Source organism: Schistocerca serialis, chromosome 1 (genome assembly GCF_023864345.2).
Source record: "Schistocerca serialis cubense isolate TAMUIC-IGC-003099 chromosome 1, iqSchSeri2.2, whole genome shotgun sequence".
Classification (NCBI taxonomy): Eukaryota; Metazoa; Arthropoda; class Insecta; order Orthoptera; family Acrididae; genus Schistocerca; species Schistocerca serialis.
In genome coordinates, this window is record NC_064638.1 from 905,957,017 (window position 1) to 906,245,374 (window position 288,358).

Here is a 288,358-nt window from a genome sequence, read left to right on the forward strand (position 1 = left end):
AATGATTTTATGATTAACGGTGTTTCTGCAAGCATGCACAGACATGATGAAGGCTTTTAGTGGTGAAAACATGAGCAAACGTTTAACATGTTTGAGATGTATGTTGAAAGCAGGACATTATGATTTCCAGGATGGGTAACACATGATGGACGGGATGCTCATTAGGACCACTGAAATGAATGCATTTGGTATTATTCTCGGAGATTTTTGTAAACAGGTCCTGTTTGGACAAGAATTTCCATGCAGACAAGCTGAGACATCACGAAAACTCCCACAAAAAAAGCGACCATTAACTATTTGTGTGGCATTTTATGATTTCCAGGAAGGGTTAATACGTAATAGATGGGCTGTCGCATTAGGATCGCTAGGAAGAATGCATCCTGTGTTATTCTGCGATATTTTCGTGAACAGTTTCTGAAAGCAATGCATAAGATTTATGTAGCACGTCCAGGGAGATACTTGGCTGTTATTTATATAGGCATGCGACATCAGTATAACACTGACAACCTTTTAGCTGGACCTGCGAGCGTGCAAGCATCTCGCTCGGAAATTAGGACGGCACTGGACCCGCAGGTATGAAGGCGATGCGTCGGCACGCCATCCATGGTGGGTAGGTAAACATATGCACGGCCAGAGGGGTCTCACGTGTGGGACGGGCTGGACCGACGTGCGCGCCCAACACATCTGATCATCGTTCTGCCATGGACCTCTGCGGGGAACAGATTGCTGGTACTTCGCGGTTGAATTTCTTAACGATAGTTCGAAAGCGTTTTTACATGCAATGAGTGTTTGCTCACTGTTTTATTTCGGCTGTTTAAGCGTTGTGAGTATGTTTGCAGAGCCTAATACATGCGTCATTTTCATAATTTTACGTGTAGTGAACGTTTTTGTACATCGTTGTACTGGATTAATTTGTGAACTTGTCTGTATGCTGTGCAATGCATTATTTCGACAGTTTACAAGTAGTGAGTCTGTTTGCAGAGCGTTCTACATGCATTCCTTTGACAATATACGAGTTGTTCGCATGTTTGTACATCAGTGCACTGCATTATTTCGCTAATTTATGAGTAGTTTGCAGGTCTGTAGGCTATTTATCGTGGCCCCAAGCATGTCAGGGAGAGTGTTTTGTATCAGCATAATAAATAAACTACATGAAATCTGTCCCTATATAAATTGTTCCAATTTCCCACTGAAAATAAATAAAATACACTCCTTCCTCTCCAGCAGGTGGACACAGACTGAGCCCTCTTATCGCCATCTTTCCCCAGACCGCCATCTTGAATTATGTCATGAGAGAGGAGAGGGGGAGAGACGACAGCGCCCTTTGGTGGCGGTACTGTGTACTCGGTCAGTTGGACTCTAGACCTCATAGTCAACACACTGGATATAGCTACTGCCTATTACAACACAAATTGTTTGAATATACAATGCATGCATAATAAAAAGTCCATCGTATTCAGCAGCTCACCACAGAATGAATCCTTTTCCTGCCAATTCCGAGGAAGAGGTGATGGTTGGATTACTTAGATTAGTGGAGGTAGCCCAGTTGACTTATTTTCTAGCAAAAATTTGAACTTCTCGCAATGATGACATTGCGATGTTGCCATATCTATAGTCGCCAACTTGGATCCGCCATATTGAATAAATCTGGCAACAATGCAACAGGGTGTGACACAAACTTTGTCCTATTACTTTCATTCCAAGAAAAATATTCAGATGAATGATTCTTCATAAAACGAGGGAGGCTTCACTTGTGAAGCAGAACGTGTAATTTGAGTCAGGATATTATTGTCTACGGAGGAAGAGCAGATATTAAGGAAAATGTGGCTGACATAAAGCTTCAATCAAACGTGCACTCTGGAACCACTTAAAGAAATGGACTGTTACTTTGTATCAAATTCGTCAAACAGGGTCAAATTGTAGCAATAGCAAAATTAGCAATGTGCTGTCATACCGTTAAACATTATCATATCTTTGAAATCAGTGAAATATACTTTCACGCTAAGCTCCAAAAATTTTAATGTTTCCGAAGCCTCAAAAATATGTGACGTTGGGCATAACAAAATCAACAGCAATTTTGAAATATTTGTTAGCGAACAACACTGTCAAACTGTCGTTCACGCTCTTTGTGGGAAAACGGAAATTTTTTATCTGGAGAGGTGTGAAGCACTCGGGTGCTGGACTTTTGTCTGGTGAGAAGTCTGATGGTCGAAGCTCTGGCATGTGTGGTTAGGGCTTGGGACCCGTTCTAAGACTAACTTCAGTTGTAAGTAGTTAGACTGGAGAGCTGTGGTGAAGTTCTTACTGTACCGACAGTGTGACTTCAAACATCTCAGGCTACTCATTTGCCGAGGGCACATTTATTCGTTTTTGGTTTACCAGTCTCGACGTTTGGTATCCTTGTGTGCTCTGTTGTATAAGTGAGCCAGATTCGTCCTTAGTAAGACCAGTGAACAGGTGTTTCCCACACTGAAATCTACTGTGATTTCAGGGCTCTGGTAGAGAGTAAATTACGAACCGTCCACCTGATCGCTAGACCATGAGATTTTTGCATTTCTTTCGCGGCCACGATCGATTCAAAGGTGACGCCTTACGTCTCGCCTCCGCCGTCCACATCTCGCCAGCTGCAAGTTACATTGCTGCGCGAAGCAAACAGGATAACGTACTGCTGCTCTGGCCTTGTCAGGGCGTACAGATCTCAATCACCACTTGCTCTCAGCTGCACCTATATAAACTTCTGTAGATTATCGTTAAAAGTCTGCTCAGCGTCAGTACAGTTCAGATTGCATTACCCACATTTTTAGAGCCAGAGTAGTTGACTCACACCTGCCACCCAGGAACCTTGTCCATTGTGGTCTTAAACCACACGTTAGTTGTTTACAATATTCAATCAATTCAATCATAACTTGTTTAGCATAATTTATGCCTGTCTTTGTTTTGGGAAATTAAATGTTGTCAGTAAACTAAATTTTGCATACATTTTCAATCTTTTTATGTAGTCAGCCCCACGGGTTAACTTTCATTGTGGCATCCCATGCCAGGATTACTTTCAATTAAAAGCAGCATTTGCTCCAATCTTTCACTTTTTAGAGCTTAAGAGGAGTAGTCCACTTTACCCCAATTTCTCGTTCCCAAATTACGTCAATTTTTAGTCAGAAAACACTGTAGCTCAAATCACTACATGTGTGGAAAGCTGGCTTCAGCCGGATATCACTTCACCGAAATTTTTACAAAGGACTTAACCGTGTTCAGAAAGAATAGATTAAATACAGTTGGTAGTGGAGTGTTTATAGCTGTCGTAAGTTGTTTACCTTCTCGTGAAAATGAGGTAGATAGTTCGTTTGAGTTATTATGGGTGGGGGTACACGTGACAACCGAAATAAATTAATAATTGGTTCCTTTATCAAGCCCCCAACTGAGGTGATACAGTTGCTGAGCAATTCAAAGAAAACTTCATTCCCATTTCAGAGTTTTACCACACTTATACAACTATAGTTGGCGGGGGTTAAATCTACCCATGATATGTTGGCGAAAATAAAACGTTTAAAGTCGCTGGTAGACATAAAACGTGTCCAAAATCTTTCTGAATGCGTTCTCAGAAAATTATTTTGAACAATTTGTTCAAATAAATGATTGCGAAAACATACTCTGTCTCTTTGCAGCAAATAATCCTGAGCAAACAGGAAGCATCACGGTGGATACATGGACTGGTGACGACAAGGTTGTTATAGCGAGACTGAATAGTGTATCATCCAATCCCACCAAAAATAAACGCAAAATACATATATTTAAAAAAGTAGATTAAAATTTTCTTGATGCCTTTCTAAGAGACAGTCTCCACTCTTTCCAGTCTGATTATTTAACCAGATTTGGTTTAAATTCCAATAAATAATATCGATGGCAGATGAGAGAAGTATACCAAATAAATTAATAAGAGATGGTACTGATACCCCACGGTACACAAACCAGGTCAGAACACTGTTGTATTTAGGTTTTTCGTCATTTCTCTAAACCGCTTCAGGCAAATGCCAGGATGATTTCTTTTACAGGGCATGGCCGAGTTCCTTCCCCATCCTTCTCTAATTCGATGGAACCGATGACCTCGCTGTTTGGTTCCGTCCCCCTAAATCAATCAACCAACCATCCGACACTGCTGCAGAAGCTACGAAAAAAGCATAACAAATTTAAAAGAGGGCAAAACTCCCAAAGTTAGCAAAGTTTTACGGAAGCTCGAAATTTAGCGCGAACTTCAATGCGAGAAGCTTATAGTAGGTTCCACAACGAAACTCTGTCTTGAAAACTGGCAGAAAATCCAAAGAGACGCTGGTCATATATAAAGCGCACCAGTGGAAAGACACAATCAATACATTTACTGTGCGATAACAACAGTGATGCTAGTGATGACAGTGCCACTAAAACAGAGTTACTAAACACGCTTTTCTGAAACTCCTTCACCAAAGAAGACGAAGTAAATATTCCACAATTCGAATCTAGGACAACTGCCAGCACGAGCAACTTAGAGAGAGACATCCTCGGTGTAGTCATCATCATTGGGTTGTCTGTGTTGCGGCAGGTTTTGACTGTATACCCCTCCACGCTTCTCTGTCTTCTGCATTCCCCTTCGTTCTTTGGTACCCTCCTCGTGGCCTGCTGACATCATCCAGCATCTGGGATCTTCTTCTGCCCTTCCCTCTCTTTCCCAGAACGAAACCTTCAATTGCCTCTACTGGAAGGCAATCTCTTCTTAGATTGTGGCCTATCCAGGTTTGTTTGCTGTTCTTCACCATCAGCAGCATCCTCTGTTCTTCTCCAGCTCTCATCAGTACTTCTTCATTCCTGACTTTATCAGTTGAGCTGATCTTCTCCATTCTAGGCCATATCCACATTTGACAAGCTTCAATTCACTTCTCATCCTGCTTTCTCGAAGTCCACGTTTCTGCTCCATACAAGGCCACGCTCTATATTAAGCACTTAACCAGTTGCGTCCTTAATTCCTTGTTTAAACAACTAGTTAGGAGTCTTCTCTGCTTTTGAAATGCCTCTTTCGCTAGAGCCAGTCTCACTTTGATATTTTGTTGGAGATCCATGTCTTCTTTAATCCAACTTCCCAAATACTTGAATGCTCTTACCTGTTCTATGATTTCTGATCCCAACTTGATTTTCACTTTTGTTTTCTTTAGGCCTATGACCAAGCTTTTGGCTTTCTTTTACTAATTTTCATACCATACGCTGCACAGGCTTCATTCAGGTCATTTAGCATTTGAGTCAGCGTATCTTTATTTTCTGTGAGGATCGCCATGTCATCTGCAAATTTTATGCATTGAATTTTTCGCCCACCTATCCTGACGCCTATTGTCCCATCCACCAGTGATTCAGTTCTGCTGTAGCACTCTTCAATCTCATAGTCACTGTGTTGGCTGGATGGCAAGTAGACCTGTATCAGAACTATATCTTTCTTGTGGCCTTTCAACCTCAGCATTAATAATGTGATATTTATTTATTCCACCTTCATTATCACAATTTTTACCTTCTTCTTTACCGTGATAGCTACTCCATGCATTCCATTCTTTTCCTTGCTTGAATAAAATGGTTTGTAGTCATCACTCTGTAACGCACCATTGCCTGCCCATCTCACCTCGCACATTCCAAGAATATCTATATTGTTGTACTTCATCTCTTTTACGCTTTTTCCAGTTTGCCGTATTGTAAGAGAGTGCGAACGTTCCATGTACCAATCCTTAGATTTTCCTCTTTTCTTTTTCTTTATTTTCACATTTTCAATTACCCTTAATCTACTCCCCTCCCACAGATCCGATTGAGGGGATGTTTTACCTCTAGAATCATTATTTTACACATAGAAGAGGCGTCAAGCGCGCCTTGGGAATAGTAATGTGGAAGCTTCACATTGCTTTCCACATATGATACCAGCCGCCCACTTTTGGGTCAGTTGCTATTTGCAGTCGCTCGCTCTGAGTCAGACACTGCATCTGCCTGTTGGTTCGCAGGACGTATCTGATTTCCCTCCTACCACCCATATCTGGGAGGCGTTCCCCGATCCACCACCTGGGGACGCGCCCTCTAGGGGTTTCAGGCTATCCCAGGGGGTAGTGCAGCAGCTTAAATGCCTTAATAAATTCGAGGCCTCCGATACAGATTGTATACCAGTCTGATTCCTTTCAGAGTTCGCTGATACAATCGCTTCATACTTAGTGATACACAACCGTTTGCTCTTCGAAAGATCGGTATTTAAAGAGTGGAAAGTTGCACAAGTCGCACCAATACCCAAATAATAAACAAGAGTAATCCGCTGAATCGGAGATCTGTATCACTAACGTCGATTCGCAGTAGGATTTTGGAACATATATTGTGTTCGAACATTATGAAGGGAACGATTTACTGAAAACCAGTACGAATTCAGAAAATATCGTTCTTGAAAAACACATCCAGCTCTTTATTCTCACGAAGTAATGAGTACTATTGACAAGGGATGTCAAATTAATTTCATATTTTTAGATTCCCAGAACACTTTCCACACCATGCCTCACAAACGACATGCAGTCAAACTGATTGCCTGTGGAGTATCGTCTCAGTTGTATGACTGGGTCCATAATCTCCTATTAGAAAGGTCACAGATCGTAATAAATGACAGAAAGTAGCCGAGTAAAACAGAAGTAATACCTGGCGCTTCCCAAGGAAGGCCCTTTGCTGTACGATTTAGGAGACAATCTGAGCTGCCCTCTTAGATTATTTGCAGGAGATGCTGTCAAATACAGCCTTATAAGGTAAGCAGATTATCAAAACAAATTGCAAAACGATTTAGACAAAATATCTGGATGGCGAGAAAAGTAGTTGGGCTCTTGATAACGAAAAGTGTGAAGTCTTCCCACAGAAGTAGTGAAAGCAATCCGCTAAATTGCGGTTACATGGTAAATCACACAAATCTAAAAGCTCTAAACACAACCAAAAACTTGGAGGAAACTGACTTCAGTAAGAACAGCCAGAAAGCCTGGAAACTTCTCAGACGCCTTAATAATGATCCTGATTGCCCATCAACTATTATTAAATGGGAAATCGTATAACCGAAACATCAATCCTAAGTCTAATAAAATGGGTGCTTCTGTTACCGACTTGTCTAGATCTTTCTGCTCAGAAGAGCTGCAGGGGGCGATTAGTAAGTGTAAAACAGGAAAGGCTGCTGGGTTGGATAAAATTAGGAATGAGCAAATAAAACGTTTTGGTCCTGCAACACTAAAAAGGATTCTAGATCTTTTTAACAACTGCTTATGCTCTGGTAGGATCCCCAAAGTCTGGCGGAAAGCTCATGTCATCGTTATCCTTAAACCTGGCAAAGAGAACAGTGAGCCTAAGAACTACTGTGCCATATCACTTCTTTACCATTTGTATAAAATCTTGGAGAGAATGATTCGGAACCGCTTGACAGAAGCAATCGACTCCGCACTCATACCTCAACAGGCTGGTTTTAGACCGGGTAAAATCTGCACATCACAGATCCTCAGTCTCACTCAGTACATTGAAGACGGTTTTGAATCATGCATGTTAACTGGTGTGGCTTTTGTTGACCTGCCTGCTGCGTACGACACTGTGAACCATAAACTACTCCTTAAAAAGTTTTATGACATCATTAATGACTCTACTTTAACCATATTAATAGCCAACTTCCTTAGCAACAGGAGATTTTTCGTGGAATTTCAAGGACAGTGCAGTAGATGGAGACTACAGAGGAATAGGCTACCCCAGGGCAGTGTTCTGGCCCCTATACTCTTTAATATGCGTACAAATGATGAACCAATCCCGCTGTACACCAGGAGTTTTCTGTATGCAGATGATCTCGCATTGGCCACCCAGGGAAAGGATTTCCATGACGTGGAAAATAAGCTGTCAGATGCACTGGAAGAACAAGGACGGTACTACAAAAATAATAAATTAAGGCCTAACACTACGAAAACGAAAGTCTGTCTGTGCTTTCCACCTAAAAAATCAGTCAGGCCAACGAACAACTAAATATTTCATGGAATGGCACTCAACTTGAACATTCATTTTCCCCAAACTATTTTGGGGGACCTCAGATCGGACCCTAACGTTCAAAACACATTGTCAAAACACCAAAATGAAAGTGTCTGCAAGAAATAATATCATACAAAAACTAAGGGGATCTAACTGGGGTGCACAGCCAGTCACTATTCAGACTTCGACTGAATGGCATAACTCCCGCCATGTTAGGCACGTGGACACCGCTCTGAATGAAACGTGCCGCATAATCACTGGTTGCCTGAGACCCACTAAAGTGGAGCAGCTCTATCATATAGCAGGTATAGCTCTGCCCGACATCAGGTGTGAAGCAGCTGGTCAAGCAGAAGGATGTAGACCCTTGACATCTGACACTCGCCCATTATTTGGCCATTCGCCAGCACCGTCTCGCTTGAAGTTCAGAAACAGTTTTGTGAGGGCCTATGTAAACAGCAACAACAACACAGACCAAAGGCTAGACATGTGGAGAAAAAGAGTAGAGACTGCTCCTCTAGGCTGGAGACAACCTAAAGAAGAACTACCTTCCGGTGTTAATGAGAGCTGGTGTACCTGGAAGTCCCTCAGCAGATTAAGAACTGGTGCTGGGCTGTGTAAAGAAACTCATGAAAAATGGGGATACACCAGAGGACCCTAAACTTGTGTGTGGAGAGCAGCAGACGATGTCTCACCTGCACAACGGCTGTCTGTGCCCATCATCATGCACTGAAGAAAAGTTGATGATGGCCAGTTCTAACGCATTGGACATTGCCCGTTACTGGGCAAAGACAATTTAATTCAATGTCTGTTAGTCTATAGTTAACTGTATTTATGAATGTTCATTTATGTACCATTACTTCTAACTGTATGGTAATTTCAATGCTTTGAATGTAGCTCACTTTTGGGCAAAAGCAAGTTAATTATGGATTTCTTTGTCCTTTTTCATGTTTACATGTTAATGTCCATTGTCTACTTACATGTTTTATAACTGATAATTTCTGTTAATTCCCTTGTAATTGATGCCTTTGACACGAATAAAAAAACTTCAATTCCAAGTTCATTTTTTATGTAGAGTTTATAAGTTTGTTGCCCATTTTTGTTGTATGGTTTTACGTGAACTGTCATCAGACGTGAGTATATTCATAACAAAAAAATTGTTTACAGAACTACATCAATGAGCAAATATGTACATTGCTTTCTCTCACAAGTACTTTGTCATTTATTGTGTTATTTTCGGATCGACACATCATTTGAGATGGTTCGCACTATTCAGTACTTTGAAAATTTAACTTCTGCTCCCCCATCCAGTCAAAGGTCACTGGGAAACAAAGAAATACCAGAACAGAGCCTTTGACTACCCCTTTTTCAATTTCACTTTAAAATGTTTGTGATAACAGCAAGTTAAACATCATTTATGAGATGCAATGTTAGTTTTGCATAAAGTAGTGTCCATAGTGAAATTCGAGCTACTGCTTATGTTTCACTTCGTATTACAGTTCGTAATACACTCGCCAAAGGTTCATATTATACATTTAGCTTTATATCAGTTTTTCATACAATGTTTCAAAATAACGAAAGGTCATAATAGAGGTAAACTTATAGCATTCTGTATTATACATATGTGGCCTCATTAAGTTCATTTATGTGAAAAAGATAAACATATTTTGATGTAAGTCGTTTCTTGTGACCGCTGTGGAAGATGTCGCACGCTACCGCCCTGCTTCGTGTCAGGAACACGCCGTTATCGGGTAGGTAGCGCCCGGCTGGAACATGAGTCGGGCGTCGTTCTCTTAGGTCCCAGCGCTGAGCCTGCGTGTCTGTAAGATCCTCTGCCCATCTCTGTCGGCACCTCCTCATCTTCGGTTGTTTGGCTTGGCTGGACAGCTCCTCAGCAGTTACATGAAATTAATCCACAGCAGCATTACATTTTCATTCATTAGCAGAGAGTTTGGCAGCGGGGAGTAGTCGCTAAATGGTTAGTTTTTATTGTCAAGTGCAGAGTCATTTCTGTAGAGATTTATCATTTCATTTTGTAGGATCACTCTTGTTACACTTAATGTGACACTGCCTAGACAGTTCGTAATAGAGTTTGCATCCACCTGTCGATTATGAACAACTATGGCTATGTCACTAATAAGTACATGGTGAGTGTCTATTAATCGGTGGCTGATCGTTGATACATGCCATTCTAATAACATTCCTTATGGCGTCTGTTGCGCATCCTTTGTATAGAGCCAATACACATACGAAATTCAAATTGCTAATTGCACACACTTAGTACTCACACTAAAAATATTGACTGTGGTATGTTGCCTTTTATGTCACTGTTCACGTAGGTTGTATCTGTTTCAAAGTTAGTTCACAATTTTTAGTGTCCACACTATGCAAATGTTACTGCACATTCTCATAACATTTTCACTATAAACCTTTAAGCTCATACTGAAGTTATTGCTCAAAGTGATTTGTTACCTACAAAACGTTCAATAAGCACACATGCGCTTCATTATTGTTCATAAACAGTCACAATTTTGTTCCTTCATTGTTTAACAGCTTGTTTACGAGTCCATAATAAAAGGTATTTACATTTTCAGTTGTACTTGTGTACAGATTGTCTTTATTTGCATCGACATTTTCGTACATAGCTATATCCTGAGTATGAACACATTATATACATATTTATGATGGCTATACAGCCTTCTACGTCAAATTTTTCTCTCAAAGGGATCCTTATGACCTTCTGTGCAGATTCTGGTCTGTCATTAGAATAGTATTTACATTTTATATAATAAAAGAGATATCCTCTCGTAAATTTATTTCTCATCTACTTAGGACAGCAGTAAATGTGCTCTTCAAACAAAAAACAACACGCAAATATCGGTTCCAAAAATTTGGAAGAAACAGATCCAACAAATGCTTCAAATAAGAAGCAGGAACGCTACGAAACAATGAGTTAGACTCTTATTATATTAGTGGCTTATACAACCTCTAAGAGCATACACCATAGCTTCTGGTGCCTCAAAACTCTGTTCTTATTATTTATGGAACTGTTTTTCTATTGTGGATGGATGAATCTATTACATTATGGAAAAACCGGTTATAATTAAAACATTAAAACATCATAAGATTCTATTCCCTGTATATAATATACTGACAGGTTTCTCTTTTAAACAAAATTATTCACTGACATCGTTTAGCGAAATAAATATTCAAGAATTTACATACATACTAGACATAAATACCACACACATGTTATTGTTGTTGTTATGGTCTTCAGTCCAGAGACTGGTTTGACGCAGCTCTCCATGTTACTCTATCCTGTGCAAGCTTCTTCATCTCCCAGTACCTACTGGAACCTACATCCTTCTGAATCTCTTTAGTGTATTCATCTCTTGGTCACCCTCTACGATTTTTACCTTTCACACTGCCCTCCAATACTAAATTGGTGATCCCTTGATGCCTCAGAATATTTCCTACCAGCCGATCCCTTCTTCTAGTCAAGTTGTGACACAAATTTCACTTCTCCCCAATTCTATTCAATACCTCCTCATCAGTTATGTGATCCACCCATCTAATCTTCAGCATTCTTCTGTAGCACCACATTTCGAAAGCTTCTATTCTCTTTTTGTCTAAACTATTTATCGTCCACGTTTCACTTCCATACACGGCTACACTCCATAAAAATCTATACTCGATGTTAACAAATTTCTCTTCTTCAGAAACGCTTTCCTTGCCATTGCCAGTCTACATTTTATATCCTCTCTACTTCGACCATCATCAGTTACTTTGCTCCCCAAATAACAAAACTCATTTACTACTTTAACTGTCTCATTTCCTAATCTAATACCCTCAGCATCACCTGACTTAATTCGACTGCATTCCATTATCCTCGTTTTGCTTTTGTTGATGCTCAACTTATATCCTCCTTTCAAGGCACTGTCTATTCCGTTCAGCTGCTCCTCCAGGTCCTTTGCTGTCTCTGAGAGAATTACAATGTCATCAGCGAACCTCAAAGTTTTTATTTCTTCTCCATGGATTCTAATTCCTACTCCGAATTTTTCTTCTGTTTCCTTTACTGCTTGCTCAATATATAGATTGAATAACATCGGGGAGAGGCTACAACCCTGTCTCACTCCCTTCCCAACCACTGCTTCCCTTTCATGCCTCTCGACTCTTATATAACTGCCATCTGGTTTCTGTACAAATTGTAAATAGCCTTTTGCTCTCTATATTTTAAACCTGTCACCTTCAGAATTTGAAAGAGAGTATTCCAGTAAACATTGTAAAAACCTTTTTCTAAGTCTACAAATGCTAGAAATGTAGGTTTGCCTTTTCTTAATCTATTTCCTAAGATGAGTCGTAGGGTCAGTATTGCCTCACGTGTTCCAACATTTCTATGGAATCCAAACTGATCTTCCCCGAGGTCGGCTTCTTCCAGATTTTCCATTCGTCTGTAAAGAATTCGCGTTAGTGTTTTGCAGCTGTGGCTTATTAAACTGATAGTTCGGTAATTTTCACATCTGTCAACACCTGCTTCTGCTTTCTTTGGGATTGGATTTATTATATTCTTCTTGAAGTCTGAGGGTATTTCGCCTGTCTCATACATCTTGCTCACCAGATGACAGAGTTTTGTCAGGACTGGCTCTCCCAAGGCTGTCAGTAGTTCTAATTGAATGTTGTCTACTCCTGGGGCCTTGTTTCGACTTAGGTCTTTCAGTGCTCTGTCAAACTCTTCATGTAGTACCATATCTCCCATTTCATCTTCATCTACGTCCTCTTCCATTTCCATAATATTGTCCTCAAGAACATCCCCTCGTGTAGACCCTCTATATACTCCTTCCACCTTTCTGCTTTCCCTTCTTTGTTTAGAACTGGGTTTCCATCTGTGCTCTTGATATTCATGCAAGTGGTTCTCTTTTCTCCAAAGGTCTCTTTAATTTCCCTGTAGGCAGTATCTACCTTACCCCTAGTGATATATGCCTCTACATCCTTACGTTTGTCCTCTAGCCATCCCTGCTTAGCCATTTTGCACTTCCTGTCGATCTCATTTTTGGGACGTTTGTATTTCTTTCTGCCTGCTTCATTAACTGAATTTTTGTATTTTCTCCTTTCATCAATGAAATTCAGTATCTCTTCTGTTACCCAAGGATTTCGGTTAGCCCTCGTCTTTTTACCTACTTGATCCTCTGCTGCCTTCACTGTTTCATCTCTCAGAGCTACCCATTCTTCTTCTACTGTATTTCTTTCCCTCTTCTTTGTCAATCGTTCCCTAATGCTCTCCGTGAAACTCCCTACAACCTCTGGTTTAGTCAGTTTATCCAGGTCCCATCTCCTTAAATTCCCACCTTTTTGCAGTTCCTTTAGTTTTAATCTACAGTTCATAACCAACAGGTTGTGGTCAGAGTCCACATCTGCCCCTGGAAATGTCTTACAATTTAAAACCTAGTTCCTAAATCTCTGTCTTACCATTGTATAATATATCTGAAACCTTTCAGTATCCCCAGGCTTCTTTCATGTATACAACCTTCTTTTATGATTCTTGAACCAAGTGTTAGCTATGATTAAGCTGTGCTCTGTGCAAAATTCTACCAGACGGCTTCCTCTTTCATTTCTTACCCACATTCGATATTCACCTACTACGTTTCCTTCTCTCCTCTTTCTACTATCGAATTCCACTTACCCATGACTATTAAATTTTCGTCTTCCTTCACTATCTGAATAATTTTTTTTATCTCATCATACATTTCATCAATATCTTCGTCATCTGCGGAGCTAGTTGGCATATAAATTTGTACTACTGTGGTAGGCATGGGCTTCATATCTATCTTGGTCACAATAATGCGTTCACTATTCTGTTTGTAGTAGCTTACCCGCACTCCTATTTTTTTATTTATTATTAAACCTACTGCTGCATTACCTCTATTTGATTTTGTATTTATAACCCTGTATTCACCTGACCAAAAGCCTTGTTCCTCCTGCCACCAAACTTCACTAATTCCCAACGTATCTCACTTTAACCTATCAATTTCCCTTTTTAAATTTTCTAATCTACCCGCCTGATTAAGGAATGTGACATTCAACATTGCGACCTGTAGAACGCCAGTTTTCTTTCTCCTGATTACAACGTCCTCCTGAGTAGTCCCTGCTCCAAGATCCGAATGGGGGACTATTTTACCTCTGGAATATTTTACCCAAGAGGCGTTCGCAGTACCAGAACAGCAAGGCCAGTTTGATTAGTGTTACAAGGCCAGATCAGTCAATCATCCAGACTGTTGCCCCTGCAACTACTGAAAAGGCTGCTGCCCCTCTTCAAGAACCACACATTTGTCTGGCCTCTCAACAGAGACCCCTCTGTTGTGGTCACACCTACAGTATGGCTATCTGTATCATTGAAGCATGATAGCCTTCCCACCAAGGGCAAGGTCCATGGTTCATGGGGCGGGGGGGGGGGGGGGGACCACATACATAAGAAATGAAAAGCACTTGTGACTACTATATACAAATACTAACCTACTATTTACAAATAGTTCTCATTGGGCACATTTTTTCTAGATCCTTGTAAGGGTGGAGACCTTTTATTTTGCCAGTTTCCACATCAGCCAGTAGGCATCTGCTTCCATCTGGAGTACGATATCTTATATGGTCTGGCATAAATTAATTGCCACTGTTTGTTTCTCTTGTCTAACATTGAAGACTTGGTGTGTGTTTTCAGTAAAACAAATTATCCTTGTAGTAATTGTGTGTTATGCTTACTTACTTCCTTATTGTATTTCATTTTTCTAGTTTGGATACATTGTGTCAAGTTATCAAATACATCCTTTACTATCTCCTCTTTAGTTTTTACTAATTGAGGTATTTTAGGTAGTTGTACTGACCATTTGTAAAATCTCCTATACATGAAGTTGGTATACAGACAAACACACCATCTACCTGAATCCTTTACTATCTCCTGTTTAGTTTTTACTAATTGAGGTAGTTTAGGTAAATGCACTGACCATTCATAAAATCTCCTGTACGTGTATTTGGCACACACACACACACACAAACACACACACACACACACACACACACACACACACACACCATCTACCTGAAATTATCTTTCATGTCAAATAAAATGTTATTTTCCACCTTGAATTGTTTATATTGTTCACAAGTGGGTTCTGATTTAAAGTTAATTTTATGTTACCCATGTCTGGGTCTGGCTCCTGCAAGGTTTGGATGTTTCTGCACATTTTTAGGAATTTCTGCTTACACGTTTGTTCCTTAATTAACAGAACTTCACGCTCCAGCGATTGACCCTTCAATTCTGTTAATTCTGGTAAGCCTCTGGGTAATCTAGATAATGTGTCTGCGACTATTTTATCCTTTCCCTTAACATATATTATTTGAAACTGGCATTCTTTCACTGCTGAAGCGCATGTGGCTAATGTGGCATGCAACAATTTACATGTTAATAAAAAGCTCAATACCTGATGGTTGCAAAAGACTAATTTGTCTTACATTGGTGTTGTGATGGAATTTCCTCACAACACACTACTAGAAAGGACCCTGCTTGCAAAACCGATTACTCGCATCTCCTTTGTATCACTCATTTCTTCTATTTGAAACAACATCCCCCTAACCCACAAATGGTTCAAATGACTCTAAGGACTATGGGACTTAACACCTAATCCACAAGAGGATGCGTCTGTGGCAAGGCAAAAATCATTGTCCATGTTGAGGTGATACAAGGTTTCTGTATTTAACAACACTTGCCTCATTATCTCAAATTCTTGTCGGCACTCTGTTGACCAAACCCACGGTGTGTATTTCAATATCAGGTTTCATAGTGCATCGCTATTCATTTCTTGATCTGGCATAAATCGCCAGAGTAATAGAGATGGGGGATCCGCTCTTGAACTAATTCATAGAGTTGAATCTTTCAAAGGAGTGAACAATCAGTGATTCAGAAAAAAAGAACGGTAGCTCCAAACGTTTCCCACGGCAGAGAGAGAGAGAGAGAGAGAGAGAGAGAGAGAGAGAGAGAGAGAGAGACGGAGCATATCAGCAGCGCCACTGCTGGTTAGAGCACAGTGCACGCCACACAACACAGCCAGCGCCGGCCTCTGCCCTGCTTCTACCTTGGCTGCCTGCATTGTGCAGTGCCCCATTGGATTTTGTGTTTCACATATGCCGTGCCGTCTCTGTGCGTCGTCTGCCGCGTGCAGCCAGTGTCTGGCGCAGCTTAACTTCGCATCGCACTCTGTCGCACGTCCTGCCCTCTGGGCAGTTGATGCGAGCAACGGGACAGAGAGCCACCTAGCGGATAACATAGGAACTACTTGCAACAACCTGCTCGCAAGAGAACGGACGATTTGTCTCGGAGCGGGTGAGTTCACCGCTCCCTCCACCCTCGGAACTCGCCCGCTCAACGCTCACCCCACCGTTCTCGACTCTAGCCAGAGCTTTGAGCAAAGCGACTCAGGTGTCACTCTGGTCTCTGCGGTCTCAGCTCACGCAGTAATACAGCTCGCTGCTCGACCTGCTCGACTCAGCGCCTCTGCATCGGAGTTCGTCCCTACTGGATATTGTTCTTCGTAGTAATACCGCTATGTATATTACATTATTATGTTATGTATACATCAATTGTTTTTATTTTATTTTTATTTGTTTAAACTGATTAGATTAGGTTCCTGATGACTCCTCTTACTATAGGATTTTTATTATGGACACTCGAATTTACGCTTTAATTACGAGCGAACCGATAAACGCATCGCAAAATTTGATACACCAATATTTTCCTTGTTTTATTCTGCGTAAGGCTATATGCAGCACTTTCGTTTTACAGTCAAATTTATATTTTTTTTTCTTATTCTGGTACGGATTTTGCGATTTTAGGCGTCTTCGGAAGGAAACGTTCACATTAAAAATATATGACTTGCGATGTATTTGTATGAAGTTAATGAAATTTTAATACATTATAGCCAAATATATTGTTAATGTAAATCTCAAGTTACAACATTTTCCGATCACCCAAAAAACCACCATAGTGCAAAATAAATCAATAATCATAAACTTTGTCATATCGTGGAAATTTCAATAAACAATACAAAATTCTTACTCATTATGTGTGTTACTTCAAAATAGGATCAAATAATATCAAAATACAGGTATAGTTCTGGAATAAACCAAGTTTAAAGGGCAATGTGCCTTGCATTTATTTTCTATTGTAAATGAGTGGTGAGTCATGAAAAAGAGCTAATTCATTTCAGGGAGTGAACAGTTCTGATCCAATCTCTGAAAAGAACAGTTTTGCCCATCTCTACAGAGTAATAAAACTAAGCGAATGAGGGCTTTTTAGTTTGAGGTTGAAGAAATTCCTCTCCTGCAATCACTTTCTTTGGGTCAGGTACTATCCCAGTTGATGAAATAACGTGACATAAGAACTTGGATTTTTTCTAAGTTGGCAGTGATGCCAGCGTCAGTAATTTGTTTTTCTCAACACTTTTGTTAATGTGTCCATGCGTTCTTCCTTGAGTAGGTCTGAGTAGGAGTATCATCCACATACAGTGTCAGTTCATATAAAAGCTCTGTACCCAGTACTGAGTCTAATGCAGTTATACATACTCCTGGGCTAATGTTCAACCCAAATGGCAACACTCAGATTTTACAGCTCCTACCATTAAAAATGACAGCAGCATATTTCTTTGAACATTCTGATAACGGAATCTGCCAATACGATGCTGAAGGTCCAGTGAGATTTAATATTTCACACTCATCCAGGTTTTCTGATCTAGTATGCACTGGACCTATGATTTTATCAATATCAAGAGAGTCTAAAATAAGCCTAATTTTGCCCCCTGGCTTAGATACAGCGACTAGAGGATTCCTATATGATGATAATGATGGTTCAATTTGCTCTGTGGTTAAATATTCAGGTTCCTTGAATTTGGAGATAATCATTTGCAGCTTGGCAGTTAATTCCTGTTCTGTGTCTGAGTAACAACATTATCATTCATGCAGTTCATGTGTGATACGCAATACCATCAGCCATTCGTATTTTACTTGAATCCTCTGGCAATATTTACCGTGGATTTCTTTTGTCTGAACCATTTCCAGAGCTACTCTCCTATCCCTATTCTCAGTCCCCAGTTGGGGGATCAATTTTTGCTTTCCTCTGCCACAAGACCTTTTACCACAAGAAAAGAGCATATAATTGCTTCTTCTCTTATTTTAATCTCCACCTGTACTTGGTGGTTTATAAGTTGTGACTGGATGCCAATAGCACTGGTCACTTTACAGTTGCTAACTGGAAATGTCGGTATTTTGTTACCTTGGGTTATCTTTTTGAAGAATCGCATATCCATAACATTCACTTAGGCTCCAGTATCAATAATTAATTATTGCATTTATGGTGTTCTGTTCCGACACCTTCCTTGTAGTGCAACATACTGTGTAACTTCTGGCGCTCTCACTCCATCTCACAGCCAACAATGGAGAGCAAATTATGGCTGTCTCTAGTTTGTTCGAAGCGAGGGTCACTAAAGCTTCATCCTTCTCAATTAGTTTAAGTTGCCTATTGTAGAGATGCCAGGGGTTACCAAATTTGTTATGAAAGTCAGTAAATTACTCAACAGACACTATTTTTCAGTACAGATATTTCGTTCATTCCAAGCAAGTGTCGATTCGTGATGTCGCTGTCCAGACACGAGTTGACTGTAATCTGAATCTGTTATAGAAAACACATGATTTCTCTCAAGCGATAAACATTTAATGGGTTATGAAATACAAGTTCTTGAAGTTTATTCAGAATCGGAAATGTTTAATTAGTAATTATATGCCACAACTTATTTGTTTAATGTAAAGGTGTTTTGAGCTTTGCATGCATAAAAAAGTGTGAATTTATGTGCAGCTTTTACTCTGCTAAAAGAGCGCGTGTATAGGTCGCTGACCTATGTGGTGAATTTTATTTTGTGATTTTGACCCAAATGGAGAGTAAATCCAGTTTCATTTAAACTTTACATGAAATAGACACATCATGTTATTACAAAAGAGTCGTTTAGCCCACTAGGGAAAACTGTAAACTGTACACTCGATTTGAAATACGCTATACACCAGTGCGTGATCGAACCGTCCAGTAAATTGCGTATAATAGTTGAAAATGCGTTTGGACTTAATTCACGAAATTGTAAATTGATTTTGAGACAGGTGCTGGTTTTGACAAAAAATGAACCGAAAGTTTATTCAAAATATCGAAGTCCTCTTTTAATTGAGACACCTATCACCTTGTTGATTATGTTGCCTAGCAACACTGTAAAGCAGCTTAATTAATTCATTAGAACGATTTGTCGCAATAAGATTGAAGACGTTACACTATTATGCTCTTACAACTTAAGTGCAAGTTCTTTATCGCGTTCTTTACCACGCTCTTCTAGTTTGAGTGCAACTTGCCTATTGTGTTCTTCTTGTTTAAGTGCGAGTTGTCTGTCTTTCTGCTTGTTTGCTTGCAAGCTGTCTATTTTTCTCTTCTTGTTTAAGTGTAAGCACCCAGCCACGTTGCTCTAATTTGCTTAAGAACTCTGCAAATTGTTCTGGGATTGGTGAACATGATGATAGTCTATCAACTCTCTCAGTACCTAGTAGGTGTTGTTTGCTCTAAACTTCCTAATGCTTGGTTACTGCGTCCCATTTCATGTGCTGTTGGACTTGAGCCCCCTACATCGGGCTGTATATTTGCCATAACAGTTGCTATTGCATTACTTTCGTCAGTATCTACATCATGAACATTTTCTCTTTGAAATACAGTTGAACTATCTATGCTTCCATTATCCCTTCTATCTTTACCAAAATTGACTATGTCAGCGTGTATACAAACTCACTAATAACCCACTGTTACACACAAGATTACAGCAACACTCAAAATGCACAATAAAACTGCTAAAATTATTTTCAGGCTTCGTTCTCGCGTAATTTCAATCGTTCATCAAGTCAGTATGCACCACAAGTCATCAAGTGTGCTTTCTTCACTGTATGAAACGTGAAAGCAAGAGTCATGCACTGTGGACCTGACCTGATTCACTTTAACCAGTATTTCGTTTCCTGATTGAGCATAGAATTTTCCTCATGGTCAGATTTTGCATTAATTTCTTCCATCATGGTAAATATTTGTTGTCTAATTCTCACACATATACATGTAAGAGAAATTGTGGTTGTAATTTATACATGGAATAGATTTATACATACACATGTATACAATAATTGGGTCTGCAAATAGACAGAATTTTTTTGTTTCCAACTTGTTATATAGTTGAGCCTCATGCTATAGGGAGCCAGTTTATGCCGCCTCTCCATTTATATACTATTGTTTCTATAAAGTGAGATTTGAAAACTGTTAATTGTTGTCACAGATTATCTTTAAAAATAGTAATGAAATAACTTCTATCTATTTTGTTTGACCACAATAATGCAGTTAATAATGGATATTATTGCTTGCCAGCTAAGCTCAGTTATATTACATTTAGAATATTACATACTACAATTTTTACGTAAGGTGGAGATAGGTGTAAAGATTCACATTTTCTTGCATAGAACTTTTTTAGCATCTGTAGTAATATTGGCAGGTAGTGAAATATTTTACTCTCATATTAGCTAATGCTTTCATTGACTTCCTATAACACAATTCTTTACCATCGACAAAAATGTTGTGTGTGTCTGTGTTAGTCCATGTCAAGTCTCAAGTTGGGCTTTAAGTCAAAATTCAGTAAGAAAATGTTTAGAAATTGTACTGCTCAGCTTTTTTGTTGCAGGGTGTGCGCCTTTTGCACGGTTAGCTCAAATTCATATTTGCCACATAATGGCTGTGGCTAGAGCTCGTTTGTGATGATGCTCGAAAAGCTAAAAACGCTAAATGATGAAAAATCTTGATGAATTCGACATGGATTGGTTATTTACAGTACTTAAATAATTCCAACAAATGCTCTATAATAATATATTGAACTATTTAAGAATTTACACGTGCCTGATTACTCAGACAGATAGTTTGACCATGAACATCGAAAGCAAATGGAAGAGAGAGCGAAACCTGTAATAGAGCTCATTTAATTGTGGAAAATTAGATGATCTCAGATATTATTATTATGTCACTCTAATATACATATTTTTAACATATAGTTACTCTTTGATAATTACATTAATTACAAAAGTAATGATTAATAAATAAAATACATATTATATTTTCAACACACAATGATTCTTAGCATTTCGTGAATGTTTGTTAGAATAAAGTTTATGTTATTATTTATTAGTCATCGTTTGTATGGGCATGTTGTAGTTTCAAGGCTTGTTCAACTTTTACAGGGATGACAGAAAGAAGGCATCAGTCCCTAAATGTAGCTCTCATGTGCCACAGTGGGAAATGGACAGAGGTACTTTAGGTCAGACATTAGAGCATCATTACCATGCTGTATGGGGAGCCATTGCACATCCAGCAGACTTCCTCACACCTGCACCACTGCCATCTGCATAGTTAGTACAGCAGGTCTCAGAGTGCATCGCCAAGTTCCATTGCCCACTTCCTTTGCACCACAGTGAACACTCCATTTTCTTCCATAATGATTTGGACGACTGTACTCATATCATGCTCTAGGCACATCTCATCAGATCGCCACTCAAACCATCATACACGGATCCCTTTTCCAGTGTTGCAGCGAGTAGACTAAACCATCGAGATTTTATAAAACAACAGAACCGCATAGATCCCTATGGAGTGGTTCAAGCCAGTATGGGTACTACCTTCATCACTGCAAGACAGCACACCGACACTACAAGCCTCACCACGCCCAGAGACACCTGTGCAGGCATCACCTATGGTTACCACACGTCTCCATTAACCAACAGCCATCAGCAAAAACGACACTACAGACAGCAGGCGGCACAAGAGCTGGCTGGCAAATAAAAGTTAATTTTCTGAATGAATTTTCACTCTTGAATGGAATGTGTGTTTTTATGAAGCTTGGTCACAGATTAAACATGTGTGATGAACTGGGACTCGAACCTAGGACCTTTCCTTTTGCCAGCAAGTGGTCTATTAACTGTGCTCTACTAACTGAGCTAGCTGAGCACTGCTCATAGCCCATCCTCAAAGTTTCACTTGCACCAGTACCTAATCTCTTACCTTCCAAATTTCACCTGCAAAAGTAGCACTCCTGGAAGAAAGGAAATCATGGGTACATAACTTAGCTACAGCCTGGAAGGATTGTTTCCACAAGGAATTTTCATTGTGCTGCGGAGTGTGCACTGATATGAAACCTTCTGGCCTATTAAGCACAGCCCATCACCACTCCTCACAGCTCTACTTTCGCCAGTATTTCATCTCATACCTTTCCAGTTTCACAGAACTTTTACTGAGAAATTGGCACTAGCACAAATAGAGAACAACTTGTAAGTCGTACTTTGGTAGCTCAGTTTGCAAAAGTGCTCTGCAATATATTGGGGAGGGGGGCGGGAAGAGGGGGAAGTCGTGTAGAAATAATCCATCCAGCTACCAAGAGTAGTGTGTCTTGTCTCTGGTACAAGGGTTAACTTTGAAATTACTCTCAGTGTTGAGTTATAAGTGATCATTAATGAATGTGTACTTGTGTACCACGAACACAAAATAATTCTGTATGCTTAAATTCAGTGTACATTATTTTATGTGGTATGTAAGCGTTACATACGAAGATATAGTCTTGTAAAATTAAATGAATCTCTTCGAACACCCTGTATACACTATTTGAGCAAAAGTATCCAGACATCTGTTGTCCACATTAGTACTTCGTGTGTCCACTTTTCACCTTTATGAGGCTTTAACTGCTGAGAACACTTTCAGTGAGGTGTGTGAATTTTTGTGGAGGCAAAGGCAGCCCATTCTTCCTCAATAGTAGCTGGGTAGGGAGTGAAGATACGTCATAATGTTATTTTCATGTCTTACATTCAATCAAATACGTCTTTAATTTGGTGTATAACTTGTATTGCACATCTTCGCAGTATTCACGTATAACTACTAAAACCATAATGCTTCTCCTCGCCAAGCGCTATTTTATGGAGAAGAATATAATATATGAAGTTCTACAACAGAAAAATATAATTGACGTTATTGGCTGTCTAATATGGCTTTTTATTTCACTAGATGTATTGTGGACATCTTTCGATCTGTTCTATGCAAATTCTTGTTGATTTCTTCAATTCCTTTTCCATTTACTACACTGGAGCTTTCCTGTTATTTTTATTTATATCCTACGTCCTGATATTGTCCAACTCTGTAGCTGGGTGGTCAATGGATCTGCCTGGCAAGCTGATGGCAGTCATCATCATATTATCCTCTTGGTCTGATCTCTGAGTGTTTAGTTGGCTATAGCATCTATGAAAACGTGCTTGTGTGAATTACGTTATGAATTTACAGTCTGGCATCATATTCTAGGGTAATTCATCGTTGAGTAGAAAAGTATTCATTGCTCAAAAACGTGTAGTCAGAATAATTGCTGGAGCCCACCCATGGTCATCCTGCAGACATGTATTTAAGGATCTGGGGATCCTCACAGTAACATCACAGTATATATATTCACTTAAGAAATTTGTTGTTAATAATCCAACCCAGTTCAAAAGTAATAGCAGTGTGCATAGCTATAACACCAGGAGAAAGGATGATCTTCACTATGCAGGGTTAAATCTGACTTTGGCACAGAAAGGGGTAAATTATGCTGCCACAAAAGTCTTTGGTCACCTACCAAACAGCATCAAAAGCCTGACAGATAGCCAACTAACATTTAAAAATAAATTAAAAGAATTTCTATACGACAACTCCTTCTGCTCATTGGCTGAATTTTTAGATATAAATTAAGGGAAAAAAACAACTTAAACATTAGTGTCATGCAATATCTTGTGTAATGTAATATCTTGTACAGACATCTTTTCTTAACCTGACACGTTCCACATCATTACGAAGTGTCGTATTCATGATCTATGGAACAAGTATTGATCTAATCTAATCTCAGTGCATCTATACAAATGTCATCAGACAATGTTGCTGGTTCTCATGGTTCTTGTTGCAAATTGTGTCGGGGCAGCTAGATTACATAAAATGGCAAGTGAATCAAGTATAGCTCTAAAATAACTTTGCTCCAAAAACTTAAATAAGTGTCTTTACCTCATAGCCAGCTGATAGTCAAGAAGTTTATCACAGTGTCAAGATTAGATTAGATTAGATTTACTTTCATTCCAATTGATCCGTAGTGAGGAGGTCCTCCAGGATGTGGAACATGTCAGAAAAACAACAATACATGACAAATATTTAAACTAAAACAAATAAGCTAATGTACCATTCCACAGGTCCCAAGTGGAATGATCGTCATTTTTTAATGAACACTAAGAGTCATTTTACAAATACTATTGCACTGAATTTAAAATGAAAAAGTTTTTTATTTATTTATAAGGTAAGAAACATGTAATACAACTACTGTAATACTTATTTACAATGAACACATTACTGCACTGAAATGGTGCAGAAGTTAGATTATACTTACACACACACACACACACACACACACACAAATTTTCAGTGAACACATTACTGCACTGAAATTGTGCAGAAGTTATGTTGTACTTATATACAAATCAGTTGGTTTTCCTCAGAAATTCATCAATGGAGTAGAAGGAGTTGGCCACCAATAAATCCTTTAGGCTTCTCTTAAACTGAATTTCATTGGTTGTTAAGCTTTTTATGGCTGCTGGCAAGTTATTGAAAATGTGTGTTCCTGAATAATGCACACCTTTTTGTACAAGACTAAGTGACTTTAAATCCTTGTGAAGATTATTCTTATTTCTAGTATTGATTCCATGAATTGAGCTGTTGGTTTGAAAAAGTGATATATTTTTAATGACAAATTTCATTAAGGAATAAATATATTGGGAAGCTGTAGTTAGTATCCCTAGTTCCCTAAACAGGCTTCTGCAGGATGTTCTTGAGTTCACACCACATATAATTCTTACTGCACGTTTTTGTGCCCGGAAAACTTTAGCTTGGCTTGATGAATTACCCCAGAAAATAATCCCATATGACATTATGGAATGAAAGTAAGCATAGTATGCCAGCTTTTTCATTTTTATATCCCCTATGTCTGACAAAATTCGCATTGCAAACAGAGATTTGTTAAGACGCTTCAGCAGTTCTGTGGTGTGCTCCTCCCAGTTGAATTTATTATCAAGCTGTAATCCCAAGAATTTAACACCGTCCACTTCTTCTATCTTCTTGTCATCATATGTTAGACATATACTCTTGGGACACCCCTTACAAGTTCTGAACTGCATGTAGTGTGTTTTTTCAAAGTTTAGTGACAAAGAATTGGCTAGGAACCAGTGATTAATGTCTACAAATATTTTATTGGCTGATCTTTCTAAGACTACACTTGATTTGCTATTTATTGCAATGTTTGTATCATCAGCAAACAAAACAAACTTGGCATCTGGTAATGTTACTGATGAAAGGTCATTGATATACACAAGAAAAAGTAAGGGCCCCAAAATGGAACCTTGTGGGACCCCACATGTAATTAGTTCCCAGTTGGATGATGCCTGATAGCTTGATACATGTCTCTTTCCTAATAACACCCTTTGTTTCCTGCCAGAGATATAAGATTTGAACCATTTTGCAGCATTTCCTGTTACACTATAATATTCTAGTTTACTTAAAAGGATATTGTGATTTACACAGTCAAATGCATTTGACAGATCACAAAATATACCAGTTGCCTGCAATTTTTTGTCTAATGAATTAAGTACATTTTCGCTGTAAGTGTAGATAGCCTTCTCAATATCAGAACCTTTTAGAAATCCAAACTGTGACTTTGACAGTATGTTATTTGAGATAAGATGGTTATAAAGACGACTGTACATTACTTTTTCGAAAATTTTTGAGAATGCTGGCAACAGTGAAATTGGACGGAAATTTGATGCTATTTCTTTATCTCCCTTCTTAAACAGTGGCTTAACTTCGGCATATTTCAGCCATTCGGGAAATATTCCACTGATAAACGACTGGTTACACAGATAGCTTAATATGTTACTTAGCTCAGAATCACATTCTTTAATTAACTTTGTTGATATTTCATCATACCCACTAGATGTTTTTGATTTTAAAGATTTTATGATGGACATTATTTCTGTTGGGGTAGTGAGGGTCAAATTCATATTATGGAAGTTACTTGAAATGTCTGGTCTAAGGTAATCCATAGCAGCATCTACCGAACCTGACAACCCCATCTTTTCAGTAACAGTTATAAAATGTTTGTTAAAAAGTTCTGCAACACTATACACATCTGTCACCAATGCATCATTTACTCTTAATGCTATTTGTTCCTCTTCATGTCTGGTTCTACCGGTCTCCTCCTTCACTATATCCCATATTGTCTTTATTTTGTTATCTGATATGACTATCTTTTCCTTGTAATATATTTGCTTTGACATCCGTATTACAGTCTTTAATATTTTGCAGTATTTCTTATAATGTGCTATAGCATCAACATTGGAAATGTTTCGGATTGACAGATACAGTTTTCTTTTTGTTTTACAAGATACCCCTATTCCTCGAGTAATCCATGGCTTCTTTGTAGACTTTGCTCTAACCTTGGTAAGTTTTGGGGGAAAGCAGTGTTCAAATAAGGTAAGCACTTTATTAGCAAAAATGTTATATTTTTCATTCATGCCATGAGCACTGTAAACATCAGTCCAGTGAATGTCTCTGAGGAGTGTCCTAAAATAATCAATTTTTGGCTTACTGATTACCCTCGTGAGCTCAGATTTAACAGATTTTATATCCTGTTCAGTATTAACATTTAACAGAAGGAACTGCATGTCATGGTCTGAGAGGCCATTGACTATTGGTTTTGTAATATAATTTTGTTCATTTGACTTTTCTATAAAGATATTATCAATGGCTGTTTGTGAGCAAGTGGTTATCCTAGTGGGGAACTTTACTGTGGGAATTAAGTTGAATGATAGTGTTACTAACTCAAATAGGTTCTTATTGGGAGAGTCTTTAAGGAAATCTACATTGAAATCACCAGCAACCACTATTTCTTTGTTTTTGGTTGTTAAATGGGCCAGTACAGCTTCAAGGTGGTTTACAAACAGATTAAAGTTACCTGCAGGTGCTCGATATACACTTAATATTATGAAAGATTTTTTGTGAAAATCTAATTCTGTTGCACATGCTTCCATATGCTGTTCTAGGCAAAATTTATGAATGTCTATGTTCTTAAATTTATGACAGTTCCTGATGAATGTGGCAACTCCTCCTTTCTCCATTTCTGATCTACAATAGTGAGATGCTAACCTAAACCCTGTAACACTTTAAAGTTCTATACCAGTGGTCACATGATGTTCAGAGAGGCAGATTATGTCAGCTGGGTTTGAAGACTCTAATTCATCTATGCAGATAGTTAATTCATTAATTTTATTTCTCAGTCCTCGAATATTTTGATGCAATAAAGATAGCTGACATTTCACATTGACTGACTTAAAATTGGATGGAGTTAAAATATCTGCTGACAGTTGAAAATTCTTAACCAATGGCTGTTTATGTTGATGTAATAAGCTGGAATTATGTTTTTTGATTTCTTTCTCAAACTGAAGGTTTGTCTCAGTTCTAACCTCTCTTAAAATTTGTTTTCTTTCTGTCCTCCCTACCCTAAAAAAGGGTCTTTTCTGAATCCTATAACCACTGGTATTTTACCACTCATGACAGTGCCTCCCCCCTTTAACTTTCCTGCTATTTCCCCTTCCTGTTGAGGTGAAGGCCATGCCTAGTATAATCCCACCTACTGACAGAATCAACATGAACCACACCAATGTGTGACCCCGCACCCGACATGAGCAGCCGTTCCAGCTCCAAATTAACTCTCTTGACAGAAGAGTTCAAATGAGGTCGGTCATGGCGCCCAAGAACAGATACAAACTCAACACTGGTATGCCTCGATGCTGATGCAATCTTCGCCAGGTCACACTCTATGCTGTACCCAGGATCTCTGTCAATACTGTTACCTGCCCCACCCACTATAACCACGGTGTCTTCCTTAGTGAAATCTTTGCAAAGTGATCCTAAATCCTCTGTCACCTGCTCCAGACCAGCACTAGGTTTAAAAAAATTGGTGACCTGGTATTCTGATCCTAGTTCATCCTGCAAGAGTTGGCCAACACCTCTTCCATGGGAACTACCTAACAACAACACTTTCTTCCTCTTTACTGATTTCCCTACATTCTTACTTTTCAATTTGCTGCTGAAAGTTTGTTGTGCCCTGTCTACACCTGTAACTGCTTGAGGCTCACCAGCTTCTAACTGAAGCAACAGGTCAAATCTATTTTCCACATTCACCATAAAGCTGTCAGACAAAGTTCTAGGCCTGTTCCTCCTGTTGCCTGTTGCCACTTCCCACCTCTCTTTACCCTCCTCCCTCCTTAACCTGTCAAGATCTCCCCTGGCCTTGTCTAACTCAGCCTGAAGGGCAGCAATTTTCCCCTCCTGTTCCAGTATCTTCCTATCTCTACTACAAATCCTACAAAACCACTGATGAGTCTCATTTACTTCCCCTATTCCCACGCCACTACAGTCACCCACATGGAAAAAACTACAGCACCCATCACACCAAAGCCCCGACCTAACAATTCTACGGCAAGTCAAGCACTTTTCACTCATGATAAACGTAATAATTTATTAAGAATAAGTCAGTTAAATTACAGATAAACACGAAAATATGGTTACACAAATTTGGCCTATACGCAACTGTGTGTAAACAAAAACAAAAGTGCAAAGTTTCTGAAACAACAAGTTAAACTTTACGCTACTTTCCGGAAATGCTAGTTAAATAATGAAGAGTTACGCTAAGTTAAATTGCTGGAGAGAGCAAGGAACAACTAAACGAAATTCTATAGATTTGCTGCAGCAGAACGTAAACAGAAAATACGACTGTACGGTCTTTTCGCGTTTTCTGCTATATTACGTAATGAGAAATGAAACCTTTAATGGTACACTTAAACGGCACACTAATACACTTATTTACCACGTAATCAGTACTAATCTATGTGTTTTATAATCTAAAATAACTTATCTTTACGAGAACACCAAACCTCGCGCTAGTCGCTTGTAGACTACCTTCCATCTTCTAGCTCATCTCTAGCTTCTAGCTCAAATGGTTTCATAGATCATTCAGAATAGCCCTGTATGTTAAAAGAATCATAATGAATTTTCCATGGTTGGTTGGTTTAAGGGGGGAGAGGACCAAACTGCTTGGCAACTACTCCTTTATCCATACTTGACCCGCAGAAACTGGACATTAAATTATATCCATTCACACTTAGCATTCCCATATCAGTGGTGAAATGATGTTCAGAAACATATATTTCATGTACATGATATATAGGCAGGAGTTCATCTAAACCAGTTGGAGGTTCATTGATTTTATTTCTTAATCCTCTAATATTAAGCTGTAATAATGTTACTTTAATGTCTTTTATATTTTCACATATTTAGACTAAAATTTTATATTTACATCCTTTAAAACTAATAGCCTGAAATCAGAATCTGCACTACAACAAATGCCGTTTTCACACCTGTGACTGCAGTGTCCCCCTTAAAAAATTTTGTATCAACCAAGTCAATTTCCATTTTTGATTCCATTTGGGACTTAGACCATAACCTTGTAAAACACCATCTGCTAACAACACCAAGAGAAACTGAACCTATGTTCGACCCCACATATAACAGAAGTAGTTGATGCAGCACACTGATCTACTCATAGTTCATTGGGATATTTTCAGTAAATTGCAGTAATGTTGAGGTTGACTACTTTAAATTGCACCACTGGCCTGAGCTCAGACTGCACTCATGACAAAAATTGCTTGTTGCACATGTACAATTTCCATTGTCAGTCAAGAATGTTAAATGTCAGCCACATAGTTGATTGTATATGCACGAAGTCGTCAACACTATGTTTTTCCTATGTATATCAGACATTTGCTAATGTGGATAGTTTGAGTTGTTTATTGATAAAAAGATTTATTCTAATGATGTCACGTTCAACCAAAATCAAAGAGCTTGCACATTCATTCACAAAATAAAATCGATTACTTCTTTACCCAGGTAAAGCACAAGTGTTTGTGTTTACTGTGCTGTGCAGCTGTATCAGTTGAGAAGAAAGGGAATGTCGAACATCATTTCAAAACTATTCACTCAGGGACTGAAAGGGATTTCCCACTGGATTCAGCTCTAAGGAAATAAAAGATAAGGCACCTAAAATCCAAAGATAATGCTCAACAGATGTTTTAAGCCATTAGGCGACAACAAAGCAGCAACTAAATAGTCATTCTGAGTTTCAAATATTATTAAGAAACCATACGAAGACAGTGAATTACACAAAAATATATTTTTAAATCTCCAGATTCATTATTATACAGGGTGAGTCACCTAACATTACCGTTGGATATATTTCGTAAACCACATCAAATACTGACGAATCGATTCCACAGACTGAACGTGAGGAGAGGGGCTAGTGTAATTGGTTAATACAAACCATAAAAAAACGCACGGAAGTATGTTTTTTAACACAAACCTACGTTTTTTAAATAGAACCCCGTTAGTTTTGTTAGCACAAGCACATCTGAACATATAAACAAATACGTAATCAGTGGAGTTTGTTGCACTGTAAAATGTTAATTACATCTGGAGATATTTTAACCTAAAGTTGACGCTTGAAACCTCCGACGTTCAGCTGCGTGTTGTAACAAACAGTTGCAACATACATCGCGTTTCTACAGAATGATCTGCCAACGTTTCTCGAAAATGTCCCACTGGAAACGCGTCCACGTATGTGGTATTAGCATGATGATGCACCTGCACATTCCGCAATTAACACTAGGTTGACCCTTGACAGGATGTTCGACGGGCGTTTCATAGGACGTGGAGGACGCATAAATTGGCCAGCCCGTTCTCCTGATCTTACACCTCTGGACTTCTTTCTGTGGGGTACGTTAAAGGAGAAGGTGTACCGTGATGTGCCTACAACCCCAGAGGATATGAAACAACGTATTGTGGCAGCCTGCGGCGACATTACACCAGATGTACTGCGGCCTGTACGACATTCATTACGCCAGAGACAGCAATTGTGTGCAGCAAATGATGACCACCACATTGAACATCTATTGGTCTGACATGTCGGGACACACTCTATTCCACTCCGTAATTGAAAACGGAAACCACGTGTGTACGTGTACCTCACCCCTCATGGCAATGTACATGTGCGTCAGTGAAAAAGACCAATAAAAAGGTGTTAGCATGTGGACGTAATGTGCTGTTCCAGTCTCTTCTGTACCTAAGGTCCATCACCGTTCCCTTTGGATCCCTACGTAATTCGGTGCTCTCCGATACACACGATCGAACAGCGGAGGAGTGGTACTCAAGCGTCAACTTTAGATTACAGTATCTCCGGATGTAATTAACATTTTACAATGCAACAAACGGCACTGATTACGTATCTGTTTATATGATCAGATGTGCTAACAAAACTAACGTGGTTCTATTTAAAAGAACGTAGGTTTGTGTTAAAAAAACATACTTCCGTGCATTTTTATATGGTTTACACTAGCCCCTCTCCTCACGTTCGGTCTGTGGAATCGGTTCGTCAGTATTTGATGTGGTGTACGAAATATATCCAGCGGTAACGTTAGGTCACTCACCCTGTATAGTTTCAAAAAGTGAGATAATGTCCATTATTAAACTGGTATATCTTTCTGAAAGTATAGTAAGAGGAGGGTTGAGGTTATAAGTTCTGATGTTATTTCACAATGTAAAATTGATTTTCATCAGTGCAGCTATTTTCCCTACAACTTGTTGAATCAACTGATACAGTCGACACAGCTCAGTTGGCCATTTTTGCAAGAATGGCTTTTGATTATTTCGAAATAAGAGAGGAGCTGGTAAGGATTAAACCACTATCAGGATGCTCTGAAGGACGGGACATATTTTTAACAGTCAAAGATCTTATCAACTCTATAAATATTCCTGTAAAGAAGTTGGTGAGTTTATCAAGTGATATAGGGAATATCATAACCACAGTTCCTTTCCGAAATTTCTGTCTTACCATTGTGTAACGCATCACCAGTCCCTGTGTGGAAAGTTTTTAGATATGAACAATGTAATGGAAACAGCCATAACAATATTGAACAAAGCTAGAGCACATATAATTCAGAGACGTTTGTACAGAGAAATGAGTAATTAACTAAGTTGCCACCAGTATGATGATGTACTGCTTCATATGGAAGTTCATTGGTTTAGCAGAGTCAAGAGTTTTACAACGTCTTAAAGAGTTGCTTCCTGCGTTAATAGAATTTTTGAAAGAATGAGGCGAATCCTGTGAACTAGAGGATCCAGTTTGGTTACAGGATTTTGCTTTTCTTGTGGCCATCACAGAAAATTTAGATATCTCTAACTTGCAATTTCAAGGTAGGTATAAAGATATTAATGGAACAATTTCAGATGTTGATTCATTCTCTAAAAAGCTGAAACTGTGGGACAAATCTCATTCAAGGGGAATACAAAGACTATGCTTATTTGAAACAAAACGTTGACAAACAAGGCTCTTCAGCACTTCCTTACAACAACAAATAATACGCAGTAGTTCTTGCACGTTTCAGAAATCAGTTCAACAAACTGTTCCAAGATTTCGAAAGAATTTCAGCTGTTGCACAGTGTGTCAAGTCACCTTGTTTACAGATTGAAGGTGAAAAATTCTCTGCTTCTGTCACTAAGCAGTTTTATTTTCATGAAGACACTGCTCGAGAGGTTTTGGAACTGTTGATTTTCAGAATGATTTGGTTTTAAAGTCGCTTTCTTCAAGCTCTGATGATATCTGGGTTTTTGTTCCTAGAGAATAATATTAAATTTTGGTCCACATTGTTCATAAAGTGAAGGTAATGTACAGCTCACTAGAGGTAAGATAGATACTGCCTACAGGAAAATTAAAGAGACCCTTGGAGATAAGAGAATCACGTGTATGAACATCAAGAGCTCAGATGGAAACCCAGTTCTAAGCAAAGAAGGGAAAGCAGAAAGGTGGAAGGAGTATATAGAGGGTCTATATAAGGGCGATGTACTTGAGGACAATATTATGGAAATGGAAGAGGATGTAGATGAAGATGAAATGGGAGATAAGATACTGCGTGAAGAGTTTCACAGAGCACTGAAAGACCTGAGTCGAAACAAGGCCCCCGGAGTAGACAACATTCCATTGGAACTACTGACGGTCTTGGGAGAGCCAGTCCTGACAAAACTCTACCATCTGGTGAGCAAGATGTATGAAACAGGCGAAATACCCTCAGACTTCAAGAAGAATAAAATAATTCCAATCCTAAAGAAAGCAGGTGTTGACAGATGTGAAAATTACCGAATAATCAGTTTAATAAGCCACAGCTGCAAAATACTAACACGAATTCTTTACAGACGAATGGAAAAACTAGTAGAAGCTGACCTTGGGGAAGATCAGTTTGGATTCCGTAGAAATACTGGAACACGTGAGGCAATTCTGACCTTACGACTTATCTTAGAAGAAAGATTAAGGAAAGGCAAACCTACGTTTCTAGCATTTGTAGACTTAGAGAGAGCTTTTGACAATGTTGACTGGAATACTCTCTTTCAAATTCTAAAGGTGGCAGGGGTGAAATACAGGGAGCGAAAGGCTATTTACAATTTGTACAGAAACCAGATGGCAGTTATAAGAGTCGAGGGGCATGAAAGGGAAGCAGCGGTTGGGAAGGGAGTGACACAGGGTTGTAGCCTCTCCTCAATGTTATTCAATCTGTATATTGAGCAAGCAGTAAAGGAAACAAAAGAAAAATTCGGAGTAGGTATTAAAATCCATGGAGAAGAAATAAAAACTTTAAGGTTCGCCGATGACATTGTAATTCTGTCAGAGACAGCAAAGGACTTGGAAGAGCAGTTGAATGGAATGGATAATGTCTTGAAAGGAGGATATAAGATGAACATCAACAAAAGCAAAACAAGGATAATGGAATGTAGTCGAATTAAGTCGAGTGATGCTGAGGAAATTAGATTAGTAAATGGGACACTTAAAGTAGTAAAGGAGTTTTGCTATTTGGGGAGCAGAATAACTGATGATGGTCGAAGTAGAGAGGATATAAAATGTAGACTGGCAATGGCAAGGAAAGCGTTTCTGAAGAAAAGAAATTTGTTAACATCGAGTATAGATTTAAGTGTCAGGAAGTCATTTCTGAAAGTATTTGTATGGAGTGTAGCCATGTATGGAAGTGAAACATGGACGATAAATAGTTTGGACAAGAAGAGAATAGAAGCTTTCGAAATGTGGTGCTACAGAAGAATGCTGAAGATTAGATGGGTAGATCACATAACTAATGAGGAGGTATTGAATAGAATTGGGGAGAAGAGATGTTTGTGGCACAACTTGACCAGAAGAAGGGATCGGTTGGTAGGACATGTTCTGAGGCATCAAGGGATCACCAATTTAGTAATGGAGGGCAGCGTGGAGGGTAAAAATCGTAGAGGGAGACCAAGAGGTGAATACACTAAGCAGATTCAGAACGATTTAGGTTGCAGTAGGTACTGGGAGATGAAGAAGCTGGCGCAGGATAGAGTAGCATGGAGAGCTGCATCAAACCAGTCTCAGGACTGAAGACCACAACAACAACAACAATGTACAGCTTGAAATGTCTATGTGAGGTTCCTACTCTAGTACGAAATCTGTATACACAAATAGGCACAGAAACAGACTGACTGATGAACACTTGGAATACTGTACACAAATGGCAGCTGCTATTAAAAACTTATTGATGGCAAAAAAGACGGCCATCATTTTCATTGAAGAGAAAACAACCTGTTCTTACATTTGTAATTTATTAGAAACTACATGTCAGTTTCTTTCTTATGTAGAGTTCAATTTCAATTGCTTTTTCTTATATACAGTTTCAGCAACATTTGTTTCCTGTTGACTGGAAATGTAAGTTCACAAATTAGTTAGTTAGTTGGTTGCGTGTTCCATTGATCAATCACACGGTATGGTATCCATTATGATGAAGAACGTGTAAAATGCGCAAGAAATGCACATATGAAACAAAATTTTTTGTTTAAGATTAATATTTGTATTATTTACCTCATTCCCTTAAATGGCACAAAATGCATATACTGTATTTATAGATTTATTTATTGCTATTCAAGAAGTCATCTATGGTACGGAAGGAGTTGTCAAGGAGATGCGATTTCAGTTTACTGTTGAAACTATTACAGCTGTCTGTCAGACACTTTATTTCATCTGGTAATTTGACGAAAATTTTTATAGCAGCATATTTTACCCCTTTCTGTGCCAAAGATATGTTAAGCAAAGGATAGCATAAGTCTTTCTTTTTTCTGGTATTATAATCATAAATATCTTTGTTGTTTTTAAAAATGCTCCATGTTGTTGACAACAAATTTCATTAGTGAGTAGATGTATTGTGACGCTGATGTAAGAATTCCCAATCTTTAAAAAAGATGCCTACAAGGTGTGCGACTATGAACCCCACACATTACTCTAAACACTTTCTTTTGAGCAGGGAATACTTTTTGTCTAAATGTTGAGTTACCCCAAATTATTATTCTGTATGACTTCAGAGAGTGAAAGTGTGCAAAGAATGCTAGCTTACTAATTTCTATATCCTCAAAATTGGCAATTATTCTGATCGCAAAAGTTACTGAACGTAGTCGATTTAGGAGATCCAAAATATGAATTTTTCAATTAAGATTCTCATCTACATATACACCCAAAAACTTAGTATGCTCTACCCTGTCTACTGACTTCTGTTGATGTGTTATATTTATTGAAGGAACTGAATTTTTTGCAGCAGAAAATTGGATGTACTGTGTTTTTCAAAGCTTAGAGCAAGCCCATTTGCAGAAAACCAATTAATGACTTTTCCAAAGACCTTATTTATATCATTTTCAACTGGGCTTTCTTTTACTGGATTAATAATGATGCTTGTATCATCAGCAAACAGTGTCAGTTCAGCTTCCTGTTTCAGATAGGAAGGGAGGTCGTTCACATATATCAAGAACAAAAGGGGACCCATGATTGAACCCTGTGGAACACCTAATGTAATTTCACCCCAGTTAGATGAAGTGGCAAAATTATTTAAATCACTTGACCCATATAGGGAAACTTTTTGCTTCCTGTTCTGTAGGTATGACTTAAACCACTCATATGCTATTCCATTTATACCATAGAATTGTAATTTCTGTAACATAATGTCATGGTTCACACAATCAAATCCTTTGGACATGTCACAGAAAATTCCTATTGGTGACATTTTACTATTTAAAGACTATTATGTGGACAGTGAAATTGTATATTGCTGTCTCAGTGGAACAGCATTTTTGAAATTTGAACTGTGATTTACTAAGTATCCCATTACTGTTGAGATGGCTAACCACTCTTGAGTACATTACTTTCTCGAAGATTTTTGAGAATGCTGCAAGCAAGGATACTGGCCGATAATTATTAACATCTGTGGTGTCCCCCTTTTTATAGAGAGGTCTGTCAATGGCATATTTTAACCTGTCTGGGAAAATACCTTGAGTTAGTGATGCATTACATATGTGACTCAGAACATTAGCTGTAAAAATTGGTCCACATTGTTGTAATATCTTATTAGAGATGTCATCTACTCCAACAGAACATTTATTTTTCAGAGATTTAATAATTATACTTATTTCACAAGAGGTTGTTAGGTGAAACTAAATCTGACTAAATTTTTTCAAAACAGACTCTTCCATGCACTGACTAGCTTTTTCTTTTGAACTGTTCTCACCAATTTTTGCGCCTACACTTAAGAAATGATGGTTAAATACATTAGCTACTTGTGTACTGTTGGTTTGGATGGTCTCGTTATTTTTAACAGTTATACTACATACCCCAGTGGTTGCTTTTCCTGTCTGCCTTCTAACAACATTCCATATTGATTTGATTTTATTGCCAGAGTTGCTAATTTCTTCTCTAACATACATAATTCTTGATTTCCTTACTACTTCTCTCAGTATGCTACAATAATTTTTATAGTGTAAAACTACTTCTGGATCTTTACTAGTTCTTGCTCTCTTATACAGTTTTCTTTTTCTTTCTGAAGACACTTTAACACCTGTAGTAATCCAAGGTTTCTTTGAAAAGTTTTTGGTGTTACACTTAGTAATTTTTTTTGGGAAAAATGTTCAAAGAGGGATATAAATTTATCAAGAAATATTTTGCAATTATCATTAGCATTTGGCTCATTATATACACATCCCCAATTAACACTTCTTAAGCTTTCTCTGCAGTGCTGTATTGATACCGGGTTGAGCGACCTCACACTTTTACTTAATGGTTTCTGGACTGTACACCTTGTTAGGTTTTGTAAGTTAATCAGTTGTGCATCATGGTCTGACAATCCATTTACCACAGGGAAAGCACATGTTTGTATTACATCCTCTTTCTGTACAAATACATGATCTATTCTACATCTACATTTATACTACGCAAGTAACCCAACGGTGTGTGGCGGAGGGCACTTTACGTGCAACTGTCATTACCTCCCTTTCCTGTTCCAGTCGCGTATGGTTCACGGGAAGAACGACTGCCGGAAAGGCTCCGTGCACGCTCGAATCTCTCTAATTTTACATTCGTGATCTCCTTGGGAGGTATAAGTAGGGGGAAGCAATATATTCAATACCTCATCCAGAAACGCACCCTCTCGAAACCTGGACAACAAGCTACACCACGATGCAGAGCGCCTCTCTTGCAAAGTCTGCCACTTGAGTTTGCTGAACATCTCTGTAACGTTATCACGCAGACCAAATAACCTTGTGACGAAACGCGCCGCTCTTCTTTGAATCTTCTCTATCTCCTCTGTCAACCCGACCTGGTACCGATCCCACACTGACAAGCAATACTCAAGTATAGGTCGAACGAGTGTTTTGTAAGCCACCTCCTTTGTTGATGGACTACGTTTACTAAGGACACTCCCAAGGAATCTCAACCTGGCACCCGCCTTACCAACAATTAATTTTATATGATCATTCCACTTCAAATCCTTCTGTACACATACTAACAGATATTTTACAGAAGTAACTGCTACCAGTGTTTGTTCCACTATCATATAATCATACAATAAAGGATCCTTCTTTCTATGTATTCGCAATACATTACATTTGTCTATGTTAAGAGTCAGTTGCCACTCCCCGCACCAAGTGCCTATCCGCTGCAGATCCAGCATCATCCATGAAAGGACGCATGGAAATTCCGACACTATATGCTAGGTCATTTATATATACTGTGAAAAGCGATGATCCCATAACACTCCCCTGTGGCATGCCAGAAGTTTCTTTAATGTCTGTAGACGTCTCTTCATTGGGAACAACATGCTGTGTTCTGTTTGCTAAAAACTCTTCAGTCCAGGTAAAAACTCTTCAGTCCAGCCTCACAGCTGGTCTGATATCCTGTAGTCTCTTACTTAGTTTATCAGGCAATAGTGCGGAACTGTATCGAACGCCTTTAAGAAGTCAAGGAAAATGACATCTACGTGCGAGCCTGTATCTAATATTTTCTGGGTCTCATGAACAAATAAAGCGAGTTGGGTCTCACACGATCGCTGTTTCCATGTTGATTCCTACAGAGTAGATTCTGGGTTTCCAGAAATGACATGATACGCGAGCAAAAAACATGTTCTAAAATTCTACAACAGATCGATGTCAGAGATATAGGCCTATAGTTTCGTGCATCTGTTCGACGACCCTTCTTGAAAACTGGAACTACCTGTGCTCTTTTCCCATCATTTGGAACTTTCCTTTCCTTTAAAGACTTGCAGTACATGGCTATTAGAAGGGGGGCAAGGTCTTTCGCGTGGTGTAGAATCGAATTGGTATCCCGTCAGGTCCAGTGGACTTTCCTCTGTTGAGTGATTTCAGTTGCTTTTCTATTGCTTGGATACTTATTTCGACGTCAGCCATTTTTTCGTTCGTGCGAGGATTTAGAGGAGGAACTGTAGTGCAGTCTTCTTCTGTGAAACAGCTTTGGAAAAAGGTGTTTAGTATTTCATCTTTACGCGTGTCATCCATTGTTTCAATGCCATTATTATCCCAGACTGTCTGGATATGTTGTTTCGATCCACTTACTGATTTAACCTAAGACTAGAACTTCCTAGGATTTTCTATCAAGTTGGTACATAGAATTTTACTTTCAAATTCACTGAACGCTTCACGCATAGCCCTGCTTACACTAACTTTGACATCGTTTAGCTTCTGTTTGTCTGAGAGGTTTTGGCTGCGTTTATACTTGGAGTGAAGCTCTCTTTGCTTTCGCAGTAGTTTCCTAACTTTGTTGTTGAACCACGGTGGGTTTTTCCCGTCCCTCACAGTTTTACTCGGCACGTACCTATCTGAAACTCATTTTACGATTGCCTTGAACTTTTTCCATAAACACTCAACATTGTCAGTGTCGGAACAGAAATTTTCGTTTTGATCTGTTAGGTAGTCTGAAATCTGCCTTCTATTACTCTTGCTAAACAGATAAACCTTCCTCTCTTTTCTTATATGTCTATTAACTTCCATATTCAGGGATGCTGCAACGGCCTTATGATCACTGATTCCCTGTTCTGCACATACAGAGTCGAAAAGTTCGGGTCTGTTTGTTATCAGTAGGTCCAAGATGTTATCTCCACATGTCGGTCATCTGTTTAATTGCTGAAGGTAATTTTCGGATAGTGCACTCAGTATAATGTCACTCGATGCTCTGTTCCTACCACCCGTCCTAAACATCAGAGTGTCCCAGTCTATATCTGGTAAATTGAAATCTCCACCTAAGACTATAGCATGCTGAAGAAATTTATGTGAAATGTATTCCAGATCTTCTCTCAGTTGCTCTGCCACTAATGCTGAGTCGGGAGGTCGGTAAACGAAGCCAATTATTAACCTAGGTCGATAGTTGAGTATAACCTCCACCCATAATAATTCACAGGAAGTATCCACTTCTATTTCACTACAGGATAAACTACTACTAACAGCGACAAACTCACCACCACCAGTTGTATGCAATCTATCCTTTCTAAACACCATCTGTGCCTTTATAAATATTTCGGCAGAATTTATCTCTGGCTTCAGCCAGCTTTCCGTACCTATAATGATTTCAGCTTTGGTGCTTTCTATCAGCGCTTGAAGCTCCGGTACTTTACCAACGCAGCTTCAACAGTTTACAATTACAATACCGATTGCTGCTTGGTCCCCCCATGTCCTGACTTTGCCCCGCACCCTTTGAGGCTGTTGCCCTTTCTGTACTTCCCCGGGGCCATCTAAGCTAAAAAACCGCCCAGTCCACGCCACACAACTCCTGCTACCCATGTAGCCGCCTGCTGTGTGTAGTGGACTCCAGACCTATTGGGGCGGAACCCGAAACCACACCACCCTATGGTGCAAGTCGAGGAATCTGCAGCCCACACGGTCGCAGAACCGTCTATGCCTCTGTTTCAGACCCTCCACTCAGCTCTGTACCAAAGTCCACAGTCAGTCTTGTCGACAATGCTGCAAATGGTGAGCTCTGCTTTCATCCCGTTAGCGAGACTGGCAGTCTTCACCAAATCAGATAACCACCGGAAGCCAGAGAAGATTTCCTCCGATCCACAGCGACACACAACATTGGTGCCGACATGAGCGACCACCTGCAGATGGGTGCACCCTGTACCCTTCATGGCATGCAGAAGGACTCGTTCCACATCTGGAATGACACCTCCCGGTATGCACACGGAGTGCACATTGGTTTTCTTCCCTCCCTTGCAGCCATATCACTAAGGGCACCCATTACATGCCTGACTTTGGATCTCCCAACTCCCAGTAAGCCCACCCTCCAGGACTGCCCGGATCTTGCACACTGAGGGGCAACCTCTGGAACAGGACAAGCAGCCATGTCCGGCCGAAGATCAGTATCAGCCGAAGACAGAGTCTGAAACCAGTTCGTCAGACAAACTGGAGAGGCTTTCCATTCAGCCCTCCGGAATGTCTTTCGCTCCCTGCCACATCTTGAGACGAACTGCCACTCTACAACGGGTGAGGGGTCAGCCTCAATGTGGGCAGTATCCCAGGCAACCACAGGCGTAGTCTGTCGGGCGATGCGTGGGATGAGCTGGCCGTCCCCGACAAATCCCCATCCAGACCCCCACAGTGATGCCCATTGGCAACAGCTTCAAGCTGTGTGACTGAAGCCAACACTGCCTGAAGCTGGGATTGAAGGGATGCCAACTCAGCCTCCATCCGAACACAGCAGTTGCAGTCCCTATCCATGCTAAATACTGCTACGCAAAGAACGTCAGAACTAATCTACAGAGAGCACAAACAATTCGACACAAAATTCAAACGGTTATTAAATTACAAGACTGCCTAGTAAATGCAGTAATAATGCTACTTGCGCACTGCTGACACACTGCTCGGTGGCAGAAGGCTAACTTTACTGTCAGTAATGTAAAAGACTATTTGAAAGAAATAAACAAATGACAGACGACTATGCGACTTTACACGTCACAGATATTAAAATGCAAATCTGCCCCTGTTAATTACGAAACTACACAATGATTTGATGGATTTTAAGTAAACAAGTGCGCTTAGAACACTCAAATAAATTTTCAACTTGACTACTACACTTACATGAACGCTAAATAAGCCACTTGCTGCTACTTGCGCACAGCTGACACACTGCTCGGTGGCAGAAGGCTAACTGTACTGTCAGTAACGTACAAAGACTATTTGGAAGAAACAAACAAATGACAGACGACTACGAGACTTTACACGTCACAGATTTTAAAATGCAAATCTGCCCCTACTAAATACGAAATTATTAGCGTGCTACTCTCCTGAGCTATAAATGTAGGGAAATTGATCACTGATTCAAAGTTATATGTTGTTAATAGCACTTCTAGTTCACTTTTCCTATCAGAATTACTTAGAAAGTTTACATTGAAATCACTACAGATTAAAAACTTCTTCCTTTTGTCTGACAGACAGCATAATAGGGAATCAAACTTTTTTATGAACATCTTTCAGTCTCCTAATGGGGACCTGTAGACTGTTGTTAATATCAACACTACATTATCTAGCAGAAGTTCACATGCACAAACTTCAAAGTGCTGATCAACACAAAACTTGCTTACTTCTACAGTTTTGGATTTATACCCTTGTTTCATGAAAATGGCAACATCTTCTTTATCCATCCTAGATCTACAAGTGTAAGATGCTAAATTATACCCACTTATACTGACACTATCAAGCAATAAAGAAATGTAAGATTTTTAAAAAAAAGAAAGTTCTTGTTTCTGTCCTAGTTTTTTAAGCTTTCATTGGGGTTTTAAACAGTAGATTAGCTCACAAACTTCATAAGTTTGGCGACCATTGACCTAACCCCATATTGACTCTACCTACTGAGCTGATCAACAGAGACTGGTGACAGTGTCTAAAAACAGAAACGAACTCTAAATTTGTAGATATGTCTTAAGGCCCAACTAAACTTTTTATACAAAATATTGTTTTGGCCCTTTAAGATGAGCCTATGCATGAGTACCAATCTTAACAGTTGGCATCATTCTCTTACAACATTTCAGCACACATTGCCTTACTCCTCGATTTTTAGATATATTTTTATATATCATCCACACCCTCTGTTACACTATATTTTTTACCTTACATCTTTTTATTCTGATACACTGTGTCATATTGGATTTTATGCCTTCTTGCCGAATATTTATATTTATACATTATCATATTTATTCTCATATTCGTAGTTCTATTTTGTATCGAGTTTACGTATCACACTTATGTAAGCAGCTCAGGTCGTCAGACCCTGTTTCCAACTCTTTTTTTGTTGTTGCCTGCTTTGGTTCCCTAACTCATTGCCTCCTAGGTCAGTTGCTTCTGATGCCACAGTCAACTGGCTTCTGGGCATTCTGCACTAGTCACTGGTGTATTGTGCTCTCAGGTGGTCACTGTGGTAGCTCGTTCTAAGTGTGAGTTCATTTACTTATTTATTTACATTATTATTGAGTTCATTTCCGTCCAAATCACTCCCTCAATGTTATCCTCTTTGTTCCAGTACTATGCATTTGTTTGATGTGGGCGTAGCTCCTCCATGACTGACTGGCTCGACCACAGCCCATTTATGTTTTCATTATTATGTGAGTACACCACTTTTCAGAACTTTACCTTTCGTTTTGTATGTCAACCCGTATCACTTGTACGCTAGTAGCCCCTTCTCTAGCTCACAGGTGGTGGCACCTGAAGATTAAGCTGGCTTCGAAACTGTCTTGAAATACATTAAGAAATTATTGGCAAACGAACCTACTCTCGATACCGTAACCCTGTTCTGTGTCAGTACAGGTTTCACTTTCAACCCTGTATCACAACATCATTATCCTTTCCAGAATCTTTGCACAAAGAACCTATGCCCCCTACCTCTTATTTGGAAGACATCTGTGACCTTTGGGTAACTTGTTCCCCAGTTCTTCCTGCAATCAGTCACTAATGAAATGCTAGTTAATTTCGTGCTTTTTCGTCTTCTAAATCATAGTGAAGATTGCATGAAAATGATGCCAAAGCACAGAAAACTGTAAGTGATACAGGTTTTATAATACCCGGACAAAGAAGAATTTGAAACGTTGCATTAATAAACGAGTTAGACATATTCCTTAAAACTGGAGTTTTTAAATAGTGAAAGTCAACACTATTGAAGGAAAAAAATACAATATTGTGACGTTTTGTATCACTTAGAATAAAAATATTAGTTAAAGAATAAAGTAAAAACTCCTGTGTATGACCTTTTAAATTTTTTTTTATCTGTTTGTCTGTGAATATTTTCTCAATAAAACAAATACTGTTGTTTTGAAATTTTTGGGCTACACTTTCCCCACACTTTCAGTTCTCAGTTGATTAGAATAATCGCCAACTTTGAGGATACAGAAGTCAGTAAGGCAATATATTTTGCGTGCTTTCATTTAGTGATGTATTACAGGATAATATTCTTGAGTAACCTCTCACAAAAGAAAGTAATTAGAATCGTGTATGGGGTTCATGCTCACGTATCTTGCTGCCATCTCTTTAAACAGCTGTAAATACGAACAACACTCTCACAGTACCTTTATTCACTTACCAAATTTGTTATCAATAATCCATGTGGGTTTCAGCACAACGGAAATATTCATGAGTGCCACACTAGAAGGAATAATTATCTGCATTACCCTTTAGTGAATCTAACATTGCTACAGACAGGGATGAAATATGCAGCTATAAAGCATTTGACAATTTATCCATTGAAATAAATATCTGATAGACGGAAGAAGTATTTTAAGTGTGGATAAAATATGTAATTTCTTAAGAGCTCTTTCTATACCACAAAGAAATTCTTGAATAGAAATAATTAGTCATGTATACATAATAAAATTGTAAATGGCTAGCTTATGCCATGTACACCCTAAATATGTCTGCATCCTTTCTTTAAAAGTTTGTTCAGCTGTCGCAATTCACATCGCAACATTTATCATGAATATGATATAAGGGACATACAACTAACTAACATCTGGAAAATTTACTGTATAACCGCTGTCAAGAACATTTGTTATGAATGTAGTTAAACTATTAATGGACTCTACTATCAATGCTAGCTTGTTAATTCTGATAATATAGTCTGACATTTTATATCATAGATTGTAATACTCGCCGAATTTAAAATGCTATCATAATCTACTCATTAAGAGGTATAATGTTACGTTAAAAGTTTGAACATTAAGATAAGTATATCATCTTGAAGCTGCACATTATTCTCGAGGCAACATAACTAATGAGACACATATGCCCATACCTTATTCATCCAGTAGTCGAGAATGAGAGCAGTTAGTGACTTCCAACAAACCGTACACATAACTTCAAACCTTTTCGAAGCTTTTTCCCTGTGACACCTCCAGAAAATGTGGCTTAGTACATTTTCACTGTTCATTCAGTAAAATGGCAGCATCAGTCATGAGATTTTAATTTGTTCCTTCTTTACTACCCACCCTTATATCGTTTACAACATATAGCGTAAAAGAAATGATGTCATAAAAATTGATTTGTGATAAAGTAGCTTTTGCTTAAAATGTAGTGCACATTGCCTAGTTTATATTCATCCAGTGCTTCATAATGAGAGCTCCTAGCGACTTCTAAAAAACTTTAAGAATAATTCCAAACCTTTTGTAAACTTTTTCTCACTTGCATGGTACTCAGATGTTTGAAGCTGTTTTATACATGGAAGTTAGGCTCTTTGGTGAATTGGGGTTTACTGGTTATAATAGAAAATAAAATCTAATGCATTTATGCTTCAACTTGAGTTTTCGATTTGTTTTGTTGCTATTATACATGAGCTGCCCTTAATGGCCTCAATTTCGTATTGATTTTCGGTATTTGTGGTTTTAATATATTTCTTCGAATTATCTAGTTTTACAACTGAGGTAGTCGGTATTTATTTGAAGGAGAGATTTTTTAAGTTAATTTATTTACGCTGATTCTAGCAACAAGAGTAGTTAATATCTCTGACTATTCCCCTGACAACATTCATAATATTTGTGTACTGCAAAGAATGTGTTTTCAGGAACAATTCATTGTAAATAAGTATGCATTCTTGTATTCCCTGCATTCATTAGTTAATAATATAGTGCTAATGGGCAGACTACTAGAGGAGGCTAATTTCAATTTTCGCATTACACGCCATTTGTTAAATACTACTTTTGATGTAAACCACTAATGAACATACGCAAGTCCAAGATTGTGTACATACTTAGCATTCTTTTGTTTTTGTTGCTACTGTTGTATTGGTTCCGAAATTGCTTTTCCACTTCTTGTAAGTTGTTCTTTGAAACTAAGCAGCAATGGCTGAACTTCGAATAATGTGCTGGTATCAGACTTGATCTCTCCTAAATCTGTCATTACAAAACCACATCCAAATTTCGAGCCCGAGACAGTATCAATCACACATTGTAATGGCAGGACGACAAATTAAAATATTGTGCGGTGTTGAAGGTCCCAGAACTCCTACATAGTAGAAGGTATTTGACCTCTTGTTTCTATCCAAATGTCATTCAGTATTGAGTTTTCATAGCCTCTCCCCTTTTCTTGAACCATATATTCTGCATACTATGGCTTTTTGTGTATTTTTTAGGTGATTATGACAATCATAATTTCTTAAAGTCGTCTGCAGGATGACCCAAAAACGTTGTGTTCGTTTCTGTCTGTTGACTCTAGTTTATAACTTATTTTATTCGTTCTTTCATGTATCGAATAAGTGATGTGTATTTTACGCTGTAGAAGAATTGGTCTATTTCGTTTTTACGACATTTTATATGAAGATATTGACTCACAGTGCGATATTTGTACAGTTTCCTTTAGACTGATTTAACTCACCTCCAGATTAATTGATTTCATTCTAGCACAATTGATATTCTCTGTACTAAGATACTGACTACATATCTCAGCCTAAATATCAGCGTATTAAAAAAATCATTCTCATATTTTGAAGTTTAAAGTAACCCACAGAAATACAAATCGTATGCTTATGTGCGCAAAGTACGTCACATATCCTGTCAACCTGCTGCTAATAAGATACATACTTGTTGTCTAAATGATTCTGTTACCTGGTTGTATGTGCTGGTAACATTATATACTGCAGAAAATACTGAGTCAATATACACCCACTCATAACTACTTGCACATGTTTTGTAAAATATTTAGTAAGAACTAATTTTCGAGGGTCGTGTCATTGGCTTTATTTACGTCGGTCGAGAATGTCTCAGTGCACCGTTTGTACTTACAGGAATTGTATACTCCTCTCTTACTTCCCCATTCTTATTGCAAGCTAGCGCTTTGTTGGTTACATTCGGTTTTCGAATTTTTATGTCTATAATTGATAATCTCTGACGTTTGACGAAAGTTGCAGTGGTGCGTCGATAATGACATTGACAAAAACAGGACTATCGATATATGCAAAGTTTCGCCGGGGAGGGTGAAGGATTAACTAAATTTGTTTTGGAAGGTTGTGCGAGAGTAGAGTGTTGTGACAATAGGTTTTGAATTGTGCTTTATAAACTGTATTTTCCTTAATGTGGTTTTACCCACTGAAGACCTTGCAGTTCTGCACGTTATGACATACTTAGCTACAGTTGTAGGTGTAGTGGTTTACTACAGCATTCAGTGTTGAATGTATTGCGTTAAGCCACGAAGAGAAGTTTTTCTAACGTTCCTTCATGTCTTCTAGTGTACGGTTGACAGAGTGAATCATCATGTCAAGTCATTGTATTAATAAGTTGTGACACTTTGGACGTCAAAGTACATTGTTGGCTTCATGAAAGCCTGTATAGGTGTTATCAGAATATCATGAGGACCACTCATTCTGAAGAAGGAAACAAAACATTACTTTACCCATTATATACTTCAAGAAGGAGAACTGTCTAGCAAACATTCCTATTGCAGAAGCTAACATGTGAGTATTAAGTGTTTGATAGAGGTCACTAATAATCGGGCCAGGGATAACAAACGCATGGATAAATAACTTACCTGATTTCAAAGTAAATAACAGTTAATTGAATTTAGCGTATGAAAGTAACGTTAAAGTGAGATGGAGCTTTATACCCTTCCGCAATATCCATTCTTGGATGAGTTCGTAGTCATGGCGTGTATAACGCAGTCGGTAAGTAAACGCAAGGGCACACTGTTTAACAGTTCCGTAATTTGCGAAACATCTATGTAGACTGAAAGATTCATTCCAAAGATTTAAGGCGTTTGTTTTAAATAGTATCATAAACAGGAGTCGCGTCTTTCTGTGACATAGTGATTATTACTGAGCCTTCCGATTCCAGACGTTGGCTCTTTGACTCCTGACGTCAGGCATGCAGAGAGAACACAAAACAGACAATTTATTTTGCTTTATTTTTTGTAATGTAGGTTCTGGTAACAAACTGTTCTGTAGCATACCAGTGTCTTGGCTTAGCTTGGGAGCTTATTCCACTATTCATATGGATAGCAATTTGTCCTTTCCTTATACAAGGTGTCCAGGTTCATGTGTGTAGCAATTTGCCCATTCCTTATGCAAGGTGTGTAGGCTCGAGGTATACAAAAGCACATTCTATATTTCAGTACCTATTAAGCCTTGTAAGTTTATTTTTCCAACATAGTACACAAGAGCTCAAACATTTTTATGCTTGTTGGTACAGTTCAATGTTGGGCTTGATTGTAGTTTGACAGGTATCTAAAAGGTACTCCACTTCTCGCCACATATTCATAAGCATTGCATGTGTCATGGTCTGTACTGCAGTATAGGTCTGTTGTCTTAAGTCTACCAGATCACAGAACCCTTGTTCTGTAAACAGTGCCCTTGATATACCTCCATTCACTAAATAAAATCGAGTGTCAGACCAGGATACCAAGAGGGCCAGACAATAGGACCTCCTCCTCCCCTCCCCCCCCCCCCCCCTCCTCCCTTCTGATCCAGTGTTCAAGAAACGTCTTGTGGAGAAATCTGGTAACATCCTCATGAATGAGGGGGGCGGGGGGGTCCACCATTTTTCTGGAAAATGATGTCTGGAGGCATTTGTGGAACTGGCTAGTTTGCAAACATGTCAAGGGTCGACAGAAGCGTCCGATCCCACGCGTCGGCTTTGACTCGTGGCGTAAGGGTGTTGTCGTGTGTGACGTCATGACGGCGCGGAGTTTGGTTTGAGTGTGGCTGTCTCCAGTTCTGTTTTATCTTATTTTATTTATTTTTCGGATCTGTTCGTTCTATCTCGTGAGATTTTTTTTTTTAATTTAAAAACACTTATTACTTATTTTAATTATCTGTTTCCTCCAATTTCTGTTTTAGTTTATTATATTTATCTTTCTGATCTGTTCGTTCTATCCCGTGAGAAATGTTTTTTAAAAAGACAAAAAACACTAATCAGCTACTGAAGCATCTTTATCTTTTATGGGTTGCAGGGGTTACGACTCCTGGGGAGGTGGGTGGGTATTCATGCATGGCTGTCTTCACTTACACGTTGTAGCTACGCAAGGCGTCTAAATTTGTTTCCATTTAGTTTGCCCCCCACCCAAAACACCCCATTTCCCGCGCTTGTCCCGTTAGTGTCATTAGGCTTCTTGTGGAAAGTGTGTGTGTGTGTGTGTGTTTGTTTTTGTTTCCCCCATATTTGTGACGTCATGGGTCAAAGCAGACGGGCGGGATCAGACGCTTCCGTATTTCCCATGTCAAGGCAGGTATGCCCTACCACTGGTGTGCATGTGTCTCAGTGGTGCCCATGAAATCATGAGGATCGGATCTTGGAAGTATCCCTATCAACTGTATGTTTACACAACAACATAAAATGTTGAGTTCTTTCGTTATAAGAATTTATTTGTGAATACATCTAGCCTGGACATCTTGTAATATGATCACAATAATGGGTTTCAATTGTGTCCATTCAAAATTTGTGAATTCCAAATCATTTTCTGTTATGTGTACTACAACTGTAGAAATACATTTAGTTTCTTTAGTTTCCTGAGTAAGATAGACTATTTTTACTACAGTACTTACTTGTTCTGTCCTTGGACTGACACCTGTTGTCACATCACACACCATTCCTGTAAACAAATGATTAACACTTCTGCTGCTGATTTTTTTATCAGTAGGCTGATCAAATATGGCAGCACTTCAAAATCTCAATGATTTTTAGGGTGTCAAATGAAACATCAGTTACTAGCTAATTATTTGCATGGTCTTGAAGAAATATTCTCAGTAAATATTATAATACCATTCTTTACAAAAAATTTATTTCAGTTTCTTAGAGATAATGTAGAAGACTAAGGGGCTTTAGTTTTTTTCTACTACAGACCTCAATGGTGGTGAAGTGGTTGTAGTCGTTAGTCCAGACATATCTGATTTACAGAATGAGATTTTCACTCTACAGCGGAGTGTGTGCTGATATGAAACTTCCTGGCAGATTAAAACTGTGTGCAGGACAGAGACTCGAACTCGGGACCTTTGCCTTTTGCGGGCAACTGCTCTACCAACTGAGCTACCCAAGCACGACTCATGTCCCATCCTCGCAGCTTTACTTCTGCCAGTACCTCGTCTCCTACCTTCCAAACTTTACAGAAGCTCTCCTGCGAACCTTGCAGAACTAGCACTCCTGAAAGAAAGGATATTGCAGAGACATGGCTTAGCCACAGCCTAGGGGATGTTTCTAGAATGAGATTTTTGCTCTGCAGCGGAGTGTGCGCTGATATGAACTCTGCTGCAGAGTTTGCGCTTCTATTCTCTTCTTGTCCAAACTATTTATCGTCCACGTTTCACTTCCATACATGGCCACACTCCATAGAAATACTTTCAGGAATGACTTCCTCACACTTAAATCTATACTCAATGTTAACAAATTTCTCTTCTTCAGAAACGCTTTCCTTGCCATTGCCAGTCTACATTTTATATCTCTCTACTTCAACCATCATCAGATATTTTGCTCCCCAAATAGCAAAACTCATTTACTACTTTAAGCGCCTCATTTCCTAATCTAATACCCTCAGCGTCACTCGATTTAATTCGACTACATTCCAATATCCTCATTTTGCTTTTGTTGATGTTCATCTTATATCCTCCTTTCAAGGCACTGTCCATTCCGTTCAGCTGCTCTTCCAGGTCCTTTGCTGTCTCTGACAGAATTACAATGTCATCGGTGAACCTCAAAGTTTTTATTTCTTCTCCATGGATTTTAATTCCAACTACGAATTTTTCTTTTGTTTCCTTTACTGCTTGCTCAATATGCAGATTGAATAGCATCGGGGAGAGGCTGCAACCCTGTCTCACTCCCTTCCCAACCACTGCTTCCCTTTCATGTCCCTCGACTCTTATAACTGCCATCTGGTTTCTGTACAAATTGTAAATAGCCTCTCGCTCCCTGTATTTTACCCCTGCCACCTTTAGAATTTGAAAGATAGTATTCCAGTCAACATTGTCAAAAGCTTTCTCTAAGTCTACAAATGCTAGAAACGTAGGTTTGCCTTTCCTTAATCTATCTTCTAAGGTAAGTCGTAGGGTCAGTATTGCCTCACATGTTCCAATATTACTACAGAATCCAAACTGATCTTCCCCGAGGTCGGCTTCTACCAGTTTTTCCGTTCGTCTGTAAGGAATTCGCATTAGTATTTTGCAGCCGTGGCTTATTAAACTGAAAGTTCGGTAATTTTCACATCTGTCAACACCTGCTTTATTTGGAATTGTAATTATTATATTCTTCTTGAAGTCTAAGGGTATTTCGCCTGTCCATACATCTTGCTCACCAGATGGTGGAGTTTTGTCAGGACTGGCTCTCCCAAGGCTGTCAGTAGTTCTAATGGAATATTGTCTACTCCCGGGCTCTTGTTTCCACTTAGGTCTTTCAGTGCTCTGTGAAACTCTTCATGCAGTATCATATCTCCCATTTCATCTTCATCTACATCCTCTTCCATTTCCATAATATTGTCGTCAAGTACATCACCCTTGTATAGACCCTCTGTATACTCCTTTCACCTTTCTGCTTTCCCTTCTTTGCTTAGAACTGGGTTTCCAGCTGAGCTCTTGATATTCATACAAGTGGTTCTCCTTTCTCCAAAAGTATCTTTAATTTTCCTGTAGGCAGTATCTATCTTACCCGTAGTGAGATATGCCTCTACATCCTTACATTTGTCGGGTCGACAGAAGTGTCCGATCCCACACGTTGGCTTTGACCCGTGACGTAAGGGTGTATTTTCAGGGTTTTCATTTGTGTGGTGGAATGGGCTCAGTTTGCTTTTGCTCATTTTCCAGAATTGTTCGAGTGTCAGCTGTGTTTGTAGCGGAATTCATTTCAGTGAGTTAACGATTTTGTGTGAAGGTTAATTTAGTGTTGTTCGCTGTACATCGTGTGGTAATTTTAGTAAAATTAATCGGTTTTTTTTTTTTTCAGGAATGGGTATGACGGATAAAATTAACAGTGCGCAGGTCAAGGGAAGTGTTAGATCTCAGTGTGTGGCTGTGTATGTTGATATTGGTATTGGGAGATGTTTTTGAGCTGTATTGGCCAAGGGAAGTGTTTGATCGTAATTTATTGGATCGGGAGCTGCTGTTGAGCTGTATAGGTCAAGGGAAGTGTCCGATTCCAGATGATATTGTGTTTAATGGCATTTGGGGAATTTTGTGATGTTTTTTTTTGTCGTTTTGTGTGATTTTGTGTGGGGGTGGGTGTCTAAATTTGTTTATATTTAGTTTGCCCCCACCCAAAAACACCCCATTTCCCACGTTTGTCCCGTTAGTGTCATTAGGTTTTTTGTGGAAAGTGTGTGTGTGTGTGTGTGTGTGTGTGTGTGTTTGTTTTTCGATGTATTTTCGTCCTCATAATGTGTACGTACCAACTTTATATGCGCCATATTGGATTTGTGGTTTATGGTCGTTTCCGCCATATTTGTGACGTCATGGGTCAAAGCAGACGGGTGGGATCGGACGCTTCTGTATTTCCCATTTGTCCTCTAGCCATCCCTGCGTAGCCATTTTGCACTTCCTGTCGATCTCATTTTTGAGATGTTTGTATTCCTTTCTGCCTGCTTCATTTACTGCATTTCTATACTTTCTCCTTTCACCAATTAAATTCAATATATCTTCTGTTACCCAAGGATTTCTACTAGCCCTCATTGTTTTACCTACTTGATCCTCTGCTGCCTTCACTATTTCATCCCTCAAAGCTATCCATTCTTCTTCTACTGTATTTCTTTCCCCCATACCTCTCAATTGTTCCCTAATGCTCTCCCGGAAACTGTCTACAACCTCTGGTTCTGTCAGTTTATCCAGCTCCCATCTCCTTAAATTCCCACCTTTATGCAGTTTCTTCAGTGAAAGTATGCAACATTAATTATTGTGCCATTAATAAATAACATGATGATCAGTCAAATAATACTGCACTCACACAAATATAGCTCACTTTGTATATGAAGGAAGACACACTTGCGTTCACTCATGTGGAACTTGCTCACACATGGCCACTATCCTCTCCAGGCACTGTAGCCCAGCTGCTGGGGTGTGTAACAGTCTTGGTTCGGGTGGCTGTTAGGGTTACAGAAGAGGTGTGTAATGGGGAAGGGGAAGGATAGCAGACTAGAGGAGAAGGAAGATGATGTAGTGCTCCCTGTGGGAGTGTGTAGGTCATGGTTGAGACTGGATGGTGGTTTGTTAGGTGCGGCATCAGGAGACTATTCTGGGGTAGAAGGGGAGGGATAGAAGATAGGCAGAGAAAGATAAATGCCTATGCAGGGGATAGATGGTGTGTGCAAGGCTGAAGTGGGAGAAGGCAAGGGGATAGAGGTGGGAGGAGGACAGTGACTAACAAAGGGTGAACCCATAGGATGTATGAGAGTGAAGGATATGTTGCAGGGAAAGTTCCCACCAACACAGTTCAGAAAAGCTAGTGTTGGTGGGAAGAATCCACATTGACATGGGCTGTGAAGCAGCCAATTGAACTTGATCACACGGTGTTGTGTGGCATGCTCAGCAAGTGGGTGGGCCAGCAGTCTCTGGCCACAGTTCGCAGTGGCCATTCATATGGACTGCTTCTTAGTGGTTATGCACACACAGAATGCTGTGTAATCATTGCAGCGAAGTTGGCAGATTACATGGCTGCTTTCAAAGGTGGCTCTTGTCGTTGAGAGGGTAGGAAATTCCTGTGACAGGATTAGAGTAGCTAGTAGTAGATGGATGTATGGGACAGGTTTTTAAACTAGGTCTTTTATAAGGACATGAGCAATAAGGCAAGGGGTAGGAAGCAAGGACAAAACAGGAATAGACAGGGATATTGCTTGGGTTGGGTGGGCAGTGGAATGCCACTGTGAGAGGAGTGGAGAGGACAGTTGTCATTTCAGGGCAGAGAGCATAACTCACTTGCTCCTGTCCTTTGTGGCCAGTCACTGGGTATTTGGAGAATTATAGCTGACATGTGAGAAAGGGACAAGATGGAGAGTGTAATTTCCATCTGCCAAGGCCTCAGTCAGAGCCTCAGCATTTATTCACTGCAGATGTGATGACCACTTGTAGCCGGACTGTTGGAAGGGACTTACCAATGTGGAATAGGTGGCAGATGTTGAAATGGAGTTGTTGTTGGTTGACAGGTTAGATGTGCTTGGGGGTACTGAATGAGCCGTATGTGAGGTGGAGACTGACACTGAGGGGGGTGGCTTGTTGGGTTTGAGGAGGACCAGGTGAACAAAATGGAAGAGAAGGTGTTGAGAATCTGAATGATTGTGCATAGGATGTTCTCACTCATAGTCTTGATCAAGATGATGTCACCAAAGAAACTGAAACAGGAAATTTTGGCTTGTGGGTGGCTAGGAAGGATTTCTCTATGTCGCATAATAGTATTTTGGTACAGCTTTGCACCATGCTAGTGTCCATGGTTGTTCCACGGATTTGCTTGTCAGTGGTACCTTAAAAGGGAAGCAGTTACAGGTAAGGATATAGTTGGTCCTGGTGTCCAGGAAGTGTAATGGGAAGTGGCATCAACAGTAACAGGCAGGATGCTAGGTCTTTAAGATACAGGAATTGTGGAGAGGAGATAGATAAAATGATTAGTGTGTTTTTAATAGGGGGATAGGTCACTGGTAATAGGCCGAGGGTGTTGGCCCACAAGGGCCAAGATTCTCTCTGTGATGTTGCAGTATCAAGCCACAGTGGGAGTCTTGAGTGGTTTGGTTTGTGTGTTTTAGGAGTCACATTCTTTGACAGGGTTTTGATCACCACTTGTCATGCTCTGAAGTTAGATACATCCTCCTCACAGTAATATCCCGCCACCCACCCTATACACACAAAATTTTTCTGATGAATTCTTCTCGGGTTATCAGCCGAGTGGTGGCGTCGTCTTGTCGCAATGTTTCAATGAGTTTCGTACCCACCATCTTCTGGCAAAGTGTGTGTGTGTGTGTGGGGGGGGGGGGGCGGGGCGGGAGTTGCACATGTGCATGCAATTGATTTCATTTGCTTTCTGAAGTTTCCTTGGTTCCAGTTCACGTAAATAAGATATTTACCCATGAATGAATGGGCATTCAAGTATTCGTGATTAAATATGTTATTTGTGTGAATTGTAGCAACAGATGGACAGGCTGGAAATCAGAATGTCATATTCAGATCCAGTTTTACATTTGTGAACAACAACAACACCCAATATCATCTCGTCACTACAGAGGAAAAAAGCTAATTGCATATCACAGTGTGCACAGCAAAAGAACAGAACCAAAATGAGTCACAGTCCATGTTTACTGAGTGGAGAAAAATTGTTACGAAATTTTAACCCTCAATAGCTGATGCCAGTAGGGACCAAAATTATTAATATTGTGTAGGTCGACAACGCACCATTTTTTAACTATGGAAACTATGCGCTCCGATTGGCTGTGGGATTGCCCTGTTGCTGTTTGTCGGTTGACGGGCAGTGCTATGGTTGTTGGTTCACACATACAAACGTCCCTCACCCCCATCACTACCCCAATGTGATATGCACACGTGTCGAATAGGTCTTGCTGTTTGTATCCACCTCATGTCGGAGGTATTCACACACAAGCTTTTCTTCAGAGCATGCACACGTCACCTGCGATTTAGTCATACAGTAAGCATGGCAGCACAATATTCTTTTGAAGAACAACGAATTATGGTGTTTGTTTATGGACTAGCCGACAGTAATGCACATGAAGCTCGATGGTTGCATGAGGAACAGTATCCAGCAAGACACCACCTGCACCTGCAAATTTTTACAGCAATTCACCAGTGACTTGGCGAAACAGGCTTGTTAGTGGGGTATCGTGGTGATGCTGGAAGACTTTGAACACAACGGGATCCTGCATTTGAAGAGGCTGTTCTCGAGCACTTCAAGGAAGCACCTATGACAAGTACTCGAGCGGTTGGACACGACGTAGGGGTCACTCGTTGGTTAGTCTGGGAGGTTTTGAGGGATGACGGCCAGCATCTATTTAGTTTATACTCTGTTCAAGACCTAAATCCTGTGGCAGACTATGAACAGAGGCTAGTGTTTTGCTGGTGGTTTCTGTTATGTGTTGCAAGAGATCCCAACTTCCCTGCCATTGTGTTGTTTACCGACGAGTGCACCTTTCATCTGGATAGCCTTTACAATACTCGAAACGTTTATTCCTGGGCAAGGGGAAATCCTCACATCACGTATGTCCACCGACACCAGGAACGATTTTCGCTCAACATTTTGGCAGGCATTGTAGGTGACCATCTAATTGGGCAGGTCCAACTTACCAGGGCAAATTACCTTCACTTTTTGCAAGAAACTCTACCCGGCCTGCTGGAAGATATGGACATACGGCTACGCATGTGGTTACAGCATGATAGAGCGCCTGCACATAACAGTCATGCTGTGCATGGATATTCAAATGAACTCTTCAACGGCCAGGTAATTGGCAAAGGTGCTCGCAGGGCGTGGCCCCCACGATCACCAGACTTCACGCCACAGGATTTTTTCCCTTGCGGATTCTTCAAGGTTCTAGTTCACCCACCCGGATGCAAACCACCTGGAAATGAAGAGGAATTAATGGATCGCGTTTATCGTGCCACTAGTCACAACAGAGCAATGCCAGGAATCTTCGAAGTAGTTCGGAAAAACGCTGTTTGCATGTCAGAGGGTCGCCAGTTTGAGCACCTGCTTTAAGTAAACAATGACCTAACTACAAAAAAGGCCCTTTTCAGGGCCGACACAATTTGTAAAACACTTCCTGTATGCAAACTAACAGTTGTTGACGGCTTTGTTCCTGGTACGTTTTATCATGAAAGTACAATGAATGTGTCAGGACCCCAGCAGATTTGCCCCCAGAGTGGAAGGTTAGCGCACTACCACAGAGTGTGCGGGCCGCCTTGGGGCACATCGCGATCTCTGGCAGGCGAAGCATTTGTGGTCATGTGTTGCCTAGAGCATCCGGCAACAGGGCAATCCCACCGCCAATCGGAGTGCATTGTGCCAAGTTTCTGTAGTTTAAAAACTGTGCGTTGTCAACCTGTACAACATTAGTAATTTTGGTTCCTACTGGCATCAACCATCCAGGGTTAAAATTTGGTGGCACAGTTTTTCTCCACCCTGTATAAATGGTGCACAGTAAACATCGTTGTCATTAGAGAGAGAATACTAGCCAAAAATTTCATATAACTGAATTTCATATTGGGCGTGTAGTATCATACAGCATAATTCTCTTTCTGATGGCTCTTTGGATTTAAACATGACAGAATACACACATCAAAAAAAGTTTTGCGTCGCCTCGGTTCCGAGAGTTCTGGAACCTGTACAGAAAATTGGAATAGAGGTCAACATAAACATCATTTCTGCCCTTTTTATTGCTCATGAAAACCACACATTGCATGTTGTACCACCATACAGTGAGAACTTCAGAGGTGGTGGCCCAGATTGATGCACACACCGGTACATCTAATACCCTGTAGCATGCCCTCTTGCATTGATGCATGCCTGTTTATGTCTTGGCATACTACCCCCAAGTTCACCAAGGCACTATTGGTCCATATTTGTGTTCTCTCTCTAATTACCATGATGTTTATGGTGCACCATTTACATACACGGACTGTAATTCAGCATTCCAGGCAACTTGTTTGTATTTAATAAAAAAAAAGACATTGAATATAATAGTTTTGGTTCTGTACTTTTGCTGCTGTATGCAGACTGTGACATGCAGTTAGAAGATGGATTGGTATGGGATGGTAGCTTATGCCCTCTGTAGTGAGGAGATGATATTGGGTGTCGTGGATGTTCACAAACATAATATTGGATTTAACATATGACATTCTCATTTTTAGCCTGTCTATCTGCTTTTACAATTCTATGTAGCCAGTCATATTGCCTGAAATCTACTGATGAGTTACCTAAATCTACCAGTACCAGACAGCAGCCTGATATGTTGATGTTGTGCCATGTGATGCCATATTTGCCAAAAAGAAATAGAACAGAACACTAAAAATATTTACTTTGCTTCTACATTATTTTTTTTGAATGTAGATTGTGATCCCAAACCTATCTGTAGTACACCTAAGGTGTAGCATAGGTTAGAAGATGGCAGTTCGTTGTGAGATAAGATGCTGAATCCAACAAATGTGAATACAAAACCTTAGTGGTGGTGATTTACTGATTATAATGTAGCCTGAGGTTGAGAATAACTGAGAAGGTGACAGCATGGTTGTGAGTTGGCAATACAACCTGATAACAGCTATAATTCTTGTGGAGTACATTCTACATATTTGATTTTAATGAGTAGCTTTGTCCGCTATCTATCAGCAGGTGCAGTATTTTATTTGTTGCTATGATCATGAAGCCTCTTGACAGGTGATTTACCTCATCTGAGATATTCAGTGTAGATATTTGACAGAATTACTCCAGGACCTTCATCTGTTTTCGACCAGTCAGTAAATCAGACCATGTCTCCTGAAAGCTGTCGTGGTTCATTCGTCCACTACCCCTTTTTCAAATTGTTACATGTATGGTTTATTGAAGCAGTTGGAACTTATTGTATGGTCATGCGGCATTTTTCTGACCATTCTTATACCCTCACTGTATGAATGCGAGATTCTGTCTATCCTAAAGGAATTCAGTTCTTTCCAGTTTTTAACCTGTGTGTCCATGCTGGTACCTCCATTGTAATCCAAAGGTGTAATGGGGTCATGTCCAGTATGGTGTCCATACCATCATCAGATGTGCTGCTTATTCTGCCAGTTGTGGGTAAGCAGGCCAATCTGTGCACCGTGCTGAGCCCCTTAGCAGCCACCTTCTGTTCTAATTTATTCCACCATAATTTAGTCTTATAAATTATCATAGGTCTTATTATAGCAGTGTATATCTGGTACATACCCCTGGGGTTTGGATCGCAGTTTTTACCACAGGCCCATCTAGTGCTCGTAAGAGTACTTTCTGCCCTGGAACATGTGTTCTTCATATATGATAAATTTATGATAGTTTCACAACCAGGATTATCCCTGGATATTTCACTGCCCCTTCTACTGGTAGAGTATAATTGAAGAGCATGACATTCCAGTATGTGTGCTGAATTTGCTTCCTTGTAGATGGTACTACAACAGTTCCCTTGGGACCAACCCTTATAGCCTGCTTTTTGCACCAGTTTTCCACAGTGTTTTGAGCACATTGTGGCTGTGTTCCAACAACACTAGCAAATTTGCCAGGCAGTACTATGACGAAATCATCTATATATCCTTGGTAAAAGTAACTTGTAGTATTTAACTCTAATGAGTTCTTTCACCACTAGGTTCAACAGTAGTGGGGCAAGATCCCCCCCTGTGGAAACCAGCTGGTGGTATTGATAACCATTTTCTCATTCATCATTTTGGCGTCTACCTTTCTCCTACTTAGCATGGTCTTAGTCCATCTGCATATGGTGATCCCAGTGCCATGCTCTTCTATAGTTCTAACCATGGATTTGGAGGTTATATTGCTTAAAGCCCCCTTGATGTCCAGGAAGACGTAGAGAGGTACAAGGTATACAACTTTGCTTCTGCCGTTTTTCCCCTACATTTGAGGCTTTAATTAAACAAATTGGTTACACATGTATCATTCAGAGTATTTTCCACCCCTGGCCACTGCTTTCTCCCATCTTTTGGGCAGTGTGAGAATCTCGCATCAAAAAAATTGTTCATCTTTTGAAGCAATCCACGAATCAATCCAATTTGTGACTTCTTCATGAGATCGGAAATGTTAGTCAACCAGGCTTTGCGTCATTGATCTAAACAGGTGATAGTCAGAGGGAGTAATGTTGGGAGAATACGGCAGGTGGGGTAGGGCTTCCCATTTTAACGTTTCCAAGTGTGCGTTGACCTCTTTCGTAATGTAGGGTCGAGCATTGTCGTGCTGCAAAATCACTTTATCATGCCTCTTGCTGTATTGTGGCCATTTGTCTTTTAATGCTCAACTCAGACACATTAATTGCGTTCAATAACAAGTACCTGTGATTGTTTCACTTGATTTTAACACATTATAGTACACAATGCCGAACTGGTCTCACCAAATGCAGAGCATGATCTTGGTGCTGTGAATATTCGGTTTGGCCGTTGACGTGGAAACATGGCCAGGATATCCCCACGATTTTTTGCATTTAGGGTTATCATAACCCAAGTTCCTTCTTTCTGAATCATGCCCATATCCTTGAGACGTTTTGAAATGGCTTGCTGTGTCACTCCCACTAATTGTGCCAATTCTTCTTGAGTTTGACGCAAGTCTTCACTCAGCAATGTCTCCAATTCTGCATCTTCGAACGCATTCTCTCTTCCACCACTATGCTGGTTTAAGATGTTAAAATCACCATTCTTGAAGTGTTGAAACCACTCACGACATGTTCTTTCACTAATAGTGTCCTTAGCATACGTACTTGAAAGCATTGGATGAGACTAAGCTGCTGTTTTCTTCATATTGAAACAAAACACTAACACCTCCCGCAAATGACGAGAATTAGGCTCGTAAACTGTCATTTTCAATCAAGAACAACTTTATGATGCAGACCCAAATCGACTAATGTTTGAATGAGCTACGTTGACCGAGGTCCAAGCTAACTGCCTGGCGTCTGCAATCTGTTTCTTTCGACCGCTACTTATCGTTGTCGTCACCTATCGGCAAATGGTGGAAGCAAAGTTGTACACCTTGTATATCCTGAAAGTGTAGAGCTTTTACACCTTTCTAATAAGTTTGTGGTGTTTCGCATCACTTACCTGGTTTATATGCATGTTGGTTTACGTGTAGAGGAACCTCAGTTAACCTCTTCCTGCCACAAGATGAAATATCAGGACTCGTGTCACAAGGCTGCATTGAATACGACACTTAGCTAAAAAATGTTTTTCCCTTTATGAATTAGGTTTGTTTATTTAATAATATTATGGACAAATCACTTTCTTGTGTTTCCCACAAACACTTTTCTTGCACTTGGCACATAGTGATTCCCTCTTTGAGTCTTTAAAAGGAACATTTTCCTGGCCTTTCTGACGTTGAAAGAGTTAGTGATTGTGCATTTTCAGGCATTTCTATTCCTAGGATGTTTCATATTTCTTCTCTTGATGTTTTACTAATGTGAGGGTTTGTTCCCCTATTCTTCTTTTGTGGTGTAACCAATTCAAAAGAAAATTTATTCAAAAACTCGACCCGACAGATGTTGCTTTCATTTTTGTGTAGCATATTTAGCTTTTAGATTACCTAGGCATTTACTGTGACTGCATCTAAAATGCCATAGAAGTATTGCACAGCCCAGCGATATTTCATTATTTTGACAGACTTTGCAAGATGTAACGTCTCGGAAACATTCAAACCCCCTTCAGTCAGATTATAGAATTCGACTAAGACAGGTTTTTGGGTGATTTGATCAATTTCGCCAGTGAAATGCACGAATGATATGAGGACAGAAAGAAACGAGCATCTACAGATCATCATACAGAAATTTTAAATAATTCATATTACAACCTTTGTGGTTTACCATGGATGGAGGAAGCTCTTTTTGGTTCTTCTGGAGGTACTGAGTAAAGTGAGTTTTCTTTCATTTAATTTTTCAATTAAGTCACAGGAGCATAACAAGTAGTCAGTCATCACATTTGTGTTGGTTCCTCTCAGTGGCTCAGTGTGATTTAAAACATACCGTTTTGGCAGGAGTAAGATACTTCCGTGTCTATTCTTTCTGCCAACATAAGGAATCCCATCACAAAAATAAATCATTGCAATTACCTTGGGACCATACATATCTGATTTTAGGCTATATATGTATGAAAAGGGAGTCTGCCCCTAAAGCTCAAAAGGATCTCGTCAACAGCGACACATTCTGAAGGGCTGTACTATTCCAAACACATCCCAAAATTCCCCAAAAGCCGCAGATTTATCGCTTTCTTTTCTATGACCCTTTGTACTTGTATGAAAATGTACTGTACTCCTTAGAAATTAAAATCTGTTTTTTTCATCATACACTGAAACAAAAGTGGGCTGTAAATGTGAGAAAACATGTTTGTTAAGGTCAATCCAGAGTTTTTAGGACCCCAGACAGGAACAACAGACCTATAAAAGCTTTGATCTCTGTTGAATCAATTTTCCTGGTGCACCATTGTGTCGACATGTACTTTTCTTTTCTGCTTTACAGTCAATTTCTTCATTGGGTTATTTCACCAATAGGTCAATTATTCCATCAGTGGTAAATAGCGGAAATAATTCACGCTCTTTGACAAGGCCTTTTACCCTCCTCCCTTTAGGTCCTGGAAGATGCATAATTGTTTTTCATTGAATGTGTGGAAACATACAGCAGGCTTATCTTACCAAATAGTTTCGTAATCTCACCCAAATTCAATGTTTCCCATGTCATTAGTGGAAAAATTTTATCTGTAGAAAAATCTGACATAGTGCCATCGGAGAGTGAAGCAGTGTCTTCCATATATCATCATCATCATCATCATCATCATTATTATTTTATAAGATTACATCAGTCATTTCACTACATGACTTGTGACACTTTTGCATTTGTTATCTGTATCTTCAGCTGTTTGCTGCAACAGTTCTTGACAAATTTCGTATTCTGTAGTAAACCATTGTTATTCTGCCATAGTAACCTTTAAAACAACAGTAAATAATCATGAAATAGTTCTTTAGGCTTTTCCTACATGATGAAAAAGTGGTAATGTAGGTCACACCAGAGTGTCATAACCGACACTGAGGTATAGTGCGCCCTAATTGTTCCTAAATTATGGGACAAATTGAATGCCAATGATGTACCTTTCCAAGCTGGTGTCTTGTGAACTGCTACCTGATAGGATAATTCAAGGTTGCAGGCCCCCTAATACTAGCACTGTTTCCTGTGCCAATGAAAACAAGCAAGACATGTAGGATGTGACACAGCCGTTTAGGAAGGTAGATATGGTCAGTTACATGTGGCTCCTACGCCACATGCTGTTTTTTTGACATAATTACCCATTAGACTGGACCTGAGAGTTATATGAATTACATTTTCCCTTCATCTGTTCCTGAAGGTAGGTCCCCTACCCTGTTCAAGATTTCCAGGCTACTTTGTGGTAGACACTTGAGTAGATGCTCACCTCTGCTGTTGGTGTCAGTGCCTCCCCACGCCAGGTTTGGGGCATTGGCATCACAGCCAAACATCAGTTGTTCAGTCTGCTCTGAGCAGCTATCTATGAGTCTCCTCACTTCCTGGGAAGGAGGGGTAATGTCCTCCTAAGGAAGGTAAGCTGAGGCCAATCAAATTTCATTCTTGCTTCATTCCTCCTGTTTTTTCATCCTGATTGTCACAAAGTCCCTAGAACAGAAGTCCGCCATTGTTTTGAATGAAATTCCTTTCTTAACATAAATTTGTTTTCTGAAGTTCTTTAGATTCCTATCATAAATCAACTTACCTCCAGATACTTCCGAGGCCTGAAACACCACATTTATGTAGATAGGGTTCCTTGATCAGGGCTGTGTCCACCTCTTGTCTTCCCAGATGACGACTCAGGGTGCCAGTTGTCCCTTTACTGTGTTGCAGGTTTATCTCCCAACAGTTGCAGCCTCCAACTTTTCACATGTTCACTTCTGATGTCCTCGATTATTCTGATGGCAACCTGTGAGAATCGTAAGTACAGTTTTAGGTCCTATTCCTGCACTGCCACCGGGGATTTTTCACCAACATCCCCCATAAGGGTTTGGCCATCTGATACATCTTTTTAGTTGATTAACCTCCAATCCTATGTTGAGATCTTCTTGTTCTGTGCATTATTTTGTCAAACTGAGTCTTTGGAGGAGTATTCATAAGAAGTTTAGGTATTCAAATTGACACCTTTGAGATCTTAAAAAGCTCAGCCTGTGTCTTTACCAGCAGTTTCGCATCATTCCTCAGAGATATTGTGGGTACCATCTCCTTAATCCACTCCATTGTTCCCAACCCCTCACAGACAAAGGTAAGAGAATGTTTGTCCAGATAGACCTTCCTGAATTTGGGTCCTGGATTTGTCTCCCCCTCCCCCCAATCTCCTGGAAGAGAGTCATATGAACAAACTCCATCTGCTGTGAGGTGATGTTGACCATGGATGTCCGTGTTGGATAATCACCATCCTGAAAACTGAGGCTGCAGTACGAAAAGTCTATTTCCCTTTTTCCTGTCTGTTTTTTGTGGGTCTGTTTAGCCTGAGAAGTGATAGCATTAAACTTCTTCCTTGTCCTTGTGTTCCCTGTTGTAGAGGTAGAAGGGGTCTGATTACTCCCTCACTCTGAGATAGTTTTTTTTTTTTTTTTCAGGTCTTAGTTTCAAGATATTTTAGTTCCTTTTACTTTTAGGAAGCCATTCTTTAGCTTCCTTTTCTTCTTGTTCTTTGAGGAGTTTCCTCCACTGAGCCCCAGACAAGGATTTGATCTTGACTTGATCCAAGTTCTCAGTGACAGTTTCCACTTCTAAAAATGTATTATTGCCCAGTACAGTTGCAGGAACAGCTTTCACCTGTTCCATCCCTGATGCTAGGGTGTATGACATCTCATCAAATCCCTCAGTTTTTGTTTTGTTTTCTGTGTTGACCATTTTGGACACACAAGAATTAGGGATCAGTTTGGCTGGCACAAAGGGCTCCCATGCAGTGCAAGGCTAGCTACTGAGGGAGGTCGCCCAGTTTACCGGAGACTCTGTTAATGATACATCTTCCCGTGTGCCATGCATCACTCGACACACCTTGGGTTGGGTATCTGGGGGATTGGGGAATGACTGTGGGGCTGAATAGGAGAGAGATGGGGCTTTGTGGGGAAACTTCACCTGATTTATACATAGAGGCCTGTCCGGCATGGAAGACCCTGCCAATAGCTGTGCTATTGCCGACATAGTCCTCAGCTTATTGTGAACATGAAACCCCTCTCTGCCTGCAGTGACAGTGTTTCTATAAGGCATTGTCTCCTAGAGAGGGATATTGTCAGGGCCAAAGGCACTGAAATTTTATATCTTGCCTATCCTGTGTTGAACTTTCACTCTGATCGTCAGTAGGAGACTTGACACCATCACGATCATGTGCCATGTAGTTTACACATTTCATTGTGACACCATAATAGTTTCTGACTTGATTGGTCACCAGAGTTTACTTATGCTCTGCTGCCAATTATAAATGTATTAAGAATTTTACACCTAAAAGAAATGTATTTCTCTGTCACCATCAGACTAACACACTGATAACAAACCAAGCTATACCGATTAACTGATTCTACATAATTAATGTAGCAATCAAGACAGATGTTGAATGCTGAAAGAACTATGGAACTAATCATCCGTTGTTTCCTTTCTAATTTTATTGATTGAAGAACCAATGGAAGCCTCAAAAAACTTGAAAATTGTGATCCAAGCATTGATTTACTTACTGTCAATACTTCAAACGTAGCCACATTTATCTGTGCGCTCTTTGATTTAATCTCTTCTGTGTAAGCAGTAGCAGTGTATGTTCAGATGTGAAAAAAGTAACATTGAAGACAACAGGATAAAGTTAATAATTTGATGTACAAATATGTAGGAAAGTCACATAGAATGTGAATAATTTAGGAGTAAAGGAGACCACTCACCAAAGAGCTGATGGGTTGAGTCCTCAGCAGCCACACACAAAAGAGAAAGAAAACTTGCTGTATGTGCTCTTCATGCCTAGGACACGGGGACCCTGGGCAACAGTTTACGTGCCAACTAACCATTGCTGTGGCATCTGTGGGAGAGCCCCCATTCTGAGTGGGTGGTGCCACAGCAAAAGTTTTGCACATGAAGTGAATTAAATTTTCTTCCAGTGGTGGCTGAAAGGCCACTGAAGTCTCTTCAGATGGGGAAGATTATTGTAATGCAGAGAGATAAGGCCTCACTATGTTTCCTTCCCTGGCTATGCTGCTGGGAGGAGGGACAAGCCAGATGTCGTAGTGCAAAACAATTCACCCAGTACTTGGTATGTATTTGGATTGATGGGCATTTTTTCACCACAATGAAACCATTATCTTTTGTCAAAAACATTGATGACAGATTTTGGGAAAATATGAAATAATTCATTATTAATTAAAACTTTCTCTCCTGTCCAATTTATAGCTCTTGAGGCATGTGATCATCTAGGTGACATACCTGTGACCATTGCTCTGCATAAAGCTTTGAATGTGGTCTGAGGAATCATCTTCCACAGAGATCTTATGTGTCAAAACATATGAGGAGTTGTGGACTAATCTCCAGCAGTGAGGCGTACATTTTATCTGACATATACAATTACCCTAACATCATTACCATCACCTCCCCTACCTCTAACTTCCCCAAACCAGATCTCTTACCAGCCTCCTCAAGTGTGGTTCTGGTTCATGCTGTACCTTCTTCAGGAACCACTTTCTGCACCTGGTCTGTTCTTCTTCTTCAGCCTCTACTGATGACAGGACTGCCTCTCGGGATCCCCCTCACTGGCAACCTGCAGACCAGAGGCCCGACACAAACAGTGGCTGAAGGAGCAACAGCATGCAGGTCTCAGGGCTGTCCGCTCATCATCTACCCCTGCGCTCAATGCAGATAGCACCCTTGAACGAACCATTCCCACCAAAGGTAATGAAGGAAAATAAAAAGAAGAATGTGTGTCAGGACAAGGCTCCTCCAGTGATTCCAGAGATGCTAGATCCCCCGACATATTTGGATTTTGAGCTGATGTTTGTGGATGTCGTTCCATCCCCACTTGTGACCCTGCAGCTTTACTGGTCCTCCTGCCTTTGCACACCTAACCTAGCCACGAGTCATTTGATCATTGAGTGGAATCATAATGGTTACTACTGTCACTTGCCACAACTACAGCTTATTTCCACTTCTTCTGCAGTTTGCATTGCTCTCCAAGAAAGGCACTTCATTGATGACATTTCTCCAATGCATTGGGGTTATCCTGCTTTCTGCCGAAACCATGCTGGTCCCAAGAGGTTGTCTGGAGGAGTTTGTACTTTGATTCGTACAGATATCATCAGTGAATAGCTCTCCCTACCTCATTGGAGGCAGTGGCAATGTGAGTGCAAATGACCTCAGCGATTACCATCTGCAGTTTTTACATACCTCCAGGCAGGCCACTTACTTGTGTTGAATGGACCACATTAATCTGACAGCTCGCGTCCCCCCCCCTCCCCCCCTCCTTTTTTCCTGCTTGGTGCCTTCAAAGCACATTCCCTGTGAAAGAGTACAACTTTATCTGGTAGGGGCCTTCTAAATGACCAACTTCTCATGAATCATAATCTGTGCCTCCTCAGTGATGGTTCTCCTATGCACTTCAGCGCTGCCCATGGCGCCTTTACAGTTATCAATCTAATAGTCTCTTCCCTTAATATTGCAGCTTTGCTGCATTCGTCATTACATGACGACCTTTTTGACAGTGACCACTTTCTGATGATCGTGTCGTTTCCTTGCCACTGCTGACAGACCAACTACCATGTTGGGCACTTCACGTAGCCAACATGTATGCCTCTGCTGTTACATCTGCTGCCTCTCTGTCAGATTATATTGATGAAGGTGTACGAGGAATCTCAGATGTTATCGTCCATGCTGCTGGAACTGCTATTCCCCTTTTTACAGGTACCCTTGTCGGCCAGTGCCATGGTGGACCATAAACACTGAAACAGCTATTCAGGATCGCCGATAAGCCCTGCAGTGATTCAACAATATCTTTCAGAGACCAACCTTATCACTTTCAGGCGATTTTTGTGTGGTGACGTATCCCTCTTCATCTCATGTATGGACCAAGCTCCGTGGTCTTATGGCCACCACCAATTAACAGCTGTTCTGGGTCTTGCCCTAGGGGTGGTCTTTGTACCATTTCATCCGTTCTTGAAGAATGCCTTGCGACCCACTTTGCGACTGCATTGGCGTCCTCTTCCTATTTGGCCACCCTTCTACTGTAGAAGTGACAAGTTGAAGACATCCCCTTACGTTTCACTCCCCATGAAGCTGAACCCCATAATGAGCCCTTCACTGAGTGAGAACTACTGCAGGCTGTTGCCTCATCCCAGGACACAGTCCCAGACCCTGATTCAGTTCACAGTCAGATGATCCAATACATGAATGTTCCCCAGAAGCACATCTCTTCAGCATCTTCAGCCATACTTGGCTCCAAGGTGCCTCTTGCAATTTTGGGATATCATAGTTGTCCCAATTCTTAAGCTAGGCAAGAAACCATCATCCCTCAACAGTTACTGGCTGATTAACCTTACCAATGTAGTCTGTAAGTTGCTGTGTTCTTGAATCTTGGGGCGTTTTGCCCCCCCCCCCCCCCCCCCCCCCCCCCCCAACAGTGTGGTTTCAAGGATTGACAATCCACAACCAACTATGTGCTTAGGATGGACGCGTCAGTGTGACAGGCAGTTTTTTACATGCCAACACCTTATTGCAGTCTGTGTTGACTTGTGTAAGGTGTAGAACACCTCTTGGCATTATAAAGTTTTATTTATCCTCCATGACTGGGGCTTTTGAGCCACCCTACAGATTTTTACTCAGCAGTTTTTATCCCACCAGTTGTTGGGGGTCCCGCAAGCCTCTGTGTTGAGTGTCACTCTTTTCCTCATCACCATCAATTGGTTAGTGATCGCTGTTGGGCTGCTGGTCAGCCCTATGTCGTATGTCGACCAATTTTGCTTCTGGTACATCTCCCACTCAGTAGCTTGTGCTGACTCCAGTGGGCCACTGCGTGGGCTCTTTCCCATGGTTTCCAAGCCTCTCCTGCAAAAACAATGGTCACATATTTCTCCCTTTATATCACAGTCCATCCTGACTTGGAACTCTGCTTAGCACCTGGATATTATAGCTCAGTCCCATTTCTTGGGCCACCTTTTTGATAGAAAGCTGACTTGGCTGTCCTATATTCGTCACCTAAAGGCTAGATGCATGCAGAAGCTTAACACTTTCTGCTTCCTCGTCCACACATCTTGGAATGCAGATTGTTCTACTCTTATCCATGTTTACAGGACCCTGTTTTCGTCGCTACTCTACTTTGGTTGCCATATTTACGACTCGGCAGCTCCTTCAGCTTTGAAACTAACACGCCATTCAGGATCGTAGTGTGCATATAGGCCACTGGTGACTTTCCGCCTACTTCCATAGACAGTCTCCTTGCCTAAGTGGTGACCTTCCATCTTCAGATTTGATGGTACCAGCTCTTGGTCACCTATGCAACCACCATTTGACATCATTCACATATCCAATTCTCTTAGCATGCGATGGGTGTCATCGTCCCGATACACTCAAGTGGGATTACCAGTTGAAATGGGTCCCGTTTCCCTCTGCCAAGATCTCCATCTCTCCTCTCTGGATGTGCTCTCTGTATTTTCTCTTGTATTCCCCTTTCAATGGTGTCCAGCCACAGATTAGGACAGATCTCTTCCAAGGTTCTAAACTCTTGGTCACCTCTATGAAGTTCCGGACCTTGTTATGTCCAGTTCGTCAAGAGTGCCATCTTTTACTTCAACAGCCATAAAAGTGTGTACCAGATGGGATATGCTTTTACACCTCCTGCCTACATGGAATGCCATTCGCTGCTGGGAACAAGTAATGTGTTTATGGCAGAGCTGACAGCAATTAGCAGAGCCCCCCCCCCCCCCCCATTTTATTAAACGGGTCTCCCTTGACTGTGTTGTTCTTAGTATTGGCTCAATGAGCAGTCTTCATGCTGAGAAAATTAAGTCCCCCCTTGTCCTGACTATGTTAAGGCAGGATGATGGAACTATGACACATAGACCATATCCATCAGAAACATTGTGCCAGGTCTCACTGCAGATAACTCCATATTTACCAAATCTATTAAATGGTGCCCTGAGGGTGGGACGGGGGTCTCTAGTCCGGGAAACAGCGAACACAGTAATTATTAAAAAAGTCACAGATAGGGATCCATCAGAAACAAAATCATACCAACCAATTTCATTGTTAAATACAATGGCTAAGGTCCATGAGATACTTCTATGTAACCGCCTCCAAGCTCACAGGAAACTCTATGGCCTTAGTCAGTACCAATTTGGCTTTAGAAGGGGAAAATCTATTAATGATGTGATTAATTGGGCTTTCAAATTGTAGAAAAGACATTGCAGAAGTACACAGTTGTGATTCTTATTAACATTGCTGGCACCATTGATAATCTTTGGTGGCCAGCAATGTTTGCATGATTTCGAGAACTACAGGATCCCTGTAGTTTTTGAGACTATTGTAGGAACAGAGTGGCTGAGTGGCAAGACGGCAACCACAAGGTTGTAAAATGCATTACCGAAGAATGTCCACAAGGCATTATCTGCGGACTCATCTTCTGGAATATCACGATTGAACCACTCTTGAATTTAATCGAGGGAGGTGGATGTTCAGAAGGGATTGTTGTTTATGCTGATGACCAGTTATTTGTGATGTCAGCCAACACAAGAGCACGGTTGGTAAACAAGGCCAGTGGTATGCTACACACAGTACAACAATGGTGCACCAAAACAAATTATCCATAGCAGCACAAAAAAGTGTACATAATGCTTTAAGGATCACTACAAAGACACGTGACAATTAAAATAAACAACACTAACATAAAATGCGAAGTAGTAACTAGATATCTTGGGATACACATTGACAAACGACATAGCTTCAATGAACATGCATGACTAATCACAAAGGTGAAAGTATACTTCACAAACTAGTGACAGTAAATTCGACATGATACAGACTACCACTCACATACATAAGAATGTACCCTGTGCACTTTTTGAGTTGGTTAAGCTTTGCAGCTAGTAGGTGGACACACAGACTCGCTCTCGTCATGAATAGGATAATTGTTAGACAGGAACAGAGGAGTGTGTTACTTAGACTATCTGGAGCATCAGTCGATTGGCTGTATGTGGTGCTTTGAATATGTCTGATCAATATAACCATCAGATATTTCGCTGCAGCATACTGGCTGAAGACGGGTAGACCTGAGAGAGTGTTGCAGAACATGAGGCAGCCCATAGAAGACAGGTGCCAATGGGCGGACACTTGGCAAAAAGCATGGGACGAGAGTGATAAGGGCCGTCGAGTGTTCATTTATGCCCCATAGCAGGGAGCAGTTATGGTTGCACCATGTCAACCCCAGCCAAGGCATGGTTCATTTCGTCACTGGACATGGCCCTTATCCCACGGACTTGCACCGCAGGTCACTTTCAGGAAGTGATCGTTGCACATGCGGGGAAATTGGTTCCCCAGAACACTTCCTTTTGAAATGCATTACATACAGGCACTAATGCAATAACATAATGGAAACAACACTATATCATCATCTCAAAAGCAGAATATGACATATCCAGAAGGGGCAGAAGTGGAAGACAGGCCGACATAGATAGCTCGAGTAGCACATGTACTGACCGTCATACGAGTGACAGTGACAACACTGACATAACATTCTCACACAAAATACACATAATGTAAAACACGTGAAACATGCACATCTACTCATATGAACATTAATCTCATTGTGAAATAATCTAATTAAAAGTAGGAGTAATTAGAATAGTCCATGGGTAGATATTGTTGTAGAATCCACATTACACCTGTACCCAGCATTGTTACAAATTAACACACAATTGTAAATGTAATAATATGAATGCAATATAAATTTAATATAAAGTAAGCAAACAAAAACATAGATTGTAAATACATGATATAAACAGATTTTGTGTATTACACAATTATCCCTTTAGTGACCAGTGGGAACTATAGTTCCCACTTATTTGTTTTCACTATAAGTTCAGTGGTAATCTGCGTTCCCACTTCTAACTTTGCTGCCATCTCTGTTAGAGTGTGCTAATTGCATGTAGATTGTCAATGGGAGCGCAAAAGCGGTTGTATTCCTATCTTGTCAGTCAATCAATGGAGAAGTGCAGATCCCCCCTGAAAACGAGCCACTGTTTCGACCGCTACAGCATTTTTTGTGTAGTGTGCTTTCCTTTTGGGTGTGAAGTGACTTGTGTTGTATTTATCTACTTTTATATTTACGAGGAAGATAGTATTCGCGTATACTTGCTGGATTTGTCTGAAAATTACATAAATATTACAAGGTAAGTTAGTGGAAACTATTCTTCCCACGGAACTTGTGTGAAGTGCAATGCATATGGCTGCGCAATCGGCATCATAGTTATTGTTTGTTTGTTATTGTTTAGAATGCCTGGACTGATGCCAGAAGAAGTTTTCAGAATTTTGTATGCGTTACCAGAAGATGTAGAAGATTCAGATATTGATGCTGACTCTGATGATGATTTTGAGTCACGAAATACTTCATAGATTTTGAACAAAAATGGTGATAACTTATTGTTTCAAATGAAGACAACTGTTTCAATTTGACAATAGACACTAGTGAAATTGGGAACATGTCTCCTTGTTAGGCAAGTGTATCTGATTTAACCCCAGAAACAGCTGCTGCAACATTTTCTTTTAGTGATAAAATGTGGAATGAGAATATTTCTTATTTGGAAAATCTTCCACTGAAATTAGAAGAAAGTGCAGAAAATATTGCAAATTTCTCAAAGTCTGATAAAGAAATAAAATGTTTCGAGTCTATATTTCCAGAAGAGCTGTTGCTTCATATTTGCAATCAGACGAACTTACATGCAAGGCAGGAAAGGTGTGTTGTGAAGTCAGGGAAGAAAACAACTAAAGTATCTTCCAGCTGGCAGGACATTACTGTTCCTGAGCTAAAAGCTTTTTTGGGAATGCATATTTTGATGGGTGTTCATCAACTTCCACAACTCGGAAGTTATTGGAGCAGTGATCCTATTCTTGGAGTAACTGCTATCTAACCACTCATGACAAAGCTTTGATACAAAAAAATTGTTGAGAACTTTCATTGCAGTGACAACAGCACGTGTGTCAAAAAGGGAAAACCAGGTTATGACAAGTTACACAGAATTCTACCTATCATCAGTGCAATATCAAATAAGCTTTGTAAAGTGTACAAACCATCTTCTGTTTTAGCAGTTGACGAATGTATGGTGGCCTTCAGAGGACGGCCAACACTCAAACAATATATGCCAATGAAACCAGTGAAGTGTGGATATAAATTGTGATGCGTGGCTGATGCTAGTACTGGGTACATCAATAAATTTTGATAACTACACTGGAAAAAGAAATATAAATGATAAGTGAATTTACTTTGGGTGAAGAAGTTGTGCTTATTCTAACAAAGGCAATGGCTTGCAGCAAAACGCGGGTAGCATTTGACAATTATTTTACAACAGTACAAATAATGGAAGAGCTACAGTCTCGTGGACTTTATGGCATCGGAACTGTTCGTTCAAACAGGAAGGATTTGCCTGATATGCTGAAAAAAAATTCTAGACTTAGCAGAGGAGAATTCGAATTTGCTGTCAGGTCATGTGTTGCAGCAGTGAAGTGGCAGGATAGTAAACTTGTTTGTATACTATCAAATTACCACAATCCCAAACACATTACGACTGTTTTTGAGAAGAAACAAAGATGGAAGCAGAAGTGAAGTATTCTGCCCACTGGCTGTGGCAGAGTATAATAAAATAATGGGAGGAGTGGATAGATTTGATCAGCTCAATGTTGTCAATTCCTACATTATGTGGAAGCTACAGAAGACAGAAGCAGACCAGCTAACATTTAGATTGCACTTGGCAAGGCAGCTTATCTCTCTGGCTTTTCAAGTTGTAAGCGAAGAGGAGGGCCCATTCATTTTCAAACATCAAAAAGAAGTGTGTCTGGAGTACCAGATGAAGTTCGTCTGGAGAAAGTTGGAACTTATTTGCCTACAACAGGTACAACAAACAGAAGATGCAGCCAATGTAGCACCAAGAACAAAGAAAGGAGAACAAAAGTAATGTGTAGCAACTGTTGTGTACCTTTGTGTGTAGCACCATGCTTCTCTAAACCTTAGTGAACTCAAAGGACAATATGAACGAATACAAATATAAATGAATATAATAGAGGGAAACATTCCACGTGGGAAAAAATATATCTAAAAACAAAGGTGATGTGACTTACCAAATGAAAGCACTGGCAGGTCGATAGACACACAAGCAAACACAAACATAAACACGAAATTCAAGCTTTCGCAACCAACTGCTGCTTCATCAGGAAAGAGGGAAGGAGAGGGAAAGACCAAAGGATGTGAGTTTTAAGGGAGAGGGTAAGGAGTCATTCCAATCCCGGGAGCGGAAAGACTTACCTTAGGGGGAAAAAAGGACAGGTATGCACTCGCGCACACACACACATATCCATCCGCACATACACAGACACAAGCAGACATCTGTAAAGGCAAAGAGTTTGGGCAGAGATGTCAGTCAAGGCGGAAGTACAGAGGCAAAGATGTTGTTGAAAGACAGGTGAGGTATGGGCGGTGGCAACTTGAAATTAGCAGAGATTGAGGCCTGGCGGATAACGAGAAGAGAGGATATACTGAAGGGCAAGTTCCCATCTCCGGAGTTCTGACAGGTTGGTGTTAGTGGGAAGTATCCAGATAACCCGGACGGTGTAACACTGTGCCAAGATGTGCTGGCCGTGCACCAAGGCATGTTTAGCCACAGGGTGATCCTCATTACCAACAAACACTGTCTGCCTGTGTCCATTCATGCGAATGGACAGTTTGTTGCTGGGCATTCCCAATTTTTGATCAGCCTTCAGATCACGGATAGTCTGGGCTTCAGCAGTGGTGATGTTGGGAGTAGGATTAAGGTTTTTTAAGAAGGATTGAGAGGCAAGGCTGGAAGTCAGAAATTCCTGGAAGGTTTGGAGAGGGTGATTTTGAGGAAGAGGAGGTGCGTCCCGCTGTGACGGAGGACGGAACTGGTCCAGGCAGGGTTCAGTTTGGATAGCGTCTTGGGGAGTTGCATCATAAGGCTGACCGATCAATCGTCATTCTTCCGACGGACAAGGGTTCCACGATCGTGGTACTTGATTGTCGGGAGTATGTGGCTGAGGGACTGCGTCAGCTTTCAGACAAGACCACATACAAAGTTTGCCAAGGTAACCCCATTCCTGATGTCCAGGCAGAGCTTCAAGGATTCTTCAGAACCTTAGGCCACCTACAAAACCTTTCACCTGACTCCATCAGCTTCTTGACACCACCGACACCCCGCACCCCTACCTTCTACCTTCTTCCTAAAATTCACAAACCCAATCATCCCGGCCACCCCATAGTAGCTGGTTACCAAGCCCCCACAGTACGTATCTCTGCCTACGTAGATCAACACCTTTAACCCATTACATGCAGTCTCCCATCCATCATCAAAGACACCAACCACTTTCTCGAATGCCTGGAATCCTTACCCAATCTGTTACCCCCGGAAACCATTCTTGTAACCATTGATGCCACTTCCTTATACACAAATATTCCGCACGTCCAGGGCCTCGCTGCGATGGAGCACTTCCTTTCACGCCGATCACCTACCACCCTACCTAAAACCTCTTTCCTCATTACCTTAGCCAGCTTCTTCCTGACCCACAACTTCTTCACTTTTGAAGGCCAGACATACCAGCAATTAAAGGGAACAGCCATGGGTACCAGGATGGCCCCCTTGTACGCCAACCTATTCATGGGTCGCTTAGAGGAAGCCTTCTTGTTACTCAGGCCTGCCAACCCAAAGTTTGGTACAGATTTATTGATGACATCTTCATGATCTGGACTCACAGTGAAGAAGAACTCCAGAATTTCCTCTCCGACCTCAACTCCTTTGGTTCCATCAGATTCACCTGGTCCTACTCCAAATCCCATGCCACTTTCCTTGACGTTGACCTCCATCTGTCCGATGGCCAGCTTCACACGTCCGTCCACATCAAACCAAGCAACAGTACCTCCATTATGACAGCTGCCACCCATTCCACATCAGACGGTCCCTTCCCTACAGCCTAGGTCTTCGTGGCAAACGAATCTGCTCCAGTCCGGAATCCCTGAACCATTACACCAACAACCTGAAAGCAGCTTTCGCATCCCGCAACTACCCTCCCGACCTGGTACAGAAGCAAATAATCAGAGCCACTTCCTCATCCCCTCAAACCCAGAACCTCCCACAGAAGATCCACAAAAGTGCCCCACTTTTGACAGGATACTTTCCGGGACTGGATCAGACTCTGAATGTGGCTCTCCAGCAGGGATACGACTTCCTCAAATCCTGCCCTGAAATGAGATCCATCCTTCATGAAATCCTCCCCACTACACCAAGAGTGTCTTTCTGCCGTCCACATAACCTTCGTAACCTCTTAGTTCATCCCTATGAAACCCCCAAACCACCTTCCCTACCCTCTGGCTCCTACCCTTGTAACTGCCGCCGTTGTAAAACCTGTCCCATGCACCCTCCCACCACCACCTACTCCAGTCCTGTAACCCGGAAGGTGTACACAATCAAAGGCAGAGCCACATGTGAAAGCACCCACGTGATTTACCAACTGACCTGCCTACACTGTGAAGCTTTCTATGTGGGAATGACCAGCAACAACACAGGCAGACAGTGTTTGTTGGTAATAAGGATCACCCTGTGGCTAAACATGCCTTGGTGCACGGCCAGCACATCTTGGCACAGTGTTACACAGTCCGGGTTATCTGGATACTTCCCACTAACACCAACCTGTCAGAACTCCGGAGATGGGAACTTGCCCTTCAGTATATCCTCTCTTCTCGTTATCCGCCAGGCCTCAATCTCTGCTAATTTCAAGTTGCCACCGCCCATACCTCACCTGTCTTTCAACAACATCTTTGCCTCTGTACTTCCGCCTTGACTGACATCTCTGCCCAAACTCTTTGCCTTTACAGATGTCTGCTTGTGTCTGTGTATGTGCGGTTGGATATGTGTGTGTGTGCGAGTGTATACCTGTCCTTTTTTCCCCCTAAGGTAAGTCTTTCCACTCCCGGGATTGGAATGACTCCTTACCCTCTCCCTCTCCTTCCCTCTTTCCTGATGAAGCAGCCGTTGGTTACAAAAGCTTGAATTTCGTGTGTTTGTTTGTGTGTCTATCGACCTGCCAGTGCTTTCATTTGGTAAGTTGCATCATCTTTGTTTTTAGATATACAAATATAAATGTAATGTTTGACATGGTTTTTGTACTAAAAAATAAAGGATATACATTTTTTGAAATTAGCAAGTGAAGTTACTCCGGAGTTCGGTGGGAACATTAGTTCCCACTAATTTTTTTATACTCTCGGGCTAAACTCTCACTTTCAAGATTTAAACTATGATTTTATGAATGGTTTCCTAGCCCAATAAGGTATTCATAAAAAGTCTACAACTTCTGGAAATAATTTGGTCACTAAAGGGTTATACAAAATTAGAGGGTCCACTATCCACAAAGTCCAGTTTTATTCTACAAAAATGTCTTTACAAGAGTAATAATAGATTAGTGGTGGTTTGTTATATCTCCTTCAGCTATGTAGGAACAGTGTACAACTTAATTAGGTTACATTGAGGCAGGATATTGTTTCAAAGCCATGCAGAATTTGTTTACTAACTAACCTAGTGGAAGTAGCTGTTATGTAACTTAACAAGCACCAACTCACACAGCACTCTAACAAAAAAAAATTATATCCACATTGAATGAACAAATTGAGTATTCCCGAAGAGAGATGTTCATGTGCATAATGCTAAAATGGGTAGCCCATATGTGGACGCTAGATTTGAAGCTCAATACCAAGTTCCCTTCCTGAGGTGGTGGTGGTGAAGGGTTATCTATATCTACTCTTTCCTGTTTCCCTTTATTCTCTTCTTAAATTATATCATAAATTTGTAATTGCCTACTTCCAAACTCATGCATTTTTCTTAAAAAAATAAGTTTAATTGCTGTAAGTACATAGAGGATAACATGAAAATGCAGACAAAAGAAATGCACGCAGCTCCATCTGTATGGAGTGCTGCATGGGCAACAATGCCCATGGCCACAACTGCTTAGCACAATTTTGCTGTGCAGTGGTAGCCATGGGTATTGGCTAAGAGGTCTGTGTGGAGCACTATAGCCCGCATAAAGTAATAATTTGCAGTCCCTAGTAGTCATAATGCAGCTTAAAAGTCTTCAAGTTATTGACTGATGTGGTTGTTGCCACCATTTGGTCTCCGCTATTTGTGATTATCTCAGTGAGCTTCATTGTGCTGCCTTCTCAGTTGCATTTCTTGCATCCCAACTCATGTGCATTTTTCAAGGAATGAACTGACCAACTGTTTGGCTGGAAGAGCACTTACTTGCTCCCTATTCACTTCACTAATCCCAAGTGAGGATTTGCAGGTGTACATGAGATTTCTGTTCACCCAGAAATGGATTTACATTTGGTGTTCTACTGCCCCCATCTAATATATCCAGCACAATCGTGGAGACTACTGTAAGGAAGGAATCCACAGTCCTTTGTTGTCTTGGCATCGGTCATACCAAGTCAACCAATAGTTTTATTTTCTGTAACTAGCCACCCTGATATTGTGGTTTTGGAGCCTTGCAGACGATAGCTCATATCTTGGTGGAATACCCCTTTGTTTTTGGCCCCTCACGTCAAGTATGGACCTCAGGACGCATTGCCTCTAATATTGGGGGGTGATTCATGGATCGTTGACCTGGTTCTCGGTTTTCTCCAAGAAAGTGGATTTTATTCTCAGCTATAAGGTTTTATTTTACCTCCAGAGCAGGGGCAGGGTGATAGGGGATGGGGTATCTCCCGCTCTGTGCTAGCTCTGTGGGTTCCCTTAACCATTTCCTTGAGCAGGCTACTCTTTCATCCCTTTTACTCTGTTGTAATTGCTTTTAGATTTGGTTTGCATTCTTTCTGCTGCATACAGTTTTCTATTCTAGTTGTCACACTCTATTGAATAGTGGGTGCTCTTGCCTGTAATAGATTAGGTGTGGGACTGCTGTGGGTGAGACATTTCTTGTCGCATGCTGACCCCGGGGTGCTCACCTGCTGACTTCCTTATTTCCTTAATCTTCCTTCTGTTCTTGGCAGAACAAGAAATGCGCATTATGTTTTTAGCTTTTCCGCTTTTGCTGTTATGAATCTCCTGACTAGATCAGGAAAGGTTCTCAGCAGATGTCTCTATTTCTGGATGCATCATTCTCGTATCGGGGGACTGATGACCTTTTGTATGGTCACTTCCCACCCCCACTCCCTCCCCCTCAGTCAGTCAGTCAGTCAGTCAACCAACCAACCATCCTACCTCCGAATCACCTTAATCGTGTGCCACACCCCGCCGACTCTAGTACCTGTGCATCACTTGCCCAGCCTGTGCACCTGCCATCCCTCCCTCCCTCCCTCCCTCCCTCCCTCCCTCCCTCCCTCCCTCCACATTCCTAGCCAACAAACTTGCTGCCTCCCTGTGAATGGCTAGCTACCCCCCTTCCAGCTTCTCTCTCCCTCCCTCCGTCCCTCCCTCCCTCCCCCCTTCCCTCTCTCCTTCCCTCTCTCCTTCCCTGCCTCCCTCCCTCCCTCCCTCCCTCACTCCTCTACCACTCCATCCAACATAAACCCCATCCCACCATACCCCACCTGCCGACATGCAATCCTGGCATTGTGTGTCCAACTGGCACACAATATAGGGTCACTTTGTGTGTGTGTGTGTGTGTGTGTGTGTGTGTGTGTGTGTGTGTGTGTGTCTGTGTGTGCGTGCGTGCGTGCGCGTGCGTGCGTGCGTGCGTGCGTGCGAAGTTTCCTTTCTCTTTTTGATGTGCCTGTCAATGACTCAGTGCTTCTGCTATTCAGTAATTTGGTGTATGTTACTCATGGAATGGAATGACTGGACTTCAAATAATTTTGAATTTGTCAGAGTTATTTGAAATTTGTGCCTGCAGGATGTTCCGCTCTGGGATGCGTCGGAATGTTAGAATGCTTCTTGTCGGTGAAAGAGGTGTTGGAAAAACATCGCTTATCCTCTCACTCGTCAGTGAAGAATTTCCTGAAGACGTACCTAGCAAGGCGGAAGAAATTATAATCCCACCAGATGTTACACCTGAACAAGTACCTACACACATTGTAGATTATTCAGGTAAGTGGATTTAATTAAGGCAATATGATACTTGACAGGCCAGTTGGTCTCATTGGAGTTCATTCTCATGGGCTTTTATATATTGGCTTTGTGGTGTTCAAACATTAACATGTGATACATCTGTCTATTGCACATGAAAGCGTAGCTATGTCAGTTATTCTCAGACATTAACTTTAGCAGTATAAACTTAGATTTAAGGTTTTTATTTCTTTTGGATAATAATGTAGTATTTCAGAGTTTGGTGTGTAAAAATCTTGATACACATGTATTTGTATAACATCACTGTTTGATTTCCTCTGGAATGCATCACACACTACTGTGTAGTGTAGAAGAAGGGGAGGATGTATAACTTTATAATTTGGACTTGTTGTTTTGAGTGTCAGCCTTGCTGAGCGATTGCCTTCACAGGGTCTCAGATCAGATAAAGTTATTTCCTTTATTTTTCAGTCTTCTGTATTTTGGTGATACAGTAGTTGGAGTAACTTTTCTTTTTCTTCTTCACTTCTGAATGTAAAGTACCTATTCTTTCCCACTGGACTCGCATTCGGGAGGATGACGGTTCAATCCCGTCTCCGGCCATCCTGATTTAGGTTTTCTGTGATTTCCTTAAATCGTTTCAGGCAAATGCCGGGATGGTTCCTTTGAAAGGGCACGGCCGATTTCCTTCCCAATCCTTCCCTAATCCGAGCTTGCGCTCCGTCTCTAATGACCTCGTTGTCGACGGGACGTTGAACACTAACCACCACCACCACCACCACCACCACCACCTATTCTTTCCCTGTTCAGATGTTTTGTCTGCTGAAAGAATTTCATAAAATCTTTTGAAGTTGAAATTCAACTACTCTTCAAATTTTTTACCTGTTGATCTTGTCTTACAGCATTGGCCATTAATGAACAACTTAAAAAAGAGAAATTGTTCTTTTAGGATTTTCTGGAACCTTGCAAACACAATAAAGTTTTACTTCAAACACTGTAATCAATCTGAGATCCTTTATTTTTGTCTTGAAAGCACATTTTCATCGAGCTTTGGCCGCCTACAACAAATGTGGTATCCTGAGAGCTCCATCAGTCATCTCTTTTCAGATGACCCCGCATTTCATGTTTCCTTACTCTGTCTCCCACAGTTTGAATAATAGGTTGCACTCAAAAAATCAGCAGAACCAAAACAATAGGTTTAGTGTTGAGCCAAAAAATTCCAGTAGTCTTACAAATGGAAAATGAAAATGTGGACGTTGTGGGAAGCTTCTAGTACTCGGGTACTTTTTCTCTCTTCAGGTAATACCATACATCTCTTCAGGTAATACCATTCACCAAGTGATTAGTAGTAGAATACAAAAAAGTTACATTTTACTTCGTATGTTTTTGGTACTTCAGGATGAAAAATTTCCACAGATTTCCAGCTTTATGTTGTGTGAAATACATTTTGTACCTATGGGGTATCATTGATTACTGAACCAGCAAAGAGCCATTTCCAGGTAACAGAAATGAAATTTCTCCATTCTTGCAAACAAAAGGAAAAAAATGAATGAAATAGAGATTTAGCATTTTCATTAGAAAAAGGTATAATTTTTATGTAGAGAAAGTGTTCCTGCAGTACCCCTTGAGTTTGTGTGATGGAAATGTTGCTGAGAAGGGACCAAGAGGAAGACCTCTTGATAATTGGGATGAGATCTTCAAGAATCTCAAAACTGGGAACCTCAGCTGGCATCGGTTATAAAAACAAGAGTTGTGCTGTGACAAAGCATTGTAAAGGACATTCTTAACAGGCTCCTAGAATATAGAGGTGATGGTGTCACAAGCATATGAAAACTTTTCAAGCTAACAATACCAAGTACAGCCAGAGTATTAATTGGCACACTTAGAATTTGTTTTCAGCCAACAGCTTAACTTTCAATCTCACAAAAACTCATTTATACAGTTTAAAACTAATAATGACTATTACAAGATTCATAGACATATGTGTATCATTGATCATGTAATGGATGAAATTTAGTGAAACTTTTCAACCTCATCTGGCATATTTATTGTTCTAAAAAAAATTGGAAACACTGTCAGCAGTCAGTTACGTGCTTCAGTCCACAATCTTTTCACTTTTTTCCAATGGTAACTGGTGAAATACCCTGAGTTGTTCTATTTAAGCTCCCACAGAAATGTTCGGGGTGTTCTCCCACAATGCTGCACAAGCCGTACTTGAGTTTGTGCACTATTACTATAAGTTGGTAGGTTGCTCCAGGAACCCTCTGTGGTAAAGACTCACCTTTTCAGTACCAGAGTAAACATCTTTGTTCATTGAACTAGAAGTATATGGCCGATTACATGGAGAATAGAGTTTCCTAATGACAGGATTCTGTGTGTGATAGAACTAGAGACTGGTGTTGTGATTGGAGATATCAACTTACAAATGAATTTCCCTTAATTGCATAATGATAAAGTCTCGAAATGTATCTGTGTGGGCATCAAATTTCATTTTATCATTGTTCGTCAAATAATTTGTAGAATTGTGATTTTTTTTCATTAGTGGGTTTATTGCCGTGAATGATGTGATTGTTGCTGGTCTTCCACAGGTAGCACACTTCTAAATAGTGCATAGTATTCACCCCCATGTAAAAGTTGCCTCATTCACATGAAATCCTATAAGCAACAACTTATGTAGGGCTCATTTGCTGTTTGCCAGACACAGAAGTGCCATGATTTTAGCTGGGAGACAAAAGACAGTTTTAAATTAGTGTTTTCTCTGTCACTATTCTAACTTTTGTATGCTCTTTGTAGCACATGACATTCTCCACTTTATTTTTTATTGCCATTTCCTAAATCAGTATAGTAGGAAATACTTTGTTGTTGTTGTTTCTAGAATGAATTTTCAGTCTGCAGTAGAGTATGCACTGATTTGAAACTATCTAGTAGATTAAAACTGTGTGCCAAACCAGGACTTGACGGTGGGACCTTTGCTTTTGACAGACAAGTGCTCTTCTGACAGAGCTGTCCATGCACGATCCATGACCTGCCCTCACAGCCTTACTTCTGCCAGCTGTGATTTATGATTGAATAGTTCATTTCTTAGAGCACTTGCTTGCGGAAAGCAGTGGTCTCAGGTTCAGGTCGAGGTCCAGCACATACTTTTAATATGTCAGGAAGTTGTTGTTGTGGTCTTCGCCCTAAATGTTGGTTTAATGCAGCTCTCCACGCTAATCTATCCTGTGCAACCCACTTCATCTGTACTTAGCTGGTGCTGCCGCTTAAATACATTTGAACGTGCTTGCTATAGTCAAGCCTTTGCCTATCTCTACAATTGGACCCCACACCCCGTCTTTCAGTACCAAATTGACTATTTCCTGATATCTCAGAATGTATCCTGTCAGTATCTCTCTGCTTTTAGACAAGTTGTGCCATAAATTTCCACATTTTGATTCAGTGCCTATTTATTAATTATCTGGTCTACCTGTCTCTGTTTCAGCATTCTTCTGCAGCACCACATTTAAAAGGCTTCTATTCTGTTCATTGCTCACATTTCACATTTGTGCAATGGCACGATCCAGTCTAACACCTTCAGAATGAACTTCCTAATATATGAATTTATATTCAGTGTTAACAGTTTTCTCTTTTTCAGAAACGCTTTTTTTGCAGTCGCTGCAATGCTGTTCATATACTCATTGTTAAGGCCACTGTAACTAATTTTGCTGCCCAAGTAGCAAAACCAAATACTACTTTGAGTGTCTCTTTTCCTTATCTGATTCATTCAGCATTGTCTGATTTAATTTGTTACATTGCAATATCCTTGTTTACTTTTGTTGATACTCATGATATAATCTCTTTTTCAGTACACTGTCTGTTTTGACTGAAATTTCTCGTTTTGAGAATTGTGAAGGACAAATCTACTTTTCTTGGTAAAAAATTTTCTAAGGCCAAGACCGCGTAAATACTTATTTATTTTCCCCAGCAAACAGTGTTGACAGTCTCTGCTATCTTCAAAAATTTTTATTGAAAGACGTGCACATTGTGAGTTGAAACCTCAAGCCAAGTTGTTGTGTTAGTAGATAAAATGTAGCACATTATGCAAACGTTTGACAAAAATAAAGCATTTACAATCAAAAAGCGCCTTGTGCATGTGAGCATGTCTATATATGTAACACTGACAGATGATTCTTAAATCTTAAAAAAAAAACCACAATATACAATACAATGTGCACTACTGGCCATTAAAATTGCTACACCAAGAAGAAATGCCGGTGATAAACGAGTATTCATTGGACAAATATATTATACTAGAGCTGACATGTGATTACATTTTCACACAATTTGGGTGCATAGATCCTGAAAAATCAGTACCCAGAACAACCACCTCTGGCTGTAATAACGGCCTTGATATGCCTGGGCATTGAGTCAACAGAGCTTGGATGGCGTGTACAGGTACAGCTGCCCATGCAGCTTCAACACGATACCACAGTACACTGGCTTATTGTGACGAGCCAGTTGCTCGGCTACCATTGACCTGATGTTTTCAATTGGTGAGAGATCTGGAGAATGTGCTGGCCAGGGCAGCAGTCGAACATTTTCTGTATCCAGAAAGGCCCATACATGACTTGCAACATGTGGTCGTGCATTATCCTGCTGAAATGTAGGGTTTCGCAGAGATCGAATGAAGGGTAGAGCCACAGGTCGTAACACATCTGAAACGTAATGTCCACTGTTCAAAGTGCCGTCAATGCGAAGAAGAGGTGACTGAGACGTGTAACCAATGGCACCCAAGACCATCACGCCGGGTGATATGCCAGTATGGCGCTGACAAATACATGCTTCCAATGTGGGTTCACCACAGTGTCGCCAAACATGGATGTGACCATCATGATGCTGTAAACAGAACCTGGATTCATCCAAAAAAATGACATTTTGCCATTTGTGCACCCAGGTTCGTCGTTGAGTACACCACTCAAGTGCTCCTGTCTGTGATGCAGCATCAAGGGTAACCACAGCCATGGTCTCTGAGCTGATAGTCCATGCTGCTGCAAACATCGTCGAACTGTTCGTGCAGATGGTTGTTGTCTTTCAAACGTCCCAATTTGTTGACTCAGGGATTGAGACGTGGCTGCACGATCCGTTACAGCCATGCGGATAAGATGCCTGTCATTTCAACTGCTGGTGATACAAGGCCGTTGGGATCCAGCATGGCGTTCCGTATTACCCTCGTGAACCCATCGATTCCATATTCTTCTGACAGTCATTGGATCTTGACCAGTGCAAGCAGCAATATTGCGATACTTATAAACCACAATCGCGATAGGCTACAATCCAACCTTTATCAAAGTCTGAAACATGATGGAACGCATTTCTCCTCCTTACACGAGGCATCACAACAATGTTTCACCAGGCAACGCCAGCAACTGCTGTTTGTGTATGAGAAATCAGTTGGAAACTTTCCTCATGTCAGCATGTTGTAGGTGTCGCCGCCGGTGCCAACCTTGTGTGAATGTTGTGAAAAGCTAATCATTAGCATATCACAGCATCTTCTTCCTGTCGGTTAAATTTCATGTCTGTAGCACATCTTCGTGGTGTAGCAATTTTAATGGCCAGTAGTGTATAATACCACATATATTTACGTTAATTTGACTTGTTTCATTCATTGATGAACCACTGTAGATGGTGTATATGGTACAATTGAGTAGTTAGCAGTTGTATCATGTATGCTGTCCAAGGTAATTCGTCAATGATTGAAACATTGTCAAGCTAATGTAAACTTATATGCTAGTGTACTGTATGCTGTGTTTTGTAAGCACTACACATACAGACATGGCCACGTGCACAAGTTGTTTTTTGATTGTAAACATTTTATTTTTGATAAAACTTTGCATAATGTGCTACATTTTATCTACTAAAATGACCACATGGCATAAGATGCAACTAACAATGAACACGACTTACAGCAAAAATATTTGAAGCTCACAAGATGACAGCAAAGCCTGTTGAAACTGGTTGTCAAAAATAACTAAGTATTTATGTGATCTTGGCTATAGAAAGTTTTCTATTATCCATTTCGTTCAGTTGATCTTCAAAGTCCTCTGTAATCTCTGACAGAATTACGATATAATCAGCAAACTTCAAAGTTTTTATTTCATCTCCCAGAACTTTGCTTCGTTTCCAAATTTTTATTTTGTTTTGTATACTGCTTGCTCAATGTAAAGAGTGAATTACATCAGCATTAGTCTACAATCCTGTCATTCGTGCTTGTTCACTACCGCTTCCATTTAAAGCCCTTCAAGTCTTACAATTGCACTCTAGTTTCTGTGCAAGTTGTAGATAATCTTCTACTCCCTGTATCCCTGATATCTGCAGAATTTTAAAGTGTATTCCAGTCAACATTGTCAAAAGCATTCACTCAATCTGCAAATACTATGAATGTAGGTTTGCCTTTCTTGAGACAATTGTCTTAGGTAAAGCTTAGGGTGCCTCTGGCCTCCTTCATTCCTACATTTTTCTGGAACTCATCTGATCTTCTCTGAGGTCATTGTCTACCAATTTTTCCATTGTGAAAATACGAGGGCGGTTCAGAAAGTAACCTCCGATTGGCCACAGTGTGGGTTGTGGGGGGAGTAGCGACGCCATCTGTGCGTTCACGCACTCAACAGGTCAGTCGGCATCAAGCCGTGGTCGAGTGAACGTCGTACCTGCGCTAGTTTAGTTTTTGTGGCAGTTTGAAATGTGTGCTGCAATAGAAAACCCCGCCAAATGTGAAGTGCGTGCTGTCATAAGGTTTTTTACAGCCAAAGGATATTCTGCAGCAGCTATTCATCGTGAGCTTTGTGCCGTGTACGGACCAAGAGTTATGAGTGAAGGAGTTGTCCGTGAATGGGTACGTTTATTTAAAAGTGGACGAGAAAACGTTCATGATGAAGAGAGGAGTGGTAGACCATCATTGGTGACTGACGAACTCGTTCAACCAGTTGATGCAAAAGTTCGTGAAAATCGACGTTTCTCAATGTCGGAGTTGTCTACTGGTTTTCCACAGATTTCTAAGACTCTCTTGTACGAGATAGTGACAGCAAGATTGGGTTACCGTAAGTTCTGTGCACGATGGGTGCCCAAAATTCTTACCGACCACCACAAAACTCAAAGAATGGCCTCTGCATTAGACTTTCTGTCACGTTATGAGGACGAAGGAGAACCATTGTTAAACAGAATCGTGACCGGTGACGAAACCTGGATTAAGTACGTGAACCCCGAGACAAAAGAGCAATCAAAGATGTGGGCACATTCAAATTCGCCTACCAAACCAAGAAAAGCCTCGCAAGATTTTTCTGCCAGAAAACTGATGGCAACGGTGTTTTGGGATGCCAAAGGGGTGTTGTTGGTTGAATTCATGGAACGTGGTACGACCATTAATCAAGACGTGTACTGTGAAACAATAAAAAAGTTACGACGGGCTATACAGAACAAACGCCGTGTTATGCTGACTTCCGGTATCGTTTTTTTGCACGATAACGCCCGTCCTCACTCTGCTCGCAGAACAACGGCCCTTCTTGACTCCTTCAAGTGGGACGTTATCAACCATCCACCTTACAGCCCAGACCTGGCGCCAAGTGATTATCACCTCTTCATGCATTTGAAGAAATGGCTCGGGTCACAGCGGTTTGATGACGACGAAGAGCTCAAAGATGCGGTCACAGGCTGGCTCCAAGCACAAGCGGGTGATTTTTATGCAGAAGGAATTTCAAAGCTTGTGAAGAGATACGATAAGTGCCTGAATCGCTATGGAGACTATGTAGAAAAATAGTGCAAAGATGTAGTTGTAAGATGTATATATTAAAATATTTTTATTTAACTTGGTGTATTTTTTTAAATCAACCGGAGGTTACTTTCTGAACGGCCCTCGTAACTCAGTAATCTTATCAAGCAAATGGCTTGGTAATATTCACACTTGTCTGTACCTGCCTCCTGTAGAGTAGGAATTATGACATTCTAAAGATTTCCAGAAAAATGAAGACGACGACGACGACGTAGTAGAGTTATTAGTATCCATGGGTTTAATCCTGGTGTACACATTACTGTGGAAAAGATAATTTATGTTTTCCATTCATGTCACAACACAACCCAAACTTCGCCACAAGCATCAACTTCCATGTGTTTTAGAATATGTTACATCTTCTGAAAACTTTTCCTCATCATTGTCACAGTGTTCCTCATCCATAATGGATAAAACTTTTATTACATCTTTCTTGAAATCTGAACATTCTTTTATGTCTTCTGTACCATGTGGAATAGTTTTCTCACAGTATGTTATAAGGATATCAATAATACCGAAGGAATGTTGTCTCTTCCTGGTACCTTGTTTTGACTTGCGTCTTTCAGTGCTTTGTCAATTACATCATCCCTCCCATCTTATCTTCATCCATGTCATCATCTCTCCCCATAATATTGTCTTCATTCCACTTCCCTTGTATGACCCTTCTATATATCCCTTCCACCTTTCACCATTTCCTTCTTTGCGTAGTACTGGTTTGCCATCTGAGCCCTTGTTATTCATACATCTGCTTTTCTTTTCTGCAGAGATCTCTTTAATTTTCGTATGTTCGACACCTATCATTGCCCTCATTATGCATACTTCTACAGCTGTGCATTTGTCCCCTAATCATACCTACTTTGCCATGTTGCGCTTCCTGTCAGTCTAATTTTTAGATGTCTGTAATCCCATTTGCCTGCCTCACTTGAGGCATTTTTATATTTTCTCTTTTCATCATTTAAATTCAATATCTTGTACGCTATTCAGGGGTTTCTACTTGGCCTTGGTGATTGAATCGTGTGCTGCCTTCACTATTTCATCTCTCAAAGCTACCCATTTGTTTTCTCTTGGATTCCTTTTCCTGTTTCAGTCAATCAGTTTTCAGTTTATCCAGATTAATCTCCTTAATTTCTTACCTTCCTTCAATTTATTCGACTTTAATCTACAGATTGTAACCAATAAATTGTGGTCAGCATCAGCTCCTGGCAGTGTTTCTGAGTTTAAAATATTGTTTCTGAATCTATTTCTAATTATTATGTCATTTTTCTGAACTCTTCCATTGTCTTCATGTCCATTCCACAAACACTAATGTTAAATGGTCATTAAATCAGGTTTTAGGAATGATTAAATTGTGCTTTGTGCAAAATTGTACCAGGTGGCATCCCCTTTGATTCCTTTCCCCAGTTTATGTTCTCCCACAGTTTTTCCTTCTCCCCAGTTTTCTACTATTGCATTTCAGTCCACCCATTACAACTAAGTTCATCATCTTGGGTCTAATAGGCATATAAACTTGTCCTATCGCATTAAACAATGGAAACTCCAGGATGGAAAGTATCAATATTATGAAAAGGATGGTTGCTACTCACTATATAGCTGTGATGCTGATTCGCAGATAGGCACAACAAAAAGACTTTCAGAAAATGAGCTTTTCGCCAGCAGGGCCTTCATTGGAAATAGACATCATACGCCTGCACACTCACGCAAATACAACTCACACATGCATGACCACAGTCTCTGGTTGCTGAGACCAGACTGCAGTTGTTGTACTATAGTATGCTTGTACTTGCAACTAACTTAAGCTTCCACATCCCATCTCTCCCTATATATTTGAAAGAATGTTGGCTGAGGAGGGGAGGGCATGAAAGATAGTGGGGACATTTTAGGCGGTTTGGAAGGTTAGGAAAGATTATTCAAATGTGGGCTGACAAACAACATAACAGATGTTCATAGCGGCCCAAGAGCCTGGCTTGTTTGTTAACTCTCTGATGAGAAACTTTAACCCAATGCTCTGGTTTTAAATCAAGTTTTTTCGATGTAACAGTGTGCTACTCAGTGCTAGTATTATCCTTGCATCAGTATTATATTAAATTTCCTTTTTACTTTCCAGCTGCTGAACAGTCAGAAGAAATGTTAACTGATGAAATTCAGCGCGCCCATGTCATATGTATTGTGTATTCCGTGGAGGATGAAATATCATTTGAGAAAATAACTACATATTGGCTACCACTCATAAGAGAATGTAATCCGGATCGTCGCTGCCCTGTGGTTCTTGTTGGAAACAAAGTTGATTTGGTAGACTATTCCACTATTGAAGTAAGTTGTTTACTTGAGAAATTTGCAGAATTATTTTTTTAATATTATTTGAGATTGTCACATTGAAGGGTGTGGTGGTCCACTGTTTGATTTTGTAGCATTTGTATTACTCTCTAATTGCAAAGCTTTTATTTTTATTTTTTATTTTATTTTTTTTAAATAGTCTTGATCAGTTATGATCAGCTTCAGCTCAGTTTGTGTTAGTAAAATGATATTTAAAAAATATATTTTTTAAACTTTTTCATCGATACTGGCTGTTCTGAAGATGATCATAATTCATTGAAATCCTGGTTATTAGAAACTGGTATAAATTCAATAAATTAGAATGTTAAGAATATTTGGATGTATCTGATATTAATCAAGTGATTTTCATTCTTGATCCGGAAACAGTGTCCATGATCAAGAACAAATAGTGCACTCATCAGTCATTATGAAAGTAATGTGAAAAATACATACTGGTTCTGTTTCCATTGTAAAACACGTATTTCACTTTTACAAAGTGAGTGTTTAGAACATAGTTGTGTAGCTATTCACAGAAATTTTGAAGAAAGGCTTTTTGATTGGTCTTCTGTTTGTTATTTACCTTGGATATGAAGTCTTTTGCGATGGAGACCATGAATGAAAAGTTCTCGGTTAACTTGCCATGTCAAGTCTGGATAAAATCTCGAGCTTTCATTATCATCATCCTCATCATAAGCTAAGTCTGATTGTCACAAAACTGGTAAGGTACCCACTTTTACATCTAACCAGTGGTATCTGATTGGCTAGATTACGTTACAGTGACATCATGGAGATGGCAAATGCCAAGGTGGCACCCTCTGCGTTCATAGATTACATTCCTGGTTGCTGTCCAATGTTTCTTGGAGTGCCGCTACACATTTCAGACAGCAACCTATTTAAGCTTTCCTTTGTGATCTTTCTTTGTCAAGCACACACTTCCATGCATTGCTAAGTGAATAGCCAGTGTCTCTGTTGAAGCTGTTATTACATTATCTAATGTCCACTAGTTCCATGATCATAGTCCCAGTAGTTCAAAGCATGAGCCAGAATTCTCATGTCTTCAAATATAATCTTGTGTTTTATTCATATGACTGCTTTTGGTCATTACTGATTATTTATTTAAAATTTGTGTACTTTAGGTGGTGATGTTCAATACAGCATTTGCCATTTGTCTGCATAGGTGACAAAAATCCATGGTACACTCAGGTCATATTATCTTAAGCAGGTTGCAACATCACTTTTCCTGTATGGCCAGAAGACTGCTCTGATTCCTTGTCTGTTTAGGGGTCTGCCTATTTCACTAATTGTTGCAGTACAGAATGGAAACTGTGCTGTGTGTTGACCCTCCTGGTTTGGTTGAAAGGCATCATATCTCAGTTCTCTTGACAGTGTTGAACTAATCTCAGGGACAGAATATCCATTCCTTCTATGGCAATCTATAAAGACTATTACAGATTGCTGTGTTAAACATCGGTGTTGCTATTTCCGCAGGTAGCTGGCTATTGGTGCACATGTCAGAATTCTGGAAGAAATGGAGAAACGGAGGAAGCTGCCAGATGGGAGAGCTGCTCTCAGAAGAGTAACCCTCTTTTCATTTATTTTGTTATTCATCATTCTTCTGACAGTTTTGATGCAGCCTGCCACAAATTCCTATCCCGTGCCAACCTCTTCACCTCAGAGTAACACTTACAAACGATGTCCTCAATTATTTACTGAATATATTCCATTCTCTGTCTTCCTCTACAGTTTTTACCCTCTACAGCTTTCTCTAGCACCATGGAGGTTATTCCCTGATGTCTTAGCAGGTGTCCTCTCCCTTATTTTTGTCAGTGTTTTCCATATATTTTTCTCCTTGCCAATTCTGCAGGGAACCTCCTTATTCGTTACCTTATCAGTCCACATAGTTCAGCATTCTTCTGTAGCACCACATGTCAAAACCTTCAATTCTCTTCTGTTCCACTTCTCCCACAGTCCATGTATCACTGCAATACTGTGCTCTGAAAGCTCATTCTCAGAAATTTCTTCCTCAAACTAAAGCCTATGTTTTATACGAGTAGACTTGTCTTGGCCAGGAGTGCCTTTTTGCCAGTGCTAGTATGCTTTTTATGCCCTTCTTCTGCTGTCCATTATGAATTATTTCACTGCCTATGTAGCAGAATTCCTAACTTCATCTACTTTGTGATCACTATTCCTGATGTATGGTTTCTCACTGCTCATTGGTCTCATTTCTGCTTTTTCTCATTACTTTCATCTTTCTTTGATTTACTCTCAATCCATATTCTCTACTCATTAGACCGTTCATTCCATTCAACATATCGTGTAATTCTTCTTCACTTTCACGAATGATGGCAATGTCGTCAGTGAATCTTATCATTGATATCCTTTCACCTTGAATTTTAATTCCACTCTTGAACCCTTCTTCTATTTCCATCATTACTTCTTTGATGAATAAATTGAACAGTAGTGGCAGAAGACTAAATCCTTTCTTACACCCTTTTTAATAAGAGGACTTTGTTCTTTGTCATCTTGTCTTATGTTCTCTCTTGGTTCTTATTCGTACTGTATATTATCCATCTTTGCTTGTAGCTTACCCCTATTTTTCTCAGAATTTTGAACATCTTGCACCATTTGCCAAATGCATTTTCCAGGTTGGCAAATCCTTTGGACATGTTTTGATTTTTCTTCAAGTGTTGCTTCTATTATCAACTACATCATCAGTACTACCTCCCTGGTGCCTTTACTTTTCCTAAAGCCAAACTGATCGTCATCTAACATATTCTTCATTGTCTTTTCCATTCTTCTGTATACTATTCTTATCAGCAACTTGGATGCTTGAGCTGTTAAGCTAATTATGTGATAATTGTTGCATTTGTTGGCTCTTGAACTCTTTGGGATTGTGTGAATGATGTTTTTTCAGAAAGTTGAATGATATATCACCAGTCTCATACATTGTACACACCAACATGAATAGTCATTTTCTTGCCACTTTCCCACAAAGATTTTAGAAATTTTTATGAAATGTTATCTATTTGTTATGTCTTATTTAATATTAAATCTTCCAAAGCTCTTGTAAATTCTGACTCAAGTACTTGACCCCCTATCTCCTCCCTGTTGACTCCTATCTTCTTCTGTCACATCATCAGACAAGTCCTCCCCCTCATAAGAGGATTTCAATGTAATCTTTCCACCTATCTGCTCTCGCCTCTGAATTTAACAGAGAAATTCCCATTGCACACCTAATGTTACCACTCAAACTAATGGTAGGCAAACAAAATATGACAGACAGGCTGCGGACAAGATGACAGACCAAGATAAGGATGACAATGAAGTGCTACATGAAGCCATCATCACAACGATAACAAGAAGGCCAAGGGCAACAGAGAGATAAATCTGAGATGCAGCCAAAGAGAGTAACTGGGTAACCAGCAAGGTGGCAATTAAACAGCCTAGCACAGCAAGGATAGATCCAGAAGTATCAAGCATGAGCACTAAACTGACCAGCTGTGTGCTGTTCCTATATACCGGCCGCGTGAAAAGCCCTTGGCCACCACACTCGTGGCAAGATGGTGAAGCTCTTGCAATGCAAGCACAGCGCAGTGTGGCCATGGTGTCACCTAACAGCTATTTAAGTCAGTCTCCGCAGACAGGTATTCAACTTCTGCAGTGCCCGGTGCCAAATTTGCCCCTCCCACTGAAACAAATGCACACAGGTGGAAACAACCTAGACTGTGCATAAGGGGCATGAAGTAGGTATGAGGTTTGGTGAAGACTCAGTCCCTTTGACTGCCACTTGAGGGAATGGAGGGTGGTTCGCTGTGTCTGTAGTGACATCGCCGGAAGGTTCTGCTGATTCTTGTGGGTGCAGAAGGTAGTGCTGACATGTCCATGGGGAGTCATTGGCAGTTGCCAGTGGTGCCAACCCTTGGATTTCATGGTTACTGAAAAGCAGAGGGGGAAGGGTGACAGCGGGTGTGCCGCCTGTACTCAGGACTGGAGCTGGTTGTGGTGGCGGCACTCGAGCCTCTTCTGTGTTTTAACAGACATAAACTGTCACATCTGGGTCTCTACTATCATCACTGGCATCCAAATCACAGTACTCTCTTAGGAGTCCCTAGGAGAGAGTCCCACATGGCTGCACCAGGTGTGTAACACTAAGGTGGCCAAGAGTGGAGTACAGGAGGGGGCAGTGTCACAAGATGAAGCAGAATCCACCATTGCCACCTGTGCAGCAGCTCAGCGGGACTACGACTGCCATTGAGCGTTGTGTGATAGGTGCTCAAAAACAGGGTGAACAACAAAGTAGGCTCAGAAGATTCAATAGCCTTCTTTGTTTGTTACTTAAAGGTCCGAACAAATCCTTCCACTTCTGCAGAGGGAGAATGGAACAGAGGGCTGAGAATGTTTTATGTCATTGGTCACAGAGAACTCTTTGAAATCAGACCCTTGTGAATTGGGGCCCAGTATCAGAGACCATAGTAGGAGATAACCCTTTGACAGTCAAAACATGGGCCAGAGTAATGATGATGGTGTTGGTCGTGGTGAACACCATGCGTACCACATATGGGTACTTTGAGTAGGCATCTATGACGAGCAACCACATCGATCCCAAAAAGGTGCCTGTGAAAATCAAGGTGGATGCAGTCCCAAGAACGACGGGCTGTAGGCCAGGGAGAAAATGATTTGGGGGTGCCGACACACACCGTGCAGCCACAGACAATTCTCTCGATGTTGCTATTGATATCCAGACAATACACATATTGATGAGCCGATACCTTCATGCAGGACATCCCCAGTATCCCTGGTGCAATAAGCTCGGGGAATTATCATGCACTGCATCTCAGTCCTAGTATCCAAGAGAATGATTTCATCGACAACCTAGAGCCAGTGAGAAATGTGTTTCCAGGTATTGATCCTGGTTGCCAACCATTGGGTGAGATGGTAGGTCGGCCAGCCACGGGTCACGTACCAGAGGACTTGCTGCAGGGTGGGGTCACGGCGTGTGGCATGGGGAACATGTGGCCATAATAGGGAAACTGTCAAATGTTTGTTGTCATGCAGTATCAACGTGGAAGCAGAGGACCCCCTGTTGGTCGAAATCAGGATAGGCACGACAAGGCATCAGCTTTAGAATGTTGTGCATGGGCTTAAACTACATGGTATTATTAAATGGGGTCAAGAATTATGCCCAGCACTGCAGGCATTGAGCCATTCACTTCGGAAGGCTGGATTGTGGGTCTGAATTAGTAACCAAGGGCTAGCTATCCTTAATGAGAACTTTGCCCTAAAAAAGTAGACAAGAAATTTAACATCAAACACTATTGTCAGTACCTCCTTTTCAATCTGTGAGTAGTTGTACTGTGCAGGTGTAGCATCTTGGATGCATATACAGTTAGCTGTTTGGAGCCACGCTCATTATTGTGCGCGAGAACCACCCCTGTGACATAGGCAGATGGGTCAGCTGCCACAACCAACAGATGTTTGGGAAAGAAAGGCACGAGGCAAGTGATGCAAAGGGCAGAATTTGGCATGGTTTTTAGTTGGGTAAAACCCTCGTCATAGGCAGGGGTCCAGTTATACTAGCTTTCTATGCAAGAGACAGGCACTGCACAATGTGGGCTGCTTAGGGTAGGAACTAGAGCAATAGTTGACTTTTCCCAAGAACACCAGCAGTTTGAGTAATTTCATTGGATGGGAAAGGGAACTGATGACAGCAACATTCCAGTCAGTTGGCCTGATTCTGTCTGTGGTGGGTCAATACCCCAAATATTCCACTTCTGGTTGAAAAAATTGACACTTCTCCACATGGCAATGCAGACAGATGTATGCACAGTTGTAAAGAGGGTGTACAGGTTCCCATAACGATGAGATCATCCAGATAATTCCTACAATGTGGAATCTGCTGTCTCTGTTGTTCCAGATACCAGTAGAAAATTGTGGGGCCGAAGTAGTGCCAAATGAGTCATCATGCTTGTATAATCTAAAGAGTGTGTGAATGACAAAAATGTTCTGAGATTCCTCATCTAAGGGCAACTGAAAGTAAGCAGTGGCTAGGGCAACCATTGTGTAGTATTCCCCATCAGCAAGTTTAGTCTGGAGGTCTTCTGTCTGGGGAATAAAATAAATTTTGACCGGTGATTGAGCATTGATGGGAGCCTTGAAATCACCACATAATTGAAGAGAATCATCAGTCTTCCCGATTATGACAAGTGGGACGACCCATACACTAGTTTTCACAGGCTCAGTAACTCAAGCATCCGGGATACAATCAAACACTTACTTCAACGCCACACCACTTGAATGGGTTTGGCATGATAAAAATGAGATGTGGTGTCTGGCTGAAGGGTGAGGTGCACCTGCATATCTGAAGCACACCTCGGATCCAGCTTAAATAGAAATGCAGATGTCAAGCAAATATTGTCCAGTTTCTGGAAAAGGACTGTGGTGGATACAATCTTAATTTTATTGGAGATAGGAAACTCAAAAGGTGTGTAGACATCAAGGCCAAAAATTTAAGCTCGACAACAAATAATGCAATGAGCTGCGTAACAAGATTGAAGGCTGCTGTGAACAAGAACTGCCCACAGAGAGGGACTAGAAGTGTCCCCATAGGTCATCAAACACCTCAGTGGCAGAGACAACTTGGGCCCAGACCTGTATAAATTCCCAGATGTTGACCTGAAAATGGATGTCCTCATTATAAATGTGGAGCATGAGAAATAACTTCCGCATTGTGACATTGCAATTGAGTGGTGGTGCTGGGGTTTACAAACATACATAATGACATTCTAGAGAACAAAGTTTCATGCTTTTATTGGACACAAATATTTTAACAGAAAACTCAGCAGCTGAACCCCCATTTAGCCTTAGAAGAGAATCGATAAAATAATTTTGCCGCACAATTTATTTATTTATTTTTAGTACAGCTTTTAAGAGCATTGAGCAGGAATCTCACCAGCAATTTACAAGAAAGATTAAAATTTACGCACTGAGTTCACCGTCCTGCATTCCAGAATAAATAATTCCGGAATAATAATACCCAACGGCCACAGGTAATCCTTACACAATAGACAAGTCTAATATTACTCCGAACTGATAGCTCAAACATTAGCATTATTTATATACAGCCCTCCTTCCAAAATGTGAACGACACCTTTTTCAAAACAATCAAATGAATAACAAATACAGAGTACTCAACATAATGTATTTTACTACAATGAAGTCGTTTAATTGTGTGAGCAGTAAATGCACTTTTACAAGCTGTAACAACCATGTGATTCCACATAGGCTAACAGTTGCAAATGGCCATCTCGACCAACATCACCTTTTTTTTATGTGGCTGTTTAACGTCACTCAGTCCACAAATAGGCAAATGGCAGTAAACAGCAGTTCCAATGAAATTCTTCATGCCCACTCGATCCAATAATGGCTTGGAAACTCCGGATGACCAACCATGTGCCCCGACTAGTCCAACAAATCACCAAGGCAAAGAGTGCAGCCAAAATTCATCCACTGTCTGTTGCAGTGGAAGTTTTTGTCATCCCACTCCAGAAGTTTCTGTCACTCCAGCAGCACAGACATGACTGATCCCGGGAGCACCCTCTATGTCGTTGCGACTGCCGGAGGCACCACTCAGCAGGAATTCCAAGGGGTGGCCATTGGTGCTGGAATCCAACTGCAACCCCCCCCTCTTAGGGTGCAGAATACTGAAACACGTACACTGGCATTAGTCACGTGGCCACGGCACTGTAGTACCATACTATTAAGACTCTTGAAAGTAATTTCACAAACAAGGACATAAGATGAAAAAGTTTATTAAAAATCTTTGCAGTGAGTGACATTAAACAGACTAGCTATTACTGGGGACATCATCCTCATGGAAAAGTTTAATCTGAGAAATATGGACCCTAAAAATTCACTTGGTCTTTGGGTTTTTAATGAGCAAGATGACCAGTGTTACAGAGCAAGGGGTTCAGACAGGGCTCAAAAATCCACAAATCTGGGTAAGAGTTTTCCCATCACCCTATATCCTATCGTGCCTCTTCCCAACTCACTGCTACAAAGTTTTTAACCCAAATCTTGTCACCTGGCTTACTGAGATTGGCCATTTTCCAACATTGTAGCGGCACTCTAACCTCTTATGTGCTACCTTAAGATTTCTCTTGCCACGTTTCCAATTCACCTGTATTTGTGCAGCATCAGCTTTCTCCCGCAGTAGGCCATCCAACACCCACAAATTAGATAAGGGAGAAGTGGGCTTGAACGTGAACACCAGGGCCATTGGGGTTTGCTTGTGAGCTTCATGTGCAGCTGTATTAAAAGTATACCCCAATCAGGGCAGTGAGCTGTCCCACTAGGTACTGTCTGCATTATGGAAGACGATAAGGGCCACCTGCAAATTTTGGTTTACTCTCTCAGCAAATGAGGGATTGGGGTAGTATGCTGTTCTAGTAATATGACTGATTCCAGCCTCAAAACAAAAATTGTGATAGGCCACTGAAGTAAAGTTAGGAGCATTATCTGTAACTTGTATGCTGCATAGCCCAAAGTTGCCAAATATTGACTAAAGGCATCCAAAGTAATCTGGGATGTCGTGCCATGCGTCAGGATGAACCAAAAAAATCGCAAAAATGCACCTACGCTTACTAACGTATAGCGGTTCCCATCTCATGACCATGGGAATGTCCCCACATAGTCTCCGTGCATCCTCTCTATAGGCCAATTTATTAAATCAGATGCCAGGAACCCTTAGGGGGTATTCAATGCTGGTTTGTTAATGGTGCATGTCTTACAACATGCCACCAGGGCCCTTATCTCTTTGTACATGGACTTCCAAATAAAATGCTCCCTAATCTTCTTTCTGGTCTTGAAAACACTGAGACGACCGCCCACCGGGTGTTCACGAAAGTACTGAAAAACCAGAGGTACCAAATTCTTGGGCAAGACAATTTTATGTCTGCTCCGTCGTACCGTGTCACACAGAATGTTCCCTCTCAGACAGTGTAGCTTAATCGATTTCCCTTTCTCTTTAAAGAGAAGTGAACACCACTTAAGATCAGACAAATTATATGATCAGATTCATCTGATCCACCTACTTCCTCAACTGGGAACCGATCTTGCTCATCTCCGACCACACTGCTCGCTGTCCACAACGATATTCTCTGTGCCTCGTATGTGCCTTACTCGGAACAGGAACGCCAAAATTCTCACTGCCCATCTAGCGATGCACCCAATACGCCTTGGTCATGCCAACATCCAGCTTAGGGCCTGGTTATTCATTTCCAACACAAATGGACGGTGTTAGAGATAGATTCTAATTATTCAAATGCAGATAACACTGCCAGTGCCTCAAACTCATACGTGGAGTACTTCGTTTCTAGCAGGGAGAGAGCACGTGAAGCGTACACAGTAGCGCAGCACCCTCTGTCCTCCTCGTGCAAAAGGACAGCAGCGACACCTGACATTAAAGCATCAGTCAACACCATGAACTACTTGTTAAAACCAGGCATTACCAATACTGGAGCGCTCAATAAAGCGGCTTTCTAACACCTCACTCGCAGCTTCTTGGGATGGGACCCACTCAAATTTTCTCCCTTTCTTCCTAAGATAATTTAAGGGAGCCACCAACTGGGTAAAGTTAGGTATGCATTTCCTAAAAATAATTTAGCATCCCAATATAACATGCTACTCCTTTTGTATCCTTTGGAGGAAGAAATGAGCCAATGGCTTCCGTACAGCTTTTATCTGCCTCTACCCTCTAGTTGGAAACTAGGTGTCCTAAAATGGAAATTTCAGGTTGGGCAAACTTGACTTTGACCAGCTAAACAGTGAACCCAGCCTTCCTTAGACACTCCAAACCTCCCTAATATGCTCAAGATGTCATTTGATATTCTCACTAAAGATCACTAGGTCATCAAAGCAATGATAAATACATATAAATTTTAACCCGGGAAACACATGACCTAAAATTCTAGATAGGACTGTGGCACTTATGGAAAACCCGAACGCCACTCTGTTGTACTCATACAGATTCCAGTCAGTAACGAAAGCTATCATGGGTAAAATAGGCTCTATTGGCTCGTATTTATCTCTGCTTAATTTCATAGGAGGTATCATTTAGATGCATAACTGTTGAGCCCAGGTACTTGAAATGTTCAACTCTCTCAAACGTATAATTGCCCATTGTTATTGCATTTGGAATAATTTCTCTGTGTGCTGTTCCAGCTGCCATACGTTTTGTTTTTTGTTCATTAATAATTAACCCCATGTTCCTACTAGCCTGTTCAAGAGCTGTAAATGTCTCTTCCATTGCTTTTTGGGTTCTTGCTATTATATCTGTCATTTGCATAGGCCAGTATCTGCACTGATTTATAGAAGATCGTTCCTGTATTCAGAAGGTGTGCATTTCTCATCACCTTTTCCAGGGCAGCATTAAAGAGAAGATATGCCAATGCATGACATCATTCCTCCTATTCTTACACTACCTTGTTTCGCTCATTGTCATTCTCACCAGCCTTACCAACTTTCTCGAGATTCCCAGTTCATCTAGAGCTTGATATAACTGCTCTCTATTTATGCTATCATGACTATAAAGAGGTGATGCGAGCCAACCCCATATTCGTTTGTTTTTCCAGGATTTGACTTAAGGTGAATATTTGATCCATAGTTGACTTTCCAGGAAGGAATCCGCATTGGTATGGCCCCGTCTTCCTCTGTATGATCGGGAGTATTCTGTCGAATAGTATATTAGAGAATATTTAAAATCTCAAATTAAGTAGTGTGATCCCTCTCTAATTGCCACTCTCCATCTTATCTCCTTTCTTATATATGGGACATATGACACCATCTTTCCATTGTTGGGGCATTTTCTCCTCTTCCCATGTTCTGTTGACCATTTTCAGAAGGCTTTGTTCCAGTTCTCTGCCTCCTTGCTTAAACAATTATGCTAAAATACCACCTGTCCCTGCCGCCTTGTTGTTTTTCAATTTCTTCATGGCAGTTTTCACTTCTTCTATATTTGATAGGGTAGTGTTGTTGTATGGGTCCTCTTTACCATTCTTGTCAATTGGATTCTCTGGTATAGTTATTCTAGGGTTGAGGAGACTATCAAAATACCCGTGCCATCTTTTGCATATTCCCTTCTCTACACTTATTATATTCCCTGTCTCATCTTTTATTAATCTTGTTTTACTAGCAAAAGGCTTCCGTGCCGCATTCACCTCTCTATAGAATTTTCTTATTTAATTTTTGCTTCTCATGAGCTCCATTTTTTGGACACTTGCTTTCATCCATTCTCTCTTTTTTTTCTTTGGTGAGTCCTCTTTTCAATCCTCCGTTTTTCTTTGTATTCTTCTACTATCCTCCTCGTACATTGTGATCACAGTGTCCTTCTATATGCTTTGTTCTTCTCTTCAGTTACTATTTTGCATTCAGTATCAAACCATGATGGTCTTACTTATCTTGTCACAATTCCAAGTATCTCTCTCGCCGATGTCTCCACCGTCTTTTTTATAGCTTCCCACTGATCCTCGATATTGTTATATTCTCCAGTGTTTTCCAGAATCAGAGTTATCTTCTCTTGATACTGTTCTCTAACTTCCACTGATTCTAAAGTTGTTATATTATATTTCTGTGTTAGATATCCTTGCCCTCACCCGTGCCCATACCAGAAAATGATCTGTATCTATGTTTGGGCCTCTGGGATTCCTCACGTCCAATAGGTCCGATTTGTGTCTCAAATCTATCAACACATAGTCCATCTGGTTTACTTTGTTTCCATCCTGTAAGTTCCATGTTCCCTTATGTATTTCTTTATGTGGGAACAGTGTTGATCCTATTACCATATTTATAGATTCTGTGAACAGCATAAGCCTTGTTCCGTTCTCATTACTTGTTGCGTGTTTGCTGTGGGGGCCAATTATCGGTCTATAAATCTGTTCTTTCCCCACCTGAGCATTTAAGTCTCCGGCTATTATTTTAATATTATTCCCTGGGTACTCATCATATACTCTTTCCAAAGATTCATGGAATACTTCTTCTTCTTCTTCGGATTCTTCTGTTGGTGCATGGGCATTAATTATGGAGTAGTTAAAGAATTTCCACATTATCCTGAGTCAACACTCGGGATAAAGGGAAAATTCTGTAACTACTCCATAATTAATGCCCAATCTTGGACTAATGGGTGTAAACACTATTACCAAATGCTTTAATTGATGGTGTACAACAAATCCTGTCCCCAGCTCATGATTTCTTTCGCTGCAGCTATAGAATATAATCGCCTCTTTCTTCTCTAAAACTTCACTTCCTGTCCACCTAATTTCTTGTAGTGCTATTATATTTTGCTTCAGATTCATTATTTGATCCAGCATTACTTTCAGTGCTCCTGGTCGATATAGGGATCTCACATTCCAAGTAGCAGTATATAGATCTGATTTACGCCTTATATTTCTCTTCTTCCTTATTTTCCCTCCTTCATTTTCTTGTATTCCATCCTCTTTGACCTCTTCCATGCCAGGCCTGTCTTCCTTCATCCGTCCGACTTTACTTTGTAGAAGTTTCGCCACAATTGTCTTTTACAGAGCAGTGTCAACCCTGTGTCCAACCCCTACTGGGGGATGGGTGAGTTTTAATCAGGGTTTTCTTCCTTTAGCCTTTGGAGACCCAACTCCCAACTGCAAGGCAACAGTTATTGCTTTGCTAGTTATGGTCTGCCCTGGCTATTTTATTTCCCCATTGTCCACCATATCTGGTGAACATTCCCAATCCACCACCTGGGGAGGTGCCCAATGGGAGACTAGCAACTCCACACGGGTAAATGAAATAACGTATTTGTAAATTATAGATTGCAGCGATCAGTCGTCCTTTTTAAATTTTATTGTGCAGGTCTAGATTTCGGCTAAGAAGCTAGCCATTATCAATGCATTATTATTTTTGCTCAGTGCATGTAATTCCCTGTTGGTCGGGCTTCATCCACAGTTCATTGAATACTGACTGAGTATTCAGTGAACTGTGGATGAAGCCTGACCAACAGGGAATTACATGCATTGAGTGAAAATCATAGTACATTGAGAATGGCTAGCTTTTAGCCAAAATCTAGATCTGCACAATAAAATAAAATAAAAAAATTAAAAAGGATGACTGATCGCTGCAATCTATAATTTACAAGTCAATAACAGTCACTGAGTGCAACAACTTTCTGAATGGAAGACAACCTGATGAAATAACGTATTTTGTTTGACAGGTGTGCTTTTAGATAAAAAAATTACTGCTTAGCACTCACCATCAACACACTCATATTCTGTTCCATGTTTTATAGCATAATGCCACTGCAAACTGAGTTTCTTGGTGTAGTTCAGTATTGTACGGCACACTAAATCGGCAAAAAGGAAAATTACACATTATCCTATGTAGCAATAGAAACAGGTGACATTAAAAATCTGCTAGTAGAGCAATTTACTTCATCTGTCACTTTTCATTGTACTGACAACTGGGACTGGCGGTCAAGATGACCTATTGCTCTAGTCTGTTGCCCTGTTTACCTTATTCAGCCTCACTCAGTAGCCCTAATCTACTTTTATCTGATAAAACAAAACAAATGAAATCCTCTTAATTTCTAGCGTACTGTGCCAGAAAGTATGGGGGAATAGAAGTTAAAATTGTTTTAATGCTAGTTGTACAGTTCATTTACTGTGACATTGCAAAATGTGTGTGTATAATTCACATAATGACTATGTCGTGCCTCAGCTGAGTTGATGTTCCACTCATGTATTTTTCTTAATTAGTTCTTACTGTCTCTTTTTCCAGAGTGGTATCGGTGTTATGGATGAATTCCCAGAAATTGAAAGCTGTGTTGAGGTGAGTGCCTTTTTAATTATACATCTATTATTCAAATACAAATGAAAATAAAATCTTAAATTTGTGTCACAATTTCAATTAAGGGGAGACTTGACTGTGACTTAATAAGTGGATTTGCACAATGACCACACTATGGATTAAGAAGCTTTAATGTTTTGCTCTCAGATTTTATTTTTAATAAATCTTTTTGTATTAAACTATCTAGGCTTAAATCAAAGCATTGCATACATTAGATCAACTTTCATCGTATAATAAAACCTGTTTAGGTCTGCTGCTATCTATACCAATAATATAATCATCATATCCATCTGTTTGAACCCTCAGATCTCCAAAATTATTAGATGAGTTTTCATGGGCAACGTATAGGCTCTGTTTCATCATAATGGGATCTTGGAAAAAACAGGTATCGTGATTTAAAGTTTTTGTCTAAAATGGTCTGGTCAGTTTAGTGGTTTGCATGTTTATTCATGAAGGTGTAGTGTACCAAAGAACCAATAGGAGGTGCTGTTTGTTTCATAGTACACCAAAGAACCGAAATATGGTGCCATTGGTTTTTCCTTTTTCTTTTTTTTCCCCCACTCAGTGACAGATATATTTTTGGAAGTTTATGTTGTTGCAGAATTACGTGCCATAATATTTACGAATAAAAACTAACAGCTATTTACTTGTCTAGGTTATATGGATTAACTGAGTGTGCTTTGTGTATTAAGAACTTGATGAGCAGTAATGCACTGCTTGCTGAACTCAGCTAGGCGCGTCGGCCCAGGATCGAATCTGCCCGGGGGATTAACGCTGAGGGCCAGTGTGCCGGCCATCCTGGATGTGGTTTTTAGGCAGTTTTCCACATCCCCCAGGTGAATCCCAGGCTGGTCCCCACATCCTGCCTCAAGGTTACACAACTTGCAGACATTTGTAACACATTTGCACTATTTCATGATTATTTCCACTAGACGCAGACAGGTGGGGTACACTCATTCCGACCCGGGGGTTATGGGGTGGCGGCAGGAAGGGCATCTGGCCACCCCTTATAATTAACCATACCACATCCATACTTAACCCTGCCGACCCTGCGCATGATGCGGGACACAGGCAGTAGCAAAAGAAGAAGGAAAGAAGAAGATTAAAATCTTAATGAACTTGCTTTGCTTCTTTCAGTAGGTTTTATCTATATTCTTTTCTAGGAAAAACGAATTTATTAAGTTTGCTTTGTGATTTGTGTGCCTAATGATTACATTTTAATTTCATTTTTGTTTATGAATAAAAATGTGTGGAAAATGTTAGAGTCTTCCTTAATACACTAGAAGAGCTAAAAGACTGAGGACTATGCGGTCTCAAGAATCTGAAGAAGATCGTGAGGCAAGACTTGCTGTGGCTCGAGAACTTCAGGTCTTAATTCGCCCTTTGGAATGTGCCACATTATCTTGCTCCTCACAACACTTCACTCACAGAGGCTTGAAGTTACTACTTTCCAATGTATTATCATGGAAGCAGAAATTTTGATGGAAAGTAGTGCAGACAAGTGAGTTTTTGTGCTCCAAATCCCACTTATTTGTAACAATTTACGATTTCGCTAAATTGTGTACAATTCCTAGTGAGGTTATGTTATGCCGTGGCGATAAACAGAGCACAAGGCCAGAAGCTGTGTGTTACGGGCGTGGACCTTAGTTCGTTGCTTTTTGCACAGTCATTTCTACTTGGCTCATTCCTGTGTTAATGAAGAAAACAAGCTCTTCATTTGTGTACCCAGTTATACTACTTCAAATGTTTTGTACAAAGAATATTGTTAAAGTCAGAACTAAATTCTGAGCGTATGAAGTTTTGGGCTCAGCCATAAATAAATACCTGGGCAATGCCATGTTTCTCAGCTAATCGTATAATAAACTTCTGTATGACAGAAGAACTGAATGAGGAGCTGCAGTGGGTAAAACATGGGATTCACATTTGGGAGGATGACATTCAAATTTCCATCTGGCCAGCCTGATTTGGTATTCTTTAGTTTCCCGAAATTGTTTAAGCAAATACCAGATTGGTTATACCACGAAGACATGGCCAATTTCCATCCTCTTCATTCCTCCTCTTGAGCACATGATGAAGTCATTTCCCTGCTTCAGACTTATTTTTTCATCTAGGATTTAATTTCATTTTCGATTAACTAATTTTAACCCCCATGGACAGTGTCAGACAACCTTGTTGTAAGAATAATCATAAAAGCTGTTAGCAGCTTCCAGAAAACAAGAATTAACAAAATGAATGCCTCAGTTATCTGGATCACACAAAAATACACGATATGACAAAAAAAAAAAAAAAAAAGAAAAAAAATAGGTGCACCATGAAGGAATTATCGAAACGGGCAAAAATTGATAGATGTGATATCGATGCACAGACAAATACATGGTTACAGTTTCAGAAAAATTTGATGATTTTTTCAAAAGAGCTTCACAAATTGAGCAAGTCGGTAACACGTTGGTCCACCTCTGGCCCTTATGCAAGCAGTTCTTTGGCTTGGCATTGATTGACAGAGTTGTTGCATGCCCTCCTTGGGGATATCATGCCAAATTCTGTCCAATTGGCACATTGGATTGTCAAAATTCGGAGCTGGTTGGAGGACCCTACCCTTAATGTTTTGAATTTATTCAGCTGGGGAGCGATCTGGTGACCATGCTGGCCAAGGAAGGGTTTGGCAAGCACCTTTAAGGTGAGCAGTTGAAACTTTCGCCATGTGCAGGTGGATGTTATCTTGCTGAAATGTAAGGTCAGAATGGCTTGCCATGAAGGGCAACAAAACGAGGCATAGAATATTGTTGATGTACTGCTGTGATGTAAGGATGCTGTAGATGACAACCAAAGGAATCATACTACAAAATGAAGTGACACCAAGGAACATCATCACTCCTGGTTGTCGGGGTATATTGTGGGACAGTATTTCACTCTGTCAATCAGTGCAAAGCCAAATAACTGCTTGCATAAGGGCCAGAGGTGGACCAACACATTATTGACATGCTCAATTTGTGAAGCTCTTTCTCTTGAATAAATCATCCATTTTTTCTGAAATAATGATTGTTTTTTGTCTGTACTTGTACATCATTTTTTCTGATTTATGTCCCATTCGGATAATTCCCTTTCTTTCTTTCTTTCTTCCTTCTTCTTCTTCTTCTTCTTCTTCTTCTTCTTAGAATGTACATCATGTGCTCCAATTTGTCAGCATATCTTGAGTCACATGGAATTTTGTAATAGGCTACATCGATGTGTAGTGGTATCCCTAATCAGAAACAGAAAAAGCATATTTGGTATGGGAACAATCAGTATATAAAACTGCACTTTAAGTGATCACACTAAAGTAAAGAAAATGCAAAACTGATACCATATTTCCTTTGAATGGTGTAATACTATACATTCACAGATGTTTGATCGATTGTTTTAATGAGAAAGTGCAACTGATGTGCAGGTCCAATCACCGCAGCAGCACATACTATATAGTGATTAGCTATCCGTATTAACTAATATAGTGTCACCTGAAATTGGAAGAAATCAGTTACTATTCAGAGAGAATAGTAAAATACTGTCAAATACAAATATTTCTGTAAATCAGGACCTGACACGAAGAAACAGCCTAAATTAAAGCCACCCCTGTGGTAAACAGGTGGAGAGGAAAGGGAAAGATCTTGGAGTGGAGGTGAAGTCAAGAATAGAAGCCTCATTGATGATCCAGATATATCAATAGCAAACTTTAAACTTTTGAGAAGAATATGGAATACCCCAAATTGTGTGAGGACAAATGTCAGAAGATGTAGGTGGATGATGACAACAGTGGGGCCTCTCAAATGACTCTCAGTGAGAGTGTGGACTTGACCAGTCAGTGGGTAACAAATAAGAGACGTTTTCATGTTTCTTCTGGAGAAGCACCCAATTCATGTCCTTCACGGCAAACAAAATCACAGTGTTGAAGAGACAGATATTGTCCGCACGATTTACACGAGTATTTCATCAGTTGTCTTGTACTAGTTGTGAGGCAGGGTTTGCAACACTTCCTTCTTCCTTGATTGGTGTCGGCATTGTCACCTCTCTCTCCAAAAAGACCTAAAGGTTGACGATTTTGCGGCAGAATTTCAATAAAGCGTGTAGCCAGGGTCTGAGGTAGAGTGGAAAGCAGGCTTTGTTTTACCAATTGATATTCCAGTAGTTCCCATCCGAGCTGACGAAGAAACAGCCGTTGGTGGAGACTTTCGTTGCCGTTTCCCATATAAATTATTTGCGAATTTATACCAGCAACATTTAATATTGAATAAAATATGACCATGGGCCATCGTCGTGTACCCCTCTGAACGTTGTAGGCAGAGCACACTTTGTCAACCATATCAACTGCAATTTGGTGTTTGTTATAATAAGTTATTATAATAGGTTTTCTTTTATCTCCTGTGTTTAGTCCATTTCAGCATCATAATGCATTTTTTTTGTTATTTTTGTTTTGTGGGCCATAAGAAACGATCATACCTTCTTTTCTGGAAACAAATATGCTAGAATTAGCAGCTCTGGTTTTCACATCCTTCATTTCTTTCGGGATCTGCCATTTATTTTTTTCTCAGGGTTCCAACATCTGACAGCCAGTGCTTCTCTGACAAATCACGGAGCAGATTTACATCGCTGAACCAGTTGTGAGCACAGACATTGCGTCCTGAATTAGTGAGAGGGGTCACCAAATGTTCGACTGCGTCACTGCTTTTATTACTAACCTGAAAAGGGCCATCTGGCTGTCTGCCAGCATAGATCTCCATGTTGCTGGTGTAAAACAGTTTGGGCCCAACTGTAGCAAAAATTATTATTCCATATTTTGCCGGCTTAGACAGTATGTATTGGATAAAAGAGCAATATCCTCTGAAGGCCTCGAATTTCTTGTCAGTGGTGATGTTTAGGCCTACAATGTAACAAGATTGGCAGCTCTTCACAAACTTGTAAAATGAGTCTCAAATTAGCGCCAGGTGGTCCACTACTCTGCGTTCTCTAAGTGATTGTCTATCATAAATCCACAGAGCTTGTAACAGAAAATGAAACCTGTACTCGCTCATGGTCAATCAAAATATCTCTATTCCGAACCCCTTGGAATCCCACAAATCTTAAAGACTTTTCCTTCCCACCTTGTGCATTCCAGCTATGTATAGAAGTCCAATGAAGGCTTTTATCTCGACCATGTCCATTGGGTGAGTGTTTCGTTCTTGCTGGTAATTGCTTTGGATAATTTCAATGCATCAGTTCGTGTACTTAAGTCATTTCCGGCATTTCCTGGTCAAATAAGGATTCCCATGTTTTTGGAATTCTTCAATATTTTTTTGCTTACCCAGTGACACCAGGAACCCGTAAGTGGAGAATATTGTGTTTTTGGTTTTTCCTGTGGTTTTTATATGGTGTCTTTTTCCAATCGAATAATTCGATTATTTTCTTTCCTCTCTTCCTATAACAATGATACATGTCGCCATATTCCTCACCTGAACTTACGTCTGTGTCAGTCTGTTTGATATCTGAGTTGTCTCTTTCTTCTATGCTTTCTGAGGCATCAATATCAATCTCTTCATCTCCCATATCGAGAGTAGGAACCCTGGGTGCAGCATGTTCTCCCTCGTCGTCGCTGTCATCAAACAAAATTTGTTGAAAATGTGTAACTTCTGGATTGTGTGTATCATGAATTTCATTTGAGCCCGTATCCAGACAAACAACTGACCTGTAAACAATGTTAATATTCTATAGTCGCAAAACAAAATAAAAATAAAAAGAGTAGTCAAGACCATTGTAAAGAAATGAGGGAGACTAGAATGTAAATGCTGGCACTGGATCGAAGAGATCTACATCTACATCTACATTGATACTCCGCAAGCCACCCAACGGTGTGTGGCGGAGGGCACTTTACGTGCCACTGTCATTACCTCCCTTTCCTGTTCCAGTCGCGTATGGTTCGCGGGAAGAACGATTGTCTGAAAGCCTCCGTGCGCGCTCTAATCTCTCTAATTTTACATTCGTGATCTCCTCGGGAGGTATAAGTAGGGGGAAGCAATATATTCGATACCTCATCCAGAAACGCACCCTCTCGAAACCTGGCGAGCAAGCTACACCGCGATGCAGAGCGCCTCTCTTGCAGAGTCTGCCACTTGAGTTTATTAAACATCTCCGTAACGCTATCACGGTTACCAAATAACCCAGTGACGAAACGCGCCGCTCTTCTTTGGATCTTCTCTATCTCCTCCGTCAACCCGACCTGGTACGGATCCCACACTGATGAGCAATACTCAAGTATAGGTCGAACGAGTGTTTTGTAAGCCACCTCCTTTGTTGATGGACTACATTTTCTAAGCACTCTTCCAATGAATCTCAACCTGGTACCCGCCTTACCAACAATTAGTTTTATATGATCATTCCACTTCAAATCGTTCCGTACGCATACTCCCAGATATTTTACAGAAGTAACTGCTACCAGTGTTTGTTCCGCTATCATATAATCATACAATAAAGGATCCTTCTTTCTATGTATTCGCAATACATTACATTTGTCTATGTTAAGGGTCAGTTGCCACTCCCTGCACCAAGTGCCTATCCGCTGCAGATCTTCCTGTATTTCGCTACAATTTTCTAATGCAGCAACTTCTCTGTATACTACAGCATCCTGCACCAGTTTCTATTATATAAGTGCACAATAATAATTTACACTTCACATACAGAATGCTTGAATGTAAAACACAAGAAGACATTACATTGAGGAAAATTTGATGAATCAAGAATACTTACGGGGATGGTATCTGTGCGATCCGTCGCTCCTCTGTAGCTAAGATGTTGCTCTTGCGGAGGTAAACAACTATTGCCTGTTGTGAATGCCCAAGTCAGGGGGATGGATGAGATGGGGTAAATAACACCGCAGGTGGTGAGACATAGGCACAGAAACACTACCTAGTGGGTCTGTGCTATCCAGCACCAGCATCGGAGTGTTAAAAAATAAGTATTAGTGAGTAAAGTTTTATATTATGCAATGCTGAATGTGTGTCCTTTTATGTTTTAATCTCTTTATTCAATATTTGCCTTTTAAATGCTGAACAAATAAATAAAATAAATATTAACATAAAAATAAGTGAGAATGACTATATATATGAATATAATAGAGGGAAACATTCCACGTGGGAAAAATATATCTAAAAACAAAGATGCAGTAACTTACCAAACAAAAGCGTTGGTATGTTGATAGAGACAAAACACACACACACACACACAAATTTCAAACTTTCGCAACCCACGGTTGCTTCATTAGGAAAGAGGGACGGAGAGGGAAAGATGAAAGGGTGTGGGTTTTAAGGGAGAGGGTAAAGAGTCATTCTAATCCCGGGAGCGGAAAGACTTACCTTAGGGGGGGAAAAAGGACAGGTATACACTCGCGCGCGCGCACACACACACACACACACACACACACACACACACACACACACACACACACATCCATCTGCACATATACAGACACAGGCACCAAATTCATATTATTAAGGAAAAGACCTTGTTTCAGAAAGCGGCAAGCATCCAGCGCATGTTGGTCTATTGATTACTCGTATGATTTTGAATGCATCCCTCTTGGTTTTTGAACATTTTTGGTCAAATTCTAAGTTGATTTCTTAATGAATCATAAGTTGATTTTTGAGTGTGTGCATAGTGTACGTGATGTCTCTGCCAGGGGAATCCCCGTCACATCTAGAAATAAACTTTTGTGCAGACAAAAGGGGACGGGTCTATACGAGCTGAGCGAATAAAGCCGAAAGGGTGAATGACAATCACTGTTTATGTGCTTGACTGGGTTCGCAAATCATCAGCGTTGTTATAATTACTAGCGAATTCCATAGATTCAGACTACCAGAGTGGAAATAAACGACTAACAGGAATAACAGGCAACAAAGATTACTTATTGTCTTCTCCGTGTATCCAAGAAAATGAAATTTTGACAGAAAATTTTTGGCCAGACTGCCACACTACTAAGTTGAACAATCCACGCCTAGCAGCTGCTAAAGTTCTATTCTGGAAGTAGCGTGGAAAATGCGTTGTACGAACACGTAATAATGTCTAACCAGAGAATGAATGTGGGATAACTAAACCGGCGATTGTGGCTGGGTTAGTGAAGTTAACCAGAGAATAAAAGTAGACACTGGCAGGAATAGTTACAGAATTAGTGATGACAAGATTGTTTATTAAAATGAGGAATGAGAAGAAACAGGGACTCTCACAAATTACGGAAGAATATGATGATTGCAAATTTATATAAAAATTTCGTACTACTGCTTTTCGATCTCATGCTTCAGAACCTAGAGAGTATGAATGAAATGTGAAACTATTTTCTAACATAAAACTTTTTGCTTGTAGTAGGCCTAATAGGAATTTGATATTGGTACTTCATGAATTATATTCTGTCGTGTTATAAAAATGAACATTTGTGCCAAAACAGTCTCGTTTATTTGGTGTGTGTAACAACTGCTGCAATATTAGGCAGACCTATTTCGTTTTATCTAGCAGACAGTGACAAAATACACATAATCAGATATAGAAACAACACCAGTCTTGGATTCTATTTGTATTAACAACTTTTCTAGTATTAGACAATGACATTTCGTTTTTTCATGTAGCAAAACATTGCCGAACTTTGATGAGGTAATAGATTCTTTCCCAGAAAGGAAAGTACGCCATATAAAGCTGTGGCAAGATTAGAGAGGAAAAAAAAACTAGGACTTAAGGACTGAAGAAATGTGTACTGTCTTGCTTGTCTCTTGTCTTTATTCGTTTTATGTATCATATTTAATTTTATGCCACACAAAAGCAGCAAGTTATTAGCTAATAGGCAGTAAAGACTGCAAATTTTCTGAATTGTTCTTGTTCTGCCGGTTACAAATAATCCCATCCAGTATTAATTGAGAAATTTTTTTAAGAGGGGCAGGATGTCAAACCAACCATCTGGGAGCAGGAGAGGCACCACAGGACATTTTAATTTCCTACAGCCTGATTATAGTTTGATGGCACCCTTTACAAAATACTACAAGTTTGAATTCCACAGAGCGAAATACAGAGACGTGCAATGGAAGAATGCTGTGTGAAGAGGCGTGGCACTGCACTTCAGCACACTTTAAGACCAAGTAACATGTCTTACATTCCCTCGAACATATATGTTTTATGTATCAGACTCTTCAGAAAGATGTACGCTACAAATTGAAGATATTTTTGAGAAGTTGATTTTTTAAATTTTTGGCGTCCTACCTCAAATGCTCGAGGGAGGAGGAGCGCCACTATCTAATATTGTCCCGGTTCGGAAATATCGTAGATCCGGACCTGCTGCACAGAGCAGTCTGAGTTGTAGTGGGAAGGTGGCAGTCTCCACGTGACCCGTGTGACAGTCAAGCGTTAATCGCCTTGCAGAACAATGAAGTTATTTTTGTCGGTTTGTTAAAGAAATTGGACTTCTATTAATTTTTTTCTACTGAGGCCAATTTATTTAAAACAATGTGTTTAATTCCACACTATTTGCTAGTTCCACCTGTTCGCTGCATTTCAAGTTCACATTTTCATCTTCTAGCACATATGGTATTATGCTATAAAAAAGGACCAAACTTGAGATAATACGGTACTGGTACTCCAAGAAAATTTACATCTGAATCTGGACATACGAATGTACACTTTAAGCTGAATTATGCATTTTAGATGGCTCACAAAATTCCGTTGCTCTTGGAGTATCCTCTGTCTTGTTTCTTTTATGACACAGTGTAAGATCTTCCAATGTTTTACACGTACAAACATACGGGCTTCCTGCGTCATCGTAGCTGTGCAAACGCGGTGACACCTGTCATCTGGTGCAACTGCTGAAACGAATCTATTTCTATGGTTGTTTGAAAAGCGTTATTGTCAAGTAAAGTAAATTTCCTTTTTCACAAGATGAACTCTGTGCGTGACTGTCCGATAAGTTTCTTAAATCACAGAGCGTTTGACTCTCATTCAAAAATCAAAGCTTTGAGGACAACCATTTAGAATATTTTCCAGCTCAGAAGATCAGACATTTATGACGTTGTTAAAAATTTTACTGGCACATTTGTGTGATGTATCTTAAAGTGTAACACGTGCAAAAAAGATCAACATTATGTGTGAAAGCTTAGCTTCTCTTGCAGCTTATTAATCTTAGAGACCAATATTATACATGAAAGCTTTTCTTTTCTTGTAGCTACACTATGTATAGTGATTTAAACCATTAACTTTTCCTATTTGTGTGTTCGTGCTGCTTAACAGTGATATTGCTATTGGCTGACTACATCCCATGTCCCATGCTCTGAATATCCGCTGTCATCGGTTGGCGAGATCGCTTGATACGAGCTACGACTAGCTTACAAAAGTGCATCGCAATCTTGATTTCAATCCTTCGGAAAGTAACATGCGGTGTTTGATGGGATTCGAATTTATACTTTCGTAATACGAAAATGTGCAGTGTACATGTTGCTGTGCATCAGACATCTTTCCGAAACATGTTTTTTCCCCGAGTTTCGTTTTCTAAAGTGCTGGGAAATTCTACGCCGGTGTATAAAACCACGACCATTGAAAGGATTGATAAGTTTTACAGTTCCGAGGAAAAGTATACTGTTACTTAACACGGAAAAAGTATACTGTTACTTAACACGGAAAAAGTGTATTTTCATCCGGGATAAAGTGTATTTTTAACCTGAAAATCCGGGAATTTTTTTTTCTTGTCCACGTGTACACCCTGAAATTTTATCAGTCAGAAATTGTATACTATAATTAGAACATGATAAAATAGTAGATACTACTTTATGGATGGTAAGCTCTGATGTGTATGGAGGTTCCCAAAGTCTGCTAAGAATCTTCGAGAAAGTGGAAATTTTATACTTGGAATAATTGATAAACTAACATATTACTTTAGTGAAAGTGTCCACTTTTGAAAACAGAAGAATTGGAGCTCGTGTTGTAACACTGGATCTGGAAAGAATTCATTTAAGATTAGAGCATTCTGGAACACAAAAATTTTGAATACTGATAGCTTTTGAAGTATTCAGTTTCCAGAAAAAGTAGAATGTTTTCCTTAAAGCAGATAATGAGGGCTTTCAAATAAGCTATGTTAACAATTTTGGGATGGGCCCAAATCTCATGTGGACTCTGGCTCATAACTGTAGATGTCATATCTGCAGAACTATGTGTTGTATACTGATAATTTTTCAGGTACACTCAGTAGTAAATGTGTCTACTGTCTAGAAAATTTGATGCAAATAGAGTTAGTAGTTAAGACTGTGAGACTCTGCTGCCTCGAAAGTATTAATCTTAAAACCAACAAGTTTTAGCAGGGTAGAATTTTGATGTGCAAATGGTTTACAGGTATCATAAATTATGAATGTTCTTTTTAAATAAAATGTTTCCATTTTTAAAAATGAACATTCGAGTTTGCAAAAATATTCTTTATTAATCAGTTTCGACTTATCCACAAATCATCTTCAGAATTTTTTGGCCTGCTATGGCTGGTGCCAGCAGCTGCTCAGATTTTTCGTCATACCACGATTGTACATGCTCTCCGTGGACTGTGTTGTCAAAATTTATGAAAATGTTTCCACATGAACTAAATATGCTATTGTCATCAGCTATTGGTAAAATATATTGTGACTAATAAAATCTATTGAAATACTGCTCGAATAAGAATTGTTAATTTTGTGTAATATGCATTACTAATGAAAATAGTTAAGAAATGGAAAAGCTGTAATATTAATCTCTGGAGTAGTATAAGAGCAAGTAGAATAATCCCATATTCTTCTGTTACACTTGCAATGCTCAATAAATGACCAAATGTATAACATCTCCAGTACCTAAGACATGAAGTGCATTGATAACCTTATACTGTCACGTGCATTTGCATATGTCTTAAGAATGGAACCAAGCTAAGTACAATTATACAAATTTATTGAGTGTATTGGGGACTAGCTATGACTTGTTATAGGTATAAATCATAATGACACAGGCCTTCTCCTACCCCCTTCATTCTGTTTATTCTGTCTGTTGTGACCAGTTTTGCCAAGTGTAAAGTGGGGGGGGGGGGGGGGGGGGGGAGGGGAGGTGCGTGCGTAGGAGGGGGTGTGGTATATATCAGGTGCCTGTTCCCTGACATTTGGACCGATTTTAGGTTGTATTTTCTTTTTATCAGCTGAATATAAGCAGTTAATGGTTTTTATTGTGCAGTATGCAAAATGACCGCTGTGGATAGATATTCAAACACTGGTGTTCATCTTCATGTAGTTAATTACAGAACAATAAACTTATCCCTTTCCTTGATAATACTGATGATTGAACCCGTATTCTTCAAATAATAACCAGACATGGTGCCCCTCTAGCTGCAGAGGCAGACGGCAGTAATCATGTGGAAATTATAAATAAACCATGACTTTTAAAATGCCAGCAGTTTGTTCTTCCATACAATTATCATTAGCAAGGTAATAGATGTAACTGATGATGCTAATATAATAATAAGTGTCCATATTTGTAGGCTTGACAGATGTTTGAACTATGAATATATGTGTACAGTATGTAAGTCACCATAACAGCAATGTGAATCTAGGTATGCTTTTTATTTAGCTATGTTTCTTCTCTAACTTGTTTTAGTGCTCGGCAAAGACCCTGAAGAATATCTCGGAGATGTTTTACTATGCACAGAAGGCCGTCCTGCATCCAACTGCTCCACTTTACACCGTGGAGCGGCAAGATGTGAGTGATAGAGCACGTAGTTGAGAACTTGATATTAACATCCTACTGTGTAAGAGTCAGTATTTTACACACACACACACACACACACACACACACACACACTAAGGAATATTGGTAGAATAAGAAAATGTATTTGGAGTCACAACTTTGTGAGTGACATGAGAAGGAAAGATGAACACAGAAGTTGATAGTAAGAGAAAAATGCATGAAGATTATTGCAGTGTCAGGGAAGGAACATAATTCAGTAATAGAGAAGTACAAGCTGAAATAAAAATAGGCTTTTGTAGATTGCAATGAGGGCAAGAGAGAGGGAAAAAGTGATCATTAGAAAGTAACACATTGTAATAAAGGAATAGTATGTTGAGATGGATAACTTAGTAAGTAACAAAGAGTATGAGGTAGTTTTACAAGTTCGGATAAATGTAATTTTATTTTTATCTTCACTTTTGAAATGCTGGTTTTATCTCTCAAACAGTATTACACCGTAGCTATACAGTTGGTCCAGTGACTTTCCAGATTTTTTTTATCCCTTCAGTAATGTAGGTCTTCTTGAAACTTTTCAAAATCCTCCCTTATTGAGGTGACCACTTTGTTCTTTATTTTTCTTCCCTTCAAGTAATATTTTCAGATTCACTGCTTTTTCAGTAGTTGCAGTGGCATCAGTCTGATGTGGTGTTGTAACATTAGTGAACATTGATTTGCTATACTGGTACTATGAACAGCTGAAGGGGAAACTAGAGCTGTTATTTTTCTGGAGGGCATGAAGCTCTACTGTATAGTTAAACGATGATGGCATCCTCTTGTGTAAAATACTCTAGCGCTAAAATAGTCTCCCATTAGAATATCCGGATGAGAACTGCTGAGGGTCAATGTCAGGAACATGAAAACAAAACTAACATTGTATGGGTTGTAGGGAAGGTAGGTTAGAGAATTTAAAAAGGAAAATTATTTGAAATTTGTTATAAGAGACTGGATTTTAAAGGTCAGTTCGGTCTTATAGACAAAAAAATCAGTCTTGATTTGCAATGTAATAATGAAAATGGTAATTTTTTTTTTTTTTTTTTTTTTTTTTTTAAGGGATTGGTACTATGCCTTGTCACTAGTAGAAAAGGAAAGAGGAGGAAAAATGGTAGGAGAACATGGACTGAAGAAAGGGAAAAAAGAGAGAGCCTCCCTAGTAGTATTTTGCACAGAGCATAGTTTAATCATCACTAACAGTTCATTTAAAAATTGTGAAAGGAGTTTGTATATGTGGAAGATACATGAGGACACTGCAAGTTTTCGGACTGATTACATAATGGTAAGAACAAGATTGTGAAGCTAGATTTTAAACTGCAAGTCATTTCCATGGACAGATGTGGACTCTTGATTATAATATGTTGGTTATGAACTGCCGATTAAAACAAAGGAAACTGCAAACAGGCAAGAAGTGAAGGATATGCGACCTGGGTAAACTGAAGGAACCTCAAGTTGTTTGGAGTTTTGGGAGCACTAGGCAACATTGGACTGAAACAGAGGAAAAAACATTAGACCAACAGGGGAAAAGAATGCAATAGAAGATGAGTGGGTAGCATTGAGGGATGAAACAGGGAAGGCAGCAGAGGTTCATACAGGTAAAAAGACAAGGCATAGTACCAATCCCTTAAAAAAAAAAATTACCATTTTCATTATTACATTGCGAATCAAGACTGATTTTTTTGTCTATAAGACCGAACTGACCTTTAAAATCCTCGAAGATCATCATATGAACTTTTCTTCTTCTTCTTCTTCTTCTTCTTCTTCTTCTTCCTCTTCCTCTTCCTCTTTCTCTTTGTCATCATCATTGTCCTCTTCATATATAAGCAAGCTCTGTATTTCCCTGTCTGTTTCCCTTTCACAGACTTTTTCAGATGACTGCTGAACTGATCTACCACAAGAAGAGAACTCTTCTTCAGTAAAGCATCTTTCCTTCTCTCCCACACTCTGTTAATCCATAATTTCATACCAGCCTTGTCCATCTAACCTTTGTCATGTATGTGAACAACCTGGTAGTATTTTAGAAGGTTTTGGCATTGTTTGCACTTGAAAATGATATTGGATTATATTTAGTACCGTAAGGACATGAAAGGACAACAGTGTAGTCCACTTGTTTTTATAGTTACAGTTTTAGCACCTTTCATGGCAATAGTTCTGTTACCCTGCACATCAAATGTCAGAGGAGTTTCTTCCATATTTGCTATTAGGCTTAGTTCCTCACTGGTTTTCTTGCGATGTTGAATAATAAAGTGTTGGAGAGATAATATTTTCTCTTCATACACTTGTGGCATTTTCTGGGATATTTTTATTTTGGTGTGCATGCTAAGTCCATGGTGCTTTGTAAACCTATAGCACCAACGAACTCCACCCTTATAGTCTGTTAAGTTCCACTGTAGTGTTAGCTTGTGAGCATGTATTTGAATCAGTTTTTTATTGATTCCAGTGCCATTTTGATGGTGTCCTTAAATCCATTTCAATATGTGATCTTCTAGTTTTGGCCATTTTGTTTTCAGTCCTCTATTTTTTTCAGCTCTTCTTTCCCAGCTCGCCAATCGTGAATGGCTTTTTCTGTTGGTGGAGGATCGAAATGCCGCTCAGTTGCACTGTTTTATGTTCTTGTGCATATGCCATTACTTTCAATTTATAGCCCACAACATATGAATATGTCTTATTTTTTTCCATTATGAAAGTAGCTACTAAAAAAAATATTGTACTGTGACCGATAACACAAATCACTTTCGAGTTCACTGGCACCGTGGACTGCAATTGTGCATGATAGGCTAGACAGTGTTCTGGGTTTGTGACAGCATGGCAAAAGGGAGGCAGTGTTAGCAAGCTTATGAATCCCCATAACTCATCTTTGTTGCATTAATGTACTGCTGCTGCCAGTTGAATCCAGTGTTGCCAGACAGAGATAGGTCTCCCATGGGATTGAATATATGGCCATTTTTAAGTCGGGTGGGCATTTTAAATCAAACACTGGACATTTTATATCAATTTCAAGTATAAAATGCACCTGAATTTGGAGGTAATTTTTCGAAGATAAAATTGCGTCTTATAGAAAGTGTCTGTGAGGCATCATGGAGCTGTCCACTCAATGTCATTGGCCTGCATGGCAGGCAAAAAAGTGGTCTGTCTCTATTACATGGCGGTAAAACCCCAGTCGGCTGCAGCACTTTCTCACGTCACACGAAATAAAAAAATAACAATAACCAATACCTTGGGGAAGAAAACATCAAATTTATAATAGTCCATTAAGAGCAGACTCCAACTTAAAACTTCTGGTATTTTCAAAACAAAGTGATCAAGATAGCACCTGTCTATCAGAGACTTGCCTCTGATGTACTACTGACGGGATGCACAGATATCAGGACACAAAGTGCAAATGATAGTTATCACAGTGTCATTTGGTCCAAGTGTCAAAAAAAAAAGACATTTTTGAAGATTGGAGAAAGCAGTAGTCCCAAAACACCTTCATCACCCTCTCAGAAGATGATTTGCTTATTTTGAGGTAAACAATGAATCAAGCAGTTCTCAAGATGCTACCTAGATAAGGAAAAGTTGAGTAAAAAGGCTACCTTGGTCTTGAAATTTGTCGAAGAAAAAGAAGAAGAAGCCTTACAGGAGCAGGAAGGGAAAACATATGATGTTGGTGAATTTTAATGGATTTATGTCTTGTACTAGTATTTATTCTTTAATAAAATTTTGAAAATGATTTTACTGTAAGTTTCTTTTTCTAAGTTAAATGCCAACTTTTTTATACTAAGACCTGTTATCACCCTAGGCGCAGTGAAAGAAGATACAGAGTTAGTTGTTTGTTCCAGTAAGTTATAAACAGTGCTTTGACTCGCTGTTGACATCAGCTATCGATGCCCATCGGAGAGTGGCGCTGTAAACGACCTTGAGCCCACTCGAGGTAGCTCAAGCCACACTTGTTGTTCCTGGCCAGCCACTGCTGTGGTGGTTTGCCACCCGGGTGGCTCCAGTGCTGGATGCACTGCTGCAGTAAGTGAAGGTGTCACATGTGTTGGATTTTACTTAACACAATGGATTTGGGAGGTGCTCCATCCCCTCCTGCTCACCGCTGCCCTTCCTTATCAGTTGAACTGTCAAAACTGTTGCTGTGGAGTCATGTAGTATGATAGTCTTGCCCTGCTGCTCAGGTAGGCAGTGGTCAGTTTGCCAAAGTATCAGAAAGGTTGGTGTCCTGACCTGGGACAAAAGGGAGATCCCCGGGTCCCCCTATCTGCAACAGCAGCAGGCTGTGCTGCTGAACTCAGCAACAGGTGATTATGGCGAGGTAGCCATCTCACTCAGTAGCAACTGTTGTTGCTCATTAGCGTGCAGGAAATCTACACAAGACTTGTCCCGTATGTCACTTCCCTGTAATCAGGGAATCAAGTGTGAATGTCATGTACACCATCAATCCATCTGACAGACTGCCTTACGAGCTAAAATGCAAGGGTATTTATGGAGTAAAGTAGTGGCTAATGTTTACACGACATCACTTGCCGTGACCACATAGGTCTTGCTGTTCTGATGGTGTCAACGATTTTCACTCTGCCTTGCTTGTTAAACAGGTTTTTTATAGTACAGGCCTAGTCATAAAAGCTCTTGGTATGCATTGTTGCATTAGCAATAGTCATTCTTTCATTGCATAATAAAGGTGGTGTGACCCTTTATAAAGGTGATGTGATACTGTCTAGCTGCCTTGCCATATTACATTTCTGCCAAGGTCTGCTGCCTCATTTGCCAGAAGCAGCAGGTTGTTTTTTACCCTGACCCTCTCAATGGTGAAATGTTACCTTTCATGCCTGCTTCATGTTGGCACCGCCCTTCGCTCTGGGACTTTGAAGATTTTTAACTGTTTGCTGTCTTGCACAAGATTGACATACAACATATCCCTCTCCTCTAAAAAAATTCGTCCTGAAGTTTAGGAAAATCAAAAAGGAAAAAATCTTAACCTGTAGTAAGAAAAACTTACTCCGCTTACAAAATTCTGTGTCACAATTTCTGTTTCTCTCTCTGGTACAACTCATTACACAGGGATCTCATATGGTTGTCTGATTGCATTATTTTGTGTCTTAGGAAAGGATAAACTGCACAAGTGGCTGCTAGTACTGTGGGTATGATAGTAGCTGGTACACTAATGGTAATCGTGTTCTGATTTCATTCATGATGATGATGATGTTCCTGACCATGTCTTAACATTTGATCAGAACAATTTGCCCATTTTCTGCATCAGTTAATTTATTATGACCTTTAGAACCGTAGTGTCTACTGTATAATTTAGAAAAGAAATATTCTAAATTGGTAAAATGCTGAAGGACTTTTCTGGACAATACAGTGCAAGTTGTACACTAAGAATTACTGTAGTACCTGTGATTGTTGGTGGTAGATGAAGGTTTACTCCTGCTTTATTACATTCTGTTCTTTTGATTAATATACCACTAAGCTGCAATTCTACTCTTGCCATTCGTGTAAAAGTCTTGTTTTTGTAACAGTTCATTATCATCATTTGTGGCTTGTACCCACCAATAAATACAATGATTTCTGACCCACTGTAAATGTGTTTGTGGCTACATGACTGCCTTCTTACACTCTGATGTATTCATATTCCCCCAAAAATAGTGTACTTCACTTGATCATTTACGCATTTGAATTACTCATGCAAGACAAATAGTAATAATTTTGTTAATATGATTCCAAAGATCTTCTCCTGACAGAAATATGTGCATTTCCCGTTGTTTAGATGCAACTAATACTTCATTAACCGAGAATTTAATCCATCTGTCAATAAGACTCCATCCAATTAAATATGCATGTATCGTATAACATTCAAATTGTGCCTTAAAGCTGGTCACTGACAACTGTACATTAATATATATGTGTTCTTTATCTGGGTAAACTTTTAACTATGGAAACATGATAGTAAAATGCTGTAATCCTCTTGTATATGGAAATAACATGCTGCAGACCTGCAGGAAATTGCTTTTCTGCTTGCAGTAATTCTTGAAGAAACCTTTTTGGTGTTAACGGCATAGTGCTTCATTGTTTAAGCGTAGCATGGTGGACAACTTTTGAATCCTCCTGATTCTATTCTAGCACTACTTTAAACTGTCCACTAATTTTCTCTCCATACTTTGTTGCCGAATGTTTTTGGATGAGTGTGTATTATACATAAATTCTTAATCATGGTAACTATTATTAGCGTATTTCTGTAATTCAGTTGTTATTTTATTCATCATTTTACTTATATTTAACAATCTGTGCTCCATACCTGTAATTTGGATTGTATGCTGGTCCACTATTGTTTCTGTATGTCTTGCTACTTCTTGCACTTGACGTATTGTACTATTCAGATCTGAGATCATCATTATTTTCTGTGTCAAACACAGTTTTTAGTAGCTTACCACCCACACTCAGGTATCTTCTCTTGCTCCATCCTAGAGAATATGGGATTGTACCTGTTACTTGCTGCAGCTGTTTTCTCAGCTTATCATAGGAAAACTTAAGTTCATAATGTTCACTCCATATATTCTGTATTGTATAGCCCCACTTTGCTTCCTTTAGCACTTCTAAGAACATATCTTGCAAACCTCTCACTTCTTTCCTTAGCTTCCAGATGTCGAAGGTTAGTCTCAACGACCAGCTGCGATTCGTGACGACTACATCTGGCTGCTGCGCAAACAAAACCCCATTCTGAAAAGGTTGGTTGACACTTTGTTCTGCTGTGAAGATGGCCAAAATTGCAACACACATCGAACTCTGTCTAGACATGATCCTCGCCATCACCTAGAGGAAATCCTGTACATGTATTCCTATCCTCCCCCAAAAAAGAGGGGGGGGGGCAGGAATACAACAAAAAGTACCTATTTTCTTAAGTACACTACATGAATCAATGAAAATAAAGCAAAAATCCTACTAGTACTCATGTATTTCTCCATCTCTGACTATGTATTCCTTGGTCTCAACTCATATGGCCTATTCTGTGCTATTTCTTTACCCTTTTGCTTTGTCATTCCAGTACATGGCGTTTGTGCGGATGCTTGTGGAAAGAAATTTGTATTTAATTCTACTGATATGAACTACAGAAGTTCATTCTGGTAATTGTAGTTTTACATTTACAGGCAACTTTACCTAAATCTCTTGATCAATACCCTGAAACTTCATCAAAAACTTTGTATTAGGTTTCAGAGTGTAGGGGTTTGCAAGTAGTTCCACTGACCTGTCCAATACTGTGATAAATTCCTCATACTTAATTTCAGACACTCTTGACGTTTTTGTGCTTTCTTGTTGAACAGTTTTACTTTTTGCCAGACTTCCTTTAGAGTTTTTACAAATAGCTTAACGTGTTCACCTTCTCTTCGCACCTTTGGTTGAATCGTATCAAATGGCTATGGCATTTTGCAACCAAATACAACCTTGTAACTAAGGTGATAACTAGAGTTATGCGAAATTCACGTGCTGCAAATGCAAAGTTTTGAAAGTGAAAAAAATGATACTCCAACACTGCCCGAGTATAATCCACGATGATCTCAGTCAACTTCAAAGTGCAATAAAATGTGAAAACAACATATTTCAGTTTAATTTAACAAAATTAATAATTTCAGTGAAATTGCTAAAAGTTGAATATACAGGCACTAGACTTGTACTGTTTATAATATACAGGGGGTTTCAAAAATGACCGGTATATTTGAAACGGCAATAAAAACTAAATGAGCAGCGATAGAAATACACCGTTTGTTGCAATATGCTTGGGACAACAGTACATTTTCAGGCGGACAAACTTTCAAAATTACAGTAGTTACAATTTTCAACAACAGATGGCGCTGCGGTCTGGGAAACTCTATAGTACGATATTTTCCACATATCCACCATGCGTAGCAATAATATGGCGTAGTCTCTGAATGAAATTAAGCGAAACCTTTGACAACGTGTCTGGCGGAATGGCTTCACATGCAGATGAGATGTACTGCTTCAGCTGTTCAATTGTTTCTGGATTCTGGCGGTACACCTGGTCTTTAAAGTGTCCCCACAGAAAGAAGTCACAGGGGTTCATGTCTGGCGAATAGGGAGGCCAATCCACGCCGCCTCCTGTATGTTTCGGATAGCCCAAAGCAATCACACGATCATTGAAATATTCATTCAGGAAATTAAAGACGTCGGCCGTGCGATGTGGCCGGGCACCATCTTGCATAAACCATGAGGTGTTCGCAGTGTCGTCTAAGGCAGTTTGTACTGCCACAAATTCACGAAGAATGTCCAGATAGCGTGATGCAGTAATCGTTTCGGATCTGAAAAATGGGCCAATGATTCCTTTGGAAGAAATGGCGGCCCAGACCAGTACTTTTTGAGGATGCAGGGATGATGGGACCGCAACATGGGGCTTTTCGGTTCCCCATATGCGCCAGTTCTGTTTATTGACGAAGCCGTCCAGGTAAAAATAAGCTTCGTCAGTAAACCAAATGCTGCCCACATGCATATCGCCGTCATCAATCCTGTGCACTATATCGTTAGCGAATGTCTCTCGTGCAGCAATGGTAGCGGCGCTGAGGGGTTGCCGCGTTTGAATTTTGTATGGATAGAGGTGTAAACTCTGGCACATGAGACGATACATGGACGTTGGCGTCATTTGGACCGCAGCTGCAACACGGCGAAAGGAAACCCGAGGCCGCTGTTGGATCACCTGCTGCACTAGCTGCGCGTTGCCCTCTGTGGTTGCCGTACGCGGTCGCCCTACCTTTCCAGCACGTTCATCCGTCACGTTCCCAGTCCGTTGAAATTTTTCAAACAGATCCTTTATTGTATCTCTTTTCGGTCCTTTGGTTACATTAAACCTCCGTTGAAAACTCCGTCTTGTTGCAACAACACTGTGTTCTAGGCGGTGGAATTCCAACACCAGAAAAATCCTCTGTTCTAAGGAATAAACCATGTTGTCTACAGCACACTTGCATGTTGTGAACAGCACACGCTTACAGCAGAAAGACGACGTACAGAATGGCGCACCCACGGACTGCGTTGTCTTCTATATCTTTCACATCACTTGCAGCGCCATCTGTTGTTGAAAATTGTAACTACTGTAATTTCGAAAGTTTGTTCGCCTGAAAATGTACTGTTGTCCCAAGCATATTGCAACAAATGGTGTATTTCTACCGCTGCTCGTTTAGTTTTTATTGCCGTTTCAAATATACCGGTCATTTTTGAAACACCCTGTATCTATGACTGTATGTGATATCAGTACATAAAGATACAAAAGAGTGAAAATTACAATCATAAACAAACACTTGTTGCATAGCTATTTATGTGCAAGATATGACTTACTGCTAACCTGTAGAACACACACATTTATGCACTATAGGGTTACTATGAGTAGATAAAACGAGATACATAATTGAAAAGTGAACACTAAACCAAGGATGTTTTATTTATACCAGGATAGAATAATGAACCAATAAAAGTGAGGCAAGCAACAAACATCAAAGTTAAGATACATAAGAAAATCACCATCTGCAGCTTACAAAACTTTACTAGATGATTTCGAAGAGTACATTTTCTTGCTTTCTTGCATGTGAAAATATAGTCATGTAGACTTTTTGAATTTGATTCTTATCAGATTTTTTTCTTAACTTTTATTCGCTTTGTTCCCTACCCATATACATGTGTGAGTCAGATGAAAACTTTAAATTTGTAATAACAAATCGAAATTTCGCGCCGTTATCCTATAAGTTGGTAAGCGTGCTACAGACAGCGTGCAGAATGACCTGCAGGTGGCAGCATAGTGCAGATGCACACATACCGTCGCAGTATGAGTATAAAGGTGCCTGCCCCACTTGTACCAGGGAAGAACAGTGTTCTGTTATTTGGTTTTTGCATAGTGAAGGTGTGAAACCTATTGAAATTCATCAACGAATGAAGGTTCAGTACGGTGGTGCACGTTTGTCACAGCAAGAAGTCTACGAATGGAGTAGGAAGAACGCAAATGATGTGACTTCAGTGGAAGATGCTCCTCGTCCAGGTCAGGCACAACGAGTTGTGATTCCACAGAGCGTTGCAGCAGTTGAAGCCATAGTGAAGGAAAACCACTGAGTGACACTTAATGACATTGCAGCATGTTTACAGACTAGTCATGGATCAGCACACCATTTTGTACATGATGTGCTCCAGTATCACAAAGTGTCTGCAAGATGGGTGCCACGGCAGCTGACTTCTGAAATGAGAGAACGACTTGTTGATGCTTGTGAAGAACTTCTTCAGCACTTTGAATGAGAAGGTGATGGCTTCCTTGCAAGATTCGTTACTGGTGACGAAACCTGGGTTCACTTCCACCAACCGGAAACAAAGAGAGCAAGCAAGGAATGGCGCCATTCCTCATCATCAAAACCAAAGAAGTTTTGAACAGAACCATCAGCAGGGAAGGTTATGCTGACTCTCTTTTGGGGCGAAAAGGCGTCATTTTGGAGCATTACATGCCTAGAGGGATAACTGTCACCAGTGCATCACACACAGATCTCCTAAAAAATCATCTGCGGCCTGCAATCAAATCAAAGCGACGTGGATTGCTGTCAGCAGGTGTCCTTTTGCAACATGACAATGCAAGGCCCCACACTGCCCATATAACAGTTGCAACAATCACAGACCTGCATTTTGAGTGTCTTCCTCATCCACCATACTCACCAGACCTTGCCCCCCAGTGATTTCCATATGTTTGGACGCAATGGGAGGAAAGTGTTCTGATGAAGAGGTACGCCATGCGGTGCATGAGTAGTTGCGTGAGCTACCAAAAGAATTTTTTCTAAAGGAATTTATGCACTTTGTATGTGCTGAAGGACTTGCAACGAGTGTGGGGGAGATTATGTTGAAAAGTGATACAGCTTTGTACCACTTCTGCACAGTAAATAATATTTAAAAAAATATTTTAAGGTTTTCATTTTACTCACCCTCGTAAATACAGCTCCTTGCACAAAACACGGAAATGTTGGTGAGAAAAGCAGCAAACAAACTTCTTGGGAATTATGGCTTTGCGTTGGGGACTCCCCAGTTGTGATAAATAGCAATTGGCAACTTTGTGCCATAGTGATATGTAGATGTTGGCTGCCAAGTGTGCAGTGTACTGTTAGCTGGTGCTGACTGCATTGTCATCTGGTTTTGTCACTGAGCTGTGATGTCGCTGCCTGTGTTTTGCAGCACTTTGTGTGTGTGTGTGTGTGTGTGTGTGTGTGTGTGTGTGTGTGTTTGAAAATGAGTGATGTTGTGGATGTTGGCCCACTGTGGAGTTATCTTCAGCTTCAGTTTGGAAAAGGAAGCCAGTTATCAGGAGCTCATGGAAACTCAAAACACAGGTTTGTGTTACCTGCTTCTTACCCCCACATCCCACCACTCCCCATAGCAAATTCTCTCTGCTCTCTCTCCTCCCCACACTCCCTGATAGCGGGATGCCAAGTTTTAGTTCACAAGTTTGGTTTGGCTGTTCTTTGGCTGTTTTTTTTTATGTGAAACCCAGCTGAGAGGAGGAAGGACAAATTAGAAAAACGCATTAAAAGTGCTAGTCACAAGGCAAAAAGAGTGTCTTCTTTGGCTGCAGGAACTTCATTTAAAACGCAAGCTGCTGTTGGTGAGCTGCTAGATGACGCAAATAAATAAATAAACAAAAATTTAAAACAAAATTGAAGAATGAATCTGTGCCACAATATATAAGGCGTACAACTTTGTTTCTGCCGTTTGCCTATAAGTGGCGACAATGGTAAGTAGCGATACAAAGAAACAGATCACAGACGTCGGGCAGTTAGCTTGGACCTCGGTCAGCATAACCTCATTCAAACATAAGTACATTTGCGCTGCATCATAAAGTTATTCTTGATTGAAAATGTCAGTTTACGAACCTAATTCTCTTCATTTGCGGGAGACGTTATTGTTTTGTTTCAATATGAAGAAAACAGCGGCTTAGTCTCATCAAATGCTCTCAAGTACATATGCGAAGGATGCTATTAGTGAAAGAACATGTTGTGAGTGGTTTCAACTCTTCAAGAACAGTGATTTTAACTTGGTAGGCCGGCATAGTGGTGGAAGAGAGAATGTTTTCGAAGATGCAGAATTGGAGACATTTCCGAATGAAGACTTGCGTCAAACTCAAGAAGAATTGGCATGATTAGTGGGAGTGACAAAGCAAGCCATTTCAAAACGTCTCAAGGCTATGGACATGATTCAGAAAGAAGATACTTGCGTCCCGAGTGAGCTGAAACCAAGAGACATTGAACGGCGTTTGTGTGTTTGTGAACAGTTGCTTCAGAGGCAAAAACGGAAGGGATTTCTGCATCACATTGGTTCATTATGATAACTTTAAATGCAAAAAATCATGGGGATATCCTGGCCATGCTTCCATGTTGACGGCCAAACCGAATATTCACAGCTCCAAGATCACTCTCTGTATTTGGTGGGACCAGCTCGGCGTCATGTACTATGAGGTGTTAAAACCAATTGAAACAATCACAGGTGCTCGTTATCGAGCACAATTAATGCGTCTGAGCAGAGCATTAAAAGATAAATGGCCGCAATACAGCGAGAGGCATGATAAAGTCTTTTTGCAGCATGACAATGCTCGACCTCACATTGCTAAAGAGGTCAAAACGTACTTGGAAATGTTAAAATGGGAAGTTCTACCCCACCCACCATATTCTCCAGACATTGCTCCCTCTTACTATCACCTGTTTAGATCAATGACGCATTGCCTGGCTGACCAACACTTCCGATCTCACGATGAAGTCACAAATTGGATTGGTTCGGGGATCACTTCAAAAGATGAACAATTTTTTCGATGCAGAATGTGTACATTGCCTGAAAGATGAGAGAAAGTAGTGGCCAGCGATGGAAAATACTTTGAATGATACATGTATAACCAATTTGTTTCATTATAGCTTCAAATGTTGGGGAAAAAACAGCAGAAGCAAAGTTGTAGTTAAAATGTGTTTGAAGGCAAACATCCCATTGACTAAACTAAACGATGTTGAAGTTAGTTTATTTTTTAATAAATACATATCCGGTGCTGAATTGAGATAGATTTCATCAAGAATATGTCAGACAGTGTAGTGACGAAATTAAAGAAGAATCAAATATGCTTTGAAGGGTGTTCCTATTGTGATTATTACCAATGAAAATTGTGACGAAAATGGTAGGTGTGTAATTGCAGTTTTATTTCGGACAATGACTGTAACATCAGAACAGAAACTGTATCTGGCTCCCTGTAACTTTTTAGATGTTCCTAACAGAAGTACTTCTGCCCAGGCCATAGTAAGCACCCTAAAAGACTACAACAACGTTTAATATGAAAATGTTGTGGCTTCAGTTTCAGACTCTGCTGTGTACATGGGATCTTCTTATGATGCCCTTCATATATTGAATGGAAATCTGTTTAATACATTTCAAACGCTCGAGGCACAAAATGAACTTAATTGGTAACATCTTCACGAAATAATTACAGGAGCTAAGTTTTATTGTTAGTGAGGTGAAAATGGCATTTCTGCACTCACAAAATGAAGAGCACCTACCTTCAGTTTCAGCAAGAGAAATATCTTCAGCTACCAGAAAAACTTTTTTCCAATCCAATAATCAAGAGATGGAATTCTTGGTTCCAAGCAGTGCAGTACTTTGACACACTAACCAGCAATCATCAAAATTTTCTGATCAATAAAAAAGAAAAATTTTGCCATTGAGCTCATTCTTGATCATTTAAAAAATAAAGCTACATCAGATTTAGTCATCTTACAGTGCAAATTTGTGAATGAGAGTATCAAATTACTATTGAAAGGAAATTGTGAACATTGTTCTTGAACAGACATTATTAACTGTTTGTGGTGCAAACGTGTGTTTGAATGAATCTGCTGTTGTTAATATATCAAAAAACAGTCCACAATTTGAAAGGACTGCATGTGACAAATTTTTTGAAGCATATTTGTCATTCCATCGACACTTTGTTGACTTTTTGAGATGTGATGAGAAACCTGATATAGTGCAACGTCTTTTCTGTGCAGAGCTTAAATGCTTAAAATAAAGCTTTCTGTGCGACCATTTGCCTGTGGGTGGAATGGGCTCATACGTAATTTCTTAACTTTCAGTAAGTGATACAGCTGCTTAATGAGTTCAGGCAACAACATATTATGAGCTCAAACATAATGAGATATCTTCAACTGAATGGCCACCTCAATGTTAACTAGCATGGATGTCGAAAACGTCAGTCATATGAAACCCAACTCTCACTTTTCTCACATGACATACTGAAAGCTTTGGATCATGGCAGCCAGGTAGATGCTGTATTTCTTGATTTCCGAAAAGCATTTGATTCAATACGACACCTAGCCTTATTGTTAAAAGTTTGATCATATAAGCTATAAAGTGAAATCTGCGACTGGCTTGAGGACCTTTTGATAGGAAGGACACAATATGTTACCTCGGATGGAGAGTCATCATCAGATATAGAACTAACTTCAGATGTGCCCCAGTGAAGTGTGGTGGGACCCTTGCTGTTCACACTGTATGTTAATGACCTTGCAGACAATATTAATAATAAAATCAGGCTTTTTGCAGATGATGCAATTATCTGTAATGAAGTACTGTCTGAGAGAAGCTGTATAAATATTCAGTCAGATCTGGATAAGATTTGAAAGCCGTGCAAAGATGGGCAGCTTCCTTTAAATGTTCAGAAGTGTAAAATCGTGCACCTCACAAAACGAAATCCTATGGCTATAATATATCCTGACTGTAGTATATCCTATGACACTAATATCAGTGAGTCACTTTTGCGATTTGCCAACTCGTACAAATACCTGGGTGTGACAGTTCGTAGGGATGTGAAATGCAAGTATCACCTAGGCCCAGTCATGAGTAAAGCAGATAGTAGACTTCGGTTTATTGGTAGAATACTGGAGAAGTGCAATCAGTCTACAAAGGATATTGCTTACAAATCAATCATGTGACATGTTCTAGAATATTGCTCAAGTGTGTGGGACCCATACCAAATAGGACTAACAGGGGATATTGAATCTATACAGAGAAGGGCAGCATGAATGATCACATGTTTGTTCAGTCTGTGGCAGTCTGTGGGAGAGTGCCACAGAAATACTGAAGGAACTGAACTGGAAGATTCTTGAAGATGGGCGTAAACTATCCTGAGAAAGTCTACTAGCAAAGTTTCAAGGCTTTAAACAATGATTCTAGGACTACACTACAATCCCCTACATATCACTCACATAGGGATCATGAGGATAAGATTAGGATAATTACTTCATGACAGAGGCATTCAGTCAGTCAGTCATTCTTACTACACTCTGTATGTGAATGGAACTGGGTGTACACTTTGGTTTGCACCTTACAGTGGCTTGCAGAGTGTAGATGTAGATGTAGAATTTGGAAGAGCTGCTTTATCTGCAATTTGGGCATCTGTCAGTAGTGTGTATGCAGAGAGAAACTTCTCAACGTACAATTTAGTTGTAAGTGACAGATGGTCATTGAAGCCAGACACCATTGAAACAACTTCAGTGATTGCATTCAGTAGATAAACATTTGTGTGTAGGCCTATAATGTGTGTTAGAATGAAAACTAACACTATGGTGTTGTGTTACATAAACAATCAGTTTCCTGTTTTTTTTTTTCAAAGAAAACTGAATAGTGAAAAGGAAAAAAGTCAAACTGTAAGATAAGAATTTTGTATGTATATGCTGTTTAGGGTCGCTTTAATGCATACACACTGAAAAATATAAATGCTAAATTCGAATTTCAAAATGCTAAATTTTCAATGTTTAAGTGCTAATTTCATGTAAATCTAGTGATAACCCTGTTCCTGTAAGAGTTTTTGAATTTCAAGGACTAACTCCAAAATCTAAATGTGTGTCCCAGTCCAGGAGTTGAGAATTCTCATAATGGCTTGGCATCTTTGATATAGTCATATGAAATCTTTCCGTGCGCTCATTTGCCTGTGGGTAGAATGGACTTGTACGTAATTTCTTAACAGATACAAGTGCTTAATGAGATTAGACATGAAATTTGTCCCTTGTTCCGTAATAATCATTTGCAATACCCTGAATTTAAGTATCCAGTGATTTACCATAGCATGAGCTACTGTCCCTGGTTTCTGATCTAGTATTGCTGTTGTTACTGAATACTTTGAGAAGTGAGCAATAATTGTTAATATACACTTTTCCCCCGGTTGTCTCCTCTTAAGTGGTTCCAAAATATTGGCTCCTATCATTTTAAATGGGTAGCAGGGCTCCAGTAGTGTTTGTAATTGTAACTTTTGATGGCATAAATCAGCACATTCTGTACATGGAATACAGGTATTGACTGACCTACTGTTGAACATTGGCATGCCTGGTTCTCTAAGAACCTTTCTGCTGCTCTTCTATCCATTGTTCTCTTACTCTCATGACCTGATAACATATGATCATGTGCTTGCTGTAATATTTCTGTCTGCAAAGCTGCTTAACAACACATGGTTGAGCAAAACAATATCCCATGTTGTATGACAAACTGTGGCTGTTTGCAATACACCTGAAACTCTTTTATTATTTGCTTCCACTTCCTTTGATCTTTGAGATACAAGACAAAGACACACAATTCCCTAATCTTCTTACTAAGTGCGTTAGCATTTGTGTATTTAATACCAGTTTGTGGATTACATCACCAAAAGATGATTTTTCAAAAATACGATGAAAAATAATGTTAAAAATTCAAAACTAAAAAAACCAATGAAGTTTTGACTTCAAAGCTTGGATATTGCTACATCTTTACGTGACATGCTGATTTAACGACAAAGTAGAAGAAATTTTTTTGGGTGGAATCAACCCTTAAACGAAACATAATCAAATTAGGTGGTGGTGGGTAGTGTTTAACGTCCTGTCGACAACGAGGTCATTAGAGACGGAGTGCAAGCTCGGGTTAGGGAAGGATTGGGAAGGAAATCGGCCGTGCCCTTTCAAAGGAACCATCCCGGCTGAAACGATTTAGGGAAATCACGGAAAACCTAAATCAGGATAGCCGGAGACGGGATTGAACCGTCGTCCTCCCGAATGCGAGTCCAGTGTGCTAACCACTGCGCCACCTCGCTCAGTCTAATCAAATTAGGTATTACCTGCAATTTCACGAGCAGCAGGAGTATGAGTGCTAGTGTCAACAATTTCATTACATTTCACTAAGCGTTATTGGCAGTAGGTATAGGTAAAATTGTAGTTTTTTGACAAAGTGTAGACTTTTGTTTTCATTATTAGCAGCATATCAGAATATATTTTAGATTCCTTCATCCATATTTTAAGTGAACACTGCAACTTTGTCATTGTGTACATTAATGGGTGGAAACTGAGGGATTCTATTGTCTACTCAGCTGCAGTCTCTGAATATGTCATCAAGATTTTTGTACCAGAGCGATTTACAGCCCGTAATACTACGTGATATGCAATCGTAAGGCCATTGAAACAGATGAGATGACACTATGCCAAGAAATTCTTCGTCTGCTCCATTTTCCTGAGTACATTAAGCTGATACCGTGTTTGTATACAGAAGAAAAACAATTACAGAACATACAGGATTCCCTCCTCCTTTTCTTAGAGGTGGGGTACCTGAGTGTTTAAGAATTCAAGGAAGTGAGCTAGTTGATTTGGGAGCACCAGTTCGTGGCTGATATATATCTACAGAGTAGAAAGTTAAAAGTTATCTTTTTCTGTGTTTTCGTTGTAGTATATTTATTGCATTTCATGTGTGTGTTTGTGTCCAAGAGGTTTAATATCTCTTTTTTTGTAAATGTAAATTCATTCACTCTACAGTGCAGTTTAGAAAAACAAGTCAGTCAGGCCGCAGATGTTGCCTGATATATATTTACGGAGCGGCAAGTTAAGTGTTTTTCTTTATCTGTGTTTTCCTCATAGTATATTTACTAAATTTCATGCGTATTTGTTTTGTTTCTGTTTATGAGGTTTAAACTCACATTTTTGAAAGGATGAATTCATTCTTTGTGTAGCACAATAGTTGCTTCTGAACAGCCAGCTACATAGCTCATTAATGCATCAGCATCCATTGGTGACACATCAGGAGGATAGCAGGTTGCGTATCTAGGATTCTATCTGCTTTTCTAGTCTACTTCTTCAGTTAGCCTTGCTAGGATGGTTAGGATGTGTGAATGCTATGTGTGAATCTGGGAGGAGCTGGCTGCAGCTGAAAGTGCTTTTGGCTATGATCAATCACCTTCAGGCTGCTGCCTTGGGGTGTAGTGGTGGAGAAGGTGCTGACACATCAGATGGGACACCTCAGGTATTGCTTGTTTTGCCCATGGGCTCTGCTTCTGAGGCATCTTCTAGTGTACACGTCATGGTGGATCAGCCCTCACAGCAAGGTGAGTGATGGTGGTAATACGTTCGCATCATTCAAGGCAGAGGGCCAATGTGAAGACTGGCCGCCAGGCCTTGCCCATTCACCATGTGAATGGACAGGTGGCCGCTCCTTCAGCAGGGTCCAAGCGGGCACTCGGAGGAGCAGGGGGATTTCCTAGTTATTGGGAGCTGCAGTGTTAGGCACATTATGGAGCCCCATAGGTAAATAGCATTCTGGGCTGGAAAGAAAGCCAATGTGCACTCTGTATGTCTGCTGGGAGGCTCATCTGAGATGAGGAGGTGGTCTTGTGTGCAGCTATTGAGTGTACAGCGTGCAGTTGTCTGCAAGTTGTGGCTCATGTTGGCACCATCAGTGTGTGTCACATTGGTTCTGAGGTCATTTCAGTTCCTACAGGCAACTGGAGGAGGTGGTGAAGACTGCTGGCCTTGCGTGCAGGGTGCAAGCTGAGCTTGCTATTTGCAGCATTGTTCCCAGAGTTGATCAGGGTCCTATGGTTTGGAGCCAAGTGGAGGGTCTCAACCAAAGGCTTCGTCTACTCTGTGATGGTCTTGGCTGCAGATTCCTAGATCTTTGTTTCCGTGTGGGTATTTGTAGGGCTCTCCTCGATAGGCCAGGGCTGCACTACACAAAGGAAGCAGCTACTCTCACAGCAGAGTATTTGTGGAGTGCATATGAGGGTTTTTTAGACTAGGTAGTTTGGGATGCCCTGATGAACACTTGTCAGTCAGTACGCAGCACGGTAAGTCAGATGGCATTCAGAGTAAAGACACTTCAACTGTAAAAATTTTGTCAGTAAACTATTGAAATATTAATAATAAAGTTCTCAGATTTAGTGCCCTTGAGGAAAGTTCTTATGCTCAGATTATTCTTGGCACTGAGAGCTGGCTGAAACTCGAAATGAAAAGCTCTGAGATATTTAGCAAGTTGTGGAATGTGTATTGGAAAGAAAGATTAGAGGCCATAGGAAGGGGAGCATTCATTGCAGTTGACAAAATATTATCTCTATTGAGATCAAAGTTGAGTGTGACAGTGAAGTTATTAGGTCATGTATAACAGGTGTAGATGATGTTTTTACCGACCACCTGACTCCACTGCTACAGTTATATAGTCACTCAAAGAAAGTCAGAGGTCAGCAATGTGGAAGTACCAGATCATCCAACACTAGTTGGAGGCGACTTTAACCTGTGGAATGTAGACTGGGAAGTCTGTGGATTCATTACGGGGTTATAGAATGACAGTCATGTGAAATACTTTTGAACACATTTTCTGAAAACTGTCTTGAGCAGCTGCACGAAATCCAAATATCTTAGGTCTTGTATATACTTATAGGCCGTACCATATCGGCAATGTCAATATATAAATGGGGGATTAGTGATAGTGATGTCAATACAGCAACTATGGTTATGAAACTTAATAAATTAGTCAAGAAAGCTAGGAGAGTGCTTCTGCTAGATAGAGCAGGTAAACAGTTGTTAGCATCTCACTTAGACAGTGAATTGACATCACTTAGTTCCAGGAAGATGAACATAGAGGAATTATGGGCAAAATTTAAGCTGATTGTAAATTGTGGTCTGGGGAGTTTATGCCTAGTAAATGGATAAAGGCTGGAAAAGGACCACCATGGTTTAATAATGAAATTCGAAAGATGCTGAGGAAGCAGAGGTTGTTACACTCTTGGTTCAAAAGAGTGTGTACAAAAGATGACAAGCAAAAGTTAGTAGAGGCTCATGCGTGTATGAAAAAAATCTATGCACGACGCATACAATAACTACCACTGTCACTCATTAGCAGAGGATCTGGCAGAGAACCAGAGCAAAGTTTGGTCCTATGCAAAATCACTAAGTGAGTATGAGGCTTCCATTCAGCCCTTGTCCGGTCTGGTGTGGTAGTTAAAGACAGCAAAACGAAAGGCTAAGTTTTAAATTTCACGTTCAAGAAATCATTCACACAGGAGAATCATACAAACATACCGTCATTTGACCATCGGTCAGACTGCCGTGTGGATGACATGGTAATAAGAATCCCTGGCATAGATAAACAACTGAAAATTTGAAAGCAAATAAATCACCAGGTCCAGATGGATCTCAATTCAGTTTTACGATGAGTACTCTACAGTCTTGGCTCCTTACCTAACTTACATTTATCGTGAATCTCTCACCCAGTACAAAGTTCCAAGTGACTGGAAAAAAGCATAGGTGACTTGAGTGTATAAGAAGCGTAAAAGACTGGACCTGCAAAATTATAGTCCACTATCCCTAACTTATGTTTGTTGCAGAATCCTCGAACATATTCTCAGTTTGAATACAATAAACTTCTTGAGACTGAGAAGCTCCTGTTCACAAATCAGCATGGTTTTAGAAAGCATCACTCGTGCGAAACTCAGCTTCCCCCTTTTCTCACATGGTATACTGTGGACTATGGATGAAGGGCAACAGGCAGATTCCATATTTCTAGATTTCCAGAAAGTATTTGACACGGTGCCCCATTGCAGGCTGTTAACTAAGGCAGTTGGCTCAACAGCTTCTTAAGTAATTGAACCCGGTATGTTGTCCTTGACGGCGAATGTTCATCGGAGACAAGGGTATTGTCAGAGGTGCCCCAGGGAAATACGATGGGGCTGTTGTTGTTCTCTGTATACATAAATTATTTGGCGAACAGGGTGGGCAGCAGTCTGCGGTTGTTTGCTGATGATGCTGTTGTGCACTGTAATGCTTCGACGTTGAGTGACTGTAGGAAGATACAAGATGACTTAGACAAAATTTACAGTTCGTGTGGTAAATGGAAGTTAATGCAGATGAGTAGGAAGAACAAACCTTTAATATTCAGTTTCTATTATTAGTGTCCTGCTTGACACAGTCAAGTCTTTTAAATATCTGGACATAATGAGCAGAATGATATGAAGTGGAATAAGCATGTGAGAGCTGTGATAGAGGAGGCAAATGGCCGACTTCGGTTTATTGGGAGAATTGTAGGAAAAAGTGGTTCACCTGTAAAGGAGATCACATATAGAATGCTGCTGTGACCTATTATTGAGTACTGTTCAAGTGTTTAGAGTCGGATTGGTGGAAAACATTGGACCAATTCAGAGGCAGGTGCTAGATTTGTTAGTGGTAGGTTCAGACAACACATAAGTGTTACAGAGATGCTTCGAGAATTCAGATGAGAATCCCTGGAGGAAAGGTGATGTTCATTTTTGAGAAACACTATTGAGAAAATTTAGAGAACCAGCATTTGAAGTGGCTGCCTTAAGATTCTACTGTCGTCAACCTATATTGTGCATATGGACCATGATGATAAGATTCAAGAAATTAGGTCTTGTACAGCGACATATAGATAGTCATTTTCCCTAACTCATTTGCAGGTGGAACAGGAAATGGAATCGCTAGTAGTGGTACGGTGTACTGTCCACAACATGCTGTACAGTGTCTTGTGAAGTACCTATGTAGATGCAGATGTAGAAAATGCCTGTAATAGAAACATAGTGACATAATGTGTGATCAGCCTTGGTCCCATCAGCTTGCTTTCAAGGTACAGGATCATGCATCCTGGGGAGGAAGAGTGGCAGGAAGAGAGGGTTGATAAGTTAGAATTATTGTAGCTGACTTTCTGGCTGTGGCTTAGTTCTTTCTTGCAGCTACTATGGTGAGGTGAACTCATCCTATATAAATTGTTTGCCATATTGTTCAAGGTTTGTCTGAGGACTTGCTGTTTATTTCTTTATTTTGGCAGATGACCTTAAGTCTCTAAGCTGTTCAGGAACTTTTAAAATTTCTTTTGAAGTTCTTGTCTCACTATAACCCCTATTTCCCCTCTTCCCCCACCACCCAAGCCTTCTAATTATAATTATCTGAACTCATCAAAACAATTCCTTTGGATATCCATTGAATTAATCTATAATGATTATATTATAATCATGTATATGCTTTGATTACCATGTTCCCTTGTGCCCCATTCCACAATACAACAGCAGTCATCGTCCTGAAAATGGAGTACAAGCAAGATACACACCAGGGTAGCTGCAGAATTGTCCATATTTGTCTAAGCGCTCAACTTAGGTAACGTGTCATTTGTACCATTATTAACAAGTGGTTTCACCCAGTCTTTTCAGTAACAGCTAACAAAGCATTGTCCATATCTCTGTCCTAAGCTCCCCAACAAATATTCTGTGTGCACAGTGGCTTTGTTTTCTGATCTTACAGCTGTTTGCGGAACTTTGAGAAGGTGAACCATGCTAGTGAGGAAAACTTCCAGCAATGGGTAGCATCTCATGTCTGTTATTAAGATATAATTAGGTAACTATGGGACTAATATCCATATTTGCTGTGCACCCTGAGATTATAAACTTGATACAGTTCACCATTCACTTTTTGGTGAGGATGAACTGGACAGGCCAGGTACTGTGGAAAACACTGTCATGTCAAGGAATAAGTTAACGCCAGAAGCTTCAAGTGTACAGTGAAGTGATAAAAAGTCATGGGATACCTCTTAATATTCTGTCAGACCCCCTCTTGCAGGGCGTAGTGCAGCAACCTGACATGGCATGGACTTGACAAGTCATTGAAGTGCCTTGCAAAAATACTGAGCCATGCTGCTGCTATAGGTGTCCATAATTGCAAAAGTGTACCTGGTGCAGGATTTTGTGCACAATCTGACACCTCTTTATTATGTCCCATAAATGTTCAATGGGATTCATGTCAGGCGGCATGGGCAGTCAAATCATTTACTTGAATTGTCCAGAACATTCTTCAAAACAATCGTGAATAGTTGTGACCCAATGACGTGGCGCATTGTCATCCCATCATTGTTTTGGAATATGAATGGCTGCAAATTGTCTCCGAGTAGCTGAATATAACCATTTCCAGTCAGTGATAGGTTCCACTCCATGTAAATACAGCCCACACCATTGTGGAGCCACCACCAGCTTGCCCAGTGCCTTGTCGACAACTTGAGTCCGTAGCTTCGTGGGTTCTGCACGGCACTCAAAGTCTAGCATCAGCACCAACTGAAATCAGGACTCATCTGACCAGACCACAGTTCTCCAGTTGTTTAGGGCTCAACTGATATTCTGACGAGTCCAGGAGAGGCGCTGCAGGCAACGCCATGCTGTTAACGAAGGCACTTGTGTCGGTTGTTTGCTGCCATAGCTCATTAACACTAGTTTTCACTGTGCTGTCATAATAGATAAGTTCATGGTATTCCCACATTAGTTTCTACAGTTATTTCATGCAGTGTTGCTTGTCTTTTTGCACCGACAACACTACACAAACACTGCTGCTCTTGGTTGTTAAATAAAGGTCTTTGGCGCCTGTGTTGTCCGTGGTGGGAGGTAATGCCTGAAATGTGGTATTCTCAGTGCATTCTTGACACTGTGGATCTTAGAGTATTGAATTCCCTAATGATTTCTGAAATGGAATGTCCCATGTATTTAGCTCCAGCTGCCTTTCTGCATTCAAAGCCAGTGGCTATAATCACGTTGGGAATCTTTTGACATGAATCATCCCGAGTAAAAATGACAGCTCCGCCAATGCACCTTGTGTGCTCGATTCTATCACCATCTGTATATGTGCTTTTTGCTATCCCATGATTTTTATCACCTCAGTGTACAACAGCCTTTGCCACAGTGCTGCCACTGCGCAGGACAGCAAGCTAAAGCATGTGAACCATGTCTAACAAAGGCCTTTTCTAGCCGATGCCAGTGATCAATCAACCCTCAAAATCCTCGCATAATGGACACAGTCCACATCCTCATCTCACCGAATACAACTATATAACAATACAAAAGAAAGTAGTAACCTGTATACAATCAGAAAGGTACAGTGAGACAGTTTTGACAATATATTGGGCTACAAAACAAGTGCTTTAGGCATTACAAGCTTCTTTACATAGAATACAAACTACAGACGATGAATATGGGAGAAAAAAATTAGCACTGGTGCCTTGTAGTTCACCATGCACAGTGATTAAACTCTTACAAGCAAGTAAAATGCAAGCTACTAGCTAAACACAGAATACAACTGACTTTCTACAGGCAGGTGATAGAAAATTTGTATGACTCCTATGAGTGGCATTTATTTGTAAATGTTTGGATAAATCCATAATGTTTCCAAGCTAAAGACCAATATACTCTGTATGTAATCTGCTTTATCTGCATATGATAGAGGAAAGGAAATAAAGAGGAAGCTGCCTGCTAGAGTTCCGTACAAAGCATAATTTAATCATCGCTAACACTTGGCTTAAGAATCACAAAAGAAGGTTGATATGTTGAAGAGACCTGGAGACACCAGAAAGTTTCAGATTGTTTATAAAATGGTAAGACAGAGATATTGGAACCAGATTCTAAATTTTAAGACATTTCCAAGGACAGATGTGGGTGCAGACAATAATTTATTGTTTATGAACTGTAGATTAAAACTGAGGAAATTGCAAAAAGGTAGGATAGGTAGGTTGTTCTAACCGAACCAAACCTAACCTAAGGAGAGCTTGAGAGGGAGCATTAGGTATTGATTGAACAGTGGAAAGGGATGCGATAAAGACAAGTTTGGTAATTTGTAAAGAGTAAGTAGTGAATGCATCAGAGGATCAGATAGATAAAAGGACAAGGTTATCCATGGATAACAGATATTGAATGTAGTTGATGAAAGGAGAAAAATATAAAAATGCAGCAAATGAAACAGGAGAAAGGGAATACAAATGTCTAAAAAATGAGGTTATTAGGAAGTGCAAAATAGGTAAACAGGGATGGTTAGAGGACAGATGTAGGGATTTAGAAGCCTATATCGGTAGGGGAAAGATAGATACTGCCTATAAGAAAAGTAAAGAGACCTTTCGAGAAGAGAGAAGCAGCTGTTTGAATATTAAAGAGCTCAGACGAATAATCACTCCTAAGCAAAGAAGGGAAAGGTGGAAGGAGTATATAGAGAGTTTATACAAGGGAGATGAACTTGAAAGCAGTGTCATAGAAATGAAAGAGAACATAGATGAGGACCAGAGGGGAGATATGATACTGCGAGAAGAATTTGGTAGAGCAGTTTGAAGACCTAAGTCAAAACAATTCCCTGGGAGTAAATGACATTCAGTCAGAACTACTGATAGCCTTGGGAGAGCCAGCCATGGCAAAACTCTTTATCTGGTGTGCAAGTTGTATGAGACAAGCAAAATATCTCAGACTTCAAGAATATAGTAATTCCAATTCCAAAGAAAGAAGGTACTGACAGATGTGAATATTACTGAACTACCAGTGTAATAAATCATGTTCGCAAAATACTAACGCACATCCTTTACAGAAGAATGGGAAACTAGTAGGAGCCAATTTTGGGGAAAATCATTTTGGACCCCAGAGAAATGTAGGAACACGTTTTAGAAGATAGGTTAAGGAAAGGCAAGACTACATTCACAGCATTTATACACTTAGAGAAAGCTTTTGACAGTCTTGACTGAAATATTCCCCTTGAAATTCTGAAGGTAACAGGATAAAATACAGAGAGCAAATGGCTACGTACAACTTGTACAGAAACCAGATGGCAGTTAACAAGGATCAAGGGGCATGGAAAGGAAGCTGTGGTTGTGAGGGGAGTGAGACAGGGTTGTAGCATATCTTCAATGTTATTCAATCTATACGTTGAGCAAACAGGAAAGGAACCAAAGAAAAATTTGGTGTAGCAATTAAAGTTCAGGAAGAAGACACTGTAGTAGGCCATTTTCCTGTGTTAAACATATGTTTTAGGAGAGTTAGCATAAGTTATGAATGTTTTTCGTACTTTTTGTACTAACAGTTTAGCTATTTAATGATGGAAAATAAGGCTTATTGTGGAAACCTTCTGAATGTTGATGCACTTATGATCCCTTCTTCAAAAACAACTTAGATGTTCTGGAAATAAGAAGCGTGAAAACTTCATTTCATGGTGACTGGAATAGTAGTAGTGTGACATAACAATAACTCACAGAATTTTATAAAAACTGAGGAAATCTGGAACTAGATTATTTGCTTGGACCATGAGTCTTTCCATGGAAACACGTGAAATGCTGTACAATAAAAAATAGTGGCAACTATCTTTAATAACTCGTTTGGGAAGAATAATGTGCTCAGAAATTGTCAAAGGGTTTCTCAGATGCTTCAGAATGAGAGCTACATCAGGCATGAAATGGTTTCTTAACATCATCCTTGTGATTCATCCTAAACTGATTAAGTGTAAAATGAAGCTAACAAACAAAAATATTTATTAGAGTGTAATATGCTATAGAAATTAAATCTCCGAAATAACTGTATTGTGAGGAAAGGAAAGTAAATGTAAAGAAGATAGTAGTATGAAAAATGGGGGGGGGGGGGGGGGGGGAGAGGAGGAGATGGAACCTCGTTCTGGATGAGGTTCGGCCTTGCGAGTCCAACAAGCTATCTATTAACGCTAAAAGCAACAGCATGGTCATACAGAGTGTTTACTTACATCAAAATGATCCTCACAGAAATAAATACATAAAGAGACCACTATCTCATTTGGATATTTATGAGCTACAGTTGCAACAACATTTTACACATCCTTTCATTCTTTGGAACAGTGAAAAACAAATTTTCTGTAGTTTTTTGATAGCTGTATTTGTACAGTGTCATACTACTCACCATTTGTAACCCTTTATGCGAAACATGAATTGCAGAATAACAAGATATCACTGTGAGTGTCCTTTACGATACTACAGGCAGGATCCAAACCAGTGATGTCACAGGCTTCACATGACTCAAATGGAGTATTTTAGCAAGTTTTCAAATAATTTGAGTATCATTTCCATTTTGTTTTAAATGCTGAAATTCATGAGGGGCAAAAGCATGTCATAACCATAAAACAGCATAACTGACCACTTAAGATGATTTCTGCAAAATGGTGAAAATACCCTATTCTGTCAGAGACAGCAAAGGACTTGGAAGAGCAGTTGGACAGTATCTTGAAAGGAGGATATAAGATAAACATTAACAAAAGCAAAACAAGGATAATTGAATGTAGTCACATTAAATTAGGTGATGCTGTTGTTAGATCAGGAAATGAGACACTTAATGTAGTTGATGATTTTTGTTATTTGGGAAGCAAAATAACTGTTGATACAGAGAGGATATAAAGTGTAGACTGGCAATGGAAAGGAAAGCATTTCTGAAGAAGAAAAATTTGTTAACATTAAATAGTCTTTTCTGAAAGTATTTGTGTGGATTGTAGCCATGTATGGAAGTGAAACATGGAGGATAAACAGTTTAGACAAGAAAATAGAAGCAGCTTTTGAAATGTTGTACAGAAGAATGAAAATCACCTAACTAAAGTGGAGGTACTGAATAGAATTGGGGAGAAAAGAAATTGTGACACAACCTGACCAGAAGAAGGATTCTGTTGGTAGGACACATTCTGAAACATCAAGGTATCACCAATTAAGTGTTGGGGGGAAGTGGCAGTGTAGGGGGAGGGGGGGGGGGGCGGATAAAAATCATAGAGGGAGACCAAGAGATGAATACAGTAAGCAGAGTCATAAGGATGGAGGTTGCCATCCAAGATGAAGAGGCTTGCACGGGATAGAGTAACATGGAGAGCTGCATCAAACCAGTCTTCAGGCAGATGATGACCCCCAACAAATAACTTCTGCAAATGAATGTATAAACCTCTATATAATTTTTCTTGCCAAGAGACCGGTTATCATAATATTTAATAACAATGAAACCCGTACTAATGTCTTATGATGCAGGTGTCTTAACATTAATTCAGTTGCTAGTATTTACTTAAAACAATTCATTCCTTTTTTTAAAAAAGGGAAAGTGAGTTTCATCTGTCTCTTTTGTAAGGAGTTACTATCTTTTGTAAGGACTTAACTAATTTGAGATGAAAGTTCCCGGTTGCTCACTCCATTGGTTTTCAGAAATCTAAAAATTAAATTTCACTGTAGACTGAGATGCATTCCATTCAGTTTTGCCATTGGGGCACTTTGTCATCGATTGAACATTGGCTACTATTCAATTAACATTATGTAAAATGTGTCCAACAGTATATTCTCATATGTACATAATTTGCAACAAACATCTGTACAGTTAATATTTGTAAGTCTTCTCGAAACTGGAGGATACACTGTCTTAGACTCCTTTTTCTCTCTAAGCTATTTTTTTAAGTAGTCACCAAGAGAAGCTATTTGTGATGGTATAAACTTTATTTAATTGTGTATCTTTTCTTTGCAGCTCACAGAAGAATGTAAGGCAGCACTAACAAGAATTTTTAAGGTACATATTTCAAATAATTGGGTTTAACATTACATAAAATCGTGTAGCTTTCTGTTAATTTGGTGCTTTCATTTTTTAATGCTTAGTTCTTCAATCACAGATCTGTGACGTGGACAATGACGAGTTACTAAATGATGAGGAGCTGAATTTTTTCCAAAAACGGTGTTTCAATGCCCCATTGCAGCCACAGGCATTAGAAGATGTAAAATCTGTCTTAAGACGCAATTTATCAAATGGAGTTTCAGGAAATGCAATCACAAAAAATGGTAAATTTATTATATGTAAGGTCTACTTAAGATAAATGAAATTCCATTTATGTGATATGCAGATACTCGTTAAAAATATCTATTTCATGTGCTAAGTATATCTTGATGTCCTTGAATACATTTTGTATAAAAAAATTCTATCACTCTTTTAGGTTTTCTGTTTCTTCATTGCCTCTTTATTCAGAGAGGAAGAAATGAAACAACTTGGACTGTGCTACGCAAATTTGGATATAATGATAATCTTCAAATAGCGCAAGAATTCTTGCATCCACCGTAAGTTGATCTCATTTTCTATGTCTTTTCCCCTTTCCTCCCCCTTGAGCAGCTCTACTTTTCCCTTTTGAATCATCACCCAAAACATCTAGCCCCCTCAACACCCCGCCTCTCCCCCCTCCCTCTCCCCTCTCCCCCCTCCCTCTCCCCCCTCCCTCTCCCCCTCCCTCTCCCCCTCCCTCTCCCACTCCCTCTCCCCCTCCCTCTCCTCCTCCCCCTCCCTCTCCTCCTCCCCCTCCCTCTCCTCCTCCCCCTCCCTCTCCTCCTCCCCCTCCCTCTCCTCCTCCCCCTCCCCATATGTCTCTCCCTCCCTCCCCCTGCCCATATGTCTCTTCTCATATGTCTCCCCCTCCCCTTCCCTCTACATCTACCCCTCCCCCTCACCCTCCCTCTCATAATCACTTTGATATAAGGAAGATGATAAGAGACATTAAAGTCACATAGACATGTCACTTGGACTCTTTAAGTGTTGTAGGATGGACCATGGATTGCAGCTCAGTGAGTCATTAATGTTCATTGCTTATGTTCACTTTTATAAGCATGTGAGACACGATGCCTTATAGCACTGTAAATTGTTGCTAGCTTAAAACTGTTGTCGCAACCAGAGTACCAACAGTTGTTGTAGTTTACCATAATGTAATTTTATGAGTGCAGCCATATTTTCATGCAATGGGATATATTCATAAAAGTCGGGTCAAGGGTGTTTATGAGCAGCTACTTCCAGATAAACTTTCTACACCTGTGTGGGGAATAAGCCATGCCTCCATCTTGAAGGGATGCCATCGTATGTCCATGTTGTGTGTGTCCAGGAAATCAGGGGTGGATAGCGGAAAAGGAAAAAAGTATAAAGACTTGGTGCGATGGAGGATGTGTGCTGTTTAGTGCTGGAAAGGGAACAGAGAAGAGGCTAGATGGGAGAGGACAGTGACTAATGAAGGTTGAGGCCAGGAGGGATATGGGAACGTAGGGTATATTGCAAGAAAGTCCCCACCTGAGCAGTTCAGAAAAGCTAGTGTTGGTGGGAAGGATTCATATGGTATATGCAGTGAAACAATCACCAAAATGAAGGATGTCATGTTTGGCAGCGTGCTCAGCAACAGGGTGGTCCACTTGTTTCTTGGCCACAATTTGTCGGTGGCCATTCATGTGGACAGACAGCTTGTTGGTTGTCATACCTACATAGAATGCAGTACAGTGGTTGCAGCTTAGCTTGTTGATCACATGACTGGTTTCACAGGTAGCCCTGCCTTTGATGGGATAGGTGATGTTTGTGACTGGACTGGAGTAGATGGTGGTGGGAGGATGTATAGGACAAGTCTTGCCTCTGGGTCTGTTGAAGGGTATGAACCATGAGGTAAGGGGTTGGGAACAGGGGTTGTGTAGGGATGGACAAGTATATTGTGCAAGTTCAGTGGAAGGCGGAATACCACTGTGGGAGTGGTGGGAAGGCTAAGGGGCAGGATATTTCTCATGTCAGGGCACAGGTAGTCAAAAACCTTGATGGAGAATGTAATTCAGTTACTCCAGTCCAGGGTGGTACTGAGTTACGGGGGGAATGCTCCTCTGTGGCTGGACGGTGGGACTTGGTGAGGTGGTGGGAGACTGTAAAGATAAGGCATGGGAGATTTGTTTTTGTACAAGGTTGGGAGAGTAATTGCGGTTTCTGAAGGCTTCAGTGAGGCCCTCAGAATATTTCCAGAGGGACTGCTCATCACTGCAAATGCGATGACCATGGTTGGCTACACTGTATCGAAGGGATTTCTTGTTATGGAACGGGTGATGACTATCAAAGTGGAGGTATTGCTGGTGGTTAGTAGGTTTGATATGGACAGAGTTGCTGATGTAGCCATCTGTGGAGGTGGAGGGCAAGGTATAGGAAGGTGACTTGTTGGGTTGAAGAGGATCAGGTGGAGCAAATGGGGGAGAAGTTGTTGAGGTTCTGGAGGAATGTAGATAGGGTGTCCTCACCCTCGATCCAAATCCCAAAGATGTCATCAATGAATCTGAACCAGGTGAGACGTTTAGGATTTTGGGTGTTTAGAAAAGATTCCTTTAAATGACCCATGAATGGGTTAGCATAGATTGGTACCATGTGGGTGCCCATAGCTGTACCACAGATTTCTTCGTAGGTAATGCCTTCAAAGGAGAAGTAATTGTGGGTGAGGATATAGCTGGTCATGGTGGCTAGGAAGGAGGTTGTTGGTTTGGAATCCATCGGGTGTTGCGAAAGATGGTGTTCAATAACAGTAAGGCCATGGGCATTAGGGATGTTAGTGTAAAAGGATGAGCAGGGCACCGCGTGGTAAAGGGACAGGAACTGTGGAGAGTCAGTGGAGGAAATGGTTGGTATCTTTTATGAAGAAGGGTAGGTTCTGGATAACTGGTTTAAGGTGTTGGTATACGAGAGCAGAGATTCTGTCAGTGGGGGCACAGTAACTGGCCACAATGGGGTGTCCTGGATGGTTGGGTTTATGGACTTAAGGAGTCATGTAGTAGGTAGGACTGCGGGGAGTGGTAGGGATGAGCAGAGAGATGGACTCTGGGGAGAGGTTGTGGGATGAGCCTAAGGATTTGAGGAGTGACTGAGATCGTGCTGGATTCCTGGAATGGGGTCACTGTGGCCAGGTTTGTAGATGGATGTATCTGACAGCTGCCAGAGTACTTCTGCCAGATAATCTTTGCGGTTCAAAACAACAGTGGTGGATCCTTTATCCGCAGATAGGATTACAAGATTGGGATAAGTTTTTAAGTGATGGGCTGCAGTTCTTTTTGTGAATGTAAGGTTAGTTTGCATGTTGAGGGATTTGGGGAATGACAGTGAGGGAAGGTTCGAGGTTTAGAAATTCTGGAATGTTAACAGGGGGTGATTTGTGGGTAGTGGCAGTGGATCATGGTTGGATGGAACAGTGAACTGAGTGAGGCAGGGTTCAACATTGATCTTTGGTTGAGTCTGATTGGTAGGGTTGGTGACGAAAAAGTGTGTCCACTGTAGGGACTGGGAGAAGGAGAGAAGGTCTTTAATAAGTCCTGCGTGATTGAATTTGGGAGTGGGGCAATAAGTGAGGCCTTTGGAAAACACTGATATTTCTTCGGGGGATAAGGCTTCTGGAGGAAAGGTTGATGACTGTGTTTCAGGTCAGTTCAGGTTCTGGATTCTGTTCGGTGGTGGAAGGGAGTTTTGGAGGGTGGGGTAAATGTAGTATGTTGTAATCTTACTCTCACACACATCACCATTAAATTCATTGTCTTAGTATCTTCATATTTTCAAAAGCTTCGAGAGGTGTAAGATATACAAAATATTAATTTTTTGCTTATGCTCATTATCTCGTTGTTACTGTCGATGGCACAAAGTATTGTCTAGGGGTAAATTCTTGCAACTGAAATTTCAATTTCTTAGGTTCTTGATGACTAAATAACTCATGAAAATTTTTCTGTATTATTCTTGAATTTTATTCTTTGTCACATCTTCCAACATGACACTGTTTTTACATTTTCCACAATAAAAAAACCAGTAATTAATTGTTGTTGACAAATTTAGAAAAAGTCTACTTCCAGTCTACTTATATTCTGCAGTACTCAGAATTTCCAAAGAGTTTATAAACTTTCTCGACTGGAGAGGAATCTTCACTAAAATATATCATTATTTTGTAAATTAATCTAGAAATAAATTTAAAAATTAGCATTGGATTGTGCAATTAATAATATGAATTTTAAGTATTCCAGAAATTTCGTAATTTCAATTATTTTTAAAAGAAGAGTAATTTTAGCTGTTGGTACATATTGATTGTAACACATTAATTTCTTTTTTATGCAGTTTAGCCTGAAACGTAATACGTCGTATACAAAACATATCAATTCTTTTAGTGAAAAAGCTGAAATCTCTCTCTCTCTCTCTCTCTCTCTCTCTATATATATATATATATATATATATATATATATATATATACAAAGATGACGTGACTTACCATACGAAAGCGCTGGCAGGTCGATAGAAACACAAACGGACACATGCATACACACAAAATTCAAGCTTTCGCAACAAACTGTTGCCTCATCAGGAAAGAGGGAAGGAGAGGGAAAGACGAAAGGAAGTGGGTTTTAAGGGAGAGGGTAAGGAGTCATTCCAATCCCGGGAGCGGAAAGACTTACCTTAGGGGGAGAAAAGGACGGGTATACACTCGCGCACACACACACATATCCATCCACACATGTACAGACACAAGCAGACATATTTAAAGACAAAGAGTTTGGGCAGAGATGTCAGTCGAGGCGGAAGTGCAGAGGCAAAGATGATGTTGAATGACAGATGAGGTATGAGTGGCGGCAACTTGAAATTAGCGGAGATTGAGGCCTGGTGGGTAACGGGAAGAGAGGATATATTGAAGAGCAAGTTCCCATCTCCGGAGTTCGGATAGGTTGGTGTTGGTGGGAAGTATCCAGATAACCCAGACGGTGTAACACTGTGCCAAGATGTGCTGGTCGTGCACCAAGGCATGTTTAGCCACAGGGTGATCCTCATTACCAACAAACACTGTCTGCCTGTGTCCATTCATGCGAATGGACAGTTTGTTGCTGGTCATTCCCACATAGAATGCATCACAGTGTAGGCAGGTCAGTTGGTAAATCACGTGGGTGCTTTCACATGTGGCTCTGCCTTTGATTGTGTACACCTTCCGGGTTACAGGACTGGAGTAGGTGGTGGTGGGAGGGTGCATGGGACAGGTTTTACACCGGGGGTGGTTACAAGGATAGGAGCCAGAGGGTAGGGAAAGTGGTTTGGGGATTTCATAGGGATGAACTAACAGGTTACGAAGGTTAGGTGGACGGCGGAAAGACACTCTTGGCGGAGTGGGGAGGATTTCATGAAGGATGGATCTCATTTCAGGGCAGGATTTGAGGAAGTCGTATCCCTGCTGGAGAGCCACATTCAGAGTCTGGTCCAGTCCCGGAAAGTATCCTGTCACAGGTGGGGCACTTTTGTGGTTCTTCTGTGGGGGATTCTGGGCTTGAGGGGATGAGGAAGTGGCTCTGATTATTTGCTTCTGTACCAGGTCGAGAGGGTAGTTGCGGGATGCGAAAGCTGTTGTCAGGTTGTTGGTGTAATGGTTCAGGGATTCCGGACTGGAGCAGATTCGTTTGCCACGAAGACCTAGGCTGTAGGGAAGGGACCGTTTGATGTGGAGTGGGTGGCAGCTGTCATATTGGAGGTACCGTTGCTTGTTGGTGGGTTTGATGTGGACGGACGTGTGAAGCTGGCCGTTGGACAGGTGGAGGTCAACGTCAAGGAAAGTGGCATGGGATTTCGAGTAGGACCAGGTGAATCTGATGGAACCAGAGCCACTTCCTCATCCCCTCAAACCCAGAATCCCCCACAGAAGAACCACAAAAGTGCCCCACTTGTGACAGGATACTTTCCGGGACTGGACCAGACTCTGAATGTGGCTCTCCAGCAGGGATACGACTTCCTCAAATCCTGCCCTGAAATGAGATCCATCCTTCATGAAATCCTCCCCACTCCGCCAAGAGTGTCTTTCCGCCGTCCACCTAACCTTCGTAACCTGTTAGTTCATCCCTATGAAATCCCCAAACCACCTTCCCTACCCTCTGGCTCCTATCCTTGTAACCACCCCCGGTGTAAAACCTGTCCCATGAACCCTCCCACCACCACCTACTCCAGTCCTGTAACCCGGAAGGTGTACACAATCAAAGGCAGAGCCACATGTGAAAGCACCCACGTGATTTACCAACTGACCTGCCTACACTGTGATGCATTCTATGTGGGAATGACCAGCAACAAACTGTCCATTCGCATGAATGGACACAGGCAGACAGTGTTTGTTGGTAATGAGGATCACCCTGTGGCTAAACATGCCTTGGTGCACGGCCAGGACATCTTGGCACAGTGTTACACCGTCCGGGTTATCTGGATACTTCCCACCAACACCAACCTATCCGAACTCCGGAGATGGGAACTTGCTCTTCAATATATCCTCTCTTCCCGTTACCCACCAGGCCTCAATCTCCGCTAATTTCAAGTTGCCGCCACTCATACCTCATCTGTCATTCAACATCATCTTTGCCTCTGCACTTCTGCCTCGACTGACATCTCTGCCCAAACTCTTTGTCTTTAAATATGTCTGCTTGTGTCTGTACATGTGTGGATGGATATGTGTGTGTGTGCGAGTGTATGCCCGTCCTTTTTTCCCCCTAAGGTAAGTCTTTCCGCTCCCGGGATTGGAAAGACTCCTTATCCTCTCCCTTAAAACCCACTTCCTTTCGTCTTTCCCTCTCCTTCCCTCTTTCCTGATGAGGCAACAGTTTGTTGCGAAAGCTTGAATTTTGTGTGTATGTATGTGTCTGTTTGTGTTTCTATTGACCTTCCAGCGCTTTCGTATGGTAAGTCACGTCATCTTTGTTTTTAAATATATTTTTCCCGTGTTGAATGTTTCCCTCTATTGGGAAACATTCCGCATGGGAAAAATATATCTAAAAACAAAGATGATGTGACTTACCAAACGAAAGTGCTGGCAGGTCGATAGACACACAAACATACACACAAAATTCTAGCTTTCGCAACCAATGGTTGCTTCATCAGGAAAGAGGGAAGGAAAGGGAAAGACGAAAGGATGTGGGTTTTAAGGGAGAGGGTAAATGTCTGCTTGTGTCTGTGTATGTGCGGATGGATATGTGTGTGTGTGCAAGGGTATACCTGTCCTTTTCTCCCCCTAAGGTAAGTCTTTCCGCTCCCAGGATTGGCATGACTCCTTACCCTCTCCCTTAAAACCCACATCCTTTCGTCTTTCCCTCTCCTTCCCTCTTTCCTGATGAAGCAACCGTTTGTTGCGAAATCTTGAATTTTGTGTGTATGTTTGTGTTTTTTTGTGTGTCTATCGACCTGCCAGCGCTTTTGTTTGGTAAGTCTCATCATCTTTGTTTATATATAAACAAAGATTCTGTAACTTACTAAATGAAAGCGTTGGTATGTTGATAGAAACAATAACAAACACAAACACACACACACACACACACACACACACACACACACACACACACAAATTTCAAGCTTTCGCAACCCGCGGTTGCTTCATCAGGAAAGAGGGAAGGAGAGGGAAAGACGAAAGGATGTGGGTTTTAAGGGAGAGGGTAAGGAGTCATTCCAATCCCAGGAGTGGAAAGACTTTCCTTAGGGGGAAAAAAGGACAGATACACACACAAGCGCGCACCCACCCACACACACACACACACACACACACACACACACACACACAAACACACATATACATGTACGAAGGTTAGGTGGATGGCGGAAAGATGGAAAGACACTCTCCTTCATGAAATCCTCCCAGCTCCACCAAGAGCGTCTTTCTGCCATCCACCTAACCTTTGTAACCTCGTAGTTCATTCCTATGAAATCCCCAAACCATCATCCCTACCCTCTGGCTCCTACCCTTGTAACTGCCCCCGGTGTAAGACCTGTCCCATGCACTCTCCCACCACCACCTACTCGAGTCCTGTAACCCGGAAGTTGTACACGATCAAAAGCAGACATGTTTACACTGTGAAGCGTTCTATGTGGGAATGACCAGCAACAAACTGTCCATTCGCATGAACGGACAGAGGCAGACTGTGTTTGTTGATAATGAGGATCACTCTGTGGCTAAACATGCCTCGGTGCACGGCCAGCACATCTTGGCACAGTGTTACACCGTCTGGGTTATCTGGATACTTCCCACTGACACCAACCTACCAGAACTCCGGAGATGGGAACTTTCCATTCAATATGTTCTCTCCTCCCGTTACCCACCAGGCGTCAACCTCTGCTAATTTCAATTTGCTGCCCCTCGTACCTCACCTGTCATTCAACAACATCTTTGCCTCTGTACATCCGCCTCGACTGACATCTCTGCCCAACCTCTTTGCGTATTCATATGTCTGCCTGTGTCTGTATATGTGCGGATGGATGTGTGTGTGTGTGTGTGTGTGTGTGTGTGTGTGTGTGTGTGTGTGTGTGTGTGTGTGTGTGGCGGGCGCGCGCGCGGGTGTATATCTGTCCTTTTTTCCCCCTGAGGTAAGTCTTTCCACTCCTGGGATTGGAATGACTCCTTACCCTCTCCCTTAAAACCCACATCCTTTCGTCTTTTCCTCTCCTTCCCTCTTTCCTGATGAGGCAACCTTGGGTTGCGAAAGCTTGAAATTTGTGTGTGTGTTTGTGTGTTTTTTATTGTCTCCTATCAACATACCGACGCTTTCGTTTGGTAAGTTTTATATATATGGGGGGGGGGGGGGGTGTATGTTAGAGGAGGGTAATGTTAGAGGAGGGTGGCTCGTTGTAAGGTCTATGAGACAGAGTTTGTCAGCTATGAGGAGGTGTGGAGGAGGTTTGAAGATTGTTGTAGAGGGGGTGGACAGTTGTACTTCAAGGCAGGAGTAGGAAGTGAGCAGGATAGAGAGCTTTTTGAGGTAGTGTTGTGCATGTTGCTCTAGTTCCTGGAGGGCAAGAGTTTCAATGTGTGTTATGGGTTTCAGCTATTTTGGATTGCATAGCAGGAGAATTTTGTGTGTGGAGAGAAGGTTTGGGCTTGGTTGATATTGTTTTAAAGGACTATGTTGGTGTGGGTTAATGATTGGCCTAATCTGAATAGGTGGAGTCCATTCTGGCAGCCGGAGATGGGTAATTTGCTTGTAAGGCCATTTGGGGGGATTCCATGAGCCGAGCAACAACAAAGGAACAGTATGTGGGGCTGGGTTCTGGCTAGAGATAAGGAAACTTCTCTGTATTGATGCAGATGGAAGGAGCAAGGATCCGTGGTGGTGGAAAAAATGTGAAAAATTACGCCCAAAAAAAATCGCAAAAATACATCAAATATGAGTGAAAAATCATGAGAAGGATGAAATGGAGGCGAGAGGGGGAAAAAAGATGGAATTTGAGGGAGTCGATGATAGCAAAAGGTGAAAACTGACTAAAGTTGGTGAGAAGTCAGAGTGAGATCAAAAAAAGATATAAATAATAAATATGTATTTTACTGTGGGTGGCAGGTTTGAGGTCGGATAAGTATGAAGAAGGGGGCTGGCAGATGTGTCTGGATGAGGTTGAATTAGTGGGTGCGGTTTGGGATGGAACAGAGAAAGAGTGTGGAGTGAGGAGGGGTTCATAGGATGAGATCCAAGATCGTGTGGCACCAGAAAGGTGCAGCAAATAACATGCAAAAATACAGGAGAGTGGTGCAGGGAGAGTGATCAATTAGAAGGTATGGATTAATGATATCAGTGGGAGTGATGTGTGACATAAGATGCTGCACTAACAATCAATGTGGTCTTGTAGCCATCTGTTCCATACAGCCGAGATGGTTGATACAGTGTGGCTTGTAAGTAGTGCCAACAATCAAGTGGACCACACTGTTGCTGAGCACGCTGTCAAACATGACATCCTTCATTTCAGTGACTGCAACACAGCCTGTGCTATACGGATCCTTCCCACCAACACCAGCTTTTCTGAATTGCGCAGGTGGGAACTTTCCGTGCAATATATCCTACGTTCCTGTAACCCTCCTGGGCTCAACCTTCGTTAGTGACTGTCCTCTCCCAACCGACCCCTTCTCTGTTCCCTTTCCAGCATGATACAGCCCACATCCTCCATTGCACCCAGTCTTTTTACTTCTCTCCTTTTCCGCTATCTCCCCCCCCCCCCCCCCCCCACCTCCCCACTGCCCTCCACCTAACCTTGCAGCTGCACATAGCGGCCCTACCCTCTTTCCATCTCGCCCCTGCGTGCTCCCCAACAGCACATCACTGTCCACCACCCCCACCCTACTACTCCTCCCCTTCCCCGCCCCAGCCTCCTCCTCTGAGACTGCAGTCATGTGTGTGTGAGTTGCATTTGTGTGTGTATGTATGTGTGTGTTTGTCATCTATATTTTGACGAAGCCCTTACTGGCTGAATGCTATATTTGTGACTGTCATTTTTTTGTGCATATCTGCGACTCAACATCTTATGTAATTAATGATTACAAGATATCATGAAAATAAATGTATTGAAAATGAACAACAAATTACATTAAACATTGAAACTTGAGCCCCTCCACAAAATTAAACAAGAGATCTTGAAGGGCAGTCATTTCAGAAATCAGCATCGCAGTTTCTTGTAGCACAGCTGAAATGGAGACTACTGAAGTAACATTTATTCCATGTTTGAGTTCCCTCAATTCATATTCAACAGCGTGTAATGATTTTAATTTCCCCTTTCAACTGAATAACATTTTTCACTAATTTTTCACTTCAGTGTGTTTGCATAAACTTCGGTTAAAAAAATCTAATTCTTAGGCTTCATTACAATCACATTTATGGCTCAAGAGTGACCGATAAGTGGGACATTTCACTAATCCTCTCCACAGTAGATATACCCAAGTGATTTATAACAATTTAATTCCTTTGTTATGGGGTGACGCAGCACAGCAGACAGCTATTATACTTGACTGCCCTGAATATACATCTGGAAATGTTGTTGCTACTATTTGACATTTTTATTTTTTACATTCAGACTTTGAATATTCATCTTTGGTAAAGCCTATTTTGCATAACTATTGGCGCCAATGGCAGTATCAGAGGTGCATTTTTAGACAGAAGCTCAAACGTTAGTGTGTGAAACGTGAAGCTGCTTTAAATCTCAAATAATCTTCTTTCACAGTGTCTTTACCTCTGCTCACAGTAGTCTAAAACACAAGTGTTTCTTAACAGTAAACTCTCATTCATACATATTGGCATATGTTATATGACACAGATTTGTCATGGTTTGAGAGAGGTCAGCAGTGCATAAATCTTGGAGGAGAGCTCTGTCAGGAGAGCTCCAGATAAGTTTTTGGAATATTTGGAATTTAAATTATTTCATCTACTTGTTTGGAGTTGCTGCTTCACATTTCATTTGTTGCATGATTACTTAATGTTTGATTTTCAAATGAATGAAAAGTTTTTATCAGCTAAAAGTGTTGTATGCTAAAGCTTATACTTTCAGTTTTATTTTATCAGTCTTCGAGTGCACAGTGGCTGTACTACGGAACTGAGTCACAAGGGTCAACAGTTTCTTTCCACATTATTCAATCATCATGACAAGGACAAAGATGGAGCCCTTTCACCCAAAGAATCTGAAAGTCTCTTTTCAGCGTGTCCTGTTCCCCTTTGGGGCAATGGCATGTGCAACACTGTTGTAACAAATTCTCAGGTCAGTGCTATAAAATTATTTCTTTTTTCTCTTTTTTCAGCCATAGAAATAATATGACTTTTCCCTCTTTATTGTTAATCCTTTGTCCGTTGACAGTAAAGCAAGTATTATCATCAGAAAAAAAAAAAAAAAAAAAAAAAAAACTTCAGATTTTCAAAACCAACATATTATATTTAGCTTTACCATATTACCCACATTTCTGACTAAAAATCTTGTGCTGTGTGTACAATTAGCTATAGCTCTGTGTTACTTTTTCTTTGTAACTTTTGAAAAAGTGGAGGTTTAATAACAATCAAAGTTATGACATTGTATGTGTTGCTGTCAGGCTTACTGCAATGGCATCCAAAATTAAAGCAATTGCATTTATTTTGCCACAAAACAGTACAAACTAGTGGTAATAAGTAGAAACAGTGTAAAGAATACAGAACATAAACAGCTGCAATATGCATAAAGCTAGACAAAACTGTTCTTCATTTGTTCCAACTTAACAGATTTGCACTCATATTCCAACAACTGGCTAATGTGCTCAGTATCCGTGCGACCATCTGTGGTAGCAACACAGGCCTGACGACGACGGGGTATGCTGTGAATGATTCCATCACTCTCATGATGAGGCAATAACACCCATTCTTCCTGTAGAGGTGCTCACATGTCGTGGAGGGTGGTTGGTGGATGCTTATGTGATGCAACCCATTTCTCTAATGCGTCTCCAACATGTTCTATGGGATTCAGATCGGGAGAGTGAGCAGGCCACCTCATGCATGCAATTTCTTCCGTTTCCAAGAAAACATCAATCACCCGTGCTCTATGAGGTCGAGCATTATCATCCGTCAGTGCGAAGACTGGGCCCACAGCAGCTTCCAACAACTGAACATGAGATCCCAAGATCTCGTCACGATACTTGACAGCTCCAGATGAAATCCATCGAGAATCATTCTCGAGACCAAATTGGGAGTCATCTGTAAAAAGAACATTGGCCCACTGTAGGATATCCAGGCAGCATGTTGACAACTCCACTGTACATGTTCTCTTATGTGAAGACACGTCAGAAGTACACATATAGCAGGTCTCTGGCAATAAAGGCCACTCTGCTGAAGACTTTTGTACTGTTTGCCTCTTATAAAACATGCCCAGTGGATGCTGCGATGTCAGATTCCAGTTGCCGTGCAGTACTAAGGCGGTACCGTCGTGCCCTTCCAGCCAAAAATGGTCTTCCCTTCCTGATTTCACATGTAGTGGTCCCTGTCCAGGTCTTAGGGATACAGTTTCGGTCTCTATAAACTGTTGCCACATCTGAGAAATAAGAGCGATTCAACATCGGGATACATCAGTTTCCTACTGTCCAACTTCCATTCTTCACATGGCCCTCCACTGCAGAGTGTCTGTTAGGCTTCCTCTCTATACCATACTGCACTGTCTTTGACTGTGTATGCAGTGATTGTGAATGTGGGACTACCTGCCAAACACTACCCCCTTTGATAGATGCCCCGACATCATCGTCGGCGTGGTTGTCTGTTAACTGGAATCCCATCTTCCGTCAGAACACAAGCATATGAATATCTGTCGGCAGTTTGCATGAGTCTATCATGAATTATACACAGTATGGGGAAATTGCAGTTTGTCACTTTAATTTTGAACAAAAGTGTATCCATATATATATATATATATATATATATATATATAAGGAAACATTCCACGTGGGAAAAATTATATATAAAAACAAAGATGAGGTGACTTACCGAACAAAAGCGCTGGCAGGTCGATAGACACACAAACATACACACAAAATTCAAGCTTTCGCAACAAACTGTTGCCTCATCAGGAAAGAGGGAAGGAGAGGGGAAGACGAAAGGAAGTGGGTTTTAAGGGAGAGGGTAAGGAGTCATTCCAATCCCGGGAGCGGAAAGACTTACCTTAGGGGGAAAAAAGGGACAGGTATACACACGCACACACGCACATATCCATCCACACATACAGACACAAGCAGAAATATATATATATATAAAGATTCCATGACTTACCAAACGGGAAAGCGCTGGTAGATAGGCACAATAAAAAAAAAAAAAAACACACACACAAACACACACACAGAATTTCAAGCTTTCGCAACCAACGGTTGCCTCGTCAGGAAAGAGGGAAGGAGAGGGAAAGATGAAAGGATGTGGGTTTTAAGGGAGAGGGTAAGGAGTCATTCCAATCCCGGGAGCGGAAAGACTTACCTTGGGGGAAAAAAGGACAGGTATACACTCGCGCGCACACACACACACGTGCTCCCGGGATTGGAATGACTCCTTACCCTCTCCCTTAAAATCCACATCCTTTCATCTTTCCCTCTCCTTCCCTCTTTCCTGACGAAGCAACCGTTGGTTGCGAAAGCTTGAAATTTTGTGTGTTTTTGTGTGTGTGTGTGTGTGTGTTTTTTTTTTTTATTATTATTGTGCCTATCTACCAGCACTTTCCCGTTTGGTAAGTCATGGAATCTTTGTTTTTAATATATTTTATTATATTTTTCCCATGTGGAATGTTTCTTTCTATTTTATGTATATATATAAAGGATGCCAAACTTTTCAAAATTATGGCTGCAGCTATGCATCATATTCCCTTTCAATATGCAATGGACTTACATTGTAAAAACTATCCCATTCACGAGGTGACCTTTGTTTACTGTATTGCAACCATAGCAGTAAGTGATCATTATCGTCACACTTAAAAGGTGATGTGAAGAACAGACTGAGCAGCCTATAGCCTACTTCTACTATAACAGGCCTAATATCTATCTGCAAGGACTATATGATGATAACCTTGTGCACTTAGTATGTTACATTAACACTTCAGAAACGTTAACATGTTTATATCTTTGTTGGAAATAGTTTTGAAGACTTATCACATATACTTTATTCTTAATTTAGTGCCATTACAGAACCTTCATGTTTCTTAATGTATATTTCTCCAAGAAATTTACTGTAATGGCACATAACATCATAAACGTGTCAGTTTATAAGTCAGTTCCAAACAATCAAAAATCCAGGTTGGAATATATACAGTTCTGCAAAGGATAGATTGCTCTCACCGTAAAGATGACATGTTGAGCTGCATAAAGGTGGACAAAGCCTTCATCAGAAAAGAAAAACAAAAACTGCTATCTCTGGCCAGAGCAGCCAGAGATAGGACTCTTGTGTCTGAGGTGTGCTTGCTTATGTGAATGAAGGCTTTGGCCAAAACCTTAGTATGTAACAGTCTTTTCACCATACCTGTCTGCAACTTAATGTGTTGTCTTTATGGTAGCAATCTATATTTTCTATGATCGTTAATTTCAAATTTCTGTTGGAGCATTAGCTTTTGTCATTTTTGTTTTGTTTACTTTCTTAAAACTGCTGCAAAATCTCCTCACAATCTCCAGCCATATGTTTTTATGAAGTATAGATAGAAATTAATCAGCTGTTGTTGAGCTTCTTTTTCTTCTGTCTTCTTTAACCACAGAGCCCAGCTGACATTTTCTCCTAATCCATGTTTGTTCTTGTTTTCTCAAACCCTTTCCTTCCTTTGGCTGATGAAGGAGTCTGTGGCACCTGAAGGTAGCTTTCTTAGTCACTTTGTTTGTGGTAGTCACTGCCACTGGGTAGACAAGCTTCTTTCTATTCACATTTAAGTGAAGTTTCCTTTTGATGGTCATCAGTAGTACATTTCCTGACAATAAACTAAGTTTATGTGATTCTACTTCACAGTTAATAATTTCGAATTTTCTTACAGGGTTGGATTACCTTGCAAGGTTACATGTGTCAGTGGACATTGATCACATTGCTTGATGTGCAAAAAACATTTGAATACTTGGCTTATCTTGGATACAACATTATTGAAAATGAAAGCCAGCTGTCTGCTGTAATAGGTAAGCAATATATTTATGTGTACTGGGGAAATTAATTTATTATTATTATTATTATTTTACACGTCTAGTTTTGTAGGACATAATTGAGGAACAAATCTTCAAGGTCATGAAATGTGTCAGTACATGAAATTACAACACAAGTAATAACGGATAAAACAAAATGTTTATGAACCCAAAAAAGTACAAGCCATAAGTTTGTGTAAATGCAGTCAACAATATAACACAGGAATCAGCTTAATTTTTCAAGTTCAAGGAACTCTTCGACATACAAAGAGTGACCTATGAGGAAACTCTTCAGCTTTGATTTGAAAGTGCATGGATTACTGTTAAGTTTTTTGAATTCCTGCGGTAGCTTATTGAAAATGGATTCTGCACAAGAGTCAAGAAAGTACGATCCAAAAGCAGATTGGATTTCTGCTTAGTATTAACCGAGTGAAAATTGCTAATTCTTGGGAATATGATGATATTGTTAACAAGAAATGACAGTAAAGAATGAATATGTCTGCTTGTGTCTGTAGGTGTGGATGGATATGTGCGTGTGTGCGAGTGTACACCTGTCCTTTTTCCCCCTAAGGTAAGTCTTTCCGCTCCCGGGATTGGAATGACTCCTTACCCTCTCCCTTAAAACCCACTTCCTTTCGTCTTCCCCTCTCCTTCCCTCTTTCCTGATGAGGCAACAGTTTGTTGCGAAAGGTTGAATTTTGTGTGTATGTTTGTGTGTCTATCGACCTGCCAGCGCTTTTGTTCGGTAAGTCACCTCATCTTTGTTTTTTTTTTATATATAATACAAGAGGATATAACACCATATATCATAAGTGAACGAAAATAAGCAAAGTAAACTACTTTTCATGTTGAACTATCGTTTACTTCAGACACCATTTGAATAGTAAAAATGGCAGCATTAAGTCTTTGAACATGATCCTGAATGGGGCCTTTCCATGACAGTTTACTATCCATCTGAACACCAAGAAATTTGAACCATTCAGTTTCACTAATCATATGCCCTTTCTGTGAAATTAAAACTTTAGATTTTGTTGAATTGTGTGTTAGAAAATGTAAAAACTGAGTCTTTCCATGAATTAGCGTTAATTTATTTTCTACAAGCCATGAACTTATGTCATGAACTGAGCTGTTTGAAATAGTGCCAATGCCACGCACAACATCCTTTACTACCAAGCTAGTGCCATCAGAAAACCAAAAATATTTTAGAATCACCTGTGATACTAGAGGGCGTATAAGTTATATAAATAAGGAACAAGAGTCACCCCACCACTGATCCCTGCAGCGTTCTACAATTGTCCATGTTCCACTCAGACCCTACATAATATCACAGTTATTCTCAACACTGTGGATAATGACCTTTTGCTGCCTGTTGTAAAAGTAAGAGGTGAACCAGTTGTGAGCTACTCACTGTGTTCTATAATGGTCTAACTTCTGGAGCAATATTTTGTGATCAACACAATCAAATGCCTTATTTAAATAAAAAAGATGTGTAGTGTTCGAAACCTTTTGTTTAATCCATCCAGTACTTCGCAGAGAAAAGAAAATATAGCATTTTCAGTTGTTAAACTACTTCTAAAACAGAATTGTACATTTGATAGCAAATGATGTGAAAGAAAATGATCAGTTATTCTTACATATACAGCTCTTTCAGTAACTTTAGCAAATGCTGATGGCAGAGAAATAGGTCTAAAATTGTCTACATTATCCCTTTGTCCCATTTTATAAGGAGGCTTTACTACTGAGTACTTAAATCGTTCAGAAAACTGATAATTCTTAAAGGAATATAGCTACGTACAGGGCTAACATGTGCAGCACAGTACTTCAATGTTCTACTAGGTACTCCATCATGTCCGCGAGAGTTCCTAGTCTTCAGTGATTTAATTATTGACTCAATCTCCCACTTATCACTATCACAGAGGAGTATTTCCGACTTCAGTCTCAGAAAGGCATTTTCCACGGCACTCTGGTTGGAAAAAACACAATCTGCATCAGATAATATGATTTTAGGTGCTCTTCCAATATCCTTTTTCTAGCACAGTCACATACAAAATTAATATTGAAGTCACCACATATAACATTTAGAAACTAAGTTTTTATTTAATTCACCAGCAATGCTCAGAAAGTGATTGTTAAATGCTGTACATATATCTGACTTACCAGTAACACAGTAACAGAAATATTTTTATTTTGAAATGACTTTATATCGTCGACCTTGTGATACTAACCAGACACTTCCTTCACAACTGACCATATCCTATGAATTAGCTGTTCTATTTGCATACCACATACTTTTTGCCTTCCTAATCACATTTTTAAGCACCTTACAATACTGTTTGTAATGGGCTACTGTAACTCGATTGTGACTATTTCTAACATATTGATATAATTTCCACTTTGTTCTACATGATATCCTTATCCCATTAATCAGCTACCCAGGCTGCCTTTTATTGCGAGTACCCTGTTTAGAACATTATTAAGAAAGCACCTTTCAAAGAGCATGAGAAATGTGTAAGCAAAGCATTATATTTGTCATCTATGTTATTGGCACTATAAACATCCTGCCCCTCTTGTTTCTTAACAATGTCTCAAAAAACTCTCTATTGCCATTGGATTAGCTTTTCTACATATTTTGTAATTATATATAAAATTAGTTTGAGTACTAAAACTTTTTAGCGTTAAAATTTGTGCATCATGGTCTGAAAGGCCATTCACCCTTGTACTAACAGAACGACAGTGTAATAATGAAGAATGAATAAAATTATTGTCTATGGTTGTGCTACTGTTCCGCTGCACTCTGGTTGGTAAACAACACAATCTGCATCAGATAATATGAATTTAGGTGCCCTTCCAATATCCTTTTTCTAGCACAGTCACGTCCAAAATTAAAATTGAAGTCACCACATATAACTAATTTTTGGTACGTCCTATAAAGTGAACCAAGAATCATCTCTAGCTGAAGCAGAAATGCTGTGAAGTCAGAGTCATTATCGGTGTTTTTGGAACGTCTGCAGCTATCATTCATTATTTAAATAATGAAATGCTGCTTCAGTTGATATTTTTTCATGCTTAGCACAGTGCGTTTTGAGAATTTTTTCTTGATATCAAGTGCAAATATTTACATAAGTTTTTTGTGTTGTGTTTGCATATGTGTTGTTCTGCATCTCTTGAACTGTAGTAGTCTTTTTGAAGTTATCCAGTACTGTGCTTCCTCAGTTATGAAGAAAACAACACACATGCGAACTATCACTTGTGTTGGTTTTTTTGTTACATGACAAAAATGTATACATAAATATTGCACTTAACAATGAGAATAAATCCGTGAAACACGTTTTTCTCAGCATGAGAGTATACATAATTCATGTAGTGTTTTAACCAAAAACATTTGAGCAATGCAAACTGAATAAAGGTGTCAACTAGAGCTACAAGCAGCCAAAAGACAAAACACACTAAATATGGTTCAACAAAGGTGTGACTGATTACGACAATCACAAAACTGCGCATGCGCTGTAGAGAATGTAGTTACTCCTGTCGGCCACCGTGCAGAGTAAAGTTTGGCAGCGGCAGGAGATTCAGCATGAATTGTTCCAACTTTTATATGTTTACCAGTTTAAATCTGCTAAGTAGAGCACCCTGGTGTCAAGAAACTTAACCACATAATGTTTGTAAACACTACTTGATGGCCAACATCATGCCAGCATCATTTTACATCAGTTTTTTTTTTTCCAAAAACATTTTTTGATAAAGCGTGAACTACGGAAAATTTTTAAATATGTTGACGCAAAATTGGGTGTGAATTAACATTGTAAACAGTGGGAAAACATTAACTCTGGGAACGTAAAAGAGAGGTTATACTGTTCAGGAATTTTCCCACAAGTGATACCACCACCACCTGCTATGCTGTCGCCTATAAGTTTTGCCAGCCTCCCCTTTCCATATCTATTGAGGTCCAGGCCATGCCTAGTGAAACCCGATCTGTTGACACACTCAATTGGCACCACTGCAGTGTGAGCCATGGACTTCGCCATCAGTGCCTTCTCCAGCCCTATGTTAACACACCTAACAGAAGCATTAAGATGAAGCTGATCATGACCCTGAAACAGTTGCACGAAGTGCACAATAGTGCCTCCAGTTTGAGTAGCTATCTTTACCAGGTCACCCTACATAACTCCCCTATGTTGTTAGTCACCAGAGCAAACCCTGCACTAGGCTTCACAATGCTGGTGACCTGGTACTCACTCCCCAACACTTCCTGCAACTGCTGGTCCACACCTATGCTGTGCGAGCTACCTAACAGCAGAACCTTTGTCTTTCTGTTAGAATTTGTAACTGATTTAGGCTTCCTAACTACCGAGGACTGTTGCATGTTTCCTACACCTACAGCTACAGGAGGCTCCTCTCCACTAAGCTCTGACAGTTAGTCAAATCTATTGGTTGTCCACAAAGTAAAATTGTCTGAATATCTCCTCCTCAAAGCTGCCATCTTAACAACTGCTAGTTCCCATTCCCGAGCACCCTTCACACTCCTCATCCTACCTAGTTCCTCCTCTGCCTTCTGTAACTGCACCAGAGGGACACATATCTTACCCTCCTGCTCCTCTATCAGCTTATTTCTGCTACAAATTCTGCATTTCCAGGAGAGGATCCCATTAGAATACCCACTGGCTTCCCCACTGCACTGCCCCCCATGAAAATACTTTGAACAAATCTCACACCAAAACCCACTACTCTCAAACGTACGACAGAGCCCACACTTCTGACTCATGGTAAAATATTAACAGCTACTGAAAACACTAAAAGTAATTAATGGTATAGAACTATTTAAAGAACGAATAATACTGATCTTGAATTTCACTCTCTACTAAGAAAGCAACTACTTTTATTAATACTACTAAACCACAATTAATACCAATACCACAAAAACTTCACACAATTTCTTATCTAAAACCGAAATCCAAGTGACCATTGGAACACTCAACAAAATTAGATACAGTGAACGAAAGTTTTACCGAAATATTTCACTACAAACAATAAGAAACATCAGCAGAAAACTACAATACTAAATTCAATAAATGACTTCAGCGCACAAACAATTCTATACACTCAGTAGGCGAAAGTTTCTGAAAGTTTTTTAAACTGTTATTTCACAAAAAACAGCATGAGACACCATTGAAAACTATTAAATTTAATAACTGAATAATAGTGCACAAACAACTTTGTCAGAACTTACGAATCTCTACAGTTGCAACTGCACTTCGCAAAATGTAAACACACTGCTAATGTCTGGATGAACAATTGAAAACTGCTAAATTTAATATTCGTATACAGTGTACAAACAACTTTGTCAGTACTTAGCCTTACAACTGTTACAGCTGCAACTGCACACTGAGAAATGTAAACATACTGCTGTGACTTGGATGAATGTCATAAGGACACTCACAAATAACAGACCACTCAAATCAACAACACAGAGAGAAAGATTGAGATGAATGAAAATTCACTAATAAGTTACTTTTAAATCAAATTTTAACACAAATAATCTTTAAAACTTTATAAAATATTGGCGAGTGATTTGAACAGCAGTCCAACACGTGACACCAAACCAAAGTAGGTGTTATCTTTTTTCTCCTGCCCTTTTATGTCAACATGTGTTTGTTTGGGGGGGGGGGGGGGGGGGGGTCAGTCGGTGTGTGTGTGTGTGTGTGTGTGGGCGTGCCTGCACGCGCACGCATGAGTTCATGCGTGCGCGCTGGCTGTGGCTCTCGCTCTCTGTTGTACTCATTGAGATTTCTACCATTGCACACTAACACACTGTAGTGTCACAGTTGTGGCGAGTGGGCATCGTAGAAAGAAAAGTCACTTGGAGGTAACAGATTGTCTTTAGATTGGACATAGCATTAGCTCTCTACTGGGAGGGGAATACAGTTCAGTATCTTTTTTTACAATAGCAGTTATTTATATGTGCATCTGTCATAAATGGTATTTAATTACAACTTGGTTCAAATTGTCATTGGTGTTACAATATTTGAGAACATAGACAGTTATTTAGGTATTACTATGTAACAAGATTAGTTGTTGCTGCTAATCAAAAGATGTTTCTACTCAAGAACAGCTGTAGTAATGCTTCAAGAAATGGTAAAAGTGAAAGGAGGTGAATTGTGTGGCAGAGTTGCAGGTTAGTTAATTGTTCACCACCTCACTGTGAAGGCAAGAAGAATGTCAAGTTCATAATAGAAAGTAATGGTCCTATGTAGCACAACCACTGTTGTAAAAGGTTGGATACCATGAAGTAGGAAAAAAATGTATATTAATATGAGATGAAAATTTTTGAGAAAAGGATTGATTTGGTGGAAGTGTGAAAGCAGGTGTGGAGACCTACCTTGGGATAACTGCCTCAAGCAGAACTTTTGTCTTTTGAACAAGGAGCAAGAGATACATAGTGGCATTAGCTGTTGGCCTCTCCCCATCATTGCTGCATCAGGCATTGCTCTTAGCAAATACGTTTCAAATTGTAATCTGATCATACAGGTTAGGCTTTCTGTACTGCACAGTTGGATCTATTGAGAAGACTGTCTTCAGTTTCCTGTGTCAGTCTCTCCACTCTGAGCTTGTTCTGTATCTATAAAGAACAGTGTCCATGAGACAATACTCTCTAATCTTCCTTTCTTTTCAGACAATGCTCAGTGGCAAGATGGTAATGAATCCCATTACAGTAATCACTTCTTAAAATATAATCACCTGAAGAAGAGCACACTCTAAAGCAAACTACCAGATGTGGTGGCACAGTGGTAAGATACTGGATTCATATCCAGAGTTAGTTTTTCCATGTCTGCCCTAAATGCCTTAAAACAAATGCCAGGATGATGTCTTTGAAAAGACATGGCCAACTTCCTTCCCTACTCTGAGCCTGTTTTCTATCTCTAATGACATCGACCTGAAGGGGACTTTAAACCTTAATCTTCCTTCCTTTTTTTCTTCAAAAGCAAGTTGCATAGATGGGCATTCAGTGTGGCTAATTGGGTACTGTAAAGCCAACTCCCTGTCTTTCATTTTCACAACGTGCAGAGCACAGCAGACCAGATTACTAATGTGATTCACTAAACCAAAGCATTCATTCCAAAGTGTTTTGGCCATGCTAGAAGGCAATATATCGCATGGATTTAGAACTGTTAACTGTACAGTTAGGATTGGCCAGATATCAAGGGTGGCTTCCAGTGCAAATACCTGCTTTGAAAACTACACTAGAATAAAAGATCAGATGTTAATTAAATAAAATAAGAGAGAGTTATGCGAAGAGTTCATGCAAACAATCAGTTGTTCCACAGTAACTACTGTAGTATTAGAGAGTGTAGTGAAGGAAGTTCAGTGCCATTTACCGCTAATTGAGGGAGAAATGCACATGATCGATTTCGTGCTTAGTCCTTGTCCAGTCTGAGCTTAATCGCGCCCCCCTGAGGATCTTAAAGTGTACTGTACCTTAAACACTCATATACTAGCCTTTGTTTTCTAATATCTTGATGTTAACGGGACGCAGAGCAGCAACCTTCCTTCATGAGGGCAGTGTACTACTGTTTCAGTATCTTGGCTCAGGAAGAGCCAGATCTTATATCAGCAGGAGACTGTAAGAGAAGATCTTGTGTTTCCAACCAGGACTCAAATATTTAGTTGGGGGGATCCAGAGAGTATCTCACCAAACATTGAGGGACAGTGATAAAGTCAGAACCAAATTTTGGAGACGTGAGCTTCAAATCGCTGTCTGGCCACCCAGCTTAAGTTATTTCATAGTTTTCTTAAACCTCTTGAGTGGTATGTGTGATTTTCATGAAAAAGCCATAGCAGATTGTGTGCTCCGAGTCTTGTCTGATCAATGACTGTGGTCCATCTCTGCTGACATCATCCTTGATGGGACATTAAGTCCTGATATTTTTGCTTCTTTGACAGAGTACGTTAATTTTGGCCAGTGATACAAAGCCAGTGTCAGACATGAATATCTTATTGAGTTGGATACATAGCTGTATTGCAAAACATGTAAAACAAGAATGCTGACAAGAGTGTTAAAGGATGCCTGCAGGATGTACACCATGTAAAGATGGGGCTTACCTTTGCTATCGAGTAGGAACACCTTGTCAAGCCCAGAGAATTGATTGTACCTGCAAAATAATAAATTGTGGGTTGATATACTAACTTCCCAGCATTTCTAGATACAATTGATTCCTCAGATCTTAAGAAATTTCACTAACACAAGTATAACATATACATGGGGGAGGGACATAGTGGTATACACTGTCCATCCAGAAAGTTCCAAGATTATTTTATTTTATTTTATTTTATTTTATTTTATTTTATAAGCAGTGCCAGTGCAGTAACTGTGATGGCAGCTCCAACTAACAACTGTACACAACAGAAGTGCGTTTGACCAGTCAATTGTGAGCAGGCAATGTTAAGTAGTGGATGTCATCACTCTTGTGTTGCAATTTGCAGTGGAGCAACATCTCAAAGTAAAGTGTTCCAGACATTCTCCAGAACGTTTTGAAGAAGAGAAAAGTGGTGTGCAAAGTTTGTCCAACACAGCTTGACTCTCTATGTAGTGAAATGTGAGAGTTTATGGAATAGCATTTTCCACTGTTATCCTCTTAGGCTGGCAAAAGATGTTTGTGGGAGCTGAAAACATATTTTAATATCTCTTAAGTAACGTACTGCAGATATGAAGGAAGAAAGATGAGCACAGTTTATTAACGAGACATGATGAGAAACGAGTGGTTGTACTTGCAATAGGGAAGTTTGTGGTGGTTTGCCTTCATTATTTCTTTGTTGTCCTCGGTGTCGATGTACTGGCTAAAAAAAAAAAAAAATGGGTCTGGAAGTGCAGTACTGTCTACAGTAAATGATGTAGCCTACAGGTGCACATTTGCGTTTCTCAGTTGTTTACTTTCACTTTTCACAACCCTCCATATACACATTTAAGTGTCAGTTAGGCAATGCACTGCTATCAGGTTCCTTGGAGGTGGTTCTCCTCCACCACAGTACATGAAAAAAATTATACAAAATACCCTACTTTGGTACATTTACTTTTACTTCTGACTTAAGTCTAAGAAAAAAAAAAGTTTAACGTTAATGGCAAATGACAGTCATTACTTTGTAAATAGATATATTACACAGTTCTCATAACATTACAATAATTAGCACTAAAATTGAATATAGTATGAAAGATGAGGACTAAAAAAAATTTTAAATCAAGTGCACCTTACACTACAAAACATTACTCTAAGTCGTAACTGTCTGAAACCGGTTAAACTTGAAAGACTTTTCTTTCCCATTTGCAAAATAGCAAAAACTCAAGATTTGCAGTAGCATAGCATCATTAGGTTGTGAAGAAGGAAAAGAGTCACCATCAGATAACTTAATTACTATTCAAATCAAGATTAAGGGGATGGAAGTTGTACCAAATCATTGCCCTATTTCTGTACTCAACTCTGAGCACTATTCTCGTTCAACCAGAAACTTATATCCTCACAAAATCACAAAATGTTACCAAATAGTTGACCTGTCAGAATATTCAAATCACTCTAGCATCACAGTTATCAGTTAATCAGCAAAATTACTTTTCTTAATACCAGTATTACCATGATGCAGCATTATATGACTTGTAAATATTGCTCTTTCTGTTAATCTCTCATTCCAGCTGCAGTATCATGAATTGCACAATATAAACAGTACCCAATGTTGCCTAGTTCACAATTAGATCATCAATACAGTTACACCATATTTGTTTGTATACCGTTATCTTTTGCATTAAACATGTCTGTCAGCACCATTATTTAACTTACATTTCATACCTTTTTAGCCAGTGGAGTGTGCATTCTCAAAAAATATTCCTACTGCAGAGACAGGTTCCCTAACCATTAAGACCCTAACATTACTCATTATTTTATTATTTCATTATCTAATAAATGAACACCTGCTCTGCTTATTTAATGCAAAATTGACTCCACAGTACCAGATACTTAGGCTAAGCCAAACTTACTGACCACAAAATAATCGCTTAGAAAAACTGTTACTTGCTTGACAATCTAGCGTGATGGGCGATGTACATACAAATATTGCGTATTCTTTCCACACATTACTCCAGGCAACTATGTTTGAAGTTGTAAGTCCTTAATATTAGAAATGGCTGTACCATGACACAGATAGTTAGTTACCTCAATATACTGATGGCATTGAACACAAATGCTTCTATTATACCACAATTAATATTGAGATCTAGTATTCAAGATGATAGTTACTGCACATTGCTACTGCTGCTACACCCATGAGCTGATTACTTCAGATGTTAATTATCCTCCACATACCACCTTTCATTTTCAGTTTACCTTACCTCTTTGTCTGACAGAAATTCTTTAACCACGGTTCCAATTTACTTTCTTCCATCCTCTTATGATTACATTACTTATCACTAACACAACATAAAACATATATAACATAGGAACACTGGAGAAACCTTTTCTAAAATATTCCTATACTAAAGCATCCTATTGTATAATAATTCTTATTCACTTACAAATTACAGATAGGATAGGAGAAGAGTTTGACTGCCTCAGGAAACATGAAAAATGAGACAGACAGCTGGAGTAAGCATTTACGTCACATAATGAATCCAACACAGAATGTTGAACCCCCTACTTGCTAATTGCACAAGGAATTAGTCCCAAATATTACACCAATGCTGAGATTTTTGATCACCAAGAAATTGCACTCCAACAGCTGTCCTGCTAATTTCACAGTTAATATTACCTCTTGTTTCACACTCTTTGATAGCTTAACAGTAGCACCAACAATTTTTATTCCAGAAACGTGCATCACTACTATACCATCTGTGTTCTTAATAGATCCAAAAAATGCCTGTGAAATGCCATTCAAATCAACACTGTCCAATAAACACTTAACGTGTATACCTTGTACACTTGCTGTTATTACAGGGTGCCACACTTCCTTTTTACTTACCATATGATCTCCTTCACACAACAAATCCTCATTAATCATTTCCCTGGAAAAACTGTCATCCTGCTTATCAAAATGATTATCAGACAAAGTCAAATGACAGATAGCATGGTCCTCTTCCTCATTACCACTCTGACTCTTAACTCTTCACTAGGCCTAATATTATTCTCCTTTATTCTTCCTTTACTTACCACTTGGCCATCATGATCAATTATGAATTCAATTACCTCGTCCTCATCACTACTGGATTTGTCACTGCTATCATTATTACAACTACTGTCAGAATCAGATCCACTGTCACTTTCACTGTCTTCAAATACTTTGCTAATTGGTTGATCCTTGTCTCCAGTATTAGACCACAAAGCAAAACACCTGAATTCCTTATGTTCCCTTAAGAATCTACTATCCATTTTGACAATTTGGCCATCCTGAGCAAAAGCAACACACTTTGTTTCATCACTTAATTTTATTATAGCAAGTCCCTCCTCTCCTTTTATGGGATAAACATTGCTACCCACACCATCATTCAACATCTCACTAGAATTACAAATTACACTCATCTTACTACTATCATTTACATTACCCTTACCTGTGATTACAGCACATTTACATAAAAGTGGTTCTTCACCACTACCTTCTCGAGTGCAAGCCAAAACTGGAGCATTAGGTAGTTTAAATGGTTTGATCCAGAATTAAAGTCATCTCCTCCCTTTCTTTTACTTGGATTTCTCCTAGCATTTTCATGCCCATTATGGCAATCCTCCACCCAACCATTCCTTGAATTTCTACTATAATTAGTCCTGTTCGTCCTATTTACCTGAAATTCTCTCCCAAGTTGATTATTGTCATCAAAATTCCTCCTATGATCTTCCACTGAGGGCTTGACCCTCTCCATTTTATCATCACAATTCAAGAAATCACTACATCTACATCCATATCCATACTGCGCAAGGCACCAGACGGTGTGTGGTGGAGGGTACTTCGAGTACCTCTATCAGTTCTCCCTTCTATTCCAGTGTCGTATTGTTCATGGAAAGAAAGATTGTCAGTATGCCTCTGTATGAGCTCTAATCTCTCTGATTTTATCCTCATGGCCTCTTCGCGAGATATACATAGGAGGGAGCAATATACTGCTTGGCTCCTCGGTGAAGGTATGTTCTCGAAACTTCAACAAAAGCCCACACCGAGCTACTGAGCGTCTCTCTTGCAGGGTCTTCGCCTGGAGTTTATCTATCATCTCTGTAACGCTTTCGCAATTACTAAATGATCCTGTAACGAAGCACGCTGCTGCTACACTGGTGAGCAATATTCAAACAGTGGGTGAACAAGTGTACTGTAACCTACTTCCTTTGTTTTCGGATTGCATTTCTTTAGGATTCTTCCAATGAATCTCGTCTGGCATCTGCTTTATCGACAATCAACTGTATATGATCATTCCATTGTAAATCACTCCTAATGCCTACTCCCAGATAATTTATGGAATTAACTGCTTCCAGTCGCTGATCTGCTATATTGTAGCTAAATGATAAAGGACCTTTCTTTCTATGCATTCGCAGCACATTACACTTGTCTACATTGAGATTCAATTGCCATTCCCTGCACCATGCGTCAATTCGTTGCAGGTCCTCCTGCATTTCAGTACAATTTTCCATTGTTACTACCTCTCGATATACTACAGCATCATCCGCAAAAAGCCTCAGTGAACTTCCAATGTTATCCACAAGGTTATTTATGTATATCGTGAATAGCAATGGTCCTACGACACTCCCCTGCTGGCACATCTGAGGTCACTCTTACTTCGGATGACTTCTCTCCATTGAGAATGACATGCTGCGTTCTGTTATCTAGGAACTCTTCAATCCAATCACACAATTGGTCTGATAGTCCATATGCTCTTACTTTGTTCATTAAACGACTGTGGGGAACTGTACCGAACGCCTTGCGGAAGTCAAGAAACACGGCATCTGCCTGGGAACCAGTGTCTATGGCCCTCTGAGTCTTGTGGACGAATAGCGCGAGCTGGGTTTCACACGACCGTCTTTTTCGAAACCCATGCAGATTCCTACAGAGTAGATTTCTAGTTTCCAGAAAAGTCATTATACTCGAACATAATACGTGTTCCAAATTTCTACAACTGATCGACATTAGAGATATAGGTCTATAGTTCTACACATCTGTTTGACGTCCCTTCTTGAAAACGGGGATGACCTGTGCCCTTTTCCAGTCCTTTGGAACGCTGCGCCCTTCTAGAGACCTACAGTACACCGCTGCAAGAAGGGGGGCAAGTTCCTTCACGTACTCTGCGTAAAATTGAACTGGTATCCTATCAGGTCCAACGGCCTTTCCTCTTTTGAGCGATTTTAGTTGTTTTTCTATCCCTCTGTCATCTATTTCGATATCTATCATTTTGTCATCTGCGCCGCAATCAAGAGAAGGAACTACAGTGCAGTCTTCCTCTGTGAAACAGCTTTGGAAAACGACATTTAGTATTTCGGCCTTTAAACTGTCATCCTCTGTTTCAGTACCATTTTGGTCACAGAGTGTCTGGACATTTTGTTTTGATCCACCTACTGCTTTGACGTAAGACCAAAATTTCTTAGGATTTTCTGCCAAGTCAGTACATAGAACTTTACTTTCGAATTCACTGAACGCCTCTCGCATAGCCCCCCTCACACTACATTTCGCTTCACGTAATTTTTGTTTGTCTGCAAGCCTTTGACTGTGTTTATGTTTGCTGTGAAGTTCCCTTTGCTTCCACAGCAGTTTTCTAACGTGGTTGTTGTAGCAAGGTGGCTATTTTCCATCTCTTATGATCTTGCTTGGCACATACTCATCTTATGTATATTGTACGATGGTTTTGAACTTTGTCCACTGATCCTCAACACTATCTGTACTTGAGACAAAACTTTTGTGTTGAGCCATCAAGTACTCTGAAATCTGCTTTTTGTCACTTTTGCCAAACAGAAAAATCACCCTACCTTTTTTAATATTTCTACACTCCTGGAAATTGAAATAAGAACACCGTGAATTCATTGTCCCAGGAAGGGGAAACTTTATTGACACATTCCTGGGGTCAGATACATCACATGATCACAGTGACAGAACCACAGGCACATAGACACAGGCAACAGAGCATGCACAATGTCGGCACTAGTACAGTGTATATCCACCTTTCACAGCAATGCAGGCTGCTATTCTCCCATGGAGACGATCGTAGAGATGCTGGATGTAGTCCTGTGGAACGGCTTGCCATGCCATTTCCACCTGGCGCCTCAGTTGGACCAGCGTTCGTGCTGGACGTGCAGACCGCGTGAGACGACGCTTCATCCAGTCCCAAACATGCTCAATGGGGGACAGATCCGGAGATCTTGCTGGCCAGGGTAGTTGACTTACACCTTCTAGAGCACGTTGGGTGGCACGGGATACATGCGGACGTGCATTGTCCTGTTGGAACAGCAAGTTCCCTTGCCGGTCTAGGAATGGTAGAACGATGGGTTCGATGACGGTTTGGATGTACCGTGCACTATTCAGTGTCCCCTCGACGATCACTAGTGGTGTACGACCAGTGTAGGAGATCGCTCCCCACACCATGATGCCGGGTGTTGGCCCTGTGTGCCTCGGTCGTATGCAGTCCTGATTGTGGCGCTCACCTGCACGGCCCCAAACACGCATACGACCATCATTGGCACCAAGGCAGAAGCGACTCTCATCGCTGAAGACGACACGTCTCCATTCGTCCCTCCATTCACGCCTGTCGCGACACCACTGGAGGCGGGCTGCACGATGTTGGGGCGTGAGCGGAAGACGGCCTAACGGTGTGCGGGACCGTAGCCCAGCTTCATGGAGACGGTTGCGAATGGTCCTCGCCGATACCCCAGGAGCAACAGTGTCCCTAATTTGCTGGGAAGTGGCGGTGCGGTCCCCTACGGCACTGCGTAGGATCCTACGGTCTTGGCGTGCATCTATGCGTCGCTGCGGTCCGGTCCCAGGTCGACGGGCATGTGCACCTTCCGCCGACCACTGGCAACAACATCGATGTACTGTGGAGACCTCACGCCCCACGTGTTGAGCAATTCGGCAGTACGTCCACCCGGCCTCCCGCATGCCCATTATACGCCCTCGCTCAAAGTCCGTCAGCTGCACATACGGTTCACGTCCACGCTGTCGCGGCATGCTACCAGTGTTAAAGACTGCGATGGAGCTCCGTATGCCACGGCAAACTGGCTGACACTGACGGCGGCGGTGCACAAATGCTGCGCAGCTAGCGCCATTCGGCGGCCAACACCGCGGTTCCTGGTGTGTCCGCTGTGCCGTGCGTGTGATCCTTGCTTGTACATCCCAATCGCAGTGTCCGGAGCAAGTATGGTGGGTCTGACACACCGGTGTCAATGTGTTCTTTTTTCCATTTCCAGGAGTGTATTTACGGCTGAAATCATCGATGCAGTAACCGCTTTATGATCGCTGATTCCCTGTTCTGCGTTAACTGTTTCAAATAGTTCGGGTCTGTTTGTCACCAGAAGGTCTAATATGTTATCGCCACGAGTCAGTTCTCTGTTTAACTGCTCAAGGTAGTTTTCAGATAATGCACTTTAAAAAATTTCACTGGATTCTTTGTTCCTGTCACGTTTAAGTCTCCCATTCTATATCTGGCAAATTAAAATCTCCACCCAGAACTAGAACATGGTTGGGAAATCTATTCGAAATATTTTCCAAATTTTCCTTCAGCTGCACTGCCACAACAGCTCCTGAGCCAGGGGGCCTATAGGTACATCCAGTTACCATGTTTGAGCCTGCTTTAACCATGACCCTCACCCGAATTATTTCACATTTCGAATCTCCGTCAATTTCCTTTGATGCTATTGCACTTTTTATCGCTATAAACACGCCTCCCCCTTCACTGTCCAGCCTGTCTCTGTGGTATACATTCCAATCTGAGTTTAGAATTTCATTACTGTTTACATCTGGTTTCAACCAACTTTCTGTCCCTAGTACTATGTGGGCACTGTGACCGTTTATTAATGAGAGCAGTTCTGGCAGCTTTTCTGTAGACGCTCCTGCAGTTTACTATTACCACATTAACATTGCTATTCCCTGTTGCATTTTGCCTACTACTACCTTGTCGCGTCTGAGGAGGCGTCTTGTCTGGCCTAGGGAGGGAATTCTCTAACCTAAAAAAACACACATGTGCACTCCACACGTACTCCGCTACCCTTGTAGCTGCTTCTTACATGTAGTGCATGCCTGACCTATTCAGGGGGATGCTACATTTCTCCTCCCGATAGGGGAGGTTGAGAAATTTGCACCCCAGATCTCCGCAGAATCGTCTGAGCTTCTGGTTTAAGCCTTCCACTCGGCTCCAAACCAGAGGACCGAGATCAGTTCTGGGAACGATACCACAAATAGCTCAGATTCCACCCCACAAGCGAGGCTTTCCGCCCTCACCAACTCCGCCATCCGCCTGTATGAACTGAGGATGACCTCTGAACCCAGACGGCAGGAGTCATTGGTGCCGACATGAGCAACAATTTGCAGTCGAGTGCACCCAGTGCTCTCTATCGCCACTGGCAGGGCCGCCTCCACGTCTCGGTTGAGACCCCTGGCAAGCAGACAGAGTGAACACTGGCCTTCTTCCCCGACCTTTCCGCTATTTCCCTAAGGGGCTCCATCATATGCCTAACGTTGGAGCGCCCAATCACTAATAACCCCCCCCTCCCATGTGCCTGCTCGGACCTTGCTGAAGGAGTGGCCACATGTTGTCCACTCACAGGCAGAGCGGGCGATGCCACATGGCCAGCCTCCACATTGACCCTCCGCCTCGTGCGTCGTGAACACTGCTGAACCTGCCACTGCCCTTGGGGAGAGAGTGGCCCAACTGTTTTGGGGAGAGAGTGGCCCAACTGTGCCCGGTACCCGCGAAGATGTCACAACAGCAGGGACCGTGGGTGAAGCATGTAACACCTGGGGTATACCATGCGACCCACCAGACTCCCCACTGCCGTTACACCCAAGGCAGCAGCCTGAAGACGGCAGACTGCGGCCATCAACACTTTCAGCTGTTCGCGAACAGTGGCCAGCTCCTCCTGCGTCCGTACACAGCAGTCACACATCCTATCCATCCTAAGAAATCAACAATTTACTGTAGAGAGTTAATCAACTTTTAACTAGACTGCTAATTCACTAAAGGCGGCTGATAGCTGACTAAACTGTGGTTAGTAGACACTTCTTGTTGAAAACAATGACAATAAGCACTACCTGTCTCTGGACTGTATTCAAAACAAACTAAGACTACTGGCACTACAGCTGACTAAAAGGACTCTCTCTGACTGTATTCAAAACAAACACGAAATCTATGGAACACTATTACTAATACTCGAAAATTAAAGCTTCCTAAAAGCAAAAACACGCGGAAGAAGAAGTGACAAGTAAGAAAAATACAGTTAATACTTAAATTAACTTAGCTCGCTGCACAGCAGATGTGAAGCAGATGGCAGTTACGATGACACTAACATTGCCCCTAGGGGCAGGTAGAAGCAGATCTCTAACTTTCTGAGGCAACTTAGTTTCTAAACCCATAATTATTGATTCACTACCTAGCTCTTTGTCCAAATATTTCAGTTTGTTTATGCAAAGCTGACAGAGAGCCTTCACAGTACCCTTCCTAGAGTCAAATCTCTCTCCTCCCCAAAATTCACTCAAAATTCTCTGCTTTTTCTCTTTGGACTAATATTTGCCTAAAGATTCTTTCTCAAAGCTTTGCTACGAAGTAAAACCATCAGTTGCCTGAGTTGCCCATCTATAAGCATCACCTTTCAAAAAACCTCTCACAGATGACATTTTCTCTTTGCCATTCCATGTTTCTGGTAAATTATTAAATTCGCTAATGAAATCCATTGGATGCACTTCCCCACATGGTTCAAAATTATTAAATTTCTTACAACTAACAAATGAAGAACTGTTTGGGACACGACATACTCTATGCTTTTGATTTTGTACCTCTTCCATCTTTCTCCATTTCATCCAATTTGGAATCTTCATTTTTATTTACTTTTACCAGTTTTTTCTCTACCACTGCTGCACACTTGGTTTTTATCTCTGTTTCTAAATCATTTTTAATCTGATTGATTTGATTCTCAAGTTTAACCCTGTTTTCAGCACAAAAGTTCCTGGCAACTTTGACTTCATCTTTACATTGTTTTTCAGATGCCTCCACCCTCCTACTATACTCATCACAAAGTTTCTTTCTCTCTTCTACACATTTACTACTCATTAATGTTAATTTCTCATTAGTATTCTGCTCCTCCGTATTTAATTCTGAAAAGCTAGAGCTAACTACCTTAATTTCCTTTTTAATTTCTTTTGTCAGTTCATCTTTTAGGCTTGTCATGTCAGTTTTAATTCTACTAATGTGTACTTTCGTACTCATATTACTCAAGCAACTCAAACTACTCATAATTTGCCTTAACATCCCTTCCAAATTTCCATCTGCCATAAACTATTGCCCTTGCTGACTTTCGCTACTAGATTCCTCCTCCTTAACCTTAATGATTTCACCCACTTCAGTACTGTTTTTGTCCATTTCGCTCACATCACCACACAATGTAGATGATGCTTTCATCATTCCATCTAGAGTAGGTTTTTTTGTCCCCATCATTCAAAGTTACATTCATGTTTGATTTATAATCACTGTCGTCTACAGACCCAGTCTGCTGTTGTCCCTTGTCTCCCATCACACTGTCTTGTTTGTTAAGGTCACTCATTATGTATCACTTAATACAAAATAGCTTTTACAATAAATTACCTTGTTCTTAATCACTCATCTGGTGCTGGTTTACTGTGATTGTCATCTCGACTCGTCGTCTGCTGCAAGTTGTAATTCTCGCAGCAAGGCATCTTGTTTATCTCGGTCAGCTGTGTGCACCTGTGTTGTGCTTGGCTGCTCCTGTACTCAGTGGCTGCTTCCATAGAACCTGCTTGCTGATTCGCTGCTGTCCTACGGTGGCCATGAAACCCCAGCACTGAGTGGCTGTAGCATCTCTTCCATTTAAAATTGTACTGTAAACCACTCAAGTTCACACTTCACTTTCAAAGTTCGTGAGTTCTAGTTTATTGTACCCACGTACAATAGACCTCACATCAGGGCACCAAATGTGGTGGTTCACCTTCTTTATTTCTTCGTTTGTTGTCCTCGGTGTTGACATACTGGCTGAAAACAAATAGGGGCTGGAAGAGCAGTACTGTTTGCTGTAAATGATGTAGCCACAACAACCCCCCCCCCCCCCCCCCCTCCCTCCTACACATTTAATATGGCCAGTGCACTATTGTTTAACTTTCGAAAAGCCTCATTAATAGTTTTGAGGCGAACATCCACGTGCTGCTACAATAGTTTACTATTGAACATCTATGAGCACTAAAAACCTAACCACGAAGTTCACAGTTCTTGAAGAATAGGAAGGTACATATGGAGCAGACAGTGTCATTGTTTTAACGCATGACCTAATTGTGTAACACTTATTTCACAGTTAAGTTGAAGCATTGTTCTTGTTTTAACCAACACAGGCTTCTCGTCTGAAACTCAGCCATGGACTGACTGTCTCGGGACCAAAAATTGGGGCCCTTTTATATCCTCACAATAATAGGTACTGAAACTACACATTGCTTGAAGTTAAATTTAAATTCATTAAATTAACTGAATACATCGAAAAATTGTTTCTTTTTAACAGTTTCTTCTACTTCAATGGCTAAGCCGAATTATTTGTTTAAATCATGAAATTAACATATATAGTTACGCAAACAATACTTTGACAAAACTGTTAATTACTTTGGAAATAATTAAGGGCTGGCTTTGCTAACATGTTTTTGAATGGAGCCAAATAGATCATTTAAGAATAGAATTAGTTGTTCCTCCAAATGTTTGTAATTAGTACAGAATTTATATTTGTTTATAAGTCAACAATAGAATTTACGTTGCGAAACAGTTACTGATTTCACCCTATAACAAAAGATACTAACTGGAATAGTGAAAATACATTATAAAATCAATTACATACATAAAACTAAGCAGAAAATTAGATCTGGTGTTATATTCTTTAAAACTGAGGGCCAGTCTTTCTCTTTTATGAAAATGCGGATTATATTCACGTATGTTAGTGGTAATTAGTGAAAAAACGAATATAAGGAGGCAGATGGCAAAACAGGGGAAGTAGAATTATCAGAGCTTACTTTGTCAGAAGTTGTTTACACTTTGCCGTCACAGCTTGAGGTGCTGTGAACTCGAGAGAAGAGGTGGTCTGGATGTTAATGTTTTTGCACCGGAACAGAACAAGCTTGTTAAAATAATCTTGGACTGACTTACTGTCTCACCAACTATGTATCATACGATGAAGTATCATGTAGAGCCTAGCTATGAGCTTATTGTAATAATTGATCTGTTCACTCTGCGTTGTAATGAGTTATGAAAATAGTGGAATACAGCAGAGTTCTATAAGTCATGGTTATGTGATTTCATATCAAGTTGCTAGAAAGTATGAGCTCTCTTACAGCCCTCAACCATCTGCAGATGGAGACAAAGTTAAGTGGTCAAAATTTGTGGCTCCGCTTAGCAGGACTACAGCATCAAGAAAATACAAAAAGCTGACTGTCAGGATATAAGAAGATAAGTTTTATTACTAACAGCTCTGCCAGAAGAACCCTCTATTAAAACAATTCATTTGTACCCTAAGTGAAGGACATGGATGAGAGGTGCTAAAATAAGAGAGCTTCAACAGAAAATAAGAAGAAATTTTATGAAATCGCAGAAAAATGTGCAATGCTACGTACAGCAACTGAGATAAACAATGAAGAAGATACAGGCGAACACACACTGTAGTGTTGTCTAATATAATTGCTATACTCAAGAAGAAGTTATTTTGCGATTTAATGAAAATCATATATTTGTGAATTACCGGAACTTTGGACATAAAGAAAATCAGTTTACCGTACTAAACCAGCCACCAACCAAGATTATTTATGTAGTTGAGTAACCTCTCAGCTTGTAACTCAGGAGAAATGTTGTGGTGATGAAATGTAAGATTTCTGTTTGCTGTTCTTGAGCCTATGAGTACAACTGCCATTTCCGACACCATTGGTAGCTGTCAGACTGTGCAACAGCAGTGCCATTACACGTTGCTTGCTGCAGGTGGTTAGCTGACTATGCATCGGCTACACAGTGTCTCATCAAGACATCACTGATTGTGTAGTGAGTCATTTTGTAACAGTTTGCCAAAATGTCATACTGTGATGCTGTTAATACATTTTTACAGGTAGAGAAATGCTGTTGAGTGAAATTATTGCTAATTAGATCATACATGCAGCCGGAATAGCAATACGTCAGAAATGTTAAAGAAGGTAGAGGAAATGTTTAACAGTCTGTAAACCGAAGGGAAAGAATAAAAAGTAGCATCCGTACCCAGAGACAGACATTAAAAGAGGTATCCACAAAAGTCAACAAAGTCAACAAGATTTCTAGTCTGGAAGCTACTTTAGCAAAATTGCCTAAGGATTTACAGTTGGAAATAAATAACTATTGTGAAATAATTAGAAAGGAAATTATTAAAATATTCAAAGAAGTAGATGGTAATGCAAGAAATACTGGTGGGAGTAGTCACTCAAGAATTAGAAGATACACACAATCAAATCGCAGAAACACAGGGCCGAGTAAATGCATTAGAACAGAAGAGAAAACTGGAACAGAAGAGAAAACTGATAACATCACTAACGATCAAAAGGCTTTGACTCATTGGGAATAAAGATTAAAGGAAATTGTTGAAGTAAAAGTACAAGGAAAGGTAGGATCAGCTAGTGCTGCACTTAATTCCATGGACCACACAATAGTTAGCTAAGAGGAAATTCACAAGCAGCAGAAAAATTAGATACAAGTAATACGGGGACAGCAAGTGACTGGTTAGAAGACTTCCAATTAGGAAAAGGCATGAACACGGCGAAACAGTTTCCTAAGCTCAAGCCTGATGGGGAAGTGCATCCTACTCATTATAGTATATTGTTAATTTTTGCTTGTTGACCATGTAACTACGACTGGATGAAACACAATTTTCGTGGCATTTCACCTTTATTCTGTGTATGGCATCTTCAGTGGCCTGGAATATGTACACATTTTTGCTGTTTAGTTTACATTCTGGAACAATGTATGTATAGATTATAAATAGTTTTGGTGGTTGGTTTGTCTATGGCATAGTAATAGTTTAAATTCTACTTACAGGTTCCGTGGATGATTTTCTACATGTTGTATTTTAGTTCTTTGTACATGTTGTATTTTAGTTCCGGTTTTGGCGTTGTTCTTCTTCTTATAATTGCCATTTGAGTTTTTGTTTTCCACTCTTTGCAGTACTAGGAACTGTGAATGCTTGTTTTGATGTTGTGTTTTGGTTTATGTCTTCGACTGCTGAGATATCTGTGATCTGTGTGTGTGTGTGTGTGTGTGTGTGTGTGTGTGTGTGTGTGTGTAGGCGCGCGCGCGCACTTGCGACCAGAAGGCAGGAGGGTGAGAGGCAGAGTAAAGTACGTATTTGTTTTAATTTCGCTGCATGTGTCAGAGTGATAATTTTTATCTTGTCATTTCTTTTATTAAGTGTGGTAGGGAGTCTGTATCAATCTGTGTTTCCTCATTTATTACATGTTTGTTTCCAGCAGTGGCTTTCTGGATGTGGAAGTTTTCTTGCATTTGTGTAAAATATTTGTCGTGGTTGTTTATTCTCATTATTTTCATATCTTGTTCCGTGTTTGTAGGATGATGGCTATGGTGTTTTAAGTGTTCTGCAAATGTGGAATGCCACTTCCAACACTTTCCAAGAGCATTTTTTTTTCTTTTTCATGTAGTTCTGTCTCTGTCTGGTTAATGAATGTGGGTGGAATGTGTATTGGTGTTCTCATGATTTCACATTCCAAATGTAAATGTATTTTTTGTCTTTTTTAATGTTAGTGTTATTATTTTCTGTTTATGCTTGTGTTCTAAATGTTTCACTGCTGTGTATGTGTTGTGTTAATTTTTTTCTATCATTTCCGTGAGAACTGCGGGGTTTCCTATGCTCTGTGCTAATTCTAGGTGAATCTCATAGTGTGTCATGTTTAAGCAATATTGTTTCGAATATAGCATCTTAATTTCATTTAGTAACCAGTATCATTCTGCAGTTGATTGTGCAACTGTAGAAATGTTTTTAACTTTTACATTAATATAACTCGGAAAAAGGGTTGGAAACATTGCACCAACAGCAAATTAAACAACCAGTACATGGAAAATCTCATAGTAGAAACAGAACACATCCTCACACATGAAGAACAACAAAATAATTGTGAAATAAACATAAGACTGACAAGAGAATTAGTAAAAAAGGTAATGAAGGGTAATAAAACAAAGATATAAGACACATAATAGGAACAACCAAACAGAAACAGCTACTATGAAAACGTTAAAACAATAGACAATAACATTATAATAGCAAGAGCAGACAAGAGAAATTTAACAGTACTTATGGACAAAGAACACTACACCACAAAAACCAAGGAATATGTAAATGCCAACACCATGCAGAAACTGATGGCAGACCCAACTGCACGATTTCAAGCAAACCTGAAATGAACACTGAAAAACATTGAACATGTACACACAGATAAACAGAAATACTACTAACCACATGAACACCTACAAGCAGCCAACTAAAAATACATAAAGATGTACACCTATGATATCCATTATTAACTTGAGGAAAGCCCCAACATACCACATAGCCAAGCATCTGCAAAAGTTAACCACAAAATGCTATAAAACAGAAAACAACAGAACAGTGGTAAACACTGGAAACCTAATGGAACACATCCAGAACATACAGGTACCACACCCAGCATCACTGATTTCATTCGACATAGAAAACATGTGTAGCTCCATCCATGTCACAGAAACAATAGAAATCATAGACCAAATCTCACATCCCACAACAACCTCACTACAGAAGCAATAACAGAAATATCAAATTTGCTCAGACTGGCAACTGAACAAAACTACTTCCAGTTTGACAATGAATATTATCTGCAAAGTGATGGACTGCCCATGGGATCCACAACATCAGGAACATTAACAAACATTTTTATCGGTCAGCTAGAAAATCAGATATTTGAAAAGATAACCACTAATGGTACATATAAATCATGTATTGATACAGATCTTCAGAGAACCAACAGCTATAGACACAGTAATACATTCCTTCTCTAATCATCCCTATAACCAGAAACTTGCTGTGTTAAGACATTTTGTTGTATAGATTAAATTGGATCCCACTCAACAAGAGAAACTATGAAAAGGAAATGAGTAGTCAGACAAATAGCTAGGAACAAGGGGTCTGACATACATGTAGTACACAGACTCAATCAGAAAATAAAATCACAAATACAAAACAAACAAGACATTTTCATAATACAAGGTAACTCACAAGGTTCAAACTCATGAACACACTCAAAACAGACACACAATGACAACATCACGTAGAAAAGAAGCAGATGAACTTACACACATAAATTAACACTAAGGGTGCAAAAATACTAAAGAAACAGGGCTTCCAAATAATATATGAAACTGTGCAAACTCTCCAATCAAACTTAAGCCAACCAACAACCAAGAGGGATAAATTCCAGGGATAAGGAACATACAAACTGTCAAAAGTTGTGATGCATTATACATAGGCATGACATGCAGAATTTTAAAACACGATACAAAGAACACATCAGGTGCTGGAACTATGAAACAAACCATTCCACATTTGCAAAACACTTTAAACACCATATACATTATCCTACAAGCAGGGAACAAGAAATGAAAATAATGAGAATAAACAAACATGACAAATACGTTATACAAATGCAAGAAAATTTTCATATTTAGAAAGCCATTACTCAAAACAAATATGTGATAAATGAGCAAACACACATCGGTACAGACTCCCTACTACACTTAATAAAAGAAATAATAATAAGATAAAAAATTATCCCGGTCTCCCTCCCTCACTCTCTCTCTCTCTCTCTCTCTCTCTCTCTCTCTCTCTCTCTCACACACACACACACACACACACACACACACACACACACACACACACATCATTTCACGTTCACATACATATACATGCATACACAATCAGACCAACGATATTTTAAAAAAATTTCACTTGAAAGTTGACAATAATGTTCAATCTTCGGCGATGACATCCGACAGTCGGCAGCACAAACCAAAATGTAGCATCAAAGTAAGTGTTCAGTTCATAGTGCTGTGAAGTGTGGAAAACAAAAACTCAAATGGCAGTTATAAGAAGAACAACAGTGCCAAACCCAGAACTAAAACACAACTTGTAGAAAATCATCCACAGAACCTGTAAGTAGAATTTAAAATATTACTATACCATAAAAAAAACCAACCACTGGAACTGTTATAACCTATATATACATTGTTCCAAAATGTAAACCAAATAGTAACAAAATGTACATATTCCAGCCCACTGAAGATGCCTTGCAGAGAATGAAGGGGAAACACGTATGGTACAAAAATTGTGTTTCATTCAGTTGTAGTTAAATGGTCAACAAGTAAAAATTAACAATATACAGTAAGGAAGACAGGACTACAAAAGTTGAAGATACATCCTACTTATTTTCTAAGGGGATTTTCCAGCCATTAACAAAGAAATGATAGGATTTTAAGAAAATAGATTTTGTACTTAGTTGTCTGGCAGGGGATGCTGCAGAATGGGGAACAGGCTATTGAGAGGAATTCATATATTGGGACATTTCCAAGAAAAATTTAAAATGAAATATTGGTCAACTATTATGCAAGAGAAACTAATGCTACAATTTTTAGATCTTAAATATTCTAATAGCTCATGGGATAGTTATAAGAAATATATGGAGTTTACCTAGATCTAAATATTTAGACAGTCCGACAGAAGATTTTAATACATTATGCAAGAAAGGAAATCTGGTGCAGAGGAAGGATGACTCTTGACTATTTATTGACCTGCATGAAAGGATTACACACTTTAAATAAAGAATGTAATGCAGATGTTCAAGGAGATAATAGGGGAAATACAAATTCAGAAAATAAACTTTTTGCCAATAATTTTGAAAGAAAGTGGGAAGAATTTGACATAAGTAACAGAGGTAATAACTAAAATAATTTACAAGGGAGAAAAAGAATTATGAGGAAGGATCGGAAAGTAATGGGCTATATATATTTTTCCCCCCTGTTATTGCAGCTGGAATGTTGAAATTTCACGATGATATAATTTGAAGTTTGCACTGCTGAGGGTATTTTTGTGTTCATGTGCAACTCTATCAAGAGAAGCCTGAACTACAAAACAAACATGGCGCATGTTACTGTCCTCAGCTTGTGGAGAGCAGTGAAGTGTAGGTCGATATTTGTGGGCCAAAGGGCATAAACTGGGTGAAATTCACAGGGACGTGTGGCGTGTGTGTGGGATGATTATGAACCATAGCAATGTCTCCATGTGGCGTGCATTCTTTCATTGCAACCCCGCAGATTGTCAGAGCCATTGAAGCAGCAAGTTTAAACAACCAGCATGTGTAACTGCGCACCTTATCTCAGCAGTCCCACGGTGCAGGGTATAGTACTGTTCATGACATGTTGAAATTTCAAAGAACTGTGACTGATGCTCGAACAACAGGGAACTGACATGTACCGAGACTAGAAAAAAAGTATCTCATTGATAATGGCTAGGCACTAACTAACCGAAATCTGGATTTGCCAAATAAAACATACAAAAAAAAGATGACTGATTGCTACGCTCTAAAATTTATAAATTATTAAATAAAGTTGGTGCTCGCTGGGTGCCTTAGAACCTGACAGACAACCACAAGGTCCAGCAAATGATGACAAGCTTGGATAACTTAATGTGTTATGCTGCGAGTTGAGATCAAGAGACACGAATTGACTTGATGTACTGTGATGTAATGGAGAGTGAATACACCACAACATGATGGTGCCATGACAGCCAATGTGAATTGGTCTTTACTTTCCGATCTTCCCCAATAATACACAATCTTAACTGGTGGTATCAAGAATAGATGATAATAATAACACTAATCATTTTACATGTGAAAATTAGGCCTCTGGGTAGTTTTTGAAATGTGCCCCTTCTATGCTTTCAACATTTATGAATTGGTTCAAACTTTACGTGAAGGTAGACAATTCAATAAAGTCAAAACGATTTTGTGGGTTTTTTTTCTTTTCTGTGGTGTGTTTTTTTTTTTTAAAAAAATCCAATAATCTTTATCCATTGCCAGGATATAATAGTCTAAATTTGAGCTTTAGGTAGCACATAAATTTCATTCTTACGTGCATTTAATGTGCGGAAATGGTTCACATGTTGTAGGTGAATATGGATTGGGGCTAAGAAATGAAAGAGGAAGCCGCCTGGTAGAATTTTGCTCAGAGCACAACTTCATCATAGCTAACACTTGGTTTAAGAATCATGAAAGAAGGTTGTATACATGGAAGAACCCTGGAGATACTAAAAGGTATCAGATAGATTATATAATGGTAACACAGAGATTTAGGAACCAGGTTTTAAATTGTAAGACTTTTCCAGGGACGGATGTGGATTCTGACCACAATCTATTGGTTATGAACTGTAGATTAAAACTGAAGAAACTGCAAAAATGTGGGAATTTAAGGAGATGGAACCTGGATAAACTGACTAAACCAGAGGTTGTACAGCGTTTCAAGGAAAGCATAAAGGAACAATTGACAAGAATGGGGGAAAGAAATACAGTAGAAGAAGAATGGATAGCTTTGAGGGATGAAGTAGTGCAGGCAGCAGAGGATCAAGTAGGTAAAAAGACGAGGGTTAGTAGAAATCCTTGGGTAACAGAAGAAATATTGAATTTAATTGATGAAAAGAGAAAATATAAAAATGCAGTAAATGAAGCAGCCAAAAAGGAATACAAACGTCTGAAAAATGAGATCGACAGGAAGTGCAAAATGGCTAAGCAGGGATGGTTACAGGACAAATGTAAGGATGTAGATGCTTGTCTCACTAGGGGTAAGAAAGATACTGCCTACAGTAAAACTAAACAGACCTTTGGAGAAAAGAGAACCACTTGTATGAATATCAAGAGCTCAGATGGAAACCCAGTTCTAAGCAAAGAAGGGAAAGCAGAAAGGTGGAAGGAGTATATAGAGGGTCTATACAAGGGCGATGTACTTGAGGACAATATTATGGAAATGGAAGGGGATGTAGATTAAGAGGAAATGGGAGATACGATACTGCATGAAGAGTTTGACAGAGCACTGAAAGACCTGAGTCGAAACAAGGCCCCCGGAGTAGACAACATTCCATTGGAACTACTGACGGCCTTGGGAGAACCAGTCCTGACAAAATTCTACCATCTGGTGAGCAAGATGTATGAAACAGACGAAATACCCTCAGACTTCAAGAAGAATATAATAATTCCAATCCCAAAGAAAGAAGGTGTTGACAGATGTGAAAATTACCGAACAATCAGTTTAATAAGCCACAATTGCAAAATACTAACACGAATTCTTTACAGACGAATGGAAAAACTAGTAGAAGCCGACCTCGGGGAAGATCAGTTTGGATTCCGTAGAAATTCTGGAACGCGTGAGGCAATACTGACCTTACGACTTATCTTAGAAGAAAGAATAAGGAAAGGCAAACCTACGTTTCTAGCATTTGTAGACTTAGAGAAAGCTTTTGACAATGTTAACTGGAATACTCTCTTTCAAATTCTAAAGGTGGCAGGGGTAAAATACAGGGAGCGAAAGGCTATTTACAATTTGTACAGAAACCAGATGGCAGTTACAAGAGTCGAGGGACATGAAAGGGAAGCAGTGCTTGGGAAGGGAGTAAGACAGGGTTGTAGCCTCTCCCCGATGTTATTCAATCTGTATATTGAGCAAGCAGTAAAGGAAACAAAAGAAAAATTTGGAGTAGGTATTAAAATCCATGGAGAAGAAGTAAAAACTTTGAGGTTCGCCGATGAGATTGTAATTCTGTCAGAGACAGCAAAGGACTTGGAAGAGCAGTTGAACGGAATGGACAGTGTCTTGAAAGGAGGATGTAAGATGAACATCAACAAAAGCAAAACGAGGATAATGGAATGTAGTCGGATTAAGTCGACTGATGCTGAGGGAATTAGATTAGGAAATGAGACACTTAAAATAGTAAAGGAGTTTCGCTATTTGGGGAGCAAAATAACTGTGATGATGGTCGAAGTAGAGAGGATATAAAATGTAGAGTGGCAATGGCAAGGAAAGCGTTTCTGAAGAAGAGAAATTTGTTAACATCGAATATAGATTTAAGTGTCAGGAAGTCATTTCTGAAAGTATTTGTATGGAGTGTAGCCATGTATGGAAGTGAAACATGGACGATAAATAGTTTGGACAAGAAGAGAATAGAAGCTTTTGAAATGTGGTGCTACAGAAGAATGCTGAAGATTAGATGGGTAGATCACATAACTAATGAGGAAGTATTGAATAGGATTGGGGAGAAGTTTGTGGCACAACTTGACCAGAAGAAGGGATCGGTTGGTAGGACATGTTCTGAGGCATCAAGGGATCACGAATTTAGTATTGGAGGGCAGTGTGGAGGGTAAAAATCGTTGAGGGAGACCAAGAGATGAATACACTAAGCAGATTCAGAAGGATGTAGGTTGCAGTAGGTACTGGGAGATGAAGAAGCTTGCACAGGATCGAGTAGCATGGAGAGATGCATCAAACCAGTCTCAGGACTGAAGACCACAACAACAACAACAACAACAACAACAACAACACAAATAATTCTCACATACATCAAGACTTTGACTTGATAGTAGGTTCAAACACACGTTTAAGATTCAAAAGGGTGATAAGTGAGTCTCACATAGAGCCAAGCTTTAACTTGTTAGAGTTTCGAGACTTGCGTTCTACATGGTGCTGTGTACTTCACATTTTTCCATGGATAACCTCCAACTGTGCAATGGAATGAAGACATTGAAAATTTGTGCCAAGCTAGCACTCAAACCCGTATTTCATGCTTGTCACTAGCACTTACCATAACCGTTTCAGCACACTTCACAGCCAGACCCAAACATCCATATGTCATTAACCTGCATTCGTGCACGTACTGTAAGTCCTGTACAGGGTAGATATTTTAATCAAAACTCGCTATCACGGTGTCGATGTACAAGGAAGTATTCTTGAAACTTTTTGAACTGACGGGGTAGATGTCATCCACCCAATATCATGTAAGAAATACTTCTTTTAAAAAAAAGGCCGTTTTGTAGTGATTCACTTCTGTCCGTCTTGGTTTACATTGTGCTGTAAGTCCATAACCAACTTAACAATACATTACTACAAGACTTTGATTCATACATACTTTGTACTTCTTTTTCTTCATTGCTTATGTTAAAATATTTTGCCTCTGTGCAGTCTAAAATAATCAAATGCTAAATTGCGCTGTTCAGAAAAATCTGTGAAAGAACTGTAGTTTCTGCTTTGTTTTATGGTAATAAGAAATTTATTTTTTATCCATTTAAGAGTTAGTATTGTGAATCCGTGGATTAAGTTAGCAGAAATTACAGCTCATTTCTATGTACATTATAATATTCAAAGTTACTAACCATGGACAAATGATTTGTGCAGCGAGAAGTATTACGCTTAGAGGAGTTTATCAAAGCTATTTCTGTTGGTGTTGTCTTTCGTGTGTTCGGAGATACTAGGATGATGGAGAAGTCTTTCTCACAAAGATGTAGGGTAATGGATAAAACTATGGGTATTTAGAAAGTTCATCAATAGCAAATAACCCACAAGTACGCACTATAGGTGTGAGAACATAAACCGACTATCATGGACAGTAGAGTCCAGCGTACTCTGAGTATTGTCCAACCTAATGTTGTTATTTTCCTTACATGTTTGCATGACAGTTTAGTCTCTTTCCTACCTAATTGTAAAATCATTTAAGAATTAAGTGAATTGAACAAGAACATATACAGTCTTGTGAAACATTATATCACATTATTCGAAACAGTTGTTATCTTTGTAAATGAAACCAATTTTCCATTTTCTTCTTCCTCCTTAATATTCATGTTAATGAACAAAACTTCCAATATTGGGCTGGAGACAGTGCTAGATTAATGTGTCAAGCAATGGAAAGTACAGGAAAAAGGTAGATTGCTAGTCACTGTAAAGATGACACATTGAGTTGCAGTCAGGCACAACAATAGGAGCCTTAGGCCAAAGCCTTCTTCAGAAAGAAGGGAAACAGACAAGCAAGCACACATTACGCACACATAACTATTATTTCCAGCTGTCAGAATGAACTGCGTTGAATGGCAGCAACAATCTGATATGGGGTGGGGAAAGGGGAGGGATAACAGGGTATGGGTAGGGGGAGAGAAGTAAGCACTGTGTGGCAGATCATGAAGAAATAGACTAGATGGTTGTGGGACAAGACTGCCAGGTGCAACATTGGGAGCTGCATGGGGGGGAAGAGGCAAAGTGGAGAATGGAAAAGGAGAAGAGCAGAGAAGGGGAAAAGACTGGTGGGTGCATTGGCAGAGAGTGCTGCACAAAGAGGGTGAGGGGACTTGAATTGGGAAGAGGTGATAGGACAGAGGGGGCAGAAATTGTTGGGTGGAGAATGTGGGGACAATAGGTTACCATAAATTGAGTCTGGGATAATCTTGAAAGTGGAAAGTGTTTTGTAAGGATGCTTCGCATCTGCACAGTTCAGAAAAGCTGGTGGTGGAAGGGAGGAGCCAGGTGATCCGGGTTGTGAAACAGCGATTGAAATCAAGCATACTATGTTCAGCTGCATGTTCTACATGGACACTCGGCAATTCACATTTAAGTGCCTGGCAGAGGGTTCATTGAACCACCTTCACAATTCTCTATTATTCCAATCTTGTATAGCGCACAGAAAGCACGAACATCTATATCTTTCCGTACGAGCTCTGATTACACTTATTTTATTGTGGTGATCGTTTCCCCTATGTAGGTCAGTGTCAACAAAATATTTTCGTTGGTGATTGCAATTTTGTGAGAAGATTCTATCGCAACGAAAAACTCCTTTCTTTTAATGATGTCCACCCCAAATTCTGTATCATTTCTGTGACACCCTCTCCCATATTTCGCTATAATAGAAAATGTGCTGCCCTTCTTTGAACTTTTTCGATGTACTCCACCAGTCCTGTCTGGTAAGGATCCCACACTGCACAGCAGTATTCTAAAAGATAACAGAAATATGTAGTTTAGGCAGTATCATAATTGAAATACCTAGGTATTTAGTTGAATTCACGGCTTTTAGATTAGACTGATTTATCGTGTAACCGAAGTTTAACAAATTCCTTCTAGCACTCGCGTGGATGACCCCACACTTTTCGCTGTTTAGGGTCAACTGCCAATTTTCGTTCCATTCAGATATCTTTTCTAAGTCATTCTGCAATTTGTTTTGATCTTCTGATGACTTTATTAGTTGATAAACGGCAGCGTCATCTGCAAACAACCTAAGACGGGTGCTTAGATTGTCTCCCAAATTGTTTATATAGACAAGGAACAGCAAAGGGACTATAACACTACCTTGAGGAATGCCAGAAATCACTTCTGTTTTACTCGATGACTTTCCATCAGTTACTACGAAATGTGACCTCTCTGTCAGGAAATCACAAATTCAGTCACATAACTGAGACAATATTCCATAAGCAAGCAATTTCTCTACAAGCCAGAAATCCAGAAATATAGAATCAATCTGAAATCCCTTCTCAATAGCACTCAACACTTCATGTGAATAAAGAGCTAGTTTTGTTTCACAAGAACGTTGGTAGTCAAACCAGTATAAAAAGCTGTGCATTGTTTGCAGCATAGCTGGTATATGACATGGCTGCTTTCACAGGTAGCCCATCCTCTGGCGGTGTAAGATAAGCCTGTCACAGGACTGGAATAGGAATTGTTGGGTGAGTGGATTGGGCAGGTCTTGCACCTGGATATTCCACAAGGATATGATTCCTGTGGCAAGATGATGAGATTGGGAGTGACATAGTGATGGACTAGGATGTTATGGAGGTTGGGTAGACAATGGACCGCCGCCTTAGGAGGGGTGGTATTAGGTGACAAAGCAGGCGCTCTTTTGTATTTGATTTTTTGAGGGTGGTGTGAGGATTGGGATTTTGTAGGGATATGGTATGGGAAATCTGTTTGAGGGCTAGGTGGGGGGGGGGGGGGGGGGGGAATTGCCTGTCTGTGGAGGCCTTTGTGAAACCTTATATATACTGGGCAAGGCAGTTCTTGTCACTGCAGGTACACCATCTCAGTTTGCCCAGACTGTATAAAAGGGATTTTTGTACATGGAAGGGTTGGCAGCTGTCAAAAAGCAGGTACAGTTGGTGGGTTAAATGTGGACATAGTTGTGGTTAGAGCCATCTGGTAGACATACGACCAGACTACCATCTGGAAGCCAACATCCAGGTTGGTGGCATGCTGGGTTGCGGAAGATCAGGTGACATGGCTGGGAGAGAATGTGTTGAGATTGGTGAAGGAATGAGGATATGATGTTTTGGCCCTGAGTCCAGATCATGAATATACTGTCTGTGAACTGGAACCAAACCAAGGTTTTGGTGCTTTGGGAGGCTAGGAAACTGTGCAGTGATTGCAGCAAAACTGGTATATGACATGGTTGCTTTCACATGTGTCCCAGGAACACCTGTCAAAAGCAACCCATTGGTAAAAGTAGCCATGTCATATACCAGCTCTGTTGCAATCATTGCACAGCTTCTTATATTTGCGTGACCACTAAGCAACTGTTCACCAAGGTGATTGGCCACCACCATCACTGTGACCAAGAGTGAAGTGGACCACCCGGTAGTGTAACATCCAGCTGAACATAACACACTTGATTTCAATGGTTAAATCAAACAATGGGAAATCCAGAATGGAATAATGACATGCATCAGCCATGTGTTTTTGTTGTGCCTTTGATTTCAGTGGCTGCTCCACAACTTGGGCCATCTGGATCCTCCTCTCCACCACCAGGTTTTCTGACCTGCACAGACGAGATGTATCGTTGAACACATTCTCCAGTCCCAGAATAATGCCAGCTGCAACCTACATAACCCATTGTCCCCGTACCCTCCACCCAGCAATTTCTGCCCCATTTTTCGCATCGTCTCCTCCCAGTTCAAGTCCCCTCACCCTCATTTTGCACCACTCATTGGGAACAAACCCACCAGTCTTTTCCCCTTCTCTGCTCTTCACATTTTTCCCCAGCCTCCCGACACTGCACCTGGCAGTCTAATCCTGCCACTGTCTAGTGCCTGCAAGCTCCACCATGCAGCACTCTCTTCTTTGTCCCCACTCGTACTCCGCTTTGCCTCTCCCTTCCCTGCCTCACTCTGGACTGCTGCTTTCTGGACCAAACAGCTGACGATAAAGGTCATATGTCATGGTTGCTTGAGTGTTTCCGTTCTGAAGAAGGCTTTGGCCAAAAGCTCAACGTGTAACAGTCTTTTTGTTGTGCCTCTTTGCAACTCAAGAAGTCATCTTTATGGTGAGTAGCAACCTATCCTTTTTTATAGCAATGTGTGAAATATTTGTTTATGGTGTTTATATTACAGGAATTTCTATTCACATAGCTCTTTTGTTGGAAATTCAGTTGCATAACATCTGATTTCAACAGGATGACGCCTCAGCACATATAGTTCATTAGAGTATGGTTACATAATGCACACTTTCCCTTTGAGAAACAATTTCAAATGACATCCCATCCTAATAATACCAGGCTTGCTGCCCTTCATTACTTCTTTCGAATCTATTCAGTGAAAAAATAATTCTTGTTCGGCTTGGTCACATCAACATATGAACATTATAAAATCATATATTTGAGAAAAGATCAGAACATTGCTCTGCCACTTACAGACACAGAGAGAGAGAGAGAGAGAGAGAGAGAGAGAGAGATATGTATTCCAAAAGTGGTTATAGTAATGTATTCCAATGCAGCTCCCCTCTTGCAAGTATTATAATTATGTATTGCAGCATTTAAGCTCTCCTCTCTTTCTCTTGTTTTCAGTTACAAGAGAGAAACGTCTAGATCTACTGAAGAAGCAATCTGGACGCAATGTGTACCAGTGTCACGTAATCGGTCCGAAAGGATCAGGGAAATCGATGTTTTGCCGAAGCTTTATAGGACAAACAGTTGAGGTAAGAAAATAGTAGATTATATTTTAAATGTTTAGTGACATTTAATTTAGATCTATCTGATTACATCTTTATTTACAGACAGTTACTGAGACAGCGTTGCTTGATAATCCACAATGCACAATAAACACTGTGCAGGTATATGGACAAGAGAAGTACTTAATGCTGCGTGATATTGATGTGCGGAATGTTTCTGAACCATTAACACCATCGGAAGTACAATGTGATGTAGCCTGCCTTGTTTATGATGTCAGTGATCCAAAGTCCTTTGAATACATTGCCCGATTATTTTTGGTAAGTTACCAGCACGTAAAATACAACTGTAACATTTTGAAGGAAAATTTAACTTGGCTCATGGTTTGATATTTTGTTATTCAGAAATATTTCATCGATACAAAGATCCCAGTTCTGATAGTTGCTAACAAAAGTGATTTGGAGGAGGTACATCAAGATTATTTACTACAGCCCTCCAGCTTCTGCAGTCGATATAAATTACCGCCTCCCCATCCATTCACAGCATCAAAGAAAATTAAACGAGACATCTATGTTAAACTGGCAACAATGGCAGCATTTCCGTAAGTTTTACACACATTTTATTGTACATGTAAAATCGCGGCTAGCTTCCAAAATTGAGCTCATTAAAATTAGAAAATATATTCACAATATAGAACCAAATACTTGAAGTAAGGAAGCATAATATCTGTAGTTTGCACATGATTTGTTGATAGAACACTACCACAGAATGATTCTGGAGTATGGTACCATCTTGTGACATTATTGATTGTGAGAAAATCAAAATTCAGTGACTTTGCTTTATTTAAATTTTGAATTTTTATTCACTTAAGAAGACACATTTTTGAAATATGAACATTGATGCGAATCATAAGCAGTGTAACTGGGACTTGCACAAAAATTGAAGTTGTGTAGAGAACAACAGAAAAATGTGGGCACTGATTTGTGTGAATTTTAATAGTTTGATGAATTTATAAGATTCATTGATGTCAGTTCTGATCAGCTTTATAGGAACTATTCAAAACAGTGTAGGAAGTTCGTCCCCCACCCCTCAAATCTTAGGACTTCTGTATCTTGCTTCAAAAGTAAATGAGATATATCTATATTGCTAAATAGTTAGTTGCAGTGTGTCTGTCTAACAGCCTACAGGGACATCAAATATTTCATGTACAAGATTTCATATAATTACGGGCAAAATATAAAATGGTAAAGGCTCTCATAATACACTCATTTAGAGGTATAATCTTAAAGTAAAAGTTTAATACAATAAGTAAAGTATTTAAGTCAGAAAGTGTGTATGTGTTTTAAGGTAGCATACATAACTCATTATGTTCAAGTTAGCCAGATTAATGAAATGAAATGCCCTATTCCAACAATGTTAAATTTAGTGACTTGGCTTCCCTGTATTTCAGGAACCACTGTAGTCATTGGCATGAAACTTTTACAGGACATTAAACTGTATGTTCTGAGTCTACTGAAATACAATAATTGCATTTCATCCACAGCTTTGGGAAATACAACTTTTTCATTACATGGTTAAAATGTTGTGTACTTTCTTGTACGTAATCATTTTAATTGTCCATAACATTATGAAAATTTGAATACTCTACTCGAAGTGGTTTGTGAGATTTAGGGAAAAATACAACAGAAAATGTAAATTTTCAGGAACGGCTTCTAAAGTTTCAAAAGACTGTAACTCACTTAATGTATGCTTAATTTTTTATTTTTAGTCACTCGGAAGCACCCTTCACCATACTGTATATCATCCTCTTGATCTTTTTCCAAGTTTTTCCTTCTTTCTGGACTCCTTAGTGGCCAACTATGCTGTGTACTCTGCTTTATCAATGCAAACAATGTCCATCCGTTCAGGTTCTGTGATGCAGTTTGCTCCAGGATTAATTCCCAATGCTGTAGCACTTTCACCCTACGAATGTTGCCATCATTAAAAGCAATAACAGCATCACTGACGCCCCCCACTTGAGTGTCTTCATATCAACAAAAACATTTATTGAACGACTCATTGGGATTTTGAGTCTGACCATGGAGACACTTCTTCAGTAATTTGGTATTTGCCAGGTCTCTGCAAATAGGTTTTATGATATCCATGACTGCTGCTTGGATGGAATGTTTATGGCTGTATGAACTCTTTGAGTACTGACCATTGCGGTAATTGCACCATGAATCAGGCCCAGGAGGGCAAAAATGGTTTACTGCTTTTTCATCAGTTGCCAATCTGTGGAAGAAGATAGCCCATACTGCCTGCTTCATTTTCAACAAATCCTCAGTGTTATTTCTAATGGCCGCCCATAATACTGCTGTAGTTCATCAATCATTTTGTCTGTCAACCTGCTTCTTATGGTTTCACCATCAGAAACTTTCTTGTCTCTCAAACTTTGTTTCAACTTCCTCCACCTGGTGCCCATCCTCTTCTGGACACGACCAAGTTTGGAAGCTAGGAGACGAGATACTGGCAGAAGTAAAGCTGTGAGTACCGGGCATGAGTCGTGCTTCGGTAGCTCAGATGGTAGAGCACTTGCCCGCGAAAGGCAAAGGTCCCGAGTTCGAGTCTCGGTTGGGCACACAGTTTTAATCTGCCAGGAAGTTTCAGATTCCACAGCAGCTCCAATAAATCCTGCATACTTGTCGATTGTACAAGGTGGGCGTGGTATATTCATCACAGCACACATTGTTTCTGCTGCAGTGTGTGCTTTGCCAACAGCTCTTAATCCATAAAACCACCTAACATTTACTTCAAAATAATTATCTTTACACTTATCAGAATTCCAAACTGAATGAGTATATTTACAACTGGCACAATTAATGATAAGTTTCCTGGCTAGTTCATTTGATACCTCACTGTCTTCATGTAAACTAATTGGCCCTCCACATATTTTACAACACACACATTCGCCTAACACCCTTTTTAGGATGTGTAAATCTATCAGAATATAACCTAACCTACCATTTACATCACTTTTGTTTTGAGAAAACTGTATATCACAATGTTTTATTTTAATCTTCGAAGCACTAATGGGTGTTTCTCTAGACACTGATGAGTTTGCCTGTATTTCACTGCCTGTAACTTCACGCGCCAAATGTTGAACACAATGTTTCCTTTATTCACAAATCTATTACCATGAAACCCACGTTTCGTAAAAACACTTCGTTTTGGCGTCATACTTAACTTTTTGAGAGATTTACCAATCTATTTGTTACTTTCCACAGGAAAATGTTAGCACTTCGACATACAACGCATGTTCATACTATGAAATGACATGATACTGTTTTTGACAGTGCTACCACTACAAACATGTAATTTAACTTTAATAACACATCAATCCACAGCCTTATATATAAAAAATTACTGATTTTATTAGATCGTGAAGTAATGCACGTAAAAGTTGTAACATTTCCAACAGGTGTAGATTATATTTTAAAAAATTAAATAAAGTACTTCTCATGTGAGTTTATAAGCAGTATATATATCATTTTATTTGGGAAATTGCAAATTTTATAATGAGATAGAAATTTATGTTATCAAAGTGTTTGAAATACAAACAGTAGGTAAGAAACAAGTCTGTAATGTACACAGCAAGTGAAGTAGACATTCTGGCAGCTGTTTATATTTATAATCCATTTGTTAGCTCCAGAGAAAATGCAAGTGCCTCTGGAATAAATCAGTACAGCAATACATATTTGCAGTCACTGATGCAAGGACTTCTGGACAGACTGAAGAGACTCCTTCAATATCACTACACATGTTGCAACAATGATTTTTTAAAAGTTTTCTCGGCTCATAGGAACTTGTGCTTAGGCTTAGTCTTTGAGTTCAGCCCATGAAAAAAAAGTCTACTGGCATCAAATCAGGCAAACATGCTAGCCAACTTACAATGCTTTCACATTGTATACAGCAACAAGGAAAGAGTTTAGTGAGCACCCTCATAGCCACAGGTTAGTAGTAAGTGGGGCGTCCATTGGGCCATTTCAAGTGGTGTGTCCTCTGAGAGCTGGTAGTAATTTGCTAAGAAATGGTATATATCCTTTATCCATTAAAGTTTCTTCAATGAAATAAGGACCAATCACATATTCTCCAACAATCCCTTACCACATGCTCACACTACACTGCGTCTGACGTTCAACTTGTCTCATCCAGTGCGAATTCTCAGCAGCCCAGTAATGCATATTTCTTTCATTCATTTTCCGTTATTTGTAAAGGTGTGATTGGTGAAGAGATTTCTTTGAAAGAAGACCCTATGGTCCTAATGACCCATCAGAACCTAGTGATAAAATTTGATGCGTCCTTCTGCAGACCCACTTGCTACTAGTGAAGTGACACGTGATAGAGATGGAAGCTGTTTGTGTGCAAAATGCACAGGCTAATAAGTCGAAACCCACATGCAAGCAAAAAGTTTATTTTGTGGAGGGTAGTTAAGCTGATGTTCACCGACAAGAATTCTTGTAGTGACCATATAAATCAAGAGATTGAAAAAGCTGTGTAATCGCAAGGTTCAAAGGAAGGTACAGACAATGTTCTCTTTATCCGCAAATTAACTTAAATTATGTCTATAACATACCAATAAAGGCTCAGTTTTTAAAGGAGCTGTCAAAATTATTAATAATATTTTCATTGAGCCTTTTTGTCCATCAGTCTGTGTGCATCTGTTCGTCAGAATGTTACTCAAGATTGGCCAGTTTTTTAGTTTTAATCATGTGTAAAAAAATAAAAAAGAATTCAGTGTTATGTATTTTTACCCGACAAGGGTTGGGGGGGGGGGGGGGGTAATATCCATCCAAATCTCACCAAGGGGGAGTCAACATTTTAGAGGAAACCCCTCATGTAATTAATGAATGTCCCCTCAAGGAAATCCAGTTCGAGGTCCTGTATGCATTGCGAACCTCATGTTTCAAATGCAAGTTGAACATTTGTTATCTTCTTCAAACAAGGTGCCCCAATTGAGAAATGTCATTGGCACAATCAAAGCTGCAGCAGCCTTTTTTTGGCAAACACCAAAAACCTTGAACTCCACTGCTGTCAAAGTTACGTGCTTCTCTGAAGTCTTTGTATGAACACAGGTGGGTGTAGTGTGATGAAGCTGTTCATCAATTCACAAAGCTAAAAGGAAGGCTTCTTGTCACAGGGCTGTAATCACTGCAGGACATCTTTGTAGTCATCGGACCCAGATGTCTAACCATGTGGCTACTTTGGAATACCTTTATACATACCTGACAATGCGCTGGATGACATTGTGTAGATATTTCAATTTTGTAACTGTAGAACATTCAATGTAACCATTTTGTTGTCAGAAGAGGAGCTATACTAAAACAGTATGGGACACTCTCAACCTTTTCCAGTATCCTGGTAATTATGGACAACAACAGCGTTTGAGAATCCTGAAGCCATCATGTGGCAACAGAAATGGATGAATGGTCACCCCATTGAGAAGTTTCTGTCACCACCTGTTGATACACTGCAGTCCTGCAGCAGAGATGTCTGCCAGCTTGTATGTGACTCCTTCATTTGTTATTGATGCTACCACATAGCAATGCTTCAGCTGAGGTGTCATTTTCTTCTCCCTGTAGGCAAAATACTTCTATATGGTCAAGAATGGGCCATGGCTTGGCTTAGCTTAGCTGTGCTCTACATTCACAAAGATATTAATGCTTAATAATAACTGAGAGATTTGCCAAAAGTAAAAAAGGAACGCATCACATTAATCAGTAAGACAATCATTTGCTTGCCATTCTTCTAGAATTTAGGCAGAAGAAATTTCTGGTGTTTTTATTCAACAGTCTTTTATTCAAATCCTGAAGAATTACTATTTCTCAGATTAATAGTTTTATTACTAAAAATTTCTCCAACAGTCCTAAATGTCCTAAATTTGGTATTGTTAATGAAAAGCACCATTAACAGTTTAATCAGGTAATGATGTACAAGAGCTTTAGATTATTTGAAAAATTTTTCACTGGACTCCTCATGGAGTTCATGCTGGATCCACACCTGCATAACAGATATAAGTACTTTATCCATCTGTTTTATACTTAAATAGTATTTTGTTGATATGTATTCCTGACATGTGTTTTAAAATTGCTTTGCACCAGAAACTACACAGTAATGAAAGCTATATTTCATCCAGATACAGCCCATTTTGTGAACTGTTAATATTCAGAGTTAAAGAAAGTGTATTTAAAAATATAATTCATGTATTTCATTTAGTTTAATTCCATATGTCATAAGCAGTGTGCTGTGCATCATAAAAGTATCCCACTGTACAGATTGTTAATGTCTGTTTACATTTTTTACATATTTTGATGAATATATGGAATTTTTAAATTTCTTTTGTTGGAGTAAATTATATTGGATCACTCTTAACAGTATTATTTCTAATACTTAATGTCTCTTTCAGTCGATTTCAGGCAGCTTGGATATTATTCTACAAGACAAGGTTTGTTTGGCTGTGTTGTTCCACCAGCGTAAATCTTTGTTATATTTTCTCATTATTTTCATTTCTTTAATTTCTGTTGCTATATTTATTAAATTTTTCAGCAACCTACGTCGCTTGGTTCATGTTCTTTTATTGCGATCACAACCCAGTGAATGGTTCAATCAATACTTCAGGTTATAATTTTATATTTGAATATTTGTGCACAACATTTTACGTATCTCAGCATTTACTAATGAATTTGAGAAGTAACATGGCATGCTCTCCTCTGCTTGTGTTGCATGCATAATAATTAAATCTCTAATTTTGTAGAATATGAAGACACAACAAGCATGTGTTGCTTGTTTGTAAATATAATAGAAATGTGCAGTATTGGCCACTGCTCAGAGAAAAATTAACATTTTTCCTTCTCTCTTCATATAAATTTATCTTGCATCTTTGTTAAATGCTTATTGCTTTAATATGTATTTGAACTTAGAAAGTTATACAGAGTAAATGCTTCCATTTGCAATGAGTTCTGCTTTGACTTTAGTGTTTGTAGTTCAGTGTTATGTCACCTATAGCCCTTTAGCAAATTTGTCTGTCAGATTTCTCATAGCTACCAAAAATTTGAATACTCTTCAGCTTATCCTCACATTTGGGGAGGGGGGCTGCTGTTAATCTTCCTAGGAAGACATGAACCCAGATTTCATATGAATGTAATAGAAAGAGGATGAAGATGTTAGAATTTAACATACAACCTACAGAGGTCACAAGAGATGGACCTCAGTTAGATAAGGAGAGCAAGAATACAGCTTGCATCCACTGTAAGGGATTATACTAGCATTCTTCTTAAATGATTTTAGGATGTAGAGCACCAATATCACTGTAGTAGGACAGATTTTAACTCTTTTGTGAAAATGATAAGGAGAAGTCGTAGGTGGAATATGTCCTTCGGAAGAAATAAAGGTAACAACTTACCACATATTTTTGTAAGGTTTTGATATAACCAAGGACCAGTCACAAGTATGGTTTAAAAAGTTTATTTAAAACAAACTGTTACTGGTTTTGATGATGTATTCCAGGTATCCTTGCTTTCCTGCTGGGGCCTTGTTTTTTACCCAGTACTGGTTTTGTGCACAAAGATAAACAGCAAATTTTTTGTTCACAATTGGTAATCTTAGAAGTTTTTTAGCTTCACAGAGACATTCGTGAAATTATTTTAAAGTTAATATAATGTGAAGTGTGGTGAAAACTTGCACATTGTATACCTCTGTGTGACTATAATGCATAAAGGCCAAATTAAATTTACTCCATTTTTGCACCTGCACTTTGTGACCATTATGTTCTATGGCAGCACACACACTCAACATTTACATGAAATGTGGTCCAACTGACATAACAAAAACACTAGTTTCAAAGATGTTAAGTAGTAAGGATGTTATGTTACAGGTGCTGCATAAAGTAATGGGCACAGGAAAATGCATCTTAGCTAGAACGAGGAAATTAATTTGAAACTCAAAAAGGGAAGTAAAATTATGCACAATAAATTCCAACATGGAATTCTGTTGAAAGGTTTATAGGTGTGAACTATCTAACCAGAATTTTGTGTTACATTGTGAAAAGATAAGGGATTTGTACATTGAAAAATGAATATCGAATCTAAAAGTCCATTGAATAATATAAATACTATTATGATTTTTTTTTAAATACTGGTTACTCAGTTATAATGTAAGAGATAGGTGTAATGTTAGTTTGATGAACATGGGCATTAGATAGCCAACAGTGTGTACATGTCAAAAGCACAATAAGATATATTTTTTGTTACAGTGATAAAACTAAGTTGTAACATCAAAATCTTATAGTTGTATTACAGCCACATTTCTCAAAAAGTTAACTTTTGCAAGATAACATATTCACCATGTAGCATAAGCATCCATTGGTCAGTAGACATATGAACAAAACAGAGTCATTGTAAGCTTTTGGAAAATGTCCTCCTTCAGAGCTAACTATTGTAGGGAGCAGCTAAAGTGGCGGCTAGCGGGGTAAGTGTAGAAGGTACCCCCTAGACAATTTCTTCACACTACCCCATTCATGTTCTAGCTGCACACCTCAGTTACCACCATTTGGAAGCCTTCAGCCCGTACACATCAAACCAGTCACAGCAATGTATATGCCATCGGACAATGCTGTCTCTATGCTTCATACATTATGTAGGTCTCACTTGAAAGTGATAAGATTCCTGAAATTAACACACAGCCCATTACGATAATGGTTTTAGAATCAGAAGGGGCAATGGCTTGTTTTAAATAATTTATTATGGCAGCAAAATCATGTTATTGTTATTGGTATCGTGGTCTTCAGTCCAAAAACTGTTTTGATGCAGTTCTCCATGCTACCGTATCCTGTGCAAGCCTCTTCCTCTTCAGGTTACTACTGCAACCTACATCCTTCTGAATCTGCTTACTGTATTCGTCTATTGGTCTCCTTTTAAGATTTTACATTCCAAATTTCCCTTTAGGACTAAACTCCTGACCCATGATGTCTCAGAATGTGTTCTATCAACCAATCCCTTCTTTTAGTCAGGTTGTGTTATAAACTTCTTTGCACACCAATTCTATTCAGTTCCTTCTCATTACAGTAGTTATGTGATCTACATATCTAATTCTCAGCATTCTTCTGTAGCACCACATTCAAAATCTTCTGTTCTCTTCAAGTCTAAATTGTGTATTGCCCATGTTTCACTTCCGTATATGGCTACTATAGCTACTTTCAGAAAAGACTTCCTGATGCTTAACTCTTTACTCAATATCAACAAATTTCTTTTCATCAGAAATGCTTTTCTTGTCGTTGCTAGTCTGAATTTTGTATCCTCTCTACTTTGGGAATGTCAGTTTTTTGCTGCTCTGATAGTAAAACTCATCTACTACTTTAAATGTCTCGTTTCCTAATATAATTCCCTCAGCATCACCTGATTTAATTCAATGACATTCCATTATCCACAGTTTGCTTTTGTCGATGTTCATCTTATTGGGGATAGGTTGCAATCCTGTTTCACTCCCTTCTCAACCACTGCATCCCTTTCATACCCCCCTTGACCCTTATAACTACCATACGGTTTCTGTTCAGGTTGTAAATATCCTTTCACTCCATGTACTTTACTTCATGCTACCTTCAGAAGTTCAAAGAGAGTATTCCAGTCAACCTTCTCAAAGCTTTCTCTATGTCTACAAATGATATAAACATAAGTTTGCCTTTCCTTAATCTGTCTTCGAAGAGTAGTCCTAGGGCCAGTATTGCCTCATGTGTTCCTACATTTCTCCAGAATCGCTAGTGATCTTCTCCGAGATAGCTTCCACCAGTTTTCCCGTTCTTTTGTAAAGAATTTGTGTTAGTATTCACTCCTGTCAGAACCTACTTTCTTTGGAATTGGAATTATTATATTCCTCTTGAATTCTGAGAGTATTTTGCCTGTCTCATACAACTTGCTCACCAGATGGAAGAGTATTGTCATGGCCGGCTGTTCCAAGGCTATCAGTAGCTCTAAGGAATGTTGTCTACTCCTGTGGCCTTGTTTAGACTTAGGTCTTTGAGTGCTCTGTCAAATTCTTCTCTGTGTCATCTTCCATTTCTGTTAATATTGCCTTCAAGTTCACCTCCCTTGTATAGACCCTCTATATACTACTTCCACTTTTCAGCTGCCCCTTCTTTGCTTAAGACTGTTTTTCCATCTGAGCTCTTGATACTCATACAAGAACCGAGTGAGGTGGCGCAGTGGTTAGCACACTGGACTCGCATTCGGGAGGACGACGGTTCAATCCCGTCTCCAGCCATCCTGATTTAGGTTTTCCGTGATTTCCCTAAATCGTTTCAGGCAAATGCCGGGATGGTTCCTTTGAAAGGCACGGCCGATTTCCTTCCCCATCCTTCCCCAACCCGAGCTTGCACTCCGTCTCTAATGACCTCGTTGTCGACGAGACATTAAACAACACTTACCTAACCTAACCTACTCATACAAGTGGTTCTCTTTTCTCCAAAGGCCTATTTAATTTTCCTGTAGGCAGTATAACGACGGGACATTAAACAACACTAACCTAACCTAACCTACTCATACAAGTGGTTCTCTTTTCTCCAAAGGCCTATTTAATTTTCCTGTAGGCAGTATCTATCATTCCCCTAGTGATAAATGCCTCTACATTCTTATATTTGTCCTCTAACCACTCCTGTGTAGCCATTTTGTTCTTTCTGTCAATCTTATTTTGTAGACTTTGTAATCCCTTTTTCTTACTGCATTTTTTATATTTTCTCCTTCCATCAGTTAAATTCAGTATCTCTTGTGTTACCCAAGGATTTCTGTGAGTCCTCATCTTTTTACCCACTCAGTCCTCTGCTGCCTTCACTATTTCATCTGTCAAAGCTACCCATTCTTCACCTGATGTTTTCATTTTCCCTGTTCTTGTCAATCATTCCCTAATTCTACCTCCGAAACACTCAACAACCTCCGGTTCTTTCAGTTTATCCGGTCCCATCCCCTTAATTTCCTACCTTTTTTGCAATTTCTTCAGTTTTAATCTACAGTTCGCAACCAGTAAATTGTGGTCAGTTCACACCTGTCACTGGGAATATCTTATAATTTAAAATCTGGTTATGAAATCTCTTACCATTATAATCAATCTGAAACCTTCTGGTGTCTCCGGGTCTCTTCCACATATATAGTCCTCTTTCATGATTCTTGAACCAAGCTGAGCTCATGATATTCATGCAAGTGGTTCTCTTTTCTCCAAAGGCCTATTTAATTTTCAGTGATATTTCAATGATAAAATTATGCTCTGTGCAAAGTTCTAGCAGGTGGCTTCATCTTTCGTTTCTTTCCCCCAGTCAGTATTCACCAACTATGTTTTGAAAATACTGTAGTGAAACAGCAGCCTCTTCATATTAATGGATTCTCATGCGTTTTAGAAGGTAGGAGCCAAATACATTATTTCCACAAATGTGTTAAATTATAAAGCTATTTCCGTCTTGATAATTTAAACATTTAAGCACTCCTTAACTTTGCATTTTAGTTTTAACCTTGGTGCAAAGCAGAAAACATGGGTCTTCTGCTCCCCACAAGTAAAACTGATGAACATACTAGTAGGCAGTGTATGCCAGGCAATTAATCTGTAATGGGGGGGGAGAAAGTTAGATCAAAACGGAGTGGAGAGAGGGAACAGCATTCACAACTTCGGTGAGGGAAAGCAACAACAAACACAACATTTAATGCAATTCATTGCTCTTTGATTGCCCTATTCTGGAGACTCACTATCCGAGGAGTCATTTGGAGCAGTGACAAAGCTTTCAGTGAACTTTCCTCAGATTCCTTCCTCCAGAAGGATGTTTCCTCGTGGAATTTCATCCGTGCGAACAAACTTAATCCAGTCTTCCGCTATCTCATCATCAGTTACTTCCTCAAGGAAATTCTGCACAACGTTAATTCTGGATGGAAATTTGTGGATGTGGACCTTTTTTTCAGTAGGGCTTAAACATTTTCTGTTGGATTGTATTAGCGTATTAGCTGTGGTCTGTGGGGTTATATTAGCAGTGGTAAGGGGGCAGACTCGCAAGCACATGGTCCAGGTGTTGGTGGTGCCTGAATTTCTCCAACATTTCCGCTTTTGTATAGTGGTCTGAAACTGAAATACTTTCTTCTCGCCACTGTGCTATTTATTCCTTCTCTGTAGTTGAATTAGAAATTTTCTCTTTTTTTTTTTTTTTTTTTTTTTTTTTCCCCCCCTTGAATGATAACTGACATTATCCTTGATGATCACACAGCCCTCTTCTAAACTAGGTAATAAATATAAAAACTAGTGTTTAGATTAATCACTGTTCATTTCTTTATGATAAATCACTGGATTTGCGATATGTGAATATTAGCTTTCCACTTTTGATAAAGCCATATTCATCCATCCCACATGACAGAGATTAAGTCTGTTTCCTTTACCAGTCAATGCTTTTAACTAACCAGTGCCGTTTGAATCTTGCAAGATGTGCTTTCTGCAATGATTTTGAGTGAGCCAGATCTCATCAAGATAAGTAATAGGCCAATGGTGATTTTCTTTCCTGATGTGTGTGTGTTGTAGGGAAGCAGCCTACTCACGCTGTAGTAAATTCACATTAGTTTACATCGTGTGCCAGCCAGTCTGCTGTAACTAGCTCTGACGTCATAAATGTTGCGCAATACCTTAAAAATCAAGCAAATGAACTAAAACTTTTCTAGCATGTCAAAAATAATACTAAATTAATGTGTGTTAAATATCAGTTCGATAACTTCAGCCATTTCCGAGATTTGGACGTTTTTCTGGAAAAATCATTGGCGCAACAGAAAAGAGCTAGAGACTTCAAAATTTATATTTAGATTCATCTTTCATAATGATTTAATAAAAACAGTACTTTGGATTTCACAAATTAAGACTTTAGTGGAAATTCATGATTTTCTGGTTTTCGTCTCAAAACTGAAGGAAGCAAGATAGATTAAGTAGGTTAATAAATAAGGCTAGGATGTTTAGATTTAAATAGGTTGGAGGTCCGCTATGATTATGAAGATGTGTAAAGTTTCTTTTTAATACCTATAAAATTATAGCAATAGCGGATCTCAAAAGGGACAGTTCAGAGCTCATCTGCTGCGTGCAGGGCAATTAAATTAATTCTCTCGCCTAAAGTATTTAACTTAGCCACGTCAAAATTTTATTATCAATACTTACCTGCGTGCTGAATGCACGTTTAAATTAAGAGCTTCTTCGGCCATCAGCCAAAGAAGCTATAAATTATTATGTATCTTGAAGTGGTGCGTTACTAGCCCAGCGGCTAGTCGGGAGAGCGGATTTGATCAGGCGATCCCTCAGCCGTCCGCACCGCGGCTTTATATATAAGAACACTGCGCGAGGAAGCAAGGCCCCAGTTCTCTCCAGACACTGAATGACACTTTGATGAAATACTCTCATCAAATTATGGCGAGCATTCTTTTTAACATTTGATTCGGACATTTATAGTTGCATCAGCGCATTAGACTCTGAACTGTTCTGTTAGTTAGGTTGTAGGGATACTTGTGGTTTTTATTAGTGAATTTCAGAATATACTCAACTATTTTGGAAAACCGTTTTTGATTAGAAATCCCGGACAATCTCCTAATTCCTCAGAGCTATAAGCTGCAGTTATAAGAACATTCTCAGGTAAAGTGGGCACTAGGATATCTATTTACTGGCTCCAAGTTTTATTAAATCACTTTCTGGGGGTCACGGAGTAAATAGAGAGCCAGTGTTGAGAACGGCAAAAGACAGCAATAACAACATTCTAAAAGCTAGAAACTGATTCAACACGCAAGCGTTTATACAGCAATAGATTTAATTATTATTCCAACTAAACATCCGCAGCCCCACATATGGTGCATCGGCCGGGAAACGTTTCTACAGTCTACAGTAGATTTACTATTACAAACTTATACATCCGCCGCCCCACATATGGTGCATCGGCCGGGAATCTCAACTAAGTGAAAGCGATTTTTAACTTTTCGGATTCGCGAGTGAAATGCGACACGCAACTGAGTATAGAACAGTGAATGTGTTACGTGAGCATATGGACGACGCAATTGGATTAACAACGCATCTGGATTGACGGAGCTGGCACTGAGTCTAGCGGTGCTGCCGGCATCGCGAGAAGCAAGTCTCGCCGCACCGCAGTCGTCCCCTGGAGCAGCCGGCGCAGAGCCTGCAATTGCGGGCCACGCAAACACACAACAGCCGTCGGAGAGCCGTTTGCAGTTCAACGGGCCACGTCGCATCAGGAATCCTGGTACGCCGCGCCGGCAACGCCATACGTCGTGCAGAAGGAACTAAGTTAAGTGAAAAGCTGTTAAAAATTTTACTAACCTGCACTAAAAGACTGTCGGCGATGGAACCGCCAAAAGAAACTGAGTTTAAACTTAAATTAGAACCTATGTCTGTTGAGGGAACTGTAAATTCAGACAACGGTTCAAGTGTAAATATGCATGAAAGTAGTAATGTTAAGGTGAAACATGAAGTACTGTTTCCTGACAGTAGTGTGGGAAGGGGCAATGATTCAATAATAGAGACCCCTGTAGTAAAGCGGAAAGTAGAAATTGTAAATTTATTGGATGATAGTTTCTCTGATGAATTAAAAATGAAACAGTCATCAGAGATGGTAGAGTTTAAGAAGGAGCAGTTAGATATGACTAATCAATCAGAAGTTTCATTTAGTTTTGATAATTCTGGTATTGGAGCTAGTTTTTCGTCACCTGAGTGTGATAAAAAGCCAGCTACTGAGCAACCCAAAGATGCTGGGGCTGTTGATTTAAATGTTATATTACAAGCAATAGCTGCCAGTAATGCAAAAATGGCAGCCAGTAATGCTAGTATGACAGCTGAGTTAAAATCGGATATAATTGAGGTAAATAACAGAATTGTGGCCAGCCAAACAAATTTTAATAAACGATTGGAGGTAATGGACGATACCTTCAAGGCTGGTTGCAATAAGTTGAAAGAGGATCTAGACAGTTTGAATTACAAAATTGATTGCAATCATGAGGATATTAAGAAAAAGGTTGCTCAACAGTTTTCTGAAATGTATAAAACAGTTAAATCCGAAGTTGCTGAGGTTCGCAAAGACTTCCAAATGGAAGATGCCAAGCTGAAGCACAAGTTAACAGAAAAGATCGAGGCGGAATCTGAACTGTGCTCAGATAGATTTAAAGACGTTAATATTAAAGTAAACATATGTCAAGCAGAAGTAAATGCAATCAAAACTGATACTACTCATATTGTGCAAAGAGTAGATAATGTTGAAACGAAAGTAGAAAATATCAGTACTAACATTGCTAACATTGAGAGTAAAGTAGCTTCAGTAACTTCTGGTAATGGTAATATACAACAAGTTGTAGCTGCAAACGCCGCTTTTATCGGGTGTCGGCAGTTCTTGCGGTTCGATCCAGATAAAAATATCCACCCGCTAGATTTCTGGAACGATTTTGAAGATGTGATTCCACCAACTTGGTCTGAGCGAGAGAAAATCTCATTTATTAGAAGCCATTTAGCAGGTGACGCCATGCGTTGGTCAGCTGATGTTATGTTGAAATGTAAAACATTAGCGGAATTTAAAACAGCTTTTATTAATGAGTATTGGTCTAGCAATAAGCAAAATGAAGTGTTGAGAGAATTTTGGAGTGGGAAACGCTTCAATGCAGGCAAGGAATCAATTAAAGAGTTTGCTAGGTCATGGATTTCACGTTTGTCACATTTGGCGGAAAAGCTAAAACCAGAAATGATTATACTAGGTCTGGAAGCCAAACTGCCATGGTACTGGCAAACTAGAATTATATCAGCCCCTAGAGACAATCTAGATCGTTTCATTGAATATTTGGAACGTGTAGAACGTGTTGCTGCCAATGAGGAGCAAGCACGTAATAACCGTAATGCCAATAATAATAATAGTGATTTTAGGAACGAGCAAAATGGCAATGTAAACATCAGAACAGTAGGTGTTCGTCATCCTAAGAGAGGTAGGAATTGGGGAAATAATTATCAGAACCAACAATGGCGTCCAAGGGATAATAATTTTGTTCCAAACAGAAATATGCATGTAAACAACAGTACGGAAAGTAATGCTGTGCCAGTCAACTATAATGAAGCTAAAGGAAACAGCAGTAGGCCGAGGCAGGAAAACTAGTTCCCGTCTATGAGGACACTGGCGCTCACCAGGCGGTTACTTTTCCTATGCCAGTAGTTAAGGGAATTGGGAAGACAGATCAGAATACTCAGACTGAACATGTGGAGGAAGAGTCGGTAGCAACTAAGGATACAACAGAAATATTAGATCACTCACAGTATTTGCTAGATACCGTGTTAGAGACGCTTTCTAAGTGGGAAGAGAAAGAGAAGGCGCAGCAGTGTAACAGTAGGGGTGAGCTACAAAATATTGAATTGACAGGTGAAGAAGCAGAAGAAATTCATGCTTATATTTACGATGAGGATGATGTGCTCTTATCTAAAGTGCCTGTGCAGGATGTTGATAATGTACTAATAGATTTAGGACAGGAGATAAGTGGGAATGTAGAGGGTAGGCTGTTTGGGGTCGATGAACCCAGTAGCTGTGACCAGTTGTCACTTGAGAAGGAAACCGATGATAATGGTGAAAGTGGTTTAGCTGTAACTAATGTTATGCCCGGTCTGGAGGCGCAGAATCGCTCAGACTACAGTAATTTGGGTCATGTTCAGCAAACTAAATGTAATGAAGTCGTGCGGTGTTTCGATTTAAAATTGATAGACCGACTGGAAAAGGCAGCTGAAAATGTAATTCAGGAAACCCCTACACACTGTGACCTAAATGTAATGAAGACAGATGTTGATCACTTTAGTTGGAGACAAATCCAAAAGGAACTACTAGATGAATTTGAGGAACCACCTGTACAACCTAGAATAAGCCACCCTATAATAATAGTGAATATGTTGGGTATCAATGTACGTTGTCTCTTAGACAGTGGAAGTGAGGTGAGTGCAATATCTCAGTCCTTCTTTGATGCATTACCTGGTAAAGATAAGCTTACAGTAATGAGGGTATCAGGACTAAGAATAATTGGTGCTACTGGCAAGGTGTCAAAAACAGTAAAGCAAGAAGCTTTGCTACCCTTTAACATAAGTGGTAATTTAATTGATCATCCATGTTTAATTGTAAATAATCTCAGTATTGAGGTTTTAATTGGCATAGATTTCTTGTCGAAATATCAGAGTGTTGTTGACTTTGAAAGAAGCCAGTTAAAAATGGTCTTGCCAATAACCGGAGTAATTACAGTCCCTTTTAGTGATAAACATGTAGTAACTGATGATGGAACTTGGGAGCTGCCTATACGAGTTCTGAAAAATAGGAGGTATTGGGACGAAGGTGTTAATCTTAATAACAATAAGCTGAATACAGAAGAAGAAGAAGAAGCAATTATTTTAGACAAAATAGAAGCTAAATTGCAGGAAATCGATAGGATTTCAGCCAATCAGAAGGAAGAACTGAGACAGGTTCTAAAAAGGCATCATAAAGTATTTTCAGATCGACCTGTCAGATTCATAGGTAGCCAATGAATGCTGTAGGGAGGAGGTTGTTCTGTAACCTCTACACAGTGTGGCAGCTGTGCAGTCCCAGCTGTGTGAGATCTTCTTTCCCTTTCAGGTCTCACTCATTCTTCCTCTTTCCTGTCCTCAAAAATTTCGACCTTTTCTTTCCAAATACTAAAATTTTCTGTCATGGCTATCAAGCCATGAGTTATGTAACCATTCTATCTACCGATTAGTGAAAAAAAAATACCTAATGTGACAAACCTAATAGTGACAAACAATAGAGAAGTATGACGTAATTAAGATATAAAATGTATTTGAGTAACAAGTATGTATAGTACCCTGGTAATATAGTAAGTACAAAGTGTTGTTTTATTGGAAATGGTCCACCAACAGTAATTTAAAAAGATATATGAATTCATGTACAAGCAGGATCTGAAATGGTAGTGAAACCTAGTGTATGCTTTAGAGCTAACTAATTAATAATAAAAGAGATTGCTTAGTGTTAGGAAAAATATGCAGATAGGTTGTAAGATTAAACTCACCTGGTATAGCAAGGAAAGGCAGTGTAATGGAATTGAGCAGTGTTTGTGGTTGAGACGTGAAGGACACGTCCCTGAAGTATTTATAAGGTGGGAGCTGGCCATTATTTTAGTGTAGTGTGTGACAGGATACACCTACATGTATTGAGGTTATGAGTTGGAGGCGTGAATGCGACCATAGGTACCCTTATGTTAGATGAGACAAAGCAGCTCATGGTGTCCTATAGGTTTAAGGAATTTAGCATTACGCTCGTCCATAATTATTTGATGTACTTTAGTGGTAGGTCCGAGAGAGACTACCTGAGGTTTCAGCGTCCGATCGAGGGGAAATGGATTGCCACGTGAGCAAACTAATCAGCTGCAGTACACTATGAATATGAAATAAATGTGCTTTCCTATGCTTTAAAATGGAGTGAGTGTTAAATACGTTCATACACTAGCAAAGTAAATAAGTAACATAATGACAGACGTGAAACCATATTTTAGCTCAGCATGAATACACTTCAAAGTAAGTAAGTACCTAATTGCAGATGTGGAACTGACAACAGCAGAGGACCAATAAGTGGATTTTGTAGTCAACTAAACGTAGTGTGTTTTGAACACTCAAAACTGTACTATTACCAAAAGTTACTCACATGTACATGGAAGCTGAGAAAACAACCACTAATCATACTCATACTATCTCTAAGAATAAGGTAATCAAAGATGAGTCAGTTAAGTGCTTAAAATATAAATGTATCAGGAATGTACCGAGCATTGGTTCAGTGTTCCGGCCCAGAACTAATAAATTCAGATTAAATAGGATTATATGCCTTGAGCATAAAATTTTCTCTTGTAAGTGACTAACGGCGTTTTGAGCCATTTGTTTACCGATTTTATGACAGTTAAGTAACCGTAAGAGTAAAATTGAGAAAGGTTCTGTTAACTTTGTTCCAGCAACATACTGAAGGATAAAATGTATATATCCCCATTTCATTGTGACCCACCCATAGATATTAAGTGAACAGAGTCTGAGGCACTCTTTTTGTTTGTTCTACAGGACAAACCAGATAATGGCAGCCTGGTAGCTGCGTGAAAGCGTGGAGTGACTTGGACAAAACTCACAGTGACCCCTCCCCTTTCCCCCATGTAATTTAGAGAGAACGTGAAGGACGCACACCATAGCAACTTCCCCTCCTCTACCCTTGTGAATGGAAGTGTAGGACGCCAGCCAAAGCGGCTACAACCACGTGTGTAAAAATTATTTGTGGAACTTTTCTTTCAGGTTTAGAAAAGACTGCTAAGAGATATTCATCTGTTTATGTATCATGTTATTTTCTTTGAATTTGTGTATGTAAAAGTGTATTTAATGTATCTAATGGATCTAAGATTTTCATAATTTTTCAATTTGTATGTGTTTGTTTGTCTAAGGCAATATGTATGCCAAAATAATTCATTGACTTTGCTTAAAAATTTGAGTAATGACATTGGTTGAAAGGCAGTGAATATGCCTACAATTTAAATAAGTAATGTAGGTAATAAGTTTTCTTTAATGTTTCTACAGGTTTATATTTCAATTTTGATTTTTCATAGGGAGTTAAACTGTACTCTTGCTTCCCTTTTTGTAATTAAATTTTTTTTTATTCATTAACATTCATAAAAAAAAATTTAAGTAGAGGGTGATGTAGGGAAGCAGCCTACTCACGCTGTAGTAAATTCACATTAGTTTACATCGTGTGCCAGCCAGTCTGCTGTAACTAGCTCTGACGTCATAAATGTTGCGCAATACCTTAAAAATCAAGCAAATGAACTAAAACTTTTCTAGCATGTCAAAAATAATACTAAATTAATGTGTGTTAAATATCAGTTCGATAACTTCAGCCATTTCCGAGATTTGGACGTTTTTCTGGAAAAATCATTGGCGCAACAGAAAAGAGCTAGAGACTTCAAAATTTATATTTAGATTCATCTTTCATAATGATTTAATAAAAACAGTACTTTGGATTTCACAAATTAAGACTTTAGTGGAAATTCATGATTTTCTGGTTTTCGTCTCAAAACTGAAGGAAGCAAGATAGATTAAGTAGGTTAATAAATAAGGCTAGGATGTTTAGATTTAAATAGGTTGGAGGTCCGCTATGATTATGAAGATGTGTAAAGTTTCTTTTTAATACCTATAAAATTATAGCAATAGCGGATCTCAAAAGGGACAGTTCAGAGCTCATCTGCTGCGTGCAGGGCAATTAAATTAATTCTCTCGCCTAAAGTATTTAACTTAGCCACATCAAAATTTTATTATCAATACTTACCTGCGTGCTGAATGCACGTTTAAATTAAGAGCTTCTTCGGCCATCAGCCAAAGAAGCTATAAATTATTATGTATCTTGAAGTGGTGCGTTACTAGCCCAGCGGCTAGTCGGGAGAGCGGATTTGATCAGGCGATCCCTCAGCCGTCCGCACCGCGGCTTTATATATAAGAACACTGCGCGAGGAAGCAAGGCCCCAGTTCTCTCCAGACACTGAATGACACGCCATCTGTGTCGGTAGTCGCGTCGCATCAGTGTATCTGCTACAAACAGCCTCGGGTGCCGTATTAAGTTACTAGAGATACGCGGAACCATGAAAACATTTTATGTGAAGTGTTAATTTTGGAATGATTTTCATTATCTAGCTTCAGTTTGCGTATTGTCGTATTTTCACGTGCCGTCGCGGGACAGACATTCTACCAATTATTTAGCGTGGCGTTTGATGAAATACTGTCATCAAATTATGGCGAGCATTCTTTTTAACATTTGATTCGGACATTTATAGTTGCATCAGCGCATTAGACTCTGAACTGTTCTGTTAGTTAGGTTGTAGGGATACTTGTGGTTTTTATTAGTGAATTTCAGAATATACTCAACTATTTTGGAAAACCGTTTTTGATTAGAAATCCCGGACAATCTCCTAATTCCTCAGAGCTATAAGCTGCAGTTATAAGAACATTCTCAGGTAAAGTGGGCACTAGGATATCTATTTACTGGCTCCAAGTTTTATTAAATCACTTTCTGGGGGTCACGGAGTAAATAGAGAGCCAGTGTTGAGAACGGCAAAAGACAGCAATAACAACATTCTAAAAGCTAGAAACTGATTCAACACGCAAGCGTTTATACAGCAATAGATTTAATTATTATTCCAACTAAACATCCGCAGCCCCACATATGGTGCATCGGCCGGGAAACGTTTCTACAGTCTACAGTAGATTTACTATTACAAACTTATACATCCGCCGCCCCACAGTGTGTCTCACAATATTAGCCCTATCCGCTTCAGTATTGAATCTCTCCATCTGAATGTGCCTTCCATCATTGAATTTTCTTTACCTAAATCCCAAAAGTTTCAGAATTTCACTAGAGTGGCGGGCACCTGTGCAAGCAATCATAGCAATACTTGCTATGATCATAAAATTCTAATATAGCATAATGAACAATGTATGTTTAGAAATCGTGTAAATCAGTGACAGTTCTTCTTCCACTAATACATTTTCTCAGAAACTGAAACTTCATTTCCTGGCCACAGGTGTCCATTGCCCATGCTTATGTAATTGTTCGCAATATGATTTGTAGGGATATACCACACGCCTGTGCTGCTGCAATCACTGGTGCCAATAAGATTTGATCTCTTCTGCCTTTGTATTTAAGGTCATGAAGAAATTTGTATAACTTGCTTCACTCTTACTGTCTTATCAGTCATCTTAACTCACAAACACAATATTTCCTGATGCTAATCAATGTCCTCTTCACAAGTGTACACTTCCATTCAGCACACACAAAAACAAATGTTGGATTGTGAGTGGCAACTTGTCGTGCCAGCAACTGCAAGCATGAAGTGCAACGTTTCCCACAAACTCTTGTCAGTGGTAGGTATGCATTTGGTAGCCATTGCTTCTTACAATGCTACCTGGATGCACTCATGGTGGAAATGGCTCTGTGGCAACATTATGTGCTTCGAATCGCAGACCAAGCCAAAGGCTTCTCATTGGCACTTAGAAACGGAGGGAAGACAATTGGTGGGAGAACTGACATACTCCTCTCAGCCGCCACTCTTGCCCATTCCTAGTATAGAACAGAATATGCATACACCTCTGCTGGTACATTGTGTATTTGTGCTAATTGGCTTTAAAGAAAAACTTGCTCACGTGTCTGCCAACCACTCAAACTCTCAACTATATGGTGAGCTTTCAGTTTTTCTGCTTCCATTATTTATCTATTCTGCAGTTAGATTCTGGTCCTTCCTTTCCCAGAAAGAACGCGTTAATCATATTACCAGCTAAAAGAGTGACCTGAGAAAATTTTGCTCTGTTGTTCTTCCTGCCATAGTTCATTCTTCTGCTGGAAACTTTCCTTTCCAATTTAAGTCTTCTACAATTAAGGCAAACCAATGTAATGGCATTAAGATGAATGTTTTGCTCAAAACACAATGTGTAGTACTATCGTTGGTCAGTAAAAAATACTGAACCTATATGAAAATTGTAAATATGCAGCAGGCAGCAGTAGTAATAGTACTAATAGGAGACGAATAATTAACATTTAATCTGTGCCAGTATACTTCCAGCCAGCTATCATCTATCATTCCACGTCACACATCTACCTTTTGTCCCATCTTGAAAAATATTATTTATCTTTCCTGTAGAAAACGTAGAAAACATTTTTGTTGAGACCGATGCAATAAATGTGGTGGTGCTTTTTCTGTAAGATTGTAGGAAAATTATGATAGATAACTGAAACAGTGTTATATGTTGACCATGTAGTAAATAGTTTCATGTTCACCAAGAGAAATTTGCACCTTAAAAAAATGGTTCTATGCAGTATGTACCCAAAGACTATGTCAAGTTCTAACTCTTAGATATTCAAAATGTAGAACATATCATGTTAGTTGTTGGTTCCTGAGAAGCTCATATTGTATCTGGAGGTGGATTTGAAATCTATGCAGATTGAATTTTGTAATGGAAATGCTTATAACTGTGTGACATTGGACTTGTGAGTGAGTTTACGTTTGTTGTGTAAGTTTTATCTTTCTCTGATAATCATTCACTTGCTTTTTAAATTATTTCTTTTTCTATCTAGCTGTTTTTCTCTGGATTTAAGGGGAGGAGGGTTTGAAAGAACAGAAAGGCTTAGGAGGTAACTGGGTCATGGAGTGGGTAGTGAACTATTGTGGGCAACCGAGGGAAATACATATGACTTTCTCTGGTAGTTATGGAACACATTAATTAATCGGGGTAAAAATCACAAAAACTGGTTGTTATGAACGTAAGGGAAGAAGGAGGGAGCTACAATCTCTTTATAGGAGAGGAGGTAAGGAATGAGGTAGAAAATGAAAAGATTAAAGGGTTAGAGCAACGGAGTGGGAAGGAGACATGAGTTCGGAGAGGAAGGACACTGCCAAGGATGAGGCTACCACAAGCTAGGTCAAGGGGACTGCACAGACAGAGGGTAGGGTAGAAGCTATTTCTCACCTGTGCTATTTAGGGAAGTTGCTGCTGAGGGGAGTAGCCATCTCTCAATCAGGAATCTGAGTAATCTGCTCCTACTTTGTAACCTTCTCTGGCTGATACCTCGTTGCTTGATAAGGAAGTAACTAACAGTTTCCAAAGTCAGGATAGGCTACGTATTGCTTCAGACCTAATCCTCGTGAAGTTAAGTACTGATGAGCCATTCTGTTTTTCATTTTAATTTTATAGTTTTCTCAATTGAATTTACATTTAAAAAATATTTGTTGAATGTGTTGTGATTCGGAGATACGTTCAATGTGTTCAAAAACATTTGCAGTCATTCTAACGTTTAAACTGTTTCTTGCCCATGAAATAATAGTTATAAGATAACATGTTCCTCATAAGAAGGAAAAAAGTAGATTACTAAAGATAATCAGTTACCTGCTTTCTTTTAGTTACTGCTAGACAATCCAGCCAACAGTTCTGCTGTGCAAGAATGTCTTAAACTGTTTTCTAACAATGGAAACTCCAGATAGGAATATCAGCAATGTAGAACAAGACAGATTGCTTCATACTATAAAGAACACATGTTAATTTGCAGACAGGCACAAGATCAGCAAGTAGCAAATTCTGTTGTTCAAAATTGTTGACACGCACGTTCCCCATCTCCCCCTCACCACACACACACACACACACACACACACACACACACACACTCCAGCTCGAGGTGCTGAAGTTACCGGTCATGTGTGCTTGGTTATGTGTATGAATGGTGTGTGTTTGTCTTTTGCTGGTGAAGGCTGTGGCCGGAAGCTTTATGTAAGTGTGTTTCATTTGCGTCTGTCTGCAACTTAATGAGTCTTCTTTATGGTAAGTAGCAGTCTGTCTTTTCCTACATTGTTAAAATGTTTTCACATCTCTTTTCATAACATGCACTGAAGAGTCGACTCTCATTTGTATTGACAACTTTTTGAGATCTAATTGCCCCTCCCCCTTTTTTGAAACATACTACTGATTACAATAATGACCAATATGTAGCAAATTTTGTTGCTTAAACAGTTCTTACACACACACACACACACACACACACACACACACACACACACACACACACACACAAATATGAATTTATGTACATGGTTAGCACAGAACAGTTACTGCTTTTATTCTTGGAATTTTGGTATTTTCATTAACTCAGCGCATTGTATACTCTTGGTCTTTGCCTGTCTTACAATCTCTTATTTCCAAACAGAATTGCCTGTAGGAAATCAGCTGCTTTGTTATTTAATACTGTGTGAACTAAAAGTTTCTTTGGGTGCCAAACTTTATTTTTAACATGGCACTCTGTCATAGCATGAATGTCAAGATTAATCGTTTCACTTTGAGCTAACAATCGGTTTTTCTTAAATAACTGCAAGCAAAAATCGACATAAGCAATTTGTAATTATTTATAAGATAACTTTACTACTCAGTCTCCTAAAAGTATCTGATTTTTTTGCCATCTTTGTGTAAATTTCAAATGGTACTTGCATTACTATTTATTATTATTGGAGCAGAAAATTAACCAAGCAGATTGATCCTCAAATAGCATTATGTTTCTTGTATTGTGGAAACTTCATCACACATTAATTATAGTAACTGAGTTAATGCAATATATATTCCCTCAATGACTTTACAAAATATTCAAGATCACTGAATGCTACTTAATATACTTGTAACAAAAATAACTGTAATTAATTGTTATTTCTGGAGCATACCACTAACACCTGTTAATGACCTTGCAGGCATTTGAAACATTTGAATATATTCAACGGTGATTCAGCCGTTTGGTGGAAGGCAGGACTTGGGATTGCTGCAGCTACTGCTGTGGGACTGCTTGTCGTTAAAGTTCTCAAAGCTGAACGAAGATAGTCTTCCAGTTGCAGATACAATAATGGAGAAAATTCTCTTTGTGCAATAAATTTTCTATAATCATTATTTAACAGTAATTTATACTGTGCATATATTTTTGTACATTCATATTATAAATATGCTGGGCCAAATATGCAAAGGGGAAGAAAAAACTACCTTTCAAGAGTACAAAGCTCATAATTATTGCACCTGTAAATTTGGTGTAAAGATTATCTGGCTGCTGCAATTGATTTTTAGTTTTTGTACATATTTAATACAAATATCAGAAGTCATCAATATTATTAACATGCTGTGTGTATTTTATTAAAATCATTAACATTTTCATGAGTAAATAATTTATGGCATGTGTGTATGACAAATATGTCAATTCATCATCATTGTGAATAAGGTTTTTTGGACTTTTAGAAAGTAGCTATCAAACAAGTAAGTGCTCATTCACTTTAAGTGACTGAATACTGTTTTCAAGGCATATTGTGTTGTTTTTTGCTAAAAAGGTAAGTCATTTTCAGTTATAAGTGGATGCTGCAGTGTCCGTAAATGAGTATTATAAATGAAGAATCTAGCTACAGAACTTGGAGTCAAAGTGTATGAGTAAAATACTCACTGAAATTACAACAGTTGTGGTACAACTAACAAAAACACTTGAAAGTAGATACGGACCTCAGAAATAATGTAACCTGAGACTGGTATCATAGAATCTGTTGTGGTATATAGAATAATATGTGGATGATGAGTAATAATTAGCAGCAGAGAGGAAAACTTTGTCCCTGCCTTAGTTACATTGGATGCTGGTTCACTTTTTACTGTCCTTTCTTTATTCCGTGGCCTTTCTATCCAATAACAGTATTTGATGTTATCTCGTTTCTGTCTTTCAGAGAAGAGAGCCCATTTATCAAAATGTGAAAGACAATTTTTTCTGTGTAGTTCTTTTGCTAGTTACACCACAGCAGTTGTTTTTCTGAGTATAACTTTTCTTATTTGAGGCTTTGTTTGTTTATTTAATATGCTGATGGCAATATGAGTGCTATACTTTTTTGTATATGTGATAAAACGACAAAATTCTAGAGATTTTCATTCTTCACACAATAGGACAGATGACCCCTCTGAAGCACATGATCTTGACATACTGTGTACATTCAGTATAGGTAACTAAATGATAAATGTAACACGAGTGAAAAGTTCACTAGCCACTATTACTTGTGTTTGCATTCATGTGTAGTCTTACAGTTTTGTAAGATAGGTTTTAAATCAAACCAGACACTGAAATAGTTTAATTTTTTCTGTATTTCATAATTGTATGCATATACCACTGCATTACACACTGTACCTTGAGCTCTAAAAAGGAGTATAAGTCTACCTTGCTTGGAATTGAAACTTAAGCATACACTCAAATCCTCCTTTAAACATTTTATTTCTCAATGTATGATATGTATATATGCATCGGAGATGTGTAAAACAATAGGTGCTAAATTAACCCAGTAAAACTTTACCCTTGCTGATGATAGTATAGTACGCAATTAATGCTCAGAGGACTCATATTTTAATTATTATGCTCAAGTCACAGTTTTCTGGTATTTATGAGGGACAGGCACATCTACAGCAGTTGTACTTAATATGTAGTTAATTTGTGTTTGGTGTAGTATTGAATGTAACAACAAAAGTAATACTGTTTTTCCCATACTAGTCACTTAATGAGAATGTTGTGTAGGTTATATTTATTTATAATTTATTATTTAAATTATTTGCATATATCTAGTAGTTTCAGTCTATAAAATTATGTTCATAATTTGTTGTTAAATTTTTATGGGTAAATTATTTTATATATAGTGGTTAAGAAAATATGAACTTGTGGCAAGAGGCAGAGACTGACTGACTTTCAATTCTTTCTTGTCTAGCAGCATAAAAGATACTGCAGCTCTTTCAGGTTAATTATGCATTTTAGTTACAATGGTGCTAGTGAAGAAATATGTTCATCCAGTGTGGAGTATTATAACAAATATCAATTCTAAGTGTTATTGTTAACAATACTGGCAAGATAATCTAGTGATTTACGAACCTGTGCAACGACAGATGTTTATCTGTCAGCTAGGGATCGTTATTTCAAGGGTCAGTTTACACGTGTAGATAAGTGTCTGTTAACACAACTGACATTTATAGTATGTTTGCAATGTAAAAGTTAATGTACTGCGCAGTTATGGTGAAGACTGCATGAACATTGGTTCTAAGATTTTTGTTTATAGGAAAGCATAGATAATAACAAAGGGATGTGCGTAAGTAATGGTAAAAATCTGTCATGTATGGTATCCATGTAGTGAATCCATGTATGTCTCCATATTCTTCAAAAACCATTTCTCTATGGTGAGGTGATTAGTTGCTACAGTTTGGGAAGAAAAAAATTATAAAAGTTACTTGTGTAGCAGTGCAGTGAAAGCAGAGAATAAAATTGCTTACAAACCCATGTGTGTTGTTATGGTGTAATCAGTGAGAAGCGGGCATTTAGGAAACAGAAATGACAATGACTTGGTGACATTAATCATTACATTGCTGAATTCATTGAGGATAAAATATTACTTTCTGTTCTTATCAGGGATGAATGGCATTTTGAGATGGGGATAAACGGTTAGAATAAGCAACATATCGGACAACAAAGGTGTTTTTTAGATACATATCTTAGAACTGCCAAGTTTTATGCATAATGACATTATTGTTTTGTGTTTGGGGGGACATTCTCATGTACTTGACAGAGTGCTCATATCACGAGCATCAGATCACTGAGAAACCAGTCAACAAGGAAATAACTCATAATCACTATTGTATTTGTAGTCTTATTGACTTTTTGGTCATGTGAATGGGATTAACACACAAACTGTTTTTCTCTCTTCCCTTCCCCTAGTCCTTCTCCTTTCCTTTCCTTTGTCTTTTCAACATGTTTCTTTTTTCTGTGTACTTGTCAGTAACAGTTGATGTGGTTATGGAGGAGTAAACTTTGTGCAGGACCTTCTGCCTTCTTAATTTCAATTTCGATAGAAAGAGGGACTTCCACATTTGAAGTAGTGGCTAAGTTTCAATATCGCTGGCATCGGCTTGCCTGGTGTGTGACTCCAACCTTCCCCTTCCTTGTTTTTGTAGCATTTGACATGGCATCTGCTCCACAATGTGTTATTACCTGTTTTAATGACACAACAATGCTCTTGTAAAACAGTTAGTTGTGACAAACTGTTAGTTTGGTTATTACAAGGGCTATTCAGAAAGTAGGGAATGTTTTGACATTTAAAAAAAAGCTAAGTACAAGAAATACATTTTATTATATACATCTGAAAGAGCAACTGACGTACTACTTTTCCACAGTCATCGAACACATTGAGGCACTTATCATAGTGGTGGACAAGTTTTCAAAGACGTTCTTCGTAAAATTTTGCTGCCTGAGCAGCCATTGAGTCACGCCCGCCTGGAGTTCCACGTCGTCATCGGAGTGCTGCGTTGCAAGCCAGTTCTTCATCTTGGGAAATAAATGAAAATTGGTTGGTGCAAGATTGGGGCTGTAGGGCAGTTGAGAGAAAATTTCCCATTTGAATGAATTAAGGAGTTCTTTAGTGTGGTTTGCCATGTGAGGTCGGGCATTGTCGTGCAAAAACAAGATTTTGGATGTTCCTCAGCATTTGTTCTGAACTGCTCTTCTAAGGCTGTGCAAAGTTTGACAGTACCGAGCAAAATTTATGGTTGCTCTACATTCGAGAAAATCAATAAGAAGCCTATCCCAAAACACTGTCGCCGTCAGCTTCCTTGCCAACAAGGTTTGCAAACATTTTCTTGGTTTTTAGGGGGCCTTGGGTGCCCCCACTCCATGGACTGTAATTTTGTCTCGCAGTTGACGTGTTTCACCCAAGTCTCATCACCGGTTACGATTAAGTCCTGTAATGAATCACCACGTATGTGGTAGGCCTCCAGAAATCATAACGTTGCCCCCATTCGCTGTTCTTTATGGTGCTCTGTTAGCATTTTGGGCACCCATCATGCATAAAATTTGTGGTAGCCTAGCTTTTAGTAACAATTTCAGACAACAAAGTCCGTGAAACTTGTGGAAAAGAAAGGGAAAGCTCCATTATTGTGAAGCGAGGGTTTTCACTAATCATTTCATCAACTTTAACGACAAGTTCATCAGTCACAATGCTCAGGTGTCCACTCTTCTCTTCATCATGAACGTTGGTTTGGCCATTATTAAACTGAAAGCACCGTTTCCAGATGGAACTTTTGTTCATTACATTGTTTCCATACACTTCACACAGTTCACGATGAATTTCTATAGGTTTTAGGTTTTTTGCCAACAAAAACCATATCACAGACAGCACCTCACAACTGGTGGGATTTTCAATTGCAGCGTACTTTTCAAATTCGAACATAAAAAGAACCAGACGTGCAGAGATGTGTCCATTGTCACAGATGGATGCTGACTGAGCTGCCGAGCACGCACATACCAAAATTTACGCAATCGGCGTGTGCCTAGCATGTTAGATGGAAACATTCCCTACTTTCTGAAAAGCCCTCATATAAAGAGATAGCTTGGCTGGCCAATATGTCTCTGTAATCATCATATTTTTCTGAATTAAATTTTCCTTTTGACACAGTACTTATTATTTGTTACAGTCATAGGGGAAAACATATAGTGCTTCCCTCTCAATTAAAATATGCAAATTTTACAGGTTATGCATAAACTTGTGGAATGTAGATGTCGAAGGTGGTGTTGAAAAGAACAGATAATTCAAAGCATCTAATAATATTGTTGGGTAACTCTAAATGATGACATTGTTGGGTAGTTATATAATTCTGCACTTTAATTCTCACTGAAAGTGATTAATCATTGTATTCCTGTTGTATGTTTGGATGGTGGAATAAATACACTCTAATGCAAAAAGAGAGAGACAAGGTGGAGGAATTATCCAAATGGGACAAAAATCAGTAGATGGTATACATATTTACAGGCAAACGAATGATCACTATATCAGAAAAATTGGGTGATTTGTTCAGGAGAAAAAGCTTCACAAATTGAGCAAGTCAGCGATGCAGTGGTCCATCTCTTGCCCTTATGCAAGGAGTTATTCAGCTTGGTATTGATTGATACAGTTGTTGGATGTCCTCCTGAAGGATATTGTGCCACATTCTGCCCAATTGGCACATTCAGTCATCAGAATCCCAAAATGGTTAGAGGCCATACCCATAATGCTCCAAATGTTTTCAGTTGGGTAGAGTGTCAGCAACCTTGCTGATCTGGGTAGGTTTTGATGAGCACGAAGATAAATTGTAGAGACCCTTGCCACGGATGGGCAGGCATTATCTTGCTGGAATGTGAGCCCAGGATGACTTGCAATGAAGGGCAACCATAGGGGCATAGAATGTTGTCAACATACTGCTGTGCTGTAAGGTTTCTGCAGATGACAGACTAAAGGAGTCTTGACATGAAAAGAAATACCACCCCAGGTTGTTGGGCTGTATGGCGGACAACAGTTGGGTTGTTGTTCCACCACTGTCCAGGGTGTCTCCAGGCATGCCTTTGCTGGTTATCGGGGCTCAGTTCAAAGTGCAACTCATCACTGAAGACAATTTTATTCCAGTCAAGGAGATTCCAGGCTGAAGACATGTCTGGAGACACCCTGCACAGCAGTGGAATACCAGCCATACAGTGCAACAGTCAGGAGTGATGGTGTGGGGGGGCTATTTCATTTCGTAGCAGGATCCCTTTGGCTGTTATCTGCAGCATCCGTACAGCACTGTGGTACGTTGTTGATTTTCTACATCGTGTTTTGTTGCCCTTCACGACAAGCCACCCTGAGCTTAAATTTCAGCAAAGTAATGCCTGCTCATGCACGGCGAGAGTTTCTACTGCTTGTCTTTGTGCTTGCCGAACCCTACCTTGGCTAGCAAGGTTTCTGAATATCTCCCCAGTTGAGAACGTTTGGAGTATCATGGGAAGGGCCCACCAACAAGACCATTGAACCTATATAACTCCTTATAAATCAGTGCCAAGGCAAACAAATGCTTGCATAAGGGCTAGAGGTTGATCAATGCGCTAATGACTTCCTGAGTTTGTGACCCTCTTTCTCTTAAATAAGTTGTCCAATTTTTCTGAATTACAATCCTTCGTTTGTCTGTACATGTACATCAGTCCCACTGATTTTCATCCAATTCAGATAAGTCCTTTGGGGTGCGTAATTTTGTTTGTCTTTGTAACTGTATCATGTGAATGACTAATGTAACTGTTTATTCACTGTTGTGTCAAGTATTTTTTATATAGTAATTGTGGGATATGCTATCACATTGCCTCCTGCAGTCAAAAAAATTAGGAATTTTGTTTGGCAGGCAGAACACAAAAGCCACACTATGCCTTGCCATCACTTATAGAATATTCTGTTCTTAATTTCTTTCATGCTGAAAAGTATTTCCATTGCCAAGCACTACCAGATATCACAGGTTCATCATATGTAAGCACTAGTTAAACTATGTTTAACACTACTTACATTATGATCGCCTTGGGTTAAAACAGCTCCATGGAGATTTCACTCAATCTAATTTACTTGACTTCTTTGAGTTTGTTACACATTTGGCCTGGAAACTGTAATGCAGACTGGGTGCAAAGTAGACAAGTACAAGTATTTACTGAGAAATATATATCTGAATGTAACATTATAAGCCTCTTTGTTTTGCTTTTGTATTGGGTTGCTTGCAACAGACCAAGAGCTGGTTGTACATGATTTGTTAACAATGTATAATTATTGTTAACATCAATAACTATTGTATTAGTTATTTACTGTTTGTGTTGGCTGACCTGGTATTTGTCATCGTACAAAACGAGATCCGTTTTTCAACCCTCAGTTCTTTCTAGAACTTTTTTAACATAACTTGACTTCTGAGACAGTGATTTGTTTATGTGAAAAAAATCATGCTGTGGTACAGATTTTATGATAGTTGTAGGACACTTATACCGGATAGGTTAACCAGTTTGAAAGAAAGCTGTGACAGGCAAATAGGACTATGCCTAATAAAACACCGTAGCATTCAGAACAACCTTGGAGTTTATTACAGCTTTACTTTTACTACTTGTAGATTACACTGAATCATGGCTTATTAATATGCACCCCTTGATATTTCAAGGTGCTATTACTGCTGAAATCCTATTTTACGTACTGTTTACAACAATCGTAGTTAAGGAAAGCCAAACACTCATGTACAGATGATCAGTGGATTTTACGTAGGCACATGCAACCAAATCAGAAACTCGAATTAGCTTTTGAAAATTCAGTGTTTCTGCTTGTCTAAGAAGTAGTACACTGTGTGTGTGTGTGTGTGTGTGTGAGAGAGAGAGAGAGAGAGAGGGGGGGGGGGGGGGGGGGGGGGGAATACTTAGACTAGAAACAAACGTGAAAGCTAGTGTGATTTTCTGATCTTTTACATGTGTCTGTTCATCAGATATCTGCAAGTGAATTTTGGGGTTTTCTCATTTTTGTTTGCAGTTGCTGTCCCAGAATGCCAATTCATGTAATATTTATGTACACATGACTATTTTTCACTGAACTTGCTGCTGTTAAACATTCACACAGAGCCCAGAAAAATTTGTTTGGGAAATTTGAAAAGGCCTCCAGAGAAGCATTCTTCTGTTTTTACTTTTATTTAATCCAGTGTAAATTCATATCCTGATTAATTGTCACACTAAGGAATAGAGCTATTGACACATTCAATATTACTAGAAAATTCATGTCCTACGGTAGTATTTGTGATAATGACAATCAGTTAAATGTATGCAGGCAGGGCTGTGAAATTAAGAATACTATCTGAACACACTTGCATCAAAGACAGACATTTTGAACAGTGGCAAATGTAAGCGAATGCATTTCATTCCTTTTAAAGTTAGACAAGGAAGGAACCAGAGAAAATGGCAGAGCATAAGTGAAAATGACTTTCAGCCTACGAGAACAGTGCCAGCCTTGAAAGTAATAATTTGTTGCTTAAAAATTAGTAACATATGTCTAATTAGCCTGTAGGAACATTGTAAGTATTTTTCTCACTGCAATGATGGACCTTATTAACAGTTAGATTTGTAATATTGTGAGAAAAACTGCTTCTCACTGTATTGTCATGCAGTTTGTGGCCTGTCAGTGTAAGAGTTCTACTTACCTTCTGCCATTCATCAAAATGATCATGGTGTTATCAGTATTGTTGTTGACTGCGATGCTGCTGTCATATTTATTACTTTGTATACTTTCTAATTTGTTGTGCTGTTTATTTGTACTTCCTAAAACCTATAAATACAGGATATTGTTTACTTGTTTATGTAATTTTGTCTTCTTCATTAATGTGTTGTGTGATTTAAGTAAGTCATTGTTTTTTTAAGTTTTTTGTGGTGTTCTATGCATTTAAATGTCTTTCTTTTATATGATTTCCACTGTAATTGTTACAGTCTTGATCTTTTGAAATGTATTCTTGAGTGTCATGCATGTTTTTACTAGTAAGAAAAAAAGGCCACAGTCTGTTTCACTTAATGCATTTATTCCAGTTTTAATTTCTATTGACCGAGATTTATATGTATAATCTCAGGCTGTACTTTAAAATTTTTTCAGCTCTGCTTTGTTCCCTCAAATATAAACGTACTTTAGTCACATCTCTAATGTCTTTAAATATGTCTGTGTTTGTGATGGTTTTTGAAGGGGAATTTGGCATTGTCATTAACATTGCTGGGTGGTTTCATTTATCCTGGTAAATCTGTTGAATGAAGTCTAAACAAAGTAATATACAGATTTGCCTAAACTGTACCTGTGTGTTCATTTATCACAATATGATTATTTTTAAAAATAAATTAAGGCTTAATCAGATTCAACAGAGTTTATTTTACCCCCTTACCCCTCCCTCCAATCTCCATACCCCTTCGTAACATCCCATGTGTTGCCACTAGAATTTCTCTGCCCCACAGTCTCATTCCTTTCTTCTGTCAGTAATTCCAAAATTTATTTGTTGTTATTTTAGTTATTTTTTTAATTTTTCCAATTCACGTATTGTAACCACTTTCCCAAAGGACAACACTACAAGTGGTCATAGAGGGTAGTGAAGTCTGTAAATTCATATGAAGTCGAAAACATGCAAGTAATGATGTGGCTTGGGAGGGTTTTTGAAGCATGTCAAGTTTGCAGAGGAACAATATGTAGTTATGTAGTACATCACATGCTGATGATGAAACAGAGAGAATATTTGAGGAATTGATGAATCAATGGGAAGGTATGGACAGAATATAAATATCTAATTGAAAATTTGTCACTGTTCACCAGAGATCTGTGAAGAGCAAACAAGCTGGAGAAAAAGGATTGGAAATAGCTGAGAATGCATGTTTTAGCTGTCAGAGAAACAACCCCCAAAAGTTAAGTCAATTACCATTCTTTTCTGTGTCTCCCTGCTGCTCCATGTATTAAGTGAGAAAATAATGAAATATGTGAAAGGTGTGGGGGTCGCTCATGTGTAAGAGTAGTGGACAGCATGCAGAAATTCGAGGAATAAGTAAAAAGGAGGCTCATATGAATATCAATGGTGCATGAATGAAGTTGAAATATTCTGAGGCCTCAATCATTGCATTAAGTAAAAGAATTAAGCTAGGTCAATAAAAGAGGAGTGAAATATTAACAAAGAAGTAAATAATTAAAACTTGATGGCCCTTATAAGGACGATAAGGGCATAAAAAAGTGTGAATGCCTTATAAAATTATATCAATGGATGAGGATAAATACAAGTATGTGAAACTAGCAGTATAGAACTTTTGGAAATTAGAATAGATAATAGGACAAAAATTTTAAAATAAAGCTTTCAAAAAAATTGGTACTAGTTGTAAGAATATTAAAAGTTATTTCAGGATAGTAAAAAGTGTAGTGTAAGTCATAAAACAACAAGTAATGGAAAATGTGTGATAGGAGACGTCAAAACTCTTTATGGTGAAGAATTGCCCCATAGTCTGATAAAGACATCTACATCTCTCCTCTGCAAACCATCATTAAGTGCATGCCAGAGGATACATCCCATTGTTCCAGTTATTATGGTTTCTTCCTGTTCCATTCACATCTGGAGCATGGTAAGAATGATTGAATGCCTCTGTGCATGCTGTAATTATTCTGAACTTGTACTCACAGTCCTCATGTGAGCAGTACATCGGGACTTTAGTATATTCCTAGAATCATGTTTTAAACTTGGTTCTTTCTTTGGATAGTTTGTGTCTGTCTTCGAGAGTCTGCCAGTTCATTTTCTTCAGCATCTGTATGACACCATCTCATGGATCAAAAAATCTGTGACCATTTGTGTTTACCTTTTCTGTATACATTCAATATCCCCTATTAGATATATTTGGTACAGGTCCCACACACTTGAGCAATATTCTAGAATGGGTTGGATGAGAGATTTGTAAGCAATCTCCTTTGTAGACTGATTACACTTCCCCAGTCTTCTACCAAAAAACTGAAGTCTACCACTTGCTTTACCCACAACTGAGCATGTGTAATTATTCCATTTCGTATCCCTACACGTGTTACACCTGGATATGAGTTAGACGATTCCAACAGTGACTGACTGATATAGTCACAAGATACTATGTTTTTTCGTTCTGTGAAGTGCATAATTTTACACTTCCCAGATTGAAAGCAAGATGTCAATCTTTGCATCACTTTGAACTCTTACCAATATCTGACTGAATATTTATCCAGCTTCCTTCAGACAGTACTTCTTCATAGATAACTGCATCATCTGAAAAAGTCTGAGGTTACTATTAATACTGTCTGCAAGGTCATTAATGTACAACATGAGCAGCAGGGGTCCCAGCACACTTCTGGGTCACACCTGAAGTTACTTCTACATCTGACGATGACTTGTCATCCAAGATAACATGCTGTGTCCTCCCTATCAAAAAGTCCTAAATCCAGTCAAAAATTTCATTTGATATCCCATATGATCAAACTTTTTACAGTAAACATAGGTATGGTATTGAGTCAAATGCTCTTTTGAAAAAAGGAAATACTACATCAGTGTGACTGCTTTGATCCAAAGCTTTCAGTATGTCATGTGAAAAGAGTGCGAGATGGGTTTCAGATGATCGATGTCTTCAGGATCTGTGCTGGTTGGCATGGAGGAGGTCATTCTGTTCAAGATACCTCATTATGTTTGAGCTCAGAATATGTTCTAAGAGTATACAACAAATTTATGTCAAATGTATTGGAGGGTCATTTTATTTATCACTTCTGCTGTCCTTCTCGTAGACAGTGTGTCATTTTCTTTCTTCCAACTACTGGGAATTTCCCCCCCCCCCCCCCCCTCAAGGGATTTATGATAGATTATAGTTAGAAGAGGGGCTAACTCAACCACAAATTCCGTATAGAATCTAATAGAGATTCCATTGGTTCTGGAGCTTTGTTGAATTTAACAATTTCAGCTGTTTCTCAATACCACTGACATTAATACTTACTTCAGTCATCTTTTCAGTTGTACAAGAATTAAATTGTGCCAATTCTCCTTTGTAAAGGAACATTTGAAAACAGTTAAGCATACCAGCTTTTGCTTAGCTACTCCCAATTTCAATTCGTGCCTCATTTGGTAGGAACTGGACTCTTAACTTTGATGCCACTAACAGCTTTTACATTCGACCACAGTTTCTTTGCGTTTTGTCATAGATCGTTTGACAATATTCTGCTATGGTTGTTATTGAAGGCTTCACATACCACTATGCTTTTTATTCAGCATATCTCTGTCTATAGTCCTGTGCTTTGTTTGTTTTACACCAGTTATGCAGCAGTCTCTGTTTCTTTAGAATTTCCTTACAAGGACTGTATACCACGGAGGTCCCACCCATTATGAACTGTTCTATTGGGTACATACATATCCAGTGCATGGTCAACTATTCTTTTAAACTTGAACCATAGTTCCTCTACATGCTCCTGTCCTGTTCTGAAAGTTTCAAGTTCCTCATTGAGATATGACACTACTGATTTGCTTTCTTTAGTTGTACTTTGGTAATCATGGTTGCCACAACTGTGTCATGCTCACTGATACCAGTTTCGATGTGGACACCCTCAGAGGGGTCATGTCTATTTGTTGCTATTAGACACAATACATTTCCATCATTAGTGAGGTTCCAAACTATAATGTTCCACAGGATGTCATCACGCCCACCATATTGTAGCTGGAGTGTGCGCAGGCTGTGCAGTCATTTATCATGACTTGGGGGCAATTGCTTAGCCTCTTGTGGACAAAAATTGATCGTAAACCATAAGCGTCTTCTAGAAATGATGGAGTGTGGAGGGGTCTGCCACAGTGGGAGTGAGAAGGGTCATCATTAGGGATGTTTGAGGCATGTGGATGCACCTCCAGTCCTTACGTCAAAGTTGTAATATTGGAGGTCCACATCAGAAGGGCTGGGGATGGGGAAGATTGTTGTCATCCTTAGTCATGATTAGTTTCAAGCGATGATTACAGTATGATTGGATAACTTACATACAGTCAAACTGAGGTTTTCTCTAAAGAGTAGAAAATTAATGAAGTTAGTATATAAGAGCACTGAATACTTGCACAAAGAAAATGGAAGAAAACCTCAAAATTCAGAAAATTAATAAATATATTGTCATTAACTCCTAGAAACTAATTGGATTCTGCCATTATAAATGCATGTTATATACACTTTTAGTACATAGTAGCCTCTTCTATTAATATAGTCTCATAAATGTAACACATCCTTTGACACATGAAAACTGAACAGTAACATTTTTTAAAGCAATGTTTTCTGCTGATTAAAATGTTTGTTTATAAATATTTGAACATCGGTGGAGTATTATTAATACCTTTCTTGATAGCATAATCAGGCAAATACTAATTGTTATTAGATTTTTACTATCTATGATTCTGTACATCCTGGCTCATCCCACATCTGTGAAAAGTCTCCTCCTTGATGGTATCTGTGGCTATCACTCAGTAAGTCATTTGTTGTGCAGTGTACATCGTAAATTAACTGATACCATTATACACTCTATGAAAAAATAACAGCTCGTGACATAATCATTAGCAAAGCATGAAATACATGGTCCACAAGATTGATGTTGCTACAAAAGAAAATATAACATGATGTTTTATATCAACACTATATTGAAATTGGATCATTTCTTGGATCTGGTCATATCATATTCAGCCATTGTCATTGTCACTATTATACTCCAATCAGATACAGAGCATGTTATACACAACTTGAGAAGCAAGCAAAAAATGCCAGAACATAGATCATGATTTAAGCTTGCAGATAAAAACACATTTGTGGTTGCTACACTTGACATGTTGGACAGAGTCAACCATGTCAATCGATGACACCACAGAGACCCCTCTCCTGTTAATGGCGGAGCACCACGTAGCCAACAGATAGTTGGAGTGTAGATGGAGTGTGGAGGGGTCTGCCACAGTGGGAGTGAGGAGGGTCATCATTAGGGATGTTTGAGGCATGTGGATGCACCTCCAGTCCTTACGTCAAAGTTGTAATATTGGAGGTCCACATCAGAAGGGTTGGGGATGGGGAATATTGTTGTCACCCTATGCTGTTAACATCCAAACAGGTTTGAGCTGGTGTAGAGATACTGTTGTAGGTTTGTCTTTCACTAGAATTGAGACTGTTTGTTGCCCCCGTCGGAGTACTTTTTGCAGCCCAGCATATTGTAGCTGGAGTGTGCGCAGGCTTTGCAGTCATTTATCATGACTTGGGGGCAATTGCTTAGCCTCTTGTGGACATAAATTGATAGTAAACCATAAGCGTGTGATGGTAGTTCTGAGGCGCCAATGGTGAGGAAGGTGAGAGAAAGTCTGCTGGGAGTTCGAGGCATTCACTGTACAGCATCTCCACTAGTGATGACTTCAGGTCATCTTTTTAAGCAGCCTGCGTACCTTGGTGGACCTAGGGTAAAGCATCTGTCCATTGGGTGTCATGGCACATTAAAGCAGCCTTCAACATCAACTGCCATCTTTCTACTAATGCATTGTCCTGTGGTTGGTAGACCATTGTGTGAAATTGTTGCACATTGCATAATGTGCACAACTCAGCAAAAAGAAGGGTTTCGAATTGCCAATCCTGTTCAGTTGTTATAGATAAGGGGCACCAAAATGGGAAATCCAGGTGTTCATGAAAGTTGATGCCATTGATTTACCTATAATATCCTGTAGAGAGAGGGCTTCTACCCAAAAGGTTGTGCAGTCAGTGGTTGATAGAATGTATTTTTAACCTTTGGACTCTGGTAAAGCCCCCTCTCAGTCCAGGTGAACAAGCTGGAACTGACCTTTCAGTACAGTGAAAGTGACTTTTGGGGGGAATGCATGCCATACAGTCTTGGTATGCTGCCAAGGAACACAGGCACGCACCCATTTCCTGCAGTCTGCTTTGGCCGTGGCCAAATAAAATATTCTGTAATGAGCCTCATGGTGGGGTGAACCACGGGGTGTGAAAGATGTGAAGGCTGTCAAAAATTTGTTTCCTAAATGTGGTAAACATCAGTAGGCACAGTCTGCCTTGTGATGTGTCACACCATTGTTTAACTTCAGAGTTTGGTTTTCTTATTTGTTCAAGCCATAGGCCTGTTTTGGGGTCATCTACAAGTTCACGTTAATGATCATCTTGTTCTTGTACGTTTACCAGATTCTCATAGTTGATAATGTACTGATGGCATGGATGCAGGATATGTAATTCGCCACCACATTTTCACCCCATTCATGTGGAGTATGTCTGCTGAGAACTGTGCGATAAAGCCAAAATGTTGGAAATGGTGAGATGATATGAAGTTCATTCACATGTAATCTGGTCAGTGCATCTACCTTTGCCTTACATGTAAGGTGAAACCATGTAACTGCGGGCATGGTGGCGCCATCTATTGGTAGAGAGACTGTTGCGTGCACTCCGTTTGATGTTGCCTAGTGCCAGTGTGGTTTCACGGTGAAGAGAAGGTGGTAACACAAGTTAATTGGCCACTACCGAACATGCAGGCGAGTAAGCAGGAACAGTGAGGAGTGATTCGATTTTTGGCAGCAGAGGGAGTTGGAGACCGTGAAGTGTATCAGTGGATGAAGGCTGTATATGGTGAGTACAGTCTGTCATTCAAGTATTGTGGAATGGCGATTCCTTGAGAGACGCGAATCACTGGAAGACAATGCTCGTCCAGGACAGACTCATCATGTCATCATTCTGGAAATGGTTGTGGAAGTGAATGCTTTAGTCTTGGACAACTGCAGAATCACCGTGGACAAGAGCCATTAGTTACTGGGTATTAGCACAGGCACCACCCACACCATAATGCACCAACACCTGAACTTTCGAAAAATCTGTGAGCAGTGGGTTCCCCACAAACTGACCATCGAATAGCGCAATACATGAATGGTGCTGCCTGTGAGTCACCCGCAACATTATCATGAGGAGGAATATGGCTTTCTGTCGCATATTGTCACAGGTGATGGAACATGGTGTCACCATTTAGAACCGGAAAGCAAGCATTGGAGCAAGCAGAGGAAACATGTAACTTCACCACCTCCAAAGAAATCAAAGGCCATGCACACCAGTTCTGGTAAGGTCATGATGTTCTTTTTTGACCACAAGGGCCCATTGCTTGTCGAGTTCCTGGAACAGGGAACCACCATCAATGCCCAGCGTTATCAAGCCACTTTGCAGAACCTTAGACGAGCCATCGAGTTGAAATCCCAAGGCATGTTGCCCAGTGGCATTATACTCCGCATGATAATGCCCGCCCACACACAACCAATGAGGTGAAGATGACTTTGCAACAGTTTCAGTGGGAAATGCTGGAACATTTACCGTACAGTCCCAAACTTTCATGTGTTTGGATCTCTAAAACAATTTGCGGACATCGGTTCACAATGGATGACAAAGTGTGTGACTGGGTCCAGGCCTGGATCCGACAGCAGCCTACTAGCTTCTTCAAGGATGGAACTGTCTGGCTAGTGTCGCATTGGGATAAATGCGCCAACAGTTTTGGTGACTATTTTTGAGTATATGTATTGTGTATAACTACATTTTAAAGTTAATAAAATCATTACTGTTACTTTACACTAGTGACCAGGTTTCATTTGAATGTCCCTTATATATCCTAAATATGGTTACTAATGAAGTGTATCAAGGAGTAGTGGTCAGTGAAAAGTATCAGAGGGTAACCCTCAGTGTCCTTCCTTGAAACATGAGGGCATGCTGAAAAGTAATGCCTCCGAATTTTCAATGTAACTCTTAAATCTTTTTAAAGAAAACAAATTTGATTAACATTGTGTGTCTTTATCCTTCATGTCTGCATATGAATTTCTCAACATAGTCACCCTCACGACAAAGATCTCTTTTTTTCGCAGTGAGAGACCAGTTTGTTGATACCTCACGTGTGCTTGCACTGCTTTATCACTATCAAATTAAAGTCCATGAAGGTCTAATTATGCTGAAGGAGAGGTGTTCCATATGTGGACGAACTCTTCGAATTCAAAACTTGATTATAGAAATCTGTTTCTCATGCACAACATATTACACACCCCCAAGTCACATGCTACAGTTCGGAGACCTGTACCAGCAGAGGGCTGCAAATATGTGGACATGAATTATAAAAATGTACAATGTGAACAACATTGGTTTTATTGTAAAAGCCTTAACAACTTTTTACATAAAAAATTTGAGGCATAACTTTTCAGCGCGCATTTGTATTTTACTGTCTTGTAAAGCACGAGTAGTTCGTAGTCGTATACTGACCACAACATTTCGGCCCCTTTTAATTTATGTAAGAAAAATGTAAGGACTCGTGTACACCATTCGTTGTGGCGATGTCACTAGTGTCAACAACGACTGACAAGTGGGCCATTGGTGAGAGTAAGCCATGGTCACAGCCCTTCTGATGGATATGAAACCTTGAGACGTTTCTTCCAACTGTGAAACAGTTCGATTTCCTTTGATATTGTTATTGGAAAGGGTGGTGGTGAGGAGTGCTTGAATTTCAGCTGCCATCAGGATGTGAAACCAGTAGATATTGGTCATTCCTAGGGATCTGTGTAGGTCCTTAGGTAGTGGGCGTGGGAGTGAGCTGCACAAGTTTTGTCCTCTCTTCCATTGGCCTGACCCCTACTGACAAAATGGAATGTCCTACAAATGTTGTGCTCTGCTGACATGACTTTCTCAGTATTTTTAACAATGTTTAGATGTTATAAGGTATGGAAAACCTGTCAGATGTGGTCATCTTACCCTTCGGGTGTAGGAGAAAAGATCAGTATGTTGTCCAGGAATGGGAAAAAATGAGAGTTTAAATAGGACTGAGTCAATGAATCTCTGCTGCATTTGAGCTGCAATTTTTAATCTGAATGGCATGAATTGATGTTCAGATAATGAGAAGGGGTTGATAATGGCAGTTTTAGCAATGACTTCAGTTGCCTTTGGTATTTGCAATTATGCTTTTCAGCAATCTTTGTTACTGAAAGTTGTTGTGCCCAATAATGAGTGCACGAAGTCCTGAATATTAGGTACTGAATAACAGTCAGGTATCATCTGAGTGTCGGCATGCCCTATAGTTCCTGCACATTTGCGTATTTGGAATGTACCATCTTCTTTGTGGGCCAAATGTATTGGTGAAGCTCAAGGGCTGTTTGAAGGACACATAATGTCATTGTTAAGCAACTCATCTATTGCAGCTTTGATGATTTGTAATTTGTCAGGGGAGAGGCGGCGTGCATTGTGAGAGATAGGAGATCCCTCTGTTTCGATCCTGTGTGTTGCCCATTATGCTGTGGCAAGGTGGAAGTTGAGTAGTACCTGGAATGGGGAGGGGGGGGGGGGGGGGGGGCAAAACTGGTTATCATAGTCACTTGCACAGACACTGGTTGCACTGTCACTTGTTTCACAAGCACTAACCTGTCAGTGCATAGTGGCAACAGAAGGGAGGTGTTAGCTGATGGTGGGAGGCAATGTTGTCAAAGTCTCGAACAGATCAGTGCAATGCTGAATGGCGTCCACTGTTTCTTTGCAGCAATGGTGTGATGTATGTCACCATTGGCATCAATGGAGTCTAAGGTGAGTAATACTGTGGTCAGTAACTCATAAAGGTTACTTTATTTGTTGTCGTCACAAGAACTGGCAGCGGATTTCTGCACTCCGGTACCACAGTCCTCCACCATATGTCCACAGGTTAAATGTCCTGTGGCAGTAGTTGCTCCTCAGTGGTGATAGGTGAAGCTTGAAGAAACCTAAGTTGCAGTTTTGCATCTGCTAAATGGTTTTGTCGCTTGTGCAGTAACCTCTGAAAGGATGAATTTTCCTGTTGTAAAGCAAGGTGTTCTTTCCTGTTATTGATGTACGCTTTATTGGTTGCTGTCAGTTGATTCTTGGTGGAGGAGCATAGCAGTTGGTGCCTGCATACTGATGAAAGGTAGAGGTCCTCATGTTGTGAAGTTGTTGGTTGTCCGATCGTGCTACTGAAGGTGATACCATTTGATCTGTAGACTAGTAGTACCCCTTCCCATAAATCCAGGCACAGATGGAAGTGGTGTAGAAAATTGGAATCAAACATAGGTCATTCACATTGGTGTGTGGGAATGTCCACATGAAGTTTCAGCCACTGTCAAAGTCAGTGTTGCAGTTGATGGTTCCATAAGTTGCAATGATATATCCATTTGTCAATTATCCATTTGTCAATTTTAGTGTAGGTGCAATGTCGAGGACATGAGAGGAGAAAAGTGGTGTTCGGAACCATACTGATTCTGGATCCCGAATCCACCAAAAAGTGTGGTTTGGTGTGATGATCATTGACAAAGATCTAGGAGTTGTTGCCAACAGTTGCGCGAGAAAAACTGATTTAGTTCACCAGGTATGGTGTGTGACGGCTGGATGGGGTGTGGGGTCACCAGTGTGGGAATCCTTGGTAGTCAGAGGTCTGTAGAATAATGTACTGACACTATGGCTAAGAATTCTACACTTCATTCACTATTATACACTAGTCAGAAACAGAGCATGTTACTGTGAAACTCACAACCCAAGAAAATAACTGCCAGAACAGAGATCATGATTTAAGGTTACAGGTATTAACATGTTTGTGGTAGGTACAGTCTATATTTTGGATGGAGTCAATCCTGATGATCAGTGCTGGCGCACACTGCAGTAATTGTGTGATTTGTGCCTAACTTTTAATTAACCACTAAGGGACATTTAGGATTTTCCTAAATCAAGAATCTCTAGGAACTTATTCAAGATAATATTTGCGAGGGGAGATTGATTGGTTGTGGATGTTTAATTTTCTTGGATAAGGACAAATGATTTTATCTACAGTGAAAATTATTGAACAGTTGGCATTTATCTCCAGCACTGCCACTCGCCCTGCAACTTCTCTCACTAAGTTACTGACTACTCATGCTGTAAAGACAAACCCACATGAAACTTTCTTGAACATTCAAGTGAAGAAATGAAATCTGAAACTAGGAAGTTATTACTACTCTAAAGCAGAACACTACATTTGCCACATACTAATAATCCTAATATCATTTCACAGGTTAGAAACAGGCAAAGTGAATCAAACAAGAATACAATATGGCAGACTTTGATCAAAATTAGGTGGGAGACATTCGTTTCATTCCCGGCCTACTCATAAGTGTCACTTACTGCCACCACAAAACTGTGAGTGGCACCAGCTCCTTCCATATGTGAGTGGACCCTCAGAAATTGTGACATATTTACAGAAAGAACAGCTCATTTGCGACAATGAAGAATGTAAATCTCACTGCTGCTCACTTCACTCACAGCAATTTAAGCTGTCCTCTTAGGTTCTTGCCTCACCACACTCTCAGAAATTGCAACGTATTTGGTAATAACAGCCAAATGTTTGTGATAAGTAAGAAGATGAATGTTATTGCTGCTTGTTTCACTCACAGCAATTTCATCTTAAGTTTTTAGTCAGACAGAAATCACAAAACGAGGAAAGTCACCCTGAGGGAACACACACTCTTATATGTAAATAACATCAGATATTGCATAACATACTTGTATTACATTAATAAGAATGTCGCAGAATCCATTACAGATGTCAAGTTGAAAAAGAAGATTAACATAAACAAGATGTGAATATGTTTTTGTTAAGTCAGTAACTCCACGTCTCTAACAACAAATCCATGGTGAATAAAGCAACTCTCAACAACAGTTAATTCATCTTAGGATCTTCTGAAGGCTTTTACCACTGATACGTCACTAACTTAAATTGAACTGTAACAGATCATACCAACAGTGGCGTTTTTGTGATAAATCATCTATGAGCCACTGCCATGAAATGACGCACTGCCATACATACAACTTATAATACAAACACAGTAAATGCTACAAAATCTAATGTGGCATCTCCAAAGTTCTTCATTTTGAGTGCTATCAAGTTTCATGGTCATGGTGAGTCATCTTATTTTGATAACAGTTCCTGTAAGCTTCTCTCAGGCTAAGACCACATTCTTAACTTCTATTGAAGATTTTTGATCGAAGCTGTCTGTGTGGCCATGTCGGCTAAAGCCAGGTTTCCACAGACATAAGGATATGTAGAAACACCTTACTTGCTCACTGTCACGCAAATGTACAAATAAGTTACGAAAGTTACAAGGCATTTATCTTTCTTGCATGATGTTGCTTCCCCCACCATGTCCTTTGACGTAAATGGATCTGCTTTTGTTTTGCTCTGGTTCGTTTGGATGCACAGATCTTGAATCATTTGTTTGTGCACATGAAAATTTGGCATCATGCCAGAATAATGGGTTTCATCTTCAACTAAGTAAGTAAAAACTTTGTAAAGTAGCAAAATATTTTTAAACCATATGATAGGGATCTCAATCTATCATTTATCAATTCCTTATAATCACTTATTGTAATAAAGTAACACACCATCATTTGAAGTGATAACTGATTATAAAAACGTGTAACTGAGAGTGAGAACTTGGTGAGGTACATATTACTCCGAAAAAGTCAATATTGTAAAAGTATTTTTTATTTCAGTTTCATGATGGTAATTATTTCCTTTAGTCATTTAGTGTGGGTATTGTGTTGAAATGGAAATTTAGTTGTGACTTCAGAAATTTAAAGCTACTCTTGATCCTAAAAATCCTATATAAATACAACAATGTTCTTGTTGGTGCAGCACTGAGTAATGACTGTTCTGCACAGTACTACAACGAAGATGTAGAAAATACTAATAGAAGCTGTGGAATGTTATTCAGCTACCTGCGGTGACATGCCATACTATTAGCCACCTTGTATTGGGAAGTCTTTCTGCAGTTGTTTTGAAAACAAGAGAGTTCATGCATTGCTTTCTAAGACAAACAATTGCTGAATTTCTTTGCAGAATCATGCCTGCTGTGTGCTCAAAGCATACATGTACACACATATCTTGAGAAATGGTTGGAGATTTCTGTACATTTTTACAATGTTCTGTAACTGTGCTGTGTTTTGTGTACATTGGCAAATTAGTTTACATGTGTAATAAAGCTTGTTTCATCCCAGTTCTCTATGGCACATACTTTGAGCTGTGTGATATTCCAAAAATTTTGTGACGCTAGAGAAGCCTGACAAAGGTGTGCATCATACCTCGTAAACATTTCCAAAATATCAGTTGTATAAGATCATAAGTTTTTGTTGTGACTGAAAACATGGTTGCTGGTTGGAATGAGTATCATAAAGTAAGTGGATTAGTCAGTTTCTGACAGTTGCTCCCTGGAAATTTTAAGTTTTCACAGTAGAAAATAATAATTATAGATAGGTGGGCCAATAATGTCATGTGAACAGATAGTTGCTAGTTTTAATTAAAACCTGAAATTACAGTAGGAGCCCACTGCATGCAAAGTAAAAAAATGCATAATGAAACACTCTTGGCACATTTTACATTGGTAGTCATTTTACAAAGTTTGGATTCTATGATGAACAACTGATAAAATAATTCATGTCAAATATAGTTTAGCTAGATCAACAACAACTTTGTTGTATTTTCAACTGGCTGTATGGGTTAGTTTATAATGTACCTGATCTGTAGGTCAGAGTTTACATATTTTATCCATGTAACACACAGTTTATTTCACTTATGTTGTTATTGTTGTTGTTGTTGTTGTTGTGGTCTTCAGTCCTGAGACTGGTTTGATGCAGCTCTCCATGCTACTCTATCCTGTGCAAGCTTCTTCATCTCCCAGTCCTTACTGCAACCTACATCCTTCTGAATCTGCTTAGTGTATTCATCTCTTGGTCTCCCTCAACGATTTTTACCCTCCACACTGCCCTCCAATGCTAAATTTGAGACCCCTTGATGTCTCAGAACATGTCCTACCAACCGGTCCCTTCTTCTTGTCAAGTTGTGCCACAAACTCCTCTTCTCCCCAATTCTATTGAATACCTCCTCATTAGTTATGTGATCTACCCATCTAACCTTCAGCATCCTTCTGTAGCACCACATTTCGAAAGCTTCTATTCTCTTCTTGTCCAAACTATTTATTGTCCATGTTTCACTTCCATACATGGCTACACTCCAAACAAATACTTCCAGAAACAACGTCCTGACACTTAAATCTATACTCAATGTTAACAAATTTCTCTTCTTCAGAAACGCTTTCCTTGCCATTGCCAGTCTACATTTTATATCTTCTCTACTTTGACCATCATCAGTTATTTTGCTCCCCAAAGAGCAAAACTCCTTTACTACTTTAAGTGTCTCATTTCCTAATCGAATTCCCTCAGCATCACCCGACTTAATTCGACTACATTCCATTATCCTCGTTTTGGTTTTGTTGATGTTCATCTTATATCCTCCTTTCAAGACACTGTCCATTCCGTTCAACTGCTCTTCCAAGTCCTTTGCTGTCTCTGACAGAATTACAATGTCATCAGCGAACCTCAAAAGTTTTTATTTCTTCTCCATGGATTTTACTACCTACTCTGAATTTTTCTTTTGTTTCCTTTACTGCTTGCTCAATATACAGATTGAATAACATCGGGGAGAGGCTACAACCCTGTCTCACTCCCTTTGCAACCACTGCTTCCCTTTCATGCCCCTTGACTCTTATAATTGCCATTTGGTCACTGTACAAATTGTAAATAGCCCTTTGCTCCCTGTATTTTACCCCTGTCTCCTTTAGAATTTGAAAGAGAAGATTCCAGTTAACATTGTCAAAAGCTTTCTCTAAGTCTACAAATGCTAGAAATGTAGGTTTGCCTTTCCTTAATCTTTTGTCCAAGATAAGTTGTAACGTCAGTATTGCCTCACGTGTTCCAACATTTCTACGGAATCCAAACTGATCTTCCCAGAGGTCGGCTTCTACCAGTTTTTCCATTTGTCTGTAAAGAATTCGCGTGAGTATTTTGCGGCTGTGACTTATTAAAATGATAGTTCAGTAATTTTCACATCTGTCAACACCTGCTTTCTTTGGGGTTCGAATTATTATATTCTTCTTGAAGTGCGAGGGTATTTTGCCTGTCTCATAGGTCTTGCTCACCAGGTGGTTGAGTTTTGTCAGGACTGGTTCTCCCAAAGCCGTCAGTAGTTCTAATGGAATGTTGTCTACTCCGGGACCTTGTTTCGACTCAGGTCTTTCAGTGCTCTGTCAAACTCTTCACGCAATATTGTATCTCCCATTTCATCTGCATCTACATCCTCTTCGTCTTCCATTTCCATAATATTGTCCTCAAGTACATTGCCCTTGTATAGACCCTCTGTATACTCTTTCCACCTTTCTGCTTTCCCTTCTTTGCTTAGAACTGGGATTCCATCTGAGCTCTTGATATTCATACGAGTGGCTCTCTTTTCTCCAAAAGTCTCTTTAATTTTCCTGTAGGCAGTATCTATCTTACCCCTAGTGAGATAAGCCTCTACATCCTTACATTTGTCCTCTAGCCATCCCTGCTTAGCCATTTTGCACTTCCTGTCGATCTAATTTTTGAGACGTTTGTATTCCTTTTTGCCTGCATCATTTATTGCATTTTTATATTTTCTCCTTTCATCAATTAAATTCAATATTTCTTTTGTTACCCAAGGATTTCTACTAGCCCTCGTCTTTTAACTACTTGATCCTCTGCTGCCTTCACTACTTCATCCCTCAGAGCTACCCATTCTTCTTCTACTGTATTTCTTTCCCCCATTCCTGTCAATTGTTCCCTTATGCTCTCACTGACACTCTGTACAACCTCTGGTTTAGTCAGTTTATTCAGGTCTCGTCTCCTTAAATTCCCACCTTTTTGCAGTTTCATCAGTTTTAATCTACAGTTCATAACCAATAGATTGTGGTCAGCGTCCACATCTACCCCTGGAAATGTCTTACAATTTAAAACCTGGTTCCTAAATCTCTGTCTTACCTTTATATAATCTATCTGATACCTTCTAGTATCTCCAGGATTCTTCCATGTATACAACCTTCTTTTATGATTCTTGAACCAAGTGTTAGCTATGATTAAGTTATGCTTTGTGCAGAATTCTACCAGACGGCTTTCTCTTTCATTTCTTACTCCCTATCCATATTCACTTACTATATTTCTTTCTCTCCCTTTTCCTACTCTCGAATTCCAGTCACCCATGACTATTAAATTTTCGTCTCCCTTCACTACCTTATTCATTTCATCAATTTCTTCATCATATGCAGAGCTAGTTGGCATATAAACTTGTACTACTTTAGTAGGCGTGGGCTTCATGTGTATCTTGGCGACAATAATGCGTTCACTATGCTGTTTGTAGTAGCACGCAAGCCTCCCACCAACGGCAAGGTCCATGGTTCGGGGGGGGGGGGGGGGGGGGGGGGGGGGGGGGGGGGGAATTTCACTTATTTCAAATACAAATGTAACCATATGCTACATACAATTTATATAAAAGCAAGCCTTTTCGAGGATGTTTTCTCTCAGCTCAGTTCTCCAAAATTTGTAGGTTACACATATCCAACTGATTTTGGAATTTTTCTGTATTGAATGTTTCTTATCTATAGTGAAAGATGTATTAAACAACACAAAGACTAGTCCTAAATTGTTTTTTCCAGAGCATGACTTCATATTCTGAATGTTACACAGTAGATCTCTGGGACTGCTGTATTTATATTTATGTTTTACAGTCATTGTTGAAAGATCATCAAATGTTCATCCTTCATTATCAGGAGTAATTTTAGTTCTGGCTGCAACTGGTAAACATTGACATGGTGGAGAATTTTCTTTACTTTGGGATTTTCTTTACTTTGGTCATGGTGTTGCCTCTCTGTGGTATTCTATCACTTTGAGTACAAAGATTATTTACAAAATTAAGTACTAAATGGGTAAGGGAAACATTTACAGCACCTGTGACCTATCAGAATCCTGACTAACTCTACTGCTAAAAACAAAGCAGAACTATTGAGACAGAAATATTACTTTTCGATGTATGTTCATTGTATTGTAGATGGCATAGTACTGTTGATATCATAAAACTTCCAGAATGAAATTTTCACTCTACACTGGCATGAAACTTCCTGGCAGGTTGAAACAGTGTGCTGGGCTGAGACTCAAACTCTGAACCTTTGGCTTTAGTGGGTGAGTGTTCTACCAACTAAACTACCCAAGCACAACTCATGACCTCCTGTCCTCACAGCCTTACTTCAGTAGAGTACTTGCCTGTGAAAGGCAAAGGTCCCAAGCTTGAGTCTCGGTCCGGCACACAGTTTTAATCTACCAGGAAGTTTCATATCAGTGCACACTCCACTGCAGAGTGAATATTTCATTCTGCAGACATCCCCTCAGCTGTGGCTAAGCCATGTGCCTGCAATATCCGTCCTTCCAGGAGGGCTAGTATTGCAAGTTTCACAGGAGAACTTCTGTGAAGTTTGTATGGTAGGAGATGAGGTACTGTTGGAAGTAAGGCTGTGAGGATGGGTCGTGAGTCGTGCTTGGGTACCTCAGTTGGTAAAGCACTTGCCTGTGAAAGGCAAAGGTCCAAAGTTTGAGTCTCGATCCAGTGCACAGTTTGAATCTGCCAGAAAGTTTCAGCATAAACCTTACTTTTTGAAAAAAAAATTAGAAATAGTGCTCTTTGGAATGTGATAAGTTTATTGCAGTATTTCCAGTTGCCAGATTTCACAGTTATAAAGATCCGTCCAAGAACCCTAAAGTCATAAGAATTGTGCCAAATGGTACGGTGATGATCTGTTTACACTCAAGAGTGCAAAGAAAATATTATTCATAGTGTCATATTTATTATTTAGAGGCAGAGAATTGTCTTCTCTGTACACTGGAGGCTCATTCAGGCTGCTGGCATGTGGACTTTGTCAGCAGTAGCAGGCACATGTCCATCTGGCATAGTAGGCTGCATATTGGACAGCTCGTGTGACAGCTGTTATTGTCCTGGCCAGTAGGTGGCCCCCAATGTCATAGCCGGTGCAGCCCACACTGGATGATGATGGACAGCAGCCCCGAGAGTTGATCTCCGAAGTGCTCTCGTTGACGTTGTAGACGTGTGCCCAGGACTCGTGGTCCCCAGCCCAGCAAGACTTGTGGCTCCATCAATGATTGCAGCTGACTAGGTGTGCAGAGGGTTGATTGACATAGTTTTCCCCTCCACAGGACTTATGCAATTGAGATAATTGATTAACGAAAGATTAGTATTTATGCTGGCACGCCAGGTGTGCCCAGCTGCAGTGAAGGTAGTAATGACATCATGGGTATTAATTTTTCTGTTTGTTCAGCTCTCCTGGTGGCTTCAGACTATTCATAACTTCATCTTTTGGATGCTCTTTTCTGCTGTGCCAGTGGCTGTATGTCTTGGAACATATGCTCTGCTGTAATTCTCAATTTCTGTGTTATTACCAGTTAATTGAGTCAGCATAGGAGACCGGGTTTAGGGTGTTGTGTTGCAAAGTTAATTTTTGGATAGGCAGCATCTCTATTGGCTTCTTGGGTCAGTACAACATAGATTGTGTCCGCTTTAATGTGTTTGTACCAATGACGGTAGCTGGTAGACGAAATGTCAGCCTGCTATGTCACAAACCGTACAATTTATTAGTATTCCACAATTCTGTTCTAGTCATGCCCTTTGGTTTTCTGTGTTCATAACAATTTGCAATTACTATTTCTGGCAAAAAAACTGTGTAGACTGAGTGGGTACCTACCCTCTGGAAATGAGGAGGCAGCATTAAGACTTCCATTCGACATTCCCTCATTTCAGTTTGTCGTAAAAATAGCTGTTCCTTGCTTGTCTGTATGCCAGTCTGTATTATCCTACTCAGGCAGATTGTAATACAGGATGTTTATAAATTAGTTATACAAACATTACTTTAATTGTGAAATGGGTGAATAACTGACAGGTATGTTTGATACAGCACTGAATGCAGTACATCTAGTTCCCATGTTGCCACTATTTGGCATGTGCTTATGAATTATTCCAACAGTCATCATGGAGTCACATAATGTTGCAGAGTGAGTCCAAATCTGCTATTACAGTTCAGAGACAATTCAGGTCTAAATATCGCAATCCATCTCCTCAAAGTCAAACTTCTTTTCACCAAAACTGGCTGTGTATCACATAGGGCACATTGTTGGTGTCGACGAGCAGTCTTTGAAGCAGCCATTGATCAAGTTCAGCAGTCTTACATTCGTATTTCAGGTGAATCAACGAGTTGTGCCAGCTTAGAATTGAATATGCCTAGTGTTGACCGTGTGGCAGAAATTATGAAAATGCCTGTTATTGAAACCCTGCTAATTGGAACTGTTGCAAGCTTTAAGAAAAAGTGACAAAGAAAAATTAGTTGTGTTTTGGGTAGAAATGTTTAACAAAATGCATACCGAAGGCGATTTTCTTAGTGAAATTGTGTTCAGTGATGAAGCCACCTTCCATACCTGTGCTAAAGTGATTCAGCATAATGTCTGGATATAGGGTGAGCAGAAACCATGTCATGTAATTGAACATGTACCCTATAGGTCATTCAACAGTATCAGAATGTAGCTCCCCCTTTGCTCCTAAACTATTAGCACTTCCTTGCACTGTAAGCTGTAACGAGATTTACAGTCCTTTCTGTTGTTGCCAAGTCAACTGTAACTGGTATATTGTACCCGGACATGCTTGAACATTATCTAATGCCTCAATTAAAACCGAAAATAGGTATAGAATTTGTTTTCCAGCATGATGACACACCACCACACTATCATCATGAAGTTGTCGCATTCCTCCATAAGAATGTGCCAACTTGGATTGGACATGGTGGAACAATATCCTGCCCACCACATCACTTGGTTTAACCTCACTGGAATTCTGTGTATGGGGTTACATTAAAGACAGAATGTTTGTTCCTTTGCTTCTGGGAAATGCCGATGAGTCCTGACAATGGAGAACACAAGCAGTTGCTACCTTACATCAAGACATGCCTGAAAGGATTTGGCAGGAAACTTACTACAGATGAGACATTTATCATGCTACAAAATATTTGTGAATAAAACTCCAAGATATACTGCATTCAGTGCTGTATCAAACACTTCTGTAAGTTACTAACCTTTTCACAATTATGGGGAGATACTGGTGAAATTCCAACAAGATCGTAAAAAAATCATAGGGGGCTCAAAATTTGTTCTGTAGCATATCTTGGCATGCTGAATTAAGTGAGTAAATCAAATTTGTCAAGCAGAATTTTTTTCATACTTTTGGAGTTTTGAATTTTGAAAAACTCATTATTTTTGCAACCCATATGTAGAGTTGTTGGTAAGTGCAGTTAGTTTTCTATCACTAGATAGATGCAGGTAGTACATAAATTTAATTGAAACATTGATTTTGTAGGAATATTTCTATATATGTACATAACCTGTATGTACATCCATGATCATGTATGTATGTGTGTCTAATCTATAAATACAGCTGAAATCAATGTAACTATAATTCACATTCTTTTGCAATTTCCAGACATTTATGTTCGTGGCAGACTCAGTTGTGAACAGGAAAGTAAATATTTATAAAGGTTTCTGGTCCAGGATGGGTGGTGGCAGGGTTGAGATACTTAGAGTGAACAGGTGATCAATACTCAAACACAGACCAGTTACTTTACACGGCTTTATTCATGTCACAATACATACATGTACTCTAGCAGTCAATGTCTCCTGCCGTCTACCAACTTTAACATGACGTGAAAACCAGGCAATTGATGACAGCACAATGGCTGGTGGCCAGTAAAGATCCACTTTTATACTGTGGGGCCAGCTATACCCGCAGTGGAGACAAGAATGTGCTTTCTGTGTTGGACGGTGAGTGTTCGCATGCACTAGTTCATTGTTTCCTTACACATTCTTTGATAGGATGGAATATGAGTAACTAGTAGTATCAAACGTACCTCAACATAAGAGAAACTCGGTAAATTGTAGTGAGGTAGTGAAGAAGAGATGGAAAATGTGAAAAGCAAAGGAAAGTGTCGGTGACAGTAGTAAAAGTGTCTATGAAAATATATCATATGAGAAAAGCATATGTATACAAGTGAAATTTGACAGTATTGATAGCAATAGCGTTCAGGAAAACAATGTTGCTAGTTCTAGCAATGAAAAAACACACTGAAGAATAGGCAGATTACTCTGAGTATATTCTACTTGATTTTTCACTGTTATCATTATTATCCAAAATGAAGTGCATTAATTGTGACCAAAGTACATTGAATTTTCAGTTAGATCCAACATGTGGAGGGTTTTTGCATAGAATCACACTAAAATGTCCTTGTTGCAAATTGACTGGAAATGAGTCTTCCAAATCACACATTTATACGCTGAGACGGTGTTTCAAGCAAAATACGGGTGTGTAAAAAAGAATCATCTGATTAGGCATCTCCATATTTCTGAAACTAATAAACATATGCAATGAATTTTTTTTGATGAACAGGAAACTTAAAAAGGTTTTTTTTTTTCATTCCTTTTCATAGGTTTTCAATATGTGCACACACACCCCCCCCCCCCCTGCCCCCCGCCCCGCCCCTGAGGTGCACGGCATACGTCAATGTGGTATTCAAACTGTTCCCACACTGCAGTGAGCATGTCTTGAGTTAGAGCTTCCACAGCAGATGTTATGGATTTCTCAGTTCATTCATTGTTGTTGGTAATGGAGGCACATAAGCAAAGTCTTTTACACTGAAGAGCCAAAGAAACTGGTACACCCGCCTAATACTGCATAGGGCCCCCATAAGCATGCAGAAGTGCCGCAACTTGATGTAGCATGGACCCGACTAATGTAGCGTGGACTCGACTAATGTTTGAAGTAGTGCTGGAGGGAACACCATGAATCCTGCAGGGCTGTCTATTAATCCATAAGAGTACGAGGAGGTGGAGACCTCTTCTGAACAGCACGTTGCAAGGCATCCCGGATATGCTCAATAATGGTGACATCTGGGGAGTTTAGTGGCCAGCGGATGTGTTTAAACTTAGAAGAGTGTTCCTGGAGCCATCTGTAACAATTCTGGATGTGTGAGGTGTCGCATTGTCCTGCTGGAATTGCCCAAGCCCATCAGAATGCACAATGGACATGAATGGATGCAGGTGATCAGACAGAATGCTTATGTACGTGTCACCTGTCAGAGTTGTATCTAGACGTATCAGGGGTCCCATATCACTTCAGCTGCACATGCCTCACACTATTACAGAGCCTTCATGAGCTTGAACAGTCCCCTGCTGACATGCAGGGTCCATGGATTCATGAGGTTGTCCCCATACCCGTACACATCCATCTGCTCAATACAATTTGAAACGAGTTTCGTCTGACCAGGTAACATGTTTCCAGTCATCAATAGTCCAATGTCGGTGTTGACAGGCCCAGGTGAGGCGTAAAGCTCCGAAAGTCCATATTGATGATGTTTCGTTGAATGGTTCGCACGCTGACACTTGTTAATGGCCCAGCAGTGAAATCTGCAGCAATTTGCAGAGGGGTTGCACTTCTGTCATGTTGAATGATTCTCTCCAGTCATCGTTGGTTTCCTTCCTAAAGGATCTTTTTCCCACTGTAATCATGTCAGAGATTTGATGTTTTTCCGGATTCCTGATATTCATGGTACACTAGTGAAATGGTCTTACGGGAAAATCCCCACTTCATCACTACCTCAGAGATGCTGTGTCCCATCATTTGTGTGCTGACTACAACACCACCTTCAGACTCACTTAAATTTTGATAACCTGTTTGTTTGTTTCCACATGTAAACATCTACGCAACACATGCATACGGACATCAGGGGCATGCTGAACTGTCGAGCTGCATGGCGAACGGATTTCTGCAGACTCCTTGTGAATCTATGGCAGATGCATTTGACTTATGTGTCAGACACTCAGGGACGTCCCAATAATTTGCTTTTACACAAACAAACTGTTTCTCAGAGTTGTTCATGCCATCATCTAATGTTCTGTGCTGTCGGAGGATCCATGCCATACCTAGTACGAAAGTTACGCTGAACCATTGTTACTGACACACTTTCTGTGCAGAACATAGAACACAAAACACTTTCTCTTGTCCCAACACCATGTTTACTAGAACTGAAGTGGACACATACTGCTGCTACCTACCGGGAACCATGTAAAACTCGAGGGTCTGCTCTTTCCAAAAACGTGTTGTTCACACACATATGTCAAATACCACAAAACTTATGATTTTCTAAAATGGAATGATTCTTTTTGATACACCCTGTTCAAGCAGAGCTTGTTTTGATGTAAATATGCATCTGTGCTTGGCTTTTATGTTTGCAGGAAGAGGATATTTGAGCACTCAAGATTTTGCAATGATTATGAACGTGCAATCTTCCTCTTGTGATACTTGTCAGCAATATGTGTGATGTTTAGAAACTGCTGTTGATGAATCAGTGAAAGCCATTTTTTATGAATGTAACAGTAAAAATTATGCATAAGAAGTTTGAACTGAACAGTGATCATGAGTTTATTGAAAGTGAGTCTGATGAAAAATCAAAACTGGATTTTGAGAACGAGCTTTTCAAGTGACCTTGAGGAAAATGTATGATTGCATACCAAAATTAGCTTATTGATATTAATTGTGAGCATAATTCGTCTGTGGATTCGGATTATGAGCTTAGTGATGATAACATTGTGAAAATGATAAAATACTGCAAAGTTCAGATGACAAAATGGATTTAGGCATGAGTCACGATGGTTTGTGGCCAACCAGAGGTTTCCGATCAGAAGTTGATTTTGGCAGGGTATTGATTTGGTCACAGGATACATTATCGAGTTTGATATTGCAAGTTTTATCAAACTTGTGTGGCTACAGCAACTCAGGCAGGTGAAGATTCATTGGAATTTCATTTTCGGTCGGAAGGGCATGCCAGTCAATGTTCCATGAATTGTTTGGGATCCTCTGGTTCAATGGAACCTACGATTGCTGAAAACATATGGAAACTATCCGATAGCTATTGATTTTGAAACACCAAAACACTTTCATATGATGGTTCAAAAACTTTCAGTCATGTCCCCTCATGAATGTTTGTGGAGATAATCATGAAATACACAAGGAAGAATGTGTGAATCATGTCGCAAAAAGATAGTGTATGTCAGTATGTCTACACAAAATCTCTTGTGTATACATAGACATGTACACATATCTACTTCATGACTGTTTTATTTTCAATATTTATCACAAAATTCGGATAGGATACATTTACAACTCATATTTTTTGCAGGGTGTACACAGATGTAATGCAAATTGTGGAAGAATAAAGAAGCAGAAGAATTACGTTGGGTGGCAAGGGTTGTGGAGAAATGAAGGACACTACAATAAAGAAATATGTGCAGAATATTATAAAAAAGCAATATACAGAAATAAAGGTCATATAAAAGTATGTACAAACATACTTTTTGATATGATTGACACTTTACAGCTACAATAGTGTCAACAAATTTATTATTTACAGAATATGAAAGATGCAATATATGCGTCACTATATCACTGCTCTTCTACTGACAAAAATCCTCCTCATTATCACTGCCCCAAAGGAGAGCGATCATGGTGATTTTATGAGTCAGCATTGGCAAAAGAAATTGAGCCTGGATCTTCTGCTTCTAATGCAAAAACACCAATAAACCAACTTTGTTTTGATAAAATACTGCCTCTTTATTCTTGCTTGACTGATGAATCACTATTAACATGGTGTGCCTGATGTCTAATACAAAATGCTAATGAGAGTTTACACAGCATAATATGGAATAGGTGTCCTAAAGACATGTATGTTTCTGCAAGGAGGGTAAAAGGAACAGCTTCTATCAAAGTATGTAAAAGTGAAAAATTTGAAAAAATACAAAGAATTTAATTGAAAGATTGATTTTGTAAAACATCCAAGAGAAGAAGCCTTATTCAAAAGAGATGGTGTAACCTACAATCTCGAGATGTTTTGATGTAATTGCTTGGTAATCTCACATATGCAGCGGCCATGTGTGTAATATGTAAATTGAAAATAAAGAATACAATTTGCAAACATATCAAGTTGTATTTTATTTATCTTTTCCTTCATATGAACCAAACATTGTATAATGTCACAGTAATTCTATTTTATGCTAAATTCTTAAGCATTTTTGGCTCAGACTTTTTTTTTTTGAATGCATTCCGTGATAACCAAGAACTTCAAAAATGGCTCTGAGCACTATGGGACTCAACATCTTAGGTCATAAGTCCCCTAGAACTTAGAACTACTTAAACCTAACTAACCTAAGGACATCACACACACCCATGCCCGAGGCAGGATTCGAACCTGCGACCGTAGCAGTCCTGCGGTTTCGGACTGCAGCGCCAGAACCGCACGGCCACCGCGACCAGCCCAAGAACTTCATGTATGGGTTTGAAAAAATAATTTTTTTTTTTAATTCAGAAATTGAGAAATATGAAAAAAGTTTTGTTTAGGAAATTGGCTTTGTCCACCTAATTCTGCGTGCCTAGACATGTTATGAAACAAACTTTCAGGCCCCTATGATTTTTTTAGGACCAGGTTGAAAGTTCACTGGTATCTCCCCTTAAAAGTTATTTTTGTGTATAACTACCCTGTGTTTTTCCTCTGACATTCCTATAGGTCATTCAACAATGTCAGAATGTAATGGTCCCTTTGCTCCAAAATTATTAGCACTTCCTTGGTTTGTAGCTGTATCCATTTCTCTGCCATTTCCCACTTCATTGGATAGGGGTGTAATGTAAATCATTCGTACCTCACGTTCATGCCTGCTACTGGGAATGAAATCAACAAATGTGACCTTGCACCATCAGTACTCATTTCAACTGTGGACATGTGGTACAATAGTGCCATATTTAATTTGGTTGGTTCCACTATGTGCCCTAACTCTAGTGTGAATTCCTTTCCCACTTTGCATAGTATGGTTAACAATCACTGTGGTGGCAACTATGTAGAACTTAGTTGTCCATAGATGACGTGGTGTACTGCCACTTGTAATGTAGTTACTCCCATCCTTGCATCATTCAGACTGTATTTTAATGCTCAAAACAACCTGGCCCCGGCCTTTCTTCTGTCCAGCTCAGTTTGATTATGCACTGCTTTGAAGTCTCTGTTTAAAGTTCTTATCATATTTTGTGTACTTTGCACTAGTTCAGCAGTTAATTCTAATACTATCCTGGTATTATTCAGCACATGTTGCTCCATGTTTGACAGTTGGGTGGTATGCCATTCTACCGTAGCATCCACTACTCCTTGTATCTGCTCTATCGTGTTGTTCAAATTCTTGATGCTTTTGTTGTCATCTGTAGCAAACACCATTTTCAACAGCTTCACACTAGCATCAAACTGATACCTCTTCTTATGTCCTTGGCTTCTTGGTGCCAGATCCACACTTGGATCAGCTGTGCCCTTAGTTTTGCATATGAGAATTGTAAACCTTGTCATTCCCCTTGTACTTCAATTGTACTCCTTCCTTCTGCACCTCTTGATGCAGCTCCACAAATACATCCTGCAATTTATGCACTTCCTATTTTCCCATGCATTGAAAGTCAATCCAAGTACCAACTGACAGTTTGTCAGTAGGATGTCCAGTTGCCTGGAGAACAGTACTCCATACTAGAGGTTGGATATGTAATGCAGTTGCCACTCTCCTGATGACGTGCAGTATCAGTAGAAATACAACATTCCTCCTGGACCCTCATTCCGTTATGCCACCTGAGGGAAAGGAATCTTTATCACTTCCCCTTCCTCCTGTGAAAGATGAGGGCACTCAGACAACACTACAGGACCTTCACATACGCAAGAAGTGTTGAATCTACACCTCAATAAAAGTTACAAACAAAGAATTAAAAGTACACAAAAACCTCAAAACACACTATAAATAGAACAAAAATTTCAATATGCCCAGTAATCTAGATAAAAAAACAATAAAATATAATAAAACAGTAACCTCTTAGCCTATCTATCAATACGGCTGAAGTGTATCAGGCTTGCTGGGCATAGTCAGTTCAGAAGTTATCTTTTCCTTCTACACTTTCCTACATTTTGTATTCTTCACCGTGCATGGTGAGGGTGTTTGCAACAAGGCATCCATAACTTCTTAGATTGCATAATGTGGCTTACATGAATAATCAAAGTTTTGTTGTTACTTGTATCTTAACATTGACAAGTTGATGTCATTTTCACCACTTGGTACAGTCCGTGACACTGAGTCAGAATTTTTTAAAATTATTTTTTTTTTTTTTTTTTTTTTTTTTTTTTTTTTTTTTTTACTTTGGCCTGGGCTTGTATGGATTTGTTGCAAATAACCACTGGCCAATCCTATATTGCAGCAGCTTCCTCATGTGTTGTCCTATCTGCTCCTGGCATTCTAAAGCTTTCATATTAGTGCGTTTCACGTCTTGCCAAACATCTCACAACCTTTCCACACTTGTTTTCACTGATTCAGTGTCAGTATGAAGTTTCAATTTCATCACTTTGAAAGGTGAAGGCATTTTTCTTCCACTTATTACCTCGTACAGCTAAAGACCAGTGACCTTGTGTATTTTAGAATTGTATGGAGCAGCCAAATAATTTATGTATACATCCCAGTTGTCATGATTACTACTGATATGAGAGCTCAACATCTTTGAAACTGTGCACTGAACTCCCATTGGCTCGGGGGCGAAAGGCGCTTGTGCGCAAATTTCAAATATGGAGCAGTCAACACAACTGGTTCCTCGGATCTGACATAAAATTAGTGCCCTGATCTTTGATTAGAGTATCCAGAATGCCAAATGTGAGCAACTATTGGTTCACCATTGCTTAGGAAACTATATTGCTTGTTATTCAAGGATTGCAATCATTGGCATAAACCATGAGAAATGGTCTATTTGGTCAATATGTACTTATTTCTTGCTGGTGTCATGTTAAATGTGCTTAAAATACCCATCCCTATCATTTGAAATGGTCGAGATGCTTCTGGTAGCCTTTTTAATGGAACAGCTCATTGTGCACATGGTACACAGTTTCAAACATATTATTCGACTTCTCGTTTCCTGTTCTCCACCAAAATTTTTCAGCAATCTGGTCAGCTGCTTTGTGCCCAACCTTAGCCTGCCAACAGATAGTCTTCTCCGTAATCAACATTTTATTTTCAGCATATTTACATCATTTACCATCTTCTTAAAACAGTGACAGTTATAAGACAGTTAACTGATGACATGATATGGATCTCCCATCAATCTAGACATACTTGACAATGGCGATACAGTCTGAAACAGTCTGTCATGAACAAAGATTATTTATTATAAGCAGCTATTTGGTGTATCTGTTCTAATAAACATGACATTATCAGATATATATTATGTTGCTGGCCCTAAAGAAGGAACATTATGAAACACTGTTTGACATTTGGTACACCACTCAAATTTAACTCCTTTCTGTAACAAACGTTTCGAAGGTTTGGCAATTTCAGCAAAATTCTTTACAAATTTATGATAATAATTACAGAGATCCGAAAAATACTGCAATTATTTAGCTGTCTACAGTGGCAAGAAGATCAGAACTGCTGAGATTAAGCATGGATTTGCTCTCACACCTTCCTGATTAGTCATATGCGTGAGATAAGCTATCGCTTTTGCTGCAAAATGACATTTACTAGTGCTTAGTGTTAGTTGTGCTGTCTTCAGTCTTTTGAACATTTCCTTCAGCCATCGTGCATGTTCTTCCATGTTCTTTGAAAAATCATACTTTGTCTCAGCTTCAGTCCTGTAAGTACCCTATCCAATAATCTTCGAAAAGAGGTTGGTGCATTCTTGAGTCCAAATGGCATTCAATTGTATGGCCCAAGAGGACAGTAACAGCTGGCTTGGGCCAATGTCCCAGTGCTACCTCCAGCTGGTGATACTCACTCTTCAAATCCATGCTGGAGAAATATTTACACTGACTAAGTTGTCCAGAGCCCTATTATGTTTGGCATGAAATTTGCATCAATGATGGTTCATGCATTAACATTTTGGTAGTCACCACATCATCTGTATTTCCTAGTGCCATCTGGTGACTTCTTTTGGACCAAAATGATGTGTATTGTCGCTATTTTCAATAACACAATCTGCTAGCCGTTGATCACTGAATCTTTCCATTATCATTTTATACCTGGGATTCACAGCCATGTAGAACTTTATAAATGACATCATATTTATGCCAGTGACTGTAACGCTTTGTTTATTTCACGAATGCAATTTTGGCCTTAGGCCATTATCAAGCGCAGCTGAAAAATATAGAAAGTTTATAAATTATTTAACAAAATCACTGTGTATCTTGATATTCGGCTGATTATACAGAATGAAAAATGCAATTGTGTAAGCATGTTACTTACATTTTTGTGGCTTTAAGCCATGTCAACTTAAAATGCGCTGACACATTTATATGTCTTTTGTTTTCTTTATTGTATTTTTCCTTTATACGAGGGCAGTTCAATAAGTAATGCAACACTTTTTTTTTCTCGGCCAATTTTGGTTGAAAAAACCGGAAATTTCTTGTGGAATATTTTCAAACATTCCCGCTTCGTCTCGTATAGTTTCATTGACTTCCAACAGGTGGCAGCGTTGTACGGAGCTGTTAAAATGGCGTCTGTAATGGATGTGCGTTGCAAACAACGGGCAGTGATCGAGTTTCTTTTGGCGGAAAACCAGGGCATCCCAGATATTCATAGGCGCTTGCAGAATGTCTACGGTGATCTGGCAGTGGACAAAAGCACGATGAGTCGTTGGGCAAAGCGTGTGTCATCATCGCCGCAAGGTCAAGCAAGACTGTCTGATCTCCCGCGTGCGGGCCGGCCGTGCACAGCTGTGACTCCTGCAATGGCGGAGCGTGCGAACACACTCGTTCGTGATTATCGACGGATCACCATCAAACAACTCAGTGCTCAACTTGACATCTCTGTTGGTAGTGCTGTCACAATTGTTCACCAGTTGGGATATTCAAAGGTTTGTTCCCGCTGGGTCCCTCGTTGTCTAACCGAACACCATAAAGAGCAAAGGAGAACCATCTGTGCGGAATTGCTTGCTCGTCATGTGGCTGAGGGTGACAATTTCTTGTCAAAGATTGTTACAGGCGATGAAACATGGGTTCATCACTTCGAACCTGAAACAAAACGGCAATCAATGGAGTGGCGCCACACCCACTCCCCTACCAATAAAAAGTTTAAAGCCATACCCTCAGCCGGTAAAGTCATGGTTACAGTCTTCTGGGACGCTGAAGGGGTTATTCTGTTCGATGTCCTTCCCCATGGTCAAACGATCAACTCTGAAGTGTATTGTGCTACTCTTCAGAAATTGAAGAAACGACTTCAGTGTGTTCGTAGGCACAAAAATCTGAACGAACTTCTCCTTCTTCATGACAACGCAAGACCTCACACAAGTCTTCGCACCCGAGAGGAGCTCACAAAACTTCAGTGGACTGTTCTTCCTCATGCACCCTACAGCCCCGATCTCGCACCGTCGGATTTCCATATGTTTGGCCCAATGAAGGAAGCAATCCGTGGGAGGCGCTACGCGGATGATGAAGAAGTTGGCTCCGGCGTTGGCTCCGACATCGACCAGTGGAATGGTACCGTGCAGGCATACAGGCCCTCATTTCAAGGTGGCGTAAGGCCGTAGCATTGAATGGAGATTACGTTGAAAAATAGTGTTGTGTAGCTAAAAGATTGGGGAATAACCTGGTGTATTTCAATGCTGAATAAAACAACCCCTGTTTCAGAAAAAAAATGTGTTGCATTACTTATTGAACTGCCCTCGTACAATGGTGAGTGGCAGTGGCGTACAGATGCTGCTCTTCGGCCAACAAAAAAAAAAAAAAAAAATATATATATATAGCAAACCTGGGCGGCTGAAAAAAGGCGTCTGTCCGACATGTTAGTGGCGGCCTCACTTATAATTCTAAGCTAAATGCTTGAATTTTTATCATCGAAAGGTTCAACTACCTTTCCCCAAACCAAACTTTAACCTAAGACATGATGGTAAATTTCAAAATGGAAACTACTCCAGGAAGTAACCAATCTCCCATCGCTATTCATGGCGGTGCAACTAGGCCTTTGGATTCTGGAGAGTCTAGAACATCATGTAAGGAGGAGTCGGAGCTTCCGAGTACTTCTTCAAAGATAAGACCCAAGAAAAAAAATCTACTGGGGACTCTGAATATCAACACACTTATGAAAGTTGGAAAACTAAAACACCTAACGGACGCTCTCAATCAACGCAACATACTTATATTAGCTCTTCAAGAAACAAGGTATCTGGATGAAAATGCATTTGAATCAGGTGGATACAGGATCTGCAAAGGAAAACCAGCCATTAAAAATTCCAATAATACGACTATATTAGGGACCGCATTTATGGTCAAACAGCAACTTACGGAATCAATAACTAATTTTAGCTCCCCATCAGAACGAATTTCATTTCTGACGTTCAAGTCAGGCAATAAACGCTACACTATTATAAATGCACATGCACCTATTAACCATCATAACAGAACAAATGTTGGCAAAGTGGAAGATTTCTGGGAAATGCTTGAACACGAAACATCCATATTACCAAAAGAACATATAAAAATTTTAGTGGGAGACTTAAATGCACAAGTTGGCAAAGAAATAAAATTTAAATCAGTTGTTGGAGATTATCCAGCACATGCAAGAACCAACAGAAATGGGGAAAGACTTATAGATTTTTGTAGACAGTTTAATCTAAAATTAATGTCGACATGTTTCAGGAAACTTGCAAGAAAGAAAAAAACGTGGGTATCACCTAATCCAAATCAAGGTGAATATCAGTTGGACCATGTGGCAATAACGACTCGCAACTACAAGGAAATCTTGGATGTCAGAGTGAGGAAGGGCCTAAACATAGACTCAGATCATTATCTGACAGAAATAAAGACCATGTTCCAACCAAACAAACCTAAACCAAAACCAAGAAGATTTCCAAGAGTAAACACTAAATTTCTCCTGCAAAAGCAGGACAAATTCTGTCATATACTAAACACAAGAAAAATGGATAATTGGGAAGAAATTAAAGAAACAATGATAGAGTCAGTTAAAGAAATGGGACAGCCACGAAGAATACCAAAACACAGATGGTGGAATGAGCTGTGTGATGAAGCAATTGACAATTGACTAAAGGCATGGAAAAAATGGAACAGCAATAAGAAACACGAATACTGGGAAGAGTTTAAGGAAGAAAGGAAAAAGACAGCAAAAATCATCAGATCAGTGAAAAGAAAATATGACAAAGACAGATTAGAATAAATGGATTCTGATTTCAAAAGGAATAACACTAGAGACTTCTATAAGACTTTCAGAGAAGTTTTAACAGGATTCCAGTCACCAAGTTTACATTTTAAAGATAAAAATGGAAAAATGGTTTTAAGCAATAAAGAGAATTGCCAAATCTTAGCTGAATACTTTGAAAATCTATTAAATTGTGAGGAGCCTAATGACAGGCTACAATTTCAAAAACCACAACATGAAAATCCACCGTCGGAACCACCTACAGTAGAAGAAATAGAAAAGATTATCAAAGCATTGAAGAATAACAAAGCACCAGGTGAGGATGGGATAGTGGCAGAAATGTGGAAACTAGGGGGCTTATCCGCATGTCAGAAAATTCACAAAGTAATTAAAGACATTTGGACAAAAGGAATCATACCCAGTGACTGGAAACAAGCATTGATCCGCCCTCTCCATAAAAAAGGAGATAAAACAGACACCAACAACTACAGGGGCATATCCTTGTTACCAGTGACATACAAAACACTTTCTAAAGCACTTTTAAATAGAATAGAGGAACAAGCAGGACCTAATATAGGAGATTATCAAGCAGGATTTAGAAAAGGTAGATCATGTGCAGAACAGATTCTTAATTTAAAAACAATTTTGAGAGTGAGAGCTATACAAAATAAAAATACAGTAGTTACTTTCGTAGACTTCAAGAAGGCCTACGACTCAGTTGACAAACAAACACTATTCCAGATACTTTATGAATCAGGGATAGATGAAAACACCAGAAGACTTGTTGAACAAACGCTCACAGATACAACATCAAGAATTAAGTTTCAAGGCGAAATTTCTGAACCATTCAAAATCAAAACAGGAGTTCGACAAGGTGACGGACTGTCCCCAATTCTCTTTAACTTGGTTTTAGATAAAGTAGTAAAAACATGGGAAAACACATTAAAAAACAGAGACACAAAGGGTATAAGCATGGGCCAAGGAAAGAACAAATTTGAAGTAAAATGTTTAGCCTTTGCGGATGATATGGCATTGATAACTGAAAACCGAACAGACGCAACAGTTATGCTTGATATGTTACACGAGATTGCTGAAAAGACTGGGCTAAAAATATCCTACGAAAAAACCGAGTGTATAGAACACAAACATAATACAGAAAAGTTTATGAAAACAAAGTATGGAAAAATTAAAAGAGTTGATAGATTCAAATACCTGGGGGAGTGGATCCAAGCCAATGGACTGGATAACACAACAAATAAAGAAAGAATAAAAAAGTTGGAATTTGCATATAAATTAACACAAAACTACTACAATAAGAAATCAATATCCATACAAGCAAAGATTAAACATTATAATTCAGTTATTAGGACACAAGCAACATATGGATCAGACTGCCTAACATTGAATAAGAAAGGCGAATTAAGAGAACTAGAAAAAAGAGAGAGAAAAATATTAAGAAAAATTCTAGGTCCTGAGAAAAACAAGGAAAACAGGTGGATTAAAAGGAGAAATGAAGACCTATACAAAAATACAGAAAAGATCACAGATACAATGAGGAAGAGACGGCTAAAATTTTATGGACATTTAAAAAGAATGGAAGAAACACGAATTACAAAGAAAATTTTTAATTACGTTAGTAAGCTGAAAAACACCGTAGGATGGATAGAAGCAGTAAAGAAAGATGCCAACAAAATAGGTGCTACAGAAGAAATAATACGTGAAAGGAATAACTTTAGGCTACTTATAGAAAACGCAAACTATGAAGAAGATGCGCCAAAACCTCGACCCAAGAGAGTGTGGACAGATGAGCAGAGACGAGCAGTTGGCGAGAAAATGAAGAAGTACTGGGAAGAACGGAAGAAAAAGAAACACCATAAGTCTTAAGTTGTATGCGGTCCATAGCTGGGCAAATTCATAATTAAAAAAAAATAGCAAACCTGGAGACATAGAAACAGAAATACATGAATGTTGAAAACAGAAGAGACACACAAGAATAGTCATCAAGGCATTCATTGGAAGGCACTGGTTTTAGAAACAAGGTCCCAGTGTGCACAAATGAAGGTAATCAGTTTTACACTCGAACGAAGGAGCACACTGAAGATAACACTAATGCACAGAAACAAAGAAAACACTGTTGCACTAAACACTGGTGGTGATCTTTGGCACAGAAAACACTAAACACATTTGATGAGATGTGAGGGGGGCTGCCACTGGGTGTAGGAGACAGGCAGGGGGGGGGGGGGGGGGAATAATGGAGGAGAGAGGGGAAGAAGCCAGTGGGAGAAAAGAAGGGAGAGGGTAGGGTGAGGTGTGGAAGCCTGGGGAGGGGGGCGGAAAGGGAATCAAGTCGTATAGGATGCTCATGGGGGATGGGAGACAGATGTGATAAGCGAGGCAGAGCACATGGCGTTCCAGGATTTGGAGTAACTTGTAGTAGGTGGGAGGGGCGGAAATCCAGGCGGGGTGGGCGCAACAAAGGATAGGGTGGATGAGGGATTTATAAGTGTGGAGGGGTCCACACCCCATGTGCGGCCAGACAGGAGTTTAAGGAGGCGGAGTCGGGTACGCGCCTTGGCTTGGACTGTCTGGAGATGGGGGGTCCAGGAAAGGCAGCGGTCGACGGTGATGCCAAGGTACTTGAGGGTAGAGGTTAGGGCGATGGGATGGCCATATATGGTGAGGTAAAAATCCAGGAGACAGAAGAAGGGATGGTGTTGCCTAAGATGATTGCCTGGGTTTTGGAAGGATTGACCTTGAGCTGCCACTAGTTGCACCAAGCAGTGAACTGGTCAAGTTGGAGTTGGAGAAGCCGTTGGGAGTGTTGGAGGGTGGGGGCGAGGGCAAGGAAGGCGGTGACATCGGCATATTGAAGGAGATGGATGGGGGGTTGGGGTGATGGCACATCCACTGTATAGAGAAGGCAGAGAAGAAGGGAGAGGACGGAACCTTGGGGCACACCGGCAGAGGGGTAGAAAGTATAGGAATTGGTGTTGTGGATGGTAACATAGGAAGGGCAATGAGATAGGAAGGAGGCGATCAGATGGACATAATTGATAGGAAGGGCAAAGGTTTGGAGCTTGAAGAGGAGACCGGAATGCCATACACTGTTGTAGGCACATTCTAGGTTGAGGGAGACGAAGATAGCAGATCGACAGGAATTTATTTGGTCAGAGAGGAGGTGGGTGAGATGCAGGAGAAGGTCATCAGCATAGAAGGAGGGTTGGAAGCCACAATGGGTATGGGTATGCAGGTGGAGGTGTTGGTGTATGTGTCGGATGAGGATGGACTCCAAGACCTTGCTGAAGACCGAGGTGAGGCTGATAGGATGGTAGGAGCAAATGTCAGAAGGTGGTTTGCCGGGCTTGGAGAACATCAGGATCCGGAAAGTTTTCCACAGGTCAGGGTAGAAACCAGTAGAGAGGACCACATTATAAAGTCTGGTAAGGAAGGAAATGGGAGGCTCATGGAGATGGCGGTAGGTGACACGGTCGCGACCGGGAGTGGTGTTGCGTTTAGTGTGAAGTGTGGCTATGATGTCTGTGAGTGGTGCTGGGGGTGTTGAGATCTGTGTGTAGGATGTTGTCCAAGTATTAGAATCTAGGAGCGAGTGGAGGGGCAGAGTGGTCAGTCCGATTGCGGACATCAGGGAAGAGGGAGTAATCGAACAGGGGATCATCAGTGATAGTAGGGATATTGGAGAGGTAGGTAGCGAAACTGAGGTTGTTGGGAAAAGATTGGTCATCATGGAGGAGAGGATACTGTGGGGAGGGTTAGAGCCAGTAAGGCGGTGGAAGGCAGACCAGTGTTTAGATGAGTTTGTAGGGAGGGTAGCTACTAAGTGGGTGCAGTTTTTTGGCCCCAAGCAAATTCTGAATGTGTCTCCAGAGTTGCCGGTGGCGTTGGAGTGTGTCCCAGTCTCATGTGGGGGAAAGCACAGTAGAGACGATGGGATTCTCGCAGGAGGAGGATGGCTTGTGGGGGATGGTGCGACGGTGCGGATAAATGGCGGTAGTGGGAACACGTGCCTCAACGGCCTCAGATAAGGTCTGCTGGAGAAAGGAGATGGCATGGGTGATGTCATCGGAGTGGTGGTAGGTGAGAGGGTGGCTTTCGACCTGGGTATCGAGGGTGTCCCGGTAGACATTCCAGTCAGTGTGGGAGCAGTTACGGGCATATTTTGGGGGGAGGGTTGTTGCGGGGACCAAGACGAGGGTTACATACATCTGACACGGTAAGGAGGACAGGGAGATGGTCACTACCGATGGGGTCTAGGATGTCCACCGTAATGTGTCCAAGGAGGTTGGAGAAGGCCAGGACTACATCTACATCTACATTGATACTCCGCAAGCCACCCAACGGTGTGTGGCGGAGGGCACTTTACGTGCCACTGTCATTACCTCCCTTTCCTGTTCCAGTCGCGTATGGTTCGCGGGAAGAACGACTGTCTGAAAGCCTCCGTGCGCGCTCGAATCTCTCTAATTTTACATTCGTGATCTCCTCGGGAGGTATAAGTAGGGGGAAGCAATATATTCGATACCTCATCCAGAAACGCACCCTCTCGAAACCTGGCGAGCAAGCTACACCGCGATGCAGAGCGCCTCTCTTGCAGAGTCTGCCACTTGAGTTTATTAAACATCTCCGTAACGCTATCACGGTTACCAAATAACCCTGTGACGAAACGCGCCGCTCTTCTTTGGATCTTCTCTATCTCCTCCGTCAGACCGATCTGGTACGGATCCCACACTGATGAGCAATACTCAAGTATAGGTCGAACGAGTGTTTTGTAAGCCACCTCCTTTGTTGATGGACTACATTTTCTAAGCACTCTCCCAATGAATCTCAACCTGGTACCCGCCTTACCAACAATTAATTTTATATGATCATTCCACTTCAAATCGTTCCGCACGCATACTCCCAGATATTTTACAGAAGTAACTGCTACCAGTGTTTGTTCCGCTATCATATAATCATACAATAAAGGATCCTTCTTTCTATGTATTCGCAATACATTACATATGTCTATGTTAAGGGTCAGTTGCCACTCCCTGCACCAAGTGCCTATCCGCTGCAGATCTTCCTGCATTTCTCTACAATTTTCTAATGCTGCAACTTCTCTGTATACTACAGCATCATCTGCGAAAAGCCGCATGGAACTTCTGGCACTATCTACTAAGTCATTTATATATATTGTGAAAAGCAATGGTCCCATAACACTCCCCTGTGGCACGCCAGAGGTTACTTTAACGTCTGTAGACGTCTCTCCATTGATAACAACATGCTGTGTTCTGTTTGCTAAAAACTCTTCAATCCAGCCACACAGCTGGTCTGATATTCCGTAGGCTCTTACTTTGTTTATCACGCGACAGTGCGGAACTGTATCGAACGCCTTCCGGAAGTCAAGAAAAATAGCATCTACCTGGGAGCCTGTATCTAATATTTTCTGGGTCTCATGAACAAATAAGGCGAGTTGGGTCTCACACGATCGCTGTTTCCGGAATCCATGTTGATTCCTACATAGTAGATTCTGGGTTTCCAGAAATGACATGATACGCGAGCAAAAAACATGTTCTAAAATTCTACAAGAGATCGACGTAAGAGATATAGGTCTATAGTTTTGCGCATCTGCTCGACGACCCTTCTTGCAGACTGGGACTATCTGTGCTCTTTTCCAATCATTTGGAACCCTCCGTTCCTCTAGAGACTTGCGGTACACGGCTGTTAGAAGGGGGGCAAGTTCTTTCGCGTACTCTGTGTAGAATCGAATTGGTATCCCGTCAGATCCAGTGGACTTTCCTCTATTGAGTGATTCCAGTTGCTTTTCTATTCCTTGGACACTTATTTCGATGTCAGCCATTTTTTCGTTTGTGCGAGGATTTAGAGAAGGAACTGCAGTGTGGTCTTCCTCTGTGAAACAGCTTTGGAAAAAGGTGTTTAGTATTTCAGCTTTACGCGTGTCATCCTCTGTTTCAATGCCATCATCATCCCGTAGTGTCTGGATATGCTGTTTCGAGCCACTTACTGATTTAACGTAAGACCAGAACTTCCTAGGATTTTCTGTCAAGTCGGTACATAGAATTTCACTTTCGAATTCAATGAACGCTTCACGCATAGCCCTCCTTACGCTAACTTTGACATCGTTTAGCTTCTGTTTGTCTGAGAGGTTTTGGCTGCGTTTAAACTTGGAGTGGAGCTCTCTTTGCTTTCGCAGTAGTTTCCTAACTTTGTTGTAGTACCACGGTGGGTTTTTCCCGTCCCTCACAGTTTTACTCGGCACGTACCTGTCTAAAATGCATTTTACGATTGCCTTGAACTTTTTCCATAAACACTCAGCATTGTCAGTGTCGGAACAGAAATTTTCGTTTTGATCTGTTAGGTAGTCTGAAATCTGCCTTCTATTACTCTTGCTAAACAGATAAACCTTCCTCCCTTTTTTTATATTCCTATTAACTTCCATATTCAGGGATGCTGCAACGGCCTTATGATCACTGATTCCCTGTTGTGTACATACAGAGTCGAAAAGTTCGGGTCTGTTTGTTATCAGTTGGTCCAAGATGTTATCTCCATGAGTCGGTTCTCTGTTTAATTGCTCGAGGTAATTTTCGGATAGTGCACTCAGTATAATTTCACTCGATGCTCTGTCCCTACCACCCGTCCTAAACATCTGAGTGTCCCAGTATATATCTGGTAAATTGAAATCTCCACCTAAGACTATAACATGCTGAGAAAATATATGTGAAATGTATTCCAAATTTTCTCTCAGTTGTTCTGCCACTAATGCTGCTGAGTCGGGAGTGGTATTGGATTTAGGGAGGGCATGTTGTGGGAGGGGGAGGGGGAGGTAAGGAACTGATGCCGCCACTGTAGCTGGGCGGCGGTACAACTATGGATGTTAAAGTCAGCGGCAATCACATAGGAGGAGAAGGTGTGGTCAATGTGGGAAATGAAGTCAAACGGAATGGGGGCATTGGCACAGACATAGATAGTGGCTCAGGTAATGAATGTTAAGGCTGGGGAAGAAGAGACTAAGGATTAGATGTTCAGTGGGGTCAGGAAGGAGGAATTGGAGCCGAACAGGGATCTGGCGAAGGTGGCCAATGGCTATCCTGCCACGCGCTATCAGGTGGGGATTGTCAGAACGGTGGGGGAGGTAGGGAGATGTGCTGACAATACGTGTGGGTTGGAGAAAGGTTTCATTAAGGAGGAAGGCATCCACATGGTGGGTTGTGAGGGTCTGCATGAGGAGATTCTTGTTGGTAGGAAGGGAGCGGACGTTGTTAAACAAGATACGGTGCTGTTGCACCATGGTGGGGTTAAAACTAGGGTGTAGAGATGGGAAAAGGTAAAGTGGGCCTGGTTATGGGAGTAAGTGGAAAAGGTACTGAGGTGGAACATGGAACAGGCAGCTAGGGCGATCTGTTGGAGGGTATGGGGGCGTTGTAAGGGGTGGATGTTTTGAAGGACAATGTTTACAAACCTTTATGACGTTCACAGTTGAGGGGAGGGGGCGAAGAGTGTTTCCTGGAGGGGTGGGATCACCTATTGGACAGATAGGGACTGTGAATTCAGGAGAGTTGGGGGGGGGGGGGGGGGGGGGGGAGGGAGGGATCGGGCCTTGCATTTTTGCGAGTAGGTAGGGTGGGGAAGGCTACAAGGCTACAGGCGTTGCAGGATGGGGGCGGAGAGATTCCAGGTTAGGATACTGCTGGTGGAAGTGTGTCTGTTTGCAATGGGCGCAAATGGGAGCCTCACAATACTCGGAGGTGTGGTGCACGTGGTATTGCAAGCATCTCTGGCAGCGAACGGACTGGGTAGGGGAATGGGAAGGGTCGACTTGATAACTCTTGTTGAAGAGTAGGACGCCCTATTTGAGGAGAAGGTCTATGGAGGGGGCGTGCTTGGAAAATACCCACACGAGGCAAGTGGGGCTGGTAGGGTTGCAGATGGGGTGGGCGGCACAGATCTCGAGGTAAGGATGCGTTCGGAGCTCCGCCAACACCTCCTCCTCCGTAATCACCATGCTAAGCCGAATGATCACAGTGGTGAGGGTCGGTGGGCAGTGTTGGGGTTGAGGTTGGCGGGAGGAAGAAGGGGAAGGAACAAGGGTGAGGGAGGCGCAAGGTCCAAAGTGTATAATTGGAATCTTGAAGAGGATGTCTGTGTGGAGGGTGGGGCTAGGAGAAGAAATGAGGACGAAGTCCCTACGAGGGCTGAGGAGGGAGATTTTATATGTCTTTTTTTCCTTTATTGTAAATCCCTTTGATACATAGGGGGGGGGGGGGGCGGCAGCAGATTACAGATGCTGCTCTTTGGCCAATAGAATAACAGAAATTGTACAGGAAGACATGAATGTTAGAAACAGGTGGTATACATAAGAATGTGACGGAGGCATTCGGTGGGAGGCACATGACACATACGCAAGTAAGGTCGACAGAGCACACAAGCGGCTCCACGGGTAGCAGGGGTTGTGTGGCGTGGACTGGGCGGTTTTTTAGGTTAGATGGCCTCGGGCAAGTACAGAAAGGGCAGCAGCCTCAAAGGGTGCGGGGCAAAGTCAGGACATGCGGGGGCCAAGCAGCAATCGGTATTGTAATTGTAAACTGTTGAAGCTGCATTGGTAAAGTACCAGAACTTCAAGTGCTCATAGAAAGCACCAAAGCTGAAATCGTTATCGGTACAGAAAGCTGGTTGAAGCCAGAGATAAATTCTGCCGAAATTTTTACAAAGGCACAGACGGTGTTTAGAAAGGATAGATTGCATGCAACTGGTGGTGGCGTGTTTGTCGCTGTTAGTCGTAGTTTATCCTGTAGTGAAGTAGAAGTGGATACTTACTGTGAATTATTATGGGTGGAGGTTACACTCAACAACCGAGCTAGGTTAAGAGTTGACTCCTTTTACCGACCTCCCGACTCAGCAGCATTAGTGGCAGAACAACTGAGAGAAAATTTGGAATACATTTCACATAAATTTTCTCAGCATGTTATAGTCTTAGGTGGAGATTTCAATTTACCAGATATAGACTGGGACACTCAAATGTTTAGGACAGGTGGTAGGCACAGAGCATCGAGTGACATTATACTGAGTGCACTATCCGAAAATTACCTCGAGCAATTAAACAGAGAACCGACTCATGGAGATAACATCTTGGACCAACTGATAACAAACAGACCTGAACTTTTCGACTCTGTAAGTGCAGAACAGGGAATCAGTGATCACAAGGCCGTTGCAGCATCCCTGAATATGGAAGTTAATAGGAATATAAAAAAAGGGAGGAAGGTTTATCTGTTTAGCAAGAGTAATAGAAGGCAGAGTTCAGACTACCTAACAGATCAAAACGAAAATTTCTGTTCCAACACTGACAATGCTGAGTGTTTATGGAAAAAGTTCAAGGCAATCGTAAAATGCATTTTAGACAGGTACGTGCCGAGTAAAACTGTGAGGGACGGGAAAAACCCACCGTGGTACAACAACAAAGTTAGGAAACTACTGCGAAAGCAAAGAGAGCTTCACTCCAAGTGTAAACGCAGCCAAAACCTCTCAGACAAACAGAAGCTAAAAGATGTCAAAGTTAGCATAAGGAGGGCTATGCGTGAAGTGTTCAGTGAATTCGAAAGTAAAATTCTATGTACCGACTTGACAGAAAATCCTAGGAAGTTCTGGTCTGACGTTAAATCAGTAAGTGGCTCGAAACAGCATATCCAGACACTCCGGGATGATGATGACATTGAAACAGAGGATGACACGCGTAAAACTGAAATACTAAACACCTTTTTCCAAAGCTGTTTCACAGAGGAAGACCGCACTGCAGTCCTTCTCTAAATCCTCGCACAAACGAAAAAATGGCTGACATCGAAATAAGTGTCCAATGAATAGAAAAGCAACTGGAATCACTCAATAGAGGAAAGTCCATTGGACCTGACGGGATACCAATTCGATTCTACACAGAGTACGCGAGAGAACTTGCCCCCCTTCTAACAGCCGTGTACCGCAAGTCTCTAGAGGAACGGAAGGTTCCAAATGATTGGAAAAGAGCACAGGTAGTCCCAGTCTTCAAGAAGGGTCGTCGAGCAGATGCGCAAAACTATAGACCTATATCTCTGACGTCGATCTGTTGTAGAATTTTAGAACATGTTTTTTGCTTGCGTATCATGTCGTTTTTGGAAACCCAGAATCTACTCTGTAGGAATCAACATGGATTCCGGAAACAGCGATCGTGTGAGATCCAACTCACTTTATTTGTTCATGAGACCCAGAAAATATTAGATACAGGCTCCCAGGTAGATGCTATTTTCCTTGACTTCCGGAAGGCGTTCGATACAGTTCCGCACTGTCGCCTGATAAACAAAGTAAGAGCCTACAGAATATCAGACCAGCTGTGTCGCTAGATTGAAGAGTTTTTAGCAAACAGAACACAGCATGTTGTTATCAATGGGGAGACATCTACAGACATTAAAGTAACCTCTGGCGTGCCACAGGGGAGTGTTATGGGACCATTGGTTTTCACAATATATGTAAATGACCTAGTAGATAGTGTCAGAAGTTCCATGCGGCCTTTCGTGGATAATGCTGTAGTATACAGAGAAGTTGCAGCATTAGAAAATTGTAGTGAAATGCAGGAAGATCTGCAGCAGATAGGCACTTGGTGCGGGGAGTGGCAACTGACCCTTAACATAGACAAATGTAATGTATTGCGAATACATAGAAAGAAGGATCCTTTATTGTATGATTATATGATAGCGGAACAAACACTGGTAGCAGTTACTTCTGTAAAATATCTGGGAGTATGCATGCGGAACGATTTGAAGTGGAATGATCATATAAAATTAATTGTTGGTAAGGCGGGTGACAGGTTGAGATTCATTGGGAGAGTCCTTAGAAAATGTAGTCCATCAACAAAGGAGGTGGCTTACAAAACACTCGTTCGATCTATACTTGAGTATTGCTCATCAGTGTGGGATCCGTACCAGATCGGGTTGACGGAGGAGATAAGAAGATCCAAAGAAGAGCAGCGTGTTTCGTCACAGGGTTATTTGGTAACCGTGATAGCGCTACGGAGATGTTAAGCAAACTCAAGTGCCAGACTCTGCAAGAGAGGCGCTCTGCATCGCGGTGTAGCTTGCTCGCCAGGTTTCGAGAGGGTGCGTTTCTGGATGAGGTATCAGATATATTGCTTCCCCCTACTTATACCTCCCGAGGAGATCACGAATGTAAAATTAGAGAGATTCGAGCGCGTACGGAGGCTTTCAGACAGTCGTTCTTCCCGCGAACCATACGCGACTGGAACAGAAAAGGGAGGTAATGACCGTGGCACGTATAGTGTCCTCCACCACACACCGTTGGGTGGCTTGCGGAGTATAAATGTAGATGTAGAAATGAATGCACTCAGTTGTCCACCGAACGAAAGAGCACACCGAAGAGAATGCTGATGACAGTAATGATGAAAAACACTCTTGCACAAAACACTGGCGATGAGCTTCAGTGCTAATAACACTGAACACAAGGGGGGGGGGGGGGGGGCTGCCACTGGGGGGAGGGGACAGGCAGGGGGGAGGAAGCCAGTGGGAGAAAGGGAGGGTGAGGGGAGGGGAGAGGGTAGAGGGCGGGTGTGGAAGCTCGGGGAGGGAGGAGGGGGAGGGAGTGGGAAACTGGGAGAGAGGAGGGGGGCAGGGAGAGAGGAAGGTGAGGAAGGAGCCCTGGGGGAAAAGGGGGAAGGAAGAGAAGGGGAGAATTAGATCTGATAGGAGGGTTGTATGGAGGGAACAAGGACATCATCAGGAAGGGGGAGTTGGCGGAAGCCACCTTGGGCAAGGGTATGGAGGGTGTGAAGATGGAGAGCAGTTGGGATGCAATGGTACAGGTGCGGGTGGGGTGGGAAAGGATGGGACAGACAATCGGATGGGGAGGATCAAACTTGTGGGAGGTGTAAAGGATCCGTATCCATTTGTGGAAAAGGAAAAGGTGCAGGAACGGAATCAAGTCATAAAGGATCTGCATGGGGGATGGGAGATGGATGCGATAGGTGAGGCAGAGCACATGGCGTTCAAGGATTTGAAAGGACTTATAGTAGGTGGTAGGGGTGGATGTCTAGGCGGGGTGGGCATAACAAGGGATGGGGGCGGATGAGGGACTTATAAGTGTGGAGGATAGTGGACGGGTTCAAACCCCATACCCCATGTGCAACTGGAGAGGACTTTGAGGAGGCGGGGATGAGTGTGTGCCTTGGCTTGGACTGTCCAGAGATGGGGGGGGGTCTAGGAAAGGTGGCGGTCGAGGGTGACACAAAGGTACTTGAGGGTGGGAGTGAGGGCAATGGGACAGCCATAGATGGTGATGTAAAAATCCAGGAGACAGAAGGAAGGGGTGGTGTTGCCTATGATAATTGCCTTGGTTTTGGAAGGATTGACCTAGAGCAGCCACTGGTTGCACCAAACAGTGAACAGGTCAAGATGGGATTGGAGAAGGCGTTGGGAGCGTTGAAGGTTGGGGGCGAGGGCAAGGAAGGTGGTGTCATCAGCATATTGAAGGAGGTTGATGGGGGGTTGGGGCGACGGCATGTCCGCAGTATAGGGCAGGTAGAGAAGAGGGGAGAGGACGGAACCTTGGTGCACACCAGCGGAGGGGTAGAAAGTATAGGAATTGGTGTTGTGGACGGTAACATAGGAAGGGCGATGAGAGAGGAAGGAGGTGATCAGATGTACGTAATTGATAGGAAGGGCGAAGGTTTGGAGCTTGAAGAGGAGACCAGAATGCCATACATGGGGTCGAGAGAGAGAAAGATAGCGGAGCGATTTTATGTGTCTTTTTTTTTCTTTTCTTTATTGTATTTCAATTCCCCATCTGGGGGGCTGTCAGCAGCATATGCGCTGCTCTTCAGCTGAAAGATATAGATCACACAATAGAAGACATTAAAAATAACAAAGGAGAAAATACGGTGCACAGAGATATGAAAAAAAGGGGGAACATTATGAAGACAATAGACAAAAAGGGGTACTGTAAAATGGAGGTAAAAACCATAAAAAATTAGCACATGCAAGAAAACCACACACTGGGACAATTAAAGATTACAAGGCGAAACATGACCGGAGCATGAAGGTATCAAAGGACGGCATGGCACATAACAATCACTGAAAGTAACACTATGTACAAGTCCAGCACACAATTAAAATGACAGCTCTCAACACACAGGAGAACAGCACCAAACACAACACTGATGTAGCACACTGATGATGATTAGCAAACAGAGGATCTGCCTGGCGCATGGAGATGAGGGAGGAAGGAAGGAGGGTTGGAGGGGAGGAGATGGGGGAGACAGGTGGGGGGCACACCAAAGAAGGCCGGGGGGGGGGGGGGAGAGGAGGACGTGGGAGGGAAAGAGTTGAGGATGGGGCGCGGGGACTCGGGGGGTGGGGGTGGGGAAGGAGGGGAAAGGAAAAGGCGGCCCCCTTGGACGGGGGGGAGGGGAACAAGGCCAGGTTACAATTGGAAGGAAGGGTATATGTCAATAAAATGATATGACAATGTAATAAGTATTTTCTGTGTCCATTGTATAGAATATCGTTAATATAATCAAAAAATACCAAATATTTAAATTTAAAATATTGTACGTCGTTTTCGTATGCTATGTTGACGATCAATTCATGTGCTTATAAGTTATGTAACGTTGGCGAAATACCATGCCAGCTGTGTTTTGATTGAATGAGGCTGGTTCTATGGGAGTGCGCTGCTGATTTGGAAAGTGCTTGAGGTTGTGTGTGACATGTGGCCACCTCTGTGATTTTGGTTATGCTAAGTTAATATATTTTTTAAAAAAAGAGGTGGAGCCCCTCCACACCCATACCAGCTTGATGGCCAACTCCAAAGGTCAACTGCCGTCTTTGCATAAGGGTTAGTTTTCACTAAAGTGAGGTGTTGCAGGATGTGGGTACTGCAATGTTTGCGTACGTCTGGTTAAGGTTAACCATTAATAGGCGCTCATCTGGAGACAGAGTGGGTCGAAAGTCGAACTAAGGGTAGCGGTTTGAAGGGCAGAGGAAAAAAAGTGCCAAGGCAAGAGCCAAGGGAAATAAACCTCTGCGATAGTCAGGTCGGGTGGTAAGAGCAGTAGCAGATGTCTTGCTGCCTGCGATTGGTCATGCAAGGGTAGGCTTTGTTAGTAGTGGGTATCATGCATGTCGATACCTTTGACATTGTGCAGTGCTGTTGCTTGGTGGCTACTGCTGGGTGACGGTGTTGAACTCTCGGTCAGCGTAAGCAACCTGCAACAGCTATGTTTATCATCGTTTTGTGTCCGATAGGTCATATATCAGATACACAGTGCAGGGTGATGTCGGCGATTTGTTTGTGCGTCAGTGGGTGAGCTCTTCGGTTTCCCTGCTGTAGCCTGTTGGTAAGCTTTAATGGCAGCTGATACCTCCAGGCAACGTTACTGATACGCAGGGGCTTTCCGACGTTTGTCGCTTTTTGCTGTATGTTAGCTTGCCATAGGTGGTTATGCCCTAGCTAGTGGTGTCTTTGGCCGCTTATGCTTCCACCTATGGTTGTGATCGTAGTTTCCAAGAGCAAGGATGAAAGGATTGTTCGAGTGTCTCGAGTTCCTGTATAGTCGTGTGGCGAGTTTTTTGAATACTTCATTGAGGGTTTCAAGGCGGTATTCATTGTGAAGATCCACGGTGCGTGTGTATCGTGGAGCGTTCCTAACGATTTGTACCACTTTGTTCTGTATGATCTGCAGGCGGCGCAGTCATGTAGGAGCTGCATATCCCCAGACAGGAGCTGCGTACTTCATCAGAGGTCTAATCAGTGTCATGTATATAGACCTTGACACTCTCCTATTCAGTGTGCTTTCCCTGTTGGGCATTAAGTAGAGTTGTTTGAGGCACAAGTGCGCTCTGTTGGCAACGTATTCGATGGGATCCCCCCATGTAAGTTTCCGGTCCAGTCAGACACCGAGATATCTCACTTTCTGTCGGAAACGTATTGGGCGTGTATGTAGTTTTATCTGTCTACTGTGTTGATATTTGCGCAGTAGTTTCAGTCTGCATGCAAACAGAACTGCTTCGCACTTGCCGACGTTTACTTTAGTACGCCATCGTTCCAACCTAGGCTCGGCAGTTCTGAGTGCCGTTTGTATTCGTGATTTAATGTTCGACGGTTTCCAATCTTGCACAAAGATGGCTGTGTGATCCGCATCCATAGGGGGAAAGGTCCGCGTGCTTAGCTGGGTGGTAGCATGCTAGTAATGACAACGACATATAAATGTGTCAGTTCATTTTAAGTTGACATGGCTTAAAGCCACAAACATGTAAGTAACATGGTTATACAATTGCATTTTTCATTCTGTATAATCGGCCGAATATCAAGATACACAACGATTTTGTTAAATAATTTATAAACATTCTATATTTTTCAGCTGCACTTGTCAATGGCCTAAGGCTGAAAATGCAATTGCGAAATAAAGAAAGTGACATAGTCACGGGCGTAAATATGATGTCTTTTATTACCTTCCATTACCCTTTGAGTATATTTCGGAGTTCTGCATAGTCTATTGTACACTGGAGCATTATTTCCAGTTGGTATCCTGTGCTGCATGACTGGCTTACTGGTATTGGACCACTCAGATTATAAATCTGTGAACTACAGTAACAAAGTTTCCATCACTTTCCTGTCAGTCCTCGTCAATGTTTTGCTTTTTCACATACTGCAGGTGTGTTGATGTTTTGGTTGTGGCGGAGGCCCTCACTTGACCTATCTGTGTTGTCTTCCTCTAAAACATCCAAATTAGCCACCAACAATTACTTCGTCCATGCCAAAATTATCCAGATTGACTGGAGCCATAAAGTTTCCATCCATGCCACTGATGTGTGCTATACTTCTACATATGAACAGTGTGACTTATCAAATTCTTCATTAATTTCCAGTAGCTCTACAATACGTACTAAATCCTAGAGTAAGTCTGTACCTATGTTAACCCAGATCAACGTCGCTGTACCTTGCAGTGTTGTATCATGTAAATTGGTCTTTAGTGCCTGTGTCCACAGTTTATTTTTGGCCACCTTCACGACTGGTGAATCTTGTAACATTGTAACACTTGCTCTGTTGTTCCTAGAGGAAAAAATGTTCCACCAAATTCAGCTGTAGACTGCGCAAGGTCTATTTTTGTGTGATGTTTAACAAGAAAGTCGAATCCCAGGATCACATAGTACCCCTCCCCAACACATGACAACATTTCCATATGATCCCAAAAATGCTTAGTTCCCACACTGACACTAAGCAGAGTTGTCCCCGATGACCTCACATCATTAGCACATACTCCACGCAACCTATACCATGGAGACCTCGTCTCTTTCTGCCCAAGAGATGCAGACTGATGACTGACGCGAGCCCCTGTGTACACTAGAAATTTATGTTCCTTATCGCCACTTTTCCTAGTAAGCAGCACCTGTCATGCATACTTTATTGTAGTCTCATGCTCTACAGTGAATGCCGTCTGATAGATTAGGCACCCCCATTCCCGTTTAACGACCATTTATTCGGATGTTGCTTGTCCTGTGTTTTCTTCTGGCAGTCACACACCTTATTGCCCACCTCCCCAAGTTTATAACATTCAAGCTGACGACATTACTTCCTGATGGAGCCCGTAAGCCCGCATCTGTAACACTACACCTCAGAGGAGAAAACATTGCGGTACCTCGGCCTTAGTGTAGCAATGTTAATTTCTTCAAATTATGTGTCAATTCTAATAGCTGCAGATAAACAAGATGAGTTCTCCATTCTGATCTTACTTGACACGACAGCAGAAATGTTGTTGTTGTTGTTGTTGTTGTTGTTGTGGCCTTCAGTCCTGCTCTCCATGCTACTCTATACTGTGCAAGGTTCTTCATCTCCCAGTACCTATTGCAACCTACATCCTTCTGAATCTGCTTAGTGTATTCATCTCTTGGTCTCCGTTTATGATTTTTACCCTCCATGCTGCCCTCCAATACTAAGTTGTTGATCCCTTGATGCTTCAAAATATGCCCTACCAACCAGTCCCTTCTTCTAGTCAAGTTGTGCCACAAACTCCTCTTCTCCCCAATTCTATTCAATACCTCCTCATTAGTTATGTGATCTACCCATCTAAGCTTCAGCAGTCTTCTGTAGCTCCACATTTCGAAACCTTCTATTCTCCTCTTGTCTAAACTATTTATCGTCCATGTTTCACTTCCATACATGGCTACACTCCATACAAAAACTTTCAGAAATGACTTCCTGACACTTAAATCTATACTCCATGTTACCAATTTCTCTTCTTCAGAAACGCTTTCCTTGCCATTGCCAGTCTACATTTTATATCCTCTCTATTTCGACCATCATCAGTTATTTTGCTCCCCAAATAGCAAAACTCATTTACTACTTTAAGCATCTCATTTCTTTATCTAATTCCCGCAGCATCTCCGGATTTAATTCGACTACATTCCATTATTCTCGTTTGGCTTTTGTTAATGTTCATCTTATATCTTCCTTTCAAGACACTGTCCATTCTGTTCAACTGCTCTTCCAGGTCCTTTGCTGTCTCTGACAGAATTACAATGTCATCGGCGAACCTCAAAGTTTTGTGTCCTTCAGTGCTTGCTCAATATACAGATTGAATAACATCGGGGATAGGCTACAACCCTGCCTCACACCCTTCCCAACCACTGCTTCCCTTTCATGTCCCTGGACTCTTATAACTGCCATCTGGTTTCTGTACAAATTGTAAACAGCCTTTCGCTCCCTGTAGTTTACCCCTGCCACCTTCAGAATTTGAAAGAGAGTATTCCACTCAACATTGTCAAAAGCTTTCTCTAAGTGTACAAATGCTAGAAACGTAGGTTTACCTTTCCTTAATCTATTTTCTAAGACACGTCGTAGGGTCAGTTTTGCCTCATGTGTTCCATCATTTCTACGGAATCCAAACTGAACTTCACCGAGATCGGCTTCTACCAGTTTTTCCATTCGTCTGTAAAGAATTTGTGTTAGTATTTTGCAGCCATGACTTATTAAACTGATAGTTCGGTAATTTTCACATCTGTCAACACCTGCTTTCTTTGGGATTGGAATTATTATATTCTTCTTGAAGTCTGAGGGTATTTCGCCTGCCTCATAGATCTTGCTCACTAGATGGTAGAATTTTGTTAGGCCTGGCTCTCCCAAGGCTGTCAGTAGTTCTAATGGAATATTGCCTACTCCCGGGGGCTTGTTTTGACTTATGTCTTTCAGTGCTCTGTCAAACTCTTCACGCAGTATCGTATCTCCTATTTCATCTTCATCTACGTTCTCTTCTATGTCTATAATATTGTCCTCAAGAACATCGCCCTTGTATAGACCCTCTATATACTCCTTCCACCTTTCTGCTTTCCTTTCTTTGCTTAGAACTGGGTTTCCATTTGAGCTCTTAATATTCATACAAGTGGCTCTCTTTTTTCCAAATGTCTCTTTAATTTTCCTGTAGGCAGTATCTATCTTACCCCTAGTGAGATAATCCTCTACATCCTTACATTTGCCCTGTAGCCATCCCTGCTTAGCCATTTTGCACTTCCTGTCGATCTCATTTTTGAGACGTTTGTATTCCTTTTTGCCTGCTTCATTTACTGCATTTTTATATTTTCTCCTTACATCAATTAAATTCAATATTTCTTCTGTTGCCCAAGGATTTCTACTAGCCCTTGTCTTTTTACCTGCTTTATCCTCTGCTGCCTTCACTATTCCATCTCTCAAAGCTACCCATTCTTCTTCTACTTTATTTCTTTCCCCCATTCTTGTCAATTGTTCCCTAATGCTCTCCCTGAAGCTCTCTACAACCTCTGATTCTTTCCGTTTATCCAGGTCCCATCTCCTCAAATTCCCACCTTTTCGCAGTTTCTTCAGTTTTAATCTACAGTTCATAACCAATAGATTGTGGTCAGAGTCCACTTCTGCCCCTAGAAATGTCTTACATTTTAAAACCTGGTTCCTGAATCTCTGTCTTATCATTATATAATCTATCTGATACCTTCTAGTATCTCCAGGGTTCTTCCATGTATACAACCTTCTTTTATGATTCTTGATTTTGTACATTTGCGCATTCAGTTTCTTCATTCTGACAGAGAAAGTTTCAGCTGATTTGGCATGTTTCTGCGGCAGTCCACTGACTTTGTCTCTGAAAACCTTACGCTATTCTGCTTAAAATAGCACTGGATGAAAGCGTTAGCCAGCTCACCAAACATGGAAACCTTACTAAGAGCCTCATAGTTCGTAACATATTCATTCGCATCAACTACTAATCACTTCAAGGCTGTTTCCTCCAACTATTTTCCCAATTCGGCGGCAGACTTCATGTCAGCAATAAAATCAGATACATTCTTGGCTTCTTTAACTTAAAGTGGCGTTACAATATCAGCTGCTGCAGAATAAACAGAAGGGCCAGATACATCCAATACAGTTTGATCTCCCCTGAATCAGAACGTACTTGCCCACAAGCAGTTTCCATTCCTTTACCCTCCTACATAATGCCTCACTGTCCTCCTAATCTTGGGCTGTAGTCTCCAGCAACGCAGCTCTTTATTCCTTGAGGGCTTCCACCATTTCGTTCAAAGTGGCTGCCCATGTGTTTGGCATTTATGCAACCTCCACTTGCCATTATACAAGAAAACTAAGGAAACAGTACAACCAATACACTAATAAGAACAAAATTGGACTTAATGTTTACACTGTATCATGGCACTACTCTCTATTGTGACTAAATTTTGTACACATGCTACATGTAACTGACAACCTGGACAAATGATAAGTCATGCTCAGACAAATTACCATAAGGACATCTCACTCACTGCATGTAAACCTCTCTAGTATTCCCACCAAACAAAGACAAATCCACAGGTTCTTGAGGCCCTAACAAAAGACACTTTTAAAACACTGTGGAGGTTCATACAGCTCAACCTGGCTGCTACAAAAGACACAAGATAGAAGCCAACGAATATCATAGCAAACTGCATTTCATAGCCATTGACCTCACGGTGGACCTGTGCAGCTGATGTCAGATTTCAGAAAAATTTGGTAATTTATTCAAGAGAAACAGCTTCACATGTTGAGCAAGTCAATAATGTGTTGGTCCACCTCTGGCCCTTATGCAAGCAGTTATTCGGCTTTCCATTGACTGAAACAGTTACTAGATGTCATTCTGAGAGATACTGTGCCAAATTCTGTCTATTTGGCTCATTAGATCGTGAAAATCTTGAGTTGGTTGGAGGGCCCGCCCCTAGTGCCTCAAATGTTCTCAACTGAGAAAACATCCAGTGACCTTTTTAGGCAAGACAGGGTCTGCCAAGCATGAAGACAAGCAGTAGGAACAATCGCCATGTGCAGGCCGGTATTATCTTGCTGAAATGTGGGCTATGGATGGCTTGCCATGAAGGATAACAAAAGAGTGCATAAAAATCGTAGTCATACCACTGTGCTGTATGGATGCTACGGATGACAACAAAAGGGGTCCTGCTATGAAAAGAAATGACTCCTGGTTGTCATGCCATTGGCAGATGGCAGTCAGGATGACATCCCAAACACATCTTTCTGGTTATTGGAGCCCAATTTGAAGTGTGACTCATCACGGAAAACAATTGTACTCCAGTCAATGAGATTCCAGGCTGAAGACATGTCTGGAGACATCCCATACAGCCGTGGGACACCAACTTGACTGTCGCGCATGATACTGCCTGACAACAAGGAGTGATGGTCTAGAGTGGCATTTCTTTTCATATCAGGACCCCTTTGGTTGTCATCTGCAGCACCCTTACAGCACAGTGTATGTTGATGATATTTGTTGCCCTTCATGGCAAGCCATCCTGCAATTGCATTTCAGCAAGATAATGCCCACCGTATACAGCGAGAGTGGCTGCTGCTAGTCTTCATGCTTGCCAAACCCTACCTTGGCCACCAGCAAGATCGCTGGATCTCTCTCCAGTTGAGAACGTGTGGAGCACTATGCACAGGGCCCTCCAACCAGCTCGAGATTTTCATTATCCGATGTATCAATTTGACATCCAGCAACTCTGTCAGTCAATACTTAGACGAATAACGCTTGTAAAAAAGCCAGAGATGGACCAAACACATTATTGACATGCCCAATCTGTGAAGCTCTTTCTGTTGAATAAATCATCAAACTTTTCTGAAATTTTAATCATTTGTTTGTCTGTACACGTATATCACATCCATTGATTTCCATCCGATAGTTCCTTTGTGGGAGTCTTATACACAGTGACAAATTTTTTGTTCATAAATACAGCAGCTCTGTGAGTAGCTCTCTGAAGCGTACTCATTGACATCAAAGACCTGTGCCCAGGAAACTCGTCATCTAGCTCAGCCTGAACTAGTTGTTGCCATGCAGAGTTCGACCTGTGGTCTCCATCTTCAGTTAGGAGACAGTGGCCAGCGGTGTCAGTGTTGGCTACTGGAATGAGGTGAGGAACAACAGTGGCTTCTCTTCACAATGGCACACGGCAAACAACTTCTTGGACATACTAGTCAGCCTCCAGTTGGCCAGCAGGTTCTATAGCTTCAGGAATGGGGTGGCTCGTCATCACGATGGTTGATGATGAACAACTTCCTGGCCCACTGGTAAAGCCTCCCGTAAGCTAGCAGGTTCTATGGCTGCAGGAATGGGGCAACAGACAACAACAGTGGCTCCTCCTCATTATGATGGATGGTGGAAGGCTTCATGGTCCACTGGTCAAGTCTCAAGTAAGTCAGCAGGTTGATGACGATCTTTGCACCCCACAAGTGATGACCCAGCAGTTGGCACTACAGCGTGCAGTGCCAGAGTCTCTCCAGCAAATCTTGCATCTCCATCGATGATCAGAGACAACTATGTGCAGAGAGAGTCAACTGACATAGCCTGCTGCCTCCACAGTACAGCTACAACAGAGATCATTTGTTAAGAATTGCGTAGTATTTATGCTGGGGTTTCCCATGCAATCTGCTGTGGTGGAGATAGCAATGACATAATGTGTACTAGTTTTTCCATTAGGTCAGCTCTTATGGTGACTTTAGATCTCAATAGAGACAATATTTTTGTTGACTGCAATGTACACTCCCCTCCAATGGCATCCAGTCTGTCTTTCCGATATAAGTTCCATGAACTGTTAAATTATTTCCCATTGGTTACACATCTCAGTCACCTCTTATTCGCATTGGCGGCACTTTGAACAGTGGACATTACATTTCAGATGTGTTACGACCTGTGGCTCTACCCTTCATTTGATCCCTGCGAAACCCTACATTTCAGCAGGATAACGCATGACTGCATGTTGTAGGTCCTGTACGGGCCTTTCTGGATAGAGAAAATGTTCAGGTTTCAGCCAGCTGTCAGTTAAATATTAATTTGAGTGTGACAAATTTCCTGGCAGGAACTTTGTTTTGAATACTTTGACAATTTACTGGTAAAATTATGACATTCGAAGTGTCTTTACGCTGAACGCAGCCTGAGTTCATTATCTGTTTGTTAATTGGCAAGTGATCATCGGAATATCTGCAAACTACCACCTAGCTTAAAAAAAAAAAAAAAAAAAAAAAATAGAAATGTACGCTCCACAAGTAGTCCGTTAACCAAGTAGATGCTACCTTTGTGTAGGGTACCGCTGATCATCAAGGGGAGCCCTATAATCCTCCATCCAATAATGTAGGTCCATAAATCAATATAATCCCTATAAGCTCTTTGGTTAAAGTCAGCGCAACTTGAATAATTTCTTTTCTTGCCATCTTGGAGTTGAATAAGTAGCGTTTTGAACTTCAGCATGTGGAAACTCTGAAGTTCTAAATGTTAACCGGCATGTAAGGGCAGTGGTAAGGGGAAGTTAAAAATTTGGGAATCCTGACTGTATGGAATAATTATTTGTATTTTTCTTCTACCAATCCCATTTACTTATTTTATGCTTGATTCAATATGCGGGAACATATTTCGAGCATGTTTTGCTCATCATCAGGTTTTCATGCATACAGATGTCTTAACCTAAATTAATCTAGAAATATTTTGATTTCTGTTCTGCTGCTGTAGTGGCTGCTGCTGGAGTATTAGGGTGGGGGAAGGAATATGGAGGCAGTGGGTGCCCATAAATTGTTTGGCAAAGAAGCGTCCTAAAAGAACTAGCTCATAATTCTTTTATACAATACTGGCCATTAAAATTGCTACACCACAAAGATGACTTGCTATGGACACGAAATTTAACAGACAGGAAAAAGATGCTGTGATATGCAAATGATTAGCTTTTCAGAGCATTCACACAAGGTTGGCGCCGGTGGCGACACCTACAACATGCTGACATGAGGAAAGTTTCCAACCGATTTCTCGTACACAAACAGCAGTTGACCGGCGTTGCCTGGTGAAACGTTGTTGTGATGCCTCATGTAAGGAGGAGAAATGTGTACCATCATGTTTCCGACTTTGATAAAGGTCGGATTGTAGCCTATCGCAATTGAGTTTTATCGTATCTCGACACTGCTACTCGCGTTGGTCGAGATCCAGTGGCTGTTAGCAGAATATGGAATCGGTGGGTTTAGGAGGGTAATACGTCACGCCGTGCTGGATCCCAACGGCCTCATATCACTAGCAGTCGAGATGACAGGCATCTTATGCGCATCGCTGTAACGGATCGTACAGCCACTTCTCGATCCCTGAGTCAACAGATGGGGACGTTTGCAAGACAACAACCATCAGCACGAACAGTTCGATGACGTTTCCAGTCCTTCATTTGATCCGTGCGAAACCCTACATTTCAGCAGGATAATGCACGACCGCATGTTGTAGGTCAGAGGTGGTTGTTCTGGGTACTGATTTCTCAGGATCTATGCACCCAATTTGCATGAAAATGTAATCACATGTCAGTTCGAGTATAATATATTTTTCCAATGAATACCCGTGTATCATCTGCATTTCTTCTTGGTGTAGCAATTTTAATGGCCAGTAGTGTACTTTATAGATGTTTGGGGCTAAATTATCTTTTAATTCTTTTGCAGATTTGTCAGTCTTTTCTAGGCCTTTCATTTGGAGAGGTTCGCATTTAACCAGATATCCATACGTTTGGAATATTTACTCGCATTTCCGTGTCATGCTAAATTTGTAAATTATTGACAATGACAATTCACTCCTGAGAGAGCACTCTTACATGTATATGACATCAAATGATGAATGATGAAGTCCCATACTCCTTGACAGAGCATAGATGACGATTCGGCAGAACCACACCGACGAGTACAGAGCATATTTCTACAAAATTAATAAGGAAGTCCCAAAACCTTTTAGAAAGGCGAAGGTGAAAAACACGTTGAAAATGTCTGGAAACAAACCTATTATATTATATTTATGCTGTAGCTTTTATCTCATTAAAGCTTTAACTGCCATTACGGCATTATGTGACGATTAAATATACAAACAGTAGCAAGAAAGACGTGTTTTTATGAATCTTGTCTGTGCTCTTGGCATACTTTCATAATACGCAACTTATGACACGAAGCCCATTATGGCAACTCCCAAGCATCCCGCATCGAATGCTAATGAAAGTCGGCAACAATTCCTGCTGTCTTCGATAGCGATAGTGTATGTGAAGATAAATACAGGTCTAATCGCACATCTGCGATACCAGCAATGTAGTGTTACTGCCAGCTGAGCGAGCTGACACTAAAGACTAGTTTACACGACGACACTAGGTTGTAGGCTACTGCGTATGCGCACCGCGCGTCTGTGCAACTCGTTGGTGAAACTAAACACTTTCGGCGTGTTCCAACTTTGGCGACGCTAGTTGCATGAGTTTTGAGGTTATGTGTGTTCGTAGAGTGTAGACAAACTGAAATATGAAATGGGGAACGGAGAATAATGTTTGCTTTTTGGATATCTATGCTTTGCATAGGTGTTTGTGGGATTTCAGTGATGCTGATTACAAAAATAAGCAAGATATTACTGCCTCTGAGACCATGGAGGTAACTTATTCTTACCTCCATGGCTGAGACCTTCACGTGCGATCGAGTGTAATTCTAGCTGTGGCAAAGCTCTCGTCTACAAGACTAAAATCCCATCGTTCGAGTTGGCCAATTCTTGCTAAGGAATTTTGTTGGCAGGAGGGAAGGCTATACAAATTCAAGAAGCTGCATTCTTATTCAGTAGTCATCTGTTTGAACGTCGCTGCGGTGCTCCCCATTCACATATGTTAGAATTTTGAAATATTGCTATCTTCAAGAGAGTAGTTTGCAAACCATTCTCTTCTTAATGCGACCTGTTTCGAATAATTATGTTAATAATTAATAGTGTTAGTGTTAATAATTATTGGTGTCAATGAAAAAGCGTCATCACGAACTAAAACGGTATCTTACAGCATGCCGAGTGTTCACGATTGTAATGCACGCAATGTGATATGTTATTTCAGTTCTGGCGACAGTGCTTCATGTATTACAATACCTTTATTCCTTATCGCATAACTAACTCTATGTAGAAGAAATGTGAACAGTTCTGGTGACATTTTAAGATAATTAAAAGAACTTCTTGGGGTCTTCCGTTGTAAATTATTTCAGCAAGGATACTGAGCAACCGAGCTGACGTCTTTTCTTCATTCAGTCGCGAATCGAAACACGTTTCCTATTTTTTTCCTATGCAGCGATTCTATGCAACAAGCTTTAACTACATCACAAATCGTGCGACGTACAGCTGCCAAAAGTTTCATTTCAGACACGTCTCAGGGACCCGCAAAACGACGAAGCTGAAGTGTATAGTGTCGCCGTGTCTACAGTCACATATGAAGCCACTTGCGTGTAATTCATTCCACGCAACAAGTGGCGCAACTCAATGTCGTGTAAACTAGGCTTAATACGTGAAGCCTGAGACGGAGACCCATATTACACTGTAAAAAATCTTTGATGAAAGGTTTTGTCAAACTACATCGCTGGAGGTATTACACGATTGTAAAATTTTTCGTCGTAGTTGTTC

The 288,358-nt window shown here is 40.2% G+C and overlaps 1 protein-coding gene across 3 annotated transcripts; it reads left to right on the forward strand.

The window, feature by feature from the left end:
* The first annotated feature begins 47,114 nt into the window (after window positions 1-47,114).
* On the forward strand, window positions 47,115-229,075 carry LOC126411880 (mitochondrial Rho GTPase). Of its 3 annotated transcripts, XM_050081399.1 has the most exons (16): window positions 47,115-47,600; window positions 79,898-80,091; window positions 89,970-90,175; window positions 103,976-104,026; window positions 116,678-116,779; window positions 145,368-145,409; window positions 145,510-145,675; window positions 145,828-145,948; window positions 156,971-157,163; window positions 160,914-161,049; window positions 196,155-196,285; window positions 196,364-196,576; window positions 196,661-196,857; window positions 202,699-202,737; window positions 202,839-202,910; window positions 221,585-229,075. In XM_050081399.1, coding segments are annotated over exons 1-16 (1,992 nt in total). In that variant the 5' UTR covers window positions 47,115-47,598; the 3' UTR covers window positions 221,712-229,075. The 3 variants fall into 3 exon arrangements, with proteins under 3 accessions (XP_049937356.1, XP_049937357.1, XP_049937358.1); XM_050081400.1 differs by lacking the exon at window positions 202,699-202,737; XM_050081401.1 differs by lacking the exons at window positions 202,699-202,737; window positions 202,839-202,910.
* The last annotated feature ends 59,283 nt before the right edge of the window (window positions 229,076-288,358 follow it).

Excerpts from the sequence above, each read along its gene's own strand:
- LOC126411880 (XM_050081399.1), top strand. Across the intron at positions 145,949-156,970 it reads CAAGAATTCTTGCATCCACC|TCTTCGAGTGCACAGTGGCT; the intron begins GTAAGTTGATCT and ends TTATTTTATCAG. Across the intron at positions 157,164-160,913 it reads CTGTTGTAACAAATTCTCAG|GGTTGGATTACCTTGCAAGG; the intron begins GTCAGTGCTATA and ends ATTTTCTTACAG.